Raw genomic sequence first — 279,343 nt, 5'->3', positions numbered from 1 at the left:
TTTTGTATTTTATTTAAATGAAAATGAAAATGTTTAAAGAATAAAACTTAATTTAAAATTTAAAAATAGTTAAATATATTTTAATTTATAAACATACAATCAACCCAAATAAGTATTGACATCTAATTTTTCAAAATTTTAGACTAATTGTAAATACCTTTTGGCATTTTAAGAACTAGGGTTAAAATCTTAATACAATCATATTGTCAATGTAGAAAAATATATGTATTTACAAAAAACAAATAAAATGTAATGTTGAAAATGCAGAAACGGGGCAAGAGAAGGAGACGATCAAAGCGTATGCACATCGAGTAAAACAGAAGGGTGACGACGTGACATATGAGGCGGAATTCAAAGTAGGCCAAGATTTTGGGGAAATAGGTGCTGTGGTCGTTGAAAATGAACATCACAAAGAGATGTTTTTGGTGGAGATCGTGCTTGATGGTCTCACTGATCCTATTACCATCAGCTGTAACTCTTGGGTTCACTCCAAGTTCGACAATCCTCAAAAGAGAGTCTTCTTCCCTCCCAAGGTTACGTTTCCCATCCTTAATTCCTTTCTCTTTTTATATTTTGGTTGAAAAAAAAAAAGTAATATATCTAGTAGGGTACCTTTGCTTCAGATTAAAATATTAATGGCAGTGAGATGAAGCCAAAAAAATTGTCAATTAATTAACAATTTACTAAGAAGCCTAAAAACTTGGCCAAAACTTTACTTATGCGTGGTTTGCATGGCCAAAATGGCACTTCCAATCAATGAAAAAGACACAATTAGCCAAATATCTACCTAATTGGCTAATTCAATGTATGGAGAGCAAGAGTAGACTTGGAAATTTTATAAACTTTTATAAATCAAAACAACTTTTTACAATTATTTTGAATATTCTCCAAAACATTAGTCATTGTTCATATAAGGCTAAGGTAGTGATGTGGTCATTCATTCTTTCATTCAACATAACCACATATTAATACAACTGAGATGTTGATTCTTTCAAGTTGGTATATATACTAAATTTTCTTCCCCATATTTTTGATATCTTCTGGATTAATAACATGATTGTTATGGGATGTAATTCACACTAAGTTTCATAATAATTTAATAATATGAATTTTATTTTTAAAATAAGTAATTTGAAATTTAGATATTTTTAATGTAATAAAGCGATTAAATTTACATAAAAATAATATATTTTTAAATAAAACATTGATAGGGTATTGGATGTCGTAATATGATGTTCCAGCAAATTGAGACCATTAGGATTTAGATTAGACACTGGATGCAATTGGCAGAGACAAAAAAAACGTCCTATCGGTGGTTGAATAATTAGTGTTATATTTAATAGGTTTTGTTATTTTTAGAAAAGTAAAATGATTGTAATTAAACTGCGACTCTATATATCTCGATTTTTAGATGCTTTTTTAAAAACATCTATATCTTTCTTGTTTAAACACTTAAAAGCTCTTAATTTTATTAAAACATTTTAAAAATGGATGCACAATACACTAGGATTGAAAGCGAATTATGAGTACGACCATGAGAGGAAAGATGAGACTTTGTTGTACACAACTTCACGTGAAAAACTCCCATTTTGTTTTTGCTAGGAGATTCTGTTAATGCGAAACGTAGTTAGTCAATTACACAAATGGAGAATTTGAACTAATGAAAGGAAAACAACAACAAATAAATGGGACCTTTGAATATAAAAATAAAGGAAAATGAAGAAAAAAACATAGAACTACGGACCACTTTTACGAATTTAGACATTACTCCTTATGGACCGCTCTATGGGATTAGGACAACACTTGTTATGGACCGCACTAACACTGACAAAACCATTCAATGATAACGGCGAAAGATTAACCTTATCTCCTTCAAATTTAGTCTGAGTTTTAATCACTTAATTAAAAAATTATAATTTAATTATTAAATTATTTAAAATTTTTATTTAAGTTATTAAACTGTTAAAATTGATGTTATATTTTTTTTGTTCGTATTGTCTGCACTAAATAAAAACTCTCGTTCCTTATTCTTTTTACTGTCCTATATTTTTCATAAAATAATTTTAAAAGTAAAAATCTATAAATAAAGATTCAAATAATTTTTTCTCCCATATTCAATCTGGCATATTTTTGTAAAAGATGACCTCAAATAATTAAAAGAAAAACAAAATATATGAATGCATCTGTTTGTAATTTTTTTTCTAAAACATGTGGGTTCTTTAAACTCTTTTTTTTTTTATTCTAGCTCATATAGTTGCATTGTTGGAGAATAAGGGGCCCATTTTGGGATCACGGTTCCACTTCCCATACAAAAATAGCTTCTTTTTTTTCCATATAACTAATATGCCACCAAAATTGCTCACTGATGCTGAAAGTACTCATTTAATGTCACCAAAAAAAAAAAACCTTTAATGTATTCACTTCCCCGCCACACAATCACCTTACACAGCACAGATTATTATTATCAAAGAGGATTGCCGTGCATTTAATTAATTTAAAATGATAACACAGTCATACTTGCCGTCACAAACACCAAGCGGATTAAAGAGAATGAGAAAGGAAGAGTTGCAGGCATTGAGAGGGAACGGCGTGGGAGAGCGCAAGTCTTTTGAGAGGATATACGACTATGATGTTTATAATGATCTGGGCGACCCTGATTCTGATCTCAAGAAGAAAAGACCAGTGCTCGGCGGCAATAAACAGTTCCCTTACCCTAGACGTTGCCGGACTGGTCGCCCTCGCTGTGAATCAGGTACTTCCTAAACATATCCAATCAGCAGCTGTTACGTCAAACTGTTCAATCACTTGAAAATTGTCTCTTGTCGGAACCTTTGGGGACCAAATCAATCCATCAATGGGGTGGCTACCACTTGGCGGTTTAATGACCACTAAAAACGTGCATCTTATCACTGTACAATTGATCTATTTGTCATAATGCTTAAATAAATCCAAAATGGATATCGTTCAAACAAGAAGAGCTAAATTGAATATCACGATATTTAAAATTAATATCTAATTTTCACCCAAAAAAAATATATCTATTTTTATGTAAAATCATGATATTTTAATAACTTTGTAATTAATTTAAAATTTGTGATATCAATTCAATCAAAATATTAAATACACTATAAATAATTTTGTGTGATACCAACAAAAAAACTAATTTTCTAGTAAAAATTGTAAAGAGTTCTCAAAAGAATTATTTTTAGACACTAGATAACAAAATATTATATCATTATTACTATTTAAACAAACTCGCAAACTCAAATATATCAAACGATGTGAAATTTAAACTTTAATTAATTAATTTCTTTATAAGATTCTAAAACCCTAATCTTTACAATTTAAAATTTTAATCCCTATGTTCTGAACTCCTTAAATTTTAAACTTTACTTACCCTAACCCTAAACCCTTTAAATCACAAACCTTAAACTTCTAAAGGTTAAAATAAGTTATAAGTCCCAACACTCTTTGTAAAATTGAAATTTAGTCCATATATTTTTATTTCTAAGAATTTAGTCCTATTTTTCAAATTTCAAAATTTAGGCTCAAAGGTTAATATTGTAAAATTGTTTTGTTAAATTCAGGTTCATTACCATATCATTTTTAATTACATTACTATAAATTGAGTATTTTTAATGTCAAAATATTACACCAATAAATCTAACAAAAAAGCTAACAATGCTAATAATTGTACTTATATTTTGAAATCTAGAAAGTAGAGTGGACTTTTATAAAAACAATATTTAAAAAATTTAATTTTCAAAAATGGTATTAGATCTATATTATTTATGAAAACATGTTGTTTTCTACAGTGACATTGGGTGTTGCCTAACACATTAGCAGAACTACCCTAACTTTTTCCTAATTATCATGTAATCATTAGGTTTTAAAAAATAATTTTTTATTAGTGCTGTTTGACTAGAGGTGTTCATGTATCGGGTCGGGCCTAAGCATGATATTAACATATTTTTATGCTTGCTCAAGCTCGACTTGGCTTAAAATACAAGTTTAAAATTTTGTCTAAGTCTATCATATTTGCAAAGATTAACTCAAACCATTCCAGATCCACCCATATTATTTTTTTAAAAAATATTTATATCATTTTAATTTAATATTTAATAATTCTATATATTTTTTATTGAAATTTTTAGTCTTCTTAACATTATTTTAATGTTTATATTAGTGTAGTATTATATATTTAGTATAGGTTTATTTTTTAATGTATTATAAATTACATAATATGAAGTATTATAAATTTAAAAATGGGTCAAGTCGGGCTAGACCCGAACCTTGAATGTTCAAGCGCAAGCATAGCCTAAACGGGTCTAATTTTTTTTTACCTCAAGCCCATTTTTGGGCCTAGTATTTTTGCCCAAACTCTCTCAAATATTGGGGGCCCTTTGGACTTGGATGAGTAGCTCGACCTATGAATAAGTCTACACCTGATACATTGACAGCACCATACTGAAGTGTGATAAACTAAAACATTTAGGAACTTGATATGAAACTTTCCCATTTTAGATTGGTTGTTGTAAAAAAAAAAAAACTTAAAGGTGTGGTCTAATAGTGTGGCAGCACCAAATATGTTATAAGGGATAATTGCTTCATAAACCCTTCATTGCTTATTTTTTTTAAGGTACTTCCATTTTTTAAAATAACCACTTTAATCCCTCTCATTACATGAAACCTGTTCTTTTTCTTTCTTTTTTCTTTTTTTTACACGAAAAGATGGTGGCTAAAATTTAGTTTTAATCCTTCTATTATCTTGAGATTATATAATAATGGTTAATTTTAGCTTTGATCATTATATTTGGCTCAAATTTGAAATTCAATCTCTATATTTTATTTTTGAAATTAAAATTTAATTTTGACACAATTTGATATATCAACTCTTATAATGCCATTAGTTAAATTAAATACTTTATTTTTAAAATATTGAAGTAAATTTTAAGAAATATTAAACACCATTAAAATTCATTATTAAATTCAAGTTCATTATAATGTCACTTTTTGTTATATGGATAACAAGAGAATTTTTTAATTTCAATATGTTACACTGATAAATTTAATAGAAGAGTTATAATGGTGTAAACAAATAACTTAAATTTTTAATTCAAAAACAAAGTAACTAAACTCTTGAAAATAAATGTATAAAAACTAAATTTCAAATATATAAAGAATATAATAACATTGAGCGTATTTTAACCTTTAAAATTTTGCCCTATATTTAACAAAAAAAAAAAATCCAGTGTAAGGGTGAGCATATATACATTAAAAGCTCACCTATAAGTTTAAATTCCATATATTCTATATTTGAAGTCCCACAAAATGGAAGGACCTTAAAAAGAAAAAATAACCAAGGAAGGGTTTATGAAGCAATTATTCCCTAAAACATATTTGATGCCCCCACATTGTCGTGGCACCATTAAGTTTATTTTTTTACAATAGCCAAGCTAAAAGGGGAAAATTTCATATTGAGTCCTTAAACGTTTTAGTTTATCAAACTTCAGTCTGATGCTGTTAATGTATCTAGCTGCACCAATAAATTTTTTTTTTAAAACCTGATGATTGGATGATGATTAAGAAAAAGTTAGGGTGAAGCCGCGTGATTTTACTGTAGAAAACAATATCTTTTCGTAAATAATCTAGATGTAATATCATTTTCGTAATTAATATTTTTAATATTATTTTATAAAAGAATCCATAAAAGGTTAAATTATTAAAAATAAAAAAATAATAAAAGGATTAGGTTTAAAATTTATGAAAAATATTAAAACTTATGACGATTCTAAATTCTGAACTCATTATATCATCTACTAAACCTAGTGGAACAAAAAACCCATAAACCGTGTCTACTATCATTATTTATTAATTTTATTTAACTAATCAACATTAATTAGGATTAAAATATTATTAAGAAGAATTAACCTGACCTTGGAAAGTGTAAAATATTAATTAAAAATCCTTTTAAAAATATGAAATAGCATATTTCAATTGGATTCTTGAAGATAAGATGATTCTAATATAATCAGTGAACTTAGATAAAGATTCATTAACTGATTAAATAAATAAATACAGATCCAGAATCGGAGACAAAGAGTAATATGTTCTACGTGCCAAGGGATGAGTGTTTTTCGGAGGTGAAGCAACTGACATTCTCGGCAAAGACGGTGTACTCGGTGTTTCATGCGGTGGTCCCAGCGCTTCAGACGGCGATTGTAGATAAGGATCTTGGGTTCCCATACTTCACAGCCATCGACCAACTGTTCAATGAGGGGGTTGACTTGCCTCCCCAGGAGGGAAACAATAAGTGGAGAGAAATTCTTCCTAGACTACTCAAGGCCATTTCTGACAGTGACAATGCCTTGCGCTTCGAAATTCCTGAAACCATGGAACGTTAGTTCTCTCTCTCAGTTAGTCACTTTAACTTGTTAGATTACTTTAATTTTATTTTGCATGATTATTTAATCGATTGCTAATTTGTTCTGTTTTTTTTTTCTGAAGGAGACAAATTCTTTTGGTTTAGGGATGAGGAATTCGCTCGACAAACTCTTTCTGGGATCAACCCATATGCTCTTCAATTGGTCACGGTATGATAGTTATCTTAAAAATAATAGAAAAAAAAAAACTTTCAAATTATACCTACCTAATTGTCGATGTTAGTCTCAAGGTATCTGAAAATGTGTAAAATTAAAAGACTCAACCTGAGTACTAAAATATCTAATACTTAATGCTAGCTGCTTCTACGAAAGCATCGGTTCATATCATTTGTGTAAGTTTTAAGCTTGTTGGTACCATATCCACGGTTCCAACTTTGCGCGCAAAAACCCATCCCATACCCGATATAAAATTTATATAATTATGCTTGCTCAAATATATATATAGTTATGCAAGTATTGGTTAAATGATAATTTCATAGCTCGGTTAAAATTGCATTTGTGCATACTTTATGGGGCATGCAAAAAGAAATACAATGGAACTGTTTAAGGCCCAAAGGTTTGATAGTTTCCAAAAAAACCCTATAGGAATGGCCACTGAAGAGCAAACTTGATCCTGCAATCTACGGCCCCCCGGAATCGGTAATCACCAAAGAGATGGTCGAGCAACAAATCCGAGGTTTCTGCTCATTGGAGGAGGTACCCAAGTTGTCCGTGTACTCATTCAAATGTTGACGCTAAACAAACTTTTTTAATTAATTATGTTCTTCATGTGTAGGCATTGGAGCAAAAAAAGTTGTTTGTCCTAGATTACCATGACCTGTTACTACCATACGTGAAGAAAGTTAGACAGCTTCCAGGGACAACATTATATGGATCACGCACGCTATTTTTCTTAAACCCGGACGAGACTCTGAGGCCTTTGGCCATCGAGCTAACTCGCCCCCCTATGGATGGGAAGCCACAGTGGAAGGAAGCATATAGGCCTTCTTGGCATTCTTCAGGTGTCTGGCTTTGGAGGCTTGCTAAAGCTCATGTGCTTGCTCATGATTCCGGTTATCACCAGCTTATTAGTCACTGGTATATATTTCTACCAAGTTTCTTCATAAGTATGTGATAATCAATATTGCCTTATAAATCAGAGTTACACGTAACTGTTGAGTTTCTGTTGCAGGCTAAGAACCCATTGTTGTACTGAACCTTATATAATTGCTACAAATCGACAACTCAGTGAAATGCATCCAATCTATAGACTGCTCCATCCCCATTTCCGTTACACAATGGAAATCAATGCACTAGCTCGAGCCTATCTAATAAATGCTGATGGGATCATTGAGACCTCCTTCAGCCCTGGCAAGTATTCTATGGAGATTTGTTCTGTTGCTTATGACCTTCTATGGCGATTTGATCATGAAGCACTCCCCGCAGACCTAATTAGCAGGTATTTAGAATCTGCCTTTCCAGATATATTTGAAAATTTCATAGCAATTAATTTATTAACAAATTTCTTCATTACTAGGGGGATGGCTGTTGAAGATCCAGATGCTCCTCATGGCCTAAGGTTAACGATCAAGGATTACCCTTTTGCCAATGATGGACTGGTTCTCTGGGATATTCTCAAAGAATGGGTCTCTGATTATGTGAACCATTACTATCCAGAGGCAAGCCTAGTGGAGTCAGACGAAGAGCTTCAAGCATGGTGGACTGAAATCCGTACGGTTGGGCATGGTGACAAGAAAGATGAACCCTGGTGGCCTGTCCTCAAAACACCACAAGACTTGATCCAAATTGTTACAACCATCACTTGGGTAACCTCAGGTCATCATGCATCTGTCAACTTTGGACAATATACCTATGCCGGTTACTTTCCCAGCAGGCCAACGATTGCTAGAAAGAATATGCCAACCGAAGAGGCAACTGAAAGAGATTGGGAGTTTTTCATGAATAAACCTGAAGTTTTACTCCTACTGTGCTTCCCTTCACAAATTCAAGCTACCACGGTGATGGCTATTTTGGATGTGTTATCGAACCATTCTCCGGACGAGGAGTACTTGGGAGAAAAATCGGAGTTGGCATGGGCCAAAGATCCTGTGATACAAGCAGCATTTGAAAAATTTAATGGGAGGTTAATGGAGCTTGAAGGGATTATTGATGAGAGGAATGCAAACAAGGATTTGAGGAACAGAAATGGTGCTGGGATTGTGCCATATGAGTTTTTGAAGCCATTCTCTGAGCCTGGGGTCACTGGGAAGGGAGTTCCATATAGCATCTCCATCTGAGCTTAATATCTCAAATTGTTCTGTTATGGGATGCTCGAATGGCTTCGGGGTATGGTATGGACATGTGTCTACTTGAAATAAAATTGACCTCTTTAAAATAAAAATAAAATTGAGAGCTTGAAATAACTCAAAAACGATCTGAATTGAAACAAGTAAAAGCGATCACATAAACGTAATACAACACTTAAAGGTCAAATTTCCTCTGAAAGACAATTACTCATCCATGTATTTGAATATAAATGATTCTATCCAAACAAAATTAAAGATGCGGATAGGCTTGTCTTGATTCTTGAACAACTGACTCAAGCTCATGGCCCACTTAGCCCGCTTTAAAAGGAAAAAAAGAAGAAGTTCACAGTTTTGCACATATACCATGGCATGCCTCCACATTGCTAAAATTCTTATTCTCCAAGAAAGCCACCGAATTGCGAAGGCTCACAACTAAAGCCAGGCTTCTTATGGATTCTCTTTTCTTTCATCACCTTTCTTACATTCTCCACGGCTCCCCATTCTTCATCAGCAGCATAAATATTTGATAGTGTAACAAACCCACCCGGCCTTCTCAATTCCATTTTAAGAATTTCCTCGCCCATCAACTTTGCCAAATCTTTTCTCCCATGAACTTTACAACCATTGAAGAAAGCACCAACGATCGAGTTTGTAACTCCGAATGGCATTTCCTTCAACAACTCATAAGCTTCTACGATCTTCCCGGAACGGCATAACATATCAACAACACAAGCATAATGTTCTTTGGCACCTTCAATCCCATAGCTTTGTTTCATTGACCCAAATATCCTCAAACCTTCCTCGACATAACCACCGTGGCTGCAGGCTGAAAGAACACAAGTTAGAGTCGCATCGTTTACCTGCACCCCTTCTTCCTGCATCCTTTCGAACATCGTTATTGCGGATTCAACCATGCCATGCTTCCCATAGCATCCGATTAAAGCATTCCAAGATGCTGCATTTTTACTAGGAACGTTATCAAAGACATTCCTAGCATCTTTCACGCTGCCACATTTGGAATACATGTCAATAAGAGCACTAGCAATAAACACATTGGCATCCAGTCCCAATCTATAAATCAAGCAATGAATTTCTCTACCTTTTTCAATAGAACCTGTCAATCCACATGCTGGGAGAAATCCAGTTACAGTCACATGATTTGGTTTAATCCCAGAAACTAACATATGTCGAAACAAGTTGAATGCTTCAAAAGGACAATGGCTTTGAGCAAAACCGGAAATAATAGTGTTCCAAGTAACCAAATCAGGAAGCAAACCTTCTTTAGTCATTCTACCAAAAAGAGCGAATGCAGCACGGATATCTCCCCTTCTAGCAAACGCTGTTATCATCACATTCCAAGTGAACTCATTAGGCTGCAAATCTTCCAATTTCATCCTCTCAAACAAACCCAGAGCTTCTTCGTTCTTTCCCACATTGCAATAACCAGAAATCATGGATGTCCAAGAAGCAACATCTCTCTCAGCCATTCTATCGAACATTTTCCTTGCATAACTCACATTTCCGCATTTACAATACATATCTATCAAACCGTTACCAACATTTACATCGGTTTCCAAACACAACTTGTTAACAACAGCATGGACCTCCTTTCCTTTATTCAAACTCATGAGCCCGACACAAGCTTTCAAAACAACAGAAAATGTGAACTTATTGCAAAGGTTTATTGATTCAGACATCAAAGAAAAGTATCCAATTGCCTCTTTAAAGTAGCCATTAAAAGCAGAGGCTAAAACCATCCAGTTCAAGGCAAAAACATTTGGGGTTTTGATTTTTCCAAACATGGAACCTGAAGATTTCAAATCTCCACAACCAGCGTACATCCCAACAATCTTTGAATTCAAAGACAAAACTTCCATATCAGTCCCAGTAAGTAACAACCAAGCATGAAGTTGCTTGCCTGGCTTCAAGGCTTTGGCTTTTATACACTTCTGCAACAACAAAGCAATGTAATCTAAAGAGAAGGTTTGTCTGAAAAACTTCGTATTTTTCATTGTTGTACAAGGCTTTCAGTGAATACCCATACATTAGTAACAGCCATTAATCTGTGACTGATTTCTAATTGGAAAAGATCCGAAAATAGAGGGTAACGAGGCCTTCTTTTTTAAACTAAATCTGAAGTTATTAAAGTATTGATAAGTTTATTTTTTTTAAAATTTTAAAAATTATAAAATAATAATTAATAACTCAATTATCTAAAGTTTTTATTGGGTGATAATTTTTAAAATTAAATAATCATAATTTAAATTTATTAATAATTTAATGATATTAGATTTTATTTATTTATTTTATTTCTCAAGTGAAACGTCCAAGTTACAAAATATAAATAAATAAATTATTTTTACTATTTATTTTGGTGCATAAATTTATTATATGAGTATCAACCATACTGAATACTAGCTTATAATATTTTCATATGTCCTTTATTTTTATTTTTTCATTTTTCTCTTATGATTGAACAAATAACTTTGGTAATTTCTTTGTAACTAAGATTGTCCCTCCTACAAACAAGTTGTGGGAGAAAAAAGTAATTAATTATACAGAGGTTTTGAATGGAAAAATAGGTAAATGATTTTTATTATTTAAAATAAAACACTTATATAATTTTATTAATAATTTAATATATACATTAGGTTATAATTTTATATCTTTTTGTTGTTATAGTATAGATATAATTCTAAATAGATAAATGATAGTGTATAATGATAAGACACGTTGCATTTTTTAGGAGAAGATCCAAGTTCAAACTTTGAAGATGATTTTGTTGAAAGGAACAATCACGAAACTTGAACCTGAATTATGAAATGATCATAAAAATATTAAAAAAATTGATTTTATGAAAATAATCCCAGCATAGAGTAAGGCAGTAAAAACGTCTGAAGTCTATACAATGAGCACAACAAAATATGAATGAGATTGGGCTTGCTTTACCAAAAGCTTTGAAAAGTAAAACTTAATCATATTTATTAATATTGGCTGCACATAAAATCAACTTCGTCTGGTATGGATGGGCTGGTCCCTGGTGCCATCATCCATGAAAGCATCCCTGCTACACGATTATTGCAGGAAACTCAGATCTATTGCTTCATAAATCTCCTTTAGATAGGGCAACAAAAAAGCCTAAACTAAAACTTATCCCTAGAATAGCGTTCAGACATATTGAAACTAACAACTTGTTCCTTTTGCAGCATTAATTAGACATATTTAAACAAAAGATTGACAGAAATTCATGCAGTGAAAGCATATGGACATGGGCATGGTGGAATGGGGACTTCCACAACTCCTTCAAGCATCTGTGAGACTACTCTCATGGTGGGTCTGAGCGATGGATCTTCTTGAATACACCAGATGGCAACTTGCACAAACCTTTCGACTTTTGCTATGTCATTCAAGGCATCAATGTCGTTTTCAACTAGTGCATCTAATGTGCCTTCGCAGTAGCAGTCATAAGCCCAATCAGTTAAAATTGCTCTCTCTTCCATGTCGCTCTCCATGTCTACACTTCTTCGACAACATGTGAGTTCCAGCAGCAGCACTCCAAAGCTATAAACATCCACCTTCACGGTTACCGGCAGGTTCCTAAACCACTCCGCTGCCACGTATCCTTTGGTTCCTCGAATAACGGTATTGGTATGGCTCTGGTTCATTACCAAAAGCTTTGCCAATCCAAAGTCTGAAATCTTTGCATTGTAATGCTCATCTAGCAGAATGTTCTGAGGCTTTATATCACAGTGAATAATCTGCGTGCTGCATTCTTCATGCAAGTAGAGGAGCCCTCTTGCAATCCCCAAAGCAATCTGAATTCTTTGGCTCCAACTAGGCCTTGAGCCACCGAAAAGGAAGCTTGCTAGACTGCCATTGCTCAAGTACTCATAAACCAGTAACCTATTATCTCCATCATCACAGAATCCGAGCAATCGGACGAGGTTCCTGTGATGCGTTTGACCGATTACATTCACTTCAGTCTTGAATTCTTTGTCATGATAACCCTGTACCAAAGTATTGATCAATCTTTTCACAGCAACCTGAGTGACATAACTCATTTGTAATGTCCCTTTGTAAACAATGCCGAAAGCTCCCCTTCCTAATTCTTCTTTGAAATCATTTGTAGCATCCACAAGCTCTTTGTAAGTAAAAGACCGCAAATTTGTTTCCACGATAACTTCATTCACTGGCAAGGGTTTGTGTTTCTTTTGGTAGATACAGTAAAATCCCAGGCAAGTCACAGAAATCAAAATGAAATTCAAGAATACAGAGCCACCAAGTGCTGATAATGCAAGGATCAGAGTTTCCTTGTTCTTGTTCTTCTGCGTTTCTTGATTGGGAAAATAAGGACAGCAGGGAGGTCGACCCCCTTTCCTAACTTTGAGAAGAGCTTTTCCCCCATCAAGACCGGGATCGAGTCTTCCATTCGACAGTGGTAGCTTCTTCTTCCAACACTTATCACCTAGTCTAAAAATGGCAACGGCACACATACAGTCATGCAAGCAAGATTCTCTGCATTGGTCTTCAGTAAAAGGCTCCAAGAGTGCATAATCAGCTAGTGGCCAATCCACATTTGTAAGCTCTTCAAACTCATACAGGTCTTCAGCAGGAGCTGCTTCTTGTTCACAATTCTGAGTGAAGTTAGGCTTGCAATTGCCATACTGGTTACTTGGATCAATTAAAGTATAACCCCTGGGACATCCACAACTCACCCTCTTCTCCGCGTTGAGACTGCATATACTGTTGAAACCACAGACGCCGCTACTTGCACCAACAGGAGCTGCTGTGCAAATATTATCAGGCTCAGACCAAAGAGCAGTCCAGCTTGCAATCTTTCCCGTGGAAGCCTTGGGGTGAGAGTATAGTGTGAAAACTCCGTCGAAATCGAGAGTTGCTCTGTAGTAAAAGTCTTTAGCTGAGCCTGTTATTGTAGGTGTTAGAACGGATCTTTCTTCATTTTCTCTCGAAACAAACAAGTAGCCTGATTCATTGAAGACTAATTGGAAACCAGGACTGGATGAATTGGGATCTCCAGCAGTCCCACTTTTATAATAAGGGTCATTAACATGTTTACTAGGCAAGTTTACGGTAGCAAGAACAAGATCACCATCTGATTGCAAAACCATTTGAAACCTCCCCTTGGAAAAGTTGGTCTCTGATTGCCGGGACGAAAGGGCTACCCCCTTATCAAGTATCTGTGATGGCAACACAGTATCCGCGGGATCTTTGAAGCTCTCCCAAAGTATAGAACTACCTCCTAGAAGCTTAAAATTACCACTGTCATCCATAATACCGCTATCAACAACCCCACTCCTGGTCTCACTATTCCATAGCAGTTCCCCTTGGGGACTATTAAGAACAAACCCTCTATCAGCAAGCTGTAACTTTGATCCCCTTGGTGCAGGGCTGTCGCCATTTGCATACCAAACAAGAGTGTTTTCTGGTATTTTATTATACCAAATAGCGAGCAAGAAGAGATTCTTGTTATTGCTGAGTTGGTGAAAACCAAAGGCAAAATCACCTGAGGGAGAAACCCATGGATGGGAATTTTCATGAGCAGAGAGAGAAGCACCCACCGTTACATTACCAACAGTTTGAGCATCAGCCCAAATAGGCAGCAAAAGTAGAAAGGAAATGAGAGGAAAGATTCCCAAAGCCATCAGAAGAAACAAGTGTTTGGATAGATGGATTCGTAAAATTAGTGAAGCTAAAGAATGATAGATATTTTAAGCTTATAACTTGACAAAAGTTGTGGAATTTGCTTACATCAAGTGAAACTCCTCGGTCCTGTCATAGGCTTGCTGGAATAGAGATGGATGGTAGAAATTTCAACATTTTCGTTTGTTTTACATGTATCTTGCCAACATCATAAAGGTTGTACTATGAAAAATATAATTTAGTCAATATTAATTATTATTGCATATAAATTATAAATAATTTTATTAAGAGTTTATAAATTTTTATTATTTTATTTTAAAAATTATTTCTAATTTGTAAATCGAATTAATGTTGTAGCCAGAAGGGGGGAAACACCTGTCAAAAATTAAGTCTATGACCATTTCAGACTAATAACAGTAACATAAGAAAAACTTGAGGAGTCAACTTGTCAATCGGAGTAAATAGTGCTTCCAGAAACATTGAATGAAATGGAGAAAATAAAAAACAAACACAACCACTCAAAATGCAAACACTACCAGACTAAAGCGTAAGATTTGGTTTTAGAAAAATACTGGAACATCTACCAAAAAAAAAAATTTATTGGAACTTTTTTAAATTAAAATTTCATGAGCAAAAAAGTTGTGTCCTTTATTAGTAGAGTTAATATCATGACAAACCATAAAGCTACGTAGAAATTGCATACAAATCGGGATAAGCTCAGTGATTAAAGCTGAACTATGGGCGACGCTTGTTGCTTGGGATGCTGGCTTTCGCATGATCGAGCTGGAGTGTGACAATATTTCGGAGATAAATTTAATCGAAGGAAACAACTCAGGGGACAACTACTGAGAGGCATCATTGAGCTTTGCAACTGAGGTTCACTCATATATTCAGAGAATTAGAAAACCGAGTTGCCTATAATTATATGGCAGGAGCCACAGCTGCCAATGCATTCCTGCTGTAGCGTTTTGAGCATCCACCCGAAGGAGTTTGCAATCTGTTGGGTCGAAATCATTTTTTTGAATCCGACTTTTTATAGAAAACGAAATGAAAATGAAAATGAAAACAAAAAATGAGAATCGTCACAAATCTTTTTTTTATGAGGTATGATCGGGTCACCTTATAAATTGATTGTTTTAATAAACAGTTTGATTTATTAAAACAAAGATTTTTGGTCTACAAAGTTTAGGAAACGGGTTCGGGAGTCGGTTACGCACGAGGAAGGGTTAGCACCCTCGTAACGCTCAAAATTGGTATCTAGTTGATTAATTAATGTTTTGGTGTCGAAAATTAAAAATTCGGAAAGGGTTTAAAAATAAGATCTCTTCTTGTATCAATGTACTTTTTAGTCAAATCTTTTGAATAAACATATAAAATGACATTTTATCTCGAAATAACAAAATGTCATATTCAGTAAGTTAGAATACGACATCTTGAATACTTGAAAATAAGCTTACCTTTTATTTTATTATCAAATCTCATGCATCTTAATTTTGAAAGGATATTCGGTCATTTAGATTTAACGAGAAAATTGAAACCCCATAAATTAGGTAACGACTTTTCGAGTCTCCAAATACGAAATATTGCCTATCTTCGAATTTTCCTTTTTTGAGTAATAACAAACGTAATATTTAAAATGATGGGCACTTATCTTATATTTAAATATAGTGTATGGGGTAGTGATGATGAATAATAAGTTAATACAGAAATGTCATGATAGCAATAACGTAATTATAATAATAACATTGATATTGTTAATCACATCATGGTAATAATGAACGAATAATGTAATTTTAGATAAACATAAAAGGTGAAATATGCACAAAAATAAATAAACATAACATGAGGTTATCAAAAATAAATGATAAGATAACACGAAATAAAATAATAATGACGGTAATAAAAAATTTGCGCACATAAAAGAATATAACAGTTTAATTTTTAAATGTAAAAGATAATAAACAAAATAGTGAATACATAAATAAATAAGTAAATAAATAAAATAAATATATATAATATTAAATTTGGATATTTTAAAAGGTAAAAGAATAATGAACAAATAAATAGATATATTAAATTAAGGTTCCTTTTAAAATAATAATAATAAATAAATAAATAAAACAAATATAAAAAGATGGAATTAATTGAGTAAAGGACTGAATTGAGATTTAGACAGAATTTAAAGTATAAATCCTAATAAAATAAATAGTAAAACCAAAGTAAAGACCTAAATGGAACGTGCGCAAAAAGGAGGGGGACCAACTGGACGTAAATGAAATCAAATTAAAATTTTACGGTAAAAATTAAAAGAGAGAAAAATAAATAGGACTGCATTGTAAAACATCGAAAAAGCGGGAGGAACAAAACCATAAACACCCCCTACCAGCGAAAACACGCGGATCCTAAGGGATGGGTCGGGTCAGACATGGGTCGAATCAAAACGACGCCGTTTTAGTGCTCACCTTTTAAAATGGTCCAAGGACCAAATTGAAACAAAAATAAAGATAAGTGGAAAAATTAAAAAATAAAAAACAAGGATAGGACCACATTAAAACCTGCCTCAAAAACTGAAGGACTAAGGGCACAAATAGCCCCTTCGTCTAAAAACACGCGGATCCTAGGCGGTTCGTGTAACACCCTTAACCCTTATCCGTTACCGAAACACGGTTACGGAGCATTACTGAACTTTACGAATTAAATACAGACATTTCTCAACATTTATTACACATATTAAGAATCAATCATATAACACTCATATTGTCCCTTAGATGGACCTTAGAGGCCCAATATTCACATTAGAAGTGAATCGGGACTAAACCGGGTACACAGGGAATTTTTTCTAAAATTAAAAAAAAAATTCTTAGAAGCAGGGGACACATGCCCATGTCTCTACCCATGTGGACGAAAATAGGTCATTTTAAGGCCACTTTTCTCACCCATTTTGACATTAACCTGCACTCAACATTTACATACACCAATATATCTCAATCAAGCAATCAATACAAGCTAAAACATGTTCTCAATATGACATAACATCACAAATATTTCTTTTACTTATACCTACCTATTTAACTCATTTAATTGATTTATCAAATTCTACTACTAATTACATGCATACAAACATTTAATATTCACAACCATAATTCAAACTATTTCATTGCCAAACCAACCCTATACATGCCATATAAATCAAAATTTACATTGCAAAAACTACGGAATAAACTGGATAGTGTAGCTTGATGTGTTGATCCGATCTTCCGACTACATGTTAATCTACAAGAACATTAAACAATACGAGTCAGCTTAATGAAGCTTAGTAAGTTCAATAGGTTAAACATTGATCTTACAGAACTTAATATAATATAATAAATTAAAATTTAAATAAATCATACATTTTTTCCTGTCAAATACAATATAATCAATAAACACACTTCCTTCAGATCAATGTCATAATAATCTATAAATCTTTCAATTCAATCACATAAGTTTCTTACCATTTCTTACTGAATCGAAGAACGGCTTACGAATATAAGTATGTCGTTCTTTTTGTGCCATTGTCCAACTATGGTCTTACACATGCATTGTCATGGCCTTGCCATGGTCTTACATTTGTAGTGTCATAACCTAGTTATGGTATTATCATCAGAATGCTATAGCCCAGCTATGGTCTTACACATGTATCTATACTGCCATTATCCAATCATGGTCTTACGTTCAAGGTGCCATAACCCAGTTATGGTCTTTTCATTAAAATGTCATAGCCCAACTATGGTCTTACATTTAAACATTGTCATGGTCCAACCATGGTCTTATCTGTCAATTCATTATTTGTCACGGAACGATCGTGCTCAATCATGCGTTTTGCTCGTTTTAAACATTCAATTTAATTTTTATACTTTTATAATAATCTTAATTTCAACAACAAAATATGAATAAATATATTATACCATTCCTAAATTAACAAATAATCATGAAAGTTTAACTATATGAACTTACCTGGGTTGGATTGTAAAATTGGTAATAGTTCAGAGACTACTCGACTAATTTTCCTTTTTCTCGTTGATCTATGAGCTCTTGATATGATGCGAAAATATGAAAAACCAGCTTAGAGGACCTTCAATGGCATTTTTGGACTGAAAATTAGAAGAAGAATAGCCTAGAAAAGTTTAGAATTCAATTTATTTAAGTTAATTTCACAAAATTTACAATTTTGCCCTTTAATCACATGATTTTTGTTTTATTTTCTGCTTATGCTGCCTCATGCCTTTATTTTAGGCATAATTTATCCTTAAGTCCTCCTTTGTTTACCATTTATGCTATTTAATCACTTTAGCAAGTTTTGCACCTTTTTCAATTTAGTCATTTTTAATTAATTAACTATTGAAACGATAAATTTTTTAACGAAAGTTTAATACTACCTTAATGACACTCCGTAAATATTTATAAAAATATTTACAGCTTAGTTTATAAAATCGAGGTCTCGATACCCCGTTTTTAAAACCAATTAACCTAATAATTCCTTTTAAACTCAAATCACTATTTCCCAAATCTTTCTAAAATCACATTTAACTCGTAAATACTAAATAATAAAATTTACGAGTTTACTCATCGGAATTGGTGACTTAAATCACTATTTCCGTTACTACTAAAAATTTAGACTGTTACAGTTCGGGTCGGATCGGATTGGGTTATATTAAAACGACGCCATTTTGGCACGTAAAGCTTAGTCCCAAGACGACATCGTATGGGTCATATTATAAATATAAAAAATCAAAACCAAAAATCATTTCAGCCATTGTTTTAAAAAAAACCTTCTCCATTCTCTCTCTCTCTGGGCTAAACTTAGATTCCGGCCATCAGCCACCATGGCGGCCGCCGATCAGCGGCGATGGCGCCGCCTTCCATAGTGGTCGGAGAATAAAAAAAGAGGCCTTTTTGATTGTTTTGCTACCCCAACCCCAATCTAAGATCAAAACTCCCAAAAGTCTTTCAAAAATTGGAAGAAAAAAGTCAAAGGAATTCTTCGGTTTCGTCTTCTCCGATAGCAAGAAAGGTAAAAAAATTTTGTATTTTTGAATATGTATGTATGTATGTATGTATGTATGTATGTATGTATGTATGTATGTATGTATGTATGTATGTATGTATGTATGTATGTATGTATGTATGTATGTATGTATGTACGTATGTATGTATGTATGCTATATTCGTCTTTCTCTTTTGATTTTTTTCGTCTCTATTTCTCTGTAGAAAATTACATTAATATTTTGGCTTTTTATAGCCAAATGTGTTACAATATATATATTTTTTGCTTCTATATTCTCTACTGTTATTCTCTCCTTTTTTGCAGGTTCGATGTTTGGTCAACGGAGGGGAGAGAATAGGCTCCTTTGTTGTTTTGGTGCAAGGCAGCAGACCTCAGGCGGCATGCTCGTTGCGGAGGCACATGGAGTGGCGCAGGGGGTGCAGCATTGGAGGCTGGTTAGGGTTTCAATTTTTACTGAAACTAAGTTTAGTTTTGGGCCAACGGGCCGCCTAGGGTTTTCTTTGTATTTTGGGCTTGTACTTTTGTTATTTGAGCCTGTAATTTTGTTAATGGACGGTTATTTATTAAGGCTCAATCAAATTTGGGCATTTACTTGTTGCTTAATGACTGTTACATAACACGGTGCTATTAGAAGGTCCGGAGTTGACCAGTGTTCTGTAGTTATGAGTTTGCTCTCCTTTTCTTACCCCAAAAAAAAAACATGCAAAACAAAAGAATCATCTAGAAATTTTACCAGATAACTTTACCCGTAATACACGAAATTAACATAGAATTATACCAAAAAAGATATTACATTATGTAAAACTCAAATAAAATTTACACACTTTCATAATTATTAATATTTTTACTATATCACTCTCATATGTTAAGTTCCTACTATGAGTAAAATAAAATTCTTAAAGGATTTGTTTTAAGTAAATTAAAAAATTTAATTGCTAAATATATATTAATGAAACAACAACTTTTTGTACTAATATGATTAAGATATTAAATCGATTCAAAAATTTACATTTATATATTAATAAATTCATCAATAGATTTGTTAAAGAATTATGAGTTGATATTTGGTACACTAGAAGAAGTAGCCTTAAAAAATGACGTGTCTTTATTTCTTAAACAATATATTTGCCAACCCCTAACCTTATGAAGTCTAAAAACTAAGTGTGAGCATTCAATTGAATCGAGTGAAAAATTTTGACTTAATCGAGTTGGTGAGTCTCATTTTATCATTCTAACTCGATTTGATTTTTTTCAAATCGAGTTGAGTGAAATATAATTTAAGTCGAGTTGAATTGAGTTAAAATGTTCGAGTTAAATTAAAAAATTAAACATGGCAAATTAAAATATTGTTACAATATAATTAATTCCATATTCAAGCGCATAAATTTAAAACCATAAACATTTGAAACTCTTTCAAAGCAAAATAAGAGAAAAAAAAAATACTTTAGTATAGTAAACTTCTATTGTTAATTTATTAATTATTTAGGCTCCAAAATTATTATTTTAGATTTTTAAATTTTTATAACTTTATTTATATACTCTTTAGAATTTTTTATAGTTCTTAATTTTTTTAATTTTTATTAAAAATATAAATTCTGGAATTATTATAAATATTTTGAATTTTAAAAATACATATATGTATATTTAATTTTAGTTATGAGATATGTGAATTAACTCATTTTCAAAATTGATATAGGACCAAAGAAGTATTTAGATCAATATGTTATTTGAGTTATTCGAATTATAAAATTCAATTTGATTCGAACTCGATTAACTCAATATTGAATTCACTCAAAAAACCGAGTAAATCAATTCAATTAACTCAAAATTCAATTTTTTTTTAATTTTTTAACCCCTACTAAAAACTATAAGAATATATATTAATCCCCACCTCGGCCCCTTTATACCTTATTTACGTTTGCATGCGTAATTCCGTGCATGCATGAATCCACTCCTAAACGAATCTAAAACAAACCTTGTTCGGTAAAAAAGTTTTGATATTGGACCCTAAAAGTTCAATTTTAATAAAACAAAGGTTAAATTACTCGTATATATAGGAATCTAATTTGACTTTTATTCACAAAAGCAACATGAAAATGAATAAATAAATAATAAAAATATTATTTGGTATATTGTTAAATAAAATTAATGATTTATATGTATCTTATAAAAATATAATAAAATATTTAAAAATACATAACAAATTTATAAGAATCTTGTGAAATAAAAACACACACTATCAATCTAACAAATATTAAACCTTAATAATATATCTAAATTATGTATATATGTGTGTAAAATTTTCAGGGTTGTTGTAAATCTTTTAGCTTTTCTGAAGCAAGCAATCATTTTTAAGTCTTGTAAATATTAGCAGTAACCTTGACTCGCAATTATTGCGGGAAACTGAAATCAATAGTTTCAAGTGAAATTAAGCCTACAGATAAGAGGAAAAAAGAAAGACTAAACTAAAAACTTATTCCTTGTGTAGCATTTAGACATACTGAAACAAAAGACGACAGAATTTCATGAAATTAAAGCATATGGTATGGATATGGGCATGGGCATGGTGGAAAAGGGATTTCCAAAACTCCTTCAAGCATCTGTGAGACTGCTCTCATGGTGGGTCTCAGCGACGGATCTTCTTGAATACACCAGATGGCAACTTGCACAAACTTCTCTACTTTTCCTATGTCATTCAAGGCATCCATGTCGTTTTCAACTAGTGCATCTAATGCGCCTTCGCAGTAGCAGTCATAAGCCCAGTCAGTTAAAATTGCTCTCTCTTCCATGTCGCTCTCCATGTCTACACTTCTTCGGCAACAAGTGAGTTCCAGCAGCAGCACTCCAAAGCTATAAACATCCACCTTCACGGTTATCGGCAGGTTCCTAAACCACTCCGCTGCCACGTATCCTTTGGTTCCTCGAACAGCAGTATTGGTATGGCTCTGGTTCACTAACAAAAGCTTTGCCAATCCAAAGTCTGAAATCTTTGCATTGTAATGCTCATCTAGCAGAATGTTCTGAGGCTTTATATCACAGTGAATAATCTTGTTGGAAATTGGCCAACCATGCTGCTGTTACATGTTTTGGTTGAAGTGCATGCAGCTTGATGATATGCTGCAGCACGTATACTTGCTGTAACAGCAAGGTTTTCTCTTTAGTTCTTTGTTGATTAAACTAGTTGAAAATGAACAAGTTGACGGTAACTTGATGCATTAGGTGTTGAATGACTAGTTTAGGTGGCTTGTTTATGTATACAAGCAATGTTTATCAAGTTACTAGGCTACTTAGTGGCAGTAGGTAGTATTTGGTGATGTATTTGATTATAAATATGTTGTTTTTCTAGTTGAATGAATGAGCTGAATGAGCTATCAGCCATAGCTCCCTTGCCGCACATTTGTGAGCAAGTAAAATTTTTTCTTGCATCTAGTTTCATTGTTCTGTTCTCTTTGTTCTCTTCTTTTGCTGCTGCCCTTGTTTTAACAAATCTGCGTGCTGCATTCTTCATGCAAGTAGAGGAGCCCTCTTGCAATCCCCAAAGCAATCTGAGTTCTTTGGCTCCAACTAGGCCTTGAGCCACAGAAAAGGAAGCTTGCTAGACTGCCATTGCTCAAGTACTCATAAACCAGTAACCTATTATCTCCATCATCACAGAATCCGAGCAAACGGACGAGGTTCCTGTGATGCGTTTGACCAATTACATGCACGTCAGTCTTGAATTCTTTCTCAGGTATTCAATCTTTTCACAGCTACCTGACTGACATAACTCGTAGGTAACGTCCCTTTATAAACAATGCCTAAAGATCCCCTTCCTAATTCTTCTTTGAACTCATTTGTAGCATTCTCAAGCTCTTTGTAAGTAAAAGTACGCAAATTTGTTTCCACGGCAACTTCATTCTTTGGCAATAGTTTGAGTCTCTTTTGGTAGATGAACTAAAATCCTAGACAAGTTGCGGTAACCAGAATGAAAATAAAGAACACAGAAATGCCTAGAAGTACTGATAATGCAAGGATCAAAGTTTCCTGATTCTTAATTTCTTGATTGGGAAAATAAGGACAGAAAGGAGGTCGATCTCCTTTCCTAACTTTGAGAAAAGCTTTTGCCCCAAAGTGACTGGGAACGGGTCTTCCATTCGTCAGTGGTAGCCTCTTCTTCCAACACTTATCACCTTCTCTGTAAATGGCGACGGCACACATACAGTCATGCAAGCAAGATTGTCTGCATTGGTCTTCAGTAAATGGCTCCAAGAGTGCATAATCACCTAGTGGCCAACCCACATTTGTTAGCACTTCAAACTCATACAGGTCTTCCACGGGACCTGGCTCTTCTTCACAACTCAGAGTGAAGTTAGGCTTGCAATTGCCATACTGGTTACTTGGATCAACTAAAGCATAACCCCTGGGACATCCACAACTCGGCCTCTTGTCCGCGTTGAGACTGCATATACTGTTGAAACCACACACGCCGCTACTTGCACCAACAGGACTACAGGAGTTGATGTGCAAATATTCTCAGGCTCAGACCAAAGACTAGTCCACGTATCATTCCCGGTGGAAGCCTTGGGGTGAGAGTAGAGTGTGAAAACTCCGTCGAAATCGAGAGTTGCTCTGTAGTACAAGTCTTTAGCTGAGCCCGTTATTGTAGGTGTTAGAACGGATCTTTCTTCATTTTCTCTCAAAACAAACAAGTAGCCTGATTCATTGAAGACTAACTGGAAACCAGGACTGGATGAATTGGAATCTCCAGCAGTGACAATTTTATAGTAAGGGTCATTAACATGTTTACTGGGCAAGTTTACGGTAGCAAGAACAAGATCACCATCTGATTGCAAAACCATCTGAGACAAAAAGCGATATAAACTAAAATAATACAATTTTTTGTCAAATTATATTTGTTTATCTATTGTTGAAATTATTTTTTTAATATTAAAATTTTAATTTTTAAATTTCAAATATTAAAATAAATTAATAAATTGTTAAAAGAAATTGTCCACTGATAATGTCAACCATTTTATTACTATAATATTAAAATTAATTAATTTAATCTCCTTCTAAATTTTAAAAATTTATTTTATGTTTCTAGAGTATCTTTAACAAAATTAACTCAAATAACTTATATAAAATAATTGTCTCTGAAACTTAAATTCTTTTGATTATATAATCTTGAATCTTCCATGCTGAGCTAAAAGTAAAGGAAAAACACTTGCAATTAATTAAATTATTTGCTTATTTTTCGTTTGGGTAAAGAAGTGATGAAAAATTATGAGTTTTGGTTTAAATGGAAGATAAAATTAATTAATTGTTAGTATTTTCTTTGTTTTAGCTTGGCATGGAAGATTCAAGATCATATAATCAAAAGAAATTTAGGTTTCAGTAAATACAATAATTTTCATTGATGATTTTGAAAATAATTTCAAAATATCAAAATAAATTAAATAAATTGTTGAAATAAATTGTTGAAAGTTTTTATCCATTGATAATATCAACTTATTTGCTACTTTAATTTTGAATCTTGATATTTAAAATTTATATTTCAAAACTCAAATTTAAAATTTTCCATAATAGGATAAACAAACACATTTTGACAAATTTTGTATATTATTTTAGTTTCTATCGTGTTTTCACTTTAATCCTTGATTTTTGTTTACCTCAATCAATTCTTAAAAAGATATTTTTAGATGACCAAAATGAAAGCGACCCAAAAGTTATTTTTATAATCAAATTAAAATAATAATTTTTTATAAATAGTAAATGCTTCTAATCAACTTATTATTTTTACTAAAAAATTAAATCAATTCGATTCAATACAAATTCAAACTGACAAATAATATGACTCATATCTATTTGAGAAATTAAGATAAAGAAAACTGATTAATTAAGAATTAATATTTTATTATCTATTTTTCTCATATTTTTAAATCTATAAAATCAATAATATAATAAATTATTTTATTAATAATGTTTCTATTAAATTAAAATATAATTAACATTCATAACAAATTATTAATATAATATAATTATAATTATAATTATTTTATTAACAATGTTTTTATTATAAATGTAATAGTTATTATTATTCTATATTTATTAGTTTTGCTATTATATGATTTTAATAATTTTACCATTTTGTTACTAAATATTATGTGAAAAGTAAAGAAATATTAAAATATTATTTTTTAGGTGAAATTTGAATCATATTTAAATGATAAGTTGTTTTATCTAATTACTTAATATTTTACTATCGGTTGTTTTTAATTTTTTATTTTTAAATTTTTATTAGCTGCTTATTATCTAAATTAATTTTTCAAAATTAATAAATTTTTATTATAAATTAGGCTAAATATCGTTTAATTAACAAATATAAATTTAATAAATAAACACGCAAAATAAATGTTTTATAAAAGACAAAAATCTAAAATTTTTATTTTAAAATAACTCATTTATAAATTGTAAATTTAATTAATGTACATGTAGATTGCGATATTAAATTTAGCTATTATGAACAGATAAATTATTTACCCTTAATTACTTCTGATGATTTTAATTGATGAAAAAAATATCAAAACCTAAAATTAAGGTCATAATTGGGTGAAGCAAAAAATTAACAAAGAACCCTGTTACCCTCTAATACTCAAAATTAACATAGACAAACATCGAATTATAACAAACCTAGTTCAATATCCTGAAGCTATCAGTCCTCAGGATTCATAATAACCCAGAGAAAGAAATTAATCAAAGCCATTGTTTTGGGTTTAGCATTTATTTTATACCATCAAATTTCCATAGTTTTTGAAGTTTAATATAACTCAATTATGAAACGATATACATGCATGCACTATGTATATCATTTAAATATCTTTACTGACTGAACTGATCTTCTTCACCTACGGACTTTCCATTAGTAATTTTCTGGATGTGTGTTCAGCTCTGAAGAGCTGGGCATTAGGCTTCGGATGTCCTCATAAATGCTGGTTAAGCTCCTCATCCTAACTTTCTTCTTATTGGAGGAGCCTTCCTCTTCCTCTTCCTCTTCGTCTCCTTCTCGGGACCTACCATCGGCACAACCGCCTCTGGATGAGCCTACCTCCGTCAGTGAACAGCCAATCCTCACCCCAGTTTCAGCTTTTCCATCTTCGCTATTCCCCGCAATCATCCCCTTTTCACCTGAGTAACAAATTTGAAGCAAACAATCCATGAACTCCCTTCCCTTGATTGCATGCATATATCAGTTGAAAAATCAATTTTACAAGTTTTGGGGTACGTAAAAGTAAACATAGAAATGATGAAACATAATGTAGTTTCTTTGAATAGCACACATATATAATGAAGTAAAACATAAAACAAAGAGGTCATATATTTCATTTTCAGCTCCAGAAATAATCGAGGAATGAAGACGTAAAGATCGAACTTAATTATAAAACTCTGCAGTAATATTAACACTGTCATTTTATATATAATATAACTAATTAAGCTTGAAATATGTCGAAGGCATTTTTCATCTAAAATGGGGTTATATTTTTATTCTTTACACTAATTTTTCTCACCTAGTTCTCGAGAAACAAACAAAGGTTCCACTACGAATTGAGCAGAATATCAAATTTTAGGTCTTTGTAACAATTGATGCCTAAGTCCTAAAGGGCTAAAACACATGCAAAACCTAAGTTTCTGATTCTACAGTTCATATATATATGTAAAAGGACTTTCAGGAAAATGAAAATACTTGCATAATAATATATATATATATATATATATCCATACTTGCATAACAAGGGAACATTGCATAGTACGTAATATTGGAGGATTCTGCTTATCTAGTATTTTTCAAGTTTTTTCGGACTGCTGTTAATGGAAATATATCACAGCCAAGCATTAGTACCAACCTTCGCTTGTTGGCGTACAAAGGGAAAGCTAACGATTACTAACGTCCTACGATAGAAAAACTTGCTGAGCAAAAAACAAAATTAAGTGAAATCAAACTTGAGGAGTGAATTATTTTTTTAAAAACTTTTAATTTGTTTCTAGGAACAAAAGCATAATAGTGAAAATAGCCTGTTTTGATTCATGTATTAATAAAGAATGTCTCTTGGTACATAATTTATGACACAATGTATATTTTTTCACAACACAACACAACACAACACCTTCAATTGATAATTATATTTTTGGAATAATATTTAGATAAAAAAGCACATTGCTAATGTATCAAATACCAACCTTTATATTTCTTCATTTGAAACTTTTCAATAAAGTTGTGTAATTTGATGCAACTTTGTATGATAAAAATAAAAATAAAAATTATTATAATCATTTTAAAAATAAAATATCATTTATAATATCATTTCACCACCAAACACAAGCGCGAATATCAATCTTCTGACCTTATGTATAAAATATAATAGTTGAGTATGTTCTGTATTTTTTTATAATGTTGGATAACTAACTTTGCAAACTTGTAACGGTGCGAAAAAAAAGCTGAATTTTAAAACCATTTTAAACCTGAGGAAAGAAAGCATACCTTTCCAAGAAGCAGATGAAATATTTGTCCCCTTGCGATTTGATATACCGATACAAGAGTCATTTTCTTTCCTAGAACATCAAAATTAAGCTTTTTAATCTAAGATATTAAGATGAAATCATGTACTCTTAATACACTTTAAATGCTAAGCAAATGGATAATTTTCTTTAATTTATTAGTTCTAATATGGATACAGTATGGTAGGTCGGGAATCAAAATTTTACATTGGAGAATTAGAGAAGAGATCGAGTATCTGTTTTCCGGCAATTCCACCTCCTTGTTCCATGACCTATAAAAAAAATCATACCAAAGAAAAAATCAGTAAATGATATATCAATTACTTAACCTTATCAACAACCTTAGTGGTAGAAGTTGTGTTAAAAGGCGTATATAGGTCTAAGAATAGACTGATGATTGGAATTTATGAAACCTATAAGATCAAAGATCACCATTTCATAAAGATGAACACCAAGAAATGAAAAATCCAAGGGAAATATATGAATGAATAGAAATCAGAAAAGAAAAACCATTGCTTGAGTTGGATTTTTTTGGTCCAACGGACTCTTGTTCCTTTCATTTCTTGACTGAAGTTCAGTGACTGTTTCTCCATTGCGGACGGGGATGGTGGGGGAATGCTCCTCTTGCACACGGGGCCAGACGAGGTGATAACTACAGGTAGATGATGAACAACCTAGCAGTTTGTGTGCTCGTGCCACAATAGAGGGCCAATCAGTGAGTACCACCTCTTGTGATGCTTCTCTACCTGTTCCTTCAGCAGATGTTGGAAGAGAGGATGGCTTCATTTCTTCTTCTGTTGTAGAAGCGACTGAAGTTGGCACGATTGGATATGAGGGAAATCTCTTTCTAATCCTCATTTATATATATTTCAGACAGAAAGGGAAAGAAGAAAAGTTTGTGTTTTAAAATAATTACGAGTTTTAGTTTATAAATGTCACCAAGGCAAAAGTAAAAATTAACCGAGGAATGCGACATCTGTTAAATATGTCTGTTACTTACAGCTCCATTAATCATTAAATGCTATAAAGTCACGGTTCATTTAGCTATCGCTTCTTACAACATGATCATAATTTATTTAATTCGAGTCCTCAAAACATTTCACAATGCAAAGGTTGGTGAGCAGTAAGTCGTTACGAGGAAAACGATGCTGGCATACATACGGAAACGTTTGCATAAAGAGGATACGAATAGTAAGAAAGCCAAAGAGAGCTAAATGAATTACGGTAGTATATATTCAGTTGTAAAATAAACAATATTTACTCCAAAAAAACAAACAATATTCAAGTTCAAAATTTTCACACTACATATCTGTCAAAATGAATTTCTTTTATTGTTTGACCCCCAATCTGTCAATTTTCTAAATATAGAATAAAAATCTGGCCAGATGTAAATCATTAATGCAAAAGATAAAAAATTAGAAAAATAATATTATTATTATCAGTAATCACAATTAATGTTAATAGGAAACTTCATAACTGCAGTGGTGCAGTTACTACCATACTTGGAAGAACAGATTAGTACGCAGTGGCTATTACCAAGTATGATCCTGAAATTAAGATGATATCAAAGGAAGCAAACTACATGTAATATAGCTACAATATTCACCTAGTTTCTGGAGAAAACTGTTATTTATTATATGCATACTCATTTTAAAATTTAGATAATTAAAATTCTTTTTCTTTAATTTATTCCCTCTAATTAAAATAAATTCTAACTATTTACTAACACCAAACTCCACCACGGGCAAAATTGCAAAAAAAGTTTCCTCCATGGTAAAACCTATTCTCAACAACGCAATCACCACCATCAACCTCCGTCGACAAGCTTCCATCCCCATTTTCTTCACTTGCCACTGCCACAAGTCCCCCGCCGACGGCAGCATGCACAGGGAGTGGTGGGACAACTACCTCATATTGGACGACACCGTTAATTCCGAGCTGTTCCCCGAGATCGGACGCTGTAGAAACCTGATGAGGTGGTCGAGAAGAACACGTACAGCGGGTTTCTAGACATAGGTAGCCACCCTGTTTTGGAACCCTTGATGGACACCGACGATATATACCCTGCACCTCCCACTTTCGTTATTAACACCAGGTTGAAGTAGGATTGTAGTCCATCCATGGTGGACCTAATGCCTCCTTTCTTCACACCTGACAGCCGACAATTTAACATACCTTAAAGATCGTGATGATTTGAATTGGGTTTTACCACCTTCTGAAGAGAACAGGAATAATTTTAGCTCGATATTCCGCAATCTGCAAGAATGCCGGTTCGACCAAATCGAAGTGTTCTCGAGGGGACTGCACCACCCGCCATTGTCACTAGATAAAGCATAGTTAGGGGGACAAAAGTTGGTGGTCGTCACGGTTATGGTTCAAATAATGCACCATTGAGGATCAACGTTGCACCGGAGCTTGTAGTAGGCACCGCAGTTTTTTCCTAATAAAGGTTATACCGATCACATCCAAACGGTACCAAAATTATCCATAATCATTCTAAACACTATCCATAACTCATATATCAAATAATACCTTATATTTACTCACCAAAACACATAAAACACAAGTACGAGAATCAATTAGTTTCCTATTTACTTACATAAACATTCATCTAAGTACATGTCATAGTGGAGATAACATACTCTTCTCCAAACTCTTAAGATGGGATGATATGTGAAAGACTGATCCTCAATAAATCCTCAGTTTAGGTCTTTACCTATGCATTAAAAATAACACGGTAAGCATCTTAAAACTTAGTAAATACAACAAAAATTAAACTTACTTTTTCATTAATTAAAGATAAACAAAATAAAAAAAATGTTGTAATAAATAAGTTTAGAACATATTTACAATAAAATTTCTATGCTATACAACATTCATTATACTTGGGTTCACTATCATTCTAATTACTTACACTTAATCTCGTCCAATTACTTACACTTAATCGCGTCACATCATTCGTAACCTTAATTTTATCTTTTAAAATTTATCGGATGCCCTGTGTAAAACGTACAGGATATGTGAAAGTAACACAAAGATGCATCAAAGTGCAATAACAGAATAGAGTAGCACTGAAGTGTAATGCCAAAACAAAATAGCACTAAAGTGCTTAATCAAAACATAATAGCACCAAAGTGCAATAACAAAACAAAGAGCGCGCTAAATGCTTCCTAATGACATTACATTTATATCCTACTAATTCATATCTTGTCTAGATGGACAAATGTAACAAAATCAATTTCTCATTTACATTTCAGAACATAATTTATATACTTTTAATTTCTTTTCAATTTAATCCAATTATTTCAAAACTCAACAATTACCGTCATAACATTTCCATATCATTCCATATGTTCATTTATAAATTAAATCATTATATTTACCTTTTCTATGAATTTTTATATATTTATAATTTAATCCTTTTCTCACTATTCTTTCATTTCACTTTAACAAATCACTTAATAAATGGAATTAAATAATTAATTCCATCATTCTTAATCAACTTCTTATTTATGCATACCATAATAATTAATAATTAAAAATCATGTAAACATTTATACATCTAATTAAACTTGCTAATTAAAATGATTTAAACTAAGTAAAATTCTAGTAGTACGTCCAAAGACTTGTGATTAAGCTTTCTTATTCTTCTCTTAATGATCACTTCTCTTCTCTTTTCTTCATTTCCATATCAAAACATACAAGATTTATTTATCGAATTATAATCAAACACCATATTTATAATCTTTAAATAAAACTAACATGGAATCCATGTAAAACTAACCATGCTTACCTTGACCTCTTGTAATCAAACTCTAATTCTTATTTTCTCACTCCTCCAAGGCAACTATGGATGTCCTTCTCATAAAACTAAGATAACTACTAGGCTTATCTATTGATTTTAGTAGATATTCATGAAAGAGATAAGAGGAATTAAACTTGGAAAGCTTGGAAATGGTGAATAAGGACTAAAATGTAAGGTTTGCAAAGTTTTTTGTTTCTTTCTTCCTGGAGGGATGACACAAAAATGATGATAACCATTTTTTTTGCTTTCATCTTTTTATCAACTTAAGAATTAAGGAAAATAAAATTGTTCTAAATTATTCCAACCAATCATAATTTAATATAATTTAGTCCTTAATCATTATTCATGTCATATCTAAATTGAACATTTAGTCTCTCAATTTTCTCTACAATACTATTCGTGAGTCATATTTTCTTTTGGTAAAATTTCACCTCTAGCCTCTCCTTTTTTTTCCCTTCAATTCAATCTAATCATTCTAACTTTTAATTTTCTCACTTTTACCCTAACACTTTTTACTCTCTTACAATTTAGTCAACACCCTAGATTTATTTCTCATAATATACGAGCCTTTTCAATTACTTTCAGCATCTTCTTTTACCGTCAACTAAGACTAATAATTTCTACTTTATTACCTTTTTCAATTTCTAACATATTGACCCTTACATTTCTCTGACTCAAGGAGTATAGAGATATTACAATAACCATATTAAATATTTAAATCTCAAACAAAACATTTCTTTGTATCACTTTTCAAAAGCAACAAATAACTAGCCCTAAGTGGAATACTTCAAAACTTTATTCCAAAAAAAAAGTAACATTATACAAGTGGAATGTTCCATGACGTTTTTCTCTTTCATCCATTTCTTCACTTTATCCCATATAAATTAATTACTATTATCTTGTTTTTAATTATTTTCTATTTCAACAATAATAAATATAATTTTTGTAAAGACAATAAATCCAAAGATTAAAAATAATTAATGAAAGTTGTGATTTCATTTTTCTTTTATAAAAGAAAAAGGCTAAAGCCTTGGCATAATTTCTAAGCACAAACGCTCACATGTAATGCCAGAACAATCATAGTGCTTCACAAAGGAAGCATAAATCCCTTGTAAACATTCTCAATGTTGATGTCGCATTGACGATCTCGTAACTCCCTGATGTTGCGTATTAAAGCAATGCTATTATCATCCTCATCACTACTGTTAAGCATACAAACCGCTTGCAAATTATTAATTTAGAGTAGTACTTTGCAATACCTTCACTCCAAGCTAATGAGAGCCTGTCAAATATGGCTCACAACTCAACTTGCAGTGAAGAAGTGACATCTAAACTCATGAAAAGCTGTGATTTTAAAAGCAATGATTTTGCTTTGATGATTCTGCAAAAGTTTTCCTTTAATAGATTGGCTATTAAAAGAACACTCTTCATGTTAGTGATGGTCGCCATCTCAGGAATTGGAATATGTGCAAAGTTTTTACAAGAGAATGGATATCTTGTTATATATGATTCTTTATGTTTTATAATGCATTCAACCATAAATTATACAAGTATGTAAATATGAAATGATGAGAAGAAGCAAATTGGAATTTGGTTTTCCTAAAGCTAGCTAACCTTGTGATTCTTTTCTTGAAAGCATTCAAAATAGTTTCGATGATTAGTCGAATTCAAAACTGTGACTCGTAAGTACATACGTTTTGATCTACCTATATCTCAGAATAGCATGAGTTAGAATTAGGGTCTATAGGCAATTCATATGCTTCAAACTGTTTTTTTAAATGAAAATTATTTTTGTTTCTTGTGATGATCGATTGTAAGCAGTTCAGAAGACACAAATGGAAGGTATAAACATTTTTTTCGCCTTAAAACTTTTCAAGATAATTTTGTAAGAAGGGGTGTAATGTTTAATTAAGGATTATATATCTTATCTCTAGTCATTCGTAACAAGATTTTTTCCACCCATCATTATAGATTAACTTAATATGTGTACTTTGCAGAAGACACATGATATTTTTTTCTCGTAACTGGTCGGATTTCCATGGTGATGCAGCGAGGTTTTTGGAGGACGATGAGTTCCTTGCTGCAGGTGCTGGTAGTGAAGGAAGATGAGCTCAGCTTTAAGTTGCTTTCGTAGGCCGTAGCACCTGTAGCAGCATAACCTTAGTTTACTCGATGCTTTGGTTAAAATGTGCTAAAAGTCCCTTCACTTTATGTACATTTAGAATTCTGTCCTACTTTTATTCCAAGGAATTTAATCCTTCTATCTTTCAAATTTAAAAATGTAAGTCTAATTGTTAACAATGTAAATTTTCTTTTGTTAAATTTAATTTCATTACAGTGCATTTTTTTTTGTTACAATGCTACAAAATGATTTTTTTTTTAATTTCAAAATGTTACATTAACAAATTAATAGAATAATTTTAACAATTAATCTAAAATTTGAAATCTGAAAGGAAAAGGACTAAATTCTTATAAATGAAAGTGATGAGACTAAATTTCAAATGCATAAAGAATACAATGACTTAGGGCGTATTTTAACCTTATGTTTCTATACGTTTTCCTTCCATAAGTCACTTCATTCATAGCAGCAAAGAAGAGGCCCAAGTCCATTACAAAAAGGAAACCCTAGACCCAAATTATGTCTCTTGATTATTTAATAAAAAATTTAATCAAAAAGATAGTCATTTGAATAATTATATTAATTTGGATAATAGTATCGAATCTTTATGTTCTTATAAATAATACTCAAGCCGGTGTCTGCTCAGCCCTCCTCAGTTTACTTTTCTCTCTCGTCTTTGCAAATTATTTCCTTACTCCATGCTTTCGAATGAATAAAACTCGGACCTGTCCACACTTCCTTTTCTTCAGCCTCCGGTCATCAAGTAGCGGTTGATTGGGTTCCCTTGCGAAGGTAGGCTTGTGACTCCCTTCGGTCGGTTGTTTGATGACGCTCCACATTTTTGTTAAGGTTCATGGATGGGCTTTTCTAGTTTCTGGCATGATTTGGTCGTCTGGCGCCACAGGGGCGAATTTAGGGGCATTGGGCCTACGGGGGGCTTGGCCCAATAAATGAAAATTCTGCAATTTAGCTTCCTTATAAGTAATGAAATTTTAAATTAATATGATAAAATTATATTTTAATCTAAAAAATGAAAATGGAAATTGTTTAACCTTAAAAAATATGAAATCATAAATTGATAAATAATAAAATTATGCTATAATTTTTAAAAAACTTATAATCTAATTTCGGACTCCAAAAAAAGAAAACCTTGGATTCGAGGTTGGGCGCCACTTGCTTCCCTTCCTTTCCATAGGATGGGCGACATTGGTTTCCTAGAGTCAACGCACTAGATGCGAGTTCATATTGGCCGAAATCATGATGTTGGCTTGGCTTCTCCTCCATCGGTTTTGGGCTTCTTTTTTTTTTCCTTTTGTACTTGTTCCATTCTATCGTTAAGCATTTTCCGTTCATCAATACCAACGCAAATAAGAATTAGGCTTCATTCCTCACCTTAAATTTAGTGGTTTCATACAGTGCAAATAATACTCAAATTTCGCACTGGCAATTTTAAAGTAGCATTTCTTTTTCATTTTTACGGTGACTGCTACATCACATGAAAGTGGGGCAGCTTGGCAGAAAAGCAAGTATTTCCTACCGTCAACATTGAAGATATTCCTAGAGCAGAAGAAACGAATATGACGGTCTATCGCTTGATTTGTTTGATACCTACTAAAATGAGACCATTGCTAAAGAATTATGGACGAACTGCAGACAGGATATATGATCAAAGATGCTACAAGCAAAACATCTCTTATAAGTCATCTCTATAATTACAACTCATTTAGAACACAATTTCTGATTCCCACTACATGAACTGCAACGCCGAATCTCCTTTCATCATCATCATAAGTCATTTCATGCCTATTATTTCATTTCTCTACTGTATCATCCTATTACAACAAACGGGAAAATAGATGATTATAAAAACATGAATAGTCATGTAAAAGCTCTCATCAATGAATGATGCAACAAAGGTAAATAAAAAATAAAAATAAAACGCTACTACACTTTGTCGTAGAATTAAAAGGGGAACAAAAAATCTTTTCCGCTCTTATCTACAATGGTTTTTCTTTATGGGTATTTGTAAGGTTTGTATAACAGTCATTCAGTAAACTCAAGACGAACAAGATAGCATACACACACCCGGCCGATAAGCCCATGCTGGTGGCAAGCGAGCGTATTTTTCCATTCCTGGTTGCTCATCATACGGCCTCTCCATTACTTTAAGCAGCCTTCGGACCTCTCCAAAATCACCAATTTCGGCTGCATCAATCGCACTCTGGCATAGGTAGTTCCTCAGCACATATTTAGGATTCACCAAGTCCATTGAGGCTTTCCTCTCCTCATCCGAGATGCCACTGGCAACAAGCTGCATAAAGACAAAAGAGATTTTGTGAGATTACAGCAGTTGATACCAACAATTTAGAAGATGAGGAACGCACACAGAAAATCATTGTTTCCTTGTCAAATATCATAATTATAAACTGTTAATGGGACATTATACAAAGCTAAGTATTTGCTACACCTAGGAGTTGGAGGCAAACTACTTCAGTTTGATGCATAGAGAAAAACACCAAAGAAATAAATAGTTATACATACATATTTATGAAATGGAAACATATGTAGGAAAGCTGGTCTTTTCTTTAACTGCCGCAAGTAGGTTTATAAGGTCACCATGGGTATTTGGCTATGATTTATTTTCAGCCAACAATGAAGGAAATTAATAAATAAAAATTAACATAACTACTGACATGCACATAATCATTGGTGAGTACACATTCATGACCAGGAACATATTGTACCTCTTGTATATAGGACTGTACCCAACTGGCCCATGCCTCCTTGCGTTCCTTGCCAATATCCAGTAGAACAGCCTTCAGTGGCACTAACAACTCACCTTCTGGAATGCCAGGATCTGCTTTGATATTGGAAAGTGAACGAAAGAAGTTTGTGTAATCCACTTTATCGACAGCCAAATTATTAAGAAGTTTGTTGACAAGCTGTTTATTGTACTTTTGGAGGCCAAGCTTTTGCATAATTATAGCTTGATATTCGTCCATAAATTTTGTCCCATACCTGCAGCAAAACAATGTATTAATGGTCTACCATGGAAAACTTTACTATTACAGTGAAAGAGAACTCAAACCAGACATACCTTTCCACGGCATAACTGGCTTCTTTATCACTTATGAGGTGCGCAGCCATCAAAGTCGAGGCAAATTGTGTAATATTCCACGAGCAAATATCAGGTTGATTTGCAAAACAGTATCTTCTCCCAGGAAGATCTGTAGTATTTGGTGTGTAACTTGGATCAAAAGCATCCAGAAATCCGAAAGGACCATAATCAATAGTGAGACCTAAAATGCTCATATTATCAGTATTTAGCACACCATGAGTAAAGCCAACTCCCTGCCATCTCGCAACCAAAGAAGCAGCGCGCTCAGCAATCTCCACTACCCATGCTGGATATAAACAAAAAAGAAGTGAAAACTAGAACTATTACCACAAAATCAACAAATCCTAGCTTACAGACAAACATGCTCAAGGCAATACTCAAGACAACTACCTGCCGTGATTGACAATAATAATGATAATTAGTAAACAAATTCAAAATTTGCATAAAGGATTTGCAGGGAAGCTCTCATGTCCTGCATGGATGGGTTTATGTAAAGAAAGTCAATTCTTATCAGGTTCCTGCTTCCAAACTAAACCTAAGCTTCCTCATTGACCCAAAACCGTGCACTATGCAACAAGCCAGGTATTCTCCAAGAATCCTGGTTTGGCCACTGTATTCTATATAAAGGAAATTTAGGAATATCCCTACCGTTTCTGAATGTCACAAAGCTTACATCAAAAGTAATATAAAATTGTGTGCTAAGGGCCACTAGCGAAATAAAAAAGAAATCCAGAAGTAAAAGAGTAAGAGCAGATAAATGAAACCTACTCAATTCACAATCTGATTCTTCATCTATCCACTCTAATCTTGCCAAAACAACTCTATTGCTCAACATTTACCCTTAATACCACATATGATAACAAATCCTTATATTTACCTGCATACTTGTTTGAAGTCAAATCCACAACCGATTGGCCATTGTCACCAGTGCTAAAAGACAAGGTCTCACTTTTACTAATGTTCTCAATACGAGGGAAGTGATGTCTGATGGCATAGTCTGCCAAAGTAGATACAATACCAAGGTCCTCTTCTCCCTTAGAAGCATGTATTTGGAATGAACCAAACCGCAGAAAAGACTGTGCAACTCTGCAAACAATTGCACCAGGCTCTTCCTTTGGATTACCACTGCAGTAGAAGATATAAACAATTATAACTAAAAATACACCCCAAAAGGTTATACATTTTATGCAGGAAATGTCTAGTTAGCCCATGGTTATCTTAATTAAAAAAAAAAACAATGAACATACTCATAAAACATGTCTCGAGTTACTAATTTTCCAGTGGTGACAAGACAGAGAGCACGAGTAGTTGGGATTCCTAGAAAATGCATTGCTTCACTGCAAAGAAATTCACGGATACTACTTCGTAAAACTGCAAGCCCGTCCGCAAATCGACTATATGGAGTCTTCCCAGCCCCTTTAAGCTGCAATTCCCACCTTTCGGACTTAGAATTCAGAATCTCCCCAAGAGTAATAGCACGGCCATCACCCAGTTGGCCAGCCCATGTGCCAAACTGATGTCCTCCATAGCATTGTGCATATGGCACCCTGTCAGAGAGAAAATCAACTAAGATCAAGAGGAGAATGAATAAGAAAGAAAATGATAGTAATTTGTAAAAAGTTCTAGAGACAAACACTTACGCTCCTGTCAAAGGAGAAGCCCCAGAAAATTTCAGCGGAAAATCTGGTCTGTCGAATCTGCAATTCCAGTGAAGAGCTGTAAGGTTAATCACTTGGACAACACAATGCAATACAAGGGGATACAGAAAACAGCAGTCAATAACAATCAAAGCCAAGGCATGAAAGACAAATTTCTCAATACTGTGGCAATGAATTAATCCTATGAGTTTTTCCTTTTTATTTGGTATAACAAGGCAAAGTTGATAGGTACGTGATACTGTTTTTTTCTTATTTTGGTGCATGCATAACAAAATGCCCTCGTCTTATTTTTCATAATCCTATCTATATAGGCATTACCAATCCTCTCCCTCTCTTTAAGATGATGTATTTTATCATATATGATAATTGATCCAACTGACTTGCAAACTCTTCCATTACAAGATTCAAGACTAACAAATATAGCAAGATATAAGAAGTCATCCAATACATAAGCAAACCTTAAGAAACATCTTGGTAAATCAAAATGGCATATAATCATCAGTAGCTTCAAATCTGTATATGTTCCCTCCACCCTCCCCTTTCTTCTATTTTTTCAATCAGATGCTGAAAATTAAACATTCCAAGGATACCCAAACATAAACAAACAAAATGTTTTATGGCATATCCAAATTTTGAAATAAAAATCACATCTCACAGTTTTAATAGTACTCAAGTACTATACCAAAGTCAATCCAAGGTCCCATATGCAAGCTCATAATAACAACAACAATAACAAATAAAAAAAGTGAGAAGTAAACAGGGATGCAAATGCTAGCATGGTTTTCCTACCGAGAATCATTTCAACTAGGGTAATTTCGATTAGCATTTCAGAAACTAAATCTAATACGTATAAAATGTCTAAATACAGATTACTTAGATACCCATCACCATTCATTTGCTAGTATTTTTTGAAGGACGAGTACAGTGCAAGGCAATACTTACTCATGAGAATCCAAATCAAGCAAGCCAGCCACGGAGTCTGACCAAGCGACAAGCTCCGGATTCTCTACTTCAGCCGATGGTAAAACTTTCGTATAACATGCGTGAAAAACCTGCAAATTCATTAGAAAACATTTTTTTAAATGTCCATCTCAAATTATACAAATCAAAGATACAACCTTTTCGTTCCTCGCTCTTTAAACAGCATAAAGATTATTTTTGTCTTTCTTCCATTCTTGTATACTAAATTTATAAAAATGAAATTTAAACTAATAGTATAGTTTAGCCGAACAAACACTGACTACATAACAAAAGGCCTAAAAATTCCATATTTAGGACCAGAACGATATGCTTTCAACAAATTTCCATTCAACTAAGAAGAAACAATAAAACTAGAACATGAAAAGAAATTCTGAAAAGGTAGAAATTAAACCTGACGTGGAATAGAATCGCTTTGAGGGTCCCCAGGGAGCTCTCTAACGAAGGAATGATCCCAATTGAGATCTTCAAGGCTCAATTTAACCTTTTTGTTTTTATTTTCTTTGTTTATGCGATCATTACCTTGTTCCCTTAAGCTTTGACTTTTCAAACTGTCGGCGACGGAATCGACAGAAAGGGAGGAGGCGGGGTCGGGTAAAGAAGGGTCCATTCGAAGGCTGCCGCCGATAGAAACGTGGCGTGCAAGGGAGAAGTGAGGCGAGAGGAAATTAATGGGTGAAATAAGTAATACGGTGGAAGAGGGATAGAAGCAGCGGAGGCAAAAGCAAAGCCTAAGGAAGCAGAAACTGAGAGTAGATTTCTCATTTAAGTATGTTCATTCGGGATTTATATTTATATTGCATTCTCCGAGATGAATATACGGTAAACATAAAAGTATTTTTTTTCCATTTTTATTAAAAATTTTAACTATTTCTATTGGGCAAAATATCAATAAAAGTCCTATTTCTTAAAATTACTGAAATGAGCCCGGTAAAAAATTAATTATCGGAATGGCCCTATTTTCCCGAAAACGCGTCCACATTAGCACGTTATCAAGTGACGAAGCAGGAAAACGCTTCCTCAAGGAAGCGCTTTGTCCACGTGGACAGAAAGCGCGCCTTTGCCCACGCGTGAACAATAGCAATGGCTACTTTTTTTACCGTTAGTGACCCCCCAACGGTAAAAAAAAAAACTATAAAACCCTCCCTTTCATTTTTTTTACACCTATATCCTTTCTCTCAATTTCTCTCAAATTCCTCTTAAAAAAACTTTAATTTTTTTAATTATTTAAAAAAAAGCTTTAATTTTATTTTTTTGAATTTTTTAAATCATAAAAATTTGATTGTGTTAGCAATGGCCGGAAAATTAATTCATCTCGATAACAAGCACATATCTGTCGAACAAATGAAAATGGTAAGTGTTAAATTTAATTTTTAAATATTATTTAAGATTTTTTGATTTATGCAATTTTAAATAATTTTTATTTTATTAGAAATTTCTTATAATTTTTAAATAATTTTTATTTTATTATTTCTTATAAAAGTCTGTAGATCGGATATTGCAATGTTATATCCGTAATATTCATGGTCCTCCATCACCGTTGGTAAAGAATTATCTGCGGGGAGAGGCTTTTGGCATGTGGCGACGGTAGGCCGGGGATGCAAGTTGGACCCAAAACTCATCCGTGCGTTGATTGAGAGGTGGAGATCCGAGACGCACACATTCCATCTTTCATGTGGAGAATGCACTGTCACTTTGGAAGACGTAAATTTGCAATTGGGATTGCCGGTGGACGGGTACGCGGTCACCGGGTCTGTTCAATCAAGTGATTGGGGAGCGGTATGCTACGAGCTTTTAGGCGCTATTCCGAAAAATATTAACGGAGGTCGGATCGAAATGGGCTGGTTACAAGACACATTCCCGGAGCTGGATGATGATTCTACCGAACTAGAAAATATATGATATGCTCGGGCATACATTCTTCAGATAATTGAAGGTTATCTGATGTCGGACTTGTCACAAAACCTTATACATCTAAGATGGCTGCTGAAATTCGTTGATTTTAGAGCAGTTGGTGAATTTAATTGGGGGTCTGTCGTGTTGGCAATATTGTGCCGAGAGATGTGCGGGGCGACGCGACCGAATAAAGCAAAAATTGGAGGTTGTCTATCACTACTGCAGTAATGGGCACGGTTTCGCTTTCTATTTTTACGTCCTTGAATGGACCACCCGTATACATTCCCACTCATAACGAGGTAAATTTTATATTAGATTTTACAATTATTACATTATTTAAAATATAATCGAATGCTAAAAATTTATTTAATTAGGTCGAACCATTCGGCAAGTTATGCTCGATTACCTATCTCTCTTGAAGATATACGACTTCTATTAGACCAACGGTCGGAAGCACAAGTAAGTATTAAATAAAATAGATATTTCCATCGTGAGATAGTCGATTGGTATTTAGTATTTAGTATTTAGTATTTAGTATTATGTATTATGTATAAAACTAATATTTCTATCGTGTTCATATAGTTTCAATGGACACCATACGAGGATCCGACAATTCGGACAGTAATTCCGGATGAGTACTTCCAAAATCCAAACGCTTGGCATGTGAAAGTCTCATTGGTCAACTTTGCGACCGTGGAGATGCACTAGTCAGAAAAAGTATTACGGCAAATTGGATTCTGACAATCGATTCCCGTGGCACCTGATGTGTTGAATGATCATCACAAAATCAACCTACGGTAATTGCATACGGACTGGCCGAGATTTTGGTCACACTACATCTAAATGTGGGAAGATCGGTATGATTATAGACCTACTCGGGAACCGATCATTGTTCCAAAGTTAGCGTGCGTGCCAGAATACATGTTATGATTTAGGATCCATGGTAAGCCGTATTTACCGTCAGCAGATGAGAGGCTGCGGCAATTGCTTGTCCAAAGGGAACGACATGGGCTTTAAATCCAATAATAATAGACGATGACGCAGGCCCATCACAATCACCCGACCCATCACCAAGCCCAGCAACAGCACCGACACAGTCACCGAGTCCAACACTTCAACCGACGACACCCACAGCACAACCTTTTCAGATGATGCCAAGTGTTTATCCTAGCAATTTTATGTATCCTAACCCTTATATGTTTCTTTTTTCTAGTCCTATGGTAGGTTGGAGTCAATGGCCCGGTTCATCTCCATTTTTAATTACGCCGAGTGGACCGCCAATATATAGCCCACCGTCGCACGAGGGATCACATGAGGGGCCGTCGGGAAGCTCTTCTTTTTACCAATCCCCATCACCGTATGAGTTTCGAACAGCTTCGTCGTTGGTGATGCAAACACTTCCACAGTCACTATTCTATCAAGATGGCTCATCGTCCCAACACCGACAACCAGATCCCCTACCGGAGGAACCAGAATCCCTGCCGGAGCAACCACAACCCCCGCCAGAAGCTGGACAAATGAGGAATCCAGCGCGTAATCGTCGACGATCGCCATGTGGCACTGAATCTGGCGGGCACGGAGATTGATTTTTACTTTAATATATCTGTACAAATATTTTGAATATTTTGATATTATTTGATGTAATAAAATATAAATTATTCTGTATTATTTCATGTAATAAAATAGAAATTTACTTTTACATTTTTAATATAATAGAAATTCTTTTAAATAACACAATATTTTGAATATTTCTATATTATTTCATTTAATAAAATAAAACGTTGTTTTGAATAAAATAATTGTAATTTACTTTAATATTTTTAATAAAATTGATTTTATTTTAAATAAATCAATATTCTGAATATTTCCATATTATTTGATTTAAAAAAATATAAATAATACAAAGTTTTTTATAACAACGTTCAACTATTGCGATTTAGGCATGATCGGCTTGTATGGCCTAGGTTCCAACACCATCTGCACAACTTCTGTTGACTGGCTATTTCTCGGATATCCATATTGTTATGTATTCTAGCCGAGCAAGGTCGACCCTTTGGTTTGCGACGTAATTATTTATCCGGTAACAGCTTAAAGGGAGCAAGCGATATAGACGGCCACTTACATTCATCTGGGACCGGTAGGAATATGTATCTTCAGACGTTGTACATGTTTTCTAATTTGTACACTTCGTCGACATAGCTCATCGGATCCAAACGGAGATTCTAACAAGCTACAATTACATGAGCGCATGGATAATAAAATGCTTCAAACATCCCACAGTCGCAAGTCCTATTTCGCAAATGTACACGATATTGCCCGCCAATAACACCTTGGTGCGGTCTGTCAAACTCTGTCACGCGAAACTATAAGTTTTCTCGATCGTGACACACTGTGTGCATGGTGTTCGTCTGTGCCTTGGCCTTGTTAATTTCTTGCACTACCTTACTGCACCATACATGGCCTCCCTGCATCTGGCCTGCGTAACTCGCTGCTCGCTTTAGAAATAGCGTCGCCAAACGAAAATATGTCTTTCTCACAACCGATGTTATCGGTAGATGGCGCATTCCTTTTAGAATATAATTTATGCATTCAGTCAGGTTTGAGGTCATATAACCATATTGTAGGCCGCCGTCGTATGCTTGTGCCCACAGTTCGAAAGGTATGTTTCAAAGGTAGCCCGTGCCTTCACCGTTAATTGAACACAAAACTGTCAACATTTCGTGAAAACGATTTTTATTTATTTCATACCCTGCCAATATAAGTTCATAGCGAATATTACATACCACTATTTCATTTAGAATAAATTCAAAATGACAAACGAAATTATATTAATAGAGACTAAATACTCATGTTGGTCACTTGTCGTCGTTCACTTTTAGATAGATATTGCCTGTAGTAGTTGGAAGCAACATGCCTTAGGCAATACCGATGGTGTGTGTGCTGTCATAAGCTTCCCTGTCAATCAATTGCAGCTAGTATTTCGGTGCCCCGATATAAAATAACACAAATATCAGGTTGGGGCATACATGCCTCATTAACCTAGATAGAAAGAAATTTCAGTCATCAGCTGACTCTCCCGGAGTTATTGCAAACGCAATTGGAAGAATTCTCCCACTGCCATCCTGTGCCACTGCTAGCAATAGTCGATGGGTATATCTACCAAACATAAAGGTACCGTCAATTTGTATCAATTGCTTGCAGTATGAAAATGCGTCTCAGCATTGTTTAAAGGTCCAAAACAAGCGTTTGAACACTTGGCATCCACGTAGCAATCGGCTGTTTTAGTATGCATGTTATGTTTCAAGGTCTGTTATGCAACCTGAGACGTATCTCTCTAGCACTTGACACCACTGCCATATTTCATTATATGAAGCGTCCCATCCACTATGCATCTTCTCCAACGCCTTCTGTGTAACACCCCCTAACCCCAAACCATCGCCAGAATAGGGTTACGAGGCATTACTGGACATATCAAACAATTTACAAATAATCATTAAATAAATAACCAATTTATTAAAATAAATCATAAATTCATATAAATTTTACTAATTGACTTCATTTTTTTATAAATTTCGGCAGCATTTCTGCTTATTTTGACATAAAACCCCCTGCAAATTTCAAATCGCAACCAAACCAATCTCAGTAATTCAACCAATACATTTATATACTTAAATTATATTTGACATATTGACATAACAACTTAATCAATGAAAATCCCATTATCATTTCTAATTAATTCATAAAACTAATCAAGCCATTTCAATTTGATACCAATACTATATATAACTTCTACCATTTTACTAATATGATCATCAAAACATCAAATACCTTTCTTTACAACAAAACTATATAACATACCAAAATAACTATTATAATTCTTATGTACGTGCCACTTTCATTTAAGGAAGAAAACATCACCGAAATTTTCTTGTTGGAGTCGAGATCTTTCTGGATGCTGAACTGGACCTTGAAATCTAATGACCTGCGCACGGGAACAACCATACGCTGAGTATTTCATACTCAATGGTATTACTATAAATTAAACTATTTAACATTAATAAATTACAAACATCAACCATAAGCTTTATAAATCATTTAAACTAATTATACATAATTATATATCACTTCATACATCTTAAATCCATATATATATATTCATATACTAATTCAATTCATGATTTTACTCATACATTCTTTCTCGTACTTTTCAATAGTGTCAAATCAACCAATCTCATTTTCAAATTTTCATTTTAACTGTTTACCCTATTAACTAGGCTCGGACTCTGACAAATACGCGAAATCCACCCACACACACCAAAATATCCAACCTAAACACACCCGAAATAATATAAATCCTCCATAACACACTAGTATATCATATCCTCCCAAACACACCAATAAGACATTAAATGCCTCTTCGAATAAACCGAAGCATATAATAACATAATCATCTTCTAGGCCGAACTACAAATCTCCTCATCACATCACAAATTCTATGGCATGCCATTTGTATCCAATCTAGTCCGATAAGTTAATAGGGTATTATTTTACTTTTCCAATTTCGAATTCATTTCCACAATAATTTCAAATATTCAAACAATTCAAAACATCTAATATTTCAATTCACATATAATTTAATATTCACACATATTCTTATTTAATTTCAAATGTTATTACTTACCTTACTTTAAATGTCCCATGATTACAATTTCAATATAGCATTTAGTAAATAGTTTAAGTTATAGTAATACAAACTGTAAATCTCCCATTTTAGTCCTCGATAGCTTTCTCATTTCATTTTGTTGCCGATGCCTCGGGTTCTTTGTTAGCTAAGAAAATAATAATAATTTTTGCTATTAATTACAGCATTAAATTAAAATAAATAACTGAATTTCTAATCAATTTTTACCTTACTCTTAATTTAATCTTAACTAAGTTTACTTACTTTTCTAATTCAATTCACCTTGTATTTTTATTCAAATTTCATCCAAACTCAAATGTAACTATTAAAATTTCAACATATTTTCCTAATTTTGAATTTCCCTCAATTTAGTCCCTAAAACATAAAACTTATAGTTTCATTTCAATTTAATCCCTTTATCAATTCTAACTTAAAATTCATTCAATTAAATCCCTAATTCAACAATTTGTTCAACATGAACCATCTTAAAACCTATGAACTTACAAAATATCAACTTAATTCTATCAAAACTTTGTTTTAAAGCTTCTAAAACATCAAAATTAAAAGAAAAGGGCTTAATTGACTTACCAAATTGAACTCCAAGCTTTAAAAACCCTATTTTCCCTTTTCTTCTTTCTTTCTTTCTTTTCCCTGTTTCGTTTGCTATTTTGTTTCTTTTTTTTTTTCTTTTTACTTACTTTTTACTTTATTATAATAATAACAATATAATCATAATCATAATATAAATATCTTTTAACTTAAATTTTAAACAACTAAATATTTAATTTACAATTGTACCAATATTATTTTTACACATGTATATTTTTATTACCATATATTTGTTACAATTTAATTTATTTTATAATATAATAATATAATAACTTAATAACATATTTTAACACATAAAAATCTTAGATTTTTATGCTTATGCAACCTCAAATTTGGAAATTGATATAATTGCCTATTTAGTCCCTCTTATTTTCTTTTAATCTATAATTAAACTTTCACTTCTATTGTAATTTAATCCTTTTTGCTAATTACTCCTAATCAAGCTAAATTCATCTATCTAAAACCTAATTAAACACACAACTAGTCTCGTAAATATTTCTAATAATTATTTTTTAACTCAATTTACTAAGACGGAGGCCCGATATTATACTTTTCTGATGCCCGTGAATTTTGGGTCATTACATTCTGCTTAGCTATCCTAGCATTGCGATAAGAGGGCGTGTACCTTATTTGGCTACAAATATTGGCAATTAAGACCGGTATTAAAGTCTTGGGATCTGCCTTCACCGTAGGTAGTATCAAGCTAGCTAACATAGCTGAATCTATCTTGGGATGATCTTGTGAAATACCTATCAACGGAGCACATTAAATAATACAACATTACATAATAACAGTATTATTCAGAAACCCTAAATACTGTACCTGCAACATATGTATGTGGACCTTTGTACTTTTTTATCTCCCACAACCCTGTCCTTTTCCTCAACGAGGCGTAGATTTTCCATGAACATGTGTCGTCTTGCACTGCACACTTCGCCTCAAACTTATCAGCTCTGGATTTAACCACGTGGTAGTTAACGCCGCTATTGATGCTATGTTGTTTTAATGCACCAATAAAACTATCCTTGTTGGAAAACTCATTACCAACTTCAAATTCACCCGAATCCAGTATCAAACTTGTGCGATCACGTAACATGTGTGGTAGATTTGGAAACTCCAACGCACTATTTACAGACAGATCAACATTATGTATACGGGCTAGAGGTGAGTATGCTCTAAATCGTGAACCTTCTTCTTCATCTGAACCCCCTTCAACATTTTTAGATTCGGTTGAAATAAGCTTTGATTCAAAAAATAATACAACTTCTGCATCATCGGGCCCGGGCTCTCGAGGTGGATCCACGTCGGAGTTATCTTCTAACCCACCATTATCTGCAACGTACAAGGTCCCCTCATCGGTGGACATCGTAGGGAGTACATCATCTCTTCTTCTAGGCGTTTCATAACGTCCCTAATTGGATGTAGATTGCCAACCACTAGAAGTTGATACCGTTCCCCAGTACGTATTTTCAGCATCAAACATCGACCCACCAAGGTGCATGTCCCATCCACTGATAGAGTGTCATGCAGGGGATGTGTATTTCATACCGCTACCAAACATGGGTTGTTCCGTATTTTGTAACCCACTAACCGAGTATCGGGCAGGATTCGTGTATACTTCTCGAACAGCAGTCGCAAGTGCATCATTTGGCGATGTAAATCGTATATATAACTCCATATAGGGTGCTCCACTGGCAAGATGAGTCTGCACCATTGCCTCCAAGCTACGAGCACATTTTACGTCGAACGAGTCATATGTCACCGAATCAACAGAAGAACAAAACCGATACGTAATAGACAGAACTTTCATTGGTGTCGTTCTGAATATTTTACGCCTAATTCTTTTACGAAGTTCTGTCAAATCTATGTTCTGGTTAAAAACCAGTTGCACTGTATTCTCCGATAAAAAAATAACACCGTTCTCGGTGTGACTAACCTCACCATCACAATAAATAACAACACTAATACGTTCACTCATCTTCAATTTCTATCATTCTTAGCCTCTCTAAATTTTTTTTACTGTAACTTATGCAATCTGAGAAAAAAAATTTGCTTCATTTATAGCCTTAGGCCAAACGGAGCTACTGTAGCAAAAGTGCGTCCACGTGGGAGCTTCTTTCAGTGCTTTTGCTGACAAAGTATCCTGTTTAAAGCGTTTTTGACACTATTTTCTCAGAAACGTCTACTCGAAATTATTTTTTTCAGGAGCTACTGTAACAAAAGTGCGTCCACGTAGGAGCTTCTTTTAGTACTTTTGCTGACAAAGCATTATGCTTAAAGCGTTTTTGACACTATTTGCTCAGAAACGTCTACTCGAAATTATTTTTTTAGGAGCTACTGTAGCAAGAACGCGTCCACGTGGGATCTTCTTTCAGTACTTTTGCTGACAAAACATCTTACTTAAAGCGTTTTTGACACTATTTGCTCAGAAACGTCTACTCGAAATTATTTTTTTAGGAGCTACTGTAGCAAAAGTGCGTCCACGTGGGAGCTTCTTTCAGTACTTTTGCTGACAAAGCATCTTGCTTAAAGCATTTTTGACACTATTTGCTCAGAAACGTTTTCTCGAAATTATTTTTTCAGTAGCTATTGTAGCAGAAGATCCTCTACGTGGGAGCTTTTTTAAATTAACACTAAACCCTAATCTAATTTTTTTAAATTTTTTAATTAATTTACTCAAGTAACCCTAAACCTAATTTAATTGATTTTTCTTTAAAAACCATAAACACGAAACCTAATCCAAATTTGAAAAATTTATAATTAATTTAATTAATAAACCCTAAACCCTAATCCCTTATTTGTTTGATTTTTTCTTTAAAACCCTAAATCTAAAACCCACAAAACCCTAACCTTAAACCATAAAAAAACCAAAAACCTTAACCAGCAGGAGACACGGGCAAAACGCGTCTTTGAGGGCGCACTTTATGTCCATGTAGGCAAAGCGCTCCGTTGAAGAAACGTTTTCCTGCCTCATCACCTGACAACGCGCTGACGTGGACGCGTTTTCGGGGAATTGGACCATTCCTGTAATTAATTTTTACCGGGCCCATTTTAGTAATTTAAAAAAAGGCTTTTATTGGTATTTTGCGCATTTCTATTATTAAAATTTATTTTTCACAAATTAACAAGAATTACATATGACAATAATGTGTTGATGTTTAGTTATTTCTCATATCAATTTTTAATTATATAAATTAATAAACAATTTTATTAAATTAATTAATTAATTTACTCAATAAAAATTAATTTACTCTTTAATTTAATATATAAAAATTAATTTATCTATTTTTAATTAAAAAATAAAATGTAATTTAACTTTGATGATATGTTAAAAATAAAATGAATGAAATTAAAATTAATTTAAAAATTTAACTCATTAAAAACTATTAAAATTTGATTAAATAAAAAAACTGTGATTTTGTTATTTTTCATTTGAGATAATTTAATATTAGATAGTGTATTAACTTTGGATTAAATTTGAAATTAACTGGAATTGGACTAACCAACTAGGTAAGCTCTTCCAACTTTTATATATACACAATCTCAGCAGGAATTTTTTTAAATAATACTGAATTCATTACTTATTCAACCATAGCTTATGGTCCACTTTTTACAGAACCATGTTTTTCTAATAAATTCACGATATAATGAAAACAATTATATAATAAATATATTTATTAAAATTTTATGCAAAAATTAAATATTGTTTGAGTTTAAATGGTCAAAGTTTATCATCCAAAATTTATTATAATTAAGATATTATTGATTTATAAAATGTAAAAAATTAAAACATATTTATAATTATATAACCTGTATATCAGAAAATATTTTGGTGAATTCTAATTAGATCTGTTCATAGACCAGGTTACTCGTCCAGGCCTAAAGGTCCGTTCGAAATTCGGGAGGGTTTGGGTATAAATATTCCGAAAAATGAATTTGGACAAAACAATTAAGCCCGTTTAAAATATGGGTCGGGCTTAGGCTTGAACATTCAAGGCCCGAGTCTAGTCTGGGCAGGCCCATTTTAAATTTTAAATATTTTATATTGTGTTATTTTTATATATTATATAATTTAGAACACATTAAAAAAAACTTATACTAGATATATAATACTACTCTAATGTAAATATTAAAAAATGTTAAGATGACTATAAAAATTTTCAATAAATAAAAATATATAAAATTATTAAATATTAAAACAAAGCAATATAAATATTTAAAAATTAAAACTAATATGGACATGTTTAAAATGAGATTAGATTCGTCTTTTGTAAATATGTACAGATTTGAGTAAAATTTTAGGCTCCAAATATAAGGACGAGCTAAATTTAGACAAATATAAAATATATTAATATCATACTTAGACTCAACCTAAACCCAACCTGACTCAACCCATAAACTACTTTAATAATAAGCTAACGCAATCATATATTTAATATAAATACATAAGTTGATTTTTTTTTAATGTACAAGACCAAAATTTGTATTTGAGAGATAACGAAGAGAAAGAATCGTCAATTAAACAAAACGGCATGCATTATGTGCGTGGAGAGCGGAACTAAAACTGAATAAAAATTAACGACATTAAATTAAAAACAGATTTCAAGTCCGTGTTCTTTCTCTATGCTCTCTCAAACACACTCTCCCGCGATCCCAACCAAATATACTCACAAAAATTCACGTGCTTAATCATAATTTTATCTCTTATTCCCATCTCCATTGCTCCCATTAATCCCTCTAAATCTCAAATTCTCCCCTCAAATTTCAATCTGAATTCGAAATATTGGAAAACAACTGTTGTCCCTTTTTGTATCTTATATTCTATTCTCTTTTTGCTTGGAGTACGAAAATTTTGTTGGAAAGCATCGTCCTTTTTCATATTGGAGCTGCTCGGAGTAAGACTGTGGAAGAGTTTGGTTGGGTTTTATTGCTCTCAAAGCCGACCAGAATTGAGTTTTTTGGTTCAAATTTGAAGAATTTCGCTGAAATAATTGGCTTTCGATCCTCAGAATGGGAGGGGGTTTGACGGGCAAGGTGAGCTTGTTAGATTTCGTGATTTTATTTGAGTAACTTTAGGAGCTTAATATTGTGAATTTAGGGTTTTTCTTTGATGAACTTGACTTAAAATTGATTTTACTATATGTTTCCAGTTTGATTTTAAAGCGGCGAGACTGGTTTAAAACTCGTGAAGCTTCATTTAGAATCGATAGTTTGTAGCTTTGCATTATTTTCTTATTTATGATCTTGCCTTTGGGAATTAGGGTTTTTTTAACGAAATTGCTTGAATTGATGTTTCTAATATATTTATGATATTGCTCTTTGAAATTAGCCTTTTGTTTCGTCAAAGCACGTTATTTTGTAGTAAACTGTAAAAGTAAATAGTAAAAGCAAAATCATAATCATAATTGTTCTAGAAATCAACAAATGAAAAAAGTACAACGACAATTCTAACATAAATGTTTTATTTGAGCGTTAAAATATCACGTATTTTCTTTCTTAAAAAAGAATTAAAATTTTAAATTTTCAAAATATTATTTGCCTTTGTATCCAAACGTGCATACATTATATATAAGCAAAAAGCAAGTAACGAAAGAGACAAGTGGTTCCTCTAAATTGGCATTTTGATGCATAATTAGGAGTTCTAAGTAAGACAAATTTCTCCAGCCAAGAACCCAAATCTCAAAATTTAACTTGTCAAAGACCAAAAACTCTGTAACGTTGTTTTTAAGTCAGTAGTTTCGTACTGGTTTGCAGCAATAGGTTGCAATTGAATTTCCATGCTTATTATATATATTTGGTACCAACTGTGCTTGATATTTAGAGGTTTTTGGGTTCAGCTATGGTGTATTTTGACAAATCCATCGATCTAGATTATTGTAGCAAAATAAAAAATAGATTAGCAAGGTTATAGCTAGTTTAGTTGATTGAAGTTCACATTTTAGCTGAAGTTTATGAATTCATTGTATTATTTATTGTTTCCAGGTAGTTGTACCTTGTCTTTCTTAACAACTTATCAGCTTGCTTCTGTTGGTTCAGAGCATTTTCATAGACTTTTCTTAAGATTGATTTTGAAGGATCTTCATGGACTATGGGCTTTCTGATAGCAGTGGTGAGTTGAGTTAAACATTTTGTTTCAAGTTCCCTTTTGTCCCTGTAAATTTGATGATTTTAAGATGGGAGAGAACATTTTTTCCAGCTTGGTTAATTGATGATAAAGTTACCTGCTTCCTTTTTTATCTTGAGTGAAATTTTGGGGTTCGTGAAACTTGTACATTGCTAGGAAGTGTTCTGTAATGTTTTTAATGGGTGGCTTGAAGAAACAATATAACTGCTGGTAACTGTAGGAAACAGTATAACCTCTAATCAGCCTTTTTTTTTTTAATCAGTTTTGCAAATGATTTTGTTATCGCTTCTGAACCCTTGCAGGAACAGATGATGACCTTCCTCCTTCACATCAGAACAGGTTTCAAAGAGGGGGTTGTACTGCTGCCGGGAATGGAAGATCAGCAGTTATAGGCTCTGCTCCTTTGCCTAGAATGCATGGTGACATGGAAACACAAATCCATCTCATTGAGCAGGAAGCATACTGTTCGATCTTGCGGGCCTTCAAAGCTCAATCTGATGCTTTAACTTGGGTATTTGTCAAAAAAAATTATCAATGAATTATCCCATAAAAATTATGTAAAGCAGGTTATAAAGGTACTTAAACCAAATGTGTTTTCCCCCTCAGGAGAAGGAAAGTTTAATTACTGAACTAAGAAAGGAGTTGAGAGTATCAGATGAGGAGCATAGGGAGCTTCTATTGAGGGTTAATGCTGATGACATGATTCGGAGGATAAGGTCTGATATACTGTGCCATGCTCTTATGAGCAGCTTTTATCATATAATAACTTTTGTCATCTCTCCTTTTTAATGGGAACTATGATCTTTCATTGCTGTTAGGGAATGGAGAACGGCAAGTGGCCTCCAGCCTGGAATGCTTAGTACAAGTCAGCCTATGCTTGACCCTGTACCTAGTCCTTCAGTATCAGGATCACGCAAGAAGATGAAAACATCACATTCAGTAGCTTCATTATCCATGGGTGCACCATCTCCTGCATTGCATCCATCTATGCAACCATCTTCATCAGCCTCAAGACGAGGTCCTATGCCAGGAGCAAAGAGCAAGAAGTCAAAATCTGTGAGTTAATTCATTTTAAGATACTTAGAAGATACAATGAATGGGATATGCATGTTCTTTTCATCTTTTATTTATGTATGTTGTTTTGCTGCACCCCCAACGAAGTTGATGCAGCATCCTTCCAGAGGCCTTCCTGGAAAGCCCCAGGCTCCTAATCGTACCTCAACAGGAGCATTTGCCGCAAATGTACCTGCTGAAGCTGCACCATATGATCCATTAATTGGAAGGAAAGTTTGGACAAGGTGGCCTGAAGACAACCATTTCTATGAGGCCGTTATAACAGACTATAACTCAGTTGAGGTATGTTTCTTAGTTGATTATACAATAAGCTGTTAACTAATGGAGCTGTAATCCTTTGTTTCTATGTTGGTAGGGGCGGCATGCTTTGGTTTATGATATAAATACTGCGGATGAAACCTGGGAATGGGTCAATCTCAAAGAGGTATAATTGTTACTTTGTACAGCCTGATTTACCTTCCATTAGTATGTTGTATACCATTTTTTATCAAAATCAACTTTTAAGCTTGTAGCATATGTGCCTCAGGAACTTTTATGTCATTCATCATACACTGCAGAAATTATGTGCATGGTCTATCCCTGTATCTTGAACCATATTCTTCTCTAGATAGGGTTTACATCTCATAAGGTTACAGTATATTGCCAATGATAAATATGATTTTCATGAATTTTCAAGCAGTATATGTCTGGAAATTATGAGATTTAGGAGGTTCCCTTTTTATTCTGATATGTCTAAAATGACAAGGGCAGTGTGATAGAGTAATATATTTTCTCATTGTTGATCAATATATTAACTAAATTCAATGTTCATGTCTGTATATCTTGACAACTTTCTCCCACTACTTCCATTCTCTCAAACTTGTTAGGGTTATTCATCAATTATAAGAGTCCACATTTGTAACTATTGTGCTTCTGATCGCCATACATAACTTTGCTCAAGCATAGTGAACTGGTAATTTTGTCATTTATAACAATGCTGCTCTTTTTGTTACTTATGCTTTCATGCCACACACTGATTTCTTATAAATATAATGATAGATATCTTCTGAAGATATTAGATGGGAAGGTGATGATCCTGGAATATCCCGTAGAGGTGGCCGCCCTGGTCCAGGCCGTGGGATTAAGAAGTCCATGGCTTGCGGTGGCGGGGTGGCTGGAGCTGGAAGAGGTAGGGGGAGTTTAAAGGGTCAGGCTAAAAAAGATTTTCCTTTGATGCAAAATGGTGTTGGAAAAAAGGTTTTGGCGGATATTGAGATACTTCATACAGATACTCTAATTAAGGAGGTATAATTGCTACTGGAAGATCATCTAATAAACTGCAACTGTCAGATGTGGTGTGTACTTCCTAATTGTGGAAATGTTGAACAGGTGGAAAAAGTTTTTGGTGCAAGCCACCCTGATTCCATAGAAATTGAGAAAGCAAAGAAAGTGCTGACAGTAAGTATTGTCTTCTAATGACGTTGCATTGTTCCATATTAGCTATTGCAGCAGCAATCACCATGGATCTTTGTCATTACAGGAGCATGAACAAGCCCTAGTTGATGCAATTGCGAGACTTGAAGGTGCATCTGACGGTGAAAGTGGTAATAACTAATTACATATAATTATGTCGTAGATTAGTTAAAATATGGATGCTCCATCTTTTGTTGTACAATTTATTTGTAGCTTTTGGATGTTCTGTTTACCTGTCACAAGGTTGTACAAGTTTTCATTTGAGTAATGTTGTCCAGTTGTCCTGGCCATTCCAGTTTGCATAAGAATGAAAGGAAGGGTTCAAATTAACTTGTATGGCATAGCTTCTGTCTTAAGCCTGCTGCCACATTATTTAACTTGTCAAGTAACTGCTCCACATGCAACATCAACAGCAGCAAGATGAATACATACTTGCAATATTATATTACATATGGAAATGCCACCAATTCCGAGGGAGATATTTATCTAAAATAATAAGTTATATGGCTGAAAGCAGTTAAGAGGCTGCCATTATTTATATTTATATATTTATTTGATTGGCTTCAAAGCAGATGGAGAGCATCCGTTCTCACAAGGACAGTAATGGATCAAGAAAGAGCATGGAGAAAACGGCAGTACAATGATGAGATGGGTGAGGGTAGAATAATTGAAGGATCTGATGGCGCAATCAAATGACGAGCGTAGGTTTTGGGTAGCGAATAACCAGCTTAGTATATCCAGTATAAATAGCTGTAGCCGTGGCCTTAGCAGTGACTGAATGAAGTACTTTTTGTAGTGGCCATTTCTTTGGTTCCTAATCTTAGCAGGCTATTGTAACTTTAATCTAAACGTAGTGTAGGTAAATGCTTTGTATAAAGTTTTAAAATATATTACTGGTGATATCCCTGAGTGCACTGCTGACTATGTAAAAAGTTTATTATATTCATTTTGTTTGCAGCCAAGTTCAGTGGAACTCAATGTTCTTTTTTTCACTTTGATCAGACAGGATGGAAACCAAAGGTCTAATTTCCTGCAAATTGCACAAAATAATATTATATATTATCACATAAATTTGGCATCTTTTTCTACAAACAATAACAGAGCTTAAGGAAGCAAATTTAATAGCAATTCATCAAGCACTAATCTTTTTAAAGAAGTGGCTACATGTCTTACAATGAAGAAATGAACTTAAGGATAAGCTTCACCATCTCAGCATCATAAGCAGGGCCTTCCATTTCAAAGTGGCTAACTCCTTCCATTAAATGTATTTCATTGCGCCCGGCTGCGGAACTAAGCTTGTTGTTGAGCTGCTTGACACTGGTAAATCCATCCCGAGTTCCCATGACGAAGAGTTTGGGTTTTGAGGATTGGAGGATGGCTTTGTGGTGTCTTCCAAAAAGGATGGAGGCCATCATGCCAAAAGGGTACCCCAGACTTACGTACCCCACAACTTGCTCGATTTGATCAACTGCAGACCCTGCAATTGGCGCCCCTAAAAACACACAATGCAAATAATAAATAATGATGAATACAAATAGTGCACACAAGTTGCCTTTTCTCAGAAACAAAACTCAATTTATCATCTAAAACTCTTCCGCTCACATCATTAATAGGATTGTCTCCGGTTAATAACTATACCAATTCTTTACAGTATCCAATCACACAATAAGTACAAATATTGCATAAAACCCACAACACGTCAATAAACTATATTTGTGGCATGTTTGGTTACTAATATAATAATACGAAGACAAAGCTTATTTAATACATATGTTAAAATAGTTAGACATAAAATAAAGAATAATAAGTATAAATTTAAACTTGAAATTAAAAGATAAAAAAAAACTCTAGTAAAAATATAAGCAAAAATTTTCCTCCTGTTTGCCACAGACAAGTCATGTTAGTGGCAAAAATTACTAATAATTAGTTTATTGCCAACTTATGTACTAAAACATATGGAAAAAACAATACTCATACCAAACCTAGTATTAGTGAAGAGAAACTACACATCCAATACCATATCTATCACTTGAGGGAAAAATTCAGTCCAACTTATATAATAAACGAGTAATTTTATACAAAATTTTGATTTAATAGTATTAATGAAATTCACGTTTCTCCAAAAACCAAGTGAAAAAGAGATAAATCTCAAAATTATGAATTTTGATTTAATATATAATTTTATACAAAATTTTTATTTTATGTAATTTCATACATGAAAATAAACAATTTTCATAATCTTTGCATAACTAAACAATTTTCATAATCTTTTGAATAGACCAAATCAAAATTTATAGATCATATTGTATCAAAGTTCATATGTGATTTTGAGCTTTATCTAAAAAGAAACAACAATCTAATTCCTAAAACAACCTCCAGCATTTAGAGTACTGATCTACATATCCAGAGATTTTTTTAGATACTGATCATAAAGTCTGAAAACATTATTATCCTAAAAAAGCTCAGAAGTGACCCTGAATGAAAGATTTTGCCAACAAATAACACTGAAATCATTTATAAACCTAAAATCAAAGGGGTAACCCTCTTGTAATCACAGAAACAGAACTTTACCAATCCACATCCCTTTCAATGCTAGAAAGAAGTTGCATTTTATTTTAACCTTCTTCCTTTTCGAAGTAAATCATGAATGAGATCTGAATTTTAAACAAAGGATTCTAAACACTACCCAAAACCTAACAATAATTTTTCATGCCCAAATCAAAGAGATTTGCAGAAAAGAAAAGAGAGAGAGAGAGAGAGAGAGAGAGAATAATTATAATATACCTGCAGAAGAACCCACCAACAGGATTCTGTGAGAATCAAGATGTTCAGAAACCCAATTGCAGACAGCAATAACATCCTTGACTTCAGCAAAACCTGTAAGAGAAGCTCTTCCAATGGACTCTCCAACTCCCCTCATATCAAAAGTAACAGCCCTGTGACCATTTTGAGCTAACCCAGAAGCAATCCCCTTCAAAAGAGCCTGACGCCCACCCAGGATCGAGTAGGGATGGACAAGGACTACCACTAAGTTGTCTTTGATCTCTTCATTTGGTTTAAAAACTTTTGTCATCAGCTCCACTTTATCAGGAGTTGCAACTTTGATGCGTTCCACTGTGTAGTTTGACATTCTTGGAGAGAGCTCAAGGGAAAGATTGATGGTGAATTGAATCGGGGAAGAAAATGAGACGAAAAGATATTATGTAAATGCGTGTTCGTGTTTTTAACTTTTGAAAGAAGGTAAAGGAAAAAACGGCCCACGGGATGTTGGAAGTTTGATGAGAAAAGTTGGGAATTTAATTCTTGGTTAAAACATGTTGTTTGAAATATTGGAATTTGGTTTTTATATTTTTATTTTTAATAATTGAATTTCTGTATTTTTTATATTTTAAAATTCATATCTAATTATTAATATTATTAATTATTTTATTAAATTTAAGTTCATTACAATATCAAATTTTAATTGCTTTGATTGGAAACTGTTGAGGTGGAAATTGTTTTGGTTATTTCCAATATTTTATCTTTCTAATAATAATGAGGTGGTTTTTATAACAAAAAAACATAATAATAATTTTAATAATTTATTACTTAGTCGTGAAATTTTAAATTTTAAAATATGATAACTAAAATAATTAAATAAACAACATAAGCATAATACGATGACTAATAATAAATTTTGACTTTTTAATATAATTTTCATGTTTACTACCTGAAAAATGACAGGGGAGATTGATTGTAGTGAAGTTAAAATTAGATGGGACTATAAAGTTAAAAAAATAAAAATAATAAAAATTAAGCCTAAATTTGTTAATAGAGTTGTCTATGGGTCAGGCTAAATTTAAGTTAGGTCTAATAAAAATTTAAGCTCGATTTTAGACTCGTCCCAACAAGAAAAATAGGCCTAAATTTTTGTTCAAACTCGACCCAAATAAAAATGTTAAAATCTAGGCTCGGCCCGTATTAATTTTTTGTAATTTTTATTTTTTATATAAACAATTTTAAAAATATAATACACTAAGTTCACTCAAAATATTAAAATAAATATTTCCCAACAAATTGAAAATAATTTTTTTTTAAAATTTTTTATACTTAAATAACATTAAAATAAGTGCAACTAAACAAGCAAATGTCTCTAAAATAGTAGTAAATTTAACAATAAAATAAGTGATATAATATCCAAATATTAAAAATTAAATAGTAATAACATAATAGTTGAATGTTAACAAAACAATAGCAAAAAGTAGAAAAACATAAGTGGAAAAACAACTAGAGTTTTTTATTAAATATTTGAGCCAAATCGGGCCTAGGCCAAAAAACTTACTCGAGACCCAACCTATTTTCTAAACGAACTTTGTTTTTTTTTGCCTAAACTTATTTTCTAGACCTATATTTTTCTCAAATCCTTTTATTTTTCGAACGACCCAACCCATAAACAACTCTAACTATGAAATTGAACTTAGCACAAATTAATATTGTGAAATGGAATTAGATCACTTTTACCTCTAGCCGAAAAAATATTCAATTGACAAACTAACCAAACACTAATGTGTAATGAATTTGGAGTGAAAGTTATCTTAAGAACATGAATAATGTTTCAACATGTTAATGTATTTTTTTATCTCAACTAATATTTTTTATCAATGTGAATCTAATGGTGGATTTGGATGGGCGACACGGAGTGCGGTGTAGTGCGCTTAATTTACTTTTTATTTCACTACAGTATCAAATCTCATTACCATCATTATTTTTACACTAATTATAAGTAAACGTACCATCCATCCAAACTCATCCTAAGTTAACAAAGAGCTTGAAAGATAACAATATTTGTAAATGGAACAAAATAAGTTAATAGTGAAACCTCTCTCCAAAGTTAGTCAAAAATTCATAGTCATGAAGATAAAATGTATTAATTTAGCGAATTAGATAAAAAAATATAAAAGATAACATAGAAATAATATCACTGATGATATATTTGGTCCTAAGCTTGTTTCTTATTAGTTGTTGGTATAATGAGTTGTCTCACATTGTACCAAATAGAGTTGGTAGTGCTCGACACTTATCCTCATCATGCTTATTGTTTATTGATTATTACTGTAATAGATAGTCTCACACTGTATGAAATAGAGTTGATAATACTTTGATAAGTATCCAGATTATGATCTACCATAATAATTTTTAAAATAACTTCTAATTAAAATTAACATATGAAATTAAAAATAATTAAAAAGTTATTGAAAATTAAAAATAACTCCTAAAACCTAAAAAAAAACATTTTAAAATTAACATTTAAATCCCGGTAATGACATTCTGACATTCAATTTTGTAATACCTCTACTGTAAAAAGAAAATACAGGTGATTGAAAATTTTGAGTAACTTAAAAAATGTAAAGAATGATAATTTATAGATATTTTTTATTTTACATTAACTATGACCGGGGCAAGATGAGACCACTTTAAAAACCTTGGTCCACAAAATTGGTACCCAAAGCCGAAGCTATGTTGATATATCTATATATAAGAGAGTACTGAAAAATTAGTAGCGGGAAAGTGTGTATCGAAAAGAAAGAATGGGAGGGAGAAATTAAAATGTTTTAAACTGTAATCATTTTCTGTTCTTTTTTTCTTCTCCATCTCTCTCTCTCTTTTTTTTTACTGTTGATTTACAAAATCTTCTTCCGTTGCTAATTTCTTTGTCTAGGGTTTTGGTCTGTTCGTTAGTTTTTTTATTCTTTTTAGACTCAAATTCTTTGAAATTATGAGGAGAAATGTGAAGAAAGAAAAACAAACAGATAAGGGTGATGCATCTGCTGAACCGGTTCGAACCAAGGTGGCGGGAGTGGCCCGAGATGAGTCGGCGGATGTTGAGTCGAATCAACCGAATCGAGAAGAGGATGCGGCAGATAGGAGGGTTCTTCGCTCCAAATACCTTGCCGTGATTACCAAAATAAGCGGTTATTATTATTTTTCTTCTTCTTCTTTTCCTGAAAGGATATTAATCTCATTTCACTAGTTTTTTTTTGTTTTAATTTTCTTTCCAGATTTGAGCTAAATTATTGCTTTTTCTAACTTGAATTTTTGGCGGTGCAGATGCAAGGGATGAAATATCGAACGTGGATTCTAATAAATTTAACATAATCATTAATGAAGTCGACAACTTACATCAACAAGGTTTCCCTTTGCTTTTCCTTTAAGTTTTAGAGAATTTGTTTTCATTTACTTGTTACGTCTCATTTTGTTGTTCTTGAATAGCTTTTTAAATTTTCAACATTTTCATAAATTATCACATTTCTTTTAACTTCTTAAAGGAAGTCCGTTAAGCGTTAATTCGTTGAATTTGTTTGAGATTTTCTAGATTTTAGTTTAATTAACTTAGTAGCCTTTGTTCATTTCTTTTTTATGTGGAAAAGTTGAAAGAATTTAATCTGCAAAAATATATTTATTATTGTAATTAATTTTGGTGCTTCTCTTTTTCGTGCTTGTAGTTTCGAAGCCACGTGAACAAGTAGCCGATGCGGAGGCATTGTTAGGCTTAGCCAATACATTGGCAACTTCTGTTAAGTCCGTCTCTTGTGAAGGAATCAGCCTAGCAGACTTCGTCAATTGTTTAATTAGGGAGTTTGGGAAATCCACCAGGAGCCTTGAAACACAAGAAAATGAGCAGATATCGATTGATTGGAAAGAAATTGGGGTGGCTGTTTCGCCATTCTTTAGAACCTGCAAAGGAATTTGCACTATGTTAGTTCTTTTATAGATACTGTTTTGAGTTTTCTTTTTGGTCTTTAATGGATTGGGTGTTAAGGATTGTTGGATTCTTGCTGAATTGTTTTGCTTTGTGCTGATCTTTAGGCTTGGACCAATGAGTAATGAGTTAAAGCAACGGAAGCCTATGGTTACTAGAAAGCGTGCTGTCAGACCAACTGATACTAGTCGGCCTGATGAGGTGAAGTGTGTTCTCTGGTCTTTAGTTTTTAAGCATCATTTAGGGTTGTGAAATATAGTTGAAGAACCTCAATAAAATCATTGTGCTTGTTTCATTTTGTTTTTTGATGCCTTAGTTTTTTTTTTTTCAAGTTATGATAAAACTATTCAGTTCACTTTAAAGTTCTTGTTATTAAAAACTGAAATATGTTCATGCCATGCCTAACCTAACCAACTTGACTTTTGTTAATCTAAAATTTTATTTTTATTTATGAAATAAAACTAGTATTTGTTCTTTGTGTAACTAGGTGAATTATATTATAGAACTCTTAACTATTTTTAAGTCTAACAACTGAATAATGAAACAGAACTGTATTCAATTTGTTGTGGCTTACAGAGAGTTTGGTTTGATTTGTTTTCTTCATTTAACTACAATAAATTAATTCAGTATAAACTTCCGTTAAAATCTTGCTGAATTGGAGTTGGTGTGTTTTTGAGTTATTCACACACTATCTTTTGGGAATATTCAAACTTCCCTTTCTTGTTTGGTTTCTATTAATTGATGGTTAGAGATGTTGTGGAAGTAAATAAAATGTGTATCCTGATGTGCAGTGTTTAGTGTTGTGTGGTTGAATGTATACTGTTTGGTACCATAAGCTTAGCAATCATAATTTGTATTGTGTCTGTCTACTCTTTTAACAACCATTGTTGACAAAGAGTTATTGTTGTGCTCAACAGGTTGATGAAACTGGTGCTGAAGAGAAAACTGATACTGACAGGAATATGGCAGTGATGTTTGAAATTTTAAGGAGAAAGAGACAAGTGAAACTTGAAAGTTTGATCTTGAATAGAAGTTCATTTGCACAGACTGTCGAGAATTTATTTGCTCTTTCATTCTTAGTTAAAGATGGAAGAGCCGAAATAGTGGTGAATGGATCTGGTTCTCATATTGTCTGTAAGTATATATCAAGACAATCGACAGACAATTCACTTAGCATTATACCTTGATAATGCAATTGTCTCATTTACTGTTTTCTTTCAGCACCTAAAAATGCCCCTGCTGCCTCGTCCATAGCAAGTGGTGAGGCTGCTTACAGCCATTTTGTGTTCAGATTCGACTTTAAGGACTGGAAGGTATGGAATGTGCTATCATCATATATAATCCCAATATTGCAAGAACTATTGAGTATTTTGTTCAGTGCTTTTGCTTTATCAGTGTAACGAACTATTTTAATTGGCTAGAGTAAATTATTATTTTCTTGTATAGTGTTTAGAGGTTAATTTCTTTCCTTTTAGTTCTGGTTTTGAATGAACTGGCTTTCAGTTATTGATGAATGTGGTACCTGTTGGTGAGGAGCTAATGCCACATAGGGAAGGTAATGGAGAAATAGTGTATGGGTATTGATATTCTTTATAATTAAATAGTGAAGTATTTGGTTGACTAAACTCTATACATCAGTTGCTTGTTTTTACAAAAAAAATATTTTGCCGGCACAGTTTTAGGCTAATTTGTTTTACCTTCTAATTTACATTTTTGAATGAATGGGATTTTAGGTAATGATGAATGCGGTTCCAGTTGGAGAGGAGTTGATGCCTCACAGGGAAGATTCACACCCGACTTTGTCCCAGGCGGAACCAGCGGCAAACAGTTCAGGAGCATCAACCACAACCCCAATCCGAATATTATCTAGGAACCGAGGGTTGATTTTTCAAGAATCCATTGTAGACGACTCGCCTGAACCAGATGATGCTAACAAAGGCCCTGGCATTCGCAGATGCCGGCGTAAGCTCAATTGACCGACTTTCCTCTTGAGAGCACATTGTGTACAATTATTTCGAATGTTGTAATGTAAATAGCTGTAGCTCAATCTCGAATCGGTAACACTCATCTTTTTTGTAGTAGATTCCTCCGCTGTACGAGCCCGGAGCAACTCTCTGACCTATTTACTAACTAGGAGCATGTTCACCTTTGGATTCTTAGATACGTGAATGCATTTTCGCTAGATTATTCTGATTTTGGAGTAGACTAATTAAGTAATTTGATTATTGTACTTCACCATGCATTTGAGTTGCTTGTTTATGTCTGTCTCTTATTACTATATCTTAATCTTGAGTATTATGTTGGCCTTAATATTTTGAGAATTTTGACCTTCCAATATTACATTTTGATGTATTGATGAATTTGGTTTTTAACATATACACGTATTAGTTATTTGTAAAATATTTTTGAAAAAATTAACTTTGAACATCTTAAATAATTAATGAAAATATCTTTACCTACAGAATTATTTATTTATCAATTTTTTTCAAATAAAATTTGAGGATCTCAAATTCGATATTGAAAGCATAAAGATTTTTTCAAATTTTCTTCAAATTCCCTCACCTTTGTTCTTTCATATGGCACACCACAAGATACAAATCTGAAGAAACTATAATTTTAATAATAATATTGTTTACTTTTATGCTATTAATAATAATTATAAATTCTTACAAACAAAGGTTATACTTTTTTGAAATTAAGAGTGTATTTTAGATGAAAATTTTAAATAATTATAAAAATATATTTTAACGTTTTTCAAATATTTTAAAATTTTTCATCGAAGTACGCTCTTAATATTTGCTATGAATTCTCTTTTGTATTTCTTTTCCTATTCCTCTTGTTTTGTTTTTTTAAATCTTAAGAAGTTTGTTATTTTTCTGAAGAAAGAAAAAAGAAAATAAATTGCGAAGTAATGCTATCAGTCGTAGCACGTGAGTAATCACGTGATCATCAACGCCACTAGTATTTTCTCCCTGTCCTTTCGGGATTATAAAATCATAATTTTCAGACACATCATTCATTCATTCATCACCATCAACCACTTTTAAACCTAGTTTTATTTCCACCCTTTTCCTTTCCCCCCCCTCCGCGCTTTCCCTTCTTCTCCGAACCCTAGCTTCCCATATTCTCTCACTTTTGTTTCTTTCTCTTGGATTTCGTTGCTCGGCCAATGGAGTTTGGTGGTGGACGCAAGAGAGTGAGGCCCGAGGCTGCCTTGAACGGCAATGGCGGCTTCAAGAAATCCAAGCAAGGTGCGAATTTTCTGCTACTTATATGTATATCAAATTGTTTATGTTTATGCTTCCATGACTTGTTTGTGCTATATTTGTGATGAAATTGTGATTTCTAGGGTTTGGAGGACTTTCCTTTCACTTTTTTTTTTGCCTTATCTTTTTCATTTATGACCTTTCTTCGCTTTCTTTCTTGAGGTACTGAGAAAGTGGGAAGCTTGGAATTTCCGTAGCTTAAGAGTGTTTGATTACTTGGGAAGTACTAATGAAAATTTGAATGTTAGATTTAGTTTTGGTAAATGGATATAAAAAAAATTCTGGGTATGCATGATGATAAGTATCAATTGATTGATTTATGCTCTAGCTTAATTCTACTATCGGAACTTAATGAAAGGAGAAAAGAAACTTTATTAAAATAGAAGAGTAAAAAAAGAAGACATTTTGAGTTCAGATTTAGCTTCTTTTTATCCCATTCAATCACAAACACAGTTGTGGAGTTCTGAAACTCTACGAGCAGCTTTATGCTTGCTGCGTGGAGTTTTAGAAATCGATGTAGAAAAGTATTGAATTAGCAAATTACCTGGCACTGGGTAGACGTATGAACTCTTTTTTTTTTTTTTTTTGGGGGGTTACTGCAATTTTCCTTTGCTTTAAACATAAAATTTAAATTCTCCAAAATGGGTTGTTGATTGTCAGATTCATTTAATAGCATGTGCTGTTTACTTATTCATGGCTGTAGCAACCAGTTAAACTTGCTTGTAGACATTTTGAATCCTTTGCCAATGTGTAAGGTATCATCCACTCCCCGTGTGTGTTATCTCCCGTAGTTTGGGCTTCCTGAGCTTAAGCAGTAGTGAATTTGCATATGATTGCTCTTTTATTTTGGTGATTATAATTAGCATCTTGTGTTGTTGCATAGCTTGGTTTGTATTGGTTATGGTGATGAATTTTTTTCTGTCCCTTGTTCCTTTATCCCTCTATTATTTGGGTAAAAGATTGAATGTTAAGTTCATTGATCCTTGTCATTATGGTTAAAATTTTCTTACTTGATTATCAATGATGTCTTACTTTGTTAGTGAATGTAGTAATATATTTATACATGTTGTGGCGCATGTTATAGTCTTGATTTTTCATGCATAACATTGTGTTTGAAAATTTAGAAGATTTCTCTTTCATGGTTATTCTTGTTGAAGTTTTCGGAATTAATGTCTGAAGCGAATAGATATTTGCCTTAAATCTGATTTCTCCGTCATGGAAAAAGAAAAAGAACAGAAAGCTGTTTTCTTTTAATCATCTGAAACTCAGTTCTCTGGAAAATAGAAAGCTCAACTTACTTTCAAAGTCACAAAGTTGAGTTTTTTTTTCTGGGAACCAAAAATATAAAAGAATGTGTTAAAATATCTTTTTATCCCTTTATTTCCTATTTTCTTGAAGGAAACAAAGTATTGCCTCAGGGGACAGAACATTTTTAAAAGTATGTACTGGGAGTAGTTGCTGAGTTGTTAGCTAACTATTCAATAATTTCAATTTTTAGTAAGGTTAATGGCTCTAAAAATTATCTAAACCAACTATTCATATTTAAAAAAGCGCATTTTTTCTTTTATAGTAGGATAAGAAATGTCAACAGGGTATTAAATACTTTGTAAACTTCAAAAATTAATTACTCTCTGAAATTGTAACTGAGATAAATTAATTAATGTTCTGCAACAGAAATGGAGTCCTTTCCAACTGGTATAGGAAGCAAATCAAAGCCATGCACAAAGTTTTTCAGGTTCAAATCTTAACTTATACAAAATAATTAGCCTAATGCACTTCCATCTTTTTCTAATTTTTATAAGTAAACTTTTCCTTTGACAACAACCTTCTGAAGTAAAATTTATGTGATTATGACTAATTAATTGGTCAGTTAAAGTGATGATCATACAGGTAATGCTCTTGGCTCTAATCATGATAAGAAAGACTATGGGACAAAAATGGTTTGTTTCTTGGTGAATTCTTGGACTAATTACATAGTGGCCTATATGTAAACAGAAAGAAACCATGCAGGATTCAAAACTTTTCTATTATAGTGTACTTCTATAATCTTTTCAATTAAACACAGATGTTATGTGTGGAATATTGAGTAAGTACCAGAAAATTTGGTACATGGTAGTCTATTTTCTAGATAATGGAAATAGAATGGCTTAAGCCTGAATTTACTCTAGAATATAATGTTGCTTGTTGTTCGAGGGCTCGTTCTGATGCAAAATTATGGGCTATTAAGTTCTAAACAGCATATGTAACATAATAAGGTATTTCATGACATTGATAATGGGCTTTTTCCAACTAAATATTTGGAGGTTGTTCTCCAATTCTTTGCTTGAGTAAGCTTTACTTAATTCCTTTCTTTTACTTAATTGGTTTATAAATTTTGAGGATTGTCTTATTGAAGAGGAAAGTAAAAAGTAGGAAACGCTTGTTATTATATATATGCATATATTGTTGTGTAATTTGAGATTTTTTTCCTTATTTGATTAATAATTCATGCACATATGGAATTTTGTTTTATGTTATGAGTATTGTTTTCCCATCTTGATTAAATTTTCTTTTCAAAAAATAAGGCCAACATTCTTGGAAAAACTTTTTTGGATGTACTCATAGAGTAGCATGTTTATCTAGGGCCTTTATTCATTTGTAGCATTCTTGTATATGTCAACTTATTTTAGTCAAGTTTGCTCGGGAAGGTTAAAGATTTAAGTTTCTTGAGTCTCATATATCCTCTGTAAAAGCCACACAGACTTCTTTCCTTTACTTCTCAATATACATCATAATCATTTACATATTGTAGGACTCATACAAGAATTTTAAAAGTCATACATCTGAACAGTAATTAATGCTTTTATGAGAAACTATTGAAACAAGCTGGGTTTCTTTTTTGTAAGTAAGATTTGATACTATGTGAATGTATGTACTTGGTTTTATGTGCATTTATTTTACCTGGGAATCAATTTTTATCTTTTTCTTGGGGGGAAAGATAATGCATATTTGCATTTTTCTAGGCACTGGAGCTTGTTTTGTTTGAAAATTCTGCTTATAGACAATTGAAGTTTGTAAGCAGTTCAGTTAATGAAATGTAATTGAATTTGATAAAACTCTTCTTCATTAATTTGAGGATGATAGTGCGATGGTATTGTTATGACTACTGTTATTACATTGAGGGCATCAATCTCTCTCTTTCTCCTAGAAGTAATGGTAGTTATGAACATTTTTCTTGTCTGTGTCAAACAGTTTGGTAACTATTTATCCAGTGATAAACCCATTTTTAATTTTATAAACATGAAAATGCTTGAGAAATGACAGCTAGAGTAGGATGCAGACTAGCTGTTTTTTTCTGGGTGTATGGAATTGGCAGTGCTTCAGTACACTAATATCGATCTGAACTTTACGGCAAATTAGAAAAAAAGTGCATTAACTGAGATAGCTGATATATTTTTTATTTTTAAAGAGGAAAGTTATTAATTTGATCTTTACTGTGCTTGGAGGGGTCCTTGGCGTGTATTTTGCATGGTGCTACTTGATGGTAAGATTGGAAAGATCATGTGATGAGTGGCTTGATTGATATGAGCTCTGTTTTTAGTCTGGTTAAGCTCTCAAAGCATGGATTAATATCAAAATATTTTGGATTGATATCACTGGATACTGGGTGGATTTATGACGTTTCTAATTGTTTATCCCCTGCTTCTTGATGATCGAATTATTCTCGGATAAGTTATCAAGTTCAAATCCCAAACAATCTAAGAATTCATTGCAATTTGCAGTTGGCACAATTAATTGTAACATGGACTGTCGCCATATTATTGTAAAAGAAGATATGATGTGTCTGGATCAAGTGAGTTGTGCATTAGGTTTAATGAACGTATAAGTAGTGTAATCGTATAAGACTAGTGCTGCTTGTGGTGAGATATTGAGTAGGAGAAGAAAGCATTGATTTTAGGATGGATTCAATCTGTTAGACTATTTTCATCATAGGGATAAGCTTATTACTGGCTTTTCTTATTAGATGCACGGGAGTGTATGAACTTTCCTTTAGATTGATATGGAAAACTTTCCTTCTAATCTCTTCAGTTTTAGGACTATATTAAGGGCGAGGAATTGATTGCTTGAATGAAGTGTCAATTTTATATGATATGCTTTTTCTATATACACATTCAAGAAAGTGGCTTTGTGGAGAAAGGATTGCTGATTTGCTTGGTTCTGGGCTATAGTTAAGGGTTGTGTCATGTTCTTAGTGCTTGCTACTCAATGATGTAGTAATACGGAAGATTCTTTTGTGTGTGATTCCTGACGTTACATGCAGTAACACCAATTTCATTGTATTGTATGAGCTATAGTGTCTGCACAAAGAGCTTAAATAAATTCATAATTGCGTCTCATAGACTGTACTAGTACTTATATTACAGTATTAACAAAACGGTATTGCGTTGATATTAGCTTTGATATTCTTGAGTTTGTTGATTTCACAGCACTTCTGGGTGCCAATTTGGTGAGAGCTGTCACTTCTTGCATTATGTTCCGGGTGGCATCAAAGCAGTGTCTCAGATGCTCGGTAACAACCCAGCTCTTCCTGCAGCTGCCAGAAATTCAGTAGTCCCACCATCCTTTCCTGATGGCTCATCTCCTCCAGCTGTAAAAACCCGCCTGTGCAGCAAATTCAGCACCCCTGAAGGTTGCAAGTTTGGTGATAAATGCCATTTTGCTCATGGCGAATGGGAGCTTGGAAAGCGGACTGGTCCTGCTTACGAAGACCCTCGTTCCATGGGACCAATGCCTGGGAGAATGGCTGGCAGATTGGAGCCTCCCTCACCAGGTTTTGGTGCTGCAGCCAGCTTCGGAGCATCTGCCACTGCCAAGATCAGCATTGATGCATCTCTTGCAGGAGCTATTATCGGGAAAAATGGTGTGAACTCGAAGCATATTTGTCGGGTTACAGGAGCCAAGCTTTCTATAAGGGAGAATGAATCGGATCCTAGTTCAAGGAACATTGAGCTGGAGGGAACATTTGATCAGATCAAGCAAGCCAGTGCAATGGTTCACGAACTGATTATAAATGTTGGTTCGGCCTCTGGAAGTAGCATGAAGAACACCTCTAAGAGTGGATCTGGTTCGGGGAACAACTTTAAGACTAAGCTGTGCGAGAACTTCTCTAAAGGATCCTGCACTTTTGGTGAAAGGTGCCACTTTGCGCATGGAACAGAAGAATTGCGCAAGCCAGGAATGTAAATTCCTCAATAATGTTGTTTTGTGTTAGGTAATCACTCTTGCTTTAGCCGTTGGATTATATTATTATTTTGGTGTAGCTGATTATGTCTTTTTGCCGGATGCAAAGGTAGCTTGGAGTGCAACAATTTTTTCTTCTAGGTTATGTTTTTTTTTTTTTCCTCTTTATATTTTATGGATAATGATTTTCTCTGTATGAATGAATGTATGCATGTATGGATGGCTCAGGAGGTGCCAAATATGATTTTTTAACCTTACATCTCATTGCTTGAAACCAAACTTTATCTTTGGCTTTCTCCTTTCTGTGATAAATTTCAAAATTGCCCTTTGTGTCCTATGTTTTGATTGTATGCAATTATATAATTTTAGTTTTAGTTGAAATATTGATTCAATTGTATTAATTTAAAATTTGTATAATGACGTTGTCACTTTCGTCTTGAATTTTTTTTTCACTTTGGCCAAATTTTTATTTGAGTCTGAAAAGTTGAGTGAAGTTAATATGTTTTTTTTTTTTGGAAAGTGTGTACTTATTAAATTTTGATTTCCTTACAATTTTTTATTCAATTGTTTAGTCCGGTTAAAAATTGTTCTCTTAGTTAATAGTGTTGTGACACGTTGCATTTTTAAAAATAAATACATATTAGATTTAATATGAAATAAAACTTAAATTAAAATATCATTTAGTTCTTAAAGTTAAAAAAAAAAAACCCGCCTTGGATTGCCTACCGCTCCACTAACTGTTAGCCTGGATCATGGATCATAGTGGATAGTCCTCCCTGGTTAAGAGTGTACGAAGTCATAAAATAAGAATCCTGATGTTCAAAAGCTCGTAAATACAATTGATCTAAAGACTGGTATTTTGTCAAATTTTAAGACGGTGGTTCATATAAACATGGCTCATGAACCATAAATATCATATTCATTAATGAAATGCCCTTACGCCAAGCAACGAAAACGCAGGAAACAATTTATCTAAAAACATATTTGTTTCTCGCAAGGACTGAATCAAAGGAAAGGACAATCCTCCAAATACATGGCCTAGACCTCTTTAAGGTCTGTTTGGAACCTACACATCATTCATATTTGTTCCAAAAATAAAGGATTACTATATATATTAATTATTTTAATTATTGATCGTTACAATTTAATATTTACTGTTAAAAAATAGTCAATATTTACTGTTAAAAATTAAGTTATTAAAACATTACTATATATTTGTTCAAAAAACAAAAGAGATATATTAAATCATTTTTATTTATTAAACTTTATCAAAAAAAAAAATCAATACAATCCATTTTCATATTTTGAGAAATTTTTTATTCTCTTGAAATCAACGAATCTCTCAACAAGTCTTATATTATCTCTAATGAGAGATTTGCCTATCCATTTTACCAAAAGCTTAAATGCCTAAAAAGGCAATGAGAGCGAGTTTCATTATATGCCTGGGAAGGCGAATTACGCAGCCCATGCCCTATAGCATGTAGGACATTTGGAGGGAAGAATGCTACCACCTTTTTAAGCACTTAGAACTCCTTAATGGCGTCATGAGATAAAATCTCCACTAGGATAATGCTTGATATGTTGGGGATTTGTTCTCAACAACAACCAAATAAATGTGAACTATGTATCTTATATTAAATTGTAAGGCGCACGCATGATTTGCTTTTTCAAGCATTTGACAAGGTTCTCTCTCTCTCTGAATTTGTCACCTCTTTAAATTCTTAGTAAAGTCAAGTTCCATCAACTTTCAATGAACTATACTTTACGAATTGCTTCCACTATAATCAGTCAACTTTCAATAATTATTATCCATGTTTAAGTTTATTCAACTTATATATATCGGCTTTTCACGTGTTCATGTTTCTCCTAAAATCATAATTATTGATAAAATAAAGATAAGGTGGAAATCCAATATGCTTTCCACAAGGGAAAAATCTTAATTCTAAGAGAGGTATTCTCTTCTATTTAAAGTACTAATTTAGAATTAATGTTGAATTTGGTTTCTACATTTTTTATTCATATTAATTTTGAATTTGACAATTTTTCTCAATTTTGGTCAATAAAATGATGCGGCACTCTAAGATTATACCACATCATCATCTATTTTTTTATAAAAAATTATTAATTTTACAGTGATAACGTGACATAATATCGAGCATCACTTCATCACATATTCCAAAATTTCAAGAAAAGATTGTCAAATTGAGGACAAAAACAATTTAAGGACCAAGATAAAAAAAAAGTTGATAAATTTTGGGACTAAAGTTGTATTATCCCTAATATTTATTCAAAGATAAATTCATAGTCAACCAAAATATCAAAGTAAAATTGTTCGCATACTGTGAAGGAAATGTTTTCAGCAGAAAAAAGAAGAAGTTCCAAAAAGAAATTGCAAAACGGAAGGAAATATTAATTATTCATTGAGGTCGAACTGTTGCTCCCCGTCTTTCCCTTCTCTAGCCTTTCTTTTCTCCCCTTCCTTTCGGTACTTGATACCACAGGCATTACATAATGTCTGCAATTTAAACATATAGAAATATATAAAAAAAGTTGGCAACTTATTCAAAGTTTCCATCGTGCATTCACGTGGACTGATCGATAAAACTAGACTTCAATCAAATAAAATTTCCTCCATTTATGGTAACTGAAATTATCTTTTAGATGCCGTTACCTTTTATTATTACTATATCCGACGGTTCATAAATTATCATCATAATGTAATCCATTTTAATAACTGTAGGGTTTCGCTATAAAGTTCCAGTGATTGATTATGTAATGGAAAGATGATAGCATTGTACCTTGGGGCCTAGAGGTCCTCTGCGCCACATAGGAGTATCATTGGTGTTGCAGTTGTAGTTAGTGCATCTCTTGTTGGGATCATTGTAGAGGCCATAACCACGTTGACCTTGTCCCAAACTCAAGCCGGAGGAGCTTTCGAACTCCCTTTGTTGCAGTTGGGCAGCTCTCCTAGGAGGGACGTCGAGCAGGGTGTAGCTGTTCGGAGGCAGCTCGTGAAGAGGAGGTGGAGGCGGAGGAGTGACATAGTTGTAGGAGTTGGTGGTGTCATAAGGAGGAAACTCAACAGAAGGGCCTGAGAAATTGTTGAATACATTCGGATAATTCATGTTATGGGCACTGCTACCGTTACCTATTTGATCTGGTGATGGCCATGCTGCATATTGGCCGCCATTGAAGTGTTGTTGTGGAGCTTCTGGCATTGCTCCTTCGTTAACAGGTCCTTGCTGAATCATGCAAATAATTTAAAAGAATAATTATGGAATGACAAATGCTTAACTAAATGGAAATTAATTTAAGATAGATTACATAAAGTCAATAAATAGTTTGCAATAACATTTCATATTGTAATTAGCCAAAGCCCATGTGTATTTATTTGCAATACATATGCTTTCTATTTTTCAGGCAAACTTTTCTTCAATTATTAATCTACAGTACTATTAATATATATATCCAATGATAAATTTGATATCATAAAATCATCACATCATATTGTTTCTAACCACAACTTAAAAGATGAATTTCTACAAGGTAGTAAGATTTTAGATTTATTACTATTTTTGGAAATATAAAAATATTTATAAATATTAAATAATAAAATTAAATACATCTCATATATAAAATATTTTTAATAAACTTCACAAATAAAATCTATCATTAAACAAATTCAAGATAAATAAGCAAAAGAGAATTATTCCATAAATTAAACAATAAGATCATCTCAATACCGTACATATTCGATCAATACAGACGAAATCAACCAGTACAACAATTATTAATTAAAATTTACATTGAAATAGAACCTAGAATTTGTTGTTCCGATTTACTATCAAAATGGAGCGTTTTGACCAATGCAAGTGGTATCAGAACATAATTGATTACCTTGATTTTTGTTGTGTTATAATTTTATTTTACTAATTAAAACAATATTTTCTAAGCTAAAATTAAATTTGACAACGCATGTTTTACTATTATGGTTAATATCTTCGCTGTCATTATTATTAATTAGAAAACAAAATTAAGTTGTATCCAACGTGAATATCGTTGTTTCCTTATATATTCAAAAATTTACTTAAAATGAAACCGCCGTTGGCACCCCAAATATTAGAATTTAAATCCATAATTTTATTTCTTTTATGAAATTGACATAAAAATAATATAAAAAATCATTATATCGCCATATATTTTTGAAGGATTTGTAACTAAAACTAGAGAAAAGTCACTATAAAATGAAAATAAAAAAATAAAAACAATAAAATTTTATACAATGTGTAAGGAGTTTCATTTTCTTATCTAATCTAAAAATAAAAACTTTTGATTTTATGCATTTGGGAATTCTCGTTATATATTTCATAACTTTTTTTAACGAGCATTTCATAAAAATCAATTTAAATTTCATAAAATTTGTTTTATTTTTATCATTTTAATTTTATAAAATTTTCGAACACAAATAAAAATTAATTAAAAGATTAACACAATGAATCACTATCATTATCATAAAAAAAACCACTCAATTGAATAAAATTATATCTATTTTACAGAAAATACTATAATCAAAATTTAGATCAAATAAAAAAATTCATATTGTTTATTTTAAATACCACTTATATATACTCAAAATAAACCAATTTTTTATTAGAAAAAAAACCTTGTAACCTTATATCATCATGCATGGAGAAAAAGAAAGACCATAGCAAATTTACATATCCATTTAATCATGAGTGTGAGAGGATGAAAGATAAATAACCTGAATGTTATGGTAGAGTGCAGGATTTTGAAGCGGATTAAACAAAGGCAGTCCCAACTTGAGAGTAAGATCAACCCTACTATTGCCTGCATTATTGTTGTCATTGTTCTGGCCATTCATTTCAGCTGCTGCTTGATTGAACCAAGGTGAATTATCCATGGATTCACTGGTTTTTTCCCTTTGATAAAGAGATGGACACTAAATTAAAACTTAAAAATATAAAAAAATTAATTATAAATAAAAACAAAATTTTGTTTTAAATAAAATAAAATAAAGTATGCAATGAAATGAAATGGAAAATTCGAAACGGATACAATGAAGAGATATAAAACAATAAGGATGATCTGGAAGACTGACAAACATGAGCAAATGTGCACACTTTTTATGTGATGATGTACTTTTTGATAACAAAAGAACAAATTTAATATAATAAAATAATATTAAGACTGAAAAGAAGTAGTAATCTGAACTGAACATGAGTATTCCACAATTTTTGTGATTTAAAATCGATCTTATAATCATCCTCGTCCATATCAATGACTCCCACCCCGAAAAAATAAAATCCATAGGATTTTTCATTTTTTCAAAATATAAGAAAAAAGAGAGAAAAGGACAGTGAAAATGATATCATCAGTAAAAACATTACCAGAGATAAAATCACCATTTAAACACTATTTTATATATAAAATTTTAGATTTTAATAAATCAAAATACGAAAAACAAATAATAGTATTCACCAAAAAGAAAAAAAGTTTGACATGAAAATCGTGGGAAGCATGTGCAATGAATTAACCAAGAAAACACAAAAGAAAAATATATATGAAAGCTTTTAAATAAAATATATATATGAACAAAATTATGTTTGGCTCCTCTTTACTTTGTTATCTCCAATATTCCTCTGGATTGGATATTAGATCGTCCTTAGAGAGAGAAGACGATGAATAAGGAGCCAAACAAAAGACATAAAATGTAAGAAAAAAGAGAGAGACTCACAACTAAAACTATTGTCTGCTATGGATGTCTAAAAGGCCTAGTAGAGATTTATTTATATATACCAGGAAAATGGTCCCTATATATGAAAGGTACAGAGGAAATGCTTCTTCTTCTTCTTCTTATATATATTTTAATTATTTTAAATATCAATAAATCTATTAATCATTTGCTGCAACAGAAACCGTCAATTTTAATTTAATTTAGTTATTTCAAAATAATTCGTTCTCAATATATAAATATATTCCGATTACCAATTCGATTATAATTTGTAATGTTGATTTTGGTTGTAATTATTTTAATTATGATTTTACTTATAATCTTTCGAGAAAAATATATATATTTAAAATTATATCTATTCAATATATATGGTAATTTTTTCTGTTCATTGATATATTTGGTAATTTATACGTGTATATGGTGTTTTTATCAATAGTAAAAATATAAATTATATAATATGAATTATTAAAAGTCTTCAACTTTATAAAACAACATGTGAATTTATATACTCTTAGAGTGTGTTTGATAAACTGAAAATTTAAGTGTTGAAAAATTAAGCATCGAATTTTTAATACTGAATTTGATAAGTGTTGAATTCATATTAGAAAATTATTTAGTAAATTAGTAACTATAAGTACGGAATATAATTATGTTGTTTGATAAAGGTATTTTCTAGATAATTTCTTAATTTTAATTTTATTAATGTAATGTTTTATATTATTTTGGATAGTTTTAGATAAAAATAAATATGGTAATTTGAATATCTCATATTAAAACAATTTATTTTAATTTTTAATAAAATAAAAACAACTTAATATTTTCTACGTTAGGTGATAATAGCTATCTATCTATTTATATTATTCAATATTTTTGTTTAAAATTTTATATTAAATAAAAATTAAAATAATTATTTAACACGTAGAAAATATTAAATGTTGACAATTTTCAATGTTTTATCAAACCCGCCTTAATAAACCATATAAAGACTTCATTAATTCTGTAAAAAAAAGACTTCGTTAATAAATAAATAAATAATTTTTGAAACCATTAAAATATAATATTTTAACAAATGATATCTTATTATTTTGTAGTCGGTGTACACCTTTTTATATAATGTTTAAACTATTTATAATTTTTATTTTTAAATACAAAGCTTAAATTATTTATAATTCTCCTAAATTTTGAAATAAAAATTGCACATTTAAATCCATATTCTTCAAATTATTACAACAATGTGAATCGAATTAAAATTTAAATTTTAGTAATGATGAAGGGATTGTTTGTTTTTGGTAAAGCGATATCAGTTTTAACTATTTTTGGATATCAGCCTTTATTTTGGCAACAATATAAATCTTAAATATGCCAAGCGATTAAATGTAACCCGCCGTTTTGTTATGGTCTAATAATTTTAGATCATTTATATATTCGAATGTTTTTGTTAAATCGATAATAATTTTTTTGACCCAATTTGTTAAATTTAAATATTTTAAAGTAATTTATTTGTTAAACTGATAAAATTAAGATTAATCTCAGATTTAAGATCTACTTACCAAAATATTTTAAAGAAATTTGTATGTGTTTATTCAAAAACTAAAATCTTAATGGTTTTATTTATGTGACTTCAAATTAATGTGTTGACTTTGACGAAATAAACCCGTGGGACCTCAACTCTTGATCTTAGTATATTGGTTGCCGTAAATTCTTCTCTTTTTTTTTCCTTTTTTTTAAGCTTAGATTGATGCGTGTAATTCATTTATGCTTAATTTGGACGGATAGATTAATTAATGTGTTTGGATTCAAATGTAATGATAATAGTGATATGTATTTGGATTCAAATGTAATGATAATAATGATATGTATTTGGATTCAAATGTAATGGTAATAATGAGATAACATATCAAAACATTGTATAAATTATATTTAAATTAGATAATGAAATATAAATTAAAATTACATTTATGCTAAAATATAAATAAATTTTATAATTTTTTGTTTTATTGAAAATTAAAGTATAAGAATATTTATATTATACTAGTTAACAATGTATTTTGTGGGTATCTTTGTTGTTTCCACAAGTTGTGATGGACAGATGAGAGTGCTTGTCGTTCACTAAAACTCCACCGGCCGCCACTAGTTTTTTTTGAAAGTGGGTGACTCTTCTTCAGATTCTGAACCTGTTTCTGTTTTGAGAGTATTTCAGAATAATAAATGATTTCACGAGTCGATTTGGATCCGTGTTGTCTTAAGTTTTATATGTTTTTTGTTTGTTTTTCCATTATTTAGTAAGTTTTCAGTTTTAGAAGTTTTTATGTAACCTTAGTTTTTTATATGTAATTTTAGGGATACTTTTGTTGTCGTCCTCTCTAATTTGGTGAATGCTAAACTCTTTTGTCGATTTTTGCTCGCCGCTTGGACCATCTGGGGCTAATTTCCTTATCCTATTAAGTGCTTGTAATCACTCTAGATATGTCATGTTTGAGTTGTAATAAAGCCAATTGTCAACGTGTTATGATGTTCTATTGATGCTGAAGCTAAAACTTTTATTGTGTTGATGGAGCTTGTCTTTCATTAGTATTTGTTGTTTTCTCCCCCTAAATTGTATGGTTCAATTAAATGAATTAATGAATTTACTTTTAAAAAAAAAGAAATTTTATATTAAAAATAAAATAGATAATAAGTACAATATTAGGAGGGTAAAAGAATAATTACTTATATCTTTTAACAATAATTATTAGATTATTATTCTATATACAGTCAAGTGTCAATGAAGTATAAAACGGCACAAATGAGTTTGGATTGATGCATTTTATTTTTAAGATATGATAAAATAATTATTAAACAATTTAAAAAAATACTTGACATCATCTTGAATCCGCTTATGATTTTTTTAATTTATTGAGAGTGGATAAAATAATTACCTAAAATTATTTATGTTAAATAATATATATTAAAATTATGTTACATTAAATTTTAATTAAAATAGTATTATATTAAAATAATAAAAAATGAGGGGTAAAATAAGCATTAAACTATTTATAGGAGGTCCAGTGCATAGACTGGACCTCGAATCATCAATAAAAAATAGTTTTGCAGTGCGGTTGAAAATCATATTGAAGCATCATCTAAACTACCTCAAGTCAACTAGCGTTTCAGTTTAAAAATCTTTTGACTAAAAATTCTACCGCACTGACGCTCTAGTGCATCCAAAGGGAACCAATGCACCCATCTGATTTACTCTTCTACCCCTTAAACCTTCAATTTATTGCTTTCAAATCACAATTATACCATTTACACTGCATTAGAGGAAAAAAAAAAGGAAAAAACGCAATTATACTGCTATTTCTTGCTCTCTCTTTTTCACCTAAATCCTGTCAACATTTAAGAAATTATACATATTTAGTATAGAAACACGTATGCACCAGACTAAAGTTTCCTTATTATTAAGGTTTGTTACCATATCAGCAAAATTCTTGCTGTCTAACATAAATAGCTCATTTGATATAATGGGATCACCTTGCTGACCAAACTAATAAGATAACAACATCGAGGACTAAGCTGGGACGAAATTAGAAATTTTTTGGGTTAAAATTAAATTATATATATTTATAATAGTAAAAATATAAATTCGTCATTTTAATAATCTATATTTTTATAATTTTTAAAAAATTAAATCAAATTTTTATTATTTTTAAGAGGACCAAAATATAATTTTATCATTCTAATTTAAAATTTTATAAATTTCTATTTTAGGGGCCGAGACTCTTACCAACCCCTAAATCTGCACCTAGACCTTAATATAAGAATGGTTACTAATTCTCTAATGGGATTATCTCTTTCGTATATTCTTTTTCCTTCGTAATCTCATTTTACCGTACATTCTCCATTACTAGAACTTGGATTGACAATGAAGAAAATAAGGTAAAATGAAATTATGAAGAAATAAGATGATATGAAGGGATGGCTCCCGTGAAGTACATGTCCTCAATGCTTAGTCTCAAAGACGGTTTTTTCACTGATTGGTTTGTAAGACCATCCTCGTTGTACCAAATTGAGCTATTAATGCTTGAAAATCGGAATTTTACAAATATAGTGTACTTTCATTAATAAATTTTAAAACCATAGTAACGTAAATATTTATTATTGTACTCAATAATTATATGATAAAGCTATTTCATAATAATATATCAAGTACACATAATTTCATGGTAATAATATATCAATCATAAAGCGTGGAATTGGTCGAAAAATTAAAGTCTTTAAATAAAAATTTCTAAGAAGTGTGTATCTTGTAATATAATATATATAAGAAAATTTTAGTTTTGTTGTTAGAGGTAAAAATGTTTTTAAAAAGTGCTCGACAAAATATGATTTGTTAATTTTAAGTATTTAGTATTGTTATAAAAAATTACGATGAAGAATTAAAATGTCCTTTTAAACACGATATTAGAAAGTAAAAAGAATTAATTTAAATAATTTAATATAATGATATAAAAATATAGAAAGTAATTAATTTAAATTATTTGTAAAATTAATGATGCACAAAATATTGCAAAATTTAAATATAATGATAATTAATAAATGTATTTAAATAAATAAATTTAATAATACAAAAATACAAATTAACTAAACAATTCACTTCAAAACACAAAAAGCGAAAAATACCTAAATCTAAATTTTTATGTTTTGGTGAAAAATCATTGTTTGATGAATACAACTAAAATATATATATATATATTCTTCGATGCTTGTACCGTGAAAAAGTGCTTTTAAGTCTCCAAATACAATGAAATTGTTTTATTATTATATACATTTATGTTGAGTTAATTCAAAGCATAAAATGATGCAATTTGTAAATTGCTATAAACAATAACTAAATTTGTCACGAATTCTTTCAAAAAGAGTTATCATGAAATTCAACCATTTTATCAAGGAATCTATTAGATTCGCTAAGACATTGTTTACGAATTTCTTTTTTATAAACCGTTATTTATGGTGTTTTTTATTGATAATAGGAGGGAAAACCTTAAACAAATTAATTATACACTAATTTCGAGACTGCATTGCATTCCACGTCATGAAGTTGACAATATCCAACGAAGTAGGGGTGAATAGTCGATCGGATTAAGTCGAATCGAGTTAAAAAATTTTGAGTTAATTAAATTGACAAATTCTATTCTAGAAATTGAACTCAATTTGAAATTTTTTCGAATCAAGTCAAAAAAATTTCGAGTCAAGTCGAGTTGAATCAAGTTAATGAATCCTATTATTTATACTAAATGTTGAGTTTACATAGACTGATTATTTAACTAATAGACGAAGTACAATATTATTTAACTACATAAGTAAAGTTTATGGGTAAACATTTATCAAAACGACATGGTTTTACTTTTTAACTTAATGATTTTTACTTTTAACTTTAAAAAAGGTAAACATTTGTCAAAACGACGTAGTTTTGCCTTTTCTTATTTAAATTTTCAGATAACTCGAATTGTGTAATTCATATTCGAGTTAAACCAAAAAAATTTATTTTATTTATTCGAGTTGATAAGAATAACTTGAATAACTCAAACTATTTAATTCAAAATTTGAATTTTTATCGAGTTTTTCTAATCGAATCGAATTTTACTCACCCCTATTATGGAGGATGATTAAAAACTTGAATCCCTTCACAATAATCTAATAAACTTCTTTTCATCAGCCAATCAGCCAAATGGATAATACGTTTCAATAGACCCAAATCTACGTTCTCCTACACTGATAACAATCCAAATACCAATCGAGTGAAAACTCAATCCACTTTACCGAATGTTACTTACATTTATAATAATTCATGTCAGTTTAAGTTTACCTATACTTTTAAAAATAAAATAATTTTTTTTTCATCAGTTTATTTTTTTATTGGATAATATATCTACGTAATAATGTTAAAGGGTAAAAAGAGGTATTAATTGCATAAAACTGTTGTATAATATATGATTTATATATGTGCACTTATAAATGAGAAAAAGATTATTACTTAAAACATTATCAAATTTCTACTATATTATGTAATTCGGTGATGATATGTAATATATAAAAATTTAAATAAAAAAAACATAAAGCTTTACAATTTACAAACTTTCAAATGGTTTATGGAATTTCGTAATAAATAAAAACAATAAAGTACATATTACAAACCATTATAAGTAGTAAAAGAGTTGATAAAAATAACTTCCTAAAAGAATTGATTAAAAAAAGTATTACTTAAAAATCTTTGAACCTTATGAATTTGTAAAATTAAATATTGTTATACCAACCCATCATTTTTGGAATATGGCCCATCCATTCACATAGCCCAAAAGGCCAATCTTACCGAAGGACAAAACCTAAAGATCGACACAGCCATAGGCTTACCAAGGTTGCAAGTGCACATTGCCTCCGACCGAGGATAATGAGAATGGGCCATTCTTCAAACGTTCTCGGCCGAGCTCCCTAAGTAATGTATAACTTTAGGTATTTAACGTATAATTTCATCATGTGACCAGCGACTTAAAATTGATAATTTATCTAAGGGAAAAAAAAATAAATTTTTGAAATGAATAACTAAAATAAGAATGCAGATAAATTCAGGTGACTAAAAGTAATTTACCCAATAATTTATAGATCTTTCTTTTATGTAATTTTGATATATACAATATATGTGTGTGAAACTCATTTTGTTATTTATTGAAAAACAAATGATTATAATATTTATGGAAAATATTTGGTATTATATTTAGACTCTATAAACAAGATTAGAAAATTGACAAATACCTTATAAATATATAGTAAAATATTAAATATTAAAACATACAAATTAATTTTTAAAATTTATTGTAGAATAAAAAATATACCAAATATTTATGCATACACGTAAGATGTAATAAAATGAGAATAAGTGCAATATGACTTTGATTTAACTTTTAAAATGAGAATATATTTATAAAATCTTAAAATGAATATGTAAACCAATTACAATTTCATTAAGAATCCCCCAATTGTATAATTTTCATTTGGAAACTTGTTGGTATTGACAGGTAAGCAATCAAATCAATAGGGGTCCAAGATAAATTACCAAAAAGTACGGTGCAAAAAAGAATATTTCCCTTCGAAGAAAAGGGCCATATATACGAAGTTTCAGAACATCAAGGCCAAAAAAGAGAACCCGCGTAACAAACCAATTACTTGTCGATCTTTACATGGACAAGGAATCAGATCTTGGCCGTCAATCTCTAATCCTAAAAATCTAACCGTCCAGAGACTCTCCTCGTCCCCGATAAAAGCAACCATTGGCCTCAGTGCGTCGGTATATCAGACTTTTCCAGATTTAGGAATTCCGAAGCGGAACATAGGGGAAAAGGCTTCAATTCACAGCAATTGAATCTTAATTTTCAGTTTTAGATTGAGGAAAACTAAAAGAACCAAAAGGAAATTAACGGATCAGTAGTAAATCGTTTGATCTGGCTGCAAATTTCAATTCTAAAACTGAAAAATTAGGGTTTCTTTTTTCTCTTCGGATTTCTTTGATTTCGTTTTTCATTTTATTTTATAAAAGAAAATGAACGATCAGGCTCAGATGATGAATCAGCCACCGCAAATGATGATGAACACGGTTCAGGTCCAAGTTCCAGTTCAGCCGCAGATGATGAATCAGTCTCATCAGTTGATGGCGTCGGCGGCTCACTCTCAGGCGATGAATCAATTGGCGGCGTCTAAGTCGCAGCCTATAAACTCCGGTCCTCAGATGATGACTCAGCCACCACCTCCGATGATGTTGAATCGAAGCTACAAGCCTTGGCAATCTCAGGACCCAAACCAAAACCCTAACCCTAACAAGAAATTCTCTTCTTTCAATCGTAATAACAATTGGAAGGGGAAAAAAGTTTCATTCGGTAAAGATTCTTGGAAGTTCGAGAATAAGCCTTTACCCATGGGTTCTGTTTCTGCTATTTCTTCTGTTCCCGCTGCTTCTGGTAGTAATACTCAAGGATACAAACCTCCAACTCTACACGAGCTTCAAAATCAGAATCGGTTAAAAGCCAGAAAATTCTACGGCAACAAGAAGAAATTCAATAACAGCAACAACCGGTTTGCTCCTTACGCTCCGCGGAATACGACTTCGTTTATAATCCGAGCGAAAAAGTCAGGTGGAATAGCATCTTTAGTGTCGCCATGTCCTGTGACGCCCGCCGTTCTTCCTACGCCAATATTTTCACCATCGAGGGAGGTTTTGGGTGATATGGCCAAGGAAGAATGGGGTGTGGATGGTTATGGGTCGATGAAAGGGCTGATTCGGCTTCGATCACCAGAAGCTGGTCATGATGACGAGGAAGATGACGATGGGGGAAATGGTGGGGGTTCGAGTGACAGTGATGTGGAAGAACATGTGGAAGTGGAGAGGAGATTGGACCATGATTTAAGTAGGTTTGAGATGATATATCCAAGTTATGGAGGTGATTATAACAATGTTTTGGAGAATAGAGTGGACGATCAAGATACCCATATAGCACAATTGGAAGAAGAGAATTTAACACTAAAGGAAAGGTTGTTTTTAATGGAGAGGGAATTAGGGGATTTGAGGAGGAGGTTGCAGTTTTTAGAGAGGCGGAGTCAGATAGTGGAAGATGTTAATGAGGAGGTTGTAGAGAATGGGTCTGATAACGAGAGTGAGGGTGGTGGCTCTGATGTTAGGGTGGTTACCAGTGCTGCTGCTAATGATAATGTAGAAATTGTGGGGTTTGCTACTGGAAATACTAGAAACGTTGATGTTGTTATGGAGGAGAACAATATAGGTGGAATGCCACGGAATGAAGTTCTAATGGATGTTTTTATGGATGAGATTGCAAGAGGAAATGAGCTAAATAATGAAGGAAGAGTGGATGTTGAATTAAAGCCCCAAGATGTGAGCGAGGAAATAATTCGAGACAAAGAAAATGAAGCTAAGGGTGAAGAAGCTGGTGGCAGTGAGTTTGTGGAGGAGAAGATTGTTGAAGAGGACAAGGATTTGTCGAGGTACAAAGAAACTAGCAATGAGGCTGCTGACTACACTGAAACAAAGAATGAGGAAGTGCACTTGTGAACAACAGTGGTGAAGGTGACTGACTGACTGGTTTAACTTGCCCGGGGTAATGTATGAAATTGGGAATCTTTCGATTTGGGTTACCGGAAGGTCAACTTCTGGATAAATGTGGCCTAAGTAGATTTAGTTCAGTATAGTTCTTAACGTTCTTTTTGCATTTTGTTAGTTTTACAGAGTAAAAGAGGATGCATTGACTTTGCTATCCTTTTACTGTCCTCATATGCTCTAGGAAGTAGGTATCCTTTCTGGCCTTTTTGCTGCTGCTTTCCTCCTCTTTTTATCTTTCTTTTGGTTTGGAAAAGGATAAAAATGGAGGTGTGGGGAAGGGGGGGCTGTATTTCTTAAGCTGGAAGAGGGTTATCCATAAAGTTTCTTTTGTTACAGGCATATGTTTGTGTCGATTTCAACTTCTTCACAGTTTGAAAAAGAACCTTATAGTATGTAAGGTAAATTTGTGCTTGATGTATTTGCATTTGTTTTGCGTAGTAATGTCCTGAACCAAAACTCTTTAACATATTTTATCTATCTTGTATGAAACTATTTTACTTGTATCTTTCAGACAAGTATTCTGGTTTGATATTATTGGTCATTCTCTTTTCCTATTTCTAAGTTAACAAACTTATCAAATTAATTGCCTTATAAGATTCATATGGTGTTCTCTGCTTATGCATCTAAATCCACATAGTAGGCATCTGATTTGCCTTGTCTTCTGTTAATGAGAAATTTTTTTAAGAAAAATCTTATTGTGATCTCTCCCTCTGTTAGCATGCTGAAGTAAACTCTTCATCACGTGTAAGTTTAAATCAGTCGTCTATTGTTCTATTTTGATAATTAGAACTGCTGAGTAATTTAGTGAGGCTAATGGCTGTGAGAAGGCGTGCTTCTCTGCTAATAATTTGATCTTTTAGAGGTAGTTGCTATACTACTTTTTGTGCATCGTTGCACACCTCATCTTGTAGATAGTGTTTGTAGTGTAGCACTAAAATGCTATGTTATGTTACTCTTGTATACTAGTTTATTCAACTTCTTCTAGGTTCTTCCATGTATTTGGAGTGTTCATAGTCATAATTTCCAGATATGCATTTGTCATAAGTGCAAACATGAGAGTAGTTGTAAAAATATGAAGTCAGAACAACATAGCTGAGAGTGTTGCAACCAAGTCTGCCATTTTCTTTTTGTAGTCATGATGAACGAAAAGGTCTCATCTGTGTCCGATTTTTCTGAACTGATGAATGGAACAGTTGTGCGAATTGTGTTTTATAGGGGAGGCTATGCTATCTACCTGGAATATTCAATCGGTCGCCCTCGTTAGTTTTTATATACAACATGAGCTTATACGTGCAACCTTCCTCTTCAGAAGATGGAAGTGGCGAGATTGAAGCTGAAAAGGCTTTTGTTTCGCAGGGGCAGCTATAGACCACCCCGAAAATTTTTTCTTTAAATATATACAATTCTGGGCTGATGTACAAGGCTAGTTCATAATTATAGCATAAAAACCTATTAGCTTCATCTGTTGCATCAACTTGCATTGATTATTATTATTAAAGTTTTACCTGGTTAGTGAAAATGTGAAATCTCCTTGTGGTAACAATATTGGTTTTGTCTTAAACCTAGAGGAACATGTATCAAGGATCATGTTAGGTTGTCAGATTTTCTGTTTGTTGTTTTTATGGATTTCCAGAAGTATGATCATTTGAGAGTGATTACTATGGTTTTCTTCTTGGCACTGGCAATGCTTAAATGTCAACTTCAAAGATTATAGAAAATCTGAAGTAAAAGATCTTTTCTTTTCAATTTAGCATTGGGTTCCCATTTTATTTAATCAATTGTAATGGCATTTGAACTACAAAATGGAAGTTATATTGAATTTTTTTTATACCAAAGACTAAAAGTAGTGAATTCATTAGGTTGATATATGGCAAGCTTACATCAAGTCATAAGTATGAAGAAGAATGTTTTAAAAGTGTTAGTGAGAAAGTTATTTGAAAATAATTTTGGTTAGAGTTTTCTAGTATTTTTGGCAATTCTGTGATAAAATGCTATGAGAATATAAAATATTTATAAAATTTAATGTAGTTATTTTAGGTGTTCTTAAAAAATATTTTTAAGATGTACTTTAATATATTTAAAAAGGTAAACCTATTTTCTTACCTTAATCAGTGGTTAAGAGTTCGATCCTCATCCTAGGTATGTAACAGTTTTAAAACTCGTGATCAGCATTTACCCCCCTTAATGGGCTTAAAAAATGTGGAGGATTAATTACTGGGCTCGCTCCAGTTGATACCTTGAGAAATAAAAAAGAAGAAGAAGGTAAATGTATTAAATCTAAACCACAAAGTGGTACTTAAATTATACATTTTCTCTAATTATTTTTTTGTCACAAATAATATCTAAATTATACTATATTTTTGAAAAACTCTTAACCAAACATTTTGAAATACTTAACACTTTTAAATTAAAATTAGATTAAATGATAAAATTCAAATTTAATTAAATTAAAACACTTTAAAAATTCTATGCTCACTCATTTCCCACCGCAGTTATTTATTTCTTCTCATTTTTTTACTCCACTTCTCGGTTTCATACTTTATTGAGTGTTTTTCCATTCTAGAGCTTTACCTATCATTAATCATTTTATACAAAGTATATAGAAGAATGAAGAAAGTGATTCAAAGAAAAAATAATACGAGTTTTGAACCAATGTGAGAAATGAATTGAAATCAAGTTTTAAAAACGAAAAAGAAAATCACATGAATCTGAATTTTGTCGCAGGAAAATGGGTTTGGATGAGTTTTCAACGAGTTCTTAAATTTTTCATCACAAAATTTCTTGAGTAAAGAATAAAATAGATGAATATGTTTATAATTTTTTTATAAAGAAAAGCTTAAAGAAATAATATTGAACTTTTTATTTTTTAGTTTTAAAAGTATTCACATGTCACAAAATGATTGGTTAAGAGATTTTTTAATTGTTAGGGTAATTTGAGTAACAAAATATAATTTAGGTACCACTTGGGATAACAAAGTATAGCTTAAGCATCATTTGTGACAAAAAAGTTTAGATACTAACTTGAAAAACTTGTATTTTTAGATACCATTTTGTGATTTAAATTAGTGTATTATAAGTGAAGGATAATGTTTTATATTTAAAATAAAATCTAAAATGCAATTTTGTACATTACTCACCGTGTATACGAGTAGCTAGTGAACTCTTGATTTAATGTATAAGATATGTCTAGGATTTTGAGGTTTTATAAGTGAGTTTGGTGTATATTAAAGTTTTATGAATGGGTTTGGCGTAAATTTATTATCTAATAGTTAAGTAAACATGATTTGTTAAATGCAGAAACATTTTTCTGATCGAAATAAACAAATATGCAGAAACCTTTTCATTGAATTCGGCTTGAACTGTGGAGCAGTTTTTGGCCAGAACAATCAACGGTTTAGAATTGCGTTTGCTGCATAAAATTTGGAAAATTTTATTTTACTCAAAATTTGGTATAAATGATATATATATATGTAAGTCAAAGCACATATTTTAACCACGCAAATCAAAACTGAAAGCTGCTGCAGCATCTATCACGAATTCTAGAGGATGAAAAACCAAAATCAAGCACTATTTTGGATGCATACATACCACCTAGAGGTGCTCATGGGCCGGCCGGCCGGTCCGGCTCGGCCCAGCCCGACGACTCACCTGAAATATGGGAGGGTTCGGGTAAAAATATAGGCCCAAAATATGAGTTTAGGCAAAAAAAATGAGGCCCGTTTAGAAAATGGCTCGGGCCTCGGGCACCACTTTTTTGGCCCCAGGTCCGGCCCGATCGGCCTGAATATAATAAATATATTTTTTTATTTTTTTAATTTTAAAATACTTTTTATTTTTTTATTTTTAAAATAAATTTTTGGTGATTATTAAAAAAATGGGCCGGGCCGGGTTCAGGCTTAAGAAATTTTTTCCGAGCCAGGCCTGGACAAAATTTTAGGCCCATATTTTGGGTCGGGCCAGGCCCGTGCCTAGGACGCGGGCTGAATTTTTTTGGGCCCGACCCGAACCTGGCCCGGCCCATGAAATTATATATGTTTAAAAGTTGGTTATTTCTTTTTCGGATTTAATTAAAAAAATAAGTTTGAAAAATAAAAAAATCTATTAAAATATAATTAGAGTTTAATTTTCAAAATGCAGTGTTAGAATTCAATACGACTTGACCAAGGAATACTTTTATTTTATGACTTCGGCATTTGGAAGAAAATACCGGTTTATCATCTCTTTATAGTTATAATTGTTGGTTGGGAATGTGTTTATTGAATTTTAATCTAATTAATCTATTAAAATTTAATTCAGTTCAATTAATTATAAAAGTAAAATTCAATTATAGATTGATTTATCTGAATTAATCAAAACTTGAATACTTAAATCCAAGGCTTTCGTACTCTTTTTAATTGTATTAGAATTTTACAATGTTTCAATTTGGCATTTAAAAGTTATTAAGCCTTGCATTTAAATACTGATTTGTTTTAGCATTTTGGTTTCATCAAATAGGAAAAGTTAGAAATATTAATTTTGATTGATTAAAGGAAAAACAACTAAATTAATTGAAATTATTTTAATCCAATGAATTCGTTTCATGACGACTAATATTGTTTAAATCTCAATTAATAAAAATTAACCGACACCACCGATTAAACACCAGTTCATAGTTACAGCTGTCCGTTTACTACAACTCGCGTACTCAACGTTGAGTTGCATAAAGAAAATAATAGGTCAACATGTAATGGAATGTAACGTATTCGTTATTGTTTGAGATGCAAGCGTATGTATGTATGTGCCGCCAAAACACACCCCAAATACAACTACCACGCACAAAAAAATGAAAAAGAAAAACAGAACAGGTTCATCCAATTGTGAACCTGCATTTAAACAATCAAGAGTAAGAGATATGGCAGTCCCACATATATAAATATAGATACATAAGGAAACCACATCAATGGTCCCCTTACTTCTACAACTACCATCACCACTAGTCCAAGTACAAGTTCACACCAAAATCCAGCATTCTGAACCCAGTAGTTACCTTCTATCTGGAAAATATTACGTAAAGGGTGAAAAAAATATAAATGTAAAATACTGATACATACATGAATTATATTTAATTTCTTACTGCTTCCCTTGCATCTTTCCGTTTATTGTCGTCTGTTCTCCACTCTTCCATTCTGGATCAGTCAATTGTCATTGGTTGAGTCATGCAACACCTGAACCGGGCTTTACGCACGGTTGTCAGTATATCCGTTTCAGCAATCTCAAGCATCTTCACAATGTCAGTGAAGGGAGGACGAACTTCTGGGTTTATGTCCCAGCAACGTGTCATGATCTCACGCAGCACAGGGAGGCAATCGTTTGGAATAACTGGCCTTACACCCTTGTTCACCACAGCAAATGCTGCCTGAACTGCAGTCATGTTCTGGAAAGGAAGCAAGCCAGTGATGAGCTCCCAAAGGACTATTCCAAAACTATACACGTCTACTTTTTGCGTGTAGGGTCTATGCTGTATCATCTCTCTGCAAGAGCCAAGACAAGCACAGAATCATAACCAATAGTATTATTAATATAAATAAAGAACAAAAATGAATAAAATACTTACAGATGCAAATCAGATACCAATTCAGGGAAAACTGATGATAAACTAAATGTCAAAACAAATGCATCAACAAACACCGTTAACACAGTTATCATTGATATATAAGACGCAAACCAGTTTCCAGTACTCCATTTGAAATAGGAGAGCAATTGCCTAGGACAAATCCAAGTAACATGGCAACTAGAGTAACATGATGAAGTGATCCAATGTTACTTGACTATTTTCTCTCTCAGTGGGGAATAATTTAGCAGTGGATATTAAGTCAATAACACGAGAAAGAGGATTTAAAAGTACAGAACTTATCAATTACATAGGGTATTAAATATACTCGAGTGTCTCACGTCTGCTCCTCAAGCAGCAACGTTAGTTAACTATTCATGGATAACGACACAACATAAAATGTTTATATATTATAGAAATAACTGACATGGCATTCTGCCTCATCAGATATGGTTATATCAACTAATGCATACACATCTCAACTTTACATCACAGAATCTTAGAGATCCAAATACCTACTTCAAAACAAAGTCTAGAAAGGCGTTACTTCAACTAAAAACCAAGATACTAAATCAGAGGAAACACAAGAGAAATTCTTATATACTCAAGCTTTGTCAGCAAAACTTATTTTTGGTCAGTGCTCTCTTCATTTCATGGCCATTGATGTCTTCTCCAACTTCTAGCAAGACCAACAAGACCTAATTTTATATTTTCACTTGCCTTTCCTCCTCCTCACTTCTATCCTTCTAGTGATTTACATTTTGTCCCAGTAAACAACTAGGGTGGTTGCCACCTTTTTATTCCTCATCTACTCAAATATGTATCTGGTCATGCTTCAAGCTTGGTTTCCAGCATATTTTTGAAGCAAATCAGTTGCTGTCCCACAGATAATATTCCAATTTATGGATAGCTGACCAAACAGAGCACATTCACAGTTTGCTGTCTCATTTTGAAATGCAGTAGAAACCGTCAAATGCTCCATTCAAATATAAGGTAAGAGACCTCGTTCAGTTTAAAGCTAGGACATTTCTTGGTAAAGCATACTTGCATCCAATCTCCCTATTTGAGCAAACTCCAGAATAAGCCATTACTAAGGGCATTAAATCATTCCTTGTTTCAACTCTTATTAGGCCATTATTAAGTACATCGATTCACTTTATTTGTCCTACTCCCTTGCTTCAACATGACACAACAGAACCAGTAACCATGTGAAGGTAGATTCCCATGCTTGGCAATTAGCCTCTTTAGAATACTACCATTTACATTCAAAGAGACAAATCATAAGCAATGCTGGCCAGTCCAACCTCAGTGCTGTACAATAGAATGTTGCAAACGTAAGGCATAAATTCCAAATAATCTCCAGGGTAGCCTTTGCAACTCCTCTATTGCTGTGCTGCTGCAAAAATTAGTCATTGAGCCATCGGGAACCCTTGCTCACAACTCTCAAATAAAAGTTACATGATTTATTAAATTAGAAACAAACTAATGGCAGTGCACGATAGCACACAACAATGAGACAGTGAGGTATAAACCGATATAAAACGAAGGATCACTTTAAATACATCAAACAGAAAGTACATGTATACCGGGTGGAAGAATACTAGATTTAGATTCTAAGGAAAATCTTTCAATACTTCCAAATTGCGCTGAGATCTAAAGGTAGAAGACCTGTTCTCTCAGCCATCTTATATGGAACGAAACAAGAATCCCAAAATATGGAGAAACAAGATGCACTGCAAATAGTGGCAGCAGATGAAAATAAGCTAGTCATAATCTCTGTCTTGCTACTGAACTGTTTAAAATTTCATAAGAACGCTCACTCTTAGAAATTAATTTAGGACATAAAGAAATGAATGAATGAATGCCTAATAAGTAAGTTATCCATCAAGTATCCACTTAATCGTTGTTCCATCTTCTTTATTTTACTTGAGAAGAAGCCTAATTCACTTTAAACTGCAACACATCTAGATGCCAAACATTCACACCTATGTTAGAGAGAGACATCAGAAATCCTATCTTCTAAGGTAATACATGTACTTTCCCAATAATCTACTCAAACTTTCCTTAACCAATAACAATTTCAAATTTTTAAGAATCTGAAATTGTTTAAACATTAAATATTCAAACCAAAAAGAAAGAGAACTCAAACTATTTATAAATAAAATCATATTCTCGAAGACAGTACCTTCAAATTATCAAACAAAAGCATCAGCTATTAGAAGGAAGCTGCTAGTCGGCATAATGAAGTTAAGAACTTCATAATCAAATTCACAATTCCAATAAAGATGTAAAAGAAACTATCCTTGTTGATGATTTCAAGCAGCAAACTCATAGAATATATATAATTACAAGCTCCAAAGACTCGCTCTCTTAACATAATTCACAACAGAAGAATATCATAGATAATCTGCAATCGTTAAAAGTTAATTAAACAAAGGAGTGCAAAATAAATGCAAAAAGAATGCCCAACCTTAAGGGTTTTATTAGAAAAAGAAAAAGAAAATATCCATAGAGCTCATGCAGATTAGAGAAAATCATCTAACAAAGACGAAAAGTTCCATCATTTTATTTAACAAAAAGATGCAAATGTCATATCGTAACAGGGGAAGAAACTGTAACATATAGGGCCAAAAGACTTACGGAGCCATCCAACGGTATGTCCCAGTCTCTGGAGTCATGCCCTCAGTCTGCACCTCAATACGTGCAACTCCAAAATCTGCAATCTTTATTGATCTATCAGCAGCTATTAGAAGATTATCCGACTTCAAATCCCTGTGAATAAACCCAAGCCCATGCACATAGGCCATCCCTCTTGCAACATCCAATGCCTGCTTAACTGCCAATTTCAACGGCACAGCACGATTCTGCCTCCTTGTTAGAAACTGTCGAACTGAGCCACCCTTTGCATACTCTGTCACAATGCACCAAACCATTGGTTTGCGACAAGCCCCAATAAATCGCACAATATTTGGATGCTTCAGTGTTGCAAGCATCATAACTTCCTGCTGAAACTGCTGTTCCATAACTTGTGCCTTCTCGGGGCTATTCTCTGGCCTTTCTAATATCTTAATCGCAACATCCTCACCATTATATGTACCTTTGTATAACTTGCCAAAGGCTCCTTGAGCAAAAGCTGAACCCATGTTAAGTTTCCTTAAATCAATAGTCCACTCATCATAATTCGGCAATCCCTCAGTTGGGTACCTATTATCCATCAATGCTTGTGCTAATGCATCATCATTAAGTGCGTGGCCAACTTTACCAGGACGAATCACGCTCTGCCCCACAGAAACAGAGTAATTGTGGCGGTTCACAGGCTTCAGACCAGGATGGCTTAAAATGTGAGTTAGGGAATCATTAGAACCAACGCTGCTGTTTTCAACAGACATGGACACAGACCCACCAGCATTACTTGTCTGTAAACTGTCAATAGACATGTTAGTACCCTCTCCAAGCTTTTGGTAAAACCCTTGAGTAAAATCATAGTAATTGTTATCGTTGTTGTCAGTTCCTCCCATAAGTCCAGTAAATTTAGGACCCTCGACCATTTTCCCAATCATGAATGAAACCGCAAATGATAAAAACCAGGACAAGAAGATTTCCTTAGCCCAAACTCTTGGCACTCATTTGATGGCACAATCTCTACACGATCTGCCGTAAACCAACAAAAAATGAAAGCTTGTGAGTTACCATCTAAAGATTATGGACGAGCAATGATTGAGTTTTACGAAAAGTGCCAGACAAAAGCGTCCACTTGCAAGAAAAGGGACGTAAGTGAAAGTTTGGAGATTTAAGAGGATAAGAAATGTTACAGGGAGAAGATACATCGGGAAAGAGTGTCCCGTTATCATCAGACACCCGGGTCCTTAAATTTTTCTGTTTTTGGTTTGTTTTAATTCAAATTATTTGAGAAAGGAGATACTTTTGAAATGATTGTTCTTAATTTTGGTTTTAGTATAATCGAATGAAGAAATAAAGCAAACCTATTTGGTTACGGAAAATGAAACACCTTCGAATTCGAGCTGCTAGCAAACCCTAGACATGCAATTACTGGGATCCCAGATTGCTTAAGCTGAATCGAAGCTCGTAGCCAGAATAACCATTAAAGAAACAGTCACCCCTCAAAGTACCAGCGAAAACTGAGATTGAAATGCAAGAGCACTGGTTATATTAGATAGAAGTTCTGGGCATGCTAAAAACAATAATCTAACAAAAGAAGAAAAAGCCCTAGACCCTTATGTCCTTATAGAAACCATACAGAATGAAATTTAGACCAACCGGACAAAAATAAAAACTCAAAATTCTTAAATTTTATATTCAAGTTCAACATCCTTCCCAGCCCAAAATTTTCATTTTTATTAGAAAACCAAATTATTAGAAAGAATAACATATTCCATCACACGGCAACCAACTTGAGGCATAGATCAGATAGTGAAAAGATGCTCAAAATCAAATAAAACACGGAAAATTGCAGAAAAACAGCAAAAAAACTCGAGCAAGACAAGTGATAAAGAGAGCGGATTCAGATGAGATAAATAAAATGCATACCTGAAATATATTACTAAAAAAAGAGTAGACGGAAATTTAGAAAACGACTGATCGAGATGCTTTAATTTTACAAATTCATTTAAAGCCTCCTGCAAACAAGAAGAACAAGACGAAGAAGACGAGCAAAAGATTTAGCAAACAAAAAAAGGGGTAAAAAAGTTGAAGACGAAGAAAGGACCAAAAATCGAAACAACAACAACGACGAGAAGAAGAAGAAGGGGAGGAGGACGGGAGGAGCGGTATACGCTTCTCGATTACTTTCAAAGCCTCATTTTTATTGTGACCAGACCCAACACCAGTCGTCACTATTCCCCCTACTTTTCCACTCGCTTACAATACACGTGTCGGTAAAAGCCTTGCTTTGCTGGCTTTTTCGAGAACTCTATCCTGTAATAAAGCGCGTGTAGTTCCTTCGCTCTTTTTTTAATCCATCCTCCAGTACTTCTTTTTCACGATTTTTGTTTTAAAAAAGAAAATCTAGAAGCGATTTTTGGGGCGTGATAACTTAAAGCAGAGGAAGAAATTCCTTAGATCAATAAAGAGAAGAAAAAGAAAGTGGAACATATTAGGAAGTTGAGTTAGATCCGATCCGAATCGCAAGTATTGAATAGTTGAAGTGGAAGTGGAAAATGGAAGGGATAAATGAGAAAGAGGAAGCACAAAAAGGTTCATCTCCGGCTGAATTGGGCAAATGGGCGGAGTATGTTCTTTGTAATTTGTAAATGTATTGATTGGATCAGGGTTTGTTGTTTTTTAGAATGTAAAATATAGGAGTGATTGAAATGACAGGATTCAAGATACGCTCAAGAAAAGAGTGATTACGGTGGATGATTTCCCGTGGAGATTAGCCTCACCGTCGGAGTCGGAGCCACAGCAGCAACAGCTCAAGTATGTTGGAGGCGTAGACGTCAGCTTCTCCAAGGAAGAACCATCTATGGCATGTGGGAGTTTGGTGGTGTTGGACCTACTTCATGATCTACGCCTCGTCTATCAAGAGTACACTTGCCTCAGCCTTGACATTCCTTATGTCCCGGGCTTCCTTGCCTTCCGTGAGGTAACCTCTTTTTCTTTTATCTTAACTTTTACAGAGTCCAGTGACAGGACAATGTAAAAGAAAATGAGTGTCTGGGAATTTGAAAATGAGTCCACACCGGTCCACCTTGTCTTTGTATCTCAACTCATTCCAAACAGTTGCTGCTTTATGTTTCAATAGCTTATTCCGGCTTCAGCTGTACCTCTGTAAATAAGGCAGTTACATGACATTCCTGCCTTTCTAGACATATGCTTCGATCCAAGCAACTCAAAGTGGCCCAGCTTGGATGAGCACCATCCATAGATTCATCATTAACTAGACAAGTCTTTAGATCCCAAACCGCCCTCTGCCTTAGCATACCAACTAACTCTGCCCCCTTTTGCACATCCTTCGATTTCTTTCCACAGGAAGGTATTGCATAGTTGTGACTTTGTTTGGTAGTAATTGGTTTCTACTCCAAAATTTGGATACTGAAAAGAACAGACGGAATGTGCTGCAGATGACCTGCAAAGGATAGCTGTTTGATTGCTCAGCTCTTGATTCTTTGTGTGATTTTTTTCACCAGAGGGTTACAATCCGTCCCCTAGTTTCTTGGTGATCAGAGGTACTCCCAGGTTTGTGACAGGCAGTGTTCCGAGCTTGAACCTATCTTTGCAGCTATGTCCAACAACATCTCATCACTTATCCCTGAACTATAGATCTCACTTTTGGAACAATTGAGCTACAAAGGTGAACTCACATAGAAAACTCAGTATGTTGGTTATGGCTCCAACAAATTCACTCTTCCCTTTGGTGAAGCTTAACAGCTCATCAATGAAGCACAAGTACATGAGCCTCATTTTCTTGGACTTAAGATGATATGGAATAACGCCATACACAGTTGCTTGAAAAGGCAGGATAGCACATCCATAGCTATGGAAAACAAATATGGGGAGACTGGATCACCTTGTCTAGCTATCCTACAAGCCGTCCATTAACTGTTATAGAGAACCTGGGTGCACTGAGGCATTTTCTTATCTACTAATAAACATTTCAGAGAAACCAGGAACATTGGTCTCTTGGATGATGAACTCCCGCTCTAGTGTATCAAAAGCTTTGTACCAAATGTGCTTTTTAATTGCTTGACTTCTACTTCTGGCATTAGCTGGGAAATCCAAAAAAATGTCTTTTTTTTTTTATTTCCCCTTGCATGACTATGCTCTAACCTTGTTAATGGGGTTACATATTAGCCATGTAGATATGTACTTAGTGATAGAAATTGATTTCAAACTGTGCACCCATTTAGAATAGTGCTTTTTGTTCTTGATGATGCAATGAACCAGTTTTTATGTAATATACTTTTGACCCTCTGCAAATGGGTTTTGTGGATTTTCTTCTGACATATGCCACTGGGGTTAAGTGTTGCTTTCTTATAATAGTATGTGACAAGAGACCAACAATTTGTGAAATTTTGCATAGCTTTATTATCTGGAAATCTGAGTTCGGAATAAATGCTTTTATCAAAGATTAAATTACCCAATTTCATTTTTGAATCATCCTTGGTTATCTTGGCGTAACTGTTTTGTAGCATGCTTGTTGGTTACTTTCTCAGTGTTCGTACTCATTTGTTTATTTCTCTACTTTTCCAGATTCTGATATATGTATATTCGGAGAATAAAGTTTCAAATGAAAATTGGAAATAAATATATTCTGAAAGGTTATTTGTTTATTTTGGATAATACATCTAAAAATATCCCTATTGTATCTACACCCACATCACACATATAATATCTATATTTGAAAATTTCTTGGGGGCATGTTGCTCCCTGGTTCTCTGGTCATGTGACTCCTTACCAAGTCTTCCATCATTCTATCAACTATTTAACTAAACCAGTTTAACTCTCTTTTTTCAAGGCTCCCATTCTTTTACATCTCTTGGCGAAGATGAAAAAAGATGCTAGTCCTTTCTACCCACAGGTCCTCTCCTCCGTTTTTCAATTTAAAGTTATTAGTTTCGTCATTATTTATTATTGTTCATCTTCTCCTTAGTGTCATCTAATTCCTGCATGCGTTTAACAGGTACTTATGGTGGATGGTAATGGATTACTTCACCCTCGAGGCAAGTCAGTCATTTACTCTATTAAATGCCCTTATCAATTGTCTCCTTCTCTGTATTTTGAGGTTTTTCCTTGGCCAGGTTTTGGTTTGGCCTCTCATCTAGGTGTTATTGCTAATATTCCAACCATTGGTGTTGGAAAGAACGTAAGTTTACATCAACTACTATTCTATGCACCATTACATATTATTAGTCATTTTAATGAACAAACATACATACAATATATAAATGTATATTTGGTCATGGCCAATATATTTATATCTTTTTCAGCTGCATCATGTTGATGGTCTTACTCAATCTGGGGTAAGAAAACTTCTCGAAGCTGAAGAAAACAAAGCCAAGGGCATTATTACTTTAAGAGGCAACTCAGGATTCATCTGGGGTGTGGTAAGAAGTTGAGCAGGGTTTGTGTTTTTCTTATTCTTCCTAGTCATAGCATAAGCAGATATGAAGTACATTTATTAAAAAATAAATCACGTTCTTGCAATGAAAGCACTTTTATTCAACCAATCCTAAAATGCTGTGGCTTTATGCAATAACTTAAGCCACCATGAAACTACCACCCTTTTGTTAAAGAGCACTTTCTTTTTCAACATGGGCATTGTAATTTGACTCAAAAGAGCAGAATGCAGACCCATGCTTCTTTTTTCTTTGAAATATTCCAAGGATCATACCTAAGGGAGGTTTGTCTAAACTAAATTGCAATTCACACAATGCTGAGTCTAAATAGTAATCACGGACTAATTATAGTACAAAAAGCAAATAATAAAAAGATATAGAAAAGAACATAAAAATCAAAACTAAAATAAACAATTGAATCCTCAATCAATTTGAGCAAGCAGAAGATTAACTCGCATTTGTATTCATGATCACCTTCAGATTCAGGTTTTAACAAATTAGTTAACAATTAACCTAGTTAATACCTTTCGGCTTGTAACTAAGTTAATTGATTGATTTAACCTACTTATCTTTCGACCTGATAGCTTAAATCGGGATAGATTAAGTGGTGCTCGGTAGACTATCTTTTCGATCTCATCTACCTAAGTTACTTCTAGGGTCGTCAATCCTAGGGTTTAATTTCGTTTAACCTATGTCAAATAATTCGGAATAACCTTAAACCCTTAGTCAATCACTCCCACTTCCGCTTGTCAATCTTTCTAGGGTCCTTAGTTCATGGCTATTCTAGATGCAATTTTCCCTAATCGAATTTTCAGCATTCAAAATAAATGTAAAAACAAGAGAAGGGAGAAGAGAAATCTAGATCCTAAGTTGTGTGTTGAAAATTGATCTGAGAAACCCGTAAATAGATGTTGATTGTAATGCGATTGGAGCAGAAATGAAAATGATCAAGTAGAATTGCAAAAAGAACTGAAAACTAAACTTGAATTGAAATCGAAATTGTTTGAACAGAAAATCTGAAATAAAACCCCTAAATCTAAGAACAAGAAATTTCAATAATCAAAGAAGCTCCCGTATTTAAGTCCTAAGCACTAATATTTATAGTAGTATTGTTAGATGACCGAATTAGGTCAATTACAGACTGCTAATTATGTTGATTAAGGTTGTGTGGACGAAAAACACCCTCTGTGGATAATTGGGCCTCGTTGAACTGGTGTTACGACATCAAAGGGTGGTTGTCGCGACATTTGGACTTCGAATGTAACACTTCTTGGTTCAAAGTTGGTTGTCGTGACATTGAAGAGTTGTTGTCGCGACATCGATGCCTTAATGCTCCCTTTGAGCTTCGAAGTCTGTTGCCGCGACATCCTCACTTAATGTTGCGACATCCAGGGGGGTTCGCTGACTTCTTGGCTTAAAATGTTGTCCTGCACACTCAACCAACACATTAGTCCTTCTTTAGACTCAGATTGGCCTAACAGGTCATAAAACACACTAAGATGCTCATTTTATTGAATTCAAAGATAAAATTACTAAATCTATAAACTGAATAAAAAGCTAACAAATCACTTGAATCTGAGCTCATTAAGTGTTGAAAAGAGCTTAATTTGCCACAACGAGTTGTGGCAGATCAAATATTTTTCTGGCAAACTCACTGGCTTGCTGCTTATGCTTCAAAGTGAAGTAGGCATAAGCCGTAATCATGCATTTACCATACCTTGAGAGTTTCATTTCTTTTCATGTACTATCTAACGAATCTACTAGCATGTAGGTGTTGATTTATTTAATGCTGGAGTCCGTCATTCTTATGCAACTTTGAGAAGCTCAGCGTATTAAAGATATCTGTAAATTTTTTTCTTTAACCTGTTGAATGTTAAAGTAGTATAAGATATCAACATGTTGCAATGCTAAGTCACTTGTTTTTATTTTTCATTTTGATTAGTTCATAGAGTTGAGGATTCAAAAATGGACGTACAGAAGTTATCTCGGCTTTATAGTCCCAAATCTTCACTGTACTTTGTCTTTTTCAATAGGCAATGAGATCAGAGCAAGGTTCACTGAAGCCTGTATTTGTTTCAGTTGGTCATAGAGTATCACTTGAAACTGCCATTGAGATTGTAAACATGACCTGCAAATTTCGTGTGCCAGAACCTATCAGGCAGGTAATCTCAGTTTGGTGCTTGCTGGTAAAATTATGAATTTGTTCTTCAGAAAATTAGCATGCACCCAATTCTTTGAAGTGCTTAATCTTTTAGCTTTTATTTATTTATTTCTTGTATCATTGATTGTTCTTGTTCTAAATGAGAATATGGAAGTTCCCTGGTCTTAACAATTGTTAAAGGCTTTGTTGCTTTGGTCTGATGTTTGTAGAGCTACATATTGCTAGGTTTTAGAGAAAAAACACCTGAAAAGAAACTGACTTTTTATGTACATCTAAGAGGTGAATTAGAGGGATTGTCTAAGGTAGAAACCACTTGAGATTCCTCGAGGGGTGAAATCCAAAGCATAATTTGGAATGCACCCTTACTGATTCAGGGTTTCAAAATAACCATGCAATAGTAACTCCTTTCCTTATTTTGATATAATTTTGCTTGTCAGTGAGATCAATTATTCGGAAATAAGAAACATGAACCTTTGAGCATCTTGTATTTGATTGTTACTGTGGTATGAAATACTCAAGCCTAGACTTGCATTTGTAAATGTAGGCTGATATAAGATCCAGAGAGCATCTTCGAAAGCTCAAAATGAAATGATCGAGTGATGCAATTGCTAAATGGTAGGTTATTTTGTAAACTTTTTTCTCCTTGCTCGGTTATGTGAACCTGCAAGTTAAGTTAAAGATTGTGCAGCTTTTTCTTAGATAGATGTTAAGATTTGTTCTTAAAAGCAATTAGCTAATGTGGAAAGCATCTAGGATCAGTACTGGTGGCAGTACGTTGAGCATGAGTGATGATTACTCTGCAGTACTAGCGGCATTTGTTAGATTTTCAGAGCAGTTTCAGGTATCAAGAATGAAGACACTGTCACACTATTGACTTCTTATGTAAGTAGTTGCCGTCCCGTGACAGCTAATAGCATACTTGAGTTTTGGGGGGGCTGACAGCAACAGTTGGCAATGATGGCTTGTGTTTCCTTTCCTGAATGTTCTCATGTTGTTTGTATAGCAAAAAGTCCAAAGGCATTGAATGATCCATCAATCAAACGAATTTAACTAGAGAAAGCTTAGCTTGTACTTAGACGTGCTAGCCCAGGAATACAGAGATGCCATGTCGGTTTGCATTTGCAAGATTCTTATTAATAGACGTGCTAGCCCAGGAATACAGAGATGCCATGTCGGTTTGCATTTGCAAGATTCTTATTAATTTGATGCGGGTCCTTTTGCAGTTAAATTGTAGAATTCTCTGAAAGAGTTGTTGGCTTTTCCAGTCCTTGATCCACTGTTACCAGGTTTTGGATCATGATTCCAACTACACAAGACTATGTATAACCCTCTTGATTCTTGAATGGTCTTTAATTTTGCTGCAACTATATATTATTGTACTGCAGCCCTCTACTATATATTATTGCAAGGCATTGTGGTAGGATCGATTACAGGTCGGTTAGCAGCCACTCTGCTCGTATAGCCAACAATCACTTTAACTCACAGCATACATCACAATCCCACCACAGAATGCCTGAGCCCTTGATGGTGATGCTTTTGCTTCACTCAGTTCAGACCTTTTCTGGTTTGTTCTCACTATCAATGCTTGAGAGGATCACTTTGATGAAGTTGAAGCTGACCGTGTAAAAGAGCTTGTGCTTTTATCTTTTTGTGTATGGTTTAGATTTTTTACCATTTCAATCTTCACTGTAATAATTATCTACAAGCAATTTTTCAGCATCTTCATGGACTAAGAAACTAAATTGACTCATTCAAGGGGTAACGGAGTCAAACTTGAGCAAAAGGGCATTTCAATTACAATCCTAACAATGCATACAAACAGGTAGTTAAAATATTGACAATGAATAACCAATACAGCGACATAAGATTAGGTTGAGTTAGTATACAGAAATTATCATTTTAATACAACAAATGTGAGCATCTTATTTATTTTTAATTTTAGAGTCACCCCAAGCCCATATGGAAAGCTTCTTGCTGGGTCTAACTATGTTCTATCCCTTACTCGGCTTTGCCTTTGCTAGTTTGCCTGTTATCAGTAATTAAACACAAAGGCAAGGTTAGAACATCCAAGAAAATAAAATCATTATTTAAGGTAATTAAAACGAATACTATTACTAGCAGCAGAGGTTAACATCCTTCATTACATCACTTTAATCTGACAGTACAAAATACAGCTACATTTGGCGAATATGATCGTTAATTTGTTAAATAGCCAGCCCCAGCCAGTTTGTCTAAATATGCTAGTCCCCTCCCCCTACTTTTTTCTCAGATTAAAACTGGTTGCCATTGATTCAGATTAAAAAGAATATGGTTCATCATCATGGACTTAACTGAGACAAATAAACACAAATTAGGGAAAATAAAACAGTTAACGGGAGAAAGGCTTACCAGCTGATATGAACAAAGAAGCTAATTTATCAGCTGCTTTTGGAGTTGAACCCAGTTGCTGTAATCTTGCACTAGCTGCTGAAGAAGCAAAGGAACAAGTCTATCCAGTAGAGCTTGTATCATTCTGTATTAATAACAAATCCATTTTATAATATATGCATGGAAAAATTAGCGAGTGAAAATGAAAATCCCCCCTCCCGTACTATTAACAGTACTTGAGGTAGAGGATTAAGTTGGTGTCAGACACTATGTAATGCGATTTAATCAACCATACAAATTATCCTTCAATATATACTAAATGAATATACTAAAGTAATGAAATAATAGTATAGTTAGAGAGGCTCCTTAAATCTTGCAAGCCCCAAAAGATAAATGTGCAAGAGGATAGGATAGGATACATAAACATAACCCTAGCATCTGTATGCTGCAATTAAACAAGATATACTTACATATTTCCCGGACCCTCAACGGCTGAAGTTGGCAGTAAAATAAAAGGTCGCGTGTAAATCTGTTTACAAAAGTCAACCTCATCCATAATGTTGTCAAAGTAAAATAAAAAATCATTGCTTAAACAGCTAGAAAGATGAGATAATTAAACACGTTAACATACTAGAACAGAAATACAATCATATTATCATGCTGACATTCTAAAAAATATGACTAGAATCAAGATTCTACAGAAGTAAAATATAAATCGAATCACATGACCCAGAACTGTCTAGTCAAAGGGGCTCCCAAATTAAGGTAACGCACCAGGAGCCTGAAAATTTTGAAATTCAATAAACCTAAAAGGAACTGCAAAACTTAACAATTTCATATTATTTTGGAAGGCAAAAACATATACAGATGGATATTCTGGACAACCCAAAAGAACAATGTTGTCACGGGGCAGAATTGAAGTTAAATATCCAGGTAACTATCATGATCTTTAAAGCCAATAAGATAACAACCTCAAGACATAGATTCAACTTCACATCAACCTCTAAAAATGGTTCAGACATATTTGTGTCCCAAGTAATATGATTTATCATAGTAGCTGCAAAATTCAAAGCAAAACTAATAGTTACAACATGGTACCAAATACTCGCTTTATATAGCACAACATGCATTCTTAAATATTCTGAAAAGAAAAATCTTCATAGGCCGTCCATCTTAATTCTGTTATCAAGGATACAACCGAATGAAATCTATCCAAGCACACACAAAAAACAGGTCGTACCCAGTGCACAAGGATCTTGGCTATAAACAGGGGCAGGTCTAATGTATGCTGCCTTCCCCTGTTCATAGAGGCTGTTTCAAGGGTTTGAACCCATAACCAAGCAGATAGCAAGTCAGGGACGACCTTCAAAATCTTGCCTATCAAAACACAAAACTTGTAGCTATAGTTTGTATCCAATTGGGTGATAAGAGGATAGCAGCTAGGGACCAAATGAAAAGTTTAGCCAGAGTCTTTAAAATCCAAAAGGGCATACATTTTAAGTTTAAAATGATTGGTTTTCAAACAATAGGTTTAGCACTATGTGACAAGAATTTTAGTCCATCTAAACAACATCTGTCACTCTAAATAAAACCAAACCTATATTAGCTCAGAGGTATACAAATGCCATAATAAGTACCTGAAAAATGGTCATTTTGGCGTTCCACAACTTCTGAACCCTTGAACTGCATACCATTTCAGCAACAAGTGTACACGCAATTTTCAACAGTCATCAAACAGAGTATGAATAACAGTAACCATTTTCTTTTTAATACTTGACAAATCTTTCATTTTCAGGATTAAGTGAAAATAGACATTGTCATTCTCATCTAATAAGCACAATAGCAAAAATTGGCATTTTGATATTGATGTTACTTATTAATGTGTATGCTTCTGAGTTGTGACCAACTAGAAATCAGCATGACAGAGCACTGATGTCTTTCCATACAGTGTAATTTTCATAGATTAATCTGTTCAAATTTTGAGCATTCTTCACTTTTGCTGTAGAGGCTTCAACGCTAAGAGGAATCACTGGATGATGCATTTTTTGGATGACATCAAATTTTCAGTAGAACTTAGCAGTGTACTTGCAAAATATAACCTCTGCTGACAGGTTCTGAAAATGCTAAATGAGTTCTTTGCATTTATTTCCTTTTCTTTTCATTTTTCCTCCTCACTGTAAGCAAACATTTTACCCCCACCTTACTTTTACCTTACAGTATCTAAAATGTAGGATCAAAGCTCACCTTGCAAGAAAATAACTCAACAATGCAGTCTTCTTTTGTGGGGATCACTCGCAAGTCAAGTACAGGACTTGCTTCAAAGTTGAAGAGCGCAAGTTTTGGAAGTGTGCACCTGAACAGCATCGAAGAAAATATATATAATCAAGAGATAAAGAAGATGAAGATAAAAGGCATCAAATTAAGCCCTGAGGTTAGAGGTTTAGAATGAATGAGAAACTTGGAATAAGTCAATTAAAAAAAAAAACAGTTCCTTGATAGCCAAAGCAAAAAAGGGCATAGACTAAACTAAATACAACAAGAATGGAGTTTATTACACGCTTCTCTTTTCCCAAGGGCTGAGCAGTAATATGAGGCATAGCCGAAAAAAGGTTTCTTAAAAAAGAAATTTGATTAGTGATATGCTATGTGTTGCCTGCAGCATAGGGCATAATAGTTAAGCAGTAAGAATACTAGCAGTGACCAGTAACACTATGAGATAAAGCAGGGAAGGCAACTGACCTGTACGCATTGGTGTCAAGAAGCTCAAAATTTTCTAAGGCTCTAGTGTTTAGTATAGCTTGGATCCCAGATGGGTGGCTTAAAAATTGACTGATATGATAAGGTTGGCCGCCATCGCCCTTGTCTTTGAAAGTGTCATCATAAACCGGAAGCTTAACCCTTTGGGTCCTTGAAGCAAACAAATTTGCTTGCTTTGCATTAGAGGAAGCCACGATATTATTGTTGGCTTTAAAAGGGTGTAGCCTGAGTTTGATGGGGAGTGGAAGAGTGGCTTTCCTGAGACTGCATATATGGAGAGATCAAATTCAGGTAGGAATTAGTAGTTAAATTAAAATACTTAACTTTACTTGTAGAAGAATATGGAAGAAATCTCAACATGAACCTGCTGCTGCTACTCAAGTGTGGAAATAGAAAGCTCCATCTCCATCCATTGTTGCTCGCAGTTGCTACTATCTTCATGTTATTATCTATCCTCAAACCCCAATGGATGATTTTTATTTATTATTATTTATCTCCTGAGAGTGGAGACGCTGAGACTATAGAAAGTAGAGACGTCCATTCAGAGGAGCATTTACCTTTTATACTTATTCGTTGAAATAACGAATTTAAGAGCCCAACTCGACCCAACCCATTCACGGGGGTAACAATTTGCTGTTTCAATTACTAGGAAAGCAAAAACAAGATTAGTGTTCATCTCGTCGTATAAGATGAAAAATTAACGTTGACAACTACCAGGTTTTCTGTTCTTTTGGGTTAGGGTTCACCGAATATGATGAGACATGTCAATACCATGGGTGGTAATAGGAAAAGAACTACGATTCATACGTGCGGAGAACTGTAAAAAAAAAAGAAAAAAAAAAGAAAAAGTGGTGATTGAATGGTTTTGACATGGATCTGCGGTATTGTCCCTTTTTGTTAAGGGAAGAGCGTATTTATAACCTTCAACAAATTGCTTGACCATGGAACTTCAGAGATAAGGGTAGTCTCTTAGCTTAGAGCCGATTGGATTTGTCTAGCGACTATTTAATTGGGATTCACGTGTCAATCATGGAGGAGATAAAATATTTGTGTTAAAAGGTATTATTTTTTTTAGGTGGGTATACTCAATTTTAGTTTTTGTTTCTCTTTGAGTAGAACACAAAAGGGTTGATGGAGGTTTTTTTTGGTGGACTTAACCGTTAGAAACTCCATGAACTTATTTGGTCTCTCGTAGGGAGGTAAAAACTTGAGGCTAAAATCGAGTATAACTATTATTTTGAGATAATAATTTAATTGTTGAGAGAGTATGACACTTTAAAGTAGATATACACTTTTAACAAAGTTTAATATGTTAAATATGCAATAAGCAAGTGACAAGAGTCACACTAGGTGATGATTCTTAGTTAAGCAAGCTAAATCTTAACCGGTAGAACTTGGTGCTATTCCTTAAGTGAAAGAAGATATGTAACAAAAGTAAGTGATTAACTACAAATTTATTTTTGACATAAGCAATAGTTTCTACACAAATTTTTTCACTTTAGTACTTAAAAATTGTTTCTCACTTTGATACATGAACTATCATTTTCATCCTAATTTACCTCAAAATAAAAAATTGCTAATAAGAACCGACATTTGGTCCATTGTTATTGGACACCAAAAATTGTTGGGGCAAAAATGGACGCAAAATAATATTTTAAGTACCAAAATGAGATGAAACGGATATCAAGTATTAATGTGAGAAAAAAAGATAGTTTAAGGGCTAGATCTAGACTTAAATCCTTTTTTTTACTTTACCTTGATATCCTATAATTACATTAGATTTGATCCAATCCGAGGTCTAGTTGGTAGAACTCCTAAAGAAAGCTTTGCAGCATTTATTTTCCCCATTCATAAGATTCAAACTTCAAGACTTAGTCTAATATAAGGTTTTTTAGTCTAATATCAGGCTTTTTCCACCTTGGCTGAAGTGATATCGGTCCAGTTCATTCGGATTTTTTAAATTCTCCATCATAATTTAACTCTCAATTTTTTCATATTAAATTTTTACTTTGAATTTTTAGACTAATTTTAGCAAAATAAAATTTACTTTTATAGTTTTTTAATATTATTTAACAAAGTTTCAAAATCCTTTTCATGAATATTTCTAAAAATAACAATAACTTTTCAAGTAAATAACAATAATCAATAATTTATATATATTTAGTTTAAAGTTATTTTTCAGTATTTTGAATATAAAATAATTATTTTGTATCATAAAAATTAAAATTATTTATAAATCAAATAAAAATAGAATTTAGTTCAATTCAATTAGCTATAATTTTTAACTTGCATTATATAAATTGTCTTGATTTTCGATTTTTGATTTAAGTCGATTTTTGATTTTCGATTTTTCCAATTTTAAATCAAATCGACATTAGTAAAAGTATTTTCTTGATAGACTATAGCACTAATCAAAAGTGGTGTGTATCTGCATATATAATTTTTTAAAAATTCGATAAAATTTATTTTAAATAAAATGATCAAATTTTTAAATTTTAGATCTGTTTTATAAGAATTTTGAAAATTTTGAGGTTTTAAGTTGAAATACACTATAGTCCCAGCTTGATCTCAAAGTCGGGTATAAAAGTGCATAAACTATTTATTGATTTAAGTATTAACTTGAGGACCTTGGCTCAATCTTTGAACCCAAATTCAACCTCTTCGACCTAACTCCACCCCCCAAATACATACTATTAATAAAAATACATTTATCTAAATTGATGACTTATAAATACAGACCAATTTGGATAAAAATTAAAATTTGTATCTCAAATTGGATCAGAGACCTGTGCCAATATTGAATACCTTTAAGTTTCAGATCATAAATGTGACGTACAAATTTTGCTATTAATCCTTAAATTATATTTAAGTTGTAGTTTAATCTTTAATTCGATCCATTTTATTCCCATGCTTTTTAAAGTTTTGAATTTCAAGTTTGAACTAATATGATAATAATTAAATTTGTATGGTCAAAATTAAATCATGCAGTAGTTACGTAAAGTTATGTATTTATACGGTAAAAGTATCATAGAAACTCTTATATCGTGAGTCGAATTACATTTTGTTCCATTTACTTATAAAATGAGCAAATTAACCATTGTATATTAGATTAAAAACAAATAGATCATTCTATTAGTATAAAATACATGTGGCATGTTATGTTCAACTGTTAGTTTATTCCACTGTTACACTAATTTTAACAGTGATGACATTTTAATAGAAAAATCATTTTGCTATTTAATTTAACATACTCAGACTAATTTACTTATTTTTGAATAATAAAAAATATAATTTAAATCTTAGTACAATGATCTCCAATTTAATTATTTTTAATTTTATATATTTTAAACTTTAAAATTTAAAATAAATTAAATAATAATCATTAAATTAGATATAATTTGCTGCATAAAATATAAAACGAGTACATCATAGAAAACTAAAACTGACAAAATCAGCAACTTAGGTATAACACGTACACCAATACGAGAATTTGACCCCTGTAGTATAAAACTACAACAAAATATTGATTTCAATAATTTCTCTTTCTCTTGCAGTGTTGCGGAAGAAAGGTCTTAACGCAATTTGAAGAAGAGCAGAGTTTGGATTAGAATTTAGGGTTTTACGGAAGGAACGGACGAAGACAAACAAGAACCAGATGGATCTGGAAATGAACTTGAACGCCCCCCACTCCATGGGCACAACCATCATCGGTGTCACCTACAACGGCGGTGTCGTCCTCGGCGCCGATTCTCGTACCAGCACTGGTATTCTATTTCTCTATATCTTTTACTTTATTCTTACAGGTTTGAATTTCTAAATAATGTACTTCTGATTTTACTGATTAGGGATGTATGTTGCTAACCGGGCATCTGACAAAATTACACAGCTCACTGATAACGTCTACGTTTGCCGCTCTGGATCCGTAATTCTTTCTTTCGCTTCAACTCATTTGACCTTACTCTTTTATTTAGGATTTCTGGTCTCCGCAAAATATATATGTATATATTTTGTATATTTTAGATACGATGATTAAAAAGATTGTCCTGTTGCAGGCTGCTGATTCTCAGATTGTTTCCGATTATGTCCGCTATTTCCTTCACCAACATACGTCAGTTCTTTCTTATACATTCTCTTATTATTGGCTTTTGCCTTTTCTTTTCTTTTTAATTTTGATTAATTTTGCTGTTTTGCCTTCCAGTTGCTTGCGGTTTGTATGTTCCTACATGCTAATTAGCTTTGCATTCTTTATCTAGAAATTGCTTTCTTCTATTTTTGTTATATTTAAGTCATCACTGATTCTTGGATTATTATTATTCGGATTTCTTATTAGTACTATTCATGAGATTGCTTTTTTCAAACTTCTACCATGACTGTTTGTTTAACAGCTTTTTTCCCTTGCATGAACAGGATTCAGCTTGGCCAATCTGCAACTTCCAAAGTCGCTGCAAATCTTATCAGGCTACTATCCTACAATAACAAGGTTTGAGCTTATTGCGTATAAAAATTACTCTCGACTCTTTTTTTATTCTTCTACCTTTTCCAATCCTACTATTACTCTTTTTTTCAATGTTTGCATGGTAGATTTAGTGCCTATTCATACGTCCCCTGCCTATCATACAGATTTTATGTACGGTCAAGGCACAAGCATTCTAGGAATTAGGAGCCTTTATCGCTTAGATGTTCATGACACAGAAAAAGCTTTCACCTGAGCAATTTATAGAGCACATGTATAAATAAAAATATGAAATATATGTATGAAAAACAGGTAACAGCTTCACAGCCCAAACAGAAGAAGAAAGTAGAAAAGGATAGAAAAGAGAAAAGAAAAGAAAATCCAGGCCTTGGAAGAAGAAGAGAGTAAAAAGCTTAGTAACAATTGTTTTTTTTTTTTTTTCAAGTACAACTGCCGAGATTGAATTTTGTCTATAAAATACTGTAGAAGACGGAAACTGGTTTCAGTTCTCTTAAAATATAATACATTTGAGCTTTCAGCTTCCTTTTTTGAAATTTTTAACACAAATAAAATTTCGGTTCTATGGCTCCACTTTTTTAGGAAAAATCTTTGGATAGGCTATATAGTACATTTTATTTATTTATGAATCTTAGATGTGTTTTTTTTTAAAAAGAACAAAGCAGAAATCCAAAAGTATTTTTACTCAGGCATGTCTTCTTTCACTTGGTCACGGAAGCTTCGTTGAGCTCAAAATGCCTTCACCTCATCAATGGGGCCTCGACTAGAGGGTCTTGAGGCATTAACTCTATCCGGTGATGCACCTTTACATGTGCCTTGAAAACACTGATTGATGCTTGAATTTTCAACCCTTCAGTTATTGAGGAAATCATAATTATTTTCTTTCTTCATGGGAAGTCTTTTCTGGTTGCAACCATTTATTTTGGAAAGTAGATACACTTCAACCAGTGCATAGACTCATTGAAATTAGGCTTTAGTTTTGCTGCAATTATTGGCAGAATTTCATATTTTTAGGAGCAAATGAGGATTTTTTAATCTTTTTCCTATAATTGATGTCTATTTGATTGACACAGTTTTGTTATTTTTTGAGTAGAACATGCTTGAGACTGGCCTTATTGTTGGCGGGTGGGATAAGTATGAAGGTGGTAAAATATACGCAATTCCTCTTGGTGGAACTCTGATTGAGCAGCCTTTTGCTATTGGAGGTATGATATTCTCTTCATCTTTTAGCTTTAAGCCTCCTTTCCTCCCAATTTCAGGAGCTAAGTTTGATGCCTGTTTACTAGGGGTGTTCAAACGGTTAACCGAACCGAACTAGTATTAACTGAATTAACCGAATTTTTTAATTCTTTAACCGTTACCCGAACCAAAATTTAAAAAAAAAAAATTAACCGAACCGAAATATTTTTGGTTAATTTAGTCGGTTAACTGAAATTTATATGTTTTTTTTTTGTTAAAACAAGTATAAAACATATCAAAAAAATAAATTTATAATATTCATTTGACCGGATTAACCGAATTAACCAAATTAACCGAACTAGTAATAGCCTAATACATATAATATATAATATTATTTATTAAGTTCGGTTAATCTGGTTAATTACCTGATTTCGAACTGAATTAACCGTTAACCAAAATTCCAAAAAACTTTTAACCGACCTTTGACTGAACTAGATCGGTTAACCGACCAATTAACCGAATTAGATAAGTTCAGTCAGTTAATTCGGTTTTAACCAAAGTTTGAACACCTCTACTGTTTACATCATCTGGTTTTATGTTGCTTTGCTTTATTTTACATACATGCGATTATGCATGGTTCAACAGCTGTATTGTCTTGTTTGGACTGATTATCTGCATATTGCTCATTGATTGCCCTCATTTTTTTCCGTCTAATTATCAGTTTCTCAAAGTTCTACATCACCTAGTTTTTACTGTCAAAGTTGTACATCACCTAGTTTTTACTGTTGACAACCTAAAATATTGGGAGTTTGCTTAAGGAAATTATGGGGGCCACTGGCAGTGGTGCAGTACTTTTTGTGGAAAAAAATTGTTATGATTTGAATGTGTGGATTGCACAGGATCTGGCTCCAGTTACCTATATGGATTTTTTGATCAAGCATGGAAGGAAGGAATGACAAAGGATGAAGCTGAGGTACGCTTTGTTTTAGTCAAGTTTGATAAATGTTTTCTTGTAATTCTTCAGCTTTATGGATAGAATTACTTTTTAAAGGTACTTCTAAATTTTATTTTATTTTTTGTAAAAGTACTTATTGATTGGTTGACCATTAACTTCACTATGAATTGTTGTATGGAAATTCATTGTAGCAATTAGTGGTTAAGGCGGTTTCCCTTGCCATTGCTCGTGATGGTGCTAGCGGTGGTGTCGTTCGCACTGTGATTGTAAGATATGTTACACTTTTAAATGAATGGGTTTTGCATGTAAAGTGTGAATACTTTGTATAGATCTGATCTTTGTTTTTTTGTGTTGTGTTGTGTTGCAGATCAACTCTGAAGGAGTCACGAGGAACTTCTATCCCGGTGACAAACTGCAGCTATGGCATGAGGAATTGGAGCCTCAGAACTCGTTGCTGGATTTACTGAATTCTTCTAGTCCTGAACCCATGAATATTTAATCAAATCAAAGGCCAAGGGGAAATTTTTGATTATTTTTATGTGGAAATTTTTGGGTAGATCCAAGAAATCGCTTGAAATTGATCTAACAAATCCCAGATGATTCGTCTTATAATATTTTGTTTGAATACAAGTACCATTAATATTATATTTTTATATATAGATAAAATCTATAGGAAATTCATATTTAAATATATTTTGTGTGAATTAATTAATAATTACTCTCTTTTTTTACTTTAATTTATATACATCAAGAATTATTATCTAAATTTATGGACCATATAAAAAATATATATATTGATGGTTGACCAAGTTTCAGATTTCTCATGCGTCATGTAAAATTTCGTATTGAAACGTTTCAACACATTTTGTGTTCTCCTTTGTATCCACTGATAGAGGGTTAAGCACGTGGGTAGGTAACACAATGGATGTCCTCATCGACTAGACAAAAGTCAAAAGAAGGATATCATCGACTTAAAAGAAAAAAAAATTGATACGCTCAATGCCAATACCTAGGTTGTTTGTGAAGCTGGATTTCTTTTTTTGTTGTAAAAAACAAAAATTGAGTTTAATATTTTTATCTAACAGTAAAATATCAAAAAAGGTGTTTGAAATTGAACAAATAATGGGATGAGTGCATAATTGCAATTGCATTTGGGCTAATCCTTGGTGTTGATGTTGAAGGTGAAAAATATTGTTGGGCTGTTGGGAATGGGTTTGGGTTTCAGAGTTATAGAAGATTGGTGCTGGCAGGCAATTTGCCAATTGGCAAATCCTCAGGTTGAGGTTGAGGGAGGATTGTGGTACTAATAAATAAATAAAGAAAGATAATATAATCTATAGGAATCCGGATCAATCGGAAGAGAAAGGTGAAAATGGGGGAAGCAGTAGTGGCAGCGCACAACGTATTCGTATATGGAAGCCTATTAGCAGATGATGTGGTCCGTGTCCTGTTGAATCGAGTCCCCACTTCCTCCGCTGCTCTTCTCAACGGCTTGTATGTATCTGCTTCATCCATCGTCAATTCAATTGATCTACCGCTCCTACCTTTTCTTTTGAATTTTAATTTCAATTCACACTTTGTGCAGCCATAGATTTAGCATTAAAGGACGGGTTTATCCGGCAATTCTCCCAGTCCGAAACCGTCATGTTAGTGGCAGGGTGTTAATGGGAATAACGGATCCTGAATTGCATATTTTGGATGAATTTGAGGACGTTGAGTACCAAAGGACTCGCGTTGAGGTCTCTTTGCTGGTAATCCTTTTTCATTTAGTTTTCGTATAATACTATAACCTAGTCTGACCCAATTCATCTCCTCTTCTAATTTCTGTGTTGTCCACCTTCCTTTTGGCTTGTCTTGTATTGGGAAATTGATTCTTCGTTCTTCAAGGTGATCAAGTCTATATATGTTTTAACCCACAAAATAACAATTTCATCATTATGCATAGCCAACTCAAACACACCATTCTTCAACCAAATTAGTAATAATAGTCTGTTATTGCATAATGCAGGAAAGTTCTGACAAATTACAAGCCCACGCTTATGTGTGGAGCAACGCTAGTGATCCCAACTTGTACGGCGATTGGGATTTTGAGGTATTTTTCATTTTTCTTCTTTGCTACTAACTATTTGAGTGGAACGTGATTTTGAGGTTTCAAATGATTCAATTTCTTTCACTTCTGGCTAACAAACCAAACAAAAGGGTCCACAATTCTTGCTTCCTAATTCCTTCCATTCTGCTGTGTTAATGAACTGGAATTCAGTGAAGTTTTTAGAAAAAAAATAGAATAAAAGTGACACTCTGGTGTAGCAATCACTTAAAAACAGAAAACTCAGTGAAGTTTTATGCTGTGTTTGTGATTGTATATTCGCATGTGTTGAAAAGGAATGGAAACAAGTGCACAAGGAAAGTTTCATAAAGATGACGATGGGATTTATGGAAGAACAAGAGCTGCCTGGATCAAAGCCAAGAGTGGCCACTTACGAATCCTTCTATCAGCAAGATGCTGCTGAAAAGTGAGGAATCAATCATGGTTCCTTCTTTTGTTTTCTTTTTATTATCAAAATCTATGTAAATAATTAGAATGCTCGATCGTCGTTTGGTTATTAGTAGTATGTTTTGGTATTTGCCTTGCCTGAATGAATTGCAGACAAACTTTACTGTAATAAGATCACGATTCATGAATGATGATTAATAAATAAACTCATAATCTTGGGTTCATTTCTTTGAATTTTCACGCTACACTACACTAAATTGCATTTCGTTTGATTGTAAAAGTAGCAGAAACGAAAGATGAACTCAATGGTCACAGAGCACCTAATTGGAGCCTTTCTTACGAAGGCCTCGCTCGCTCTCCAACAGAAGAAACCAGTTTGCCGTAACTGTATCTGAGGTGGGAGATTGCAACTGCATGTGCAATGCTCCCCCATCTCGCCTCAAAGAGGTTAGGCTACCGTAGGATTAGCTCCTTCCACTTATGATCTTCATCAAATTCATTTCGATTCGACTTAATAATAATAATAATTCATATTCAAATATAACAAACATAATATAAATGAAAAAATCGATTAGATTTACGAACTTGTTAAATCAAATACTATAAACCCTAAACTTGACTAGAATATTATAATACTTGATAATCATAGTACCAAATTCAAGAATGTTATTTTTACCAGTGCACAAAGAAAATATTTTGTTCTAAATGAACAAGATATTGAGGAATTGTCTATACGTAAAATTATAATTATTGATACAGGTCTTTTCCACATAAAAAGGGAAATTTTTGTTACAATAGAAGCAGAAGTGTTGTGGATTATTCAAGAATCGAAGTCGATTTGCTTTATAAAAAGATATCAATGAATTTTTATGAAATGGTTTCATGAGATTCAGCCAATTGTCTTGATCGTGGGATATCATTGAGAAATAGGAATCCATGTTATCAAAAGATTTCATGCGATTATTTCTAGTATGGAATGAGTCAATCATCCACTTTGGTATCTTATTGATCAAAAATGGTGATATTGTTCCTCCATTGATCAAGAATTTCGATTTTTGAGAAGCATTATGATCATCCAATAAGAACGATTTCAATTTTTTCAAATGAATGATTTGAAAACCTATTGATTCTAACAACTAATTGCAAAGTTGATGATTCAAACCTTTTAATTCATAGATATGGGTTTTAGATCTATGAATGAGGATATTTCCGAAACTCACAAAGAAAAAAAAAAGAGTTAGACAAAAAGAAACGAAGTGACTTAGACATCATTTTTGTTGGTAACCTCAAACCATTTAATCAAATATTGATTAATACGTAATCAATTGAGTACTACTTGAAAACGGCTCTTCTACTCAAAAACGAAATGTTATAATACTTATAATCATCGTACCAAATTCAAAATTTTCACAAATCCAACTCCACCAACTTTACGGTTTTACCTTCGGCTTATGGTTTGGAAGGTAAATGTAATCAAATCATATATAAGTCACAATTAATTAACTGAGAGATTGAGATTCTAGAAAGCAGACAACTAAATAATATATAATGTGAAAAATTTTCATGTAAGAAATAATACAAAGTATTACATACTATCGTCCATCCACTTCCTCTTTTATTTATAAAAATAAAATAAAAAATCCAATCCGTATACTACAAGTAAACGCGTGTGGATGGAACACTAGTAAGAAAACGCAATGCTGGTGGCGGAATTAAAATTAATTAATCAGTGGTCTGTTGATATCACCAGAGCCTGATAACCCCTCCGGCAATGGCAGATTCAGCTCTGAACATATTAGCTCTACAATCTTTGCAGTCACCCCTCCAAATGACAATTTGTTCAGTGTCACTGCCATGGCAAAACGGTTCTTTACATCACAAAAACCTGTGGATCCCCCCATTCCCGAGTGCCCGAACCCACTATATGACCCGTCCCCATCTTTGGATTTTAACCTCCTAAATCCCAGTCCAAATACCCCATCTCTCAAACACATATTCTCATATTCACCCACTCCCATGAATGCCTCATGAACCCTAGGGTTTGAAAATATTTTGCCCTTCTTGTTTTCAGGACCTGCCCCCTTACTTGTATCCCTGCTACTTTTGCTACACTTCTCTTCATCGTTGTCATCGTCCTCCTCGATCCTGATGTAAACGTTTTGCCTACCATCACTTCTTTCATTCTTCAAACCACCATCCACCTTACCCTTTTGCTTTTCATCAGTCTTTTTCGAAGGAAATTTGGGGATATGCGGATGGCTGCCAAGCGGTGGATTTGAAGCAGAGGAATGTGGTGGCGGCACCACACCGCAATCAGCTAAGGCTGCATAGTAGCGTGCAAGTGCACGAGCTGAGCAATGTCCATTAGCAGCAGGTACGATAGCACGACGGACGTTAAGCATATTAAAGAAAGCAGGCAAGTATTCTGCAAATTCACTAATGTTGTTTAGTTGGAAAGTCGACGGCATCTCAGCTCGATTCCGCATTTCTGAGAACTTCTTCAGATCATCTGTATCTAGTGTCAGATTAGCAAGTCGAGCTTCCACACCTGGAGAGAAGGTGTCAAATATTATTTTGAGAGAAAGTAATGTATATGAAGCCATTTCTACATAATGAATCAAGAACATAAAGACAGGAGTTTGAATTACCAGGAGGGATTCCAACATATAGCTCGCCTTCAATTTTGAGAGGACGAATTAAAGCCTCCTCAAGAATTTCCTGGAATTTCTTCCCAGAAGCATGCTGTATCACCCAAGCAAATAAATTAAAACAGGTTATATGCGTTAATTTGCTAGACAAATTTCCTACAATTTCGAATCAGTCAAAATGTTAGAAGAATCTGAGGATGATAACGACAACTAACCATGTAGGAAGCATGACGTGTTATCACTCAAAATATTACAATAAAAGCCAACATTTTATTTCCTTATTATTGGTAAAGCCACTATCAGTACAATTGGAAAAGACATTATTTAACCACTAAGAGAGAAAAAGAGATAAAAAGAAACAAACATCCTAACGCAAGAGAGTTCAGAGAAAACATATCAACTTTCCAAAAGCATTTAACATCACTAAGCTAAGTAAAAAAAAAAGATTATTAACATGTTTGGCCTTCCCTGCAAGAGAAGGATATCTGGATAGCTTCATTTGAATTCAAACAATACTATTGAAAGCTTATGTGTCAATAGTGAACCCTCACGACTACCAACTCCAATAGTCCTCCAACCTCTTTATTACTCAGAATCAAGCGTGAATATCGAACATGGATATGTTCACTTTTTTCTTCAATATTTCACCAATTTTGGGGGTCCTTGGAGAGATATTCCTAGAGACATATCCATATATGAGCCAGGCAAGAATACTCTTTAAGAAAAATGCAGAGTCAGAGCAACGTAGTTCTTCTCATCCCCAACAATATTGAAACATTTAAACCTTTTCATCATTCCCAGGAGCAACATAGCTCCACTCATCCCAAACAATATTGGAACATTTAAACCTTTTCATCATTCAAAATAGATACCATAACGGAATTAAAACAAACATAGATATCAGGAATGTAGCATGATATAAAATCCTAAGGCTCAATAAGTATATGGGAAAGGGAAGGAAAATACTGCTTCTGTCTCAAACTTTAACATTAGCACCCTGTTTTTCTTTTCCATTTGCATCTTAAAAACACTGAGGTATAGTGATATAATCCAATGAGTGAGCATGAGAAAATACCTCAACTATTCCGCCACATAGCCAGCCAAAAGATAGATAATGATACAACTGCTGCTTCCCAGGTTCAGTCTCAGGTTGTGATGCTTCAATCAGTTTCAAACAAGCATCCCACTCGGTCATTAGGAAAGCATTTTCTCCTCTAAGGTCAGCCAATGCATTGTGCAAACCAGATGTATGGTTAAGTATATGATGGACCTGAAAGGGAAACACTCAAAGAATTATTATGAATTCTAAACAGTGGTTATCCAAACTTAATAGGTTTTTTAAGCACATGATTGTAACCTTTATGTGCTCCTTTCCATTTCCCCTAAATTCTGGCCAAATATTTGCAACATTTTCATCAAGTTTGAGTTTTCTGCAAGACAAGTTACCATTTGTTAGAGACCAAAAAATTTGCATAACTTTTGACTTTTTCTAAGTTTCTTCTATGAAAAAAGTTGCATGTTATTTGCAAAATTTTGAACCACTTATTCCTTCACATACGACATATTTTGCAGACATGCTAATTTCTGGATTTTGCAGGATAATGCATCCAAAGACATTTTTAACATTAAACTTTACCCATTGTCTACCAGCCAGTGTAACATTCCTGCAGTTATACCCTTTGTCGCAGAAAAGACAGAAAAAAGTGTATCAGGCTGAACTGGGCGAGGATCATATCTTCCAAGTACTCCAGCAGCAGTGTCAATAATAACCTCCCCATCTTTGTATGCACATACCTTAAGATAAAAATTGAAAATATTATCAGAATCAGCTGTTTTTCAACTACAGCCTATGCTTTATGATTGTAAATTAGCAGTTAAAATACCAAAAGCGCTCTTAATTCTATAATGGAACAACAATAAGTATGATGTCCGCTATTGCAAAGCATATTACACAAATTTCCCTTTTTTCTTTCTCTTATTAAATCTAAAATGTTCATCCAAGAAGGAATTCTAATAGATTCTAAGGTTGCATTTGGTAAATAGGTAGGAATGAAGATTTCAAATTTAATATAAATTGTGTGATAAAGCACATGTAAATATGATTATTTCAAATTCATGGATTTATTAAATTCCTATTTAGTGGTGATTTGGCAAGATCTATAGGGACTTGTGAACTTAAAATTCATCTTATTGTATCCTTTCAAAAATATAAACAGATTCAAGTGTACGTATTTCATTATTACATTTACAGTGTATTCCAAACCATATACAAATCCACTCTCACATTCATCTTTGCAAATAAAGAATAAATGCATTAAAAAACAACTCAATCCCAAATGCTTTTCCAGGAAAACATGGACGGCAGTAGGGTTAAATCTATACATTAGATATATCAACATATTTTGAGACCATACAAAGCATGCTAATGTGCTCTCAAAGACACTTATAAAGGTTTATGCAATCCTACTGCACTGCATGAAATAGAAATACTATGGGGTTTCAAATGCTTGTTTAAAACAGTCTCAACTATTGAAGCAATTTCAAGGCACAAATAACTGGGTTGAATAAATCACTAGATAAGGAAGAAGAGTGGAAAAGAAGAGGGAGAGTCTTTGGATGCATTAGCGGAATAAAGGCATATAATAATAAAGGCCAGTCATCAAGCTTGATTAAAAAAAAAGGAGGTGCAGACCTGAATCCCTAGTATTTTATCATTATTTCCCAACTCAACTAAGAGCCGCCTCAGCTTGGCCTCCACATCAGAATGTACCGGTGTGTTGTAGATCCACTGTGCATTTGCTGCTGGTGTTTTATTAATGTTTCTGACAATGTAATTACACACAATCAAAGATGAGAATTTGTTTCATAAACTTGACCTTGTAAATTTTAAGATGGACTCACCCTAGAACAGCTTCAGCAAATGGTTTCATGATATCCATATATACAATGCGGACATTCATAGTGGATGAGAGCCCTGAATTTAAGTAACATAAACGATGAATTAGCGAAGGGTGCAATCATTTAACACAACAAGGTGAAGATAGGAATTTCTATTATAGACCTCTCAGAAGATTTAAAACCCGTCCAAAGATTACAATATCACCCGGAAATGCATCAACCTAGATATAAATCATACTTAGTTAATGACGTATTAAAATAGTCCAAAAAAATACTTAAAAAATAAACCATACTTACTGGGTTGAAGCGTTTAACTTCTTTTTGGTTGAGTTGCAACTTTTCCTGTATGGCCTTCATGTTTTTTTCTCTTTGTTCGGCCAAAGATTTCAAGTTTTGCTTCATATAAAAAGAAATATCATCAGATGGACTCAGAGAAGTTGACAGAAAATTGAGAGGCAAGTAGTGTATCCTTACCTGAGCTTCAGTTGCTGGTGTAGAACTACGGAAGAATACACTTGTTATCTCCATAACCTGCTCAGGCATATCTAGGCGCAGCCTGAGGCCCATTTCTGAGAAGGCAGACAAAAGAGCCACATGGTCACCCTGCAAATGTATTATTTCATAATCAATTGCAGTCATTTCAAATTCTCTGGGAAAAAAAAATGTTTGTATGATTGAAACTAGAATAATAGAGGAATACTGAAAGGTGAACCACATCTCACCTAAATATTCACCTCGCAAAGATGGAGAATTTGGAGAACTAAATTATATTTTAAGGTATAGTGTCATCAAGACCATAAATAAATGGTTTAGATATGAAATAAGAAGAGAACATAATCCTCACATTTAAAGTCCAAAGAAAAGAAACAAGGATAAGATGCAGTTTAAATGAATAGTGGTATAACATAAATTAGATGAATGTTTAATGGTAAAGCAATGGAACATAAAATATTCGTAAAATTACTGCTCAGGCAAAAAATTTGAGTCATCTGTTATCTCCCTAACGATTTGGGAAAATTACAAAATATATACACATAACAGACAGATACAAACCTCGGCAGAAGCCAAAAACATCTTTGCTAGTGCATGCTTCATAGAGCTTGATAGTTTTTTTGTAAGACCAAAATCAAGTAAAATTGGACGATGAGGAGCTTCTTTGCTTACAAGGAAATTTCCTGCAAATAAGTTAACAAGAAATATTTTGAAAGGGAAAAAATTCGCGAGGAAGTAATATCATGAGGAACAGAATAAACCTGGTGAATAATTTTAACAGAGAAATTAAACCGCGGAAGATACATGGATGAAAAGATATATAGATACATAGACATATGATAGATAAATATATTACAAATAACAGATCATAGAACCAGGATGAGACTAGCTATTAAAATCCATCAACATAGTTGGCAAGACAGAAAGCAATACCAGGATGGGGATCACCATTAAAAAATCCATCAACATATATTTGGTGGGCATATGCACGAGTTATTTCTTCAACTATATTTTGTTTGTCAATACCAAAAGCTTCCAAAGATGCAGTGTCATTCAGACGAATTCCATCCATGTACTCTAAGATGAGGACACTTTTGGTTGACTGTCATTAAAGCCAAAAGGAAACAGAGTGAGCTTTATGAACTTAAAAGACAATGTAAACCCACAAATAAAGGAATAATCTTTGTATGCTAATCAGATCAAAGGTACAATCAAAAGGAGGAAAACTCTTCCTCACACGGAGATTTCACCAAGCAAAAGCAAGAATTTTTATGCGCACGATTTACTTCACTACCACATTCCAGAAAGAGCCAAATATCAGGGTAAAACCTAGATCAGCTAGACGTCTTGGTAAGGAGATAAGTGCTTTGTCAAAGATAAGCAAGGGTGCTGATAACATTTTTTTGGTCTTAAAAGAAATCATAAAAACACTAATCTGAAAGCCTCGAGATTTTGTTTTATAAAAACACTGATCTTTATTTGACATCAGATCATTTTTGTTTTATGTGAAGTTAATCCAGAACTTCTAGTTGTAAGCTAAGGTTTGCTTTTCCAGTTTTCAAATTATCTAGGTGCTTCTTTGACTCTCAAAAAGGTAACAATTTAAGGAGTCATTACTTCAAAGGAATTTTCAATATGTATTGCTCTTCCATGTTAGTACCAATGGTCACAAAAACCAAAATTGTTTCCACTTCTAGATCTTTCATATTCCAGCCCTACCTCTCTTTAATTTACATGATTAAGCATGATATCAGACAAACAATATTTTTGGATGCTCAGATGCTCAAAATCCTAACAGATTATATACTCTCGGATCTCAAGCATTCTGGAATATAGAAGAACACTAATAATATTCAAAGGTTAGCTTGGAATATACCTGAATAACTTCTGGAATCAAAACATTCACGCGGTTGGAAGAGTAGCTCTCACCAGGTGACTTTTTGCAGCCAAGATTTGCAGCCACAGTTCGAGTATTCTCTACAAAGACAAATGCAAATCTGACAATATATTTGCATGACTTGACAGAAGAAGGAATTTTGGGAAAGACAATTTAGAAGCCAGACTTGTCCATATTTCTCTTTTTTGACCTTGGTATTTTAAGGCCCAAAATCTGGTATTCGCATAAAACTTAATGAGGTACTCCATTCCCATGATCCCAATTGGTTGGATACCTGACCACCTCATGGTCAAAGAATACTTTTAGATCTCCACAATACCAACCAGCCACCAGCAGCCATTGAGACTTCACCATGAAACCGATGTCACCACATAACAGTTACCACTATTATCATTACTGTTATGGTCATGACAAAAAAAAATTCATTTGTCACTGCTTTTCAACCATGACCAGCATTATACCATAATTTCATTACCAGTTCATGCACCAACACCACCTACTGAGCAATTCCCAAAGGCATTTTTAAAGCCAAACATCACTGTTCCCTACTGTCACTGAACACAATATTAAAGCTGCCATCACCATTACTACCAGCATTACCACTAATGCATCATCAGCTACTAACAAGCACCATTAATCTATTGATCACTGGAAATCAAAGTAGATGAGGAAATATACAAAATTTGACAAAGAACTTCCTTTCCAGTAATATCAATTTTCTACTTGAAAGCTTCGCCAGTTTCACAACTGTAACTTAACTTTTTCCTTTCAGTGAATTTACAAAACGTATCATCTAAACAGAAAAGAAAACCAATCCTTTTCCCAAACAAACAAAAAAAAATAGATGCATAATAAATCATGTTAAATGGTGCATACCAGCTTCATGATCAAAATCAAGCTCTTTAGGGGCTTCTTTGCACCATTCATCTATCATTGGATTAAAGTCATATTGTGGTTCTGCCCAAGCTATCCAGTTCACAATTGACTTTGCATTCTTTAAGTCCTGCAAGATAAAAGCATGTCCAACAACCATATAATGACAGCAACTCTTACTTTCACTCCATCATCTAAAATGCCAAAGCATGCAAACCTCCAATATAATTGCTTTGATGCCATCATGCTGAACTTTAACCACCACCTCTTGCCCATTGAGTAAAGTTGCTCGATGGACTTGCGCAATCTGCATAGAATAAAAGATGTCCTCATTTGTCAATAAGATTTTCAAGGAAACTAGTTTAATTTCCCTCAGGAGAACAAAGAAAACAACTATGGTCCTCCTTACTGATGCTGTCGCCAAAGGTTTTTCCACAAATTCAGCAAAGAGATCATCCATGCTCTTGCCAAACTCTTTCTGTATAGTCCGACAAACCTGTGCAAATAAAAAAAATTATAAATAAGCATTAAATCAATAAGTGCATAAAGAAGGACTGATGGGAAGACTAACAAAAACAATCATATATGAACTTTCCATTGAGCAATAGATATGTGTAGAATCAATTGAAAGTTACACATAAATAGGTTTCAACTGCATTATTCTTCATGTTACTCCCCTCCAATTTTATCGACATCTTAGTAGGATTTCTTACAGCTCCTTTACTAAAGCCATTGGAGATCATCTAATGCACTAAGCTACCGCTTGTATTAGCTTTTTAAGAAATTCTAGGTCTAACCTTAGAATTATATCAAAATTTCTCTCACTGCTAATATAGTGGTCGGCAGTAAACCATGTCAGTCTTCATTCCTTCTTATCCTTCTCTGAACCACAAAGGTTTATTGTTTTTTATGAATTAAAAATACTCTTGATTGCATGTAAATTAAATTTCTGAAATAAAAGTCTACTAGCAGTTGCATAATTTCTTTAAATAATTTACAAACATGGCCTTTACTCAAATAAAATGGAAAATGGATGAACGCAGCAAAATCCAACTAGTTTGAGCACACTGTGATGATTCCTCAAAGCCATATATGTAAGACTTAATTTTTCCCAAGCTAATAATTTTCCAAATATAAGTTAATTTTGTATAAGCAAAAACACTAGGTAACCAAGTTATATCCATTCATGGTGGCATATATGTACACTGCAAACAACCTAACAATAACGTCTAGTCCTCACACTGCACATGGTGACTAATATCCAATAAGCATGGCAGTTTCCATATCTAGGGTTGGCAAACCATGGTATTACTTGGTCATCAATCATCACCATATGATACTTTGTATTTTGTAATACTTAAATGCATAAACTACAAAGTGGGATCATAGGATCATAACAACCTAAAACCAGATCAATTGAGCAGGTAGGCAATCGAGGAGAACTTCTAAACCACTAAATCCCATTTTCTTGTTCATAGTCAGAATGATAATACAAGGTAATAAATTGATCTCTGAGCATCAAAATATAGAGTTATTACCTCTTTTAAGGGACGAGGAGGAAGAGAATCTTGTAGTTGCTTGAGAAGGGATATATACGCTTCAGGAAGCACATCAGCACGTGTGGATAAGTACTGCCCAAGTTTCACCCATAAACCTTCCAACTTTATTATCAAACTGAGAACACGCTTAGCATTGCGCTCGTGAGCCTTTTCCCATAAAGCAGTTCTTTTTGATTTGCTAGTCCACTTCCCTCTTTGCTGTACAGCCTTCAGAAAACGTAGAATGCAGGTGAATTTGACTGTCCAAGCATCAACTCAGAATAGAAGTGAGAACCAAGAAATTTTACCTTATAATCCAAGTAAATTATCAAAGCAGCTGTGAATACTTTCATACGTCTTCTATAAATGTTTCCCCACCCCATAATGTTCTTCACAGATTTCTGGGGAAAAAAAAGAATGATCAGATTGTATTACAGTACACAATTGGATGAATGAACACCAGCATGAGCACTCATGGTTGGGAAGATCAGCAAGAGTTGGAAACAGCTAAGAGTTAAGTTTATGAAATATAGAATATGAATTAAATTGATTGCCATTTTATCAACATCAATAGGTACAACAATGTAAAATTGACTATTTAGTTCCTTTTATCCTCGACTCATACGCTGTTTCACCAGGATGCATCTAAACCCTCTATTGAAGCTCAAATTAACTAACAAAACCCACACCTTTTGCTCATTCAATAATACTCGTATCTATATCTGTATATTCTGTGCTCTTTCTGGCAGAATGAATTATTAGGAATTTAATTACGTAAAAGAAAAAAAAAAGCTTATTAGAAGAGATCAATAATTAAAAACAAAATTAATCTTTAAGATGCAATACTCTTGAGTCCCAGTCAACAAAGCAGACAACAACTAACAATTGGAACTCCCTAAATAAATTATTTACTAGTATCATTTATTGGCAAGACACATCAAAGGGTGAACAAAGGAACACGCTCGGATTGAAATTTCAATGAATTGAAGAGAGATAAACAATTTGCAACAATATGCACAGGCGAATACATACATGTGTGCGTGATCGCACGCTTGTATATATATATGATGATGATGATGATGATGATGATGATGATGATGAAAATAAGCTTACTGAAATGGAATTCAAAAACAGGAAAGTTCTGGATGGGGAAACCCAGACAGCGTACACAACAACGCTAACAATAATACTTAAGAAGAGAAACCAAGCAAGCATCACCAACAAAATTCCCGTAAATATAAACGATACGATAGTAATTATGTCGGTGGAGGATTTGGCATCAGAATCTCCTCCTGCTTTCCCTTTCCGCAGCAGCGGGCATCATCTTCAATTTCAATCTTTAATTAATTAATTAATTAATAATCGAATCCAAACCGACGGAGATTGACCACGTCATCCTCCTAATTTTCAAAGACGACCACTCGTTGCGTTCAAACTCTTGCTGTTTCTAGTTGAGGCCCAAGATTTTTGACCATTAGCGTGGAGTCTCAGGGAAGGGTACAGCCGTTGGATGAGGAATGTCGGAATCCAATCCAAGCCGTTAAGTTTGATTCAACGGCCTGCCTAGACTTTTTTTCTCTTTTCTCTTTCCCTTCCGCACTCATGAATTGCTTTGGAAATTCATAAAGCCAACAAAAAGTTTTTCTTTTTCTTTGTTGTAAATAATAATAATAATAATAATAATAATAATAATAATAATAATAATAATATCTTATTTAGCGTTTGCCGTTAAGGTGGTTCAACGGCGTGCCTAGACTTTTCTTGTTCTCTTCCCAGGCCTCACCTCACTGCACATGATTCACGAATTTCTGGAAATGAACATAATTCTTTAACCTTTCCTTTTTCTTTGGTATAAAATATGTAGGGGTTAATTCCACCCAAAAGTCCTGAAACTATCGTTGAAATCTTAAATTGGTCCTTTAACTTCAAAAAGTTCTAATTAAATCCATAAAATATCAATCCTTTAGGTCTTTTCATCAACCTATCTACCATCTAGACATCAAATGCCTGTTCAGATCTAATATAAAACTATTTAAAAATATTTGAATCCAATTAGAAAATATGTGTATACCACGTAACATATTAAAAATAGAAAAAAATATTTTAATTATTTCATAATTAAATATCCAGTTGATTCATAACTTTTTACATTTTCATATTCGATTTATGATACTTCTCTCAGTAATATTATTTTTAATTTTGAATTTATATTCTCTTATTTAATCGCGATATAATTGAGAGATTTTAAGTATAGAATAAAGAATAAGAGTTTGAATAATAATAATAATAAACTATTAAAATAGTCACTTCTATTTATCTCAGGTTACATTTTAGTCACTTATGTTTGAAATGTTATGTTTTAGTCACTTACGTTAACATGTTGTAACATTTTAGTCACTAAGCCATTAATTGCCGTTAACGGTGTAACGGTAAACTGACATGGCACGTTAAATCATCATTTCAAATAAAAATTTTAGGTTAAATTATACCATTGGTCCCCATATTTTTTTCGTTTTGAGCAATTTATTTTTTTCTTTTATGTTCTTTAACCTAAAATTTTTGTTTGAAATGATGATTTAATGTGCCACATCAGCTTACCGTTACACCGTTAATGGCAATTAATGGCTCAATAATTAAAATGTTACAACACGTTAACGTAAGTGACTAAAACGTAACATTTCAAACATAAGTGACTAAATTGTAATATGAGGTAAACAAAAGTGACTATTTTGATAGTTTACCCTAATAATAATAAAAGGAATGGGTTTTAGTGTATTTGGATTATTAGACGGACCTTGGGCAAAGCTCGAACCATCAACTTATAGGAGTTGAAAGTTGGCCCAGTCTGTTAAAATTAATCAGCGAGAGAGCAGCCCACATTGTTCGGGCCGTCAAATAAAATTAATATTAAATTTAATTATAAAATTACATCTTATTATATAAAAAAATTATTTGAATATTAATAGAACAAAAAGAATATGTTTAATTTAAAATAAACTGAACACTACAGAATAAATTAAATTATATTAATTTGATATAATTATTAGAATATAGAATAGAATTATCTAATAAGTTTAATAGTATTTTTTAGAATTAAAATATTTTTTATGTTGGTTTTATAATATATGAACTATCTTTACTGTCAGTTAAAATTTTCTCCCTCAAAATGTAAAGTACCAATTTTTTTAATTGCCTCACCAACCCCATCCTATCTCGCTTAGTCTAACCTCGTTTTCTGCGCCATTCAAACTCAATAGTAACAGCTACGATAACAATCTCAAGTCTCAACCCTACATCCTCATCATACGACACCACGTGTTTCTCTTGGGAGAATCTTACACCTCCACGTGTTTGCAAGGGCGACCGCAAATAGAATAGTGAACCAAGCCAACCATTCTTTTCCGCTGCCGTTTTCGCCCCAGTGCGGAGAAAAAAATAATGAAAAGTTGAAAATCGATCAGTAGAAATATTATTTTAGATCTTGATTATTTTTATATTTACTTGAAATATTATTTAAAAGATTAATATTTATTAAATAATATCCAAAAATTATAAAATAATAAAGTAAATCTAAAAATTCAAATTTTAAAATTACTATAAAAATCCAAAAACTTGATTAAATCGAATCCAATTATCATAAATAATTCGAAGCAAATATCCATTCTACATACAATCAGCTCATATCTTCAGCAAGAGTCTGTTTGATTGTCAGTAAAATGTTTTCCGTAAAATAATTTCGGAAAATGTTTTACTTTTCGTAAAATGATTCTTGGAAAATATTTTCGGTGTTTGATTGAATCATGTAAAATATTTTTGTTTATTTTATGATTTCCTAAAAATATTTTTGAAAAAATTGTTTTTACATATATTGATATATATTAATAAATTTTTATATTTTAAATTATTTTTACATATATTGCAATGATTTATTTATAATAATACTCAATTATTAAGCCACATATTAATTGTTATAAATTGAAAAAAATTAATATCAAATAAATTATTTATAATTGTGTTAAAAAAACAAGTATTGAATAATTAAAAAAATAAGTTACTGGAAAATCGATAAATAGAAGTAATTTTTTACCGGAAATGAAGGAAGGAATAAAGGAGGCGATAGAGAGGAGAGAACGGAAAATGTCTTACGGAAATTGAAAGAGTAAGATATTTTTTCTAAAATATAACCCATTTTTCCTTATTTTGGAGTTCATTTTTCAAATGGAAAATCATTTTCCTCAATCAAAACAGACCCTAATTTTCGGTGTGGCAAATGAAAAAAAAAATCATTTTAAAAAAATTGCCACGTTTGTCTAGACTGACAACACATATAGAGCAAAAGATTTTTCTTTTTTCTTTTTTAAATTTTATTTTTCAGAATCAATAATTAGATCTCCTCCATAAAGATTATCGATATCAACCTTCAACAAGAAACAACTAGAAAAATTAAGAAAGAAAAACACACATCCCCATTAATACCGAGGAAGAGGAAGTTGAAAACCCTTGGGCTGTCCCTTGGTGGGTGTTTCTTTAGGTTTTCTTGTTCGCGACGATTTTCGGTGGCTTGTAAATGGCAGCGTATAGGCTCCTGATTTTCTCCCTCTTTTTGGCCCTAGTTTTCACCAAGATTGGAGCCGATGCCTCAACTGAACCGCTGCTTGAATCGGACGCCGCCGATTCTTCTGCTCTTAAGATGGAGTTGGATCAACTGAAGTCTAAGATCCGTCTTCTTGGTTAGCTTTCTTGTCCCCGATTCTCATGATTACTCGTCTTGATTACTTTTTTTTGTATCATTTTCTCTACTATATTCTATTTCAGATTTAAAGACTTTTACTTTAGACCCACTATTCTAGATTACTTTGTTTTATTTATTCTACTAGTACTGACTCTTGTGATGAATTGACTTTCCAATTTGGTTATCTACTTACTCATCTTCATGCTGTAATCGTTGTTAGCCTATCAATTAGAGTGGCTTAAGCTTCGATTTTTATTTATTTATTTATTTATTTTTATTTGGTGAAAGTTCAATCGTTTTCAAATGCGGAGTTCTGGTTCATCTTTGTTCGCTAATTACAATCTTTTTTTTTCTCCTCCTATAAAGAATCAAATGTTGTGGAGAAAATTCGAGAATTGAAAACCAAGGATGAGATGATAAAGCTGAAAGATAAAATTATAGAAGAAAAATCTGACAGCATGGCATCGTTGCACTCTGAATTATCATCTCTTCAGGTGTGTAAATTCTTTACTTTGTTTTCTTGTTTCTTAACTATAAATTAGTTGCATGGTGAAAAGAACGAGATTTACTGATGGCAAGGGCTTACTCCCATCCTTCGGATGCTAAAAGTTATACTTCGTTGTTTCTTAGAAAAAAGGAACCTCAGATGCTGAGGAACGGGTGGGAAAAGCTCATGCGAAAGCTCTTGAATTGCAGAAACAGGTATTTTCTTATCAAGGATGTTTCTAGTTTTACAGATAAATATAGCTTTTATGTAACATTCTGATATTACTTGTTGTCCAGGTTGATAAACTTAAAACTGAACTAGAAGCAAAATTGAAGGATAAAGATTATTTGGAATCCCGTGCAACTAAAGCTGAGAACAAGTTGAATGAATTGAATTTGCAGCTAGAGAATGTAAGTTTCTTCATCTCTTTTTCCTCTTTGTTTTGCTATAAGCGTGAGAAACTCCAATTGTTTTGTTGTTTTGCTCTGCAATCATTTTACAGCTTCAAAAGATCAATAAGGAACAGGAGAACAAACTAGCAAAAACTGAGCGAGCTCTAAAAATTGCAGAGGTATGTTATGGCTAAATACGTGCAATATCATACTTTGCTCTAGACAATTGTGCCGGAGATAATTTTCTGACTATATAATTATCTTTTTTTAATAGGAAGAACTGATAAAGGCAAAGTTTGAGGCCACTTCAAAGGCAAATGAGTTGATGGAGGTATTTTTCTTGGTTCAGAATGCTGTGCTATCTGTTTGGAATTCTTTTGGACCTCCTTGTCACAAACATTTCTGAGTGAACTTAGTAAATTGTGTATACGATCTGCTGGTTGAAGTAATCTTTCTTAAGCTAAAGGAACTAACAAATATTATGGGTTTTTGCTTTGGGAGGTTCGTTAGACAGGGTTAATACTTTAAGGACAGCAATTGTTGCTTTATTTGATTTGTCCCTTACAACCTTTGTTTCGATGGGTTTTCTTTATCTGTAGTTTCTATTAATTGGAGCTGTCTTCGATATCTGAAACTGTAAATTAAAAATTTTAATTAGAACTAGGATGTTAATTTTATCAAATTACCTGTACTAGGTCAAAATAGTAAAACATGTACTCTTATTGATTATTAACTGGAGATTTAGCAACAAAGATGGAAGTCTGTTTTTTTTAAAGAACATGGTAATACGAAATAGTCTAATAGTAATGATTGCAATCAGGTTCACAGCGCATGGCTCCCACCTTGGCTTGCTACACAGTTAATTCGTGGTCAGGTAAATTTAGAATAAAATTTTATGTTTTGTATTTATTACAGAAACAGATCTCCCATGTTATTCTATGAACTTGTAGGCCTTCATTCAGACACATTGGAATCAGCATGGAAAACCAAACATGGATATGGTGATCCAGAAGGTACTGTTTTTTTTCTCCTTTACTGCCATGTGGTGCCTTTTAGATCTTACAGGTTAAAACTGGTATATATTTTGTCATTTTAGGTTTCCAATCTCATAATAGGTGCAACATTGCTGTTGAGCATATACATCATATTATTACAACTACATAATGTTCATATTTTATGCAGGCTCTAGAGAGAAAGGCCTTAGCTAAAAAGTGGGCTGAACCCCACATGGAAGCAATTAAAACCGTATGATTCTTCTGAAGCTGCTATTTCCAAAGTTATTATGAATTTCTTTCTAATCAAAGCTGCATTCTTATTATTTTAATCTTTACTGTCGAAGAAATGGGTTCCAGCTGCTAAGGATCAGTGGGTGGCGGTAACTACATATGCTGAACCACATGTGCAATCGCTAACTGCAAAAACTGTTGAAATTTATGAGGTATCGAAGGCTACAATAACTCCTCATATTATCAAAGTTCAAGAAACAGTTGATCCTTACTTCCAGGTATGTGACACTTCACATCTCCACCATGTCTCTCTACTTTGTTGACATGCTTCCTAAAGCACAGGTTTCTTGATCACAGGAAGCCAAGAAGTTCAGTAAGCCATATATTGATCAGGTTGCTACTTTAGCAAAGCCTCATGTTGATAAAATTTCTGTGGTGATGAAGCCCTATACAAAGGAGGTAGTTAAAGCTTATGGGAGGTTTTTGGAATCAGCAACAACATACCATCAACAGGTACATTGTGAGAAACAGGGCGTGATCTGGCAAAGGGATTGAAACTCTAAGCATGATTTGTCTATTTGTAATCTTTAGTTGTTTTATTGAGGTCACCGCAGTGAATCTGAAGGAAAGGTAGTTATGGAAAGTGAAAATATGGGTTATCATTTGTTACTTTTTGAAGTTGCCTTGATCCATTCATGCAAGGAGGTATTCACATTATTTTTATTTCCTGTTGAATGTTTTAGAGGGTTAACAATTGCAATGGGTAATGAGTTTAAGTTTTCTTTTACTAGTAGATGAACTTGAATAATTTGCTTGACTTTGGTGTAATGGTCTCCTAACTTTTGTGGCATACCATGTTGGCTGCATTACATAAAATGTGGTTCAATTGGAGCTTTCTTCTTTATTAATTATGTTGGAATCTGGTATCTGAATATAGTATTTTTTTCAGATTGTCGTTACCTCGTTGCCTTTGAAGTGGTGTTATTTTTTAAATATATCATAGTTTATCCAACTGTTGCTGCTGTACTGTTTAGGTTCAAGCCTCTGTGCAAGAAACTTTGAAGAAGCATGAGCTGACAAGACCTCTTGCAACCAAAGAGCTTGAATGGTTTTCGGTAGGTATATAGTAGTAGCATACCTTTTCCTATTACTGTCAGCTGAAATCAGATTATTTAATCCATTCTTACTTGGCTCAAAGAAAACAACTTCTCTTGGTTTAATGTCAGGCATCTGCTCTATTGGCTCTACCTATTATTATTTTGTTCAGAATATTTTCAGCAATTTTCTGGTCAGTTTCTTAATTATCTATGCTGTCTTGTGGTGCATTTTCCATTGTTCTAATAAGATTGATGTAGTTTGCCGTAAATAGCCTTGTCTTCACCATGTCAAAAACTTTAATTTTTGCAGCAAAAAGACAAAGAAGCGTGTTCGACATACTAATGCAGTCCACCATGGTCGTCGTAAGGGCAAAAGGGGGCACACAGACAAGTAGACTGCGTGTATTTAGGTTTTGGTCTCTGAATGTTGGGAAATATTAGAGGTATACTTCTGCGATTGCATAATAATGCGACTTAATATATGATAGGTTCTGCAGCTGATGTCAAAATTTGATTTCATGGATTCCTGCCGTGTTGTTCTGCATAGATTTGCGACTTAGATTGCTACTAACTATTCTGTTTGTATTTATGGCAGGCTAACTGGACGTATGTTTTTACTTTTTAGGGGCTCTAGGTGATCATGTTGGGTAGGGAGCTGTGGTGTTGCAATTGGAAGTATTTAATCTTCTCTTACCCCTCAAGGTCCCTGGTTTTAATATTATTATTATTTTTTGGGGAGGGTGTGGAATTAGAAAAAGTTAAGAACCCTAGTGATGCTACAAGGTTGAAATCTTGAGATTCCTAGTTTTAGGAGTTGTGTATTTTATTTATGTTAGTGTAATTTTTTTTTTTCTTCTGGATTCACAAACGAAACAACTCAGTCTCTGTTTCAGAAATCATCATACTTTTTAAGTTGAGACATCCAAGGGGTTTTATACTCTATCTTGTCTTTGTCTCCAAGGATTACTGTTTGTTTATTGCCTACTTTAGCTAGTCTCTGGATGGGATCCCATGGGAGAGCGTTGCAATTTCAACTTTCCACCGACTCTATATGCATAGACATAGCCCATTCTAATTTCTAAGGGATTGGCATGACTAGCCAGGCCATCTGCTTCGGCAAGCTTCTGTATTCAATAGCTGTTTTTGCTATGATCCATTATCCATGTTTGAAAGAGTAGTATCTTGAACTATATAATTAACTAATTATAAAATTTAAATATAATATGGTGAGCTAGTTGAAATTTAATGTCCTGCAAATTGAGTTTATTTATATTTATGCTATTATAAAATACTTAAAGTTCATGTTTTGTTTAAATTTTATTGTTTATGATTTTTAAAGAAAAATATAACTACTAAAAGCTACTTCAATTAGAAACTTATCATTTTATCAAAGATGTTTTTACCGAAGTTTTTATTGTGATTTATTGTAGTCATTTATAATTTTACATAAAAGATTTTTTTACTTTTTTGCTAAATGGATGGTCGATATTTCATTTGTATCTGTTAGTCTAAAATTATTCATTGTTGTTCCGAGTCTATATTATTTCGTAGTAGTAAAGGAGTTATTATATGTATACATACATCTAAAACGTTCAATTTTCCTAGTTTTAAGGGCAGTCCATAAACAATTTTGTAAACAAATCAGAAAGAAACACGTGACAGTTTTTCATCTTTATGTCCTTATGTATAGATTGTTTCTTTCTTCAATCCATGATGACTAGATGATATATAGGTGTAGTAGGTAAAAGATGCGTATGTTAGCATGAGTATGGATATAGAACATCGCAGCGTACAAAACAAAAATATTATTTTTTGCGTACAAAACAAGAGTAATAGCGTGGGAATAGATTTCCTCTGCCCTTTTTGCGTTCTCTCGAATGCTATTCGTCCACGTATAATATTTATCATCTTGTTTTAACATCATATTATTTTTTTAAGGACAAAATATTAACAAAAACATTTCAGTTAAATTTCAAAATTCAATATTAAATTTCCGTATATCGAAAAAAATTACAAGACCTAAATCTATGAAGGAAAATAATATAAAAATGATTCAAGATCTTGAAAGACAAATTTCTCGTCCTATTTCACTTAAGTGACTAAAGATTTTCTATTGATGATGAATCTTGCACTGGAAACGAACTGAAGCAAGAGTTGCTTAACAATTTTTGCTGGACATTAACCAGGGGCTTGAACCCTAAAATGAAAAAAAATTTTAGTTAGGTTATTTAAAATTTTAAATTAATAAAGGTAAAATTGTGTTTTGATCCCCTAAAGTAATAAAAATATAGGCTATGTAAATAGTGAAATTTTATTTTTACTACTGTAAAAATTATAATTTAATTTTGGTTCCCTTAAAATTGGGTTCGTCTTTAACATAAACAAATATATATTTTCATGAAACCTTCTTTATCATTATTTGATGGCATTTTTAGAAGTATAGATTTATCAAAATCTGGAAATTCTTGATTCTCCAGACTAAAATTAAACATGATAAGAGATTGACTTCCAAGATCTAGAAGCATACAAATTTAATTGAACATAGCAGTGTAAAAATATGAGAGCTGGAAATAACACTAAATTGAATGACGTGAATGGATAAAATTCAAAGGGCACGAAAAGAGGCACACAAAAATGAGAGGAAATGTAGTCATGCGGTAATGTTATGTATTGAGGTATAGTATAGTTCAATCTAATCCAAAAAAAATTTAGGTCTCTTCATGACATGGTTTTAAATACTATGCGGTGGAGAAAGTGAAATGTGAAGGGTAAAGTGGGAAAAGGGTATAGGTTTGAATGATTCTCGAAGAGAAGTTGAATGGTGGAAGGAGAAAGTTTCGGTTATGAAAGGGGGCATTGCCTTACTTTAATTAATTTTTAGGAAATAGGAATTATAGACAAGGAAGCCAACTATAAAAAAATGCAAATATGTTCATATCTAGACACATATGTGCATGCACAATGTTATGTTATGTTATGTTATATTAACGCGCACGTACTTCCTCAAATAGAATTATACAGTCATACAATCCAATAGAGGAGATCGCCATTTGGCGATTGGCGTTTGCTTGCTGCTACACTCACTCTCTGTTCTGATCTGATCTGATCGATCCAATCTCTCTGCATTTCCAAATTCCAGCTCCAGGTAGGTACTCTTCCTTCTTCCTTTCTAAATTCTAATCCTTGCTTTCAATTCTTTCTTTTTTTTTTGTGAAAGCGATATCTTTTTTCTTTCTTCTATGATTCCACCTTCTCATATCGCTAATCGCTATTCCATTGCGGGTTTTATTCTTTTTCCATTATAATTTCTAGAATTCTCAATCGGAGTATTTATTGAATCCGCTGATAAACACTGCTTGTAGGATCCAGTCTTCAAATCCCTGTAGCTATAATGATATTGCAATTCTCAGTTGTAATGTGTTATTGTGTATGCCTTCAAATGTTTTGGCTCTTCCTACAATCCCTGTAGCTGTATTGTATATTATTAAAAATATATTTCACCAGCAGAGATACCTTTATATTACTGGCGCATTTTAAAGTTGGTTTTGGATGTTCTTTTCTGATCTTCTATGATTTAATATTTACCTAAAATAGAAGCTAAGGAGTATTTTCTGTGTAACTTTATCTTATATTTAGCTCCTTCAGTCTGCATTGTCAACATGGTGTGTGTATTTGTGTGAATGAAACAAACAATAGTGGCCCTGTTTTACACTCAATATTTTGCTATCTGAACACATGCTTTGTAAGGTTTGTTAGGATGCATGCATCCATCGCTTTGATGCTGATTTTATTTCCCATTTTGCCCTTTTCAGATGATGGTCTAATTCCAATGACCTGATCGGCATACAATAGTGGTCTTTGCACTCGACGGTGAAGCTGTACGATGGTAAGATAAGGTAACTGGGCAGTAATTTGAGATACTGGCACGTTGCCTTCAATCTAGATGAAGACAACTTGTCCATGGCAGCTAAATGTAAAAGATTTTCGTATCATGTCTGGTTTAAGAAAGCGCCCGCATCTGAAGAGGCCGTTGTGGATTATTATATTGGTAACTTTTGTGATCATAGTCTTGATTACTGCCTATGTTTCTCCTCTATCAAGTTCGACAGCCTGCTATTTCTTTTCATCTGGAGATTGTACTTTGTACCAGTCACCATCATTTCCTGCTAGGGAATTGAGTGATGAAGAGACAATATCTCAGGTTGTAATTAAGGAAATCCTCAACACTCCTCCTATCCAATCGGCGGATTCAAAAATTGCTTTCCTGTTTTTGACTCCAGGGACACTACCTTTTGAGCTACTGTGGGATAAGTTCTTTCGCGTAATACTTTGTTCCTTGGTTGTCAGTTCTTTTTTCTTTACTTTGCATCAGTTATGCAACTTTTCATTTGCAAGTATCGCCAGTACTTCTTTTTCATTCTATGTAGATGCTTAGATGTTTTGTTGTGATCATTGATTTTCTAGTATGCTTCATGGACTTCTGTATCTGGTTTAGAGAGAGTTATAGATGCTGGTTCCTGATGAACAGTGGTTTTCTGGAGGCTTATACACACTTTAGTAACTTGTTTTTAGATTAATTAGTTGAGAAACAGTTCGAAATTACGAATGCTTGATAGAGTTTTAATTCGTGGCCTGTAAGAATTTGTGACTGTTTTACAAGTGCAACTTCTTATCCTTCTCAAAAGTAGGTAGAATTCCATGCTTTAGAAATTTCAAATTTTATCACAAATCACATCGTTTAATCTTTTGCTACAGGGCCATGAGGGCAGATTCTCTGTATATGTACATGCTTCCAGAGAAAAACCAGGACACACAAGTCAATATTTTATTGGTCGGGACATTCACAGTGAAAACGTAGGTGGACTTTAGCCTTGAAAAGTTTCTTGGAAAAAGAAACTTTAAAGGATGGGCGTGCACATGCAATTTTGATTTTGATGATAACCCCTTTTGTTCCCCAATTTTTGATGAATTATATCTTCTTCTTTTCCACCATTTATATCACATGCCTGCTTGAATGTCACTATGTAGTGCCTCCTAAGAAGTAGCTATCACATGCAGGTGGATTGGGGGAAAATTTCCATGGTTGATGCTGAGAGGAGACTGTTGGCACATGCACTTTTAGACCCTGATAACCTGCAGTTTGTGTTGCTGTCAGATAGGTAAAGAGGCATCAGTTTCATGCATAATATTCTTATGATCGGTATTTATCTACAATTCTCTTTGTTAAATCTTCTCCTATAGCTGCGTACCACTACACAATTTCGACTACGTCTACAACTATCTGATGCACACTAATGTCAGCTTTATTGACTGGTGAGCATACTGAAACTCCTTTTTATTCTGTCATGTAACTTAGTTTGAATGCCTTTTTCATTGCTTTCCATAAATATTAAGATTTTATAAAAACTAATTTTCTTACATTTGGTCTCTCTGTCATCAGTTTTGTGGATCTGGGTCCACATGGAACTGGGAGGTATTCAGAGCGTATGATGCCCGAAGTTGAAAAGGCTGCTTTCAGGAAAGGTTCACAGGTAAACCCTTTTACTTGCTACATAGCTTTGAGCTTATTTACCAATCCCAGAAAGATGAGATCAGTTGTTATTACCACAGTCTTTCCAGTTGGCATCTGTTAGAATAGTTCTGTTGGTTGTTATTGAGATATTGCTATTCCTGCCTTGCTTGCTAATGCAATTTAGAAATATTTTCTTGTTTGAAGTAGGAGCGGCTTCCCCTTTTTCTCAACCAGGCAAGCCTGAAGACTGAAAATTGACTGAAGTGCAATTGAACTTCCACCTCTTTTTGTAGTCACCGTAGCTTTTATAAGTTATAATTGGTGGTTGGGATGTTGAAACATTTTTTGGTACTTAGGCCGCTAGGGATTGAACGCTAGTCACCAAGACTAAGAATTCTGTACCCTACCAATGAACCACGCAGCTTTTGGCATGTTGGGACAAAATTAGTGTGCTTTTTAAGGCAATTTGTATAAAATGTAAAGAGGAAAAGATACCTTAGCTTTCTTTGTTCAGAATTATCACTTCTTTTTTATACTTGTTTGCCACCATCATAATAACAGAAAAGTTACTATAGATGATATTATACATAAATATGATTCTTAAAAGTTACTTAGACCAGAGGTTAGGATCTATTCTCTCTTAATTTCGTGATCAAAGAAGTTAACTTTAAACTGACAAAATTTATGGAATCCTAAATCCTCCAATAGGGCTTCTTATGTCTGATATAATAAAGTGTACCACATTGCTGATCCTGTTCTCTCGTCTTTCCTTTCTATTTTTTTAAAGATTCTCTGCTATATTCCTCTAATTGTTTCCCAGTATGGTAACACTCCTGGTTAATAAAAACGTGTAAATTTTTGTGAGTTGGAAGTTTGTAACAGTGTGTTGGCAGAACACAGTAAGGTTTCGGTGCTAAATATGTTCTCTCTTTACAAATAGAGGTGTGTTTTTGCAACAAAAACAAATCATGACATTGATGTTTCTCATGCATTTAGTTGGTTTTGGTTCATATTTTATTTCAGTGGTTCTCCATGAAGCGGCAGCATGCTATAATAATTATGGCTGACAGCCTTTATTACACAAAATTTCGGCTTTATTGCAAGGTATTCTACCCATCATAGTTACTTCATATTGCTTACTCGTGGATAATAAGTTAATTTATCCATATTCTTAACATACCATCCCATCTTGTTGTCAGCCAAATTTTGAAGGGCGCAATTGCTATGCAGACGAGCATTACTTGCCAACCTTTTTTAATGTTGGTAACATCAGACTTATTTCTACTGCTTGCACGAATAACATACTCTTAATTGTTATTTATTACATACATACAAGTATGACCAACCTCCCTCCTTAACCCAAATATTTTGTATACTTCAGATGATTGATCCTGGTGGAATCGCAAATCGGTCAGTGACATATGTGGACTGGTCTGAAGGGAAGTGGCATCCTAGATCATTTAGGGCTGAAGATATTTCATTTGAGTTCCTCAAGAACCTTTCGGTACATCCTACATACAGTACTCCTTCCTTCCCAAATGTTTTTTGTTTCAGTTTGTTTATAATTAATTAATAATAGATTTCGATTTTTGCAGTCTATTGATGACGGCATACATATCACAAGTGATCCAAAGGTAAAGAAAAAAAAAGGGTCAATTTATTTTTATGGGTTATTTGTTTGGAAGAAAATAGTAAATCATAGAGTAACAAAGAGGTATTGTGTGACATTGTTTGGATGCAGAGGAGAGTCTTTTATGGGCCATGCTTGTGGAATAATGTGAAGAGACCCTGTTATTTATTTGCAAGAAAGTTCTATCCAGACACCTTAAACAGATTGTTGATCAATTTCTCTAATTATACAGCGTTATAAGCTTCGGCTTTCCACCTTTGGCCTTGGCTTTTCTGGTAATGTTATTATTCTTTCTCTGGGTTGCTGGGATGAGATGAAATTTCATTCAGCCAAATACCCCCACTCCCACGCTTCCCATTGTTAATTAATTAAGACAAAGTCCCCCATAGTTTTCAATATTTCAATGGTAAATTTTGATTTTATTATTTATATCTATGCTTAATTATATTATCATATATAAATTACATTAATTGTTTGTTTTACATTACGTTATTGTTCTACATATTTTTGTCCAACTATACCAATATAATTATGATTAAAGTCGGTTTCTTTAAATGCAGAAGTAATAGTGGTGTAGTTGGTGAGTGGTAAAATAGTCTTTAAAAACATTAACACTATATAATAATTCCTTTTATCTATTAAAATTTGTAAAGCATTTGAATGTTATAAAGAGATAGTTATTGTAAAAAAATTTATAAAAATAAAACTATATTTTAATTTTAATTTTAATTTTATTTATATTTATATTTTATTAATAAATTAATAATAATATTTTTGTTGAACCAATTTAACTAGCAATTCAATCATTAACCTAATACATATATTAGCCCAAAGGTCATGCTCTTTCCATCCTAAAAGCTGCATAATTAAACAATTACTTACTGCAATGTGAAAATACATTCCACTATTATTAAGCCAACTATTAAAGTTTAAACTTTTAAAACGAAATTATTAAAATGAGTAATCAAATTTGAAAGAAGATTATTTTTATGAACAGTAAAATAAATATAAATGATATTTTAATTGTACTAAAAAATATCAATATAATTAAACTTTCAAATCAAACAATTTTATCTAATTATAGATTTTATCCATTCATTTTACGAAATTTGGAAAAGCTAATTTATTTATTTTAATTTGATAGAATGTAATCACCATAGAAATTTATTAGTTTAAATATTGTTAAACAAATGAACTCTGTGCTTACATATAAATTGTTGGAATGTAATGTTGTGTTGTTTTATTTGGCGTAAATTATTGAATTGTTAATTTTAAGTTTATGATTTAATAATAAATTTTAACAATGTTATTCAATTTAATTAATTTATCAATTTCAGTAATCATATTTTGTTCTAGTCAAGCTTGAATTGAAATTTGATTTTTTTTAAGTTGTAGAATTTTATTGATATTAATATTAGTATTATTATTACTCTTATGGCCACGAAATTATTATTTAATTAAAAGAGAACTGTGATAAAAACATTGTGATTGGTGGGGCATTTGCCACAGCTAAAATAAAAAAGAAAGGGAGAGGGGAGACCATAGAAAATCTAGAGGAAAAAGCTTCAAAAAGGGAGACGTTGAGAAGAAGTCACGATTAAGGAGAGGCTTGGGAAGTCGGGCTCGACCATGGATTAAAGAGGGACGGTAGGAGCGATAGCAGATAGGAGCAGAAAACAACAGAAGTAAGGAGAAAGGAAATGGTTTACTGGTATAGATCTACACTGTAATGGGTCCTTGTTTATGTAATTTGCATTGCATGTGATGAAATTTGTCCTATACTTAAGACTTTAGTTTGTTGTATAATTAGTTCTTTAGACTATGTGTTCCATTGGTTGCTCAGCTTTTCTAATTTAATGTGTACGTGTGAATATAGAAATCATGGCTTTGTTGAAACTTTCCTGAGTAAATTTGTTAAGATAGGTACGTTTAAGTTCATTAGTGTTCAATTTTAGTCGCCTCCGTCTGAATTTTACCAAGGATCTTTGTTGCATGAACATTACATGTGTTTATCTTTTATGCTTCTTGGTTATTAAAACGTATCCATGCAAATTGCAAGCATTAGAAATGTCTTTTTTCTACGCATAGGATAATGGAGGCCATGCTTGGTGGCGCTCGTCTTTTTTAAGCATATTTCGAGTCTTTGCATCTCATGACATTTGTGCATGCATTAATAAATAATTAAGTATATATTTTATGTCTTCTAATATAAGGTTATTATATGGTGAATGAATATATGTGTATATATATATCAAATGTTGTATGTGTATACATGTATGTGTACATTAATTTGTGTTGTTCATTTAATACATTAAATTATTTGTTATGACAATAGTTACTTTTAGATATCAATTTTAAATTTGAGGATAGTACATGATCAAATGGTATTGTTTTTTTAACATTGGTAATGGAGACTAATACTTTCTTACAGATAATCATACTAATATATCACTTTTTTTAAAAACTAAAAAGATAAAAACACGTAAATAAATAATTTAAAACATTAACTTACAAAACTTTTAAAAAATGCAAAATAATAAAAGAAAACATTACAAAATCTATCTCCACACAAGTTTTGGTAAAAGAAATTGATATCAACATCCCTAAAAATGCTTGGCGGATGTTGTGATTAACTAAAATACCTTTTAAAATAACCATCTTTATGTGTAAGATTTTCAATAAACTCTACCTTGCACAATTGAATTTCACAAAATAATTAAACCTATGGACACAGATTGTGCATTACATCAATCTAAAATAGAGACCTCGTACCATCTCTTTTGCAAATGTAACTTTGTATGGGCAAGTGGGCTCACCCCTTAGAATTCGTATGTGTAACATTAGGGCTAATTCAATTGGGGGATTGGATTATGCTAATCATGGAGCAAGCAATGAACGGAAGAGGACTCAAGCCTTACACTTGGCCGGTTTCATCATTACTATGTGAAGTTCTATTTAGACCTATAGAAATAAAATTCTATTTAAAGAAGTCACTCTAAATCCATAATAATATCTTAAAATCAATATCAGAATTAATAAAGAACATAAAGATGGTTAACATAAATTGAAAGACATCCAGGTCAGCAGTGAATAAAAATATATTTCCATAAAATATAAATCCCAATGCATATAACATCGTAGACATCTTCGATTATTCTTATTAAAACATTACGAGAACTCTAATCATGAAAATAGCACGACTTATATGCTGATAATTATTCGATTCACTCAAGTAATGGCGATACAACTAGGAATTGGTTCTTGTGTTATTTGGAGAATGGACTACTTTATAAAGAAAAGTTGTGGAGAAGAAGTTGAGTTCCTCTCATTGGCACTATAAGCCTGTTATGGATGACATCAGCGCATTAAAAGAGCCTACTATAGAATTTGAAATGGTGCAATGAGAAAGACAAGATGCTCTTTTTTATCAAGGACTAACTTTAGATTACTTTTGATAATTGTCTATTTGTGGCTCACTTCTCTTTATTCAATGTATAAAACCCAATATTATTTCAGATTCAAGCCCAGCCATGTATTTATATTTTTCTAAATTATATTTTATAATAATATCAATTACGTTACCAACAAGTAATTGAATAGTGAACTTCTTCTCTAAGCATTTAGACTAAATTCGTCAGCATTATTAGGACGACTTTATTTGAACATCACCAAAGCGAAATAAAAAAAAATTTTAGAGGGTGAAATTAAAAAAATTAATTTTAATAGTCTATATATTTATAATTTTAAATAATTAAATTAAATTTTTATCATTTTTACGAACCTTTATTAATTTAAAGTTTTAAAAAATCTATTTTAAGAGGTCGAGTCCGCCATCTCTTAATTATACTCCTAAACATCACACTCAACTTAGATAGGAGTATAACCTTTGTAATTATAAAAATATTTATCACATAAAATAAAGTATTTTTAATAAACAACTAAATTTAAGTTTGAATGCTCAATTAAAATCTTAAATAATAGCAAAATCTATCTCCACACAAGTTTTTTGTTTTTTTGTTTTATTTTCAATTTCACGTTTTTGCAAATTTTGACTTTTCCTATTTCATTTTTATCTTTATGTAAAGCCTAAAGTGAAATTAAAATCTCAACCCATCTTTCATGTCTTTCTTGAACTCTTTTTTTTTTTTGTTTGGTTGTTTAATCGGTTAAAAACTATAAACTGTTGTTAAAAAGTTTAAAAGTTTAGGCCACCATATAAAAAAATCAAAACATATCTTAAAATAAATTCATACAGATTTTAATAGATATATTTAATTTCAATTTTTATTTTTTATCGATTTACAACCGTATCTAATTATACACTATTTAAAACCACCGAATTGTAATGGTGTCAATTATTTGTTCCGACTAATTTATATATATGCTGAAATTTTATAGATTTTAGGTTTTTTTTTTTTTTATGAGAATGGGTGGTTTTGTGAGAGAGAAAATGAAAATACGTAGTGTAAAATGCAAACGCATTTTCACTTGCTTAGAAATTGTTTTTACCTTTTTTTTTTTTGCAAATGAAAATTAGAGTTTATAGATTTATTTTTATCTTTGTTTGAGACAAACATTGTTATAGTTATAAGGTATGTTTGAATTTACAGTGATGCCACGAATCTCGATGACCTATAAATTTCATCTACCATGTAAGGATAGAGTAATCACCTAAAAAGTCGGATTGCATTACAACTCAAGATTCTAGTTGACAATGATTATGCAGAGTTGAAGTGTAACTAAGACTTCAAGTTTACAAAAGTTATGCTGTCAAGGGATGGAGTATAACTAGGGCCCTAGTTGACAGTGGTTATACAGACACGAGACCGAGTTTCACCCCATTAGAAGAGGATGTTTTTTAAAACCCATATAGAAGTTTAAGATTATAGTCATAGCAAAAAACATTAGGGTCTTCCAATATAATCAAATAATTCGTTTTATCTGTCTCCACCAAAGTCATTGAGGCTGTTACTATAACTTATGATAGAGTTGGGGGTAACAAGATTTTTAGCGAGAAAAAGTTATTGTACAATGCAAAAAATATGAACCATGAATCAAAACGAAAATGATTGCCACAAATACTGTTGAGGGATGTAGTCATTGAAATTGTGACAGTTGGTGAAATGTTACCGTTGCCTAAAAATACGCCATATAAGAAGCGACTTCAATGTTGAAAAGAGAAAGTGAAAACAAAGTTTTACAGAGCATGTTTTCAGTTTCTCTCTTCCAAAATGACATATTTTCAAAAATATAAAAAATACAATCTAAATTCGTAGATTTCATAAAAATTCGGCAAATTTATAAATTAGTCTATTTTTTCTTCTTCTAAGAAATTGGCTCCAAAAAAGGAATCAAAGCGTTACATTCTCTTAATTTAATAAAATTCAGAGTTAAAATAATATTAATAAAAAATAATTAAATAGTTGTTTAGGAAAAGACCAGTAACGTAGAGCAGGTGGTTCCGTACGTGGCACATTCCCGACCTTCATTGTACTCCACACAACTCATGTTTGGTTCGTACAATAGTGTTAAGCACGAAGAGCCAGGATCATTCAATAAGGCAACGATTGAGCTGATCTCAGTCGTCCGTTCAAATTCTCGACCTAAGTAGAGCGCGGGAACCAAAAAAAAAACGAAAAGAAAAAGAAATATATCTTTGTGCTATTAATATTATTCATTGGGAAAACGCAACGCAAAGCCACAACCAACCCAGCAAAGCAACAGCAGCAGGGATTGAAAGCGAGAATTCGAAATGGCGCCCAGGGCCACCAAGCGAAAGGCGATGGACGGCGACGGCGACGGCGACCAACCCAAGCCTCAAGTTCAGGAGACGTTAAAAAGAGTGACTAGGAGCATGGCAAAGCAGCCGCACCCCGAGTCTCTGCCCACCAAGGAGAAGCCAAAAGCAAAGGCCAAGAGGCAGAAAAAATCTGCAAATGAGGATGGAGCCAAAGCCGAAGCTGCGCCTGAGGAGTTGGCCGTCGCTGACGGTGGGTCTCACAACAAGACTGTAGTGGTTGAACACTGGTCGGTTACCTTATTCCTTTTTTTTTTAAACTGAACCACGAAGTAGCCGTAATGAATAGTCTTTATATTTAAGGGTTTCTGTTTGCAAGAAGAGAAACAAACAAGACGAGACATGTTGAAGTCATAATGTTACATACTTGTTATTATTTGTCTGATGATCATCTTGGATCAGTTTAGGGTTTAGGGTTTTGCAACGATTATCAAACTTTTGGCTACTGTTAAATGAACTTCTCTTGGTTTCGCCCTGTTGCGTTTTTAAAAAAAGAAAAAAAAGGTTTAAAATGCTGCTCACCCACGGATTTTGTAACAATAAGGAACATAGAATGAACTAGCAAGTATTTGAGTGAAAAGGGCAGAAACTCCTCCTTTTGTTTAGGGCTTTTTTTTCTTGACGTAGTCCTCTGGATTGGGTTGAATGAAATTTGGTTTGAAATATTTCCTTTTACTGTTGCATAGCGTCCTTTATTTATGATTACTTTTCTGTAGCAAGCAATGCAATTCATTCAAGACAAGGGCCTTTCAAGTCAGAGATGGTTTGGAGAAAGGTGTCCCATGGGTCAAAGTGTTGCTCAACCCTGAAAAGGTTAAGTATTATCTTCTCATTTACACTATCCTTGTTTGCAGTGAACACCATTAAAGTGATGCAACTGATTTTCTCAACCCCCTTTTCTTGCTGCCATCTGAGATGCCTTGTTCCATTTTTAACTGTTTTAATTATCTGTTATTTATAGACATTCACTTTGTCTTGTTTCAAAGTTATTCAAGCATACAGTCGAGTGTTCTGTTATAATGCCCGTAAAATATGGTTCACATAGTAGTGTTCTTAGATGTATACGCACTCTGAGAACATGAAATTGTGGATGCTTTCGCTGTCTAACAATTGGTTTTCATAAAGTAAGATTAACTAAATACTTTACTTTATGCTTGAATTTGATGTATGGTTTCTTACATGTGCTTTTGTTTTTTGTTCTGGGTACAAAGGTCCTTCTGGAAAATTTTCCCCCTTTGCCAAATATCATTTTGTTGAATGTCTGTTTCATGGTTGATCTATCCTCTCATTTCCTTTCCCCTAATTTCCAACAGCCAAGAAGAGGTTGCTTTGAAATCCGAGAGGAAGGTGGCGAGACCTTCATAAGTCTGCTGGTAAAGCTCTTTCTTGCAGAATTTAGCTTTTTTTTTTATTGCTTAAAATCATTGGCTGTAAATTACCCTTTCAGTAACTCGTTTTTTGGAGTTAACCCTTTTGGTCATTCCTTGTCTTTCTCTGCAAATTGTTTTGTAGGACATGAAGAGACCATTTAAACTGATGAAGGAGCTTGACATGGAGAAGGTAATCTCGGATATCATTGAGAAGATTAAATGAGGTGACCCTGGGTGTGTAGACATAGAAGCCTAGTTCTGATTGTTTTGCCTGATTAACTATCTTGTGTTGGTAAAAAGGGAAAACATCATTTTGTGGATTATCATCTTAATTTTGCTGACCATTCATGCAATGCTGTCAAGTCAAGAATGATCTTAGGCAGGGTGTGCTTGTAGTTGTAAGCTAGGTTATTATAATGACTTACTCTCTTGTCTCTGTTCTCAAGTCTTGCTTTTGCTAAATGTGTTGTATGAAAAAATTTCTAGTTGTGATCTGATCTCTGAAGCAATCTCTCTTTTTTTATTGTTTATGTTTGTGCAAACAAATATAGAATAGCGTCAGCTATGCTATTTCTATAGCATTTGCCACCAATTTTCTTTCGGTCATTCAATCCAAGTATGTTTTTGTTTCAGAAACTAAACCTTTTTTTTGTCATTTTGATGATGGAATTTTGAGCTTTTCAAATGAAGTTTGTGAAGTGTTGTTCATTCGGAGCTGTCTGATTTTTCAACACCTTTGGTATTATCCTTAGTTGGGGCTTTTTCTTGATTTTAATGAGAGTTTTAGTGCCTGAGGTTATTCGAAGAAACGTTGGATCCAATAGGGTAGGAGAGTTTTGGGTGTGAGTTGGGTTCAAACTTTATTGAACTCAAATGATAATTTTTACTTGGTTTGTGGTCGTGTGTCATACATGGGTAGCAGTTGATTAAGCTATCTCAATATGTTGCACTTATTGCCTTTGTTGCCTTTTTATGTAGCTTTGAGCATTTGGGCTCTTGTTAAAGTTGAAAGACAATTTTGATTGGGATAAATATCTATTCGTTGAGAGGCTTATTAAATTTTAGCAAACAGTACTTCAAAAATTTCTTTTGATTAAAAAAAATAGTTTTTATATTTAAAAATAGGGATAGATGTTACATGAATAATAATAACAAGAATAATGATGATGATGTGAGGAAGACCGGATTAGAGTTTAGAAAAGAATTGTGGTGGCAGTCGGTGATGATGAGAGAACGGGTCGAGAAAGGTGAGTTTTTATGGTTTTTAAGATGGATTTTAGAATGCTCAAGTTTGCCTCTAGATCAAAATTTCTATCTATGAAATATTAGATAAATTCTGCAAACATTTTAAGTTTATCTCTACAAACTTCTTAACATGAAGTGATTTTGCAAGAATTGATATTTTCTACAATATTATTGTTTTAATCTTTAATAACAAAAAAAAAGAGAGTATATAATAATAATGGGCAGCTTGACTAACAATTTTTTTATTTGGTAGCAAGATATTTGCGTGGTTTCTCCCGTACCCTTGGATTGAATCCCTAACATATTTATTTTTAACTGAAGTGGTAATAGATTAAGGGTGAGTTGGATGGGCGGTGCGTTTACCTGCAGTTAGTGTAAAAACAGTGGTGGTGGTGAGATTAGATACTGTAGCGATATTGTAGTGTGAGACAAAAAGTAAGCTAAACGTACTGCACTATACCTAATCGCTCAACCAAACCTATCCTAATAGTCAATTTGATTGTGGAATTCGTCAAATAATTGTTTTTGAAATAAAACAATTTAAAAATGATTGAACGAGAAAATGGATAAAATAATAAGAAAAATTAAGAAAATTAGAAACAAAAATCATAAGAAAAATCTGGAAAAATGAGTAAACAATAACAAAATAAACATTCATTTTATAACAACAAAATTAAAATTTATACCTTACAGCATTAAGGTAGCATTTGGTGTTTTCTCATGTTATGGTTCTAATGGAATGTGATTTACAGGAATATAATTATCGAAAAATTACTTTACAATGTTTGAATAAAATATCATATTCACGTATTTAAATTTTATAATAAACTTTGTTCTTAACAAATATTTGAATTAAATATTTAATAATAAAATTTAATTGATAAATTTTAAATTGTTTTTTAATTTATAAATTTAATTAAAAGCAATTTTGTCTTAAATTTAATTAAAAGCAATTAAAGTATAAGAATATAAAACCATAAGTGGTCTAACCCACGATTTTTATACATCTTGAATGTAACAATTCTACCCATATTCTACAAAAGATAATAAGTATTTCATACAAATGCAAATGTTAAATCAAATTTGTAGCTGGGGAAAAAATGAAATCAGGAAAAATTTACTTGCAAAGAATCTATTAATTATAAAGAAAATCAAGTAGTAGGAATGAGGAAGGAGGTAATAACTTTTTTTTCCGTTTATTAACATACTAATATCCTAAACCAATATAAAATAGGATTAATTTTATCTTAATATTTTTTAACTTTTCAATTTACATGAAAAAATAACTCGAAGGAAAGTTAAAATCCAAGAAAGTAAATAAATTTTAACATATCAAATTCCAACTAGTTAAATTTAGTTAAATTTTCAGAAAAGTGACTAAATTGGAAACATTCTTTCTCTTATGCTACTCATTACATAATCTACTATTTTGAAAATAAAAGGAAAATTCATATCGAATTCAATTATCATATTATTATTATTATTTACTAATTCATATTTCATAAGCGAACGCATAACCTTCTTTGTCTTTTTTTTTTTCCTTTTCCTTCCGTCAAATAAAAAAACTCATTTTCACCCTCCAAAAATCTCATTGACGTGGAGTGTACTGGAATAATAAACTTTTGGTAATTTCTCATCCGCCTGAAAAAAATGTTTCAAATAGTTTTTGTACAAATTTTTGTGGTTTCGATTTTTCTTTAGAAATGGTTTTATTGCATAAATTTTCTATTCATGCCCTTTTATAGTTAAAAAAATTTTAAACTAGTAATGGTAAAATTGCACTTTGACTCCTCTAAAAATGATAAAAAATTAATTTAATTATTTAAAAATTATAGATATATAAACTATTAAAATGACAAATTTATATTTTTACTATTATAATAGCCCGATTTAGGGATTAGTCGGAACAGTGGTTTCGGGACCACAAATTCGACGAGAAAAAAATTTATTATCATTATATTTTTATGGCCTACAATTTTACGGAAAGATTTCGTGAAATTTTTGTTCGAAAATTTTGACATTTGGGCACTCAATTTAGTCAAAAGGACTAAATTATACAAAGTACAAAAGTTGAGTTCTACATGTAAGAGGTGTCCAATTGTTATGAAATTTTAAATTGGAGGTCTTTAAATGGAAATTAAACCATTGGTTAAATTGTGGACAAAAATGGACATGAGATAAGTGAAATAGGATATTTTTAAGTGAAGGGTATTTTAGTCATTTAGTTATTAAAATGAATTAAAAACAAAATTAAAAGTCAATTTTGGTCCATCTTCAAGCTAAGGTCAAACTTTACAAGGGGGAGCCATAGTTAGGGTTTCAAGCTTCCAAGCTCCATAGTAAGTGATCCCAAACCCCGTTTTTAATTTTCTTTACGTTTTTGGAGTCCCGATAACTTAATTTAGCTTATTCTAGCAATAATTTAACCTAGGGTTCATATTTGGAAAAATACCCATAGGTGAAATGTGTTTATTTTGATGCTTTATGGTAGAATATGAAGCTTGGAATTATGTTACACAACTTTTGCTAAGCGATTTTAAGTGAAAACGAGTAAAACATCAAAATCGGTAAAAATACCTAATGTTTATAAGTAAGTGTTAGAGTGGGAATTTGATGTTACCATAGAAGGGAAAAATGAACAGCATGTCATAAAACATAAGAATAAGAGATGAAGTTTAATTTCCGAGCTTTGGGACAAAATTGGAAATATGCAAAAGTTTAGGGGTAAAATCATAATTTTGCCAAAAATTGAGTCGAGGACTGTTTTGATAAATGTGAATATTAAACAAGCTAAATTTGATATTATAGATCAAGAAGAACGTGGAATCAATCTCAATCGGGGAAAGGAAAAGATCGTAGACTAAACTGCAAAATAACTATATTTTGCACCGAGATAAGTTTGTATGTGAATAATGCATTATTTTAATTTTATTTAATATATTGTTGAGATATGATTGAATATAGAATAAATATTTGATGTAGATTACAACAATGTGGTTAAATTTGAAAAATTTGGTAAAATGTTGTAAAATAAGGTTCTCGATTGAACACTCGGATCAGACTGGGATTCATTGAATGTAAAGGGTTGCTAAGTGCAGATTCCCCAAATCACTGATCAAAAAGGGGTTGGTAAGTGCAGATTCCCCGAGGGGTTGCTAAGTGTTAATTCCCCGAATTATTGATTCTAAAGGTGGTTGCTAAGTGCTGATTCTACTGTATCCTTGATTGTGAAAGGGGTTGTTATGTGTTGATTCCCCGTATCACTGAATATAAGGTGGTTGCTAAGTGCTGATTCCACCGAGTAACGGTCAATATTCCGAAGTGTTCATCGGGGAAATTGGACAAGTGAAAGTACATGTGAAATGGATAAGATTACGTGATGAATATTGGATTCGATATTTAATCGACCCTTTAGTAAGATGATATGAAGTATTAAAACTATTAAAGAGTAAATTTAGAAATAAAATAGTTTTGAACAACAGCAGTTGTGTAACTTTGAAAAATCATCAAAAATGGTGGAAATTGAATTAGGGGTTTGATGAGATATGAAATTAAAGCTGAATGAGTCTATTTTCACATAAAGGAAACAGAATAAGTAAAAGAGTTAGATATTTTGAGATATTTGAATTTTAGTAAGACAGGGTCAGAATGATTTCGAAATCCCCTGTTCCGACTTTGGAAATTCACTAAAAATTGTACAAAAATAATTATAGTTTTTAATTTAAATTCTTAAATTTTTAAATGAGTCTACTTTCAAGAGAAACAAACGGGAACATCATTTGAATTCTGTACAAAGAGATAATTAATTTTTAGTGAAGAGGGGTCAGAACTGTTAAGCAGTGAAACAGGGGAAACTTTAAAGAATAAACTGTACTAATTGGCTAAACCAAAAATTCTGAAAATTTTATGGTAAGAATATATATGAGTCTAGTTTCAGGGAAAATTTACAGATCTTAATTTGGAGTTCTGTAGCTCTGGATAAAAATAATTTAATGACTGTGACGCAAATAAACAGCTTGCTGGAACTTGAATAAATAGTGAATTTATGTGTGATTAAGATTATATTATCTAGAGAAACATGCTAGAAACTTGTTTATTAATTACATACTTACTTACTAAGCTATATGTTTACTCCTCTTTCTTTTCCCTTGTTTTATAGTGTTACCAGTTCAGCTCGGAATTTGGAAATAGTCGGGAACTCATCTACGCTATCCACAACTTTTGGTATTTTGTAATCAATATTTCTAAATTATGGCATATATAGAAGACTTGATTTTGATGTTATATGTTACAAAGTATTCAGCCTAAATGTTAGTATATGTTATTTGATAAATTATTTTATACAATGCTAATGGTGATAGTTAAAATGTTAAGTATGATTTAAATATATTTGAGAATATAAATGTTGGTTGAAACATTGGAATTGGCTAGGTTACGGTCTGAAAATTTGCAGGTGAGATTATATATTTATAAAGGGGATTATGTCAAAATTTTTGTAAAAAAAAAAATCTCAGTGGGAACGATAACAAGTGTTTGTGTTCTAGTAATACCTCATACTCTGTTCCGACGAGGAACACGAATAAGGGGTGTTACAACTATTGTAAAAATATACAATTAAATTTCAATCCTAGCTTTGTCCCTATTTTATTGCTAAGATAACTTTATTATCTATTTAGTTTATTCAATCAATTAATATAGTTGAATTTTAACATAGTTTTTACCCTCAAATATATATATGTAGTTTAATAAAGAAATTGATTTTTAATGAAGAGTTTTAAGGGAGGATTAGTCTTTTAAATAAAAATAGTATATAAAAATTTCAAATGATATAATTATTTTTCTTTTAATTAGTGGCCTTGACTGTTTTCATATTTTTATCGAGTTAATATTTGATTCACGGCATCAATGTGACCGTAGATGAAATAAAAAAATATCTTTTATGTGAATGGTAGTTCCTTTTAAATAAAATATTATTTTTAATAGAGATATTTTGTTTAAAAAATGGTTAAGTTAATTTCATTTAAAAATATTATAAAAATTTAAAAGATGAAGACATAGTTACAATATTGTTAATTGATTTATTAACAAATGGAAATGGTATCACCAGGTAGCATCATCAATCGATATGTATATACATTGAATAATAATATTCCCTTGGCTGTACGCAACTATTACATTAAGTTAAGGAGTTTTGGGAGGGAATATGCATAATTAAATACGTATTATGGCATCACCACATAAATAAATTTACTTATCCAGGAATTGTTTTAATTTATCTATTTCTCTCCTTTAGCTTTCGCATCATTCCTTTCCTAATTAATTTATCTATTTCTAGTTACTAAGACAGCTAATTATACCCTCCACCCTACTTTTGTGGTTTATATAAATATATAACCTAATCTTGCTTTATATACTTAGATATTAATGAGTATATATGCCCTCCCCCTTTAATACTTATTAAGTGAGTTCGGTAGGATTTTGATAAGGATCTAGATGGATGCTCATGCTCTACCGCCATGGAAGGCTGCATACTTTTAGTTTATTCCATTTACATCCTCTTTGCAAAAGGATAAAATCCTGTATTTTTATATTTGGCATCAACATAATGGTAGAATTGTTTTGGCATGTACATACACATAGATAGGATAGGATTTAACCAAACCATGGATGGGTGATGGAAGGGTCTGTGTCATTTACGACATTGTGCCATTTGGTATGCTTAAACACGAGCACAAATCAAAAGCAAAGGCAGCTCCTTGTGTCTTTGTATTTCACTAGCTAGTTCTGCCACCCCTCACCCCTTTAGATCATTGGATGTCTAAACACTAAACTAAAGCAATAATTTATATATACATGAACAACGGTTCGGAAGGAATTACCGACCACCCATATATATACCTAACCAAATCCATATATAATTAGAAATAGAAGAAGAAGCAACTTAACTTAAGACCGACTCAAATATATATTACTTAATATCCTATTCGTAGCATATGAGATTTCATGTACCTGCAAACACAGTACCACTTGAGCTATACCGGTGGATTTAACATACTTTCAAGTATGTGGGTTATATGCCTTAAGTTCGTACTTTAAGTCTCTGCGAGGTCATTACTCTCTTCCTAAAATATACATCTGAAAAAATGTGCAGTATACTCACTTATATGCCTCAAGATCCTTCCTTTCAATGTGAAATTAATACATCCTACCTACTTTTTTAGAGTACTTGGTATGCCTTACGTAGGTGATTTTATAATTATTTTTACGCACTATACTGACACTTCTCTAAATCTGGTATGTTATATTATTTTTGCAGCTCAGTAATCAAAATGATCCTTTACGTGGATCATGCATAACCATAGAAGAGCAAAACAAATTCCTAACCACAATACAACACCTTAATATTCTTATGCAACAAGATGCAATAGTTAATATAATTTTTATTCCTTAAACTTAATAATTAAATCACTTATACTATTTATATATAATATATATTTGGCTCTACTTTACTACTTCTAGTTGATAACTTAGTTGTTTTGATGGTGACCATGACAAACGTAAAAGAAGCAGCATATTTATTTGCGGTATGCAATGCAAGTAACCTTTCAAAGTTGATGATGGTTAATGAAAGATTTGACAACACGAGTATGCCTATGACCTCTCTTGGTCTTTGCCTCAGTCTCGGTGAGTCAGTGAGGACCATCTTTTTACTTCTCTCTATATATAGCCCATGTGATGCCTGTGGGCCTTTTTGCACTTTTACCAACTAAATATACGCACATTACCATATTATTAGCGAGATTAGAGATGATACAAGTTCTCTGATGTGATAAAAGATGACTAAAATTTTATCCTTGCTTCTTAATGCTTTCAATGACAACAATCATAACACCTATTACTTTATAAATTGATTATATATCAAAGTGCGTAGTAAGAAAGGATATGCATGTAATTTTATGAATTTTAATTCAATAATAATTAAATAAAATTAATAAAAATCATAATCGATCAAACTATCAATATTTTAATCATAATTTTTTATCAATTCATGATGAATAATTTTATTAATTTACAGTGATTAATCATATTTATTAACGGTTGAACCGTCTATTTTAATTTAATCAATTCAATTAATTACGCGAATATTAATTTTATAAAACTTTAAGTGGTATATAATAATAATAATATAAAAGAAATAAATGAGATAAGAAAAGGACTAAAACTGACTTTTAGGGTTTTAAACAATTGAAAGCCAATGATGAGTAATCAACAAAAAATTATAAGAAGCCCAGAGACAGATGCCTACTTTCAGTCATCAGATGCACTGTTTAAAGGCGAAGGCAGAATTTAATTTGGTTTATAAGGGAAATGGAATAAATTAATAAATTCCCGGGCCCAGCTGGGCCAAATCCAATGACAAAATTGTCACTCTTCACGTGGACATCTCGTGATCTATGTAAGTGGGTTTGCACCCTACATTGCAGTTGCACACATATTTGCCTGCCCTTTTTCAACACTCTTTTTCATATCTCAAAATTAGTATTAGTGTGGAATGGATAATTTAGGTCAGTTTAATTCAATGCATTGTTATTTTGATATAAAATTTTCCATCAAAAACTATTTTTTTTTAAAATACCGTTAAACAGATAAAATATTAGTTTAAATCATAATTTAAAAATTAAATAAAAAACTTATAAAATATTATATATATATTGAAAGCTGACTTTCGAATGAAATAATTTTATTTTTGTGAAGTTAACAATGAACATACGCTTTATCTATATTTAAATTTAAAGAAAAGGAGAAGGAAAAAGGAGATTCTTTCTCCAAACACAAACATACATACCCCACGGGCACGGATGGATGGATGGTATGTGTGCCCTAAACTACGGTCCTAAAGGCATCCCTTGTACCCTCATTCATATTTAAACCCATGGGAATAGGGTCCCACAATATCTAGATTCTCTACCAAACCCAAACCTAAACACTCCCCTCCCCTTTCAATATCATTAGTACGTCGTCGTCGTCGTCAACACATCAAACCCCTGCCCCCCCCCCCCCCTTCTTTTTTCTTTTTTATCACTATCTATTAGCTATATCCCACTCCTCTTTACCCTTACCTAAGACTCACTGCGTTTATATATTTTTTTATTTAGGTTCCTCTTGCTTTTATGTGTCCCGTCAGCACACGTGTATATACTTTTATATATATACCCTCCCCTCATCCCTCTTTACCTCACAAACAACCTAACAACACATACTCTCTAACACACCTACTTGCCCACAGACATCAATACCACATTGAAAAAAAAAATGGCTGGAGTTTGGGTGTTTAACAATGGTGTATATCGGCTGGAAAATAGTCTCCGGAGACGGGTTTTGGTGCACTTACCGTCGGGTGAAGTTGTATCGTCCTACTCATCCTTGGAGCACATTTTGAGAGGTTTAGGGTGGGAAAGGTACTACGGGGGTGACCCTGATCTCTACCAATTCCACAAGCACTCTTCCATTGATCTCATTTCACTCCCTAAGGATTTCTCCAAGTTCTGCTCCGTTCACATGTATGATATTGTCGTTAAGAACCCCAACGTCTTCCACGTAAGAGATATGTGACGGTCACACCTCCCGCCAGAGCTACCTCTCTTTTACTGCTTGTGTTATCCTTTTTCTTCTCTTTTCCAATCAGGGGACTTTTTATCTCATCTTTTAGGGCATTTTTATGGTAGGTGTAGTGTAATACTGTATGTTTAGGATTGGTTCCACTCACCACATCTTCCTTAGTAATTTGCTTTGCTATAATAAAGTGGACTACTGCTTGTACTAGCTTGTTTGATGGATTGCTTTGTTTGTTTCATGTCTGTATGGAGCTTTAACAGCCGCTGGAGATTTTAGTTTGTTTGTTTTTTTACCATCAATGTCGAAACTCTCACCCCATCACTTTCTGCCATGTCAGCCTGCAGCTACGATTTGCTCCGACTGTTGTCTTGTCAGTGAGACAAGACAGACTAAAAAGTGTCGACCGCAATGATTCTGAAAATGATGATTCTGAAAATGATGATTTGTCAGAATTTTGCCTTTTCAAACACAAGGGTCCCATAAACTCTAGTCTTTGTTTATTATATCAGACCCGACCTAACAGAAGGTGTAAGTAATTAACTGATGCCGGCCGGGGACTGTAAGTTGAGAAACGATTCAAAATACTCCCCAGCCAAATGTTAAACATTAATATACATATGATTACGTATCAGTTTTATATAAAGAGAACACTCAGATAAAAAAGACACATTATGAGATCAGTTGAGATATTCGGAGAGTTAACTGATGCCTTATAGTGATGATCCATCAGCTAGCTATGGCCTATGAGTTGTTCTTAAATGAAATGAAATGTAGTACGACATACAGGTCTAATAGCTTTCGATATAAATCTATATATAGATAATATGTAGCAGTCTATGAATGGAAAGGAAAGGAAAGGAAAGGAGACTAGAGACAAAAGTATATCTGAATGTAAAATTGAGGGTGTTGTCGAATCATAAAATTAGAAAAGAACAAGTATAAGGGAGGATAATGATGGAGGGGGCCGGATGAGCCCAACCCAACGGACTGGGAGAGGGAGGGCACATGGGGAATCACGTGAAGCAGATCACGACACTTCATCCAAAGCCACGCAATTGCTGCTGCTGTTCCATTAGGACGTGTCATTTCACCAAAAGTCTCTTCCGTCTGAAGTGTGACTGCACGTGGGACGTCTTTCATTCCTTATTATTTCAAAGGACAATGCAAATTGTTGTATGTTTTATAGCCTGCAGGCGAGCGTATATAATTATGTCAATTTATGTAATTTTCTTTTCGGTGCCTTTCGAATCCCAATTATTAAGTGACTACATTCCTTCATTACTTTCACACCTCTGAAAACGTTTAAATATCCAATCCAAGCAAGCTATAAATCAAGAATAGGCATTAATTACTCTTATCATATTTCACAAATTTATTATTTGTATAATTGTTTTGCATTATTGAAAAGGGCCAAAAAGGAAAAAGGAAAACAAAGGAACAGTCAAACCTTTCCTAAGTCCGAACCATGTTGCACTTTATTATGATGACGATGAACTCACAAATATTTTACACCATACATTTTATATCATTTAATCTCATTTTGGTAAAAGAAGTGGGTATAGTCTATTAGATTGGTAAAGCAAGCGTTAGTCTTAACAGTAATTTGTAATCAAATGGTAAATTTTGTTTCTTTATTATTTATTGATACTATTTTTTTGGTCATATTTGGTCATACTATTATTACGTATTGTTCAACAAACTGTCAAACGCAAAACGGAAAGCCGACAACCATGCTTTGCGTAAAGTAACGATTGCTTCTTCAACTGGATTGTACGGAAAAAGTACTGCTGTAATTGACAGAGCATCCAAACTTAAATATAACTAGCTAACGCGAACTGCTCTGCTCTATATACCTTTTCTCCTGCGTTGCTGATTCACCCAACCCATTTAGCAGAGCAGTGAAACTCATTTACCCATTAATTTCAACACAAAACAAACAACAATCCCACGGTAGATAAAGGGAGATAACCACCGATTTTTTTTTTGTACTTGTATGTTTGATGGTTAAAATTGAATATATGTGTATATACGTATACACTATACGAGCTTCTTATTCAACAATAGCTAGCTCCTAAGACTTAAGGCTAAGAATTACAGCCACATCGCATATTATGCTATGTTATGTTAAGCTCGGGGTAACGTATTTCGCTCCCTTTTAAATTAACAACTAAAGTCCTTACTGCTAACACCATTAGAGCATTATAAGTACAACAATAGAAGAAAAAAAAATAGGGAATCTATCACAAACGTGACGCAAACTCAATGTCTGACAAATATGAAAATTAGTAGCACCTAAATATATGATCAAATTAATATAAAATTTCAACAGTATCCATCCCCAGCCTAGATTGAATGAAGCATCCCGTACACTCCTAGCATTATATATATACACGCATACATGTATGCTCTATCAAAAATATCCAGGGATGTGAGTATCATACTTCATCATTCAATCATTACGGACCCAAAAAACGCAATTCCAAGCTAAATTAAAGCTGCACTCACAAACTTAGCAACCTTCCACTGCCTTGTAGTGGTAATCGTCAATGGAGGAGTACACCAAACCTTCTCTTTCAAGAAACTCAATAGCATCCCTATCATACAAAGAAGATACAAGGAAAACGAATAAATTCAATCATAAAATGAAATATAACACGCCTATAAGTAAAACTGCTTAAAAAAAAAGGAAATTCATAAAAGATACTTGATCTTCTCTACAGGAGCTTTCAAGTGTTGTGAAAGTTCATTTACATGCACCCCAATTTCTCGATCACTGTAAAACAGTCAAATCAATTTAGAAAAAGAGTTAACATCAAGAGTAAAGCTTTAAGTGAAAGCATGTCAATGCATTTGATGGAGGTCTCTTGGATACTTGCAGTACCTTAACGAAACTAAAATCTAAAAGCGATTTATGATTTTGATACAGATTATACATGCACAGATCTGTGTTGTTTAAACACAGATAACAGGTTTTCAAAATCAAAACATTTTGAAGCCTATTTTTCTCTCTAGGGGAAAACTAAATTTGAGCTTCACTTACATGTTTGAAGGTTGCTGCAGATAGTTCAGGACCAATTTATCAAAACCCTTGAATCCATCAGTACTATATTGGACGGAAACCTGGAAAAAAGAAAACATATTTATGTAAAGCCTAAAAAGGTAAAGACCTGAAAAAATAGCAAAAAACTCTTATATTTTGCTTCCATACATCATTCACCAAAGCTGGCTGGTATCCATTTGATGCACCTCGAACAGGGGTGCTGAATGATGAATTTGTCATCTGTGGCTGGGCTGGGGCACCACCCTCCAACTACAATTAGCACGAGGAAAACACCCATCAAAAGCTATTCTCATCTCAAGAGAATGAATCACAAGCCTAAGCGTTTAATGTGCAACTTCATCAGTTGTAGACATAAATACCTGTACCTTGGAGTTCTGCAGATGGTAATGTATGCACTCAATAAAGTGACAAGTAATTTCATCAAAATTTGTGACAGGCCTGAGAAAATCAAGAAACCCAAAGAAACTATGAAGCTAATGCTTTCACACAGATGCACAGAAGTGTATTAAATAGAAGCCAAATAGTCATCACTATTACATATCCAAGATAACATAACAAAGATTATAGGTTAAACAACTAGACGACAAATGGCCAAAATGAAGAATTAATATTAAATAAAAAAATAGAAGTGGCATAGCGAATGAAGCTCATTGCTGTTCTGATCGTACCATAAGCACACTAAAATGCAACTAAGGTAAACATTGATACATTCTCAGACAGTAGGCTCCTTTGGCATCAATTTCTCATTGCAACGCCAAAGCAGAGTAGCATAAACAACAATTGTTATTCTTGCTGTCTCTCGTGCTTGCTTCATTGGGAATTCAAATAAAGCTAACTTAACAAACACATATACATGACTCCGTAGAAACAATGCCACGTCACATGGATCAGATGGCATTAGAACCGTTAATGTGATCTGATTATGGACATACCAAATATAAAAAAATTGGGAAAACAAGAAAATTTAGACCTTACCTCACAGAAAAGGCATTTAGTTGCTTTTTGCCTTGAAAGTTTTTCAAGTGTCCAATGACACGAACATATGTTCCATCCCCACTGTAAAATGAAAGTAAAGAATATAATAAGATAACAACTTAAATAAAAACATCTAATGACATTCCAAAAGACAAAATAGATCATGCTTGATTGAATTACATAAAGGAGAGAAGTAAAGAACTTACTCTATTGCATCCATTTCCCTTGCGTCAGCACTTTCAGTTACCCTGATTGAAACAAATAAGCATTTGAAGGAAATGGTTTAAGATTTCAAATCAAAATTGCTTCTCTAATTTCAATATTGATTTTAGCTGTACGGTTAAAAAAAAACTAGGCTACTATTACTAATGAAGACTGAAATCACAGAATAATTTATGATATTTACAAATTAATTGGGCTCAAATAGAAACTGGTGCATCACCATCTTATACATTCAATTCGGCCAGTTCCATCATCAAGCTCGAAACGAACATCTGAGGACCTTACGTTTTTGTTAAACAGCATCCCGACCACCTTAACCTGAATCGGCGAAGCCCAAAAAAAAATAAACAAATTTCTTCAAAACTAAATAACCAATAGTTGAATGTCTTAATTGAAATCTCTTCAAAACTAAGCTGCATAGATCTGATACTATAGGGCTATGACTTGAAACGTATGATTCATTCCATGCGAAACAAATAAATAAAATGGAATCGGCCAAAAGATCGAATAAATGGTACATTGTTCACATGAACACCGTCAATTGTGAAATTGGGCTTCTCATCGCCAGATTGAGAAGCTTCACTTATCTGCTTCACCGTAGCTGATAACAATCCCTGTGTGTCACGGCTCTGCTTATCCTTAACAAAAATTAAGAAATTGAAATTAGACCAACTATAGCAATCACAAAATTTTGAAACAAGGATTTTGTAATTTCACGGGTATAAACAGGAAAGAGAGATGACCGATCCATACCTGAGATGGAATTGAATTAACGAACTGAGAAGACTGAGACTGAGAAGGCATAAATCCGCCGCCGGAGAAGGCGGTGGCTGCGTCGAACTGGCTGCTCGAGAACATATTTGGGACTCCAGAAGTAGAGAAGCCTTGAAACTTGAAAACGAAATTATAATTAAAAGTAATAGTACTTTGTAGAATTAAAGATAATATTACTGCTACAAATATAGACAGAGAGAGAGATTTACCTGTTTTACTTCCCGCCAAGTAGTTTGGTTTTCCCGCCTGATTCTTGGCCGCGAGAAGTGCAACAAATAGTAAGTGCAATCTCGACAAGTCATTTGTTTTAGACTTTTTAGTATTAGTGTTACTTGTATCCCCTAAAGGTTTTTTAATCAAATCCCCGAAAGTAAAAGGCCGAATCAATAATAATATTTACGTCATTATTATTTTGTGTAATGATTTTGTATGACCTTAATATGATTTAATATGATTTGTGGGCTAAATTAGTCACATATGTAAAAAAATATTAGTTAAATAGGTCGGTTTTTACTTTCTTAATATAATTAGTATTTTGGTTAGATAGTTAAATGTTAATGATTTTATTCTTAAGTATTAAGTTCAATTTCTCCCCACTCACATTTATATTTTTTTATTTTATGATGGTTTATGTTTTTTATTTTTAATTAGTATTTTAATATATCATCTCCTAAATTAAATAGTTAAATAATAATGATTTCATCATTCAAATCTAAGTTCAATTCTCCTCTTTTAAACATATTAGTAATTTTTATTTCACGTTATTTCAAGTTTTTTACTTTTAATTAATAGATATATTGTTTTCAATTTTTAAATTTTTAATTCATATTTTTAATTAATAACTCTTTTATTCATAAAATCAAATAATTTATTATAAATATTATTATTTTAGTAAATATAATTTTATATGTGCAATATTTATTTTTCAATCCATATCATGAGTGTAGTAAATATTAGTATTGTATAATTTTTATGTTTATTTGAAATATTTCATATATAAACATAATGATATTTGAAATAATTAATTGAAATATTTTACAGATAAAAATAATAATTATATTTGAAATAATTATTTTATTTTATAATATTAAAATCACAATACGTATAATATACATGGAGAAAATAAATATTTAACATATAAATATTATATATAAAGAAAATTATATCAAAAATTAGCTAATGTTTATATTAAATATAATGGAGTTATTAATTTCAAATATTTTTAACATAATGATATATGTAAAATATATTTTTATTATATAAATACATATTTATTATTTGATTTTATGAATAAAAGAGTTATTAATTAAAAAATGAATTAAAATTTGAAAAATATATATTAATTAATTTAAAAAAAGCTTGAAACAATATGAAATAAAAATTACAAATGTGTTTAGAAGAGAAATTGAACTTGTGACTTAGGATAAAATCATTATTATTTAACCATTTAATCAAATGAGTTGATATGTTAAAAAATCATTAAAAATGTTAAAACAACACGAAATAAAAAATATGAATGCGAGTGGGAGAGGATTTAAACCCGAAATTCAATAATAAAATCACTAACATTTAACCATTTAACTAGAAAAACTAATTATGTTAAAAAATCCAGAATTTGCAACTTAAAGCTGGGCGCATTTTCCTATCAACTATACAAAAAATGCTCTCAATTGGATGCACTTTCACATACTTTCTAAGAAAACGGTTTATTTCCCTAAATTTTCAAAAAATTAATCTATTTGACCAATAAACTTTTTTATTATATATATGACTAATTTAGTCAATTTTGTGTGGTGTTTTAATATAGTTGTATAATTTTGTGGTTATCTAAGTTTAAATTCGATTCCAAGTTATTATATACAAAATTTTACTTTTATTAAAAAACTCATTTTATAGAGTATCAAATTATTATCTTATTTATAATGTAAATTACATTGACCCACAAATCTCAAAATTATATATACTGATAAGAAAAAAAACAAATTAACTTCTTTCAAGGATGAGTGCATTCATTAGTAAAATAACAATAATGATGACGATGATGGAGTCCTCATTCGAAGGGAAGTCAAATACGGAAGAAAAACAAAGAACCGTGCATAAAAAAGAGAACAATACAAGATAAAATTAACTAAAGAAAAAATATGAAGTCTAAATTTGCAAAATAAAAAAAAAATTAATAGCAAAAAATAGATATAAATTTACGGTAACTGAATTTGAATCTAAACAGTAATCCCTCCCTTGATTATAATTAATTCTATCACCACTATTATTTTTAAGAAGCAATCTCACCTGCTAAGCTTGAATGGACATCTCTTATGCGCCTCAGGGTCAAAACTCAAAAGATATAGCTGCATCGATTGCCACGCAAGACGTAACGCATGTTACGCATCTGCGTCAAACAAATAGCGTGGACGCATCGCAAGCCAAACAGACATCGTTTATAGCTTATTATAGCACGTATTATAAATATATTATTTATTAATTTAAAGAAAATTATTATCTGCAAAATGTTATGTGGTTGTCCATTTTAACTATTTTTTAAAGAAAACTCTTTTATGCTCTCAATTGAGCGGCTCCTCTCCAACGCCAAAGATCCCTCTCCTTCAAGGTTTCATGATGAACTTGATTCACTCCAATTGCATAAACAGATCTCAAATCTCATCTTCACCAGTCTCTATCCATGGCGTCCCACTGCCACGAAGAAACAAGAAGAAACACTCAGCGGTCAGAGTTTCTAATTTTGCCGCCTCATCAACTGAAGTTGTCGCTGATAATGGAAGGCGGAGTTTAACGGCTCCCGTCGACTCCAAGAGCAGGGCGTTAACTTCGGGGATGTCTAGCAGTGCTCTGGAACAACTTGATATTGAACGCGGTGTTTGCATCCCTTTTCGCAAGTACTCCCCTGAGACAGTACGATGATATTATATATTATTATATACTAGTAATTATATAATAATTTATTCAGTTCGCTATTTTTTTTCCGGTTAGCCTGATTGGTTTAATGATCATAGGGAATTCTGTTAGTAGCTGCTTTTAATTTGATTTTTCTTTTGGCATATAGGTCAGAAATAAGGTACTGGAATCTCGAGGGGCGGTTGCATCACTAATTTTACGTGGTGTGAAGATTGTGTGGAAATTGGGGCTGTATTGGTCTTCTTTGATGTACGATTGTCTGGTCGGGAGGGATAAAGAGGTCGTTCCATTTCGAGCTCGCCAACTCAGGAATCTATTATGTGACCTGGGACCATCTTTTATCAAAGCTGGCCAGGTTTATCTCTTTCACTCTTCATTTTTGAAACTGTTATTGTACTCGTAAATGGTTCTTCTAATTTCTTCCCGTTTGAACTCACTGGATACTATATTCTACTTGACCCAGTGAAAAGGTTTTTAGGATGAGTTTCCCTAATTTCTTATCAAAAATTGTTGAATGGGGGTTGATGATCAGATAATGTCTTTGACCTGGTGATGGTTATTTTATTTTGTTCTGACAGGTTCTTGCTAACAGACCTGATATTATCAGAGAAGATTATATGAACGAACTGTGCATTCTTCAAGATGATGTTCCTCCTTTCCCCAATCAGGTGAGAATGAACTCTATTATCCCTGTGTGAACAAGTGGCCAAATTTTGTGTTATGCTGGGATCGTTCCCTTTTACTTGATGAGAATCGTATTGACAGGTTGCTTTTAAGATCATTGAGGAAGAATTGGGCCAACCCCTTGAAGCTTTATTTAGCAAAATTTCGTCGCGAACAATAGCAGCTGCAAGCTTGGGTCAGGTTTATCGTGCAACACTTCGTTCTTCGGGTGAAGATGTTGCAATTAAGGTATTAGAGTTATTACCATTGGCTTTTGTCTGTTTTCTCCCATAGTTTTGCAGCTATTGTTCAAGTTTAAGTTGCTGTTGGCTTGGTGATGCTATCCGCATTTTTTAGTTTGACAGGCTAAACTGCTTACTCTGATCTTATTATTGATAATCAAATTAGCTGTGTTTGAGCATGCGTTGCAGTTTGAATTGTACTGCATGAATAGTGTTACAGCTGTAATTTTTCTACATGACAATTGTACTTTTGGCTACATGACCAGATTACGTGCTTAGGTATTGTTGCAGCTTAAGTTCTACCAGCATGCATTGTGTTCTAGCTGTAACTTTTGTAACTTTTGTAATTGTACTTTGGATTTCTTGCTTCCTTTAATTGCTCTGCAGTGAATGGTTAAAAGGTAGATTTTGGTTTGCTTAGCATCTAATTCAGATTATAACAGTAATTTTAGTTATATTATTTAGCTTCTGCACATACATGGAAATGTTTCCTACTCTTGCTATTCTTTATGCTTTTAATCATGTCATCAACCCAAGTTTGAAGCTACTAATTACTATTTCGACTTTTTGTATTTAAGGTTCTGATGTTTTTATGATTTGACATCTCCATGCTTCAATACTTTTCTCATAATTGTGTCCTTTTGTTTTAGGTATATTTTCTTTTATTCTCCATTTAGTCTACCTATTAGAATCTGCTAAAGAATTATTGCATTTTTGCTGAGAAATCGCATTGGTTGTGATCTATCTTGCATGGCTATATTTGTATTGCAGGATTCTCTTTTAAGTACAACTCTATAATGGTGACCTTACAACAAAAACAAGGACAAGTTTTCGTAATACAATTAATGAAATTTCCTGTACTTACAGGTCCTGAGGCCTCAGATAGAACCTATAATCTATCGTGATCTTTTTCTATTCCGAACACTTGCCTCCTTCTTAAATGGAATTAGTATACAAAAACTGGGCTGCAATGCTGAACTAATAGTTGATGAATTCGGTGAAAAACTTTTGGAGGAGCTTGATTATACCTTGGTATGTTCATTTATGCTCTTTTTACTAAGATAAGAATGGAGTTTAGCTTGATTGCGATTGATGTCTTTTTACAAATTCATCTTAGCCACAAACAAAAACTGCTAAAATAGAGGTGTTGTTTGTATTTGTATCTTATATTCTTCTCTTTCTTTTTGATTCTCTTCTTTATTATTTAGGAAGCCAGGAACATTGAAGACTTCCTTGAGAACTTCAAAGGTGATCCTACTGTCAAAATTCCTCTGGTTTACAAAAATCTTTCTGGGTCACGTGTTTTGGTGATGGAATGGATAGATGGCATTCGATGCACTGACCCACAGGTTTGGATATCTAGATTGTACACAGTATATTGTCATACTCATTTGGAAATGATTTCGTGCTGTATCACTTTGTGTAACATTTTCTCTCAATGCATCTCAGGCTATTAAGAATGCTGGAATTGATGTAAATGGATTTCTAACTGTTGGAGTAAGTGCTGCTCTTCGCCAGTTGCTTGAATTTGGGTTATTTCATGGAGATCCCCACCCTGGAAATATATTTGCCATGCGAGATGGGCGTATTGCTTATGTGGACTTTGGGAATGTGGCTGTACTTAGTCAGGTAACATATACCAGAAGTCAATGCTTGAGTTAGCAATGATTTATGCTCTATTGGTGTCAGCATGTAATTCCAAGAATTTTGTTGTAGTTCTTATATCAATTCATGGTAGCCAAATGCTTTTTTGTACTATACATGTTTTTACCAGTAGATAATGTTACCAATTCTCATTGTTGAGCATGTGCCATGCTTAGATTTGTCATGCTGCTTTCCTTCTTTCAAGAACAGTCTAATCTTCTGCTATATAGTAACTGACAGTTCACTACTATGTGCGTCAAAGGGCAGTTGATAGAAATAGTACTTTCTTACTATTCTTCACTAAGTTTGGTCCGTCTTACCCTACACATTGTTTTGCCTTTTGTTTTTCAGCAAAATAAGCAGATACTAATTGATGCTGTTGTCCATGCTGTAAATGAGGACTATGCTGAGATGGCCAATGATTTTACCAGGCTTGGTTTCTTGGCTAGTGGAACTGATGTCTCTCCTATTATTCCGGCTTTAGAAGCCATCTGGCAGAATTCTGCTGGAAAAGGGCTCTCTGATTTTAATTTCCGAAGTGTTACTGGTAATTTATATATATATTGTGTCTTTTAGTTGATAATGTGTTTTTTCCTTAGCTTGCTTTTGATTTATGACGATTGCTATATTTGATATTTTAACTGCAGGGCAATTCAATAAACTGGTTTATAATTATCCCATTCGGATTCCAGAGAGGTTTTCCCTTGTTATTCGTTCTTTGTTGACTCAAGAGGGCATCTGTTTTACACTCAAGCCAGATTTCAAATTTCTTGAGGTGAGGTTGCATTTGTTTTTTTATTTTGTCTGTTGCCCCTCATCGCCCTTTTCACTTTTAGTTATTTAGAAGAGATGGTCCTGAGGTTATCATTTCAGTTAGAACCTCAGTGGAAAGGTTTTTTTGTCTTCGGAATATCTAGCTGATAACCAAGCTAATCAATCATTAGTGTTCACTTCATTGCTACTGAAAATGTAACATGTGCTGCATTCGTCTACGGGAAAAGAGGGGAGCAAAGTATCATAGACTGGGATGCTTTTGAAAGTGAGAAAGCCCATAGGAAATGTGTGGCCCCTTAGTGCCCTTAAAATAACCTCTTTCTTTAAGCTTAAGATGTGCTGCTGCACTAGTTTACTCCTTTGTGAGTATGTGTATTTTTAGGATTCTTATAACTGAATTTCAGCTTCTTATGTGAATATACACATGTTGCGAGCTTGCTATGTTTCTATTATGTATAAAATGGGATAATTATTTTATTCTAGATTGTGTTGGTACATATTGTGATATACATCCCAAACACTATACTGATTCTAGGTATTTCACTAGGTTGCTTATCCATATGTGGCAAAGCGCTTGCTGACAGATCCTAATCCAGCTCTTCGTGAACGCCTCATACAGGTACTTCTATCCGTTACTTGATTTAGAAGGCCTATTGCACTCTCTGTGCATTGTGCCATTTAAATTGAAGGAGTGGCTGGTACTTATTACCAATTAGATTCAGTGTAACATCTCTATGTTAAATGATATTGTCATGTATTACTACTACAACTATGCATAAAAAGGAAATCGGGACTTTTTTTTTGTGTTTCCTCTTTGCATATGACCTCCATTTAATGCTTCTTCAGTAGAGAGTGTGTGTATACATATTTCTTTTTGGTAAATCATTAACTGTTATTATCCAACTTGTTGAATTGAAAGGCTCCTCTGGTTGTAATCGAGACAAAATCCTTTTCTGTCAGGTTCTTTTTAAAGATGGTGTTTTCCAGTGGAAACGGCTTGAAAATCTTATTGTTCTTGCAAAGGAAAATGTGGCCAAAATGAGTAGTAACCCTGCAATTCAAGTGAAGAACGGGTACGTAACAACTTGCTCATTTTTTTGCTAGAATGAGCAGTTACAAAAAACTTTTACTTTATTTATTTATTTTTCTAGGCCAATTTCAAGAAGCTGGCAAACAGTAAGTAAATTGGACTTGACAGACACCATTAAAGATGGAGCTCGACTTGTCCTCTTTGATGAAGGTATTCGTAGACAGCTTCTGCTTGCTCTTACTGAAGACTCTAAGCTCCATGTTGAAGAGGTTAGTATTTATTACAGTGGTTGTAATTTAATTGTTAGAATACATAATGTATGAGGGTCCTGAATACTATGGTTTGTATATTAGCTGGTGGATGTCTATAAACTGGTTGAAGATGACATAAACATACCAGCGGTGGCTATGGAAGTTGTACAAGGTAAATTTGTTCAAGCTTTTCAAGCTAGGTCAAAATATTTTGATATAAGCTGTTAAATCTTTTACTATTATTATTTTCACACTTTAACTTGCAGATTTTCCAAATGTGGTTCGGGATTTCTTGCTTTCCTGGAGCAACTCGGTTCTATCTGATAGATGATACAAAATTTTGGTGTAAACATTTATTTTGTATAGATGAGTTCCACATGGTGGGAGCAAAGAGCAGTAGGTTTATTTTGAAACTGCTAAAAGTGTATATGGATGTTGTACCTTGTAGGGGAAAGAGTTGTATATAATATATATATCCATTGTTTTTTTTCCCGGTAGACACGAACTGGTTACGTAAAAAACTAACATACACCAGCATATAAACCAGAAATATCCTGTTCAAGAATATTCAAGATCGAACCAGGCGGCTGAACCAACACCTGCATTTGGCTAACAGCACCTGCAAGTTTAATCATATGATCTGCAGCACGGCACAGCCTAACAGACTAGTTTTGACGAAGGAGTTGAGATACGAGCCTAAGCTCCACAAGGTTACTATCTGCAGCACAACCACCAGTAATGGACTCAATAAGGACCCTGTTACAGCTCTCCTGCTCAACATGACTATAGCCGCGCTCCCAAGTGAGTTGGAGACCTTCATACAAAGTTCTCGCCTCGTCTGAAAAATTGAGGATGTCCCTACAGTCATTGCAAAACCAAAATACCAGTCCCCAGTGGAACCTCGGCACATGCCTCCGACCGAAGAATGTTGACAGCTACCACAGCACGACCCATCAGTATTAATTTTAAGCCAACTCTCTAGTCCTTCCAGTGACATCTCGCCCCACCCATACCCAGCAGTATTAATTTTAAGCCAACTCTCTAGGCCTTCCAGAGATATCTCACCCAACCCATACTCATCGAAACCACCTCCAGGCTGCTGCGACTAGCACCTTGAAAAACAAACTGATTTAGGCAAGGCCACAACCACCAAGAAGGGAGGGAAAAAACAATGAGCCACTCACCATCAGGCAATGCTATAGCATCCATATTCTGCAAGTTCCCTCGAAGCCATGGGAATGCAAATGAGCCAGAACAATAGAGGACCAGACCCCTTGTGCAAACAAGCAATTACGAATGACATGAATCGAAGTTTCCATGGAAGCCCCACAACATTTGCAGCAGCCAGACGAAGCCATTCCCAGGCGAACCCTTTGACCATAGAAATGCCCGACCCGTTGAGGAATATGGCATTGCCAAACCAAATGTCAATCAACTGGATTTGCTGAGCCCTCCAACTGTGGAAAATGAGCATATGTTTTGGCAACCGAAAACTTGCTGGCACAAAACCAGTGCCAAGCAATGCGATCATCGCCAGCTGCCTTGGACGGCGGCAAAACAGCCGTGATCAAATGCAAAGCCGACACTGGTAAAACCAAAGTTAAAAGCTCCCAATTCCAGTTCCCCGAAGCAGTGACCATATCACAAACTCTTAACAAATTAATCCAACATTCCGGAACCAATAAACAGCCTTTTAAGCGGACCAATGTCAGGTACCCAGACATCGTTCCAGAAGTTAACAATTCGCCCATTGCCAACAATCCAATAAACACGTGAAATTATTTTTTGGCTTATTTTACAATGGAAAGGTGGAAATTATTAGATGGATCCTCGACGCAGTCGGAAACGCCAAATCAAGTCATATTACAACCCTTGTGAGTTGTGATTGAAATAATACCATGTAGCAGGTGGTTAAATTAAAAGGTATAAAAATATGAAATATGGTTTCAACACTGTCGCTCTAGGCTCTGGTGTCAAATTTTTTTTTAAGAACACTGTAATAAATTAAAAAGTTACGCGAAAATTACCAACTTATCTAATTTTTATTGTAAAAAACAAAATTTGAGTTTAATATTTTTATCTAACAGTATATATATATATATATATATATATATATATAAGATGTTTGAAATTGAACAAATAACGGGATGAGTACACGATTGCATAGCATTTGCATTTGGGCTAATACTCCTTCGTGTTGATGTTAAAGGTGAAAAATAGTGTTGGGCTGTTGTCAATGGGTTTGGGTTTAATTGTATATAATAGTTATAGTATATTGGTGCTGGCAATTAGTGAATTGGCAAATCCTCAGGCTAAGGTTGAGGTTGAGGAATAGTGCTAAATACATAAAGACAGGCAGAAAAAAAAGATTGATATATATTGGAATCCCGATCAGTCGGAAGAGAAAGGTGGAAATGGGGGAAGCAGCAGTGGCAGCGCACAACGTATTCGTATATGGAAGCCTATTATCAGATGATGTGGTTCGTGTCCTGTTGAATCGAGTTCCCCCTTCCTCCGCTGTTCTTCTCAACCACTTGTTTGTATCTGCTCCATCCATTCCTCAATTCACTAATCTACCGCTTCTACCTTTTCTTTTGAATTTTACTTTTAATTCACAATTTGTGCAGCCACAGATTTAGCATTAAAGGACGCGTTTATCCGGCAATTCTCCCAGTCCAAAACCGTCATGTTAGTGGCAGAGTGCTAATGGGAATATCGGATCCTGAATTGCATATTTTGGATGAATTTGAGGATGTTGAGTACCAAAGGACCCGCGTTGAGGTCTCTTTGCTAGTAATCCATTCTATTTTTCATTTAGTTTTAGTATATTACCATAGCCTAGTCTAGTCTGACCCAATGCATCTCCTCTTCTAATTTCTGTGTTGTTCACCTTCCCTTTGGCTTGTCCTGTATTGGGAAATTGATTTCATTCTTCAAGGTGATCGAATCTATATATTTTTGAACCCACAAGATAACAAATTCGTCATTATGCATAGCCAACCCAAGCACACCATTCTTCATCCAAATTAGTAATAATAATCTATTATTCCATTATGCAGGAAAGTTCTGACAAGTTACAAGCCCACGCTTATGTGTGGAGAAACACTAGTGATCCCAACTTGTATGGTGATTGGGATTTTGAGGTATTTTTCATTTTTTCTTCTTTGCTACTACTCGGGTGGAGCCTGATTTTGAGGTTTCAAACAATACTACTTCTTTCACTTCTGGCTAACAATAACTTAGAAACAAACAAAAAAAGGGTCCACAATTCTTACTTCTTAATTCCTTCCAATCTGCTGTGTTAATGAACTGGAATTCAGTGAAGTTTTTTGGAAAAATAGGATAGAAGTGACACTCTGGTGTAGCAATCACTTGAAAACAGAAAATTCTTTGTAGTTTTATGCATGTACAGATTATGCAGTGTTTGTGATTGTGTATTTGCATGTGTTAAAAAAGGAATGGAAACAAGTGCACAAGGAAAGCTTCATCAAGATGACAATGGGGTTTATGGAAGAACTAGAGCTGCCTGAATCAAAGCCAATAGGGGCCACTTACGAATCCTTCTATCAGCAAGATGATGCTGAAAAGTGAGGAATCAATTATGCTCTTCTTTTTTTTTTTTCAAAATCTATGTATAGGAGTTCGATAGTCGTTGGTTATTAGCTTGTTTTGCTATTTGGCTTGCTTGAATAAATTGCAGCGTGCATCGCAGACAAATTTTACTGTAATTCTATCACGATTCACGGATGATGAGTAATAAAGAAGCTCATAATCTTTGCTCATTTTATATAATGTGAAACTAATTAATAATAACATATAAAATAAGCATGATATTAAAATGAAAAAATAAATTAAATTACGAGTAAAACGAAATTTAAGCACATAACTGCATCAATTTATGAGTATTAAATGCACTATAATTATTTATCCCAGTGTTGTCGTCAATACTTAGTTTATTTAGTTGGTATCGAGTTAACTTGTGATATTAACTCAATCAATAACTTTATCAATATATACAACTGATAGAAATAATAAAGTATGCATAACAAGAATAAAATGTATAAATTAAGGTTTTATTAATGCAAATGGTATGAGTTCAAATTTCACCATAATTTTTATTGGTTTTTCAAAAATTAAAAAGACTAAAGTACCATTAAATAATATAGCTTACTTTAAATACATAAGAACATTTTCCTAATTTCTCTAATAGAGTTGATGTCGGTTAATTCGTGACACCAACTCATTTAAGAGTTTAAATAATAGTATAATATATATAGTTTATTCACAAGTACGATATAAGTGCAAATATAAGTCTAACTAACTAAAATATGAAATAAACTAACACGAAACACATATGATAAAAAATAAAAAGAATCCAATAAAACCCACGCATAGTGAAATTGAATATTCACACGTTACATATATGTATGGTGACATTTGAATAACTGTACTTAAAAGATCTTGAGCCTCCACTTTAATCGATAAACCGAAGTTTTATGGACAATTTTAGAGTCATTGGATTTATTGGGTTGAGACTTGAGATCGTAAGCGTTGGAAATTTCATACATGTTTTGACCTTCAACATATTATTATTTTATATTTAACAACTAAACTATTATTTTCATTTTATTTTTATATTTAATAAAATTTGAACAACATTTAAATAATTTTAAAAAATTGGTTTACATTTTTTTACATTTTAATTCTGTTTTATAAATTTTTAACTGTATTTATTTATTTTTAAAATGTTGTATTTTTATAAAAAAATAGATCATGTTTTAACATTATTTAAAAAATATTAAATTGTGTATAAATTGTTAATTTTTTAAATTTTATTTTTGAATTTTTATAATTTAAAAGTAATAAAAGTCGAAATCATTTTTATTTTGAAAAACGGGATCGACTTTTAAAACGAAAATGTAGTCGTCACCAATATTTTTTCGAGGGGTGATCGGGTCACCTTGAGATTAATCATTTTAATAAAATATTTTGATTTATTAAAATAATGATTTTGGTCTACAAAATTCGAGAAAAATGGATCAGGAGCGGTTACGCACGAGGAGTGATTAGCGTAACACCCCTTACCCGAGACCGTTGCCGGAGTCGAGCATGAGGCGTTACTTGACTTAACTTAAAAGTTCGGGGCATAAAAATTTACTTTAAAAATTAATTTCACCATTCACAAATAAGTTGTCCACCTGCGCAGCAGTCACTAAAATAATTATAACTCAAGCTACGAAAATCGAAATTTAGATCCGTAAATTTTCCCTGAAACTAGACTCATATTTCTATTCGCCATAAATTTTTCAAAATTTTTGGTTTAGCCAATTAGTACAGTTTATTAGTTGAAGTATCCCCTGTTTCACTGATCGATTATCCTGACCACTCATCACTAAAATTTAATTATCTCTTATTACAGATTTCATATGGTGCTTCCACTTATTTCTACTGAAAATAGACTCATTAAGGAACCTATACATATAAATTATAACTCATAATTCCTTCTGTACAATTTTTAATGAATTTCTAAAGTCAGAACAGGAGACTTCAAAAAACATTCTTGCCCTGTTTCGCTAAAATTCAAATATCTAAAAGTATATAATTCTTTTGCTTACTCTACTTCTTTCATGTGAAAGTAGACTCATTCAGATTTAATTTCATATCTCACTCAACTTATATTTCTATTTCCACTATTTTTAGTGATTTTTCAAAGTTACATCAATGCTGCTGTCCAAAAACTATTCCATTGAAATTTTAAAAAAAATTCAATATAACCCCTTTATAATTACCTAACCTTCCCTGCAATTTCAAATCACAACCAATTTCAGTATTTCAACTACTTCACTTGAATACTAATGAAGTTCAACCAATCAACCATTTCATACTAAAAACATGTATTTTTTTCAATGTCTAACACAACCATTACATTCAAATTAACTTTGCATACATAGTCATTCATTCTATTACTTTTTACTTCAATTCCCTATACATGCCATATAAATCCAAAAAGTTATTTAACAAAATCTACCGGAGTAAATCTGGATAGTGTGATCATTGTTGTAGATCCGATCCCCCAAAATATATATATACGTCAATCTACAAGAAATAGTAAACACACATCAGTAAGCTTACAGAAAGCTTAGTAAGTTCACAGGCTCATAATAAAATCTTACCAAAATTTCACTAACAACATTAACAAACTAATAAAAATTCAACATTTCCTGCCAACCACAATCTCAAATAATAAATATATCCAATCGAGCTCAATATCAGATGTCAACTTCTATTCCGACATTTAGTTTCAATTGCACTTATAAATACCTGTCAAATTAAGGATCGTCTTACGGAATTGAGTACATCATTTGCCGGTGCCACGATTTGCTTGAACATTTCACATTGCTATAACTCAGTATGTTTTTCTTCCTTGAAATACCATACCTATTTTCACAACTCAGTATGGTTTTCTTCATTGAAACACCATACCTACTTTTCACAACTCAGTATGGTTTTCTTCACCGAAACACCATACCTACTTTTCATAACTTAGTATGGTTTTCTTCACCGAAACACCATACCTACTTTTCACACTTTGCCATGGATCCACCATGGACTTATCCGTCAATTCGTCGTTGGTTGCCAAACATGTGTACTCAATCCTGCGTATCCCTTAATTTGAACTAACAATCTCATCTTCTTCTCATTTTTACCATAATCATAATGCAGTAACAATATACGAATTTATACAATATATCATTTCCACATTAACAATTAATCATAAAAATTCAGCCATATGAACTTACCTGGGCCGATTTGCAGAATTTGTAAAAGTTCAGGGACTAATCAATTATTTTTTTATTTTCCTCGGCTTGCTTCGGGTTCTTGATCTAAAACACAAATTTATTCTTTCATCAGCATATAATTCAATTCTAATTCATTTCACAGTTTCTGCCCTTAAATTCTCGAAATTACACTTTTACCCCAAACTTTACAGTTTTTACAATTTGGTCCCTACTCAATTAACCCCTCAATTGATCTAATTTTTCTCAATCAACACCTTTTCCAACTATTTTAGACTACTACATAGTCTTTCATATTCAAAAACGAAACACCAAACCCTAATTCCCAACTGTTTCACAATTAGGTCCCTAAAATCAATTTCTATCAAAATTACTTTAATAGAATCATCATATAACAAAATCAAAGCTTTAATTCCATGTTTATTCATCATAAAAATTCAGTACTCATCAATGGTAACTTTAAAAATCAGCCATAAGATCAATAACTAATGAAACAATTAGTTGGACCTAATTGTAAAAGTATCAAAACCACAAAAATTAGAAGGAATAATCAAGAATTAAACTTACATGATTCAAATATATGAAAAACCAGCTTGGAGGGACTCTTCAATGGCCTTTTTTGGCTGATAATTATGAAGAATTGCCTAGAAACTCTTTTAATTGAGATTTTTATTTGTTAACTTTTACAAAATTTCCAATTTTACCCTTATTACATCACTTTTCCATATTTTTCTTACCCAACCGTCCAGCCCATATAGTTTGGGCCTAATTGCCTTTTAAATCCCTCCTTTTTAATCACTTAAGCTATTTAATCACAATTTAACAAATTTTCCACTATTTTCAATTTAGTCCTTTTTAGTTAATTGACTATCCAAACGTTAAAATTTTCTAACGAAACTTTTATACCAACTCAATGACACTCTAAAAATATTTCTAAAAATACTTATGGCTCGGTTTAAAATCTTTGAGGTCTCAATACCTCGTTTTCGATTTTAATTATTTTAATATTTATTCCTAGTACACTATTCACTATTTCAAAAATTTCCCAACTTCACATTTACTTATTCTCACTAAATTAATAATATTTTCTACTCATTTGTCAGATTTAGTGATCTCGAATCACCATTCCGACACCACTGAAAATTCAGGCCATTACAATTAGCACGCTTGTAACTCCCAAAAATTGGTACCTAATTGATTAATTAACGTCCTAATTTTGAAAATTTGAAAAGATTTTAAAATACGATCCTCTTTAAAAACTTGAATAAATCGAATTTGATGTTAAGACCTCCTTGTCCCGAAGTAATAAGATGTCATATCCAGTAAGTTAAGATACGACATTTTAACCCTCGAAACTAAGCTTGTCTCATGCATTAAAGTTTAAAAAGGATATTCGGTTATTTGGATAAAAAAATCGAAACACAGTAAGTTAGGGCACGATTTTCTCAAAGCTCCAAAGTACCGAATATTGCCTTATTTTTAAAATAAGAAAGTTGATGGATAAATAAATGAATAAAAGTAAAAGAATAATTAATGATTAAACAAATAAATAGATAAATAAAAAAGGTTAAAAAAAAACTTAAGTCAGCCTAACTCTCACAATATGAAGATTCAACGAAATTCCTCTACCAAAATCCAACTCAAATGAAAGCAACTTAAAAAGAAACGAAGATGAACGAAGAACAAAATAAGAACAAGCCACAGAAAATAAGAACGCAATAGAGAGAGAAATTTGAGTGAATGCTCTTAAGAATTATTATTGTTCCTAAACTCAAGTGTTTTTACAATGAAGGGAGAGACCTCTATTTATAGTTGAGCCTCCCCAAATCTAACGGTACAAATCAATTACATCAACGGCTAAGATTGCATATCATTGAAGATTATGTTTTCATATGCGTCAAGCTTGTAGATGGACCTTCAATCTTTTCAAGTAATGGGCCATTCTGATCAGGCCAAATGATGTAATTTTTGACTGGACTTGAACTTTGTTTTATTATTTTGGATTTTTTTTTGTGAGCCTGAGCTAAATTGGCCTATTACAATAACAATTAACATTTCATTACCTTTCATGTAATTGAATGATATATATTCAAATTATATATATTTAAGGTAAAATATAAGAAAATAAATCATTTAAATTAATGATTTGCTTGTGCAAATTTTGATAGGAAATTAAAATATAAAAATAATTGAATTAAAAATATGAAAAAATAAAACTTTTAATTAAAAATTTCATTGTAAGTAAATATAATTTATTATATAAAGATGTTGAAGGAATCATGAATATTTTATAGAGTATATGCACATTTAATCTAATTACCATTTCTTATTATATAAATAAGAAGATGCTATAATTTATTTATAACTGAAGCATTTAACATTAAATGAAAACTTTTTTTTGTAATACATAAGTTATATTGTAAACATAATTAAAATATTTTCAAAATTATTAAGAATATAATGAATTGAAAATACATTTATAACAATTAATTGTTGTACACAACCAATAGCACATAATACCATAAAAATATTTTAATATAAATTAAAGAAGAGAAAATGTATTAACATTCAAATAATATATAATATCATTAAAAAATAATTATAATAAACAAATAACAGGAACCAAAGCTTTTTAGATTTAAATGTATTTTGTTAGACAATCTACAAAATTAATTAATTAATATTAATTCATAGAAAACAAATACAATTTAAATATTCAAAATGATAATTAATTAATACATATTTAGTATGACTTATAAATTGATATCAAAGGTATATGACTTGAATGAGATATCGACTTACGATTGGTACCAATAATCTTTTCTCAACTTATAAATAGAAAAACAATGCGTTTTAACGCACCCAAACCCACACTCTCCTACATAAGCAACAAATGTTATATTAATCAAGTTTAGACATTGAAAGTTAGTTTTTAAAGATCTGTAACAACTAATTTTCGTCATAAAAAGTTTGAAACTTACTTTAATATCAATATTATAATTTTATATTAAACAAATATAATTAATTACATAATATTACATATCAATAATTTATATAAATCGAATCAAACAAAACTTATACTAGTTAAAAATTCGATCCATTTTGAAGTCCCTGTCTAAGTAATTGTTGAAGTTTCAATTTTCCCTGAAATATCCTAAAAGCTTTCAATTTAGCCCCAAAATAACAAATACTAGTTAAAAAAAGAAAAAGAAATCGAAAACAAGCATCTTTGCAGTTGCTGGCGGGCAATCATAGCTTTGAGAAGAGAAGAGAAGAAACACAGCATTTCCCTCCCCACCGCTTTCGTTAGCTTCAATCAGGTAGCTTGCTTTGCTTCCTCCTCCATTTTATTTTTCTTTAATATAAATAATCGAAACTAAATTAAATGTTTTCTTTAGGATAATTGAAAGTGGCTCTCCAATTTCAGTTTCTTATTTTCACTAAATAGTAAATACTCAGCATAATGTTTGGGGTGGTCAAATTCCATGAAATTTATAACCATTGTGATTCTTCCTAATCAAAATAAATGCAGAGGCAATTTTCAAAAAGAAAAAGAAATCCCAATTTTTTTTGCCTACCTACTTTTTGTTTCGTTGCTGACAAAAATTGCACTAACTAAACTATGACACGGGAAAAACTGTTGAGCTTTTTTATGTTTAATTTTCATTTTAAAACATTTTAATCTCACTCCTAAACTAAGTTAGATATTCGATTCTCTGCTTAGCGGAGTTGGGTTTTAATTTTGGTTGCTCGGTGAACTAGATTGGATTTGGGTTGTTGTGCAGAGCGGCTTCAGCCTTTTCATTGATGTGGGAGGGACAATTAAATACGTTGAAGAATTAAATTCATTCTACTATGGCTTTTTCCAGTTATCAACTTTTTTTTTTTTAGGTCAAGGAAGGTTGTCCCTTTTTCTTGTAAGTATTGATCTTAGTATCAATTAGAGGTTGATTTCATTTCCCCATGCATTCCTCCTACTATTTTGCATACTTGACTCTTTGCTTAGCTTATTAGACTTTAAGTTCTCTTCGTGAACTTGTTCCATATTTGATTGAAACAGCTGTTTGCTTCTTGGGTGCTAGAACAATGCCTCGAAAAGTTAATTGTGGAATTGATTATGATGATGGTTATGATGATGATTTTGATGACTACGACTATGGATATGATGTAGAAGAAAATGGTGAGTGAACCTTTTTCCCTCTTTTTTCTTTTTTCTTATTACATCTTAGCTTTATGATGAAATACCATTTAGGTGACCTTGCTAATTTTGTTAGTTAGCTCTATGTTTCAATAAGATGTGGATAAATTGATACTGAGAAAAATGGTTAACGGAAATTATACATTTTTCTTTCTGCTTCCAGACTTAATGCTATTTGTTTCTTAAAACAGTGAAAGAACCTTCTCTGCAAGACACTATCAAACGTGGTGTGTGGCGTTGCTCCGTTTGTACTTATGATAATGATGATACCATGTCATCATGTGATATTTGTGGCATTCTTCGCAGTCCATCAGTCAGTAATGGCACCTATGATGAGAAGAGAACAGGTGTGCATCACAATTGCAATTGACCTATTGATGTTGCTATTTGTATCAAGTGTAGGAGGATGAGCTACTCTTTGTTCTTATTCAATGTGATAGCATAATTCTTTTTTTTTCTCTTCCATTCACTCCTGTCTCCACTCTCCTGGTTCCTCTTGTCACTTCCTAGTTAAACCTGGATGCACAGGTTTTCACTTTCTTTAGAAAGTTATTTAACATATAACTTGTGAATGTTTGGATGTCCAGTACATATTGTTCTTTGTTTCCTAGGCTCCTTTTTACATTGGTGGGACCTTTTATAGATTAGATCCCTTTCATGCAGTTCATGGCATATGCAAAGTTTCTGGAGTATCTATTATGGCCAAGTCTCTTTTCGCATCAAGGCCGCATCAGATGTCCAAAAAAGAAGTAGATTCTCAACAACAGAATGATGATTTTGTGGTGAAAGAGAACAATAACTTCCACATGCTTGGGAATAACCAAGGACAATTTCATGAATTTCATAAGGCTTATAGTTCTCCTACCCATTCCCGTATTAATATAGGTCTGGACATATTAAGGCTGGAAATGGATAAGTATCATAGGTGTTACTTAAATTTGAAAATATGCTGTTCCAAACAGTAGAAACATTTAGTTTAATTTAAAATTCCTTATAATTATTTCTTCTGCTGGTAGCTTCCTTTGGGAGTCATTTTAATGCTTTACTTCTGAAATATAGTGCTTGATGCATCTTGCAATTGTATATTCTAACCATACATGCTTTAATGATACAGCCCCTTTTAAGTTTGATGTTCCATCTCCAGATGACTTGGTTTCCAATGGTCTGCATTCATCTGCACAGCATTCAAAAGGTATCATGTGGCTATTGCAATCGGTTATGTTGAAATCATTCCCTAATTGTTTCTGTACTTGGCATTAAAGGAACTAAAGGACTGTTGTTTTTCAATTAGTACAATTCATGTGTCTTTGCATTATTCTGAACCATTTAACTATGCCGATTTCAAATTAGAATGAATTCTTTTAAGTTGCAGCAGGTCACTTAATACCTGTGTACTGCTGTCAATACCTGTTGTTGCTGCAATGAATCAGGACCACACTTGAATTATATCTCTCTGCATCTTGATATGCATTAATGCAAGCCTGTATTCTAAATAGATGCTGATTTTCTGTTATGTATATAGTTTTAGCATTCTAAGAGTGTGGTTGTACATTAAAGTTCAAAATCTCTGAAATGGACCTAGACAGTGACCGCATTTTGTGGAAAGCTTTTTCCTTTTTACCAAGTTAAAGTTTTGTCTTATCTTCTTTCTATGCTGCCATTCATTTGCAGCCAAGATTTTTGACTTTAAATCTTCCAGAGCTCCCTCTAGGGGGGTTGGGAAGAATGAGGCAGTTAAAGTACTATCAAGTGCTAAAAGTTCAGATAGCTCACATGACTCAACGGGAAAAGACAAGCACGATGGGATTATCTTCTCAAAGAATCTAGAAATCAATACATCATCAGGTTTCAAAGCTTCAGATAAATCTTCTGCTTCAATGGCAAAAGGCAGAGTTGAAGATTCAGATGGAAGAAGTGTTTCTATTAATTTGTGTTCTAGTGGTCAAAGCTCATCATCATTGATGCCAAAAGAAAGAACTGATATGGTGGAAGATGGAAGCTCTTTAACGCATGGAGGTGAGGGACATCTCACTAGTAATCTGAAAAACATGACTTTGGGTGCTAAATCTGGGAACTCAAAAGATATAAAAGCAAATTCACGTGCACAGTATAAGCCTGAAAAGTGGATGTTCCCTGAAAAAGCAGAAGGTTCACTGACTCAACTAAATCTTGCAATTGTAAGTTACATTTAAGTTTGGGCCAAAAAATCTTAAATTTTTGGTGTTATTATTTGTTATTTTAACATGGTAATGATATAACTCTTCATATCTTAGGTTGGGCATGTTGATTCTGGAAAATCAACACTCTCTGGTAGACTGCTTCACCTTTTGGGACGAATATCCCGAAAAGAAATGCACAAATATGAAAAGGAGTCCAAATTGCAGGTAATTTCTTGACTATTTTCTGAGTCTGGATGTGAATTCAAGTCCCTAATCTGATTATATATGTGTTTATTCTCAATTAGGGAAAAGGATCCTTTGCTTATGCTTGGGCATTGGATGAGAGTGCGGAAGAAAGGGAAAGGGGAGTCACCATGACTGTGGCTGTAACTTATTTGGATTCAAAAAGATATCATGTTGTTGTCCTTGACTCCCCAGGGCACAAAGATTTTGTTCCAAATATGATAACTGGGGCAACACAAGCTGATGCTGCAATTCTTGTTATAGATGCCTCTATTGGTTCATTTGAAGCTGGTATGGATGGCACAAAGGGACAGACAAGGGAGCATGCACAACTCATCAGAAGTTTTGGTGTTGATCAAATTATAGTTGCAGTTAACAAGATGGATGCTGTAGAGTACTCTAAGGATCGATTTGATTTGATAAAATCACAGCTTGGGACATTTCTCCGCTCTTGTGACTTTAAGGATTCCTCAGTCACATGGATTCCGCTAAGCGCTGTTGAGAATCAGAATTTAGTAGTTGCACCTTCTGATCTTCGTCTATCCTGGTGAGTTTCTTCTTGCATGTATTTGAGATTGCTTTTGGAGTTCACATATTGCACAGTCTCTGTTGAGCACAAAAAAGAGCAAAAATAGTCTCTAACAGATCTTCAATTGTGGCTTTTCATGGTATAGGTGAAACTAAACCTAGGCTTGGTTAAGGTGCTAAGCTTCTGCCAAATTCTGATATATCAATGCCCCACCCTGCTTTCATTAGATGTATATGTCCTGAGAAATATGATTATCATCTCCAAGTTGTAGTTGAATTTGTTGTTTCCTATCCATGTATTGCCAATTTGTGATAGCATTCTGTTATCCTGGTCGCACAATGTAGGAGAGATGGTCTGCCCCTAGTGCTATGAAGAGTGTAGCAGCTTGTTAAGTTCCTACTGCTCTAAATGTATGGTCCATCTTTTTATTATCTGTTGTATTTCTCATTGAATGGAACTTCTTGTTCACTGATAAGCGTGCTCATTTAAGTTCAAACTGGCATGCCATGTTTGACTTTAAACTACAAGATTTAAAATGTTGATGGTCATTACATAAGATAAGATATATATTTATGTTTCAGGGTTCTATGGTAATAATGTAATTAAAATTTATATCGCTGATGGTGATACTGCATGGTGAAAAAACGTGTCAGAATTCCCATTGATGTGCAAATATTGTAGAAGTAACTTGGTAATTTTTATGCAGGTATCATGGACCTTATCTATTAGATGCAATTGATTCCTTCCAGCCTTCTAGCAGAGATTTTTCAAAGCCCCTACTTATGCCTATATGTGATGTTATAAAATCTTCACAAGGGCAGGTGTCTGCCTGTGGCAAGTTAGAGGCTGGAGCTGTTCGAAGTGGATCAAAGGTATGCCATTTTGTGATGATACAGGTTATTGTTTTTGTGGGGATAATATGTTACCTCCCAATAAAAGAGTTGCTCGAGTTGTTTGAACCCATTTTCCTATCTTGGTGTGCTTTATTGATTAAGATTGCCTGTCCAATAGTTCCTTTTTGGTGCCCAATGATATGAATTTCTGGTTCTGATAGAATAGCACGTATACCATCCGTAACCATAATTCTTTGTGTATGATTGTAGGTTTTAGTCATGCCATCTGCAGATATAGCAACCGTGCGTTCCTTAGAGCGTGATTCCCAGACTTGTTCAATTGCAAGAGCTGGAGATAATGTAGCTATCAACCTGCACGGGATAGATGGAAATCATGTGATAGCTGGTGGTGTGTTGTGTCATCCTGATTTTCCAGTTGCATTTGCAAAACATTTGGAGTTGAAGGTGCTTGTTGTGGATGGTGCAACACCAATTTTAATGGGTTCTCAGGCAAGCTTACCACTGTACATTTTGTCGTCTAGTTTTTTTCTCTGAAATGTTATGGTTTAACTAAACAATCTGAAATCTAAATGGAATAATCAGTTGGAGTTTTATGCACACCATGCAAAGGAAGCTGCAAGAGTTGCAAGGATATCATCATTGCTTGATTCAAAGACTGGGAAAGTCGCAAAGAAAGCACCTCGCTGTATTGTTGCTAAGCAGAGTGCAGTTATTGAGGTAAGTTGGGAGATCCATGTTATTGCTACTAGCTGGTTTATTTGAGTCATTTTTCCTGATAATTGCAAAGCAAAATGGGTTTGACATGGTTCTACTTTCAGTTGGTTTTGCAGGAATCAATTTGCATTGAAATGTTCTCGAAATGTAAAGCCCTTGGAAGGGTGTTTCTTAGAACATTAGGAAGAACAGTTGCTGTGGGGGTCGTGACCCGAATAGTTGAGGAGCTGGTATAGTTTGAAGCTAAGACTGAAGACGGTTGTGTACTAATTCAAGGCTGACAGTGATTATAAAATGAGTAGAAGGCAATTCATTTTGTGCACTGGGGTGCAGGCTTATGCATCTAAAATCCATTTTCCATTTAACTATCGAAATGTTTGATCTCCTAGCAAGCAAAGCAAAAATCACAAGAACATTCACCAATATGAACAAATTACCTAATATCACTTTTCAGCAAATCAACCAATTGTATTCGTTGTATTGTATTGCGAGTCCTCCATCTACTTCCATTTTCATTTCAAACAGCCGACATAACATCTTAGATTTTACTGGGGACAGTACAAGCAAAATTAAAAAAAGTGCTATGTTCTCAACATTTACAATATAATAATGCTGAGAAGGATAACCCATGTGCTGACTAATACGGAACATTCTTGGGCAAGTTCCGAATGACATTATTCTTCACGCCAACTTTTGTACGCATTGCCTCCACACCCCCTCTATTCATTGCTTTCATCACTTTCATTCTCACCATTTGCTCTCTTGACTGCACGGTTGCTATGCCCATACTCCTGTACCTGAAAACCAAAGCAGAAATCTCTCGTTACTATATATTATTATTGAAACGCAAAGAACTTCAGTTGGGTTGCAGTTGCAATTTCTATAACAGATGATCTAGACTAGAAAACTTGGCGAGAGTGAGAAAACAGACCTTGAGGCCAAGGCAGCTGTAATGGCCATGTTATTTGCAGGTGATGGACGAGGCTTCTGCCGATAGTAGCGCATGTATTCTCGGGAACCAAGTGTTTTACTCAATATTCCCTCATCACTTCTTTTGGTTATAACAAGCTCTGAACCACCGACAAGTTCTACTGAGTTGCCTGTATCACCAGCTGCAACCAACTGCTTCCCACTCTCATCCACGTAGCTGTTTCAAACGAAATAAAATAGTAAGCAATGACAACTTAATATATATGTATAAAATGATAAAATGAGATGCATACCTGCTGCTATAATCATAGAATTCTTCCAACTCTGCTTCCTCTTCTTCATCACCATCACCATAATGCACCTTGCAATGACCTTTGGCTGCCATATGTTTCCTAACAGCTTCCAAGCTAGCGAAAGGATGACACCTTTCGTTACAATACAGACACATGAAATCCCTCTTAACCTGAGACACAACAATGAACAGACCAAAATTTTGATAATATAACACATTCAGTCAAAACAAAAACATATATACAATTTGGGTACCTTAAGGCCAAGATAGGTGAGCAAGCCTTCTGGGTCCTTCAAATACTCAACATCAGGTATGAAGAAACCATGTAACTTATGCATGTGAACCATGCAACTTTCAATGGTATCATGCTCAAGGTCGCACATAAAACAACAGCATGGATCTAGCTCCTCCTCCTCCTCCTCTTCTTCTTCCATTTCATCACCAGCTCCATCCTCGGTAACATTCAAATGGGTTAAAGAATTTGCAGCCTGACCAACCAACTCTTCTTCTGGATCAACTTCCTCCCACTCATCTTGGCTTTCATCATCATTTCTATCCCTGGGTTGGGGAGGTTTGTTCACGGTTCGACGAGGAAGTGGCTTGATAATTGCCTTCACCTCTTGAGGGTGATTGGTCCCTTGAGAAGCCTGCATGATATGGGCTCGTGACTTGAGATGCTGAGAATAAGCCTTGGAACTTCGATAGCCCTTGCCACAAACACCACAACTGTAAAGCATGGGGGTCTCATTCTGCTTCTCTTTCTCTTGAGCAAGTGCCGATTGTCTTGCCAGAAACAGAGCTTCCGTCACTCCCGGAACTCCAGCTACCTGATTTAATTCATTTTACCACAACATAAAATCACATAAATTATTATTCGTGGAGAGAGGTTTTCAAGCATTAACATAATTATTTACTACTATCTCCTAACATAAGACCATGTATATGGTTAAGATGAAGGGAATATTTGTTCACTTATGCACAAAACAAATAACAAAAAGAGGGAACTTCACAACATGAAAGGTTTTCATAGATACCATATCAAATTAAAAAGAAAAAAAAAAGACCTTGCGCTTGAGATTGTAGCGATGCCAATCAGACTTGTAATGAAGCTTCTGGTCTGCATCGTCCAGGAATTCTTTGTTACATGCGTTGCAGGTTAGACCCGGCATCTCCTAATTTTATTTTGATCAATAACAACTATCTTAAAAACTGGAGTTTAGGGTTTGAGAAATAGAGGGCTGGTATTAGGGTTGCCAAATATATTACCACGTAGGAAGCCCTTTCTCACAGTCGGTGACGGTCACGGTGAGGTTGAGGCGGCTCAGCGAATGACGAATGCGCTGAGATGAGATGAGAGAAATAAAAATACTGCGACCATGAGTCAAAACCTTATGGGCTGGGCTTGTGCTGTTACTTTTTCGTTCCACTCGAATTGGGTTTAATTCCAGTGGTTAGATGGGCTTCACCCTTAACCTTGCAATAAAGGTAAACATAACTCTGCTCTTATATTCTGAAATCTTAATTCTTAACCACCCAATTCATTTCCAGTCCCTCTCCGAAAATATGATAATGAATGAAATTTTTGGCCAACTGAATTTTGAAATAACGGTTATTAATCACTCAAGAAAAAGAAAGAACAACCCGAAATGGATCGAATCGAATCGCTATGACCTGAGCCTGACGAACACCAGCTTTTGTTTCATCCTTCAATATGGCCACCGTTTCTGGAGCTGCCCCATGCCAAGACTCCCAATCGGGTGCCGAAATGGACCTCAATTCAACTCTGGATAGCCCTAATTGGATCTCCAGGCACATTTTTCCTCCCACTCGAGCCATTGTCAATGGTGCCAGCCGGATGCTCGCCTCCGTTTTCGGCTTTGAGTCCTCCTCCTCCTCCTCCTCTTCATCTTCAGAATGCGATTCCTGTTCAGGTTCCATCTACACCTTTTACATATATTTATTTTTCAGAATGCGGCTTTTCCCGCTTATTTCCTTTCTACTTTCAGTTTAATTATATCTGGGTAGCTTTTTGCATCTCTATAATCAAAGTACGTAGCCTTTTTCTTAATTGATCAACTCCACACAAAATCGGAGCCTAGCATGTCTGCAGGCGATAACGTTAGTATTAATTTTGATTGTGCTATGCTTCACTTCTGCGAAATGCTTTGCTTTGCAAGCCAATTGCTTTACGGGTACGTGTTTCCAAGGATGCTACGTATTGTAATTTTATTGTTGAGGCTGTCTTCATCTTTCTTGTCCTTTTTCACAGTGGCCCTAACCTTTTAAATGATAATTTAGCGTATTTCTTTTCAATAGAAAAAGAGGCTAATAGATTAACATAGGGGGAGGTAAACAATCCATGTTGCTAGACTGTTATGCTTCTGAAAAAGTTTTGTTTCCTCAGGTAGCAGTGCACGACTAGCAGTTATGTTTGTTAATTTAATTTAAAAATATTTTTGGGTGCAGATGACACTCACGACAACGACGATCAGGAAGTCTCATCTCAAGGGGTTCATACAATAGAAGATGTAAGCGTGCCACCCTTTATGCTTTGCGTCATGCTGCAAAAGGAACTTTGATTTTTCTCTTAAAACTTTGTGGTGATACTGGTAAATTTGATGCTAATTTCTTGATTTTTCTTTTTACTAATTTTACTTGTCATGGTAGCATGTATGTAGACATTCTTGACACAAGTGTTGATTATAATTATCTTAGAGGATGCCTTAGTTGTTCCTTTGCGGGGAATCAGAGAGAGCCCCAGTCTTTTGCAGGAAAGAAAGAACCCAAGCGTCTGATAGAGCAGATTCTCATGCAGGAGTCTTTCTCAAGGTAAGAACTTAATTTTCTTATTTGAGCATTTTGTCTGCTTTAATCCTTTTCTTCTTCCTCCATAAGGTGTTCTGCTCGTAAATATGTGATTGACACCTAGTAATGCATGTATATTATAACATTTTCAGGGTTTAATTCTTTGTCAAGCTTCTCATGGACATTTTTTAATTGATTATGCGTTTTAACTGGTTATCCCACATTTATATGTCCCATAAGCATAGTTTGACTTTAAGATTTGAATGGATGCTATTTTGACCAGGCAAGAGTGTGATAAACTAACAGATATTATCAAGTCAAGAGTTATGGATTCCCCATCGACCAGTGGCTTGGGGTTTGGTAGACTAAATGAAATGCCTGATAGAACAGGTGGAAGTAGTACAGCTTTCATAAACTTCAGAGACACCAAATTTCAAGGATGAATTTCTCATCAATAATAGTTGACTGATTGTGTTGCTTGTTTTTCAGATGTTGAAATTCATGATTTTTGCAGCACAGATGTTTTGGAGGCAAAAAAGTTGTTAGAGATGAAGAAGTCAGAAATGCATCACGGGACCTCTGCTCTGAATTATGTTACATTGAAACATGTTTGTAATTCTTTTTCCCTATGATGCTCTTGTCTTGTGGATTCTTTCTTAGAAGGAAAAATTGGAAGTGAAAAGTCATGAGGGCTTTTATTATATTATCGCCATGATACTGCCTGTTTCATCAATGATGCTAGCTTCTTGAGTAAAGCTGTGTGATATTACTTAACCCAATTTGTCTCATATAACCTATAACTTATGCTGAATGTTCTTTTTCTTTCCCTTTGTTCATTGATTATCTGCCACCACCTTTCAGCTTTGAAGAATTTCCTCTACCTCTCTCTTTGTACAACTTTTAAGCTGATATGCTTTAATGTGTTTCTTGCCTCATATGTTTTATGCTGAATGTTCTTTTTATTCTCCTTCTCCTTCTCATCTTCGTTCTGTGCTATCTCTTTCTGCTTTGTGGATTGAAACTGTGCTCGACCTCTGTTTTCACATAACTTTTAAGCTGATGTCTTTTCATGTGTTATTTACGTCCCTTGCTGAATACATATATGTCCATATGTCTGTATGAAGTTTGTGGTTCCTGTACCTCAAATTAACCTGGTTTCATTTGTTATAAATTACCAATATATACATATAGATGCTTCCTGTGCTTAATGATTGTTGGGAGATCTTATAAGGAAAAAACACTTAACATGTATGCTGGGATGGCTTGAATATATGAGCCGTTTGACCATAAAAGTTCTATTCTTTTTCTCCCTAACTCTAGAATTTATTTTTCTTAAACATGTCAATTTTATTATAATGGGCACTTGTGCCAGTTGTTTGGTTTCATAATTTACTCACACTTAACCGTGAAGGCAATGATGAAAAGTGATGTCATTCCTTTTTGCATAGTTCTTTAGTGGAGTACTGATTTTAACACCACACCACTGCTTTTGAAGGAAACTAAAAATTAAAGTTGATGTCTGAATATTACATTAGTGCAAAAATATGGCCATTTCTGTCTCAGTAAGTTCTATTGCTGCAGGATGTTGAAGGTGAAGAGGGATCACCTGTGGGCATGGCCAAGTCATACATGCGAACTTGTCCTCCATGGGCAACACCTTCTAAAAACAATATTGAATTTAGATATCCATCACCATATTCAATTGGAGGCAATTTTTTGTACTCATCCAAGGTGCTGTTATATGCTTATTCCTATGTATGAATTTATTTCATGATTCACGTATGTATCTTATTCAAATACATGTAAGAAGATTGATGGCTATTCTGGCTTCTTCGGCGTATAACATGTGATTTGATCATAGTGGACATGATAAAAGTTTCCAGCTGACCTTTTGCGTTACTTTTGCAATTGCTTTTGGGGATAAGCTTCTCTTTTTCTTTTGTTTTTTTCCCTGAATTGTGATCATATCAGAAATGAATTTAAATTGCTAATATGGTAGCTGATTATATAGCAAAAACATGTCCTGAAAATGCTTTAGAGTTAGTCATTTTTGAGTTACCTTTGAATAATGTTAGGAAGATGTTATTAGATGATAAAGCTGGGAATTCTTATGTGGACTAATAGGTCCTAAGGCCACTGATGGTCTTCTTCTTCTATAAATAAAAATTTAAAAAAAAATACAGGTTTCCCTAACCTGAGGCTATTGAAACTTTGTTTACTGGATAAGAAAAGATGCATGTGCTTATGCTTCTGTATGAATAATGTACATGTGCTGTGGGTGTAAGAGTGATACTATGTGCAGTTCCTTTTTTCCCTTGGTTATGATTTAATTTGCTTCTTATATATTTAACATGATTGCAGCGGAAAAGAGATTCTCCTGCCACTGGCTCGTGGAACATCCAAGATGAAATACGAAAAGTGAGATCTAAAGCAACAGAAGAAATGCTGAGGACTCTATCATCCTCAAAAATTGATTGGTCTTCATTTCCATTGGAGCATAAAAATGGTCCTGATTCTATAGTTTCCAATAACTTTGGACCTGCTGAGAAAGATAAGTCACAGAGCTCTAAAAGGCCAGTAGATGCACCTATAGACTTGGCCGCAAAACCAGGTGCAGTTTTTGTCATCAGCTAGTGTTTCCTGATTTTCAAAATTCAGCTAGTCTGTTCAGTTTCTAGGTGATGAAAATCAAAGACATTAGCTCTCCTCCTTTGTCCTTTCAGCTTCACAACTTGTACAAGATGCATTTCATAATGATGCTTTACCAAGACCAGCTATTTTTGGTTGTGAACAAAACCAGGTATGTTAATAGTGGAAGATGAAGCTTACATGGAGCTTGTCAAAACATCTTTAATTGTACAGTTATGCCGATATTTATGCCCTTAGATTATAAACATAATCTTTCCATTATTTTTATGGAGTAGTTTGTTGATGATTCATTTTATTAATCAAGTTGTATGGTGTTTGATATTATTATTCTTTTTCTTGCAAAGGTTATGCAAGCAATTCAAGGCATTGAGGTGAAAAAAGGTACTCTTGCAGCCTGTCTTTCATTTATTGTCTCTTATCAACTTATACTGCATTATGACCATTATTTTATTAACTCTAGGAAAGACAGTTACAACCGTAACTATAGTTGTGTACCAGCATGTTATAAGGAAATTAAATAATTCAGGATGTAGGTTGGACTTGAAGCTACTTTTTAGCATCCAGAGAAATGCGTATCCTGTTCATTTAAAAGTTTTCGGTTAGGATTATACTAGAGATAGATAAAGATTAAAAGGTATCAGTAGACTCCAAATTGTACTCTATCCAGGCACTACAAGTTTCTAACTTTCACCTAAAATATAACTTATCTCGTCAAATTTATTTTTTCTCATGAAAAAGTTGTGGGCGGTGATTTGATTAGTAGGTGTTTGCAGGTGTCCTGACTTGGTCATTTTCCAGTAATTTGCATTCATGCTTTTGGTCATGAATAAAAGTAGGAAAATATGGGGTACCTCCACTGCAGTTCTGTTATTCATGAATTTATGATTACTTATTAATGGACATAAACAGAGCATGCGGTATCCTATTTGTTGAAATTGATGGGTTACGGTCTCCTGCAAGATCTCCCAGTAGCTCAAAACAAAAGAAGGATTTTTATTTTTTAGAACTTCAGATTCTCTCTATATCTAATGAATTTGTGATTAAGACATTCCATTTTCCATTGTGGTAATTGCAGCCGCACTCCATTCAATTTTTCTCTCCTTTTTATAGTCGTTGTCGCTTATAAATCTTTTCCTACATAAAATGTTTCTCAGTGAGATTTTTGAGATCAAATGTGACTTTAGACATGGGACAGAGACTTCAATCAACAGTGGATATGAAGACTGAATTACATAGGTTGGTCTACAATTCCGTTAACCCCCCAAAAAAAAAACCCCGTGAACTGGTCACTGGTCATTTTTCTTGTAACTTTTAATCTATTTATGTCACAGTGATGTTGTTGCTCCTGATGGCAATCATTTAAAGGAATCCAACAGCTCGTTCCTACCATTTGGCTCTACTAAGGAAGGAACTCTTCAGGGTAAGAAACTACTTATTTGAGTTTTTTCACTTGATGCTTACTGAGTTGTGTCACTACCCAATTTAACTCTTCTTGGCTCACATCACATTCGCTAGAAGTAAAATCTACTAGTTTGCATGGTTCAAATAAAGTGGTCGGAAGATAAAATATCTTGGAGGAGTCTCAACTGTAAAGATTCTATTTATATTGTTTGGGTGTTTGTTTGCAACATTTAGAGGAAGGAGAGGGGTGGAAATGGTCTGTTATTTAATGCTTAGTTTCTAATGAGCCTACTGCCTGCTTGTAAACATAACCTGCAGAATCACAAGTAGAAGATAAAAACTTTTGGACATTAAATGAAGTTGCTGGAATAAGCAGTGCCAACGGGTTCCCTTCAGGATCCAAGTAATGCAGCTACTGCTAGCTTTTAACCTGAACAGTTTAGTCTTGTATAGTTTTGATTAAGTTTTGTTTAAGTAGTTTTCCCTCTTTTCAGTATGTCTTCTGAAGTGGATAAAGAGAAAAATCATACACCGATTATCAGCAAGGAGGACAAGGCAGTTGGTTGTGGACATGACAATGCATTTAGAGTTGTGGCAGAGGTGAAGTGTGAGCCATTGTGTGAGGAGTCTATGGAGGTGCCAATGGTAAACGAAACTGATGCTGCCACCTCTGGTTCCCAACACAGTTGGAGCATGCCGTTTGAAGGTTCACCACAAAACCAGAATGCGCTAATATCAGAAGGCAATTTGGCAGGCAAAAGCAACTCTGGTATAGAGAAGAAGCCGCAGCAGCAGGGAAAGAAAGTGAGCAGATATAACAGGAGAGGCAGAGGACGAGGCAGATGATGCTATGTCATGCATGTATGTAGCTAGCTAACTGTAAAATGACCTGTGTGACAGACAACACTTGTAAGCTGTATGAAGACTGACAAATGCGGTTTCGAACCAACCGGTCTTTTAGCTGTCTAAGATGGCTGAGATTTAGGTTTCAGAAGTTCAGTTTAGGAATTGATTTTTATAGTTTGTTTGCATCAAAATCGTGTTACTTATCATACATATTGAAGTTTTAGGTGTCAGATGCGCAATGCATTTAAGTACTTCTATCTTAATTCTGTACGTGCAAACATCTGTTTAATTATACATGTACCATAAAATCAACAAGCACATTGATGTTTTTTATAACATTTATATGCATTACAACAAAAATTCTATGCCTTGGTATTTTTTTTATTTCATTACATTTATGAAGCAGGATAATTAAAAGGAAATTATATAATCAGTGAGCCACCAAACCAGTATTGTGGAGCCAGAATTAAAGGCCAAGCCCAATAACTGCCGAACAGTGTCGTAATGGGCCTCAATCCTAGGGGAGGGTGGCGAATGGCGATGGTTTTTTTTAATCCATCCCTCTCTCTCCAGTTTTCTCCTCTCGGTGCTTGATAATTGATACCTATAAAATTAAAACCTAGGCCTGGGGTGCTTCAGTTAGAGAGAATTTGAAGAACAAGAATGGATTCTGCCATAGCCCAGAAAACATGGGAACTAGAAAACAATATACTTACCGTCGAGACACCTGACCCTTCATCGGATTCTATATTCTACTACGACGAGGCGGCTCAAGCCAAGTTCCAGCAAGAGAAGCCTTGGGCCAATGATCCTCACTACTTCAAGCGCGTTAAGATCTCTGCGCTCGCTCTCCTTAAGATGGTTGTCCACGCCCGATCTGGTGGTACCATAGAGGTGATGGGGCTGATGCAAGGCAAGACCGACGGCGATGCTATCATTGTCATGGACGCCTTTGCTTTGCCTGTTGAAGGCACTGAGACTAGGGTTAACGCTCAGGCGGATGCCTATGAGTATATGGTCGATTATTCCCAGACCAACAAGCAGGTTTTTCTTTTAATCTCCTTTTGATTTCGCTTTATATCTGGTGTTATTGAAACCTTCAATCAGCTCAGTCTCAGCAACTTAAGTATTTAAACCTAGCCAAGACAAACGGTAGAGTTAATAATTATGTCCGGAGACAGAAATACAAAGTAAAATAAGCGTGTGCTTTTATGAGTATCCTTTCCCTTCATTGCGAAGAGTTAATTACTCACAGTCGTTGAAGGAAAATAACTGTTAATTTAATTTGAGCTGAACTAGATGGTTTTCAATTATATCCTTGCAGTTATATGTATTTGTATCACTGTATACGTAATTGCTGTGTGTTGTTAGTTAATCTCATGTGTCAGGAAACATGGTAATGTTGGCTATAAAATCATCTCTTAAGAAGAATGTTCATTGTTTTATGTTGTAGGCTGGGCGATTGGAAAATGTTGTTGGATGGTACCATTCACATCCCGGGTATGGATGCTGGCTGTCCGGTATTGATGTTTCAACCCAAATGCTTAACCAGCAGTTCCAGGAGCCCTTCCTGGCGGTTGTAATTGACCCAACAAGGACTGTTTCCGCTGGAAAAGTCGAGATTGGAGCTTTCAGGACATACCCTGAAGGATATAAGCCTCCTGATGATCCTATCTCTGAATATCAGACCATTCCTCTGAATAAGATTGAAGACTTTGGTGTGCACTGTAAACAGGTTATTATGAAATTCAATTAGCCTTAATTTTTGAGAGTGCTTGTCCTCTCACTGTTCATTAATTTGTTGTTTATTTTTTCTGCAGTATTATGCATTGGACATCACTTATTTCAAGTCCTCACTTGATTGTCACCTCCTGGATCTGTTATGGAATAAGTACTGGGTAAACACCCTTTCTTCTTCACCTCTCTTGGGTAATGGAGATTATGTTGCAGGACAAATTTCAGATTTAGGTAACTCATCTTTTCTTGTTTCAGTTTGGAGGAAAAAATGTTGTTGCATGGATAGTATAGTTTCTTGTTTGCACATGAAATTGTATTTGTGACTTAGTTCTTGGTTGTTTATTTTGGTCACATTATTCCATCTTGCAGCTGAAAAGCTGGAGCAAGCAGAGAACCAACTGGCTCACTCTCGCATTGGCCCACTAGGACCCCCTCGAAAGAAGGTCAGTATGATTTCTTTTGTTATTTTGTATGCTCGAGCTGTTTTTCAGGATAATTTATCTTTCTTTCAATGAATGCAATGCGGATACCCACTTATTAGTTGCAGGAAGAATCTCAGCTTGCTAAGATTACTAGAGATAGTGCAAAGATAACTGTGGAGCAAGTCCATGGTTTAATGTCACAGGTGACTTTGCTTTTCCAGATTTTTAGGACTTAGATATTCTTAGTTTATCCATGACTTGATTATGACATCTAGTTTTAACCTTTTTATACTTTTAGGTCATCAAAGACATTCTTTTCAACTCTGTACGACAGTCGAGTAGGTCCCAGAACGATCAGTCTGGTCCTGAGCCTATGATTGAAACCTAATTCTAACATCCTGCCAGATGAAATGGTTACCTTGAGCTTGAGAGACCAGTTTTTTACAAGAAGGAAATATATATTGGATTCCAGGCTGCATAGTTTTGTACCCTTCCTTGCACTACTGATGTGAGGCTATCCTGTTGGGAAGGGGTCTTAATTTGTTTTGAACTAAGCTTTTTGCATATTCTTAGTTTATGCATGTATTGTTGAAGAAATATTTGCATGGAATCCAATCACAGTAGTTTAAAATTGTTAATTTCAATTTTCCTATGTAAGCTGGTTATGGAGTGGAGTGATAAAATTTCCTTAATTTGATTCCTGTCTGGCAGCTTTACAAAATTAGAAGGGGTCCTAGTTGAGAATACTTGCAGTGAAATGAAGAACACCAAAAGGAAAAAAAAATGTCCATTGGACTCAGGTGAACTAGGCCTTTGTGTCGTATAATCAACAACTGAAGTCTACAACATATTACTAAACTATTGTTGAGTTGGGCCCAACCCAAGTTTGCAGTTATATCTTTCTCCAGTCTCTACTTCGAATTTGTTTAACTAAAATTCCCAGTCCAAATCCAATTGGTTTTGTGGCAGCTTTCGTAATTTCTTCCTACGCCATTAACCTCATCCTTGGTTCGACAACCTAATGAATTGCACCATAATTTTTTTGTTTAATTTCATGATTAGTATTGATAATAATAATTGAAGAAAAAGGAAGGCTAATATCATCATCGTGTTGATTAAAAACGAATACGATGTGAACAGTTGTAGTATGGTCATATCTGGGGTAGTAGGCCATACAAAAGTTAATGGAGAAAGGGCTAAGTAGCCCTTTTTCTTTTGCTCAATCAAAGTAGATAGACGATATAATATATGGATGGATGGGATGACATGAAAATAAAAGCAAGAGAAAATGAAGGTGATGTAGCAGTGGGAAAGAAATCAAAGGCGGTAGCAGCAGCATCCAGTTAAGAACAAATAACTGAGCAAATCCTTGAAGAAAAGGACAGGTAGCGTCTCTCTCCAACTCCAAGCAGTGGGGGTAGTAGTAGTGCTTTTCACATGCAAAGGAATAGGGAAGGAAGCACAACCCAACCCTTGTGAACCTCTTTTTCTTTTACAGGTTTCTTAGTCCCATATTACAGTCATTATGATTCTATGGTATGGAGGCCAAACTGAAGCCTTCCATTCCTCTCTTACAGATTGAGATGAGGCGACTCGTCATCAGTCATCACCATCAGTCTCTCTATATCTCAAACACCCGTTTTCACGGACAAATGGCTTTTCAACACTGCCTACCTTTTCCTCTTTTTTTTTCTTTTTTTTTTTTTTAATATTTTAGTCAGATTTGGTGGACTCTCTATTAACCCATACATCATTCCATTCCACGCCTCTCTTATCCGCAAAACAGAGAAATGGGGCTTCTTAGTTCTTACCTTCGACATTGAGCCAGTACTTGTGATGATCTCACATGGAGTTACTTCTCCACCACTACAGAGAGAGAAAGATTTATTTATTCAAAAAACGTATTTATTTATACAACGAGTCTAGTCTCAAATTCTTTGATTTCAGTTTGTTTTCCCATTCTTAAGATGCCTAGTCATATAGTATGAAGAGCAATTTAGGAGAGGAGGTAACATGTGAGAGTGACAACATTTTGCCAGTGCCCACCTGCATGTGATCTCAAAACACTTTGGCTTTTCTCCCTTTTTTTTCAAAGACGTTGTGTCATGCTTCTCCTCTTAACCAACTTCATTAATTAAAAACAATGTAAAGTTGGACAGGTCTCGTGACTCATCTCCATTCATCACACTACTGTATCTATATAAATATTATCACGGCCTCTGCTCCTCGACTGCATTTTCTAGATTACACTTCACCTACATTACATGTATAGCTTTTTTTCTATTATTATTTTAGTTACCCTTCTCCAATCCTCCTAACATCTTAATTAACACTTTGTACAGCCTTCTACCGAATAAAAAAAAGACGGGGTCAACAACCAAATTTACATACATACTTTTACCTACAAAATTTGTATTGAGAAACTACAAACATTCAGTGGAACAACCAATCTAGATAGTTTTTTGTTAAAATCGGTGTTTATTATGTTTTTTTAAGTCTTACACTATTTGTAGTTATATTAGATTCTGATTAAATTTAAAGTGAGAGATAATTATTTTAATAATAAAAATCAAATTCGATACCTTACCACTCAATCCAACACAAATCTCGATTAAACTCTTTTAGTTGTCTACTCTTTTTATGATCATTTCCAGTTTGAAACAATACCATTACATTAGGGATTTTCCAGTGTTTTCCATTACCTACGCAACAGGGGAGGTGCCCTATTTTCCTCCACAAACACTACTCCAACTCTTTCTCAATTGAAAGAGCATCAAAAACCAACTCAGCCAAACCCTTTTTACCCGAAATGGGGTGAGGTATCCATGAATTTTCTTTTTCCTTTTTCTTTTTAAATGATGTCAATAAAATTGGAAATTGTGCAGCCTGGTGAAGGCAGGCAGCTACATATTCTTTCAGCAATTATTCTTCTGGCAGATATCTATTCCATATGCCTGCCCGCCCGCCCGCCCGCCTGCCTTTCCCTTTGTTTATAAGCTTTGTGCTTTAATTTCCATGATCTATAAATATATATACCATACATATATATGTAGCAACAATTTAGTTATTGAAATGAACACCATTATCTGCTGCTATTATCGCTGGACCTTCCAAACACTTGTCTGTTTCCTATTTACTCCTTTTTCTAAGAGGGAAGTACATAAGAAAATAGAACTTCCCTTTGTTATCTTCCAAGTTCCAGCCTCTCTCACCTTAACTTAATATTGAAGTCAAATTTCAATGTAATTGGGGCCCAACCCAAGATTATGAAAAATCACGGTCTAACTCTATTCGCCACTCATAACATTTAAAAAAAAAAGTAAATTAGTAACGTGAAAAATGAGTAAATATCACGATTTATATATATATATATATATATATATATATTATAAAAAAGAGAGAGTAAAAACAAGTTGCATTTGGTGGAGAAGGAAAACCTAGAGAGTTAAGGAAACAAAGAATGGTATTGTGATGTGTGATTTTTGAAGTTGTATTTACTTATTTGGATTGATTAAATAGTGAGAGATTGAAAATTAAATATAAACCCATTTCAAAATGACAATTTTGGGTATAATTAGGTCGAAACTTATGGAAGGAAATGATGCAATCTTATTTGAAAGCTTGAAACTTGCTTTCATGCTAAGCCTAAGTATTCGTATTTCTTAGTTCATAATTCCTAGACAAGACCATTACGAAAGAACAAAAGGAAAACGAAAACACTGTCGTTTGGGGTTTGACAAGTAAGCTATTTTTGGGGTTTTTACACACACACCTTGCATAAAATACTAGGTCGGTGTGGGTCATATTGATGACACTTTGTTATTAAGAGCCTAAGGAAAACGTGTGCAATTAAAAAAATGCAGATGTTTCGGCCTAAAGGAAGGAGAATTTTGTTGCATGAAGAACAAATTTAATTAATAATATGGTTGATTTGAATTTCTCAATCCAAATTTTATTTTGATTTGATGAAATTATATTTCAATATGAGTAAAAATTTATTTGAATACAATGTATTTAATAAATATAATAAATAAAACATGTTTAATACATATAACATTTATATTTACTATTTTAAAATATTAAATAATTTATATGTAGAGAAAATATTTGATATATCATTTTTAATCTAAGTAGGGTCAGGGGTTGATAAGTGCAATAAAATATATAAAAAATATTTAAAAAAAAGATACATATTAATTTTTAAAATTATTTGTAAAATAAAAAAAATACGTGCCAAATATTAACTCTTATATATATACAACTAAAAAACACTTAACAAAAATCTATAAAGAAATGTTACAAAATAAATAAGAAAATATCAATATGAAACTAGTAAGTCGTGAGTCACCACAAATTACAATTTTTTTTCTAAAAGTGGGAGAGAACCTACATAGATCATGAGAAAATGGAAGTTTTGATAATGAGGAAAATGTCCCATTTAATCCCGTTCCACGGATGCCCATCTCTTCACTCTACTTCTACCTTCATACCAATTGCACGCAGCTCTCGTATCCGTTTTCTCCCCAAAAAAGGTAATAAATATATATTTATTTTTATTAAATCGTCGTCCTTACTTTCCTAATAACGAAAAAAAAATCTGTTAATTGAGTCTTAGCTTGATTAGCATCGACATTGATGTCAGTGCAAGAGGATATGGGTTCGAGTGCGCTGAAACGCATTATCTTCCTATTTAAGGGTTGTAGAATGACTATGGATAGTTCTGAGCATTGTATCAAAAAGAACAGAAATTATAAAAACTTATAATGACATTAATGTTAAAAAAAAGAAAAGAAATCATTTATGAAAAATATTTGAAAACAAAACCTAACAAATAAATAAAGATAAATTCATGACAAAAGAGTTTAGTTGAATAATTATTTAGATATATTACATCATAATTTCAATCAATCATTTATTTTTATATAAAAATAATTTAAACACAAATTATTTTTGAAACAAATAAATACTCTACCAATAAACCATAAATTGAGGTTCTTTCAATTATTTATGTGCTACTAAAATTAATAAATGTTACCAACAATATAATTATATTTTATATCATTGATGAAATGTTTAATTAAATTTACGATTAGAGTTAGATGATGTAAATTTAGTTAAAAAATATAACATATTAGAATTTCATTTTTTATTAAAATTATTTTTAATTGAAAATTTACCACTTCAATCCTTTATAAAATTTAAATTTGAAATTCTTATCGCATTAGTAATTTTATATTTAAAATCTCACACATTAATCTAATATAAATTCTTAGTATTTATTTAAACAATGAAAGTTTCAAATACAAATATGAAATAATTTTTAACCTATTTATATTGTAATAATTTAATTATACTTGTTCCAACGTCTTTATACTTAACTGTGTTTCGATTTTACTGATTCAAGATATATATTTATATGATTAGTGTTAACATTAAAAAATCTTCATTATCACACCTGTGCTTAGGATAATAACCCTACTAATAGTAATTACACAGGTAGTGTGAAGTCAACTGAAAGAAGTAGCGCGTGGGCGTGGTGGGTCAAGAAGAACCAGACCAAGCGGGTCCCATTCACACAATGTCGTTCTGCTCCGCTCCTTGTTTTGTTACTATAAAACGAGGGCAGCGACTAAGGCTCCTCCGCCATTTCACGTATATAAAACGCATATAAACGCAGAAACAGACTACACTGTCATTGATTTACGTTCTTAAGGAAAACCATTTCTTCTTACTGGACTTTTTTTTTATTAGTGCTTCTTGTTCTTTTTCTTTTTTTATCCTTTTGGTTTGAAAATGAGTATTTAAGCGTTTCGGCCTTTCGTTTTGTATTTGCTTAACTTTATACAACTCTAAAAGCTTTGTTCCTTCTTTGCCTTCTCTCCAACTAAGCTTGGAAGATGGGTAACGACAGAGGCATCAGCCTTGAGGAGATCAAAAACGAGTCCGTTGATCTGGTATGTTCTCTCTCTCATCGTTTAGTTACATCAATCAATATTAATTTGATGCATGCAAGTCTATATATATTGCTTTGTGTTTGTTTATATATATTAAGAATCATTTGCTTTTGTAGTGTTTTCCGTTTCTGGAATTGAATTTCAATAGTTATTTAAAAAAAAACCATGGACGAGTCATTCAAACAATGATTTTCCGAGCTTTTCGTGCATACCAAACAAATTATAAGCGACAGGCTCTGTTTACTTAACTGTATCATATTTCTCGTCATATTCATATTTCACCGCGTGCTCTGGTCACGTCCTTTTCGCTCTCTGGTAACAATTTCATCTTCTTCCGTCTAAGTTGGCTAAAATAGTAATAATTCCTTACAGGAACGGATTCCCATTGAGGAAGTTTTCGAGCAGCTGAAATGTACAAGAGGAGGATTGACTTCCGAGGAAGGCGCCAATCGCCTTCAAGTTTTTGGACCAAACAAACTAGAAGAGAAAAAGGTCCATACCATAAACCACTGACCTCTTACGTATGAGTTTGTAAAATTTCAGCTTGTATATTGTTGTATGATATGGTGTGATACTCTACAAACAGGAGAGCAAATTTCTCAAGTTTTTGGGTTTTATGTGGAACCCTTTGTCATGGGTCATGGAAGCTGCTGCTCTAATGGCAATTGCCTTGGCAAATGGTGATGGAAGGCCTCCTGACTGGCAAGACTTCGTTGGCATCATTGCCTTGCTGCTGATCAACTCCACCATAAGTTTTATAGAAGAAAATAATGCTGGTAACGCTGCAGCTGCTCTCATGGCTAATCTTGCTCCAAAAACTAAGGTGAAAATGAAACATTCAGCAACTCAACAGTATATATAGTCTTTTTTCTATTTTAATCATTGACTTCAGGGTGTCGTTGTTATACCGTAATGTAGGTTCTTAGAGATGGTCGATGGAGTGAGCAAGATGCAGCAATTCTGGTTCCAGGGGACATCATCACTATCAAATTGGGAGACATAGTTCCTGCCGATGCTCGTCTTCTTGAGGGTGATCCTTTGAAGATAGATCAATCTGCTCTCACTGGAGAGTCTCTTCCTGTCACAAAGAATCCATCAGATGAAGTGTTTTCTGGCTCAACGTGTAAACAAGGTGAAATAGAAGCAGTCGTTATTGCTACTGGGGTTCACACCTTCTTTGGTAAAGCTGCCCACCTAGTGGACAGCACTAATCAAGTTGGGCATTTCCAGAAAGTGCTTACTGCCATTGGTAATTTCTGCATATGCTCCATTGCTGTTGGAATAATCATTGAGATGATAGTCATGTACCCAATACAGCACCGCAAGTATAGGGATGGAATTGACAATTTACTAGTTCTCTTGATCGGTGGAATCCCAATTGCTATGCCAACTGTGTTATCTGTCACTATGGCTATTGGTTCCCATAGGCTTTCTCAACAAGGAGCTATCACAAAGAGAATGACAGCCATTGAGGAAATGGCAGGCATGGATGTTCTATGCAGTGATAAGACTGGGACTCTGACTTTAAACAAACTTACTGTCGATAGAAACCTAATTGAAGTGTTTGCAAAGGGAGTCGAGAAAGAGCATGTTATCCTTTATGCAGCAAGGGCTTCAAGGACTGAAAATCAGGATGCTATCGATGCTGCCATTGTGGGAATGCTTGCAGATCCAAAGGAGGTATTTTTTTCTTCGAGGTCTTTCTTCTGTTATAGTTTAGTATTGGGTCCAAGAATTCGTTAGTCATTTTGGACGCTGATTGTGATTGGGCAGGCACGAGCTGGTATTCGAGAGATTCACTTCTTACCATTCAACCCTGTAGACAAGAGAACAGCTCTAACCTACATTGATGCTGCTGGAAACTGGCACCGTGCTAGCAAAGGAGCACCAGAGCAGGTAATATTACTCTCCTCATGCTTAAATCAAATTTGAAAGTAACTTCTAATATACATGCTTTTTTTTTTTTTTTAATTTCTGAATTAGATCATAACTCTTTGCAATTGCAAAGAAGATGTCAAGAAAAAGGTCCATGCAGTTATTGATAAGTTCGCTGAACGTGGACTTCGATCTTTGGCTGTTGCAAGACAGGTAAGCAAATTAAACTTTGCTTGCTTCATGTTGATTAGACAAAGTAAATTGGGGTAAAATCATATTGTTTAATATCTATTATTGCAGGAAGTACCTGAGAAATCAAAAGACGGCCCTGGGGCACCATGGCAGCTTATTGGTTTGTTACCACTGTTTGATCCTCCAAGGCATGATAGTGCAGAAACCATCAGAAGAGCTCTAAACCTTGGGGTGAATGTTAAGATGATAACTGGTAAGAGTTGTTTAAATGTTATTTTAATATTGTAAATTGTCTATAGTTTCATGTGTCAATTTTGTGTTGAAAATTTCTAATTCTACTCAGGGGATCAGCTTGCAATTGCCAAAGAAACTGGTAGGAGGCTTGGAATGGGAACAAACATGTACCCTTCATCTTCCTTGCTGGGCCAAGACAAGGATGCTTCCATTGCTTCTCTCCCTGTAGATGAATTGATCGAGAAGGCTGATGGATTTGCAGGAGTATTTCCAGGTGCGTTTTTAGTTGTCCAAAGTATGTGATATTCTGAAAAACAAGAACTTGCTGATAATTAAGATGATATGATATGTTCGTAAATGAACAAAAAAAAAAGAGTTATCATGCACATTCCCAGCACCTTAGATATTTTTAGGTTGTTTTTCACAGTGTAATAACTTTCTTTGCTATGGGGTCCTCTACTCTACTCTTTAAGTTTTTCTTTTTCCCCCTAACAACTCCTTTTTATGTCAATGACAGAACACAAATATGAAATTGTAAAGAGGCTACAGGAGAGGAAACATATTTGTGGCATGACTGGAGATGGTGTCAATGATGCCCCCGCTTTAAAGAAGGCAGACATTGGAATTGCTGTTGCCGATGCTACAGATGCCGCTCGAAGTGCTTCAGACATTGTACTTACTGAACCTGGGCTAAGTGTCATTATCAGTGCAGTGCTGACCAGCAGGGCTATTTTCCAAAGGATGAAAAACTACACGGTTAGTCCTATCGTAGCTTACTTTTGTTTCCATTTTTAAGGTCCTTATTCCAACAGTGAAAGTTTTTCTAATCTTTGCTCCGTTCTTTTCAACTTTATAGATCTATGCAGTTTCAATCACCATTCGTATTGTGGTAAGTATATAAAGAGCTTTCGAGACTTGAGCACTAATAATTCTATATAGTTTTACAAATGGATTATTAAATTTTAATCATATTTTCATTTTGGCAGTTTGGCTTCATGTTTATCGCCTTGATATGGAAGTTTGACTTTGCACCCTTCATGGTTTTAATTATTGCCATCCTAAACGATGGTGAGATGATACTTCTATTTGACTATTACATCAAATATTATATGCCTTATTGTGCTTTATTAATCTGATTTAATTCATCATCACATCAATAGGTACAATCATGACAATCTCCAAGGACAGAGTAAAACCGTCTCCACAGCCAGACAGCTGGAAACTGAAGGAGATTTTCTCGACTGGCATTGTGCTTGGAGGTTACTTGGCACTAATGACTGTGGTATTCTTCTGGGCAATGAAAGACGCCGATTTCTTTCCGGTAAGAACAGCTGTGGCTATGGTTACGTCCCATTCTTTTTTTTCTAAATTTGGTGGGTTGGGTTTTGCTAAGCTTCCTTTTCCTACATTTCAGAATATGTTTAATGTTAGATCACTAGCGGATAGTCCTGAAGAAATGATGGCAGCTTTATACCTTCAAGTTAGCATAGTGAGTCAGGCCCTCATTTTTGTTACACGATCTCGCAGCTGGTCCTATGTTGAACGTCCTGGACTTCTTCTACTCACTGCTTTTGTTATTGCTCAGCTGGTAAGAAATTTTGACTAATCTTTTTTATTTTCTTCATAAAAAGCTGAAATTGCGGTATTAACATTATCAGCATCAGCATCGTAATAATAAATGAAGAAGTTCACAAATTCAGCTAACTCTCTTAAATTAAGTCCTATATTACCAAAAAGAAAAGGATAAGTGCCTTGCCTGCCTATTATTAGAACATGAAAAATGAAAGCTTAGCGGTCACATGCATTTTGTTGGCAGGTTGCCACTTTGATAGCTGTCTATGCAAATTGGGGTTTTGCAAGGATTAAAGGAATGGGGTGGGGATGGGCCGGTGTAATCTGGCTTTACAGTGTGGTGACATATATCCCTCTTGATCTTATCAAATTTGCAATCCGATACGTTCTTAGCGGCAAGGCTTGGGATAACCTTTTGGAGAACAAGGTATTGGATTCATTCTTTTGTTTTGTTTTTTTTTTTCTTGTATTTGCAATTCCAATATGAAACACCTTTTTCTTTTAGTCTTTTCTATTGTTTTGGTCATGAATTTCTTCTGCCTTTTTTGTTGTTCCAATAACAGACTGCCTTCACTACAAAGAAGGATTACGGGAAAGAGGAAAGAGAAGCACAATGGGCAGCGGCGCAGAGAACTCTGCATGGTCTTCAACCACCTGAAACCTCAAATCTGTTCAATGAAAAGAGTAGTTACAGAGAACTTTCAGAGATTGCAGAGCAGGCGAAGCGCAGGGCTGAGGTTGCGAGGTGAGTGATCGCATGCATTTCTTTATCATTACCGCATTTCTTTTCCTTTTCATGAGTAGGAAATGATATTTATTTAATGGCATATGTGTAGGCTGAGGGAGCTGAATACACTGAAGGGGCATGTTGAATCAGTTGTTAAGCTGAAGGGACTTGATATCGATACGATTCAGCAGCACTATACAGTTTAGAAGTTTATAGTATTTATTTATTATTATGAGGAGCAAAGGAGATCGAAGATAATATTATTTTAATTAACATAGGAGCGGTAGTAGTAGATAGTCGGGATTTAGGGTCATTTTCCTTTTTCCTAAATGTTGGAACCATTATTATGTTCCGTTGTTATTCTCTCTTTTCTTTATGCAACTGAGGGAATTCCTCTTTTTTCTTTTTTAACAGCATAATAATAACACCAGCTTTCATAATAGCCGCCTGCTTACCCGCTTCTTCCTCCCAAGTCCACACTTTTCTTCATTTTTATTTTCCTTTCTTTCTGTTTCGAGAAGACATTTTCATTGAACAAATTGCAAAAGCAAAATCGTGGGCAATATAGAAAGTCGAAAAAAAGCACAATGCCTTAATGTTTAAAAAGTCGAGGAATGTTATTCCTCAGTACTACTAACTGAATTATGGAAAACCAATAGTAGCCAATGATTCACAAGTATATGTCATCATCCTATACAAACCATACAACTTTTGTACACACAATACTGAAAACGAAATGAACTGAAGTGAAGTGCTAACAAGGGCTTCCCCCCTGAAACATTTGCTGCAGGGCTTGTTGTAAATTCAACACAATCTCCGCATATGCTGATGATACAACCAAGCAAGCAAACCAGGTGTGAGTGGAAAAACTCAAAGAAAATGAAATCACATTAGTTATCCACTCATCACAAAGCAGAAAAAAAAAGCAAAAGTGATACCTTCTGGTAAGCTCATGGTTCTCAAGGCATCCTCTGCATAAGACAAACGAGCTGGAATAGGTTGGGAACCCATTGCTCCAGCTGAGCTCGTATGGCTCTTCTTATATTGATGCATTGGCCATGCTAGAACTTTTACTCGTGTTGGAAGTACAGAAACAAGGTCTGGATATCTAAGGCTTACTGTCACCTTGCTGCATTAAATACAAACATAATAGTTGAAAATTAAGACTGAAGCATCATCTATCTACAGGAAACCACAAACTTAAAATAGTGTTCAAAAACCAACATATCACTATGAAAATATGCAGAAAGTATAGATATCTCCAGAATGCAAAGTGGACCAACCAATCAGAATCTTCCAGTACAAATTCAATCATGTGGTACGGAAGACTATGATACAGCTCTCCTATTTGATTTCCATACAACTCCTTAACGAGCCGAACCTGCAATGGTGGAGCAAACAAGTGCTTCAAGAAACAAAATATGGTCTAACAAGAGAACTTCTCATTTGGGAAGATAAAAAAGTAATATTTCATATAAGAAACATGACAGCATTAATATTACCTGTTCCCGTCTGTCCACATAAGCCTGCAATAATTCTCCAATATGATCTATAAATCTCTGAAAGTAGATAGATAAAGAAAAATATTAACTAAGAACTGATCTAATACCATTATCTTATCAAGTAAAAACCAGATATGCAACCAACTTACCATGGCATTAGAAGAAAGAAGATCATTTTCTACTTCTCGTATTGGCAGAAAGAAAGGAATTGTATGTTCAAGGACGGTCATCTTTTCAAGAAATGACTTGCTCTCAAGCACACAATGATACAGCTCACAAGGTTCCCCTGCCATTACATAAACATCTTTAAATCAAAATAGTTAAATACACCATCCACGATATGCCTTAGCATGAAGTAATAACTTTTTACATGCAATCAAATAATAAAAACTTCTTCAGTAGTACCTGCAAAGGACGTTTCATATAATATGCCAATTCTTGTCCCTTCCAAACAACAAATCACCTGTTCACTTATAAGTTTGAGCTCCCGAGAAATGATTTCACAGATACAACAATAACAAAGCACATACATAAACAGTTGCTGCAATATTGATCATTTAAAAACAAAACTTATTACTAGTTACATATACTCTTTCTGAAGCAGACTTGCCTAACTATAACAAAAGAAATTCTTTTTCTTTTTTTAACTCCTACATCTTACAATGTTATGACTATTAAAAGCACTTCCCTCAAAATTTTAAACCCTGTCCAAGAAACTGTTAGAAAGCTGCCCCATTTTCCCCATAAAATTGTAGATAATGAACATTCCAAAATGTATTTTAGACATTTTATTACCTTATTTCCGACTCTGTAGGTAACCTTTTCTTGGAAATGAGATGTCGGCATGTCATTTGCATCCCCAGATGTTGTCTTTCTGTCAGCCTCCATATGAACCTGATAATAAACCCAGATAAATCAGCATCTAATTCTAGACAACTTTTATCAAAAGGAGAGTAGAGAAACTATCATTAACAGAACGGAAAATTAAAGCAGGAAGAATTGTTCAACATCAGACAACTGCCACATTCATCAAATTCCAACTTTAACAGTAAAGTAGAGCCTAAAATAATTACTTCAAAGCATTCAGGAAAACAAAGACATACCTGCTCTCTTACTGTAGCTAATAACCCATCATTCCACTGTTCACCATCTAAGTTAATCTCTGATGATCAAAAGGGAACAAAAATGAAATGGCAATTTCTTGTCAGAGTTAAAAATGCTTGAATCATGTAACTTTTGCTTTATATTAGATAAAGCGTTGCACCAAAAGAGATTTTAAACATATAGATAAAGCATTATAAAGCTGATAATATTGCTACAAAACACAGTTACAAAAAAAAACTACTCGATGCTGAAAATGCACAAATATTTACCTTGACTTTGAGAAGCTCTTGCAGCTTCAAACTCTTTTTGTAGACGCTCAAATATCATCTTATCAGAATCCCTGCCAAATCACCAACACCTAGAGCATTAATCCTCAAAGAAAAAGAACAAGAGCGCATTCATCAGCTTTCTACTCTAAACAAGAAATCAGCTAATCCTATGCAAGTAGATATAAGCCATTACAGCCATCATTTTCAGGTAACTTACACGTACAAGTATTAAAAAAAAAAAACGCCTTCAGAATTAGGATAGAGATTATTATATTTATACCTGGAGAGACGCTCTGTAAGTTGGGCATGCCTTTTGACAACATTTGCAACTGAAAAAAAAGGGCAAAACAAAATTCAATTTCTTCAGAAACAGAAATCTTATATGTACATGCAGAATTCTTCAGAGGAAAAAAGGAAAGAGATGCTAGTTACATCTTGCTCGCGTAGTCTCCAATCGAATATCTTCCTCTTGCATGAAATTCTATACCAATTAGACAGTGAGATAATGCCTAAAATTAAGAGTTTATAACTATAATACGCAACTGAAATATACTAATAAACGAAGAGAGGAAAATAAACTGCAGGAAATGAATAATTACCACTTCTCCCATCGCTTGAGATAAGCTTTTAGGTTGCTTGACCTGCATAATTTCAAACATTTCATTTCAGGCTTGCATTTTAGCAAACAACTTGATAAATAAAAAAACGTCGAATATAATAAGCTGAGCTTGTATAAATCGTTCTAGGTTGGACACATTATAGAACATAAATTCGAAACTTCGTTAAACCTTGCCAATAAATCTGTAACAGTTCGGTGCAAGAAAGACGGATTCGAACACTGAATGCTTTGATTTCCTGTTTTCTTTGTAAAATGAAACAAAACCCTAACAAGCTAAAACATCGGGGGAGGCGGGAGGAAAAGGAAAGGCTTGACGGAGAATAGTGTATTTGTTATGCGAGTGATTTTCTTCTGTTAATAGTTATAATATATTTTATATTTTACGGGCTCAAATGTTTGAGCTATTGGGCCTTCTCTGTTCCACTTTTATACAGAGCATTGCAAATTGCAATGCTGCCTAAAAGAAGCACTCTGGGCCTTTCTCCCGCTTACAATTGAGTCACCCCTAAAGCGATTCTTTTTTATAAACTACCCTCTTCATCATCTTGATAGACATTTTCGTTTTAGTCACTCGATTATTTAAATCTCGAATGGAGACCGATTATACAAGTCAAATTATATTCTTTTTATCTATTATTATAATATTAAAATTTTATTTATTTAATTAATTCAATCTCTTTCTAAATTTTAAGATTTTATTTTATGTTTTTAAATTAAACTCAAATCATTTATATTTAATAATTACCTTTAAATTTTATTTTATTTTATTTTATATGATTTTGAATCTTTCATGCTAAGCTAAAAGCAAAGAAAAATCTTCATAGATGATTCAAGATCATATAATCAAAAGAATTTTATGTTTCATAGACAATTATTAAATATGATTAATTTGATTTGATTTTAATTTGAAAACATAAAATAAAATTTTAATTTTAAAAGGAGATTAAATTAATTTTAATATTATAGTAACAAATCAACTGTCATTCTCAATAAATAAAAATTTTCAACAATTTATTTAATTGATTTTGATGCTTTAAAAGTAATTTTCAATATTGAAAAAATGAAACTTTCGCAATAAGGTGAACAAGTACAATATGACAAAAATTTTAATGCATTATTTTAGTTTCGCAATATTTTCACTTTAATCTTAATGTTGTTTTACTCAATTAATACTTTTTTTATTTTTTATTTTTAGTAATCAAAATGAAAGTGACCTAAAAATTGAGTGACGAAAATGAAAGTATAAACATAATGTGACATATACAAATCAACCGTCGTTAAATATTTAACGTCTGGGTGACTAAAATAAAAGCATCCTAAAAGTTGAGTGATAAAATTGCAAAAAATAAAATAAAAATAAATTTAGTGACCAAAATAAAATACTCTTAAAAATTGAGTGGCCAACTGGATAATTTACATTCTTTTTCTATTGTGAATGAAGAAATAAAGCAAATTACATCATAACCAAACTAAGTTTATCTACGTAACGAATGTCATCATTAATAAATGAATAAATAAGTACTGAATATAATTATTTTAAACGTTGCTATTATTAAACAACAATTATTCTTAACAACAACTATTTTAAAAGATAATTGTTCCTCCAGAAGAGATATCAAGTGTGACAACAATACTATTCATTTCAAGTTAACTTTATTATTATCTTTAGAAGTGCAAATTCATTAAGCACGATTTTATTTATCTTTTAAGAATAAATAATAGTCAAAACTAAATATCTACCATACCATGCAAGAGCTTCTTTTTGAAGCCTGATATGAAGCTTATATTTTAAATGTTCTGACTGTTTCTTCTAGGTCTTAGAAGCACAATAACACAGAGTAAGGCTGCAAATAAGTTAAGTTTGAATCAATGAATTATTAGTCATGTTCATTGGTTTAAAATAATGTATGTTTAAATTCAATAGTTTAATTAAATGAGTTTATTTGTGAACATTAAATTAATATTTTCCTGATCATATTTGTAAATATATATAATTAAACATTTTAGGAAAATTAAATCTTATTATGAATAATAAACAAATTTATCATGTTTTAATTTTATCATAATAAAAAACATTAATACTTATATTATAAATAAATAAAATAACACACAAGTAATAGTAATATTATGAAATATACCTAACAGAGTAATAAATGAGTTTTATAAGATTTAGTTTTAAATATTAAATATGTTCTAAGTTGTTGCATTCTTCGTCCCTTTGAAATTTAGTTTCTTTATTTTTATTTTAAGAAATTAATTCATTTACTTTTTAATTTTAAAATTTATACTTTTATTTTTTTAATTTATTAGTATAATATTTTAAAATAAAAATCATTCCATTGATAGCCATGTAAAAGATAATATTATAATTAAACTAATTTTAATAGAATAATTTTAATATTATTAATAATTAGGCTTAATTTAAAAATATATAAATTCATTGAAATAAAAGTAATGATTAAATTAAAATGTACAAAGAGTAATAAATTTGAAGCTATTTTTACCAACTTTAAATAAATATAAACGAGTAATAATTTTAATATTATTAATAATTAGGCTCAAGATTTTATTATTTATTTTTATTTAACTTGGTAAATAAATATAAATAAAAAAATTATTCATTGATTTACAACTTTAGTAAAAAAGAAAATATTATTATTAAGAGGTAAAAAAATAAAATAAAAGGGAAACTAAAATAGTAGCAGCGAGCGAGCGAGCGAGAGATGGAGCTAAAAGAAAACAAAGCCGAGCTGAAAATATAATAAACATAAGCAAAAGAAGAAGAAGAGGAAGGGAGAAAAAGAAAAAGAAAGAAAAAAACTCGGGAAAATGGAAAATGCACTCTAAATAAACACAACACATATACAGATTATTATTTTATATATTAGTATTTAAAAAAAAGAAATAAGGGAAAGGAAATAAAAGAAAAAGAAAATCGATAGAGGGAGCCAAAAAGAATCGATAGGGGGCTTCGAACAATCCAACCCCTAACCCCGACACCAACCAACAACTGCTGTGGCGTTGGATTTCTCTGTAATTGCTGAAGCTAAGGTCAGCCTTTTTTTTTTAAAGCTTTCTCTTTGCTTATTTTCTTTGCAATTCTTGCTCTCTTCCTCAACTCTTATCTTACCAACTCCACTGATCTCTTTCCCTCAAACTTCAATTTGTCAATCCCCAACCTGTTTCCTTTTTCAATTGCCTGTAAAAGTATTACCTTTGTGGGTTCAATTGCTTCACTCTGTTTTTTATTTTTAAAATTTGCGGTTCGCGCTGTTCCAACTCTAGGGTTTTGATTTGTGCTTTGCGTTTATTCAATTCGGCTTTCTTTTTTGGGGTTTCCGTTTTTTACTTAAGTGTAGTATGATCCTCCCTAGGGTTTTGATTCTACCAAGATGAGATTTGGGTTTGCATTGTGTTGTTCCTCTTTGGGTATTAGGGATGTGTTAAAACTGGAATAACTCTTTATCTACCCTGGTGATTCTAAGCTTTTTTTCTCTCTCTGGGATTTCATCATTGTTCTTTTACTCTCAATATGCAGAGGTTAAGAGTTTGATTTGCATTGTATAGTATGCAAATTGGTGGATTTGGACTTATTTGGTGTCGGAGAAAACTGTAAATTGGGGGTGCAAACAGGTTTCGGTGGTTTTGTAGTTGTGTGAATGGTGTAGGAATCTGCTTATTGAACAATGCAACCTCAGCAGGGCTCCAGAATTAATTTAGGCGAATTAAAAGCTCAGATAGTGAAGAAGATTGGGGCTGAGAGGTCAAAGAAGTATTTTTATAATTTGAGTAGGTTTTTAAGTCAGAAACTCAGTAAAAGTGAGTTTGATAAGTCATGTTACCGCATTCTTGGAAGGGAGAATCTGCCACTGCATAATCAGTTGATACGGTCAATATTGAAAAATGTTTGTCAGGCTAAGACTCCACCACCAGTTCATGAAGCAGGTCCCGCTAAATCTTTGATACAAAATGTGAAAAGTTATCCTGGTAGAGATGATGGACATGAACCGACTGGATCCCTTGTTCCCAACCTGAATCCAAACATGGCCATTTCGTCAAATGGGATTTTGCCAGTGTCATCCCTGCGAAAGGTTAGGTCTGGAGCACCGGATAGAAAAGTCAGGGATCGGCCCAGCCCACTGGGGCCAAATGGAAAGGTTGATAGTTTCTCACATCAATCCATGGGAACTGAAGAGAATGGCAATAAATTGGGTTTGGAGAATGGGGATTTGACACCATACGATTATCAGCGACCATTGCAGCATCCTCAAGCAGTTGCCGAGCAGCCTGAAATTGAAAGAGAAGGTTTGGTGCGTTCCACGGGAAAGCCAAGGGTGCTTAGCAAAGGTCAGACTGAAGGAGCCATTGTTGAAGACGGGGAGGAGGTGGAGCAATCCAACCACATTGATTTCTCTAGAAGTCCTTTGCTTGCGCCTCTTGGGATTCCATATTGTTCAGCTAGTATTGGTGGGGCCCACAAATCACTGCCCGTGGCAAGCAGTGGCGACTTCATTAGCTACTATGACAGTGGTGGTTTGTATGATACTGAGACATTGAAGAAACGAATGGAGCAGATCGCAGCAGTGCAGGGCCTTGGAGGGGTTTCATTGGAATGTGCTAGTATGTTGAACAGCATGTTGGATGTATACTTGAAGAAATTGATCGGATCATGTTTTGATTTGGTTGGATCAAGGTCTACACGTGAATTGAGAAAGCAATCTGCACACAAGCAGCAGCTTCAAGGCAAGGTTGTTAATGGTTTGTGGCCAAGTAATCACTTTCACATGCAGAGTAGCTCTGGGCCCACTGAAGTTTTGCAAGAACAGGGGCAGAGATGCTCAATTTCTTTGCTTGATTTCAAAGTGGCAATGGAGTTGAATCCCCAGCAGCTGGGTGAAGATTGGTCATTGCTGCTTGAAAAAATATGTATGCATTCGTTTGAAGAATGAATGCCCTAGAAAATTTGTTTATCATGAAGCTCTTATGAAAATATGTTGATTCTGGTTCGATGTGCTTGACAAATGTTGAAGCTCCCAGTTCATTCGCATTTTTACCGAAATGAACCAGATTGCTCCCATTCATATAAAGCTCTGGCCCTTGCAAAATTAAATTTTGGGTTTGAGTATCGGGATGCCTGTACCCTGCTGCAGAGCTGGGATGGATCACAAAATTATTTTTGAGCAACTGAGCTAAGGTGCTTGAAAAGGAAGTGCTTATAGCTGGTTGCTCTGTTGTACTATTAGCATTGTTGTTGGCTGTCTTTACGGATCTCAGTCTTGTAATTTACAGCCATTGAGGAGGAAATCTGAGAAAGTTTTGCAGGGATACGCCTTGTAGCTTGGTGAAAGGTAAAATTACTTATGGAAGAGCTGCAGCATTGCTCTGTATGTAATTTAAAATCTGAGAATTGATTGAGTTTCAATATTAATAACAAATCCAACATCCATTAAATTGTCCATGTGGTTTATATTAAGATTTTCTGCTTGATGACCACTGAAAAATCTATTTGCGAGGCTGAGTTTATGTTATTGTGGAGCTTATGATTTGCTAATTGTAATTAATTGTCATTCAAAGGATTTTACAGTTTTCTATAGTTCGCACTCAAGCTACTGTTCTTTTTTTATTGATTGGATATGTATTTGTCTCCATTGTACTTCGCATGCAGCGTTAGGGGGGAAGCATTAGTCGGATTTGGTTTGGGTGATTTTTTTCGATCATGGGTTTGGTTTTTATCAGTTGGGACAATTTGAAATTTGTAATTTGCCCTTGCTAATGGTTGTTGATGTACATAAAGGAGTTATATCGGACAATATTAAATACCAATGCTCCACGGCTTTGAAGGTGGATGGGTACATGGAATGCTTGTGAAGATCAATGTAATTTATAATGTTTTATGTATGGGAAACATAGAGCAATGGCATAATGAACTCAAGAAATCTTTAAAACCATTATTTCTGGAATCATTTTATTATCCTTGTTCTCCCCTGGCCATAGATTCTCGGTCTGATGAAAGCCCTTGCACACCGATCTATAACTGTGACTAACTGCAACTCTTGAGGTCATTGATTCGCATCCTCAAAACCTCAAAACATAATAAGTTCCTTGAATTGGTTTAGCTGATGACAACCTCTGAAACATACACGGAACTCACCCGCGTTTAAAAACATACATGGAACTCACCCGCATCGAAGGAAAGAGGATGACTAAGCAATAAAACCTCCTTTAGTCTGTCCTGCAGGTGTATCCCTTCGAAGCCTTACACAGATTAGAGACTGAAATTCATGCATTGTTAAGATAAACCCTTATTCCAAAATGTAAATGTAATAACCCCATTAAAGTTGGTGGCTATAGCTGTTAGTTTACTGATCACATAAAAGACCATATCGCTGTTTATCCACCCTTCAAATTACCAGCAAATGTAAGAAAACAAGTTCATCATGCACCTAACTAATATTTGCGGCAAACAACAGTACCAAAAAGCGTGTTTTCATATTCACATTTCTTATATGGGAGAATGAGTTCTGGTGCAAAGCCAAGAGCACCTGGTTTATAAGTGGGTTGACAACTTGACATGAAAGGGGTAGATTTGATATGATCATTAAAGAAATGCTGAAGATAAACTCGGTCTCTTGCTTCCTTTTTATCAAATTCAACTCGAATATGAGGTAGGCGAACAAGACTGGGTGGGTTCTGCTGATGCTTTGCAAATAGGGCACCAGTTCTTCATCCGTAGCCACTCTTGTATGCATGCAATGTGATACCTATGCTCACAATGCAACCTCCCTACTTCATCCCCAATGACATACTCTTCCTGCGAAAGGGAAAAAAAATCCAATGAATTCCATTAAGTTAGTGAAACCGGTCATGAAGCCATTGCAGTCACATCCAGAGATGAGTAGAGGAAAATAAATAGCATAAAGTTTTCATTAATAGAATGGAAGGTTAAGTAGAAAAGGACCTGGCATATGCTGCATTTGATATCATCTTTTTCACCCTCAAATCTGACATTTGCATCCTCCAAAGATGTTGCCTTGTAGATACCATTCTTAAGGCATTTTGATAATGCTTCTTCTGGTACCGCAGTGCTAACAGTTCCCATCCTTTCTTCTAGAGCTAGTAATTCCTGTCATGAATAGCAAGAAAAACTGACACCTTTAGTTTATCTTAATAAGCATAGCATGGAGAAAAAACAAATACAGACTTGAACCAACATAGTGAAACAAAGAGAAACCTCATATGACATATCATCTATATCCAATCTCATATCTCTATGCCGATCATAAAAGTCCAGGCCATTAAGGAGCAAGCTGGTCTCTAGAACAAGTAATTGCTGCAAGACAGAAATGGAATCAACAACAGAGAATAATTAGGTAAACTCAGGCACTTCAAAACTAATTACCTCGTATGTCAACTCTTCATCTTGTTCAATTCTCTCAAGTTCTAATAATACCTGCGTAAACACCAAGGAAACAGATGAAGCTTCAATAATCTAATGATACTACAAACAGACTACTAAGATTTCAATATGCCTCTAATGATACTACAAACAGACTACTAATATTTCAATATGCCTCTCCCTATAGAGAACTCTGCAACACCAGATGGTTCAAGATATAAATGGGTAAAGATATTCCATTTTTGCAAGCTCATGCAGACCCTTCCCTGAGTTCCACACCGGGGGGGGGGGGAGAGGACAAATTTATAAATCCATGAATAAGCAATGCAGGTTGAAATGCTCTGCTAATATACCTCTGCAAAGCCATCCATATTGTAGTGCTGGAAGCTACCCTGGTTCACTGAAGAGTGGTAACCACTAACTTCTGAAGGACTGGAAGGCATGAAACCTCGTAAACTCTCATCTATACTACCTGATCGACTGTAAGAACTAGTACGAGTTGAGGCAGTTTCTATGGGAACAGGAGCATTCATATCAGTACGAATATCAGATTGAGGTGCCTGTGGGATGACTATGGGTGACTCATTCAAAGTTAAACTATTTCCATTTGCTTGGTTAGGGAGTCTCCCTCTACCATAACTACTGTTTGATCTCTGAGTCCTAACTGAAGAAGCAATACCACAATCCCTATTAGAAGACCAATTTCTGGCTCGCCTTGAATCAGAAATAGAACCACTGAGGCTAGAACTATTGTTCAGTCCCTCCGGAGATGACCCACTCAACTTCTTTCCCCAGGTGGAGGAACTACTCTCTCCTTCAGAATCTCTCTTTTTTACCGAATATTTCCTTCTGCTGAAGCTTGAATCTGATGATGAACAACCGGCAGGGGCAACAACAGAAGTAGAGTCACATCTTAAATTTCTCAAACAGTACTTGCTTGTGTTACCTTGAGTTGCCTGGAAAGCACTTCGAGATGCCAAAGTAACAGATGGACTAGCCGGAGTATCCTGGTTGCCCAGCCCAGATTTCTGAAAAAAGCTTCTCCCCCGTTTTGTGTTTGATGCTACGCTGGAGCTTCCCACTTCCATCACAGTAACTTCGCCAGAATCAGAATCTTCAGATTCGGGCAGCAACCCTCCTTGAATCTTTCCTAGAGGAGATAAGAGCTCTGACACTTCTGGCTCTTCCTGAACACTACTAGTTTCAGATGAATCTATTTCCAGCTGAGATGATAGCTTTCTGAGAATATTTGTAGAGAATTTTCTAATGTTGCTAACTTCAGTGTATACCCCAGAGGAACTTCCAATAATTTCCTTGCCACTCGATGAAGGGTGATAAGAAGGCTTCGAACATTTGGCTTTTCCGGAGTAGCAATTTGGTGTTCCTTTCATGGAGTTCAGCCTCCTACTGCATCCAATACGGTTGCAAAATTGTGGATTTTGTTCTCTGATATTAACATGATCCTTCAAGATGAGACCTGATCCCTTGCCAGGTACAAGTCCATTAACAGCTCTTTTACCAGTATATCCATCCATGTAGGCAACAAGTATCCTTTATATCTGGAAAAACATCAAAATAAATGTATCATATGATGATTACATACCGAGCAAAAACAAAAGTAATGACAGATCCTCAGCCATGACATAACTTTAGTTCAGGACAGGAAAGAAAACCCGAAAAACCCTAACTACAAGCACACAATGTATACTGCCGGAAGCAGTCACAATTTATTGGTGGTAAGATAAAAATTGAAAATAAAACGTTGCCTCTTTAACCATCCCAACAATTGGAGCTCAACCATGTTACCAACAACAACCTTCATTACCAAAGATAGTTATCACTCTCAATACTCCTATACAAACTTGAATGTTCCCAAGGCCAAAAATAAACAATTTGTTAATCTTACAAAGCGGGCAACTTTCAACGCAACACTAACATAAATTTATAGAAGGGCAGAGATGTTAGTACATAAATCCCACCTCAAAATTGCTTGCCTTTTTCCACACAAAAACCAAATTTAGTGCCTTAAAAATATTACTTTGACTGTTCTTTACTTAAACAAGTAAAGGTTTTTTTTTCCCCTGTAACATAATCATAACTAATCAATCAGCGGTGTAATTGCCAATGAAGTTGAAGAAATCCTAAAAGACAGGTGACTGTAAGCAATACTTGAGCTACAAAGTTGGAACCATAAAGGTAGATTTTGCAACACTTAATATAATCTGTATTGCTAACTTTGTCCCCCTTCCCAAAAGGGGAAAAACTACAACTTGTTAACACAAGGAGAATTTGCATAACTTAGTCCTAAATCCAAATGTTTGTACTTTCTTTAATATCAATAAAACTACAATTCTATAGGCACATTCACACACAGAAAGAGATGGCAAAATCTAAAAGAAAAAAAAAAACAGCTCAAAACCAAAGTGAAGCAATAAGATGGATGGATACTTGAGAGCTCACAGGAAAGAGAAAGAAAGATATGAAAGTGAGAAACACCTTTGTCATCAAAGGATAAAACACGTTCAAGAGAGAGAACCTTTAAGTGACTTGTCAAAAAAAAGAAAAGAAGTGAAGACTGAGGAAAAAAGAAAGAAAATAAATAAAGGGAGACTAGATAGTCGCATGCTCCACTATTGAATTTGATCCCAATAAAAGTGGGTCTCTCTATTTGGTTGAATAATTCCCCAAACAATCATTCATTTCCCTTTTTTTTTCTTTTGTAAAAATAGAAGAGACTTTGTCCGTGATTTAAGGGTGGAAAAAGCTGATCACACTTCAAAACAAAATTAAACTTGAAAACAGCATAGCAGACAAAGGAGACCCAGAAAGAAAAAAAGCAAATTGAAAAAACCGTACAGATTTTATGACACTCAAATACCAAAACATTCTTGGAAAGCAGAATGATCAAGACATCAAAATAATCAATCTTTAATATGTATGTAAAATTATCGATAAATAAAGAAGTTCGATTAAAACAAAGACCCAGTTTTTTTCTTCGAAATAAGAATTTAATATGTGAGGTGAAAAACGAGAATTCATGCAAGTAAAAAAGAAAAGAAGAAAGGGGAAGAATAAAAGCGAAGAAACAAAGTGCGTTAAATATGGAGGAAAAGGCGACTATGTTCTACCTCTTTGCTTCTCCGTCTTCTCCTTTTGGTTATTCAAAATATAAAGAGAGAAAGAGAAAGCGAGATCTTAAAGTCTTAAAGAAGATGAAGGGGGGAAAGAGAATGAATGAATGAATACAAAAGGCAGCAGTTATGAATGAACAAAGAAAGAAGAAAGGAATATAGTAAGTATTTTCCTTTTATTCATTTACTTTATCCCAACAAAACGTGACGTGCTGTGTGACAGTGAAAAACAAAGTTCAAATCACTAAAATCAATCCATCAAATTCACATATGGTAATATAGGTATCTAGAAACTCACGACGTTGAACTTTTTGTGAATAATGTCCAAGTTTTCATTAGCAATAGCTTTTAATACTATATTAATAAATAATTGTTTCTCTCAAAAAAAAATTTATAATTGTTCATTTATGTATACTAAGCTATGAGACGTAAAAAATATATAAAAATATATATTTTAAAATTAATAAAGTAAATGTCACCTTCGTGCATTTATTAAAGGCGTTTATGGTCTAGCCGAGCCTTAATTAAATTTTAAATTTATTTAATAGGTTTAGCTTGACTCGATGAAAAATAAATATAAAATTTATGTAAATTTATCTCCGAATAAAAATGTTAAAACTCGAGCTCAGTTCAACTTGTCCTATTAAATTTTTTATATAAAAATAACTAAAAACATAATACATGAAAAGAACTAAAATATTAAAATAAATATAATATCAAATTTTTATAAGTAATATCGAATTTTTAAAAACATATTACATGAAAAATACTATGATATGCTTTTGTAAAAGTAATATCAAATTTTTAACAAAATTGTCTTGGTGCCCTATCAGTTAATTGACCAATTTTATACATTTTCATTTATTGAAATTTTTATATAATCATCTTAACATTATTTTAATGTTTACATTAGAGTAGTATTATATATTTAGTATAATTTTATTTTTTTAATATGTTATACATTACATAATATAATGTATTATAAATTTAAAACGGGCGGGCCAAGTAAGGCTCTAGCCTTAAATGTTCAAACCCAAACTTGATCTATATTTTAAACAAGCCTGATTTTTTTGTCAAATCTCATTTTTCGGGCCTAATATTTCTGCCCTAACCCTCTCAAAATTTGGGCAGGCCATTGATCTTGGACGAATAACCTGACTCATAAACAAGTTTATAGTAGATACCTTAAAAAATTAAAAAAAATATGTAGTGTTTGGGTCCAACGGCCATTTTCTTTAAATACTTAGTTTAATCTCACACTTATTTACGATGAATTTATTATGATATTTTTAAGTTTACGATTAAAATATAGTAATAAAGCCATTTGATTGCAGTATGTAATATCTTCTACCATTTACAGAAATTTCACGATATAACATCAGGTGATGATTCAATCAATGTTATTGTCCTTTTTTTTTTCTTTAATTGTAATTGTTGTACCCTATTTTGGGTAAGCACAAATCTTAGAATTATGTAATTGGGAATTGAGTTTTGGGCCGACAAAATCAACATCAAGTGAAACTGGTATAATAACTTTATTAGAGAATACTTATTACACTTAACAATATTAGTGAAATGAGTACGTGTTTGTTAACAAAAAAACAGATGAGCCTGCATTCAGTAGAGCAGTAGGTATATATAGTAATGGAAGTGGGTGGCAACAACTAATTTGCCAAAGATGTTGAAAGCCAATCTGGCTAAAGACCAAAGAAATATGGTTGAAAAGGTCAAAATTTCCCAATTTATGGGCAGGTTGGATGAACAAGATAAATATGGTTTTTAACACCGGTATGCATGTATTGCGATATTGACGCTCCATTGTCCTTTGGTTCTTGTTTCCCAAACTAACAAAACAAACCAACTTATCTTTGTTTTTCCTCTTCTTCTTCTTCTTCTTCATATACAACAACTCTTCCGGGTATCAAATCATTTCAATCATTTGTTCCCATCCCAAGACTTTGGTTTCATCATCAAGGTGCTAACCCCGTCTTTCTCCCCTTCTTCATCTTCATTTATGTATAGATATTTTTGCATTTGTGAATGAGGGTGGCAGGGATAGCCATACTTTTCTTGGTTTCCTGAGATTAGAAGTGAAATATACCATACATTCTAGTCTTGGAAATTCTATTGGGAATGGCATGCTATTCTTTTTCATTCTTAAACACGCGTGTGTATGTATATATATTACTCAACTTTGAATTTTTGTGAATATATATATATTCTCAAACTGAAGGCAACACGAAATAAGTCCTTGTACTATTATATGTGCATGCATATGAGATTCAGCAAGATGCTCTGCTACATCTTCCTTTTGGGTTAAGTTTTTTTTATTTTTTTGTATGTATATTTATATTTGGTAATAATGCAGGATTGATGGCAACCACAAGAAGAGAAACTAGTACTCCGGTGAAAGAGAAGAGAGGTACTTCCCCTTTAAATTCAAAGCCTTCTCCAAGAAAAGCAACTTCCTCTTCCTCAACTGCTTCCGATTCCACTGAAAAACAATTGCCAAACTATCTCAAGCCTACGAAGAGTTCACGCACTGATGCTGCACTCAAGAATTTAAAGAAACCGGGGGCCGATGACCCTTCCCAATGTCCAAGTGTTATGAGAAGAAGATCTTTTGATAGGCCTCCATCAGCTGCTCGAGCTCACAAGGCACTTATCTCTCCTGTTCGACAAAAATCAGCATCAACATCAACATCCCCATCTTTTTCTTCTAAATCTGCTACTGCACCCAAGGCACCTTTGGAAAGGGTTGCCAAAAAGGCAATTGCTGCAGCCAAACCACACACGCAGACGTTATCTTCGTCTAGGAGGGCCCCTACTACCACTACCTCTGCTACTACTAGAACTAGTAGGAGTAAGAGGGGAGCTTCTACTCCTCCTCCAACTTCAATGAAACCTCCAAGTAGTCCCGATAGAAAGGAAGCTCAGTCTCCCGAAACCAAGCATGAAAATAAGGAAAATTTGGACCATCAAGTTGAGCCTGAGGAGGTTGTGAAAGATGATGAGGATGAGATGTATGATATCAATTTACCAAAAGCTGAAGAGACTGCCAATGCGGATGCCTTGGATGTAGATACTACTACTCAAGTCACAAGTGATGCCGATGAAGGAGGACAAGATACGGTAGATTTTCCTAATGCAGTTTCGCAAGAACATAATGAGACTGAGACAGAGCCCGAGCCCGAGCCTCGTAGTCCGTCTGAGCATGAGCCTGAGCCTGAAAAGGTGGAAGATAATGTTGAGGAAGGAAAACCTGATCATACTCAACATGATTGTGGGGATAAGGAAAATCACAGCCAAGAGGAGATCATTGCTGGTGCAGATCCCCAGCAGGAAAAGACTCCTCTTGAGGATCAGAAGGTGAAAACCGAAACTGAACATGGAGAAGAAAATGCAACTAACGAGGTTGTTGCTGATACTAAAGAAACTGAAGAAGAACAAGAAGAAAAGCAGCCAGAAAGCAGGCAGAAGGATGCTGATGAAGGTAACCTGCCGCAGGGCCTTGAATCCATTAAAGAAAAAATGGTTAAAGGATTAGACGCAGAGCCAGAGAAAGAGCAAAAGGCAGAGATAGAGGAAGAGCCAGAGGCAGACCAAAAGGCAGAGACGGAGGCACAGCAAAAGACAGAGACAGAGGTAGAACAAAAGACAGATACAGAGGCAGAGCAAAAGACAGAGACAGAGACAGAGAAAAAGACAGAGCCAAAGGCAGAGGCAGAGCAAAAGGCGGGGACGGAGGTAGCAAATGTTGCCGCGAAAAGCCAAGTGCAAGGGAAGAAGGAACCTGCAAAACCGTACAATGATGTGATCGAGGAGACAGCCAGTAAGCTAGTAGCTGAAAAGAGGAGGAACAAGGTGAGAGCACTAGTTGGTGCATTTGAGAATGTCATAGATAAAGAAACTACTAACGCCAAATGAAGTCATTTTCGTCCAAAAATCGGTAGTCATATAAATTATCTTAACTATTCCCTGAGTTTCACTCACATGCGTGAACACTTTGTATACCATAGCTTATACATTTCTCATCATCATCATCATCTACATCTACATCACGTGGAGAAATGAGATTGTTGTTTATTTTATTTACAATTTTCTTCTTCTAATTTTTCCCTTATTCTCTTGGTTCTTGTAAACAACACAAAGTAGCAAGAACTTGGAAAGAATTTAATGTATGATCTAAAGGGCTAGGCTTTATTGGTCAATGTAGTAAATGACGATAATTACAACCCAAACTTGCCAAAGCTTAATAAGCACGACACACTTTAAGTCGTACATAATAGATACATTTCACATTAGGCAGTTTGGTGGAACAGTCCAATTACACGGTGAAAAGGATTCCTGTTCAATTAGCCAAAACTTTTACATGGATTAAGGTGATCTCAGCTTAGCTACTCATATTTGCCAAAACTTTATTTACAGAAAAAAGTGGAATGACAATAAAAGGCATCATCAAAACATTGTTAAACTTCTACGAACAGTGTGCTTTTGTTTCAACCCCTCCGGCACAGGCGCCACAAGGTTATGTAATTGTTCAGCTGTAAAAACACCGACTGCCCTAGACCCATGCGTGGTACCATTCAAGTTGCTGTGTTTTACAACAATAACCATTTTATACTTCTTTTTCAAAACTAGATCAACTACGTGACCAATACTAGTAGTCGTTGTAACACAAGGAGGTGGACTTCTCATCATTGTTGAAAGTGGGGCATTTATCTGCTCAGGATCACGAAGGATTGAATCAGCTCACGATCAACAGAAGTTTCAGATGAATTAAGCCAATCATAAATTTCATGCGGTTCATCAGTCATCAACCCAACATAAGTACTAGACAGAAAGATGTTTCATATATTTGTAATCATGCATGACAATGCAGCAAGATGAATAATCGAACAAAATCAAGAAAGTCATCAAATGGGGTTAAAAATACCAATGATGTTTTCATTAGATAGCAGCATGCATGGAAGTACCTCACAACAATCCTCGCGGTGTAACAGCCCAATGCAGCTGCCCCAATCATCTATAATAGGCACAACTGGCTCTCTATATAAGCGCATTACTACTTTCTTCAACTCCAAAGAGCCAGAGAGTGGCCTAACTGTTTCCAATGGCAACATGATGCGCTCAATGGGATTACCTGGCAACACCTGGACATTGGAAATCTTGTCATTCAACGTAAAAGAAATACAGTTTATGAGGACTTGGCACATTGAAACTGCCAGTTGCAGTCACCATCCAGTTAGCTCCACCAAACCAGTTGCAATTATTTTAGCCAAAAATTGTCTCACACTTATATATGCAAATCACCCCTAATAGAACTTGAAGCTTTCTCTTTCTACAGCTCAAAATGGACTGGAAGAGACCATGTACCTGAGGAAGTAAGTAAGGACTGAGCATAGATTTGTTAAATCCCAGAAGAACCTCTATACGCAAAGCCACCTGCATAGAAGAAGTAAGTTGGAGATGAACATGTTAGACAAACAGCATAACTAACATCTTTTAAGGGAAAAAATTGTTTCAAGGTAAAGGATCAGTCATCAAAGATATAAGAACTTTTGAAGGCAACATCAAATTACATTAGAAGAAGTCCAGATTAAACCCATCAAACTAAATAAACATGAGAATGGGAAGAGCATAATTCTTTGTTCAAATGGGAACTAGGGTATTTCAACATATTGTCATCCATTTCAAATATCTTATATCTTCAATGGGTCAGATAATCCTAAGCTGCTGTATCTTCTGTTGTCCTTAGTGTATCTGTGCAATCATCAAAAGTAAGAATTAAATCCATACCATGCCTCCACGACTCGTCCATGATATACACTTCCATCTGTTAATAATTTTTGTAAGATTTTCCACAGCTGCATCAATCTGACAGAAAAGGGGAAAATATTAGAAGTTAATACTTCCAAGCTTTAGAATTCTCTTTATTCTTTATATGGGACAGCCTAGAGTGTAGAAACAAAACCTAAGAAAGTAGTTTAGTGAAGTTGTAAGGAGAGACATTGTCTTACTGTGTTAGTTCATGTGCTACATGCAGATGAGAGATAATTACTCCTAATAAGTTTTTGAGCCATGCATCGCAATGCATACTATCATGTGTAGATGAACCAAGTACCTGTCCATTATTTAAAGCAGACTCCATAAGAAGATGATCAGCTTCTTGTTGAGCAGCCAGCGAGATGGTTCCAGCAGAATCTGGCCACAAACGCTCATGCAGATTTTTAACCATATTGTAGTCCCCCCGATCAGCAAAAGCACGCATCATGGAGAGATAAAGATGAGGCTTTGGCCTCAAGTCCACATTTGCACCAGCCTGCTTTAATATTTCTCCAAATATGCAAAGAGCACCTGGGTTTTTGTTTATAAATTAACATTCACAAGTTATTAGTCAGGTAAGCCTCATCTGCAAAATAGTTTTATATGAGCTTCAGCATGTAAATACAGAAGCTTTACTCAAACATTAGAAATTTAGTGCATAAATTGCTTACATGGTTCTGAGTGCAACCTTAATAAAAGTTATAGTCAAAATATCGGGATACAGAAATTTAAATTTGCATTGGAGTTGCATTCACTCTGGATACTTAACGCATGTTTCATGCAAATGTAATCAGTATAAGATGTAAAATTTTAGGTCTGATCCTAAACATTATTAGATACAATCATGACCTATTGCACATTCAGAAACAATATCAACAACATACCTTTGATTGAACCACAATTTAGCATGGCATCAACCATTGCAGTAAATGCAGTACGATCAATAAACAAATCATGACAAGATTTCATCTCCAACACAATCTTCTGAACTGAATGGAGATCCTTAGCATGACCAAAACCCTACATAGATATAAAGTAAAAGGGGAAATTCTTTCATTAACTTTTTGGTCATATGTGTGCAATATACTTATTTCAAGTGGATTCACAAGAAAAAAGAGGAAGGCCTCAGAAATACAATAAGGTTTGCTGATTAAGATGTAGACTATTAACTGCTTTCCATCCATCTCATAGGGAACTTTGCAATATAAACATTCTCATATTTAACAAAACCTTCAACATTTAAAAGTTTGAAACGTAAAGTGCTCATTTATGTAATTGTTTATACCTAAATAAATACAAGACTAACTCACCTTCAATAGTGTAGTGTAAGTAATGACATCTGGGTAAAGATCTGAACAGCATAACCGCTGTGCTTTATCCTGAAAATATTATCAAGTATAAAAAATTAGGTTAACTAGGAAGTTCACATGATTATTCTTATTACTTGCATGTGGGAGGCTCCCCTTCATTACTTTTCTATTCATTACTATCCAATGCAAGTTTAATCACTGGCCATAAGTATGGCTTACACAATTCGTGAGTGGATCCTACACATATGAATGATAATAACAAGCATTCGGAAGTAAGACAAAAAAATAAAACAATAATGGACCAAATCTCAATCATCAAATAAGTGTCTGACCTTCATTTCCTTAAAAAAACGCATTGCAGCTTCTAAATTTTCTGCCTTGACACATGCAAAGATGAGAGTATTGTATGTCAGCCTATCAGGCTCCAGGCCAAGTAGTTGTATTTCTTCATGCAGGTTTATAGCTGCCTGTGGACACCCTGTGTTTATGTATCCCTGAGAGAGTTTAGAGGAGAGAAAAGGATGGCAAACATAAATTAGTCTTCAAGAATAGATATTTTAACTAACAAGCAAAGGACCATGAGTAAACTTTGAGAGAAGGGTGGGGAGGAATCAATCTCTTAAATTCATCTCTTTGCAGATCTATAGGCCAGGTAAAGAATTAAGAACCTTCATTAGCAAATTGTAAGTCAATATTGAAGAACTCCCTCCTTCACGAAGAAGAAAGCCAAATCGTGCAAGAAGACCATTAGCACGGCGAAGGTCTCCTGCACTAAAGCAGATTATGTATAACATTATCAGTAATGCCGAAGTTGTTGCTTACAAGAATATATTTTTTAACTAACAAGCATAAGAGTAACATGTTGAGTTCTCAAAAAAAAAAAATGTTGAAACATATATTCAGCACAATAATACTCAACTATATAAACATCCTCCTTTGATTGAATGTTTAAGCCCGAATAATTAAGCCCATCCACTCCCATGCAAGTGCTAACATGAATAGTCATAAGTAATCCCGTTATATAAAATGTTTTCAGAAATCATGCTAAGACCCAATGACGAATTTATTCTGGTAGTCCAGCGCTTTCGTCATTCACAAACAAATGGACACGCTTCTGATGATAAAACTATTTTGTTATAATACTACTCGCAATATTGACTTCAAATTCATCCCAAGATTTCTATAGATTAAAGAAAAGAACCCCCCAGAATGAGAAAAGGCTTCAGTGGACTTGTAACACTGACCTGCTTCAATTAAAGCATCCAAAAGACCGTAGATAAGCTGTGTTGACAATTTTGGCTTGCCTGCAGCAGTGCCCTTTTCCACTGACTCGAGTAATTGGAATGCGTCATCAATTCTTCGAGCCCGACCCAACCCCTTTACAAAGTTCACAGCTAAGATTCAAAATCTAATATATTAACCGCTACCAAAATTTTCAGTGACAAAATAAATAAAATGAGTCAGAATTGTTTGGTTTATCATCCCCCCCCCCCCCCGCCAAAAAAAAAACGTACCTTCAGTAGTGTAGCATAGGTAACAGTATCAACGCCGCAACTGTGGGGCTGAATCATTTGGTGAAAAATGTTGAGAGCCAAATCAACATCTCCACAATGAACGCAAGCCTCCATCACCGCGTTCATCACGATAGTGTTCAATTTCCCGTATTCTCTCTTCGCATTCTCTGTTTCCTCCAATATCTGCAATCCACCCAAGTTTAACAATAATGAGTTCCAACGCAACAGTACATTTAACAGAAGGGAGCAAAAAAAAAACAGCTGACCTGATGCAGCTGCCTGCGGCGAGTGAGTTGGACGATGCGAGAGGTGAGACGTTTGAGATTAGGATGTTTTGAGGGAGAGAAAGTCCTTGGCAAACGACGTCGAATTGGCGCGGAAGAAGAAAAAGATGATGAAGAAGACGAGAAAATATTAGAATGTCGAAAGGGTTTAGAATTAGATGGTAAGGGGAAGATAGCGTGGAGGTGAGGCATTGTTTGGCACGGCAATCCATCAGCCAGAGGCAGCCATGCAATCGCAAATGATTCGCAAACAAGCCGAGCCAGAAAAAGAGATATCTATCTACAAGTAGAAGGGACTGGTACCTGCACTTGGATTCATCTAAATCTAAATGGTCCGACCTGCAAATGGATAATGTGAATGCCTAAGTGCAGGTGTTCGAACAAATTCATTGGTGTTTGAGATAGTGGTATACATCTGCTTGGGCCAACTCACCCTCTTTTCTGGTGCCCATTTTCTGGCCCACGTTCCAAAATACACCTATTTCCAACATTCCGACAACTTCAAGAAATGTATAATTTTTCTACTCATCAATTTATAGCAGTATTTTAAAATTTTCAATTATTTAGTAAGCTAACAGATATCAATCTAATTAAAAATTAATAAAAAAATCAAATAATTTATGCCTTGTTACACTTTTTTTTTCCGGTAACATGTCTTTTTACTTAAAATATTAATTAATTCTCCATTTTTGGACTAACAATCTTTTTAATTATTAGTTTATTACAATATTCCTTTCCAAAAAGCAACATGAATGAATATACTGAATTCTATCTACTATATAATTCTTTTTCAATTTTCCAACTAGTGGGCTGGTTTCGACTTTCCCCAACATTTTATTTTATTTACAAATTTGAGAAAAAGAAATGATAATGTTATTTTTTTAACAATTTTATTATAGGTTTTGATCATATATGTATTTTTTGACACAATGTCTAGAATTTGGCATAACCCCTCCTCATCCCATAAATAATAAGATAATGAAGTTCAGCGCACTCAATCCCACATCTTTCTGCATTGACAATAATGATCATATCAATCAACAAAAAATGACAATATTGATCTTTATATTAATATATGTAATAATTTTATGGCTATATCATCAACATTTTAGTTAGTTATTATATCTAAGATAATCATATATATTGGTGTTTGGTATGAGATATGGTGATCATACACATAGCAAATGGATACTTTGTTTGTGGTAAATACTCATCGATATTAGGTGATAGTGATATTACCCATATAAAAGTATTGAAAAACTTTTATGGCTGTGAAAAAAAACTCTAGTGAAACTGAATGAATTAATAACTTGATTTCTCTTACAATTATATTTATTTTATATTTCAAATTAATACCATAAAAAATACTTTAGAACATAATAACATTTTACTTTTAGTAATATATTACTCAAGCATATTTACTTGTGAATATATATTGCCATAACATCAGAATAGTTAGATATGTTTAAATACGTACCAAACTATATGCCGCCCATTGATCTTTTTACTGAACAAATTTAGGTCTAATCAATCAATATTATATTTATAATTCCATCTAAAAAGCAAGAAAAGTGAATTAATTTCATTGAAAATAATGATGAACCCACTTTTGCAGACTCGACGTTTTTGTTGATCTATTTTAAGATAATATCGTTAATTACGCTATCTACTGCTTAAAGTTAAAAAAAATATTTTTTGTTAATTACAATATAATGCTTTCATTTCATGCTTTTTCAGTTTTATTCCATTTATGCTTGAGGAAAAAAGTAGCCGTAGCATAGCAGTGCAGGCGAATTCGAAATGAAAAAGCAGCTAAAGTTGAAATTGTATGTAGACACAGATTCATTGAAGGGATTATTTAATTAATCAATCACCCAATCTCACCTAACACCACCAAATTTACTGTAAGAAGTAACTTGATTTGATTAATTAAATCAATTTTCTTTTTGGCTAATATAAATTAGCTTAAACCCACAGCAATTATGTACCTATTACGTTAATATGATTCGATTTAGACAAATCCCGAAGTATACCAACCGATATTCTTCAACTCTACTTCTACGTAGTGATTGAAGGGTGTTATTATTGTTGATAGCTGTTTTCAAGGGATTGGATGACACGTGGCCTTTATTTCTTTAACACCCAAATTAAAACGGCACCTTCCTATCCATCGACAGACTACCACATACACTGTAGAGAAATATCCAAGTTCTTTCTAATTTCCTCTTGGTTCAAAGGTTTAAAATTCAGCTCCTACATCTCTATCTTTATTATATTATATTAGGCAACGCACAGGATAATTGAATTTCGTCAAAGCTCCGGTTACCCGCCGGCGGCATATGCTCGTCTCCTAGTGTAGGTTACGTCATTCGTGTGAAAATTTTCAAGTTTAGTAATTCTTTTTGTTTTGTTTAATCCAACTGGTCTTTTGGTTTTCGGATTTGCTGGATTTTGGCTACGCTTCTCCTAATATTCCGGTTTCCAGAAGCCAACCACTCAACAGACACACAAACCAACCGAAACGAATCAAAATCTCCCCTTTATTTTCTTTTTCTTCCACAAATATGGTAAAGAGGGAACCAACAAAATAGTACAACTCCAAACAGCTTGACAAGTTCGCTCTGTAAAATTAGCTACGTACAGTCAACACTTTCCCTCTAATTACGCTTCCTTTTTATGTAAAAATTCTCTCTCTCTCTCTCTCTCTCTCTCTCTCTCTCTCTCTATGTGCTTGTGTCTATATATATATAGATATGGAGTGACCATGGTCTAACCAAATTCCTCGACTTCTCTTCTGCTTATTAGCTCTAGTCTACGCCAAGAGGTTCAAAGATTTTATGGCTGTTTCCAAGTCTTCCTCGGGCAAGCAACAAAACGACCGTGATCAAGAATATCACAAGAAATCGGAGCCGTTGATTCCAGGGCTACCCGACGAGATCGCAGAGCTTTGTCTTCTTCATCTTCCATATCCATACCAATCGTTGGCACGTTCAGTATGTTGCTCATGGAACAGGACCATAACCAACCCTGGCTTCCTTCTCTCCAGGAGATCCTTATCGCTTTCTCTGCCTTATCTGTTCGTTTTCGCTTTTCATAACTCAACGGCCAGGATACAATGGCAAGCTTTTGACCCGCGATCAGGCCGTTGGTTTATATTACCTCCCATGCCTTGTCCCAAGTCTGTGTTCCCACCAGGGTTTGCTTGTACTTCGATTCCACGTCAAGGCCAGCTCTACGTTTTAGGTGGTATGCGTTCAGACACACAAACTTCCATCAACACAACGGTCGTCTACACTACATCCACAAATCAATGGTCCATAGCGTCTCCCATGGTGACCCCACGGTCGTTCTTCGCTGCGGGGAATGTTAATGGCAAGATCATTGCCGTCGGTGGAAGTGGGGCCGAGTATAATGATTCCATCACCTCTGTAGAGTGCTATGATACACGGAAGGACACGTGGGAACACGTTGCTAAAATGCGCGTGGGATTGGCCAGGTATGATTCGGCTGTGGTGGGGAGCAAGTTGTACGTGACAGAGGGGTGGACGTGGCCTTTCCTGTTTTCGCCAAGAGGAAGTATTTACGACCTGGAGAATGACACGTGGCAGGAGATGAAGGACGGGATGAAAGAAGGTTGGACCGGGGTGAGTGTGGTTGTGGGCGACAGGCTGTTTGTAATTTCAGAATACGGTGATTGCCCGATGAAGGTATATGTTCCTGATCGTGACGCGTGGCAGTACGTAGGTGGTGATAAATTCCCACGTGAGGCAATGCAGAGGCCATTCGCTGTGAGTGGAGTGGAAGGGAGAATCTACGTGGTGTCAAGTGGGCTAAACGTGGCAATAGGGACACCAATCGAGGGACAAAACGCGGAGTTTATAGCGAAGTGGGAGGTGGTGGCTGCCCCAAAGGGTTTCCACGACTTCTCCCCTTTGAGTTGCCAAGTGCTTTATGCCTAGAAATCCCTCTTTCATACAAAATGCTACCTATAACTGTAAGGCAGTGGAGTTTTACACTTTTTACATGTAAATTGTTCTAGTTCATGTTCACGGAGGAATATAAGAGCTGGTTTATAAATCCTTTTATTTTATGCAGTGACAGATCCAAGTGTTTGGGATTTTGTATTTATTATGAAAGAATATATTTATTTTAGTGAATTATTTATTATCTTTTTTCACAATTCGAGAGAAGAAGGTTCCTTCCCTTCCCTTTATGAACTATGAACAAAATTGTTCAAGGCTAAATCTATGATCGATTTTGATTTACTATAATCAAGCCTTCTGTAGTATTTAAGAGGAGAAAGCTATGGTTTTGGAATGTCGAGAATCAAAACCAAGAGGTCTGCAAAACAACTGGTTTGATATATTCTTCGATTGAATTTGATCTTTTTGGAAATTTCGGTTTTTCTCTATTCAAGTTCTGCTTTTGTTGTTAATTGATTGTTGAATTCCAACACCCAAGCTGTTGAAACTAGTCTGCCATTTGATTGCAGGATCTTCGAGTTCAATTTGGCAGCAGATCCTTCAGAAATCATCAATACTGGCCTTTATTGGATGACATCTCTGTCTGACAGACAAGCATCGTAAAATAAATGCTGCAGGGTGCAGCCAAGCTAGATGGTACTACGATTCAAACAAAGCAAAACGGAGTGCTCCATTTCACTGCTTAAAAACTCAAAAGGACTGCTCCATTTCACTTCCTTCAGAATTCTCTTCAAAAACCGACTCAAAAGCTCAGATCAAAATTTTGTAAGAAAATAACCTGTTTTACAATTTTTGCCGGTGTCACCATTCTCATTATGACACTCCAAAAGAGTTAATTTTTTGTGCTGCCATTATCTCTAACGAAACTAGGCACCAGTATGTATTTTTCTTTCTGCTGCCAAGATCAATATCTTGATATAACTTCTATAAGATATCGATACTTAATCCAATAATATTTTGTTTTTTACTAAAAAAATAGAACCTCAAATTTAAGAAAATGTAAAACAAAAAGAACAAATTTTTCGTAGTCTTTAAAAAACCCATATTCTTCAGTGCCCTTTAACCCTCCTCATCAAAGCTTCCACACCACCTCCCTCCCTGAACCCCACTACCACCATCTTCTGCACCTCAATCTTCATCATCTATAATCCAACACCACTATTAATAATCTATACCCATAACCAATAAAACCCCACCGAACTAGGAAACCATAGCCCAAAAATAGCAAATATATATATAGCAATAAATAAATAGAAGAAGAAACTAAATCTGAGTTTTGAGATGAAATTATTTTGGCGTGGATGATGGTTATCTTTTGAGATGATGATGGTGGTGGTGAGTTAAGAGAGACATGAAGCTGATATGGTAATGGTGATGAAAATCGAAGACGATGGAAATCTGGGAATAGGATTTTTTTTAAATGAAAATTTGAGAGAAGAAAACATTTTGTTTTTCCAGAATTTTGTTTTTGAATTTTAAGGGTTTTTTCACCATTACTAAAGCTAAAAAATTATCAAAAGTAAACCTAAGTATCCACACTTTCTGTTTCGTATCGATATCGATTTGAGTTTAATATTATGTCGCCAGACAGTCTGGCGAAAGAAAAATATAGATATTGGTGTCGACCACCAAAAAAAAGAAGATTTAGAGTGCCCCCACTGGAAATGATGGCACCGGTGAACAGCAGAAAAAACGGTTCTTTCTTGTAAGATTTTGGTCTTGGGTCATTTTCGTAATTAAATATTTTTTTAGTTAATTTTGAAAAAGAGCCACTTCCATTTTAAGTACCAATTAGAGTATCTTTCCTTCCCTGCAATTTCATGACCAACTCATTACCTACAGTTCTGTCTTTGACCAAATAATGGAAATATAATTGGACTGAAAAAGGCAAGTTACCTAGAAAAAAGCATCCAGCTATGTGGTTATTTGTCAATCAATATCTCCCTGTTCAATATACAGACTGAGACGCACTTTACAGAAAGCTCCAATGCGGCAATGCCATCTCGTCTCTAAAAAGTTGCCCTCCATTATAGCCTTCCGGGTCCTAAACCAGTAATATATGGTAGGATTTAGTAGACCAACCAGCTGAGATCATCAAGATCTAAACAATACCATCGTTCAATTCAAGGCAGTGAAGAAAAGAAGAAGATGTCTAACAATATCAAAAAAATATCGTCTCGTAAGCAAACGATGCAGAGGATGTGTTGGGTGTTTGTGTGGGAAAAAGATGTGAGGATCAGATATAGGCAACCTCAACCAGGGGCCTGTCCCTACTGTGGAGGGATGCTCCAAGCTATGAATATAAAGACTCATTGGAAGCTTTGCTTTTTGCCCGTCTTTTTCTGGAAGAAGAGGAAGATCCATTGCAGCACGTGCGCAAAATAGTTTGCTGATCCTGTCACCAACTTTTGTTTGCAACTGACCCGGCATGCTGCAAAGCTTCTATGGCTTCTCTATCCTTGTAGTTGCCAGGCGTTTAGCGTAAATCTTTGTCTTTAAAAGCTTTAAGTTGATTTTGGTATTTGAAATGTATCTGTGTGATGGGTTTCTTTTGTCGAAGATGGTGTTTGAAAGCTTTGCTTGATGTCGGATCTTGCTAGTTTCTTATGACGAGGTGTTTATAATCAATGTTACAAGGTTTTGGGATTCTCTGGATACATTGGATTAAGTAAAAAGTATGGACTTCTAATGGAATTGTTACTTGCTGAGATTATATTGTTCTTCCTCCGGTTTTCTAATAACAATGAAGATATATTATTGACAGCCAAAAAAAAAACTTGAACGAATAAATTACAGCATATGTAATATATTATTAACAATGAATGACAAGAAGGATTAGGTCTCAATTTATAGTCTATACGGCTAGCGCACATCCACAAGTTTGTGTTGCGGTGGCCGTCGAGCACGATAATTTTATCTATGTTTTAATGCTTGCTCGAGTTCCAGCCAAAACCATTTCAACTTAGAAAGGCTTCTGCCCCATCACATTACCATGGGGATCATAGTTACACGAGACTAATGTATCGCCGGTTCTGCACACGACTTTGGCACATCCAACCTTCAAGCTATTTCTCCATATTATTTGAGTATAATGCAGGCACTCTTTATTTTTTCTGCAACTATTAGTTTTACGGTTGTAGTTCCTTTTCTCTGCTGCCCAAGCTGTCACTGCATCCCTCGGTTTCCAATCACTGCCGCTGCCCCAGAAGAGGTTCTCCCCGTAATTGCTATTCGAATGAATCAGGCGACAATCTCCTTGTCTCTTATGTGCCCACCAGGAAGCATAATTTGCCAGTTTTTTGCTCCATTTGAGAGGAGGGAGCCCACGCTCTGCTCTTAACTTGTTGTGAGGTATCAGATACTGTTGAATTCCCCTATTAGAAGTTGCTTTAAGCAACCGTCTGGAAGAAACATCGTCGGCTGAGTATGATAAAGATAATGAAACGAGCGAAGAAAGGAGAAGGAAGCCTCCTAGTAGACCACGTGAAAACTTGGTTCTCATCTCTATAGATTTGAGTTAGAAAGGCTTTTCATTTGATGAGTAAGTTGATTGGAGATCATAAGTTATATATGTATATATACTTGCATGGTAGATTTGTGTGAACAATAACATAACATGTATTTAAGGAATCATGTCACATGATAGGAAAAGCAAGTTGCAATAGATTTGAGGTGTATAACATGCGTTGGAATATGGAATAGAGGATTGGTTTTGACTTTTAACTAACATAAAGACTTCTAAATTCTAATCATTGTGAGCTAATGATAAGTTCAACCAACATCTTTCATCATCAGGCAAAAGAATGTCATACAAGATGAACATCGTAAGTAAATGTCAAATACCAAAGCACATGGCAAATTGAAGAGACTGCCACTGAAATACTTTAGCTGCAAAAGGCCTTTTTGATTGACACGTGAAACCATGTGAATCAGTTGTGAATGTGGAAAAAGCAACCGCATCGGTTTAAAGGTTGATAATATGTTGAACTGGACTGCTTAAAACATCCCATGATCCGAAGACAACCAACCATCTCTTCGACCTAAAATAACTGATCAAAAGACAACCCTCAGTTGTCTGGATAATTAAAATAATATAATGTCTAACACAACAGTGCAGATGACAGAGGAAGACGCATGTTTGTCTTTTTCTATTATGATTCGAAACCTTAAAATACGTTTAAATTGCAGAAGACAGTAAAAATAGCTTTGTATTTAATCAAAAGTAACTAATAACTACTCCAGCAATATGAAAGGGTATACCCATGAAGATTATATACTTATCCTTTTTTTCTTTTTGTGAAGAAATGAAAAGCAACACAATAATCACATTAAGCTACTATATTCAACAAATTCTCTGCAAACAGTTGCAGACTCTCATTTAGGTTAAAGATAACTTTATGATACGATCAGCTTTTATATTCTCTTTTCTAGTATTATGAATTATTTCTCATTGAGCCATTTTCGACAAAATCTACTGAATACGTCTGATAAGTGCTGAATGGCTTGAAGAATCTCCATACTATCTGTCTTGATACTTTATCAACGCCTATTATAAAAAACAATTAAGTCATCTAATATACATCATAGCTCAGCATTGAAAACAAAACAAAATTCCAACCTCGTGTTAAACCCAAGATGCCATTAACCATAATAATCCCTTAACACTCCCCCAGCAGCGAACTCAACATTTCCACTGTTTTTTTTAATAAATACTTCATTCATGTTTGATTTGTGGTACATAAAAGTTTTTTTTTTTTTTTTACCAAAAACAAACTTAAGTTGGTATTTAAGTTATCTTAGTGGGAGTGGAATTTGCTTATTTTACAATGAATCATTTTAATATACCCCGCGGCCAGCACCGTTGTTTCCCAAACTACCTAGGTTCATCACCGACAACAAAACCATAAAAAACTGGTTAAAAGAATGGTGCCAGGTCCATTAATTTAACTGGGCTCCAGAAATGGTACGCACGGGCAATTAGTTGGAGTGCTGATTGGTCTTGGGTGGTTCTTTGCAAGTGCACTTTACATAGCTATAGCCTCGGCCTGATGCTATTTCTTCAGGTTTTAATTCGGATAGCATAGCCATTGCTGCCGGGTCAATTTACGCGAGCAAGAGAGGTAAGAAACAATAAAAGCGGCATTTAGATATTGGAATTTAACGCGTTTAGTTGAAATTTGATGACATTATCACGCACTAAAATTCTCTATTCTTAAGAGATAAGACTGTCATTGGAAGCTTCGAGGGCCAGGCTGAGGCTCACACGCTTTAAGCACAATTCTTCTTACTCTAGCTATTCTTCTTCCCTTCCAGACTAACCTATACTTTTCCAGATCCAAACTATGCAATTACCGAATTGCCGTCTATAAATATCTTAGCAAAAGGCTTTTGACAAACAATCTTCTTTCTGGCTGATTTTAAAGAGAGACTATTCACAAGAACTCTTCTTCGTCTTATTAGAGCAAGCAAATTCAAAACAATAAATTAGAAAAGAAAGAGAGAATCAAAGATGTGCTTGGTGTTCGTATGTGATGAGGATGAAAGGGTGATATCGAGGCAGCCGGCACCAGGAGCCTGTCCCTACTGCGGTGGGATGGTGCAAGCCATGGATGTTGAAAGCCAGTGGAGGTTCTGCTTTTTGCCTTTGTATTTTAAGACCAAAAGGAGGTACTACTGCAGCTTTTGCGCCAGGCGCTTGGTTGTTCATTGATTTCAAGTTTTGCTTGTTATCATCCTCCCCGATCTCCCCTCTTCTCTTTACCTATCTCTTTCCATCTTCGCTTGTACATGTAAAGTTTTGATAATAGAAAAGGGTTCCTCTATTCATTTAATTACAATTTGCAGGACAAGTTTAGTTTCAAAAGCAATCAAAGTGATCGATCATAAAATCTATTTTGACTTTCCGTTTCTTTTCTGTTTAATTTTGACGGGAATCTTTTTGAAGTGGAAAATGGAGCGCTGCAATTTGATTGATATTCAATGGGTTGGTGACTTGGTGTTAGCATTTTTGGCATTTTGCCCATAGCAAACATAGGAAACACCAACAGAAGTAGGTTTCCCAGGGCCCATTTCACCATTTTGATGGAGGTTCACATTTAACCCCTGGCCTTGCTTCGGCCCACATCCCTATAGCCCGTATCAACCTAATCCAATCACCATTTAGAAAGTGTCCTTGCGTTTATTTTGGTTGACAGCATTTTATTGACCCAAAAAAAAGTGAGATTTTCCAGTCAGAAGAGGTGATATTTTCCAACGCTGATTTTTACAAATTTAATCTTGGATGAAAATATAAATTTATGTACGAATTCTTTTTATATTTTCATCCAACTTCTTTTTTTTTTTATCTTTTTAAATAATTTTTTTATAAATGTTGTACCATTAAAAGATTGGTTATACCATAATAGTTTTGAGTGGTATACTCCGTCCAATTTCCGTATGGGTTGATTGGGGGGTAAACTGTGAAACAAATTAGAACAACAATTTAATTCATGTTCTGTTAGAAAATGTCCGAATAAGAAATTAACCAAACAATATAGTTAATATGTTGAGGATGAATTCGTATAAACAAGATAATAAATATGGAGAAGAACGAATACAAATATTTTAGATTAAAAGTCCTTCAAATAAGATAAAAAACATGATCAAAAGAGGCTTTAGTTTTTCACTAATGAGTAAACAAACAATAGTATAATATGGAGAAAATAAACTTAAATGTATTAAACATACAAACACATACCCCGAAAATAAAGCACTAATTATCATAGAGTTCTCTTAAAATTAGTACAAATTTATCTCTAATTAGAGAATAAATAACAGAGTTTAACTAGGAGAAAAAAATCCGTTTGAATTTGAAAACATATTGTCACGTCGCTACATCGTTTTCTTCTCGTTAGGATGTCGCCTGTTGCGTTGTCGCCACATCGTAATATTCGTCACGACGTCGTTTCGTAAATATGAGGCACACCCCACAAATTATATATGATGTTAGCTATTTAACTTTAAAAGCGTGAAAATAATAAAAAAATATATCTGTGAAATAATTTGTTTGGTAAATTATAATAATAAGCAAAACTCAAACAACAAACACAACTCGTGCATCTCAAACTTGGGCCACACATGGTGCTGAGGCAATGATCACTCTTAACCATCAAGTCATCACATGGTGTTGATGAATATATTTTTTCTCAATCATGAATTCATAGAATTTTACAAGTAAAAAAATTATCAGTATTGTATAATATTGTAAAAGTTACAAAAACAAAATTTAAAAAATACAAATTTCATAAATATTTATACATTTTTTTTATTTTATACTAATTATTGTTAGCATTGTTATTCTTCTTTTATAATTATTTTTTAACTCGTTAAATTTTTATAAATTAATTACTTATCCAACGCAATTATAATTGATAGTATTTTAAATTGAACCAAAATTTAAAAATCTCTATTCAAATAGATTCTATAAAACTTTTTTTAATTTGCATTTTTTATTTTTCTTATAATCTTTTAAAGAATTTTTTTTAGTTTTTCTTCAAAATTTTGGACTAAGTATTAGGTTTTCTAAATTATGTTAAAATTTTTGAATTCTTTTTGTAAATATTATTTTAATTCAACCAAGTATAGGCTTCCATTATCATATTTTTCACATTTGCATTTATTTTATTAGTGTTTATTGACGAATTTGTTTACGTTCTTAATTACTCAATTTCCACTACTAGAAAACTTAAATTGCATCATTTATTTTAATAAAACTTAATTACTCCTTATTTTATAATTTATTAATAAAAATAATTAAATTGCATCATTTATTTTAATAAAACTGTATCCCTCGAATGTTTAATTTAAATAGTAATTATATTCATTTAAAAATGTGAGAATTTAATTTTCATAAAATCGACGCCTAGAAAAGGTAAATAGAAATTACAGTGCTAAAAATAAAGTAAAAACGATAATCCTTTCCTCTCGTTTATAAGCTCACAGAGTTGCAAATGATGATGATCTTTAGATCTGAGACTGAGAGCTTCTGACTTCTTCATTTCCCCTCAAATTTAAAAACAAAAAACCACGAATACCTTATTTTGAATTCTCAAATTTCCTCAAATCTCCTCCCTGTCAAGCAAAAATCTGCTTCACAACCGGTCTCTCTTCTCGGATGATCTGATCGCTCAAGGTTCCATTTCTTTCTCTCACTCTTACCAATTTTCCAGATCTATTGATTTACTTTGTACTTGGTTTCGCGGCATTTTTTCTCGTTATTATCTTCTTTTGTTCACGGTTTTTTGGGTGACCCGAACCCAGATTTTTTTTTCTCGAAGTTGGAATGGTTCGATTTAGGTTTTGTTGGTTTCGTCTTATCGATTTGATGAATTGCTTGAATCCTCCACTAATAACTATAAGCTAAGAATAGAACCGTGCTTTGGATTTGAATCTGATTTACCTATTATGCTTTTTTGCTTCGTTGCGCTTACTCGGTGATAGTGTATTTTTTTTATGTTAAATTCGTTATGTTTTTATTTTAATTGGTGAATTCAGTGCTAATGTTGGAATTAAAAAGACGAAAACAAATAGATCTTACCTTTTTCTTACCCAACGGGCAGATAGTGATTTTCTGTTAATAATTAAGCCGGGATAACCAATTTCTTTATTTAGATCTACTTCGATTCCAGCATAAGGTGGATTTTCCTAGAGTTGTAGATACAATACTTTGATGTGAATTAGGAATGCCTTAGTTTGATAGCCCGTTTAGCATGAACAAGCAATTAAAAAGTATGTTTGTAATAAAGCTTTTTGCGTGAGATTCAGGCAGATTTTCCCCTAAAATGTAACATTAATTAGTGATTGTTATTGTTTATACAAGATCTGTCTGCCAATTCTTTAGTAATTTTTTTTCTTTGAAAGATGAAATTCTCTGGTAATGATATATCATTACCATTAACATTCACTTTGGGATGGTCATACAGCTGATTAATCATTTCAATTTTTAACCTAGCTTATGAACTTTGAAGTAATCATTCCTCTTTGTTCAAAATGGATCTCTCTTTCAAAACTACCTAATTTAAGACATTCTTAATGATTTGTAAGCGCAATTTTAAAATTGTCATTTCATAGATGAATACTTTGCACCAATATGTCTTTATCTGGGTCCCAGCTTTGAGAATCCTCATGTTCTACTTTTTTTTTTGTTTATTGTTTGCATTTTTTTAATTTTCATTTATATTACCAGAAAACTAGCTAGAAATGGAGAAGTCCTGTACTCTTCTTATTCACTTTGACAAAGGCACACCTGCAATTGCTAATGAGATTAAAGAAGCACTTGAAGGAAACGATGTTCCTGCAAAGATTGATGCCATGAAGAAAGCAATTATGCTTTTGTTGAATGGTGAAACTCTCCCCCAACTCTTTATCACCATTGTCAGATATGTTTTGCCTTCAGAGGACCACACGGTGCAAAAGCTTTTGCTTCTGTACTTGGAGATAATTGAGAAAACTGATACAAAAGGGAGGGTATTACCTGAAATGATATTGATATGCCAAAATTTGAGGAACAATCTTCAACATCCAAATGAATATATTCGTGGCGTGACCTTGAGGTTTCTTTGTCGCTTGAATGAGACAGAGATTATTGAGCCACTGATCCCTTCAGTTTTGCAAAACCTGGAGCATCGGCACCCATTTATTAGGAGGAATGCTATATTAGCTGTCATGTCGATATACAAGCTTCCACAGGGTGAGCAGCTCTTGGTTGATGCACCTGAAATGATCGAGAAGGTCCTTTCAACGGAGCAGGATGCATCTGCCAAGCGGAATGCATTCCTTATGCTATTTACTTGTGCACAAGATCGAGCTGTTAATTACCTCTTGACCCATGTTGATAGGGTTTCTGAATGGGGTGAATTGCTTCAGATGGTTGTGTTAGAGCTGATCCGAAAGGTTTGCAGAACAAATCGTGCCGAGAAAGGGAAGTATATTAAGATTATTATATCTTTATTAAATGCCCCATCAACTGCAGTTATTTATGAGTGTGCTGGCACTCTTGTTTCTCTGTCATCTGCTCCCACTGCTATTAGAGCTGCTGCCAACACTTACTGTCAGCTTCTTCTTTCTCAAAGTGACAACAATGTGAAGCTTATTGTACTAGATCGGCTGAATGAGCTCAAGTCTTCTCATAGAGATATTATGGTTGATCTGATCATGGATGTACTTCGGGCACTTTCAAGTCCAAATCTTGACATCCGGAGGAAGACGCTTGATATTGTTCTTGAGTTAATAACTCCTCGAAACATCAATGAGGTTGTTCTCATGTTGAAGAAGGAAGTTATGAAGACTCAAAGTGGAGAGCTTGAAAAGAATGGAGAATACAGACAAATGCTCATTCAAGCTATTCATTCCTGTGCAATTAAGTTCCCAGAAGTTGCAAGCACAGTTGTGCATCTTCTTATGGATTTCTTGGGTGACAGTAATGTTGCTTCAGCCATTGATGTTGTGGTTTTTGTTCGAGAAATAATTGAGACTAACCCTAAACTTAGGGTCTCCATTATAACAAGGCTATTGGATACATTCTATCAGATCCGAGCTGCACGGGTTTGCTCCTGTGCCCTTTGGATCATTGGAGAGTATTGCCTGTCTCTATCCGAAGTTGAGAGTGGGATGGCAACCATAAAGCAGTGCCTCGGAGAGCTACCTTTCTACTCCGTTTCTGAGGAAGGGGAAGCTACTGATGCTTCTAAGAAAACTCCACAGGCAAACTCGATTACTGTCTCCTCAAGGAGACCAGCTGTTCTTGCTGACGGTACTTACGCAACCCAGAGTGCTGCCTCTGAAACTGCTTTCTCTGCTCCTACCGTTGTTCAGGGATCATTGGCTTCCGGGAATCTCAGATCTCTTCTCCTCACAGGCGACTTTTTCCTTGGGGCAGTTGTTGCGTGCACTTTGACTAAACTTGTTCTGAGGTTACAGGAGGTACAGCCATCAAAAGTTGAAGTTAACAAAGCAACCACACAGGCATTGCTGATCTTTGTCTCTATGCTGCAATTAGGACAATCACCTGTTCTTCCACACCCAATTGATAATGATTCTAATGATAGGATTGTTCTGTGCATAAGATTGTTGTGTGATACTGGTGATGGCATCAGGAAAATATGGTTGCAATCTTGCCGCCAGAGTTTTGTAAAAATGCTTTCGGAGAAACAGTTGCGAGAAACCGAGGAATTGAAGGCAAAGGCTCAGGTTTCTCATGCACAACCAGATGACCTTATTGATTTCTACCATTTGAAGAGTAGGAAGGTGAGAGCCTTTTTATTGTCATTATCTTATGAGCATGGTTTCTCATCTTTGGTTTATGCCAAGTTGATTGTACCATATCTGGTCATATATGCTTTTTCTTAAGCTTCTATTTTGTTTGTTTTGCTAGAATTTTCTGCTTGATCTTCTTTGTTTTCGCACCTCTTTTGGTTATTGACTCGTATTGTTGATTCTTTCTTGGATTTTGTCATGAATTTATGTACTTGTACTTGAAATTCTCTGTTGCTGACTTCCAGGGTATGAGCCAGCTGGAGTTGGAGGATGAGGTTCAAGATGATTTAAAACGTGCAACTGGAGAGTTTGTCAACGATAATGATGACGCAAATAAGCTCAACCGCATTCTTCAACTTACTGGATTTAGCGATCCAGTATATGCTGAAGCCTATGTCACTGTGCACCACTATGATATTGTTCTTGATATAACAGTTATCAATAGGACCAAGGAAACCCTTCAGAATTTGTGTTTGGAGTTGGCAACTATGGGTGATCTGAAACTCGTTGAGCGTCCACAAAACTATACCCTAGCCCCTGAATCTAGCAAGCAAATAAAAGCCAACATCAAGGTGTCATCAACTGAGACCGGAGTCATATTTGGCAACATTGTTTACGAGACTTCGAATGTGCTTGAAAGAACTGTTGTTGTTCTTAATGACATTCATATTGATATCATGGACTATATTTCTCCTGCCGTTTGTACCGATGCTGCATTCAGAACTATGTGGGCAGAATTTGAGTGGGAAAACAAGGTTCATGTTTAACTATTTCCATTGCTATTACGAACTTGCATGCTAAGCACTGCCCCTGATTCCTTTAGATATCTGGCCAACATCAATTCCTTACTATGCTTTATATAATGTGTTCAGTATGCTAATTGGAATGCAATATATTAGCCCAATTTTATATGTAGGTCATGTCCCTTGGATAGCGTTTGATTACCTGTTTATTCCCCTCTTATTGCTAGTACTGTTTGCTCTTTATATCTATAAGCTTCTCTTAGGACTGAGCTATCATTCTTCTTGTTTTGTGATTCAGGTTGCTGTTAACACTGTAATCCAAGATGAGAAGGAATTCCTTAATCATATTATCAAGTCAACCAATATGAAGTGTCTCACACCAGTGTAAGTTTTTACCTTACTGAGAATTTTACATGGATTTAAAATGAACTGATGGTTTTATGCTTTCTGCATACCATGTTTTAGATTGCACATTCTTAAATCCTACAGTGTGCTTAATTGATTTGCATTTCAGTTTGTTCAACTTTAATGAAACTATCATGCTCAACTTGTAACATGACAAATTAATACTATTTTGTGTCATTCCTTTTTGCTGGCTGGATTGTGTTTCAGATCTGCGCTAGATGATGAGTGCGGATTCCTGGCAGCTAACCTTTACGCGAAAAGTGTGTTTGGGGAGGATGCCTTGGTAAATTTGAGCGTTGAGAAACAAGCAGATGGGAAACTTAGTGGGTACATCAGGATAAGGAGCAAGACCCAGGGTATTGCTCTTAGTCTCGGGGATAAGATTACTCTAAAACAAAAGGGAGGCGGTTGATCTGTGGGATGTTGACATCATTTGTTTAACCAATACTGGTAGTCATTCTGGTTTTCGCTTTTGTCAGCTGCTGCCTGTCTCAATCTCCTTTGAAATGCAAAAAATTATTACTGATCTAAAAATGCAGGTACTTTTCCTGCATTTTAAAGATGGCCGCCTTCATTTTTGTTGTGTTCTCTGTATCTAGGGATGGAACCGATTTCAAGAGAGGACATTGTTGTATTTGGAGTTACATATTTCTACAGTAAAAAAGGGTCATTGAACATTTGTTAAAAAAAGATACTTCTTTTTGGCGATGTTAAAACAGGATTATCTTTTCGCGGATTCTTTAAATTGATAGTATTGAATTCGGAGCTTTCTTTAGTACCATTGTTCCCTATTAAATCATCCTTAATTTTGTGTGTGTATTATCCCTATTCTGTTGTTTCTTCTGGGGACATATGATATTTTTTGGTTCCTTTTTATCGGTTGCTGCCTGTGATTATTTCTCTTTTCTGACTGATCACTTCTGCCCTATATATGTTGTGTTGTGCTCTAGTTCAATGTCTTCTCCATAGGAACCATATAATTAAAGCACTATAAAGATACCGTTGCTACAGTTAAAAGCCTTAAAGCGTGCTCGTAACTAATTGTTTCCAACTTGGGAAAACCTTGTACTTCTTCAAGTTGACCTAGGATGATCTATTGACAGAGATGATTCCGGGTCCGGCTTAAGACGGGCAAGCGGCAATATTTCTCACACCTACCCGGTTGTTGTCCACCATCCTCTTTGCACATTCTCTTCTGTTGGTTAAAATCAATGCCAAGAGAAGTGTAGTAAAGAAAGAAAGAAAGAAAGAAAGAAAACCACCGGATGAAATTCCATAAATATTCTTTCCACATTCTCTTCTGTTGGTTAAAATCAATTCCAAGAGAAATGTAGTAAAGAAAGAAAGAAAGAAAGAAAACCACCGGATGAAATTCCATAAATATTCTTGTTTGATGAGGAATTTTCAAACATTCGAGACTTTTAGGCCTTCAAGCGGAGTTTTTGAGTATTGGCATATTGGGCCCTTTCGTCCCGTTTCCTAAATAGGGCGCCAACCAGACACAGCTTGCGCATGCTTTCCGCGAAAAGGATGCAGTATAATCCCACTGTTGTTTGAAGCCAATACTTGAATACAGCAGCACAATTCCTGTGTATTAGTCCCTAGTTAGTATTCTGCAGACTTGTTTGCACCACCAAATATTGGAACAGTAATGTATTCTAGTTACAAGAGTCTCACGTTTCTTATTTCATAAAATGAAATTCGAGAAATCTCCAAGAAAAACCAATCTTCAGTACATAGATATTGTAAAGTAGCTCCAATGCCAGCTTACGCATGACATTGACCACAGCAAAGAGCTACTGTCCAATCTTATAATCCCCAAACGTGTTTGCACTTTGCAGATTCATATAGATAACGATAATTAATTACAAAAAATTGTTGTTATTCTAAATAGAACAAACTATATAACCTTAGCCTAAAAACCCAACAAGCCTTTTTGCTTAAAGCAAAAGTGTGAGAGAAAAAGATAGGTCAGCCATCGTCCAAAAACAGTCTTTCAATAAAACATGGTACGGAGAAGAGAGATTATCAGATAGTACCACCACTTTAACCAAACTGTTGCAGTTTCATTCTCATCTTTTTACTAGATAATTTTCAATTATTTCCGGTTTTCTTTACATGAGTTTGTTAGTTTAAGTAAAGAAATATTTATATATCTATGTTTTGAAGTAGCGAGGATGATAGTCCTTGTGTGACCAAATGACACTGATGGAGGCATATGCCATCCCCAATGGCCACGTGTCTCGGACGGACCACATAATGCATATATAAGCACGTGATCATTAATTATTCCAAGAAATCGGGGAGTCAGTTTTGGAGGAGGCTTTGGCTGACTCAAGAGGCCTAATGTTAAAGCTGTGGTTGAGGATGGGCGAAAGGTGCGGCCATCGATGGCGACAATCATAATTACCCCCAATAATTATCATATTTACATATAGGGAAATAAATAAATAAGACAAGGAGGGTAGGCATAAAGTATTATTGAGAGATTAAGATTTTATCTTCATTTACTTCAAAAAGTCGGACGTACTAAGTTAAAAGTACAAATATACTGCTGTCCAAATAAAAAAGAAGAAGCACTGTATGAATTTACTGTAACGTAAATAATAGTATAAATTACAACACAACTAGGCGATTATTTAGTTTTAAATCTGTTTAAGTCAATTTCACTCTAAAAAAGACGATAATTCATAACTCAAATTCTTTAAGACACCGAAATAGAGCGGAAAAATACTCTCAAGCGAAAAAACAAAAAATAAATAGAAAAGCCAAAAAAAAAAAAACTAAGCACATCAAGTGTAACAACCCAAATTTCGAAGGTGTCAAAAAATTTAATTTTTAGGGCCGAATTATTAAATAGAAATAACTAGTAAATATGGCTCAGGGACTAAATTACAAGAGGAGATAAATAAGGAGATTTGATTTAAACATTAGCCAAGTACTTCTCAAGCTATTTGACATGGCCTTAAATATAATTTATCCATAAATTAAATGTTGATAGTGGGTGAGGTTAATCCTTACCATTGAATTCCATTTGACTTTAGTAAATGTTAATATGATAAACAAGGTTAATGGGTGAGAGAATCGAAGTAAAACATCTGAATTTCTTCCCTTCTTCACCGTCTATACTTGAGAAAGAAAGGAAAGAAAATCATCTTGGTTCATGCACCATTGCCGTGAGCTTCCAAAGTCAAAATTGGTAAGCTTCCTCTTTATTTTGTAGCGAATTATTAGATTTAGATAAATAGTATGCAAGACCCAACTGTAGGTTTGAGAAATTATCAAAGTTTAGTTAGGTTTTCATAATAAAATACATGATAGATTAGTAAGAGAAAATGTGCAGTTTAGATGAAAATGTGTTATAACGTTGTTAAGGTAATGGGAATAAGAGGAATAAGCTCAAAATCACCTTGCTGAAACTTTAGGGATTAAATTAAATAAATTGAAAACTGTTAGAAAATTTTATAGTATATTAGAAGCTAGAGGTCCCTATTGGAGAATCAGTTTTTCATTCGATAAAGAAAATCAAAAGTTACAATCATCTTGGATTCGGAGCTATTAGGGACTAAAATAAATAAAGTGAATTCATGCTTAATTATTACATTCCTGTGTCTAAATTATATATCTAATAGATTTTTTCGTATCTAAATTTTTCATACGTAACTAAAAACGAAACTAGGATGTCGGAAAACAAAACTGTTAACAAATAGCTAATTTAATTTGTGCTCTCATAATTTGAATTCGTTAAATACCTAAATATATTTGCTTTACTTATCAAGTGATGATTACGAATGATAAGCAATATCGCTTATTGTATATATGTGTAACTAAAATGAGTCAATAATATTGAATAATACATGGTTTGAATACGATGAATTAGACCCAAATGTCTTGGGGATGCATCGGAAATTATATTGTGTATACGGGCATCTATACGAAATGAATATGGATGGACCATTGTTCAATGGTATATACGTTCTAAAGATATTCGGTTTAATGAACCATGATTTTTTCTTGTCCTTAAAAGAAAAACAAGTACGTTTCCATCGAGCATTCAGCAATAGATGAACCAAAATGCGATGGGTTTTAACATGGGAGACCACGACCTTAATTAAATCAATAGTCGCCGCTTGCACATATCGCAACCACAACTACCCTTCTCACCTAACCTGTAATCTCCATTTCCCATTATTTTGTTTACTTTTTTTTTTTATGATAATAATAATAAGAATATTCAAATAATCGATGAATAATAATATTTAAATAATTTACTGATAAGAAACATTCAAAATTTTTCATAAATTCAACCTGCAGCTATTCTTATTAATTTCTCACATCATAAAATTATATTTGCAGACTTAAATTTCTTTTTCCAGACCAAGGTTCACTCATGTGCTGTCCCTAATTTAGATGCCATCTACAAATTGAAATGATCCATTTGATTTGAGGTTCCTGTCGGGTAACGGATAACGAAAAATGTCAATACCGCCCCCATTTAATAGCCTACGGTCTCCGAACACACAAGGACCCAATTGTCATTACGCCAACATAAAAGAATATCTAAGAACCTTCTATACATATCATACATGCATCCACACATTAACATATCTATACATCCATATCCAAACATAAATTTATTTTGTCTAAATATAAATATTATTAGTAAATCAATAAAATCTGGTGCAAGATTTTATTTGTAAAAAACTTTTTATTTATTTATATATTAAGTTGCTAAAAGCCATGAGTTTTTTCTTTTCTTTTTTCTTCCGAGTAAATAAAGAAGAAAAAGGTTACAAAAGGAGGAATAATAATGTAAAATCCTAAAGCATATTCTGATGCTTCTAAAAAGGCAGAGGAGGTGTTATTGAGGTTCAACTTGTACTTGCAGATCTGTTAAAGAAAAACAACTCTGCGATTTGAGAGTGACCTTCAGCTTGCTTTGCTGCTGCAACTTGGGTTTTATTGCTGCTACTGGTAGTTTGTCATTTGATGATGATGAAAATGATGAGGAAGACGACGACGATGATGATGATGGGGTTTCTTCATCGTCTTCATTCAAAGCAAGGAGCGGCATGGAGTTGGGATTTTGCCATGAATAGAAAGACGACTTCCTGGACTTGTTCCATTTGTTTGCAAGCAATACCCTTCTCCTTTTGTTGAATGGGTTCTCTGCTTTTGGCACCTCTTTTACTGTGCTTACATCTAACAGATTAGCAAATGACTTTGATTTTCCAGCATAGTGATTTGATAATCCCCTCCTACCAAAAGTTTAAAACCAATCATTAGATCCATTTATCCCAAAACCTTCTAATATTGGGTGTTTTATTTCATTCTAAAACACGATATATACCACAAATGACTAAAAATTTTCCAATTTGAATGAATTAAAGATATTCCCTTCATAATTCCATCTATATTTCTACAGGATTGTAATTTCAAATCACAAATTTAACATAGCGACTGGTAACAACGTTTTTAACGAACACAAGAAAATGGAGAAATGTACTAACTTGATGGGAAGGGAGTCCTCTAGGGAACCCAAAGAAGCCAACCCTCCACTTGTTCCAGATGAAACGACGCCGTCTTCCTCTTCCTCTTCATCCTCGCTGTCTCCCGGTGACCCAATCGAGGACGAACTCTCCGAGAACACATCCGGTGACCCCAGATTCGGCGCCCCAACAGCTTCCTCCTTGAGAAAAAAGCAAGACGACCCTACCTTCTCCTCCGACCGCTCTCTAACATACACGGCGGCGGCCGCCGATGCAGTGGCCTCCATGCCGAACGTGGGACCCACGACAACCTCCATTTCTTTCCGAAAACCCACTACTTCAACCCTCCCCTCTTCGTTACCGTTTTCCAGATTCCTTTTAGATATTAAGAGGGAACACCCCCCTCCCCCCCAAAAAAAAAAGGGGTACAGTGGAATCAAAGGAAAGACGCAAAGGATAAAATGAAGAAGTAAACTTAATTGCAGAGAGACAACAAAGGAAGGGTATTCATGTGGCCTCCATTACTTCCATAAAATCACTTCTTTAAGAGAGAAAGCAAAGCTTTTTTGGATTTTAGTTGTAGAGAGAAGGGTGAAAGAAGGAAAAGAAAACTACATAACAAGATAAGGAATTGAATTAAATTAGTCTAGGTTAGGTCGGATTGGATTGGATTGGATTGGATAAAATATGTACTTAAAATGGGTTATCTTCTTTTCTTTTTTTTCTCTTTTTAAGCGTATGATAACTCACTATTATAGTATGAAATAAGAATACGTATTTGGTATCCATATGTTTATACAGAAAGGAAACGAAAGGTATAACGTTAATATCTGCCGGCGGCCAAATAGGGGAGGCTTTAACTTAGAACGCGGTTTGACACGTTCTTCATTTGATGTAACAACAAAAATTATATTATCCGAAAACGAGATATAACAATAAAACGTCTTTACCTTTGATCTTAATTAAAAGCAGATTGTAATTTCTTTGGAATAAATTTCAGATTTCTCTCTACAGTTTTTCTAGTTTGGTTTGATAGATTCTTGTTATTAATTCGATTATATTTTTGTAATGTTGATTTTTATTATAATTTATTATTATGTGTATTTGTTGTCGAGATAGTCAATTTCACAGTGGTTTGATTGTTATCGAGCTTTGCATACCGTTTCAATAATAAATTAAAATATTTAACTCTCTTTTTGCTCCAATAAAAACTCGAGCATGTACCAACTGAATTTGTTCGTTCTAACCAATTCTGGTCATATTGATCGAAACAATATGTTTTCAGCTAGTGCATGAATAAGGTTGAAACGAAATGTGAAATTGCATATAAGAAATAATCATGTTGTTTAATGTATTTGATAATCTTATTGAAAAGTGAACCAAAATGAATCTATAGGAGTGATGTCACAATTTGGTGAATGAGATGAACTTAAATCATGTATTGTCACAATTTGGTGAATGAGATGAACTTAAATCACGCATTATACTATTAATTATTAATGAATTGTTCTTTGATTAAGTCCTCGAAGTCGTAGGAAGAGGTTTCGAATTGTGTAACCAATTTGTATGTCAATCTTTGGTTTTTCTCTATTAGTTGTCCCTTTAGTTGCAACTTAACGTATAATTGAGCAGCAGCTCAACACTGACAAACTATTTTATTAAGTCATATTTTGTTTTTATTAATAACTGTATTTGTATTATTTAGAAAAAATTATAACAAAACAAAAAATTATGTACTAAAAAATAGGCATATAAGAGTCTTTAAAATTTACTTGTTAAAATATTTCACTAACAATATACGAGTACTAACATAAAGTTTATATATTAAGAACGCATCAATTATGTGCATTATGTAGCAAGAAGCTTTTACGAGATTTTATAGAACATCCCCAACAACGAGGTATTGAATGACAAGCGCTCACCACCATTTTGCGGCAGTTGACAATTTCTGCCTAGATAACTTGGCTAGATACCAATCTTGCCTCAACAATTAAGAGAGACCAAGAGGTAAAATTTAACAAATGTGACGTCAACTACGCGAGGACAAGAAATAGGCATAGCCATAGTGGTGCGCAACTGTGATGGGCAGATCTTGGGCAGATGCACCTAAAGGCTTGAGGGGGCGACCATCTTAAACATGGCGAAGGTTCATGCAATCAAATGGTGATCGAATTAGCTAAAGAAAGGCTTTGATAATTTTATTATTGAGTCTGATTGGTACTTTATAATTTCAAAACTTGGTAACTCTAGTGAGGTTTTGGCTCTTGTGGGTCATATTTTGGATGAATTTCATCGATTGTTTTCTTTATTTTAAATTGTTTCATTTCAACAACAATATTTTAATTTTAATTATGATCGGAAGATAATATTACTAAGCTTGTTGTCTGAAGAACATATAGAAAATTAAAATATTGTTTGATAAGTTGAAAATTCAAGTATTAAGGATTTATTTGAGTGTTGAAAAATAATTACTAAAAATTAAGGGCTGAATTTAAGTTACAAATTTGGTTTGTTATATTACTTAAAATTACATACAAAGTTAGATTGTTTGATAAAGTGTAATATAATCTAAAAGAAATAAAACAAAATAATAATTAAATCCCTATAACGGGATAAGTAGATCATTATCTATACTTTTTGTAAAAGAAATTCTATCTAGTAGTTTTTATTTTTATTATCAAATATGTTTAAAAATTAAATTACTGACCATATTAATTTTCTCTTGATTGATTTTTTCAACGCTTTTATCAAACAAGGCCCACATTTAAGTTATAGAATCTTTTTGATAACGTACGAAATACAATAAACTATTTAATAAATATATTTATCGTTTATTTATAAATTATCAAATATATTTAAATCATTAAATCATTAAAAAATTTTCGCTTAATAAAGAAAAGAAGATTGCAGGATAGGATAGGATAGATGTTGGAGATTAATAAAAACAGAAATTTGAATGGCGTTGCATAAGATGAGTTCCATTAATTATCACGCATATTAATGATACATAAATAATTGACGAATCAGCCCCCTCACCCATTCCAAGAAATTGACAGATAATTTAAGTAATTGCAATTTGGAAGCCTACTTTTTTACGGGGTGGATGCTAATGATAGGGAGACTGCATTTGTTTGTTTTTAAAACAGCATTAGCCTACAAACATGGCAATAGGTGTAATTGGCAGACAGATATTCTAAAGCCTAGGTTTTATCATTTTTATTTATTGGTGAAATTAGGTCAATTTCAAAACTCACTGATGCCTGTCCTGTCATCTTATTTTTTTATATTACCGAACTTATCTTCTCTTTAATTAAACAATCACTTTTTGTGTTTGCTAAAATTGTGGGACATGCTTTAATAAAAAAGAAGGTGAAGCTATTGCTCCATATTTACATGCTCCTATTTTCGTATCTATTTTTATATAATATTTAAAAGTATTCGTAATTATTTTTTATCTTTAAATAAGAAGGTAATATATATTAGCATACTCAAATTTACGACCACTTATACTGATTATAATATCGATTAAATTTGACAAAATAAAAGAGATAGACAACAATCGAGACTTTTTTCTTTTTCATATATATTAGTTTAAGAAATTATTTAGTAAAATAGATAGATTAGCCGATTAATTATGAAAATAATAGAATTGGGGTTTGGAGGATCCGACTTTCCTGTCGGTCATAATTTATTTTCCTTTCAATTTTAAGATGGTGTAATATCATAAATAGTTCTTGCAAGTTCATTAAAATTTCAATATAATCTATCCAACTTGTAAGTTCAAAAGTAAATCATAACATTCATCTTAAAAATTATACCTCTTTTAACAAGTAAACCTTAAAATTTCACATTTCATAAAAATTTGTATTTCAACGCTTTAATTAGGGATGGCAATAGAGTGGGGCAGATAACGCTAAATTCACTACCGCTCCATAACTGACACGGTCTGCTCCACCATTTGCCCCGCTCCACTATGGATATAAAATATTAAAAATCACTACCATCTACATGAATGTTAGATGCATCTATCCCCGACTCACATCGCTCTACTTCAATTTAATTTTTGCTAGTTATCTTTAACTTTTTTTAATCTTTTTTTAAAATCAAGTAAATATTTAAACTCCTTCGAAAATTTTAAACACAAGATTTATGATTTTTCCATATTATATTATTACATTTTTACCCTTCTAATAGTTTATATATACAATGATAAAATGATAATTTTATATAGTGGAGTAGGTCGGGACAGAGCAAGCAATTACCAAAACCATTCTATACACACTATCCAAAAGAAAAAATTCACCTTGCCCCACATCCACTTTTCAAACAAAAAAATCCACTCTATCCGACGAAGATCAATTCAAAATCCGTGGGTTGGTTTGGGTTTTGCCATCCCTAACTTTATTTTTTTTAAGTCATAAAATAATTTTTAATTTAAATAAAATAGTTTAATATTTTTAATTAAAAATAATAATAGTTTTGAAATATAATTCTAGATTGAAGGGAACATTGTAACACCCCTAACCCACATCCTTCGCTGAAATAGGATTACAGAATGTTATCGGAGTTTATAGAATAATTGCACATAATTTCACTATTTACTTATGATCATATCAAAGCTGTCCACTCAAGTTATCGTCATTAAATTATTTATATATTCAGCTACGGAACTCCGAATTAAGATCCGCTAAATTTCTCTGAAATTAGACTCAAATATCTTCTTACCATAAAATTTTCAAAATCTATGGTTTAGCCAATAAGTACAGTTTATTCTTTAAAGTCATCCATGTTCTGTTGTCTGACAGTTTTGACCATTCTTTACTAAAAATTAATTATCTCCCCATACGAGATTCAGATGATGTTCTTGTTTGTTTCTATTGAAAATAAACTCATTAATAATTTTAAACATATAAATTATAACCCATAATTATTTTTATACAATTTTTAATGATTTCCCAAAGTCAAAACAGGGGATTCTGAAATTACTCTCACCCTGTCTCATAAAAATTTAAATATCTCATGATATGAAATTTTTTTGTTTACACCATTTCTTCTATGTAAAACTAGATTCAATAAGCTTTAATTTTATATTTTATTAAACCTCTAATTCGATTTCCAATTTTTTTTTTGAATTTTCAAAGTCGGACTACTACTGCTGTCCAAAACTGTTTTAGTGAAAATTGTTGATAACTAAGTTTATAACACCTTCACTTCCTTTCAATTAAACCCTATACATGCCATATAAACCTTAAGATGCACAATAAAATTTACCGAAGTAATCTGGATAGTGTGCCCTGATGTGTTGATCTGATCCACCAATTTTCACATCAATCTACAAAGAACATTAAACACACAGGAGTAAACTTATGTAAGCTTAGTAAGATTTTATATATAACTTTAACTCTTCTAAATTTCTTTATTTTCATTTGCATTTCTTTAATTTTCACATTTATCCTATATGTTTAACACACAAGTCATAATCATATCATTCAACCATGGTCAGAAGTTAGTGCATTTAACCAAAGCCTATTTTTTTCGAATTGATCGCATGATAAGTCATTTCATTAAAAATTGCATAATTTAAACCTTACCATTTTTTCATGAGTACTAGCATATTTTCACTTAAATACTTACCAATTCAATGCATTATATAAATAATCATATTACCATTCTGCCAATGGCTTGGCACTTGCCTATGCATCAAGCAGCCACACTGGTTAGCGTACTTGCACATATTATATGTAAATTCAACTTTGACAAACTAATTTCTCGACATTTCACACTTGAGTTTATTACAATAACCATATCATATTTCATTTGTTTCACAAATATCTCAATTCTCATGTAATACCCCTTACCCGTATCCAACACCGGAATAGGGTACGAGGCATTACCAAAACACATACACTTGTAAACGTATTTAACCGAGTTATAAAATTTCATCTAAATTAAAACTTTCAAAATAATTAACATGCTTCTATAACTTTTCACAATATATCCTCAAAATATTATAATCATAATAATTAGGGCCTACGAGACCCGATACATACTCATGCAATTCAATGTTTCATTTCCATTTCATTCAATTCGCAACTTCTCATGCTCACAATTTAAATCAATTCACTAGCAATTTTCATTTAATTCACGTACAATTCAATGACATTAAGTTCAACACTAATACGTATTTACCATTTAACTCAACGTTTATCGATTATACCATTCAATAACATATTTATGAAATTCTCAATTTTGCAATTGAAACATCACTTTAGCTTAAATAACAACATCATCCTTGTATAAATACACTACCACTTATCCATTTACTTTAATTCATTTGGGCCCATTTGTCACTTACCATCCTTAATCAAATTAGGGAACGGTTACGGAAAATTGAGTACTTCACTTTGACTTTGCCATAGTATAACTATGGTCTTACGTATGATCACTTATCACTTGTCCCTGGTTAGATAAGTGTAGCTAAGGCTACCACTTATCACTTTGTCACTTGATCAGATAAGTGTAGCTAAGGCTACCACTTATCACTTTTTCACTTGATCAGATAAGTGTAACTAAGGCTACCACTTATCACTTTGTCACTTGATCAGATAAGTGCAGTACTTATCATTTTTTCACTTGATCAGATTAGTGTAGCTAAAGCTACCACTTATCACTTTGTCACTTGATCAGATAAGTGCAGTACTTATCACTTTGTCACTTGATCAGATAAGTGTAGCTAAGGCTACCACTTATCACTTTGTCACTTGATCAGATAAGTGTAGCTAAGGCTACCACTTATCACTTTTTCACTTGATCAGATAAGTGTAGCTAAAGATACCACTTATCACTTTGTCTCTTGATCAGATAAGTGCAGTACTTATCACTTTGTCACTTGATCAGATCAGTGTAGCTAAAGCTACCACTTATCACTTTATCTCTTGATCAGAAGTACTCAAATCCGGCGTTCCGCTTAATTTGATCATTTGTTCGATTTTCGCATTTTTATTTTACTCTCATTTCAACACTAAATACATTTCATCATACATTATATAATTCATGAAATTAACATTTAACCATTAAATTTCAGCCACATGAACTTACTATTTCATTAACTTTCCACACTTGTTTCTATGCACATCACACAAGATATAAGCATATCATTCAACCATAGTTGCAAGCTAGTGTATTTAAACATAACTCTTTTTGGAACTAACCACACGATAAACCATTTCAATGCATAACTTATAAATTTAACGTGGCATAATCTAACAACTACTTGGCCAAAGCCTAAGCATATACACCAAATATGTTATAGCCAAATACACATATAGCATAAGCATTATAAGCATGGATGAGCACAACATTTATTCATGTATCAGACTTACCAACATGTGTTAATTCATAAATTCATGACATTATTTCATGCCAAATCATATACCGAATATACCATACACACATACTATGAAACTTTATTTTCACACATGAGCTTAAACCACGACCAATAATGCACAAATATAAGCATCATTTTTATTTCATCATTTATCAATTATAATCAAGCATATGACCAACTATACACAAATCATTCATATATTTCCCAATTTTCCTCCTCCTCCTCTCCATTCCACGTCCTTAATGTGTATAACACACTTAAACAACATTAGCTATAATTTCACTATTCACTCACATGTATATTCAAAGCTATTTATCCGAGTCAGAGTCACTAAATTATTTTTATCCAGAGCTACAGAGCTCCAAATTAAGATCCGTTAATTTTCCCTGAAACTAGACTCACATACCTTCTTACCAAAAAAATTTCAGAATTTTTGTTTCAGCCAAATAGTGCAGTTTATTCTTTAAAGTTTTCCCTATTTTGCTGTCTGACAGTTCCGACCACTCTTCACTAAAAATGAATTATCTAATTTTACAGAATTTGGATGATGTTTCTGTTTATATCCTTTGAAAATAGACTCATTAAGGATTCTAATAATATAAATTATAACTCATAATTATTTTTATTCAATTTTTTATGATTTTCCAAAGTCAGAACAGGGGAACTCCAAATCATTCTGACATTGTCTCATAAATTTTATTATATCTCATGATTTACAATTCCATTGCTTATACCGTTTCTTCTATGAGAAACTAAACTCAATAATACTTAATTTAATATTTTATTCACCCTCTAATTCAATTCCCACAATTTTTGGTGATTTTTCAAAGTTATACTACTGCTGCTATCCAAAACTGCTTTAGTGCAAAATGTTGATTTCCATTTTGCCCCAAATTTCACAGTTTATACAATTCGGTCCTTTCTCAATTAACCCCTCAAATAATCTAATTTTATCAATTAATACTTTACCTAGACATTATAAGTTGTTTCACAACTATTGAAATTCATAATTTTCACATATAACTCTATCTTCAAACTCTTTTACTATTTGGTCCTAAACATTCACTTTCTATTCAATTCTTTCAATAAAATCAGTATATGAACAATTTAAAGCTCTAATTCCATGCTAAATCATCATATACTTCCAGCACATATTCATAGCAACTTTCAACTTCTTTCATAGAATCAAAAACTAATGAATTCAACAAGTGGGCCTAGTTGTAAAAGTCACAAAAACACCAAAATTTCAAGAAATAATCAAGAATTGAACTTACCTGCAGTAAAAATAGGAAGAACCAGCTTAAGGAAACCCATCTATGGTGTTTTTTTGCTGATGAGAATGTAGAAAAATAAAGAGAAATCTAGATAATTCCACTTTGGTCCTAACTTTATTAAGTAAATTTTGCAATATTCCAATTTTGCCCTTAATTCTCCTTACTTTGTTGCTGATTTCATGCCCTTGCCGTCCAGCCCAAATAGACCTTGGGTCTATTTGCCTTTGAAGCCCTCTTCCTTTTATCATTTAAGCTATTTAATCATTTCCCATAATTTTGCATTTGTTACAATTTAGTCCTTTTTGTTCAATTAATTATCGGAACTTTAAAATTTCTTAACGAAACTTTAATACTAACTTTTTAACACTCCATAAATATTTATAAAAATATTTATGGCTCGATTTAAAATCTCCAAGGTCTCGATACCCTATTTTTTATTCTAATTATTTTAATATTTATTTCTAATGCACTATTCACTATTTCAAAAATTTTCCTAACTTCACATTTAACTTATACTCACTAAATTAATAATATTTTCTACTCGTTTGTCGAATTTAGTGATCTCGAATCACCGTTCCGACACCTCTGAAAATTCAGGCCATTACATTTTTTTTCCTCGTCGGATTTGTCGTCCAAAAACCACTGTTCCATCTAGACCCAAAATCGGGCTGTTACATCTCGTGCCTGCTATATAAATAGCTTTTCATAATTTATTTCACATTTCATTATACAAGTGCAATATCCATTCCATAGTCATTTCATGAGTATATAACTCATATATTCCATATATTTGTAACATATTTCATATTCTATTTTCAATTCACTATTTCATATTCTTAGCCCAAAATAGACTTTATAGAACACACCGGATATACGAAACAAATACAGAGGTGCATTATTATGCACTGATTAACAGAGAGCACTAAAGTGCTATGCGGAGAGCACAAATGTGCTAATAAGAGAGCACTAACGTGCTAATAATCAGAGAGCGCGCTAAGGTTCTTTAATGGCATGCCACTAATATCCTAGTAGTTCTAATCTCGTCTACTTGGGTAAATCATATTATGCACATATATCACTTTTACACTTTTCGCATAATGCTTCTATATACTTTACAATTTAATCTTTGCACCGATAATCCGTATACTTATATCTTTACTATCTTTGTTTTATATGCTTAAATTGCAAAATTTCCAATTTTGCCATTGTTTCTCCTTATTTTCTTGTTGATTTTCTTGCCCAAACCATCCAACCCATATAATTCGGGTCTAATTTGCTTTTAAATCCCTCCTTATTAGTCACTTAAGCTATTTAATCACAATTTAACAAATTTTACACTATTTTCAATTTATTCCTTTTTTATTAATTAACTATCCCAACGTTAAAATTTTCCAACGAAACTTTAATACTAACTCAATGACACTCCATAAATATTTATAAAAATATTTATGGCTCGGCTTACGAATTCGAGGTCTCAATACCTTGTTTTAGACCCAATTTACCTATTAAATTCTTTTTAAATCACAAAATTCACTAATTCAAAAATTCTTCTAAATACACACTTGACCCATAATTATTAATTTATTAAATTTCCAAGCTTATTTGTCGGATTTAGTGATCCCAAATCACTGTTTCCGACACTACTGAAAATTGAGCTGTTACAAACTTATAAAAATTTGATAAAATTTAAGGACTATATTGAGAATTTTAAGATGAAACTAATAAATTTTAAATATAATTTTGAAGTTGATGGACTAAATTGAAAAGTTCGTGCATTTTTAGGGATCATGTATGATATTATCTTTTTTATTTGAGCATATAAATGGAAATCGAAACATGGAAGACCTATAACATCCCTCACCCGACCCGAGTAAGAGATGCAACATTTAATTACTAAACTCATCACTTAAACATACTATTGTTTCCTTATAATCGAGATAACTTACTAATAAACCTAAGTACATGTCAAACTAAAATCTAATATATATACCAAAAGACTTGAAGTTGAAGCTTGAGGAGTGATGTGATCCGAACTGAAATAGTAATCCTCAAATCTTTTTAAAACTTATCTATTATCTACACATTTAAAACAAATGCGTAAATTACATGAATAGCTTAGTTTTTAATAACACTTATTCACATAGTTTCTTTCACTAATATACTTAAACTTCTAATTCTTTTCCAAAATATAAAATCATTTAAATTAACTTCACATGTATTATCACTAATAAACTTTCATATTCACACATCAAAATATTTCTCTCATTTCACAAATATAACATAAGCACTTAATTTACATATATCTTTTAATGCTTAATTTACATGTTCACTTTTATCTTTATTTTTACATATTATTACACACACACATTTACTTTCACATATAACTTTTGCCTTCCTTAATGAGTCTTAGAGGAGTTTCAATAGTTTTGATACATTGCTGAGCTCTAGGCCAAAACAGAACTTTCGACCTTTAATGGAACTGTAATAATAGAGCTCCATTAAACACATCGCATATCCCATTTCTCCTCTCTTAATCTCCTCCAAACCCCCGCAACACCAACTCGATTCCTAGCCCCTTTCAACTCCAAAATAATTTTGTTATCACATATCATATATCCTTTGAGCTCACCAAAGCATTTATTCACATAACACTTTATTTATTTATTTTAAATCACATAAACATATACATAATATTTTCATTTTACACATTCATATATTCACTTTCATATAATATACTTGACATGTTACACATATCACTTTGTATCACAAACTCCATTGTCATATAAGTGGCTGGTGCAAAATTTAAAGTGAATAAGTAATGTAAGTAAGTAACGGTGAAATGGTGAATAAGTAACGCGAATAAAAATTTAATGCTAAAAAACTGCTTTTTAAATTAAAATATTTAATTATACATATTTATTTAAATAAAATTATTATATGACTTAAAAGGTCAAAGTATTGAAATACAATTATTTATTCAATATGAAAATTTAATATTCACGTATTAAAAGAGGTACAATTTTAAGATGAAAGTTAAGATTTAACTTTGAACCTACAAAATAGATGGACTATATTGAAATTTTAATGAGCTTGAAAGGATTATTTATGATATTATACCATCTTAAAATTGAAAGGAAAAAGAAATTATGAGAATGGTGAAGTTGGCAGGTGGTGGTGCCGACTTCCGTATGCCCACTATTGGAGTCGTATTATGAAGTCGGATTCGCTTAACCCATTTTGTTTAATAAATAGTTTCTTAAACTAATATATATGAAAAGAAAAACCAACCGTTGAAATAAAAAAAGGGAAAAGAAAAGAGTATCAGAAATTATGATCGTATTATAGTTATAGTGCAGATAGCAGGGTACTAAGGATGGGACAACACCACGTGTGATTATTTCACAGTACAGGGAGGGTCATATGCTTTTATTATCTTATCATTTTCAACTAATAAAAGTTATTTTGACTCCAAATTTTTTTTTTCTTTCTAATTTCGTTCCTTCAATATAAAAATTCTAGTTTTGTCTCTGACAAAAGATGCTCATATCATAAATGAAGAAAAAAAAAAGTGTTTTCCTGTCTTGATTTGTATGAAAATATAATTATGGTGTGTTTGGATAAATTTAGAAGAAAAAAAAAGTTTCATATGGACCTTGGTAATAAGTTTAATTTCACCCTACATACCGAACATGTTATTAGTAGAGGAAAAAGAGCAGAAGAGTAAATGCATGTAACTACTCCAACGGACTAGATCTAATCATGGATTGAGATATTCGATTCAATTTGAAGGTTCGTTCGAAAAGTGGAAGAATTTAAATTAAAATATAAATTCAGAAAATTGGCTTGCATAAAAAGACGAGGCCCATTTTGAGCCACGGGTAAACTTTTTAGCTTGGGTCCGGCCTAACCTAAATTTACAAAAAAAAAAAAACTGCTACTTTTTGCCTTTGTTTTGTCATTATTTTAGCGTCGCTATTATATTGGTACTATTTTATTATTACTGTTCAGATATTTTATAACTATTGTTTTATTGTTAAATTTACTACTATTTTAGATGTATTTTTTTACTAAGTTGCACCTGTTTTTTAAAATTTTATTTTAATTTCTTAAAAAACATTTATTTTAATATTTTTAGTATATTTGATGTATTATATATAAAAATAATAATATAAAAAATAATATAGATGAACTAGGTTTAAATTTTAATATTTTTATTTAAACCGAATTTTTAAAAAATAGATCCATTTTTAATCCAAACTGAACATAAAAATGGATCTTAAATTTTATCGAAACCTGCCCAGTACAACCCATGCTATTGACTTGAAAATGGGTTATACCTGCATTCACTTCCATTTTATTAATACTGTGAGACAATATATTAAATTATGGATAATCTTGTGAGTTAAGGATATTTATGCGAGGTTAAGATTTGATAAGATTATTACCTTATATAGAGGACCACACTTTTGACATAAATAAATTATTTGCAATTTGTATATCATATTTATTGATAGTTGGATTGAGTTTCAAAGGATACAAAATTAATATTAGAATGACACATGATGTCTGAGAAAAGAACAAAAACACTTACAAAAATTCTCTCACCCTCTCCATCTCAAGCTCTAAGAACCTAAATTCCAACCACCCTAGTCACTACAGCTCTCCACTCACAGAATGAAGCATAACTAATGGACATAGTAGCACGTGGTGGTCGAAGATGTTCCAACTTCCAAGGTGGTGACATTAATTATTAATAGCGTTATTATTCAATCAGAAATGACTTGGTTGGTTTTTTAACACGACGTGCAGGGATATAAATATAATCAGAATTTCTTTCCAACTAGTCCGCCCCCCCCCCCCAAAAAAAAAGCCTTATAGTTTGCACATCACAGCAGAAAATAATATAATGGTTATTGTTTCTCTATCGAAATTTGTTATCAAAATGTCAACGGTAACCTTTTGAACTATGCAATTTGTCACTGATTGACCAATATCGTTGACCACAGATTGTGAGTTGAAACATATGATCGTGTCGCTTAAACAGTGATCATATAAATTGTTTTGAAATGGATTGATTATTATATATAAATTTCACAAGTTCGAAACCGGCCCATGAATATTATTCTCCCACGGCCATGGCTGCAGCTAGCTTTCTTGTTGATTTTGGCTACAAAATAGTTTTTGTAGCTTGGGCATAAATTAAAAATAATTAAATCCTAAAGAAATAAACAATGCCTGAAAGGATAAGATGTTCTCCTTTATTATTTCTTACTAGAACATGGAGATCAGGCCGCTGGAAAAATGCAAAGCCATGAGCAACCCCGATCGAGATCTTCACCACCGCACCTCCGAGTATTCCATCTCGCTCACAGGGGTGGAAGGAAAGCCACCGAAGGTAGAAGGAGGAAGCATCAACCAGCCAAAAGACTGGCCACTTGAATAAAAAGCAAAGATTGGTGGTGGCTCTTCTGGAGACAACAGACTGCTGCCCTATACAACATTGCGGGAATTAAGTCCCCGTTGAATTTAGTGCTTGCCTTGCTAAACTGCAATTGTGTCTCCTTTTTAACTTTGTGGTCCTATGAAAGAGGCACATACGTAAACTCATCCAGCAGACTGCCCTTCATGCACGCACATTTGAAAATTCCATTACTTACCTTTAACTTCCGAAAGAAACAATATAATTTTAATTTCAATTGGCCTGGTATTTCCTTTTTGTAATGGCCTAAATTCAAGATTATCAGAATAGTACTTTCGTAACCACAAATCCGATTTAAAGAGAAATTTATTTTAATATTTTTGCATGAGAATTGATATGATAGGAAAATCATATAAAAATTTCGATAGAAAAATTTTACCGATTTAGTTGTTAGTGAGAAAAAGAAATTATTAAAGAAATTGGGTAAAAACAAGGTATCGGGACCTCGATCTCATAAAACCGAGTCAAAAATATTTTTATAAATATTTATGAAATGTTAGTAATATGGTATTAAAATTTAAAATTTCGTTAGAAAATTTTAATGTTTGGGTAGTCAATTAAGTGAAAAAAACTAAATTGAAAAAGGTGTAAAAGTTACTAGAAGAATTAAATAGCTCAATTGTTAAATGAGGAGGGACATAAATTACAAATAAGCCCAAAAGAAGATATTTTGGGCGGCATAAGCTGAGAAAAATCAAGAGAATTAGTGAAATAAGGGTAAAATGAGAAAATAACAAATTTTATTAACATAAAAACGGGACCAAATTGGAATATCTAGAATTATCTTTATTTTTCTACATTCTCATCAGCCAAAAACGTTCTAAGGGTTTATTCAAGCTGGTTTTTCATAATTTTTGCACCAAGTGAGTTAATCCTTGCCTTGTTCTTGTAATTTTTGTGTTTCTAAGACTTTTACAACTAGGTCCTATTACTAAATTCATTAGTTTTTGATTTCATTAATAAAATTGAAAGTCACCATGATTAAGTGCAGTAAGTTTATGATCAAATAGCATGAAATTGAAGCTTTAATTTGTTTATGAGATGATTTTATTAAGTAATTTCAATAGAAATTGATTTGTGGGACCTAATTGTGAAAAAGTTTGGAATTAAAGTCTAGTGCTAAAATTCTAATTTCCAAAAGTTATAAAGTAGTTTAAAGTGATAGAATAAACCATTAATTGAGAAAAATCAGCTCAATTGAGAGGTTAATTGAGTAGGGATGAAACTATCATTTATTGAAAGCTTAGGGGGAAAATAGTAATTAACATCATGCACTAAAACAGTTTTGGACAGCAGGAGTTGTCTAACTTTGAAAAATCACCAAAAATTGTAGAGATTGAATTAGAGGATGAATAAAACATGAAATTAAAGCTTATTGAGTCTAGTTTCTTATAAAAGAAACAGTGTAAGCAATAAAATTGTAAATCATGAGATATAATAGATTTTGTGAGACAAGGTCAGAATAAATTCGGGTTCCCCTATTCTGACTTTGGAAAATCATCAAAAATTGGACAAAAATAATTAGGGACTTAAATTTATATGTTTAAAATCTTTAATGAGTCTATTTTCAAAATAAATAAACGATAACATCATCCAAATTTTTTATAATGAGATAATTAATTTTTATGGTAAGAAAATATGTGAGTCTAGTTTCAGGGAAAATTAGCAGATCTTAATTTGGAGTTCCATAGCTCAATATATAAATAATTTAGTGACTATGACTCAATTGAGACGACTTTGAATGCACTATAAATAATAATGAAATTATTGAGAATGTTACATATGAACATGAAATGTATTAGATTAATGATTAGATTTATTTATTTAGATCCGAAAATTCAAGTACGGGTTAGATCGAATAAAAGAAAAAGTTCGAGATTAGTAGATTTTTTTGTTTACCAACAAGTATCGAGGTAAGTTCGTGTAACTTGAATTATATTCTTAAATGCTTGAAATATATTTTTCTTGATGTGAATATGATTTGGATGTTTATTGTATGATAATTGATGAAGTATTGATATTCTTGATGAAAAGAGAAAATAAATCCCGGTTGAATGGAAGGAAAATTCGATGGATCTTTGAAAAGGAATTGATGGTAAAAAGGATCTAGCCCGGACGGGTGATCCTATTCTGATATAGCCCTCCCGAAGAATATGTGGAAATTGGATTTAGCCTGAACAGGTAATCCGAATTAGGGTCCTAATTTAGCCTGGACTTGTAATTCAGATCCAAGCTCATGAGAGTAATTGTTGTTGCAGGGGATTTTGTGATAGCCCGAAATAGGGCCTAATCGGAATAGTGGTTTCGTAACCACAAATCCGAAGTGAAATAGTTTAATTTTATAAATTTTTATTAGTTACTGATTGATTGAAATATTGTGTGAAAATATGGATAGGAAATTTTAATGCTTTAGTGCTTAATTGAATTTTTAGGACTAAATTGAAAAAAATGCAAAGTGTGTCTAATTAGTGATTAAATGACTTAATTGAATTATTGCATGAAATTGGAAGTGTTTATGTGGCAATTAGACCATAAATTAGTGTTATGGACACAAAAGGGTATTTCTAGAAAAATATCTAAGTAATGGGTCAAGGGTATTTTTGTCCAAATTGAATAAAGACAAAATAAAGATGAAAACAAGTGTTCATCTTCTTAAAATCAGACGTTTGCTGCCAAAAAATTCATGTCACCATAGCTAGGGTTCTTGAACTTCCTAAGCTCAATTGTAAGTGATTTCTTGCCTGCTTTTAATTATTTTTGTATTTTATGCTTATTGAAGCTTGAATTTCATGTTTCTACTATTTAATTTAAATGAAATTAAAGTTTGAAAATTTACCCATTCATGATATAATTGTAAATTGATTAGTGATGTTAGATAATGAATGTTTGAAGTGTTAATTACAAGTTTTACTAGATGAATTTTGATGGAAATGTTGAAAAGGGCTAAATTGTGAAAGATGGTAAAGTGTGCATAAAGTTGTGATTTTGTGAAATTGAGGGCTGTTATGAGCATGAAATATGATTTAGTGAAGTTTGAAATTTAAAATTTAGTGAATTTTATTTTTACGAGCTTAGGGACAAAAGTGGAATTTTGAAAAGTTTCGGGAAAAATGTAAATTTGCCAAAATGTTGTGTATGAATTGTATTTGAATGAAATGTTGATAAAATGTATTAAATTGTGTTAATATAGATCAAGAAAGAAGAAATAGTGGAAGTGATCGGAAAAGAGAAAGTTATCGACTAAATTACAAAAAATAGTCGTTTTGCATCCGAGGTAAGTTATATGTAAATAATAGTTATATTTGTATAAATTGTGAATTATATTTGATATGTGAATTAATATTGAATGTGGAAGGAAAATTGTTCATGAATTATTCAAGTAATAAAGTGTTAAGTGTAAATTCGGTTGAACTTAGGAATAGAATTGGATACAAGTGACATGTCACTAGAGACCAATGTTACAGATGTTACAAGATGTTACAGTGAGTCCCGGTCTTGGGTGATCTAGCATGTGTTGCAAACACCGACGACTTGTGTGAGCGGCCCGTGGACATTTCAGTGTTATTGATCATGGTAGCTTGGCTACATTTCAGTGGTAGCCCGGCTACATATCGATTGTGGCACTTATGTGCTAAATCTCTACGTATCCGTGTATATTCCAACTGCTCAACGGGATTAATAATGAATTAAAGTGAATATGAAATGTTAAGTGTGAAAATGTATATGCAAGTGAATTGGTAAGATTGTGCATGTGTAAGTGATTGAAATTGCTAAGAAATGTTTTGATTAGTTATATGTTAAAAGTGTTAATTATTAAATGAGTAATTATTGTTTACATGTAACTTACTAAGCTATTTATAGCTTACACATCTCTTTCTTTCCTTTGTTTTATAGTGATTTGAACTTGATCGAATAGTGGACCGTCGGAGCTCAGATCACACTATCATAGCCATCTCGGTATTATGTGCTTTTCAAAATGTTTGAACTATGGCATGTATAGAGTCTTAATCATTTTGAGCATGATCAAATGATATGGCTAAGATTAGCTATTGAAATGGTTAGTAAAGATTATGTTTTGGTATTATGTATGTGTAAATGGTAACTAATTCAAAGAAGTAGTTTCTTTGACAGCAGCAGTGACGTGAATGTAAAATTCACCATAAATAGTAGAAATGGAATTAGAGAGTGAATTATATATGGAATTAAAGCTTATCAAGTCTATTTTTATATGAAAGAAACGATGTAGGAAAAGGAATTCTGTATTTTGAGATATTTGAATTTTAGTGAGACAGGGTCAGAATGGTTTTGAAGTCCCTGTTCTGACTTTAGAAAATCATTATAAATTGTACAGAAAGAATTATGGGTCATAATTTATATGTGTAGATTTCTTAGTGAGTCTATTTTCAAAAGAAAAACGATAACCTTATATGTATTCTGTACAAAGAGATAATTGATTTTAGTGCCGAGAGGTCAGATCTGTCGAGCTATGAAACAGGGATACTTTAATGAATAAACTGTACTAATTGGCCAAGTCAAAATTCTGAAAATTTTATGGTAAGTAGTAATATGAGTCTAGTTTCAGGGAAAATTTACGGATTTAAATTTTGAGTTCTGTAACTCGAGTTATAATTAAATTAGTGAAAGTCACGCAGGTAGACAGTTTTGTTGTGAACAGTGAATATAATTTTAAAAGCAATTTTTTTATGCTCCGAATTGGTAAGTTAAATTGGATAACATCTCGTACTAGATTCCGGTGACGGTCTCGGGTAAGGGGTGTTACAGATTTAGCCTGGACTAGTAATCCCGACAATACTCTATGAGTTTATATTACAGGGGATTTAGCCTGGACTGGTAATCCCGCTGTAAAGATGAGGTTCGCGGGAGTGTGCTCTCTGAAATGGAAATGTGCGTACATGAATATGAATTGACGGACCCGGATTTGTACACTAAAGTGTACCCTTGAAAATCCATCAAAATTCCAAGAAGTTCAACGGGATAAATATGAAAAAATAACAATGGAATGAAAATCATGGTATTGATGAGCTCATCAATCGTGATATATATATTATTGATACATGAAATTATTGAACTAACTTAAATGTTGAGTTTGTGCATGTTAGGGGAATGATGTATTGAGTGGATGTATGAATGTTTATTGCATTGTATTGAAAATATTAGGTAATTATAATTCTTGTTACATGAGCTTACTAAGCACAAAGTGCTTACCCTGTTTCTTTTTCTCCTGTTTTGTAGTGTTAAGAGCTCGGAGGTCGGATTCGGTCAGAGACGTATCACACTATCAACCTCAATATTTCGGTATATAAAGAAACTTTATTTTAGAAATCAATTGCATGTATAAGCTAATAAAGTAAATGTTAATGTGAAATGAATATATGGTTAGCCATTGGTATGACTAACAAATTTTGGTTTTGGTATGTGATGAGGTTATCTTATGAATATGTTAAATCTATCTAGAAAATATGTTGAAATGGATTGGTTGTGTTAGATTAGTCTCGGTTTAAAATTGCAGGGAATGTTAGAAATTTATGAAGGGGTTATATTGAGTTCAAAAAATAAAAACTTTGAAATTTTGCGAAAAATTTCTTATGATTTCGGTTTAATCCCGATTTGGTGCCGATATATGTTTTGGGTTTCGGAGGCCCAACCAAGGGACGTCATGACATGTTTCGATAAATGAATAGTATTTAACTCGTAATAATAGAAAATTAATTCGGTAAAATCTAGTAATGCCTCATACCTTATTTCGAAGATGAATATGGGTAGGAGGTATTACATTTTTATTATCTTGTTTACATAGATTTTGCAAGTGCTGTTCATTGTCACTAGTTTCGTGTTTATGCTTTCATCATCGGTCATGCTCATACGATGTGAGATTGTTATGACGTATTCAAACTAGAAGAGAGGTTGAGAGAAATGCTATAGTTCTTCAAAACTTGAGAGCCACACTTTCCTCTCTAGCCGTGGCGCTAACTAAACTGAACCCGCCTGCCTCACCAACTACCTATATGTAACACAATAATTGCTAAAAAGCTGAAATGGAAGAAGGCCATACAATTAAGCTTCACACTTCGTGGATCAAATCTATTATGAGAAAAACCTACTAATACCACTGGACGACTTTCATTGACATACTTACTTGTCATGTCCTTTGCCATTAAGGGAGTGGCTCAGCTAACCTATATTTTATACCCACTCCCAATCTTCCGTTACCATCTCATATTCACTCGCACAGAACCTCATTTCATCACCAATGTTGAAATTAAACAAACACACAATGGCGCAATTGTCATTTTTCTAATTTCATTTTAAGGAATAAAGAATAAAACGCACATGGCGCAATCTCAACTAAACTATTTTTTTGTTTGGGAGAAAAACCATAACAAATTTGCGTACAGCCCCCTCAACTACAAAATATTACAAAAGTCTACATCTTTTTTATTATTATTATTTTTACTTTCTTGGTTTAAATATTTAATATGAGTTTATCTCGTCGACTCGAAAACCAATCCCTCGGCAGGAACCATGTTCTTCTCCATCGCGGGTTCAGAGTGACGGTGCTCCCATTCGTATGTTACAATCAACATAGAGGGATCATCCGAGTCTCGCTCCACGTGTTTCCTGGCGGGGCAGCCACGGAAGGCACTGCATTTATAATATCCCCTGAAAAGGTCATCACAAAACTCAAAATCAGAAGGAATCCTAGAAATGCCGTGTCACCCGATTGATAATCTAGTGATAACAAGTTGAAGATTGAATACTACAGTAGTTACCGTGGGTATGGCGAGCCTTTGATCGGCTTTTGCCCGTATTTCCTCCAAGAATACTCGTCAGCTGGAATATCGGCGATCTTCGAACTGATGGCCGGAACTCTGATTACTTTCTTCACCCTATTTTTCCTGAAAAATTGAAGAACACATGGACTTCACAATTGTTACAAAATGTTACTAAGAAATAATTATTCATGATACAGTGATGTGAAATGTGAATAGTATTTTGGATTTCCAATCACTCATTTAAAGCGCTATAGTGAGTCGTGTACAGAGGTTTCAAAACAACCTAATAAGACGGAAAAGTCATCTATAAATAATCTATTTACCAAAATTTGAAATTTTGATGCTGGTCAACACCCACCAACGTTGACCAAAAACTCCCGAAAATCGAGAGGAGTCCAGCTCTACGCCTCTACCCAGACCTTTTAGTCCCCACTCGGTTTAATGACTCGCAAAGCAAATTCGGTTAAATTATTCAACTTTCTTACGGTATCCAATAAAGTCAAAAGCTAAAGTTGACTGATAAAATACGCCATGTAGATTAAAATAACTAGAAAAATGGAAGGATCACCTTCGCTTTGAGCAATGGCACTTGCCGTTGCCGGATCCGGAGATGTTATCGGAGTGGTTATGTTCGTGGCACCTCTTCTTGTATGGAGCGGAGGATAGCGGTGGTTTTTCCGCGGAAGCGGCTGGTTCCAGAGTAAAAAATAGAGAGGACGCTTTCTTCCCGTTCGAAACGCTGCCATCCCCGGTGATGGCGGAAGACATAAAAGAAGAGTTCGAAGAAATGCTGAAACTGTCTTTCGTAAACTCTAACTCAGTACTTCGAGTGGTGGCGCTAAAACAGTTAGGTTTTGTAAAGTCGAGAGTCAAACACGGTGCCTGCGATTGAACGAAACTAATCGGATCTGAAACCGTTGGTGGATTTCTGGTCACCCGTGTTGCAATAGGAATCGGATATAGAGTGAGATCCTTGTGTGAATCAGGAATAGGGAGTGAAGCAGAGGATGTTGACGGGGAAGATGACGAGTGAATCGGTCCGCGTCTGAACCTGGCGTGCCCGGTTCGGTTGAGTAGTTTGATGACCTTTTTGAACTTAGAGACGGTAAGGTCGGCGACGTCGGTGCACTCGACGTGGATTGACTGGTGAGAAAGGAGGCGGATCAGGTGCTCCATGCTCTTCAAGCCTTGTGCTGCAACCTCTTGTATGGTCATCTGATCATCTACCTTTGGATATCTCATCAGATCCACCGACATTCTTAGAAAACAACGATGATTGATAGGGAATGAAGCGCGCAGGTAAGATAGCTTGGGAGCTCAACAAGTCATTGAAGACGAAGGGGGAGGTTGAAGCGCAAGGGGACATGATATACAGGTGCACAGATTCATGGGAATCAAAGTGTAGTTTTGATCTGACGGCTAAGATTGTTTTGAATATGGTGGGGCCTACCGCAGAGAGAATATGGAAAGTAATCGCTGTTCAAAGATATGAATTTTCAATTTTCTAGAGTTTTTCCTTTTAATGACGTTTATTATTTTGTTGTGAGCGTGCATTATGTATGGATTAAAATGAATTATTATTATTTTCTGGGATGGAGACAATAAAATATTATACGCATTTATTTATCTTTTAGATAACAAAAATGAAATTAAAAATCAAACTACAGCATATGTGAATCCAATAATAAGGAAAGACCACCAAGTTCGATCCCCTTTTTTTTCCATCACTGGAATTTCAATTAGGCTCAGTCAATTTATTGAAATCTTCAATGCTACTATATATTGAAATATTCTTCTATATAGCGTTAGGTTTGTAAGTTATTTGAATGTGGAAATGTTAATTTAGGATAATTAGCAGTATTACGTTGACTGGAATTATTAGTTTGCAGGATATCTTTCTTCTGGAATACTTAATCCTATAGATTAGAATAACGTCCTCGAATCTAATTAGTCTCCGATAAACTTAATTATATCTTTTGAGTTTGGTATTTTGATTAATACTTTTATAATGAAGACTAAAATTGAATTAGATCTCAAGTTTATTCAACGTGAAGGTCATGATAATGTGGTAATTTAATTGAGTAGTCTGGAAGTTGTGATAGTCTTACAAGAAAGTATTTCTAACATATAGAACTCGGCCTCAATTAGAAGGATACAATGTATTTTATCTTAATAAGGTCAATAACTCTTGCATTACATTTTTAGAGAGCATAACTAGGTTGTAGATTGGTTAGCCAAGTTGGCTCCGAAAAATAAAGAAGACTTGCAAATTTTTGACTCACCCAAAGGAGATTTTAACTCTTATTGATTGAGATAAGTCAAATAAATTTTTTTACCTTTCAAAATAACTCTATGTAGATAAGTGATTGTTCTATTACACAATTTTTCTTTTTTTGAACCATACCCTTGAGTTTGATATTTTGTTTATAATAAGGAATAGTTATCAGAACAAAATTTAAAATTGTATCGATTAAATTATTAATTTTTAACTTAATTAGTTTAATATATCCGATTATCTATTTAATTAATGAAATGTTAAAAATTTCTGAAAGATAAAGAAAAATCAGGAAAACTAGAAAAAAATATAAATGAAATTTACACATTTATATAACAAGAATGCGATAAACATCAATTAACAAAATTAACTACGTTTTAAGATATATCCAAAGTCCAATACTAACCAAAATTAATGTTATTATAAAACATTAAAACATTCGATCTTCTGGGTTTTTCTTTTTGAGAGTAGGTGGTATAATGCCCGACTAGTTTTAGGGCTACTTCATTTTTCTTATTGTAAGTTTTCCTTCTTTTTTTTCGGTTTAGGTTAAGAAAAAATTGGCCTAAAATATAAAAATTGATTCAATTACTTTTTCCTAAGGCTGAAGGCCCGTTAAAGGAAGTTGCAATCCTTTAACGGGCCTTCAGCCTTCACATTTTGGGTTCAAAGCTCTTTTCGAGGCGGACGCGTACAAGATCACAAAACTTAGCCCAAACTTGTGGGTTTCTTTTCACACTAACCCAATCCCAATCCAGACATAAACGTTGCAATGCGGCAAGCAGCGAAAGCTTGCGGAATTAGACATTTCATCTGCACACACGGGATTCAGAAGTTTGCTTTAGATCTAAGTGAAAGGGGAAAAAAAAACGAACACAAATTACAGGCAAGCGCTTAAGCTAGGCTAACTCCGAAATCAGAAGCAAATTTTGGCGCAAAAAGCAGGACCTTATTTACGGCGCCAGGTTATCGACCAGATCGAGGCAATTCCAGGTATTGCTATGCAACCCTTCAAGTTATATATATATATATATATATATATATATATATATATATATATATATATATATATATATATATGTTGTCAATCAAATTTGCCTTCTTGTGATTTTCTGGTTCAGGATTGGAGTCTTTGGCTGTTTTTGTTTTTTTTTTTAAATTTTGGGATTGGGGATTTTGTTTTATTTTCGGCTGTTTGAAAAATGCTAGAAAAAGAAGAAGCAAATTAGGTATTCTTCTTGTACAATTTTCCCTTTAAAATTACACGCATATACGTATTTTCGGAATCTTCAGCTAACATGGTCCAACACTGCAGCTAATGGTGGCTTCTTTGTTTATCTAAATTGATAATAATTGTTTTCACTTTGCTAATTCGAGTTTGTTTGTCGTGGGCGCATTTAGGAGGGAGTTCCTGATCGTGATTGAGAATTGGTTTTGATTTCTGAAGCCGTCAGAGTGGGAAGCGAACACGGAGCGGATCAGATGGACAAGAACAAGAGCCGTACTGACATGCTTGCTGCCGGACGTCAAAAGGTTTCCGTTATATTTTCTTTTTCATCTTTGATTTTGGGCTGTTGTCTCTTCTTTTTCCGAGTACTTTGGCTATCCGGATATACTTTATTCTTTTCAACCATGATTTTTTTCTTTGAGGGCAGAAATTCCCTAGTTCACCGTCATGGTAGTACTGCTTTTGATTTGTTTCCACTCTCGCAGCTGATTTCTAGTGTTTTTTCAACCAATATTTCGATGTTATTATTATTATTTGGTAAAGAAAAGAGCTGAAGAAAATCAAAATCTGTCTCAGATGTTCTGAACCTTAAATAGAATTCAAAGTTTAGGTGTTTTAATTTCCTTTATTTACTTAGTATAACCTTTCTGTTTCTATCTTATGAGATGCAACTTTTTTTCCGTTTTTAAGGTGTTAGGATTGGTTACAGTTTGCTTTTATGTCATCTCTTTCAGCTTCAACAATTTCGCCAGAAGAAGGATGGTAAAGGAAGTAGCAGTCGAGGAAAGTCTTCCAAAAAATCGAACAAATCTGATGCTGATGCAGCATCTTCAGTTGGCAAACCAACAGTCTCATCACAGGTCTCCGAAGGGGAAACTGTAGCTGTTGACTTGACAGTGTCACAGTTTATGGAGAGTTCATCCCCTTCTGGGCTTGATACTACTGCTGTTGTTTCTTCATTGGAACCTTCTGTATCTCTGACAGGCAATGTCGAGACTGTAGTAGCCCATAATGCTGGAGTACCTGTTGAGGTTGATTCTTCAGTCTCTAACGGAGTGGAAAGTACACAGTGTGTTGATAGTATGGTCAGCACAGAAATACATTCCTCAACTGCAGATATCCCAGTTTCTGAAGGTGAAACAGAACATAATATTGTGCCACAACCTTCTACTTCAGTTGATACCGTAGAAGGGACAGTGTTTAAACTCAATTTGGTAGATTCCAACGAGGGAACTGGGCAGAATCCACTTTTTACGGCCCTGTCTCAAGCAAGTGGAGATCAGGTAACAGATATAGGTTGTGCTCTTCTTCTCTTGGCACATAGTTTTTGATTTCTTCTCTAATGCTTTTTGTTAGGGGATTGGATTGGGCAAATTTGGGATGAGTTATGTGTGGTTTTGATGTATAATTAAGTTCTCATTTGTTGCTGGGTAGGGGCAATGCAGGAAGCTGATGGTTTGGGGTTGAACCAATTTGATAGGGGTGGTGAAACAGAGTTCGAAATTGATGGCAAACTTCCTTTGTCTGAGCATGGTGAATGTGCTAAATCTCCTGAAGGGGAAACTTCAGAAGTAACTGGCTTGCAGGGGCCATCTAGTGAGGCCAAGCAGGCTATCAGTAGAGATGATGCATCTGTATCTATTGGGGCAGCCAGCAGTTCCCAACCAGAGGAAAGTTTCGCTGATAGTTACCAGTTGACAAATAAACTTGCTGGAGAAGCAATACCTTGTTCACATGTTGATGAAAAACAAGCAATGGGCTCTCCATTTGGTGATTACGGTGATGACAAGACTTTGGAAGAAAAGCAGCAATGTTTACCCAAGGGCTCTTTTGTGTCTCGGGATGGAAGTCATGAAAGATCTCATCTGACAAAGTTCGCAGGTTTACCAGATCCAGTTCTGTCTCTTGTCAGAGATGGTTCTCCAGTCAGACTCCCTCAGCTAGCAGAGATGATAAGAAGTCTAGATGAAGATGAATATAGGCATCTGCTAAACTTGCAGGCATTAGTTTCTATTGCAGATGTTGCAACTTATGGTTTAGCGCTATCTTATCATTCAGATTTATTTGAGAAAGTAAAAGAGGAATTGTATCTCACAAGTTCTACGAAAGATATATTTTACTTGCAACTTGCTGAGCAGTCTGATCTGCATATGCAATCTGATCACCATTGTCAGCAGCTTATTGATGAGATATCTGTTCTTCGCTCTTCCGTCAACGGGGTTCTTGAGAAGAATGCATGCCTTGTAGAAGAGCTAGC

General features: G+C 33.5%; 38 protein-coding genes, 2 long non-coding RNA genes, 1 other non-coding gene and 1 pseudogene across 83 annotated transcripts in view; 26 read left to right on the top strand and 16 right to left on the bottom strand.

Annotated features, from left to right (window-relative positions):
- Positions 1–8,853, top strand: part of LOC105768828 (linoleate 13S-lipoxygenase 2-1, chloroplastic) — a 10,442-nt gene extending 1,589 nt beyond the window's left edge. Inside the window, exons 2-9 of the mRNA XM_012589034.2 lie at positions 268–533; positions 2,512–2,752; positions 6,082–6,399; positions 6,508–6,593; positions 7,029–7,139; positions 7,219–7,520; positions 7,615–7,881; positions 7,960–8,853. Of these exons, the coding sequence (XP_012444488.1) occupies positions 268–533; positions 2,512–2,752; positions 6,082–6,399; positions 6,508–6,593; positions 7,029–7,139; positions 7,219–7,520; positions 7,615–7,881; positions 7,960–8,719 (2,351 nt within the window). The 3' untranslated portion in view covers positions 8,720–8,853. The remainder of the gene's footprint in view (positions 1–267; positions 534–2,511; positions 2,753–6,081; positions 6,400–6,507; positions 6,594–7,028; positions 7,140–7,218; positions 7,521–7,614; positions 7,882–7,959) is intronic.
- Positions 8,843–10,832, bottom strand: LOC105768830 (pentatricopeptide repeat-containing protein At5g59600). Its single transcript, XM_012589039.2, has one exon. It carries the CDS (start codon positions 10,738–10,740, stop codon positions 9,121–9,123), a length of 1,620 nt encoding a protein of 539 aa, XP_012444493.1. The 5' UTR covers positions 10,741–10,832; the 3' UTR covers positions 8,843–9,120.
- An 852-nt stretch (positions 10,833–11,684) lies between these two features.
- Positions 11,685–14,530, bottom strand: LOC105768829 (G-type lectin S-receptor-like serine/threonine-protein kinase LECRK3). The gene has a single exon (XM_012589037.2). It carries the CDS (start codon positions 14,389–14,391, stop codon positions 11,974–11,976), a length of 2,418 nt encoding a protein of 805 aa, XP_012444491.1. The 5' UTR covers positions 14,392–14,530; the 3' UTR covers positions 11,685–11,973.
- Positions 14,531–21,967: 7,437 nt separating this feature from the next.
- LOC105766758 (G-type lectin S-receptor-like serine/threonine-protein kinase LECRK3) lies at positions 21,968–24,274 on the bottom strand (annotated as a pseudogene).
- A 9,054-nt stretch (positions 24,275–33,328) lies between these two features.
- Positions 33,329–34,053, top strand: LOC128041256 (uncharacterized). The gene is made up of 2 exons (XR_008195979.1): positions 33,329–33,455; positions 33,771–34,053. It is a non-coding gene; the product is annotated as an uncharacterized LOC128041256 (long non-coding RNA).
- Positions 34,054–35,666: 1,613 nt separating this feature from the next.
- On the bottom strand, positions 35,667–43,096 carry LOC105770057 (uncharacterized). The gene is made up of 10 exons (XM_012591098.2): positions 42,807–43,096; positions 42,501–42,654; positions 40,041–40,412; positions 39,611–39,720; positions 38,651–38,707; positions 38,258–38,557; positions 37,888–38,135; positions 36,990–37,296; positions 36,637–36,910; positions 35,667–36,203 (listed from the first exon to the last, which is right to left on the bottom strand). Exons 1-10 carry the CDS (start codon positions 43,094–43,096, stop codon positions 35,949–35,951), a joined length of 2,367 nt encoding a protein of 788 aa, XP_012446552.2. The 3' UTR covers positions 35,667–35,948.
- An 8,331-nt stretch (positions 43,097–51,427) lies between these two features.
- LOC105769245 (protein EMSY-LIKE 3) lies at positions 51,428–56,455 on the top strand. Its single transcript, XR_008196068.1, has 11 exons — positions 51,428–51,866; positions 52,815–52,941; positions 53,259–53,467; positions 53,563–53,672; positions 53,775–54,012; positions 54,118–54,312; positions 54,386–54,454; positions 55,069–55,314; positions 55,399–55,467; positions 55,550–55,613; positions 56,052–56,455. It is a non-coding gene; the product is annotated as a protein EMSY-LIKE 3 (transcript).
- A 64-nt stretch (positions 56,456–56,519) lies between these two features.
- On the bottom strand, positions 56,520–58,750 carry LOC105769246 (hypothetical protein). Its single transcript, XM_012589742.2, has 2 exons — positions 58,267–58,750; positions 56,520–56,974 (listed from the first exon to the last, which is right to left on the bottom strand). The coding sequence occupies exons 1-2, from the start codon at positions 58,610–58,612 to the stop codon at positions 56,652–56,654; spliced, it is 669 nt and encodes a 222-aa protein (XP_012445196.1). The 5' UTR covers positions 58,613–58,750; the 3' UTR covers positions 56,520–56,651.
- A 2,258-nt stretch (positions 58,751–61,008) lies between these two features.
- LOC105770741 (non-structural maintenance of chromosomes element 4 homolog A) lies at positions 61,009–64,414 on the top strand. Of its 3 annotated transcripts, XM_012592070.2 has the most exons (8): positions 61,009–61,433; positions 61,570–61,650; positions 61,965–62,217; positions 62,329–62,422; positions 63,139–63,355; positions 63,443–63,534; positions 63,725–63,776; positions 63,955–64,414. In XM_012592070.2, exons 1-8 carry the CDS (start codon positions 61,238–61,240, stop codon positions 64,089–64,091), a joined length of 1,122 nt encoding a protein of 373 aa, XP_012447524.2. In that variant the 5' UTR covers positions 61,009–61,237; the 3' UTR covers positions 64,092–64,414. The 3 variants fall into 3 exon arrangements, with proteins under 3 accessions (XP_012447524.2, XP_012447525.2, XP_012447523.2); XM_012592071.2 differs by lacking the exon at positions 63,955–64,414 and having other exon boundaries at positions 61,010–61,433; positions 63,697–63,762; XM_012592069.2 differs by lacking the exon at positions 63,725–63,776 and having other exon boundaries at positions 61,012–61,433.
- An 814-nt stretch (positions 64,415–65,228) lies between these two features.
- LOC105769677 (zinc finger CCCH domain-containing protein 14) lies at positions 65,229–70,964 on the top strand. Its single transcript, XM_012590455.2, has 3 exons — positions 65,229–65,472; positions 67,162–67,222; positions 69,954–70,964. The coding sequence occupies exons 1-3, from the start codon at positions 65,391–65,393 to the stop codon at positions 70,708–70,710; spliced, it is 900 nt and encodes a 299-aa protein (XP_012445909.1). The 5' UTR covers positions 65,229–65,390; the 3' UTR covers positions 70,711–70,964.
- Positions 70,965–83,777: 12,813 nt separating this feature from the next.
- Positions 83,778–86,145, top strand: LOC105769318 (uncharacterized). The gene has a single exon (XM_012589868.2). The coding sequence runs from the start codon at positions 84,036–84,038 to the stop codon at positions 85,554–85,556; it is 1,521 nt and encodes a 506-aa protein (XP_012445322.1). The 5' UTR covers positions 83,778–84,035; the 3' UTR covers positions 85,557–86,145.
- A 4,282-nt stretch (positions 86,146–90,427) lies between these two features.
- LOC105767905 (serine/threonine-protein kinase STY13) lies at positions 90,428–95,961 on the bottom strand. 3 transcript variants are annotated; one of them, XM_012587473.2, is made up of 4 exons: positions 95,743–95,961; positions 95,178–95,333; positions 93,835–94,845; positions 90,428–91,114 (listed from the first exon to the last, which is right to left on the bottom strand). In XM_012587473.2, exons 3-4 carry the CDS (start codon positions 94,752–94,754, stop codon positions 90,775–90,777), a joined length of 1,260 nt encoding a protein of 419 aa, XP_012442927.1. In that variant the 5' UTR covers positions 94,755–94,845; positions 95,178–95,333; positions 95,743–95,961; the 3' UTR covers positions 90,428–90,774. The 3 variants fall into 3 exon arrangements, with proteins under 3 accessions (XP_012442927.1, XP_012442929.1, XP_052486858.1); XM_012587475.2 differs by having other exon boundaries at positions 95,204–95,333; XM_052630898.1 differs by lacking the exon at positions 95,178–95,333.
- Positions 95,962–96,152: 191 nt separating this feature from the next.
- LOC105767907 (uncharacterized) lies at positions 96,153–102,797 on the top strand. Of its 12 annotated transcripts, none has more exons than XR_001125667.2 (9): positions 96,153–96,442; positions 96,532–96,796; positions 98,669–98,731; positions 98,834–98,873; positions 98,952–99,016; positions 99,141–99,257; positions 101,303–101,427; positions 101,975–102,045; positions 102,654–102,797. XR_001125667.2 is itself a non-coding variant. In XM_012587487.2 (9 exons), the coding sequence occupies exons 1-8, from the start codon at positions 96,372–96,374 to the stop codon at positions 102,020–102,022; spliced, it is 798 nt and encodes a 265-aa protein (XP_012442941.1). In that variant the 5' UTR covers positions 96,153–96,371; the 3' UTR covers positions 102,023–102,045; positions 102,654–102,797. The 12 variants fall into 12 exon arrangements, 7 of the variants coding, with proteins under 7 accessions (XP_012442941.1, XP_012442940.1, XP_012442939.1 ...); XR_001125666.2 differs by having other exon boundaries at positions 102,190–102,797; XR_001125665.2 differs by having other exon boundaries at positions 102,184–102,797.
- Positions 102,798–103,203: 406 nt separating this feature from the next.
- On the bottom strand, positions 103,204–107,486 carry LOC105767906 (uncharacterized). Of its 5 annotated transcripts, none has more exons than XM_012587477.2 (8): positions 106,913–107,478; positions 106,537–106,818; positions 106,042–106,150; positions 105,435–105,480; positions 105,038–105,174; positions 104,268–104,326; positions 103,819–103,942; positions 103,204–103,456 (listed from the first exon to the last, which is right to left on the bottom strand). In XM_012587477.2, exons 1-7 carry the CDS (start codon positions 106,993–106,995, stop codon positions 103,840–103,842), a joined length of 819 nt encoding a protein of 272 aa, XP_012442931.1. In that variant the 5' UTR covers positions 106,996–107,478; the 3' UTR covers positions 103,204–103,456; positions 103,819–103,839. The 5 variants fall into 5 exon arrangements, 3 of the variants coding, with proteins under 3 accessions (XP_012442931.1, XP_012442932.1, XP_012442934.1); XM_012587478.2 differs by having other exon boundaries at positions 106,919–107,456; XM_012587480.2 differs by lacking the exon at positions 105,038–105,174 and adding an exon at positions 104,769–104,854 and having other exon boundaries at positions 106,913–107,455.
- Positions 107,487–110,071: 2,585 nt separating this feature from the next.
- On the top strand, positions 110,072–113,850 carry LOC105770642 (proteasome subunit beta type-6). The gene is made up of 8 exons (XM_012591925.2): positions 110,072–110,318; positions 110,400–110,476; positions 110,607–110,662; positions 110,962–111,034; positions 112,119–112,230; positions 113,104–113,177; positions 113,351–113,425; positions 113,527–113,850. The coding sequence occupies exons 1-8, from the start codon at positions 110,210–110,212 to the stop codon at positions 113,656–113,658; spliced, it is 708 nt and encodes a 235-aa protein (XP_012447379.1). The 5' UTR covers positions 110,072–110,209; the 3' UTR covers positions 113,659–113,850.
- Positions 113,851–114,432: 582 nt separating this feature from the next.
- On the top strand, positions 114,433–115,887 carry LOC105767435 (AIG2-like protein D). The gene is made up of 4 exons (XM_012586963.2): positions 114,433–114,653; positions 114,745–114,910; positions 115,168–115,251; positions 115,542–115,887. Exons 1-4 carry the CDS (start codon positions 114,532–114,534, stop codon positions 115,674–115,676), a joined length of 507 nt encoding a protein of 168 aa, XP_012442417.1. The 5' UTR covers positions 114,433–114,531; the 3' UTR covers positions 115,677–115,887.
- A 1,283-nt stretch (positions 115,888–117,170) lies between these two features.
- LOC105767429 (hypothetical protein) lies at positions 117,171–127,658 on the bottom strand. Its single transcript, XM_012586950.2, has 19 exons — positions 127,113–127,658; positions 126,308–126,400; positions 126,000–126,227; positions 124,871–124,957; positions 124,679–124,768; positions 124,465–124,591; positions 123,568–123,668; positions 122,625–122,793; positions 122,253–122,374; positions 121,674–121,802; positions 121,497–121,595; positions 121,363–121,420; positions 121,203–121,275; positions 120,994–121,123; positions 119,938–120,095; positions 119,659–119,731; positions 119,377–119,571; positions 118,302–118,395; positions 117,171–118,201 (listed from the first exon to the last, which is right to left on the bottom strand). The coding sequence occupies exons 1-19, from the start codon at positions 127,212–127,214 to the stop codon at positions 117,372–117,374; spliced, it is 2,958 nt and encodes a 985-aa protein (XP_012442404.1). The 5' UTR covers positions 127,215–127,658; the 3' UTR covers positions 117,171–117,371.
- Positions 127,659–130,372: 2,714 nt separating this feature from the next.
- LOC105767431 (hypothetical protein) lies at positions 130,373–134,875 on the top strand. 2 transcript variants are annotated; one of them, XM_012586955.2, is made up of 15 exons: positions 130,373–130,729; positions 131,098–131,225; positions 131,362–131,433; positions 131,515–131,628; positions 131,721–131,789; positions 131,885–131,941; positions 132,431–132,484; positions 132,561–132,623; positions 132,793–132,855; positions 132,950–133,114; positions 133,194–133,349; positions 133,871–133,951; positions 134,063–134,124; positions 134,244–134,376; positions 134,559–134,875. In XM_012586955.2, the coding sequence occupies exons 1-14, from the start codon at positions 130,567–130,569 to the stop codon at positions 134,326–134,328; spliced, it is 1,332 nt and encodes a 443-aa protein (XP_012442409.1). In that variant the 5' UTR covers positions 130,373–130,566; the 3' UTR covers positions 134,329–134,376; positions 134,559–134,875. The 2 variants fall into 2 exon arrangements, with proteins under 2 accessions (XP_012442409.1, XP_012442407.1); XM_012586953.2 differs by having other exon boundaries at positions 134,529–134,875.
- A 1,967-nt stretch (positions 134,876–136,842) lies between these two features.
- LOC105767432 (hypothetical protein) lies at positions 136,843–141,557 on the top strand. Its single transcript, XM_012586958.2, has 11 exons — positions 136,843–137,078; positions 137,746–138,254; positions 138,689–138,787; positions 138,992–139,092; positions 139,175–139,246; positions 139,374–139,464; positions 140,469–140,549; positions 140,645–140,704; positions 140,827–140,949; positions 141,041–141,079; positions 141,187–141,557. Exons 2-11 carry the CDS (start codon positions 137,877–137,879, stop codon positions 141,313–141,315), a joined length of 1,173 nt encoding a protein of 390 aa, XP_012442412.1. The 5' UTR covers positions 136,843–137,078; positions 137,746–137,876; the 3' UTR covers positions 141,316–141,557.
- Positions 141,558–146,737: 5,180 nt separating this feature from the next.
- Positions 146,738–148,739, top strand: LOC105767434 (uncharacterized). Its single transcript, XM_012586962.2, has 4 exons — positions 146,738–147,102; positions 147,589–147,685; positions 148,186–148,245; positions 148,385–148,739. The coding sequence occupies exons 1-4, from the start codon at positions 146,828–146,830 to the stop codon at positions 148,463–148,465; spliced, it is 513 nt and encodes a 170-aa protein (XP_012442416.1). The 5' UTR covers positions 146,738–146,827; the 3' UTR covers positions 148,466–148,739.
- Positions 148,740–151,760: 3,021 nt separating this feature from the next.
- On the top strand, positions 151,761–153,825 carry LOC128041366 (uncharacterized). The gene is made up of 3 exons (XR_008196335.1): positions 151,761–151,826; positions 152,296–152,388; positions 153,647–153,825. It is a non-coding gene; the product is annotated as an uncharacterized LOC128041366 (long non-coding RNA).
- A 3,891-nt stretch (positions 153,826–157,716) lies between these two features.
- Positions 157,717–158,394, top strand: LOC105767438 (flowering-promoting factor 1). Its single transcript, XM_012586969.2, has one exon. It carries the CDS (start codon positions 157,801–157,803, stop codon positions 158,098–158,100), a length of 300 nt encoding a protein of 99 aa, XP_012442423.1. The 5' UTR covers positions 157,717–157,800; the 3' UTR covers positions 158,101–158,394.
- Positions 158,395–160,319: 1,925 nt separating this feature from the next.
- Positions 160,320–163,447, bottom strand: LOC105767433 (replication protein A 32 kDa subunit A). Of its 4 annotated transcripts, none has more exons than XM_012586959.2 (11): positions 163,345–163,447; positions 163,115–163,252; positions 162,880–162,999; positions 162,582–162,679; positions 162,346–162,387; positions 162,140–162,220; positions 161,524–161,602; positions 161,312–161,413; positions 161,144–161,223; positions 160,808–160,876; positions 160,320–160,697 (listed from the first exon to the last, which is right to left on the bottom strand). In XM_012586959.2, the coding sequence occupies exons 1-11, from the start codon at positions 163,435–163,437 to the stop codon at positions 160,613–160,615; spliced, it is 987 nt and encodes a 328-aa protein (XP_012442413.2). In that variant the 5' UTR covers positions 163,438–163,447; the 3' UTR covers positions 160,320–160,612. The 4 variants fall into 4 exon arrangements, with proteins under 4 accessions (XP_012442413.2, XP_012442414.2, XP_052487650.1 ...); XM_012586960.2 differs by having other exon boundaries at positions 161,530–161,602; XM_052631690.1 differs by having other exon boundaries at positions 162,880–162,990.
- A 2,197-nt stretch (positions 163,448–165,644) lies between these two features.
- Positions 165,645–171,149, top strand: LOC105767430 (hypothetical protein). 2 transcript variants are annotated; one of them, XM_012586952.2, is made up of 14 exons: positions 165,645–166,045; positions 166,197–166,403; positions 166,627–166,716; positions 166,814–166,960; positions 167,821–167,985; positions 168,162–168,302; positions 168,403–168,582; positions 168,949–169,144; positions 169,245–169,372; positions 169,919–169,990; positions 170,332–170,444; positions 170,523–170,670; positions 170,755–170,824; positions 170,919–171,149. In XM_012586952.2, exons 1-14 carry the CDS (start codon positions 165,749–165,751, stop codon positions 170,981–170,983), a joined length of 2,019 nt encoding a protein of 672 aa, XP_012442406.1. In that variant the 5' UTR covers positions 165,645–165,748; the 3' UTR covers positions 170,984–171,149. The 2 variants fall into 2 exon arrangements, with proteins under 2 accessions (XP_012442406.1, XP_052487649.1); XM_052631689.1 differs by having other exon boundaries at positions 165,881–166,029.
- Positions 171,150–172,938: 1,789 nt separating this feature from the next.
- On the top strand, positions 172,939–174,434 carry LOC105767437 (AIG2-like protein D). 2 transcript variants are annotated; one of them, XM_012586965.2, is made up of 4 exons: positions 172,939–173,188; positions 173,280–173,445; positions 173,712–173,795; positions 174,109–174,434. In XM_012586965.2, the coding sequence occupies exons 1-4, from the start codon at positions 173,067–173,069 to the stop codon at positions 174,241–174,243; spliced, it is 507 nt and encodes a 168-aa protein (XP_012442419.1). In that variant the 5' UTR covers positions 172,939–173,066; the 3' UTR covers positions 174,244–174,434. The 2 variants fall into 2 exon arrangements, with proteins under 2 accessions (XP_012442419.1, XP_012442420.1); XM_012586966.2 differs by having other exon boundaries at positions 172,944–173,188; positions 173,280–173,433.
- Positions 174,435–180,606: 6,172 nt separating this feature from the next.
- LOC105768066 (uncharacterized) lies at positions 180,607–186,495 on the top strand. 5 transcript variants are annotated; one of them, XM_012587788.2, is made up of 13 exons: positions 180,609–180,769; positions 181,235–181,366; positions 181,532–181,629; positions 181,839–181,994; positions 182,311–182,532; positions 182,762–182,839; positions 183,319–183,824; positions 183,921–184,031; positions 184,112–184,596; positions 185,285–185,450; positions 185,682–185,921; positions 186,015–186,149; positions 186,251–186,495. In XM_012587788.2, the coding sequence occupies exons 3-13, from the start codon at positions 181,536–181,538 to the stop codon at positions 186,380–186,382; spliced, it is 2,325 nt and encodes a 774-aa protein (XP_012443242.1). In that variant the 5' UTR covers positions 180,609–180,769; positions 181,235–181,366; positions 181,532–181,535; the 3' UTR covers positions 186,383–186,495. The 5 variants fall into 5 exon arrangements, with proteins under 5 accessions (XP_012443240.1, XP_052487624.1, XP_012443242.1 ...); XM_012587784.2 differs by having other exon boundaries at positions 181,510–181,629; XM_012587786.2 differs by lacking the exon at positions 181,235–181,366 and having other exon boundaries at positions 180,607–180,769; positions 181,510–181,629.
- Positions 186,496–186,571: 76 nt separating this feature from the next.
- LOC105768068 (cytoplasmic 60S subunit biogenesis factor REI1 homolog 1) lies at positions 186,572–188,749 on the bottom strand. Of its 2 annotated transcripts, XM_012587799.2 has the most exons (6): positions 188,635–188,749; positions 188,433–188,540; positions 187,623–188,195; positions 187,370–187,539; positions 187,078–187,293; positions 186,572–186,943 (listed from the first exon to the last, which is right to left on the bottom strand). In XM_012587799.2, exons 2-6 carry the CDS (start codon positions 188,535–188,537, stop codon positions 186,784–186,786), a joined length of 1,224 nt encoding a protein of 407 aa, XP_012443253.1. In that variant the 5' UTR covers positions 188,538–188,540; positions 188,635–188,749; the 3' UTR covers positions 186,572–186,783. The 2 variants fall into 2 exon arrangements, with proteins under 2 accessions (XP_012443253.1, XP_012443252.1); XM_012587798.2 differs by having other exon boundaries at positions 188,433–188,681.
- Positions 188,750–188,805: 56 nt separating this feature from the next.
- On the top strand, positions 188,806–195,437 carry LOC105768067 (protein KAKU4). 3 transcript variants are annotated; one of them, XM_052631666.1, is made up of 13 exons: positions 188,806–189,299; positions 189,835–189,896; positions 190,118–190,197; positions 190,457–190,563; positions 190,663–190,781; positions 191,755–191,904; positions 192,535–192,784; positions 192,897–192,973; positions 193,167–193,203; positions 193,977–194,058; positions 194,154–194,242; positions 194,542–194,626; positions 194,702–194,876. In XM_052631666.1, the coding sequence occupies exons 1-13, from the start codon at positions 189,080–189,082 to the stop codon at positions 194,727–194,729; spliced, it is 1,386 nt and encodes a 461-aa protein (XP_052487626.1). In that variant the 5' UTR covers positions 188,806–189,079; the 3' UTR covers positions 194,730–194,876. The 3 variants fall into 3 exon arrangements, with proteins under 3 accessions (XP_052487626.1, XP_012443249.1, XP_052487625.1); XM_012587795.2 differs by having other exon boundaries at positions 188,882–189,299; positions 194,718–195,437; XM_052631665.1 differs by lacking the exon at positions 190,457–190,563 and having other exon boundaries at positions 188,883–189,299; positions 190,688–190,781; positions 194,718–195,437.
- A 216-nt stretch (positions 195,438–195,653) lies between these two features.
- LOC105768069 (COP9 signalosome complex subunit 5a) lies at positions 195,654–197,920 on the top strand. 2 transcript variants are annotated; one of them, XM_012587801.2, is made up of 6 exons: positions 195,654–196,113; positions 196,523–196,804; positions 196,890–197,037; positions 197,176–197,249; positions 197,354–197,431; positions 197,527–197,920. In XM_012587801.2, exons 1-6 carry the CDS (start codon positions 195,733–195,735, stop codon positions 197,614–197,616), a joined length of 1,053 nt encoding a protein of 350 aa, XP_012443255.1. In that variant the 5' UTR covers positions 195,654–195,732; the 3' UTR covers positions 197,617–197,920. The 2 variants fall into 2 exon arrangements, with proteins under 2 accessions (XP_012443255.1, XP_012443254.1); XM_012587800.2 differs by having other exon boundaries at positions 195,655–196,113; positions 197,348–197,431.
- A 4,947-nt stretch (positions 197,921–202,867) lies between these two features.
- LOC105769116 (plasma membrane ATPase 4) lies at positions 202,868–208,222 on the top strand. 2 transcript variants are annotated; one of them, XM_012589549.2, is made up of 16 exons: positions 202,869–203,182; positions 203,555–203,674; positions 203,769–204,005; positions 204,101–204,862; positions 204,956–205,078; positions 205,166–205,270; positions 205,358–205,502; positions 205,593–205,757; positions 206,001–206,239; positions 206,340–206,372; positions 206,470–206,551; positions 206,644–206,804; positions 206,898–207,071; positions 207,300–207,482; positions 207,619–207,800; positions 207,892–208,222. In XM_012589549.2, the coding sequence occupies exons 1-16, from the start codon at positions 203,126–203,128 to the stop codon at positions 207,986–207,988; spliced, it is 2,865 nt and encodes a 954-aa protein (XP_012445003.1). In that variant the 5' UTR covers positions 202,869–203,125; the 3' UTR covers positions 207,989–208,222. The 2 variants fall into 2 exon arrangements, with proteins under 2 accessions (XP_012445002.1, XP_012445003.1); XM_012589548.2 differs by having other exon boundaries at positions 202,868–203,182; positions 206,644–207,071.
- A 127-nt stretch (positions 208,223–208,349) lies between these two features.
- LOC105769117 (uncharacterized) lies at positions 208,350–211,622 on the bottom strand. Of its 3 annotated transcripts, none has more exons than XM_052631668.1 (13): positions 211,446–211,622; positions 211,257–211,298; positions 211,090–211,166; positions 210,938–210,986; positions 210,658–210,728; positions 210,388–210,446; positions 210,080–210,178; positions 209,690–209,747; positions 209,434–209,588; positions 209,285–209,341; positions 209,066–209,163; positions 208,721–208,911; positions 208,350–208,607 (listed from the first exon to the last, which is right to left on the bottom strand). In XM_052631668.1, exons 3-13 carry the CDS (start codon positions 211,130–211,132, stop codon positions 208,537–208,539), a joined length of 951 nt encoding a protein of 316 aa, XP_052487628.1. In that variant the 5' UTR covers positions 211,133–211,166; positions 211,257–211,298; positions 211,446–211,622; the 3' UTR covers positions 208,350–208,536. The 3 variants fall into 3 exon arrangements, with proteins under 3 accessions (XP_052487628.1, XP_052487627.1, XP_012445005.1); XM_052631667.1 differs by having other exon boundaries at positions 211,090–211,138; XM_012589551.2 differs by having other exon boundaries at positions 209,434–209,570; positions 211,090–211,138.
- Positions 211,623–213,994: 2,372 nt separating this feature from the next.
- Positions 213,995–216,732, top strand: LOC105769134 (uncharacterized). Its single transcript, XM_012589584.2, has 2 exons — positions 213,995–214,327; positions 214,815–216,732. The coding sequence occupies exon 2, from the start codon at positions 214,963–214,965 to the stop codon at positions 216,223–216,225; it is 1,263 nt and encodes a 420-aa protein (XP_012445038.1). The 5' UTR covers positions 213,995–214,327; positions 214,815–214,962; the 3' UTR covers positions 216,226–216,732.
- A 1,014-nt stretch (positions 216,733–217,746) lies between these two features.
- On the bottom strand, positions 217,747–221,967 carry LOC105769135 (uncharacterized). 3 transcript variants are annotated; one of them, XM_012589585.2, is made up of 6 exons: positions 221,801–221,967; positions 219,026–220,231; positions 218,676–218,726; positions 218,508–218,606; positions 218,235–218,399; positions 217,747–218,087 (listed from the first exon to the last, which is right to left on the bottom strand). In XM_012589585.2, exons 2-6 carry the CDS (start codon positions 220,205–220,207, stop codon positions 217,926–217,928), a joined length of 1,659 nt encoding a protein of 552 aa, XP_012445039.1. In that variant the 5' UTR covers positions 220,208–220,231; positions 221,801–221,967; the 3' UTR covers positions 217,747–217,925. The 3 variants fall into 3 exon arrangements, with proteins under 3 accessions (XP_012445039.1, XP_012445041.1, XP_052486824.1); XM_012589587.2 differs by lacking the exon at positions 221,801–221,967 and adding an exon at positions 221,169–221,443; XM_052630864.1 differs by lacking the exon at positions 221,801–221,967 and adding an exon at positions 220,652–221,040.
- A 1,559-nt stretch (positions 221,968–223,526) lies between these two features.
- On the top strand, positions 223,527–225,901 carry LOC105769875 (uncharacterized). The gene is made up of 2 exons (XM_012590819.2): positions 223,527–223,778; positions 224,172–225,901. The coding sequence occupies exon 2, from the start codon at positions 224,177–224,179 to the stop codon at positions 225,728–225,730; it is 1,554 nt and encodes a 517-aa protein (XP_012446273.1). The 5' UTR covers positions 223,527–223,778; positions 224,172–224,176; the 3' UTR covers positions 225,731–225,901.
- A 342-nt stretch (positions 225,902–226,243) lies between these two features.
- Positions 226,244–231,099, bottom strand: LOC105769874 (pentatricopeptide repeat-containing protein At5g10690). Its single transcript, XM_012590818.2, is given in 13 exon segments — positions 226,244–226,525; positions 226,780–226,956; positions 227,180–227,248; positions 227,603–227,680; positions 227,928–228,160; positions 228,514–228,649; positions 228,940–229,008; positions 229,272–229,433; positions 229,608–229,705; positions 230,184–230,316; positions 230,454–230,636; positions 230,720–230,874; positions 230,877–231,099. Coding segments are annotated over 13 exon segments (1,830 nt in total). The 5' UTR covers positions 230,950–231,099; the 3' UTR covers positions 226,244–226,261.
- A 1,736-nt stretch (positions 231,100–232,835) lies between these two features.
- LOC105769305 (F-box protein AFR) lies at positions 232,836–234,814 on the top strand. 2 transcript variants are annotated; one of them, XM_052631010.1, is made up of 2 exons: positions 232,836–232,974; positions 233,543–234,814. In XM_052631010.1, the coding sequence occupies exons 1-2, from the start codon at positions 232,851–232,853 to the stop codon at positions 234,694–234,696; spliced, it is 1,278 nt and encodes a 425-aa protein (XP_052486970.1). In that variant the 5' UTR covers positions 232,836–232,850; the 3' UTR covers positions 234,697–234,814. The 2 variants fall into 2 exon arrangements, with proteins under 2 accessions (XP_052486970.1, XP_012445296.1); XM_012589842.2 differs by lacking the exon at positions 232,836–232,974 and adding an exon at positions 232,984–233,415.
- Positions 234,815–236,679: 1,865 nt separating this feature from the next.
- LOC105769306 (pathogenesis-related protein PRB1-3) lies at positions 236,680–238,247 on the bottom strand. The gene has a single exon (XM_012589843.2). It carries the CDS (start codon positions 238,220–238,222, stop codon positions 237,683–237,685), a length of 540 nt encoding a protein of 179 aa, XP_012445297.1. The 5' UTR covers positions 238,223–238,247; the 3' UTR covers positions 236,680–237,682.
- Positions 238,248–239,929: 1,682 nt separating this feature from the next.
- On the top strand, positions 239,930–240,551 carry LOC105771229 (uncharacterized). The gene has a single exon (XM_012592637.2). It carries the CDS (start codon positions 240,230–240,232, stop codon positions 240,428–240,430), a length of 201 nt encoding a protein of 66 aa, XP_012448091.1. The 5' UTR covers positions 239,930–240,229; the 3' UTR covers positions 240,431–240,551.
- Positions 240,552–242,707: 2,156 nt separating this feature from the next.
- Positions 242,708–247,938, top strand: LOC105768865 (coatomer subunit beta-1). Its single transcript, XM_012589090.2, has 5 exons — positions 242,708–242,890; positions 243,944–246,003; positions 246,258–246,767; positions 247,054–247,139; positions 247,368–247,938. Exons 2-5 carry the CDS (start codon positions 243,958–243,960, stop codon positions 247,570–247,572), a joined length of 2,847 nt encoding a protein of 948 aa, XP_012444544.1. The 5' UTR covers positions 242,708–242,890; positions 243,944–243,957; the 3' UTR covers positions 247,573–247,938.
- Positions 247,939–251,848: 3,910 nt separating this feature from the next.
- Positions 251,849–253,305, bottom strand: LOC105770400 (protein OXIDATIVE STRESS 3 LIKE 4). The gene is made up of 2 exons (XM_012591595.2): positions 252,671–253,305; positions 251,849–252,418 (listed from the first exon to the last, which is right to left on the bottom strand). The coding sequence occupies exons 1-2, from the start codon at positions 252,964–252,966 to the stop codon at positions 252,022–252,024; spliced, it is 693 nt and encodes a 230-aa protein (XP_012447049.1). The 5' UTR covers positions 252,967–253,305; the 3' UTR covers positions 251,849–252,021.
- A 19,780-nt stretch (positions 253,306–273,085) lies between these two features.
- LOC105770847 (probable WRKY transcription factor 17) lies at positions 273,086–275,073 on the bottom strand. Its single transcript, XM_012592204.2, has 3 exons — positions 274,152–275,073; positions 273,581–273,706; positions 273,086–273,470 (listed from the first exon to the last, which is right to left on the bottom strand). Exons 1-3 carry the CDS (start codon positions 274,838–274,840, stop codon positions 273,293–273,295), a joined length of 993 nt encoding a protein of 330 aa, XP_012447658.1. The 5' UTR covers positions 274,841–275,073; the 3' UTR covers positions 273,086–273,292.
- Positions 275,074–276,639: 1,566 nt separating this feature from the next.
- LOC105768205 (trans-Golgi network-localized SYP41-interacting protein 1) overlaps positions 276,640–279,343 on the top strand; it is an 11,204-nt gene continuing 8,500 nt past the window's right edge. For 2 of the 4 annotated variants that reach the window (XM_012587995.2, XM_012587992.2), the window contains exons 1-4: positions 276,640–276,851; positions 277,260–277,391; positions 277,821–278,382; positions 278,521–279,343. The exon at positions 278,521–279,343 is cut by the window's right edge. In XM_012587995.2, the coding sequence (XP_012443449.1) occupies positions 277,341–277,391; positions 277,821–278,382; positions 278,521–279,343 (1,436 nt within the window). In that variant the 5' untranslated portion in view covers positions 276,640–276,851; positions 277,260–277,340. Of the gene's footprint in view, positions 276,852–277,259; positions 277,392–277,820; positions 278,383–278,520 lie in introns of those variants that run through there. The other 2 variants (XM_012587994.2, XM_012587996.2) reach the window with 2 other exon arrangements.

This window comes from Gossypium raimondii, chromosome 5 (genome assembly GCF_025698545.1).
Source record: "Gossypium raimondii isolate GPD5lz chromosome 5, ASM2569854v1, whole genome shotgun sequence".
NCBI classification, from domain to species: Eukaryota; Viridiplantae; Streptophyta; class Magnoliopsida; order Malvales; family Malvaceae; genus Gossypium; species Gossypium raimondii.
Note: the sequence above shows the minus strand (reverse complement) of the source record. Positions and strands in the feature narration are given on the sequence as shown.

Bases quoted from the DNA above. Each gene is read 5' to 3' on its own strand.
- LOC105768830 (XM_012589039.2), bottom strand. From the start codon at position 10,740: ATGAAAAATACGAAGTTTTTCAGACAAACCTTCTCTTTAGATTACATT.
- LOC105768829 (XM_012589037.2), bottom strand. From the start codon at position 14,391: ATGGCTTTGGGAATCTTTCCTCTCATTTCCTTTCTACTTTTGCTGCCT.
- LOC105770057 (XM_012591098.2), bottom strand. From the start codon at position 43,096: ATGGCGATCGTCGACGATTACGCGCTGGATTCCTCATTTGTCCAGCTT. The intron at 37,297-37,887 runs GTAAATATAAGG...GTTTATATCCAG, and splicing joins GACTTCAAACAAGTATGCAG to CATGGGTAGTGGAGATTGCT. The intron at 36,911-36,989 runs GTATGTCTGGTT...GTTTTGCTGCAG, and splicing joins GCCAGTTATGCCGTGGAAAG to GTATGGGACAAAATTTATGG.
- LOC105769246 (XM_012589742.2), bottom strand. From the start codon at position 58,612: ATGTCAAACTACACAGTGGAACGCATCAAAGTTGCAACTCCTGATAAA. The intron at 56,975-58,266 runs GTATATTATAAT...GTGTGTTTTTAG, and splicing joins GTTGGTGGGTTCTTCTGCAG to GGGCGCCAATTGCAGGGTCT.
- LOC105770741 (XM_012592069.2), top strand. From the start codon at position 61,238: ATGAGGAGAAATGTGAAGAAAGAAAAACAAACAGATAAGGGTGATGCA. The intron at 62,218-62,328 runs GTTAGTTCTTTT...GCTGATCTTTAG, and splicing joins TGCAAAGGAATTTGCACTAT to GCTTGGACCAATGAGTAATG. The intron at 62,423-63,138 runs GTGAAGTGTGTT...TGTGCTCAACAG, and splicing joins ATACTAGTCGGCCTGATGAG to GTTGATGAAACTGGTGCTGA.
- LOC105769677 (XM_012590455.2), top strand. From the start codon at position 65,391: ATGGAGTTTGGTGGTGGACGCAAGAGAGTGAGGCCCGAGGCTGCCTTG. The intron at 65,473-67,161 runs GTGCGAATTTTC...GTTCTGCAACAG, and splicing joins CTTCAAGAAATCCAAGCAAG to AAATGGAGTCCTTTCCAACT. The intron at 67,223-69,953 runs GTTCAAATCTTA...TTGATTTCACAG, and splicing joins CCATGCACAAAGTTTTTCAG to CACTTCTGGGTGCCAATTTG.
- LOC105769318 (XM_012589868.2), top strand. From the start codon at position 84,036: ATGAACGATCAGGCTCAGATGATGAATCAGCCACCGCAAATGATGATG.
- LOC105767905 (XM_012587473.2), bottom strand. From the start codon at position 94,754: ATGATTGGGAAAATGGTCGAGGGTCCTAAATTTACTGGACTTATGGGA. The intron at 91,115-93,834 runs GTAAGTCTTTTG...TGGCTCTTGCAG, and splicing joins ACATACCGTTGGATGGCTCC to AGAGATGATACAGCATAGAC.
- LOC105767907 (XM_012587487.2), top strand. From the start codon at position 96,372: ATGGAAGGGATAAATGAGAAAGAGGAAGCACAAAAAGGTTCATCTCCG. The intron at 96,797-98,668 runs GTAACCTCTTTT...TCTTTTTTCAAG, and splicing joins GCTTCCTTGCCTTCCGTGAG to GCTCCCATTCTTTTACATCT. The intron at 98,732-98,833 runs GTCCTCTCCTCC...TGCGTTTAACAG, and splicing joins CTAGTCCTTTCTACCCACAG to GTACTTATGGTGGATGGTAA.
- LOC105767906 (XM_012587477.2), bottom strand. From the start codon at position 106,995: ATGAAGATAGTAGCAACTGCGAGCAACAATGGATGGAGATGGAGCTTT. The intron at 106,151-106,536 runs GTCAGTTGCCTT...GATGCTGTTCAG, and splicing joins CTTGACACCAATGCGTACAG to GTGCACACTTCCAAAACTTG. The intron at 104,327-105,037 runs GTACGACCTGTT...TTTTGTAAACAG, and splicing joins CCAAGATCCTTGTGCACTGG to ATTTACACGCGACCTTTTAT.
- LOC105770642 (XM_012591925.2), top strand. From the start codon at position 110,210: ATGGATCTGGAAATGAACTTGAACGCCCCCCACTCCATGGGCACAACC. The intron at 110,319-110,399 runs GTATTCTATTTC...TTTACTGATTAG, and splicing joins CGATTCTCGTACCAGCACTG to GGATGTATGTTGCTAACCGG. The intron at 110,663-110,961 runs GTCAGTTCTTTC...TTGCATGAACAG, and splicing joins TATTTCCTTCACCAACATAC to GATTCAGCTTGGCCAATCTG.
- LOC105767435 (XM_012586963.2), top strand. From the start codon at position 114,532: ATGGGGGAAGCAGTAGTGGCAGCGCACAACGTATTCGTATATGGAAGC. The intron at 114,654-114,744 runs GTATGTATCTGC...CACTTTGTGCAG, and splicing joins GCTGCTCTTCTCAACGGCTT to CCATAGATTTAGCATTAAAG. The intron at 115,252-115,541 runs GTATTTTTCATT...TGTGTTGAAAAG, and splicing joins ACGGCGATTGGGATTTTGAG to GAATGGAAACAAGTGCACAA.
- LOC105767429 (XM_012586950.2), bottom strand. From the start codon at position 127,214: ATGCTTGCTTGGTTTCTCTTCTTAAGTATTATTGTTAGCGTTGTTGTG. The intron at 124,769-124,870 runs GTAAGGAGGACC...TATTCTATGCAG, and splicing joins AACCTTTGGCGACAGCATCA to ATTGCGCAAGTCCATCGAGC. The intron at 124,592-124,678 runs GTTTGCATGCTT...TTTATCTTGCAG, and splicing joins TCAAAGCAATTATATTGGAG to GACTTAAAGAATGCAAAGTC.
- LOC105767431 (XM_012586955.2), top strand. From the start codon at position 130,567: ATGGCAGCGTATAGGCTCCTGATTTTCTCCCTCTTTTTGGCCCTAGTT. The intron at 131,434-131,514 runs GTATTTTCTTAT...CTTGTTGTCCAG, and splicing joins CTCTTGAATTGCAGAAACAG to GTTGATAAACTTAAAACTGA. The intron at 131,790-131,884 runs GTATGTTATGGC...TTTTTTTAATAG, and splicing joins GAGCTCTAAAAATTGCAGAG to GAAGAACTGATAAAGGCAAA.
- LOC105767432 (XM_012586958.2), top strand. From the start codon at position 137,877: ATGAAGACAACTTGTCCATGGCAGCTAAATGTAAAAGATTTTCGTATC. The intron at 138,255-138,688 runs GTAATACTTTGT...CTTTTGCTACAG, and splicing joins TGTGGGATAAGTTCTTTCGC to GGCCATGAGGGCAGATTCTC. The intron at 139,093-139,174 runs GTAAAGAGGCAT...CTTCTCCTATAG, and splicing joins TTTGTGTTGCTGTCAGATAG to CTGCGTACCACTACACAATT.
- LOC105767434 (XM_012586962.2), top strand. From the start codon at position 146,828: ATGGCGCCCAGGGCCACCAAGCGAAAGGCGATGGACGGCGACGGCGAC. The intron at 147,103-147,588 runs GTCGGTTACCTT...ACTTTTCTGTAG, and splicing joins ACTGTAGTGGTTGAACACTG to CAAGCAATGCAATTCATTCA. The intron at 147,686-148,185 runs GTTAAGTATTAT...AATTTCCAACAG, and splicing joins TGTTGCTCAACCCTGAAAAG to CCAAGAAGAGGTTGCTTTGA.
- LOC105767438 (XM_012586969.2), top strand. From the start codon at position 157,801: ATGGCTGGAGTTTGGGTGTTTAACAATGGTGTATATCGGCTGGAAAAT.
- LOC105767433 (XM_012586959.2), bottom strand. From the start codon at position 163,437: ATGACTTGTCGAGATTGCACTTACTATTTGTTGCACTTCTCGCGGCCA. The intron at 162,221-162,345 runs GTAAGTTCTTTA...TTCATTTTACAG, and splicing joins AGGGAAATGGATGCAATAGA to TGGGGATGGAACATATGTTC. The intron at 161,603-162,139 runs GTAAGGTCTAAA...TGATTTTCTCAG, and splicing joins CTAAATGCCTTTTCTGTGAG to GCCTGTCACAAATTTTGATG.
- LOC105767430 (XM_012586952.2), top strand. From the start codon at position 165,749: ATGATGAACTTGATTCACTCCAATTGCATAAACAGATCTCAAATCTCA. The intron at 168,583-168,948 runs GTAACATATACC...TTTGTTTTTCAG, and splicing joins ATGTGGCTGTACTTAGTCAG to CAAAATAAGCAGATACTAAT. The intron at 170,825-170,918 runs GTAAATTTGTTC...TTTAACTTGCAG, and splicing joins GGCTATGGAAGTTGTACAAG to ATTTTCCAAATGTGGTTCGG.
- LOC105767437 (XM_012586965.2), top strand. From the start codon at position 173,067: ATGGGGGAAGCAGCAGTGGCAGCGCACAACGTATTCGTATATGGAAGC. The intron at 173,189-173,279 runs GTTTGTATCTGC...CAATTTGTGCAG, and splicing joins GCTGTTCTTCTCAACCACTT to CCACAGATTTAGCATTAAAG. The intron at 173,796-174,108 runs GTATTTTTCATT...GTGTTAAAAAAG, and splicing joins ATGGTGATTGGGATTTTGAG to GAATGGAAACAAGTGCACAA.
- LOC105768066 (XM_012587786.2), top strand. From the start codon at position 181,536: ATGCCTCGAAAAGTTAATTGTGGAATTGATTATGATGATGGTTATGAT. The intron at 181,995-182,310 runs GTGTGCATCACA...CCTTTCATGCAG, and splicing joins CTATGATGAGAAGAGAACAG to TTCATGGCATATGCAAAGTT. The intron at 182,840-183,318 runs GTATCATGTGGC...ATTCATTTGCAG, and splicing joins ATCTGCACAGCATTCAAAAG to CCAAGATTTTTGACTTTAAA.
- LOC105768068 (XM_012587799.2), bottom strand. From the start codon at position 188,537: ATGCCGGGTCTAACCTGCAACGCATGTAACAAAGAATTCCTGGACGAT. The intron at 188,196-188,432 runs GTCTTTTTTTTT...GAATTAAATCAG, and splicing joins GCTACAATCTCAAGCGCAAG to GTAGCTGGAGTTCCGGGAGT. The intron at 187,540-187,622 runs GTACCCAAATTG...GTTGTGTCTCAG, and splicing joins TCACCTATCTTGGCCTTAAG to GTTAAGAGGGATTTCATGTG.
- LOC105768067 (XM_012587795.2), top strand. From the start codon at position 189,080: ATGGCCACCGTTTCTGGAGCTGCCCCATGCCAAGACTCCCAATCGGGT. The intron at 190,198-190,456 runs GTAAGAACTTAA...TATTTTGACCAG, and splicing joins ATGCAGGAGTCTTTCTCAAG to GCAAGAGTGTGATAAACTAA. The intron at 191,905-192,534 runs GTGCTGTTATAT...ACATGATTGCAG, and splicing joins ATTTTTTGTACTCATCCAAG to CGGAAAAGAGATTCTCCTGC.
- LOC105768069 (XM_012587800.2), top strand. From the start codon at position 195,733: ATGGATTCTGCCATAGCCCAGAAAACATGGGAACTAGAAAACAATATA. The intron at 197,038-197,175 runs GTAACTCATCTT...TCCATCTTGCAG, and splicing joins AGGACAAATTTCAGATTTAG to CTGAAAAGCTGGAGCAAGCA. The intron at 197,432-197,526 runs GTGACTTTGCTT...TTATACTTTTAG, and splicing joins TCCATGGTTTAATGTCACAG to GTCATCAAAGACATTCTTTT.
- LOC105769116 (XM_012589548.2), top strand. From the start codon at position 203,126: ATGGGTAACGACAGAGGCATCAGCCTTGAGGAGATCAAAAACGAGTCC. The intron at 203,183-203,554 runs GTATGTTCTCTC...AATTCCTTACAG, and splicing joins AAAACGAGTCCGTTGATCTG to GAACGGATTCCCATTGAGGA. The intron at 207,072-207,299 runs GTAAGAAATTTT...TTTTGTTGGCAG, and splicing joins CTTTTGTTATTGCTCAGCTG to GTTGCCACTTTGATAGCTGT.
- LOC105769117 (XM_052631667.1), bottom strand. The intron at 210,987-211,089 runs GTAACTAGCATC...CTTTTTTTTCAG, and splicing joins GGAGACTACGCGAGCAAGAT to TTGCAAATGTTGTCAAAAGG. The intron at 209,342-209,433 runs GTAAGTTGGTTG...ATCTACTTTCAG, and splicing joins TTCTTTCTTCTAATGCCATG to AGATTTATAGATCATATTGG.
- LOC105769134 (XM_012589584.2), top strand. From the start codon at position 214,963: ATGCAACCTCAGCAGGGCTCCAGAATTAATTTAGGCGAATTAAAAGCT.
- LOC105769135 (XM_012589585.2), bottom strand. From the start codon at position 220,207: ATGGATGGATATACTGGTAAAAGAGCTGTTAATGGACTTGTACCTGGC. The intron at 218,400-218,507 runs GTTTCTCTTTGT...TATTCATGACAG, and splicing joins TAGATGATATGTCATATGAG to GAATTACTAGCTCTAGAAGA. The intron at 218,088-218,234 runs GTCCTTTTCTAC...TCCCTTTCGCAG, and splicing joins TCAAATGCAGCATATGCCAG to GAAGAGTATGTCATTGGGGA.
- LOC105769875 (XM_012590819.2), top strand. From the start codon at position 224,177: ATGGCAACCACAAGAAGAGAAACTAGTACTCCGGTGAAAGAGAAGAGA.
- LOC105769305 (XM_052631010.1), top strand. From the start codon at position 232,851: ATGACACGTGGCCTTTATTTCTTTAACACCCAAATTAAAACGGCACCT. The intron at 232,975-233,542 runs GTTTAAAATTCA...TCTGCTTATTAG, and splicing joins AATTTCCTCTTGGTTCAAAG to CTCTAGTCTACGCCAAGAGG.
- LOC105769306 (XM_012589843.2), bottom strand. From the start codon at position 238,222: ATGAGAACCAAGTTTTCACGTGGTCTACTAGGAGGCTTCCTTCTCCTT.
- LOC105771229 (XM_012592637.2), top strand. From the start codon at position 240,230: ATGTGCTTGGTGTTCGTATGTGATGAGGATGAAAGGGTGATATCGAGG.
- LOC105768865 (XM_012589090.2), top strand. From the start codon at position 243,958: ATGGAGAAGTCCTGTACTCTTCTTATTCACTTTGACAAAGGCACACCT. The intron at 246,768-247,053 runs GTTCATGTTTAA...TTTGTGATTCAG, and splicing joins AATTTGAGTGGGAAAACAAG to GTTGCTGTTAACACTGTAAT. The intron at 247,140-247,367 runs GTAAGTTTTTAC...ATTGTGTTTCAG, and splicing joins ATGAAGTGTCTCACACCAGT to ATCTGCGCTAGATGATGAGT.
- LOC105770400 (XM_012591595.2), bottom strand. From the start codon at position 252,966: ATGGAGGTTGTCGTGGGTCCCACGTTCGGCATGGAGGCCACTGCATCG. The intron at 252,419-252,670 runs GTTAGTACATTT...AACTTTTGGTAG, and splicing joins GAGGACTCCCTTCCCATCAA to GAGGGGATTATCAAATCACT.
- LOC105770847 (XM_012592204.2), bottom strand. From the start codon at position 274,840: ATGTCGGTGGATCTGATGAGATATCCAAAGGTAGATGATCAGATGACC. The intron at 273,707-274,151 runs GTGATCCTTCCA...TCAATTTTTCAG, and splicing joins TGCCATTGCTCAAAGCGAAG to GAAAAATAGGGTGAAGAAAG. The intron at 273,471-273,580 runs GTAACTACTGTA...TGACCTTTTCAG, and splicing joins AAAGGCTCGCCATACCCACG to GGGATATTATAAATGCAGTG.